Source organism: Symphalangus syndactylus, chromosome 2, assembly GCF_028878055.3.
Source record: "Symphalangus syndactylus isolate Jambi chromosome 2, NHGRI_mSymSyn1-v2.1_pri, whole genome shotgun sequence".
NCBI lineage: Eukaryota > Metazoa > Chordata > Mammalia > Primates > Hylobatidae > Symphalangus > Symphalangus syndactylus.
Genome location: NC_072424.2, coordinates 16430531 through 16718888, shown reverse-complemented (window position 1 = coordinate 16718888; position 288358 = coordinate 16430531). Strand labels below are relative to the sequence as shown.

Sequence of the window (288358 nt, the reverse complement as noted above, 5' to 3'; positions counted from 1 at the left end):
TGAGTCATTTCCGAAAAGCACTAGGTATAATGAGAACAATAGAAGTTGGGTGTGCAATTGTAAGGAAAATGATACCAATTACTGCATACCCAGATCACAGCTCTGAAAAAAATTGCTGAGGACAGGAATTAAGATGATGAAGCTTTTTAAGTCTTCTAAGTACAACTCTTTGAAACCCACTATCTTTTAAAAACATCATAATGATCTTACAATCATGACTTCAAACGGGTCTTAATGAAACCCACAGAGAAAGGCATGCACAACTTCTCAGTGCTGAGAAGAGGTTCATTTAGAAAATTAATAGAAAGTAGACCAGTCCCTACACGCAACCATCCTGTTGTGACAATAAATTATTACATTGTTGAAGGCTTTTATAAAATTAGATACCTTGGTAGCAAGGAAAATGAAACCCTTCTCATTTATCGGAAGGATCAGTGGCAACTGAAATAACTCTATCCTGGGAGAGGATTAAATTCTAACCTTTCCAAAAAAAAAAATGTCATTTAAATGAAAAAGCCGATCTAAGACAGTGCTTCATGCTGGAGCCTGAGCCTGCCTGGGAGATGTGTGATGATGATAGGCATTCTGCTTGCCTGTTCCTGCAGATCCTAACAAGATGATGTCTTCCTTATCCACCTGCCTGTTTCACATCCAGGCTGGGTGACAGCTGATAGCCAGTAGCTTAGAGCAGGGAGCAGCCTAGCTGGTTTGAACTAGTTTAAAATGACACAAGTAGCTTCCTTATCGCATATTTTGATAGGTTCATGGCTCCCATAACAGATACCCCGGGAAAAATGTCTTTGGTATAATTTTAAATGCTCAGCTCCCTCCTTGAAGAGCATGTCAACCATCTCGATCTAATTAAATTCCAAAGAAGACTTCTGCTCTGATGCCCCCCACCCTAGAACACTGAGCACGGGGTAACGCTAGCTCACTGGAATTTGGTTTGTGTGTTGGTCTTGCCTAGACTAGAAGGTCTGTATGTTCTGAAGTTCCTTGATGACTGACATTCTCTTCTTGCTCAAAAGAGCCTTCGCTTAAGCATTGGCCTTTCACATCTATCTTCATGCAGAGAGTACTTGACAAGAGGCACACAGCCCAGCCTGGAACATGTATCGACAATGCCTTTATTAACGGGCTTTGTGCCTTTTCTCATAAAATGTCCAGGAAGCCTTCTTCTGCTTCTTTATTGCTCTAGGGAGAAATGACGGTGGAGAAAGCTCAAATCCCGAAACTACAGACACCAAAGAACTGGTGTTTTTTCAGGTGAGTTGGCTAGAAAAGACCTTAATGGTGACTCAGACAGGCCTCTCATTTTGTAAATGAGAAAACGAAGAAACAGGGAAGTTTTGAAATTTCCCCATCAAACAGCATTACTCCCAAGCCTAGAATACTTCGGTGGCTTCTTGTTTCTTGTGACACTTGTCTTAGAATGCTCCCTAGATAGTGAGAAGCCCTTGCCTACCCAAGTGGAGAGGTGGCACGAAGGAGGGCTAAGGCCCTGGCCTATTGCCCCACCTGGGCCCCAAGCCAACAGCCAGCCACAGCCAACAAACCTAGCGAGTGGGCCATTGTGGGAGTCCTCCAGCCACAGCTGAGCTCCCCCAGCTAAAGGCATGTGGAGCAAAGATGAGCTGACCCACTCAAACTGCAGATTCCCCTGCCCAAACTGCAGAATCATGAGCAAATAAATGGTCGCCATTGTTTTAAGCCACTTTGTTTTAGAGTGGTTTGCTATGTAGCAATAGATGACCAAGGTACTCTCTGAAATGATCTCGTTCATGTATTCACCTACTTATCTGTAGTCTGCCTCCGCTTGCTCCCACCCCCTCAGTTAGGACAGAAATTCCAGGAATGTACCACTCTTGTTCATCACAGGATTTGCAGGACTCAGCACAGTGCCTCACCCCCCATATGCACTTGGTAAATATTTGTTGTGTGAATGAATGAATGAGAAAAGTCATAATGAGTTTGGATCAGTTAGTCCTAAAAGCCCAGTGTCCTGCTTAGAATCTTCACCTGGCTGCATTACGCCCAGGCACCACTATTATTCTGCTTTCTCCCTCCTGCATCATCATCTTGGGTCCTTCGTACAGATTCAAGTCCCAGGACCTGCCTGCCTCACTGGAGAATACGTCGTTGATTCCTAAGAGAACGCACTCAAGGCTGAACACATCCATAGCTCATCCATCCGAGAGCTGCTTTTCCATAGAGACTTCCAATAGTCATAGCATTTATTGAGCATGTCTATCGGCCAAGCACCGTGTTCAGTCCTCGATGTGTGTTAGCTCATTTAATCCTTTTTGTACCCCCTATGAGATGGGTCTATTACTTTTACATATGGGAACACGGAGGCCGGGAGAGATTCAGTGACTTGCCAAAGGTCACCGGACCAGTGAGTGGCACAGCTGGGTTGTACATCCTCAGGGAATGGGAAGAGTACCCTTCTTCCTGCCCTGGAGACCAAGCCCTCCTTTGCTGGTTTAATTAGTACTGAGCATGGCCACGCATCTCTCTCTGGTCTTCCTCACCAAGGAAATGAGATTGCCCCAAGAGGGGTGGAGGATGATGTTACCACGGGGTTCCTGAAATAGGGACAGTCCTATTCTCAAAGGCTGGGAAGGTAATGGAGCAAATAATTTATCTTCTGCTGAAGCTAAAAGTATCCAGCAGAAATCCAGCCCAACTATTACGGCATCATTGCCTTTTGGCAGAAGCTAGTGTCTGGGTAGGGGGAGATGGCTTGGCCACCACGCAGAAAAATTCAAGCCATTTGAGCTAGAGCCTCAGCCCAGATGAAAGCCACACAGCTCTCCTCCCAGGGGCTTCGTCTACCCTCCAGCACTCTACAGTCAGTTCACTGCTGCAGACATCTCCAAGGCATCCAGTGGGATGAGGGTATTGTGCTGGGTAAGACCCTGTTCTTCGATTGTCAGAAAAGCAGAGCCTAAGAATAGGCAGTGACTGGAAGAGAGGGTGCGGAAGTCCCCTCAGGCCTGGAGGCCTTTATTTCTGATGGATCTGAAAAAGCTATTGGGTCCCATACCAAGAAAGCAAAGAAAAAATATCTTCTTTGTCTTATTTTCCTGTATTCAGGCAGAAAACCTGGCTGAAGGGCATCCTCCTTCAGAGCCCCATGGCCTTTGGGGCTTAGCATCCCCCAACAGAAGTGGAATAACAGAAGCAGCCATCTGGCCTGGCATGAACAAGCAGAGTCTCCACCTCACAGGCTTGTCTGTGCCAGCATGGGTGCCTTTCATCTTTCCCTCTGGCCATTACCCTACAACCCACATTCTCTCTCTGCAGGCAGCTTCCTAAGACTGGTGGGAATTACATGCCTGGATAGAGAATGGGAGTGGGGAGAAATGCTTCCATCTGAAGCTTCAGGTCAGAGCAAGATACTGACAATCAAAGAGAAGACAAGCTGAGCATAGTGGTGGTGCATGCCTGTGGTCCTAGCTACTCAGGAGGCTGAGGCAGGAGGACTGCTTGAGCTCAGGGGTTTGAGGCTGCAGTGAGCTATGATTGTGTCCCTGCACTCCAGCCTGGGAGGCAGAGCGAGACCCTGTCTCTAAAAAATATTAAGAATAAAAATAAAAGGCCAGGTGTGGTGGCTCATGCCTATAATCCCAGCACTTTGGGAGGCCGAGGCAGGCGGATCACCTAAGGTCAGGTGTTCGAGACCAACCTGGCCAACATGGTGAAACCCCATTTCTACTAAAAATACAAAAACTAGCCGGGAGTGGTGGCGGGTGCCTGTAGTCCCAGCTACTCGGGAGGCTGAGGCAGGAGAATCGCTTGAACCCAGGAGGCGGAGGTGGCAGTGAGCCAAGACTGTGCCACTGCACTCCAGCCTGGGTGACAGAGCAAGACTCCATCTCAAAAAATAAAAATAAAAGAGACAGAAGACATACAGACACCTTGGTGTGTTCTGAGTCAGGGCATTAGCACGTCAAGAATGAATCTGCCCTGGATCCCGGCCACATAAGAGCAGAGTGAAGGAAGGGGGGCTCTGCAGACTGCGGCTGCCCACAGACACCCTGGGACAATGGTCCATTCAGGTGGATTACTGAGGCTCACGAGAAAAACCTACATTCCCTGAATAACGTGAGTAAACAGCTAATGGTGCTGGAAAAAATGGCTGCACCAGACACAGGTTCTCTTGAAAAATCGTTCTGTATCCTTAATTAGTGCTTTTAAGCACAAACAAAAGGAAAGTAGTAATTATCCTCGCCTATTCCTTAACGTCAAATTTAGAAACACACCATCCTGAGCTATTAACAAGTTCCGCCATATGCTCAAGGAGACAGTAAGATCTTCTTTAATGCTTCCAAGTGGAGCTGAAAAATTGTGAAAGTTTTGAAATTTTTTTACAGATTTGAAAAGTGAGAAGAGACTTTTAACCTAAGCCTTGTTATTTTTAGCCCAGCAGAGAGCTTCGATTCCCGGGCTCCAGGAGTGGTCAGAACTGGGCTGAGGTCCTGGCTGCCACAGCCCAGCTGAGGGAGCTAGGGTACCTCTCTCACCTGCAGGTTCCTTTTCTATCAAATGAGGATGAGTCCTGTGGATTATACAGCGGGCTTCCACGGAGCCTGCACAGAGGCTCAGAGGTGTGTCAGCGTCGATCCTGCCTCTGTCAGGCTGAGAGGGTGGCCCTGGGTCTTAGGACAAAGAACAGTCTCATTCACTGGGTGCACTTGAAACTTCACCTTTGAGGCTGGTGTTATGCACTTTTGATTCAAGAGGAAACTGAGGTTGTAGCAACAAGGAAGGCTCGCCCCAGGCCACACTGGGTGGAAGGAGTGGCAGGGTGCTCTGCAGAATACAGGCGTTTCCACTGCTAGTCCACAGGACAGGGTCCCTGTTGGGGCAGATCTGGCAGAGGGCAGAGGGCAGCCATTTAAAAAACAAAGGAAGACATTTATGTAGCCAACAAACATATGAAAAACAGCTCATCATCACTGGTCATTAGAGAAATGCAAATCAAAACCACAATGAGATACCATCTCAAGCCAGTTAGAATGGCGATCATTAAAAAGTCAGGAAACAATAGATACTGGAGAGATATGGAGAAATAGGAACGCCTTTACAGTATTGGTGGGAGTGTAAATTAGTGCAACCATTGTGGAACACAGTGTGGCGATTCCTCAAGGATCTAGAGCCAGAAATACCATTTGACCCAGCAATTCCATTACTGGGTATATACCCAAAGGATTATAAATCATTCTACTATAAAGACACATGCACATGTATGTTTATTGCAGCACTATTCACAATATCAAAGATTTGGAGCCAACCCAAATGCCCATCAGTGATAGACTGGATAAAGAAAATGTGGCATATATACACCATGGAATACTATGCAGCCATAAAAAAGGATGAGTTCATGTCCTTTGCAGCGACATGGATGAAGCTGGAAACCAACATTCTCAGCAAACTAACACAGGAACAGAAAACCAAACACCGCACATTCTCACTCATAAGTGAGAGCTGAACAATGAGAATACATGGACACAGGGAGGAGAACATCACACACCAGGGCCTTTAGGGGGGTGGGAGCCTAGGGGAGGGATAGCGTTAGGAGAAATACCTAATGTGGATGACGGGTTGATGGGTGCAGCAAACCACCGTGGCACATGTATACCTATGTAACAAACCTGCACATTCTGCATATGTATCCCAGAACTTAAAGTAAAATAATAAAAAAAAGAATACCTTTCCAATCCTCAAAGGTGTTCCCTCTGAGTAGTAAACATGAATAAATTACTAATATGTTATTATTTTCAAATTTTAATTAGACAAATGCTAGTATGGCTATAATTTACAGTTAAATTTCAGGAAAATATTTCTCACTCCTTAAGAATGGGTATTCTCCCTTTTTAAATAGAATTGATTTTTAGCTGGAAGCAAAGTTACTCAGAATAGAAACAACATCTTTCTGGTTCCTTTGCAACCAGGTATAGCTATAACTTCTGGCCAACAGGATGTAAGGGGAAGCATAGTGTGCAGTTTTCTCTTTTGTCCTGCTTCCTGCTGATTGATAGGTGAATATGATGGCTGGAACATGAGCAGCCATTTTGTACCATGAGGTACAAACTAAGATTGGCAGATAGAAAGAGCCACGGTAGGCCGGGTGCGGTGGCTCATGCCTGTAATCCCAGCACTTTGGGAGGCCGAGGCAGGTGGATCACGATGTCAGGAGATCGAGACCATCCTGGCTAACACAGTGAAACCCCATCTCTACTAAAAATACAAAAAATTAGCCGGGCGAGGTCTTTATACACCCCATGGAAAAACACTCACCCATTGCTTGTGCTACCACCTGAAAATGAAAGGAGATTGACATGTCAGGTAATTTAACTGATGGGACTAAAATCTCCGACTTTTCTTCCAGTCTCGCTATTCCTGGGACCTCTTGCAAAATAATCACGTATCCAGACATACCTGCAAAAAGCATAAAACTGCCAGCATTACCCCCCTTGTTTGGGGAGTTACTGAAATTAGTTCTGTACTTCCTGAAGTTCGTACAAATATCAAAGGCATTTGATTTAACAAACAATTTTGCCTCTCCTTCCGTCCCCCTAAATAAAGACCACACTGACCTCACTGGCTGGCTCACAGGCACTGGCTGCCTGGCTTTCACCCCAACACTTGCTGAGATTTTTCCTCTAAAGTATTGCCAAGGAGGTGTTTGCCATTTTCCAAAATGCAACCCTGACAGGAATCACCAAATGACATTCACCAAAGTCAACTAAATAGAAAATAAAATGTAAGAGCTTAAAACATTCCAAGTTCATGACCATTCATCACGAACCCACTTTCCTCAGAAGAAACAAGCTCATAAATAGACTCCTGCTCAATCTCTCCACCATCCTTAAATATTCGTGTGTGTGTGTGTGTGTGTGATTGAGAGAAACAGAGAGAGAGGGAGAGAGAGAGATGCTGTTTTTGGTTTATTGATATTGATTTGGATGAGTGCTTTAAAATTCTTTTTCTGGGAGCTGTTACAAGTTTCACCTCGGGCTCAAAATGATTTTACAGTCAATCCTTAAGCCTGCACTTTCTCATCTGGCGACTGTGTGTTTACGCCCCAGAGAGTGGACTCTTTGGAGCTCCTCTGAGAAAATGACAGTGACGATCAAAGGGTAAGAAAACAAGGCCCAGGAAGAAACATTCAAGGCATACTGGATTGATTTAGGCTGGAGAAGATGGTGAGGAAAATCTTAATAACAAGCTTTATACGACTTTCAGGTGTATAAAGACTGCTGAAAAGAGAGTCTTCATCCATTCTCCACCTTGAGAGAAGACATTCATGATTAAGGGTTGCAACAAGAATGGAGGATGAAGGTGAGCATGCAGGAGAATTTCATGCCTGGCAGAATCATTAGTCATGCGATAGGCATCCTTGACTCATTGTCTGCACATCTTTTGAGGGACAGAAGCCGTTCACAGGCCCAGCGGATTCTGGCGCAGAGCTCCCTGAAGGCCACAGAACCACAGAATCAAGCTCAGGGTCTTGTGAGACATCTTTGTGGCGTGGCAACGGAAAACCAGCGCACCTCTTAACCCAAGGTGTTACGTCCTGCATCTCCCTGGGGTGGGTGGCTTCTTCTAGAGGTGACATTTTGGAATTCTCTGAAAGCCCGCAGAGACAGGTGTTGCATGAGCAGCAAGCATTAGTCCCAATTTTAATAAAGCCCAGAGCTTCCTACCACAAGCTGTGTGGCACAGACAACCACCAGTGCTACAGTGATACAGCCCCTCCCTAAAAGCATTTATGTTCATGAAAAAATAAATACTGTTTGGTAAAGCCAAGCACAATGCTATGTGAATGGGGAAAATAACCCATTTATTCCAGTGTCTTTCTGATAATGGTCACTCGGAAAACTTGGATAAAGCCCTATAAAACCCAAGAGGTCACAGGCAGTTTCAAGGCCTGGTAAATGGTAGCTTATTTCTCTTGTTTCCTGTTATAAATACAGTTTGGGTTCTGAGTGTAAACCGGGCCACTAATGCATAGTTACGGCTGATGCTATTACAAATGCATAAAAGTGAGGAAATTCAAAGTTATGATTCCCATTGCCACAGTAACTCAACCGCATCGTGCAATCTGTTTGTAGCGTGTACTACCGAATGTCGTGTTAACTTTTACTGCCTCTATTACATATGTGTGATGTGAAAAGGTTATGGTGGGAAAGGGAGTCATAATTCTGAATTTTCTGATAGTTATGACTTTAAAGTGAGTTTAAAATGACTACTCTTTTTTCATTTGGTTTTTCTTGTTCTGGTTGAGTCTGTTTTTCATCGAATCTTGGATTCTTGAGACCATTCTGGTAGATTCTTCATTTCAATACAGAGATTGATTATTTACTCCAGTTTAACAAATACTCAAATAGTTTAACATACCATCATGGGAAGATTGGGTGGCTCCAAGGAATACAGAGATGACTAAATACCAGCCCTATTCACAGTTTCTCCATTCAGTCGAGGGCATGCAAATAATCAAAGCCCACAGTAGGGCCACAGTGGACACACACAGGTAAGATGAGAGTCATGCCTGGTGGGGCTTCAGGCTTTGTGGAGGGAGAGAAAGAGAAGGGAATTAAAGTGTATTCATCCTCTACTAAAGGGATCCTCAACCCCTGGGCTGTGGACTGCTACCAGTCTGCGTGGCCTGTTAGGAACTGAGCCACACAGCAGGAGATGAGCGGTGGGCAGATGAGCAGTACTACCTGTTCCACCTCCTCTCAGATTAGCAGCAGCATTAGATTCTCATAGGAGCACGAACCCTATTGTGAACTGCGTGTGCAAGGGATCTGGGTTACATGCTCCTTATGAGAATCGAACTAATGCCTGATGATCTGAGGTGGAACAGTTTCATCTCGAAACCATCCTCCTCTCCCCCTCACCTGTCCATGGAAAAATCGTCTTCCCCAAAACTGATCCCTGGTGCCAAAAAGTATGGGGACAACTGCTCTACTACATAACAATATGCTAAGTGGTTTAGGACATTATATTTCACCCTCTACATTATAAGGCACTATCCCATATTACAGATGTGTCTCCCGAGGCTGCTTGGTCGTGGTAGCAGGGTCTGAACTTCAGTTCAAACATCTAAAAGCTCATACTCGTTTTCTACTATTTTAAGTGGAATTTGGGTTAGATCTTGAAGAATATGCATGTTTGGGCTTTTTTTTATTATTATTAAAACAAAAATATATTTGCTATTAAAAGTTTGGGAAACACAGTAGTAAGAACAAAAACAAAACCCACATGCATGACTCATTACCTCAAAATTACCACTATTTTAGTACCTTTTTTTTTTTTTTTTTGAGATGGAGTCTCCCCCTGTCACCCAGGCTGGAGTGCAATGGCACAATCTCGGCTCACTGCAACCTCTGCCTCCTGGGTTCAAGCGATTTTCATGCTTCAGCCTCCCTGAGTAGCTGGGATTACAGGCGCCCGCCATCACACCTGGCTAATTTTTGTATTTTTAGTAGAGATGGGGTTTCACTGTGTTGGCCAGGCTGGTTTCAAACTCCTGACCTCAGGTGACCCACCTGCCTCAGCCTCCCAAAGTGCTGGGATTACAGGTATGAGCCACCATGCCCGGCCATTTTAGTATCTTTTCTTCAAAGATTTTTTTACTAAACCAAAGTTGGTGGGATTTTTTGTTTTTGTTTTTGCTTTGGTGTGTGTATTGCTTATTGCATGATTCTTGTTCTTTTACATAAACAAGTTCATGGCCTTGCCTTTCCCTTTTCAGTGATTGTAAACTGTTCTAGGCTGGGGAGGAGCACAGCAGTGACGGGGGGGTGACAGCAGAGGTGTGCTGGCTGGTGGTGCAGCCAGGACCAAGCCTTGGACGCCTGGGCAGGCCACAGAGCTTGACTGAAGTGTCTGAGAGCCAGGTGGGTCCTGGGCATACAGCCCCTCAAATGCCTGGTTTAGTAGTTAGGACTTTGTTCTGTAAGCCTCATATATGCATAACTAGCACATCGAGAGCAGCTAATAAATGTCACGTATACCTGAATGGGAAGATGCTGATGGCTCTTCATTCATTTATTTATCTGTTGAGAGATAGGACCTCACTTTGTTACCCAGGCTGGAGTATAGTGGTGAGAACACAGCTCACTGCAGCCTTGAACCTCCCAAACCCAAGCTATCCTCCCACCTCAGCCTCCCAAGTAACTGGGACCACAGGAATGCACCACTACATCCAGTTAATTTTTAATTTTTTGTAGAGACAAGTTCTCATTATGTTGCCCAGATTGGTCTTGAACTCCTGGACTCAAGCAATCCTCCTTCCTTGGCCTCTCAAAGTGCTGGGATTATAGGAGTGAACCACCATGTCCAGCCACTGATGGCTCTTGATTAGGGGAATGATATCATTGCAATTGTGCACTAGGACCATTATTCAGGACACAAAACAAGGTGGGTGATGGAGGGCACTTAGAGGTTTCTACAGCATTGGAGAGTGAAGGAATCTCAATGCAGACAGGTACAGGGGGAGGTAGACAGAAGAACATGGATGGGTGAAACATACACATTCTCCAGGAAGGTGTAAAAATACTGGAATCCCACAACCAAGAGACCAGTGCAAGCTTTGGGTTGTAAGGGCAGGAAATAAAATTGAACTGCTTCCTATGTGCTTTTTAGATTCTCTCTGAGACCAGTTTCAGGTAAGAGAAACTTATGTTACCAGCCTAAGACAAATTTGCAATATATTTTATTAAATATTAATGTTTTTACTGCCTTTACACAGGTCGAGTATCTATTTGACCACATCTTGGCTCAGAATTATTTTTCCTCCTCTCTAAAGTGGAGGTCAGAAGAGGCAGGTGACCCAGACACACTGAGGCTGGACTTCATGAGAGGTGGACAGGAGAGGATACTGGAATTGCAGCCCTGGAATAGTCACATGGGTGGGCATCCCCCGTGTGCTTGGGTTGCCAGAACAAGGGGTCTTGATTCAGACCCCAAGAGAGGGTTCTTGGATCTTGTGCAGGAAGGAATTCAAGGTGAGTCACAGAGCACAGTGAGAAGAGAGAGTTTTCTTGAAAGCTGCTCAGTTACAGAGCAGGGCAGCCTCAGAAAGCAAGACGGGGAATGCCTTGTGCTTTAAGATTTTCTTATATCGGGGTCTTGTCTATGTGAAAGCTAAGCTAAGCTATGTCTATGTGCGGGTGGGCTGACAGCATGACAAAATTTATTATTCTGCTGATTTAAAGAAAACTATCCTTGGCATGTTAGCGCATAAGCACATCAAAGCATAACTATAATTATCTTGAGAGCGTATATTGTTATGGATATTGGGACATCTGGACTTTCTTTTGTAGGAGTGTGTCTTTGCAGGTATCTCTAAGCTGTTTCTTCAATCATAAACCTCTTATGATGCTGCGTCGTGATTGAAGAGGAATGTGGCCCTTGTTAGTTAGTCTCAAGATAGCGCTGAACTTAAAATGACGCTCCTCTGGCTCTCCTAGGCTCCTGCTTCCCTAACGGTCGCATAAGCGTCTATCATATTCAGATCACCTGTTATTTATTTCCATAGCTCATCCTTTAGTAGATTGCAGACTCATGCAGATGCAGAAAATATGTGTTGTCTTTGTATTCTAAGCACCACAGAGCAATAGCAAATGGAGCAAGCACTGAATAAATTGCTCTTTAATGAAGATTTCAACAGCAAGAAATAGCATACGTGTGTATGGATCATGTATATCCATATACTCATATATATGCACGTGTGTGTGGAAATGTATATATAGTCACCTATAAATGGGTAGAAATGCATATAGATATTTATGGGTGTATCTATTCATCTATTAAGCTTTACTTGTCACGTGTCTGGTTGTACAGCTCCCGTTGCTGACCATAACCAACGCAAGAAAAAGATCTCAGTTACTCATCAGTACCTTATCCTCTGAATGGGTGGACCTACTTCATGCAAGTGTTTCTGAAAGAAATTTTGTACAAACCAGATTTTTCTACATTAAATCTATTCTAGATATACCTAAGGAGTCTGTATTTAATGTTTTTGATGTGTACTTTTGCAAATGAAGAGTCATTTCTATAAAGCAAATCATAAATCTTAAATGTATCTCTTTTCAAGTCTAAGTTTAATATATCAGCTTTGCTTAAAGTTGGAGAATGCCTACCCCTCCACTTCCTACTCTGCTCATCTCTTTGGCAGGGGGGTGAAGATTTCCCTAGCTCACTTGTGCAGTGTGGGGATGTGCTAACACTGCTTAGATGGCAGCCTCTTTCATTCAGTATTGTGACTTTTGTTTCTCTCCAGAGAGGGATAGTGAGAAAGGAGAGAGAGAATTTGGTCTGTGGCCTAGGTTGTCTTCGGGCCCTTATTCCTGCTTCTTCTGACACATGATTGTCAACATCTCTAGTGGGGTTGGAAAAGACTTTGAGGGGATGATTAACTTGCTAGGACTGCCATAACACAATGCCACAGACTGGGAATCTTAAACAACAGAAATTGATTTTCTCACAGTTCTGGAGGATGAAGTCCAAGATCAAGGTGTCAGCAGGTTTGGTTTCTCCTGAGGCCTCCCTCAGTGGCTTGCAGACGGCCACCTTCTTGCTGTGCCCCACATGGTGTTTTCTTTGTGTGCGTGCATCCTTGCTGTCCCTTTCTGTGTCCAGACTTTCTCTTTTTATAAAGACATGGGTCAGATTGGATTAGGGCCCACCCTAATGGCCTCTTATTAACATAATTACCTCTTTTGAGACCCTCTGTACAAATACAGTCACTCAGAGGTACCAGGGGTTAGGATTTGAACATACGAATTTTGGGGAATGGAACACAGTTCATCTCATAAGAGAGGAATACCTTGCCCAGCCTTGAATGCAGCATCCCCCCAAGTTATGTGGAGCCGCAGACCAGGAGACAGAAACATCTGCCTCCCAGTTCTTTCCTTCCTCCGGAACCTGCTCTTGCATCACGGGTACCCCAGCAGCACGGCTGCAAGCCCGAAACCTGTCTCTAAGATACCAAGCATCTGCCCAGGGAGAGAAGCATCTCCCCTCAACCCCATGTAATTAATTCTCTACGCTGAAGTCCTTCCCTGGTGTTGATTCCCACTGCCTTCCCTGTCCACCTATCCTCTGGTCCCCAGAAGGCACAGTGAGAAGCGGGCTGAGGCCCACAGGCAATTATGCAGATCCGCGGATTCATAATTCAAAATAAACCCATCAAAACATTTGTTCTTACTTTTAACCCCGTTTTCCCCCCAAGTGGAAATGTTAAGACACAACAGCAGAAGAGATAAATATGGCAGACAAAAGTTTTCCCACAGCCTTTAGCCCCTTAAACATTCTAATCCCATTGAAGATATTTATGCCTGGCCAAACACCGGGGCTGGGGGCTGGGCTCCTGCCAGCTGCCCCTTGCCGAGCCTGCCTGGCTTTGTAGAGACAGCTGCCTGTTGCTATGCGATTTGGTTACAGAAGGGCAATGCAGGGCACCTAACCCAAGTGCTTTTTTAACCAAACCACATGCTTATTAAAAGAATGGAGAAAGTTTCCATTAAAATATCTGGGCTGATTACATTTGGAAACTTAATAACATGTGTTGACTCAAATAACTCCCATTGAACTGAACCCCAGCAGGGCTCAGAGTTCACCAGGGGAACAAATATCTCTGATGAAGCTTGGCATCTTAACCCTGTTTAACATTTTAATTAAGAAGGGAAAATTCGGTGTCATTTGCTTTTCTGCGGTCTCCAGGGGCTCCAGGGTTCACGCTTGAGAATTCCTCCAAGAGTCCGGCGGAAAGAAATACATTAGCTAATTAGGGGTGATACAAAACATCTATATACAAGACATATACGCTCCCGTTCTGCTTTGCGGGCCAGCTTTTCCACTGCCCTCCCCTTTCCAGGCTGATTCTTAAAAGAAGATGCTTGAATATACCTTCTTTTTTTTTTTCTTTTAAATACTGTTAATTGAGAGTTAAATTGTTGCTTGAGTCTCTTACTCTACACAGCCAGAGAGAGGCGAGGAGAAAGCATCAAGCTACAGCCCCGTTCTTGGGAAATACTCGGAACGTAGTTACTTTAGAAAACAGGTCCTCAAGTCCCTATTTCATAACCAGAAATCTCATCGTTTTCACTAGTATTTCCTTTTTCTAGCCAGGCGGACACTCTGGGAAATGCTTCTACTGATGGCTCAGTTACATAGAAAAACTTATCTTCCTTGTTTTGCAAATGAGCTTGCAAAACAGAGTTTAAAACAGCAGAGGCGGTTGCATCTACACCATACTCGGCTGGACTACTGGGTTTGTCCCTGTTCTCGAAAAGAAAAGAAAATGCAGCACACTGAAATAAGAAATAGTAGAAAATCCGTTTCACCAGAGGATGTGTAGAGATTTTTCAGTATATTTCCAAAACCAAAAAGTAACCAGCAGAGGCTCTTCTTTATTTATTTATTTTGGTTTGCTTTGCTTTGAAACCCTCAACCCCGAGGTTCTGCTAATTTTAAGCCCGGTTTTCCTTTGGACATCCCTTCATCTACAACCCAGTCCTGTGCTGCTGTTTCCTTCCTGGGAATCCTCCCTGCCCTGTTTGGCCTACTGTCTCCTTCGTGCCCCAGGGAAAACCATACTCCATCACCCCCTCTGCCCTGGACCCAAAAGGGATGAGGAACAACTGAACTATGTGTTAATTGCGTTATGGCGCTTTCTCTAATGCAATAGTGGCCTTCTCCATAGCAACCGTGATTAAAAGATGCAGAATGGCAGGTCCTCTAGGGCCTGTCTGTCTGGGAAGTGATTGCCACTTTACAGAACAATTCAGTCCAGATAGAAGTTTATTGTGCACATTTCGCCTAAGCTGACTGCTCAGGTCACACTCCCCAAAGCCTCTTTCTCTCCCTCTGAGCGCTATTTTCAGGCTGATTTGGGGGAGGGAGCCACGGGAAATTTGCCACCCGGGTTGGGGGTGGTAGATGGGAGCTGTGTGGAGTTGCAGGTGGGGGTGGGGAGAGAGAGAAGAGAGGCGCCCTCGCTCCTATTCAGGGGCTGGGGAAGAAAATAATCCCAAGCTTGCAGCCTGAATGTACGTCATCGCCAAAGAAGCCCCATGCTTCATTAAGCATCTTTAAAAATGCCCATTGAGATGCCCAGAGGGGGTAAGGTAAATTCTCTTTCCATTTTTGTGCCTCTTTCTAAAGCACACAGCATTCCTATTTTATACACTGTGGGGTAAGTGATTTTCAAAGTTGGAGGGAGGGGGGAGTTAAACATTATCTGGACTACAACACACAGGACGGGGTGAGATAATTGTCCTGGCAGATTGCATGATCTCCAGGGGAGGGGCAGGGGGCATCCATGAGTCCCTGCTTCTTTATCTTCCTTCTTCCATGTCCCCATTCCTTTTCTCCTCTCCTGCCCGTAGGGTGAACCATAAGTCCAGAGGCTCCGCTCACCCACACATGTGATGCTGAGACACAGAGCTTGCACAGGCCTACACTTTGGATGCACATATGAGGAATTGACAAAGACTGCATTTCAGCCACCAGGAACTAAAAGTCGCCCGGAGGCACTCCAGGTAGCTAGAGACACATTTTGGAATATTAAAAGAAACTAAACATAATTGTGATTTCAAAATCTAGACTCAAGCTTGAACACATCCAAAAATATGTTCTTACAATAGAAACTGATTTTCAAGTGTCCAGTTTCAGAGCCCGAGCTCTGGAATCTGAAGGCCTGGGTTCGAATCTTGACTCTGGCTGCTCAGCCATGTGACCTCAGGCAAGTTACTGAGTCTTTTAGAGCCTCAGTTTCTCTATTTCTAAAATAGAGATGGCCGGGCGCGGTGGCTCACGCCTGTAATCCCAGCACTTTGGGAGGCTGAGGCGGGCAGATCACCTGAGGTCAGGCATTCCAGACCAGCCTGACCAACATGGAGAAACCCTGACTCTACTAAAAATACAAAAAATTAGCCGTGCGTGATGGCGCATGCCTGTAATCCCAGCTATTCGGAGGCTGAGGCAGGAGAATCGCTTGAACCCGGGAGGTGGAGGTTGCAGTGAGCCAAGATTGCACCATTGCACTCCAGCCTGGGCAACAAGAGTGAAACTCCATCTCAAAAAAAAAAATAAATAAAGACAAAAATAGCACCTATGTCATACAACTTTTAAGAGAATTAAAAGAGAGAATTATATAAAGCATTTATTTCCTGACACATGGCAATACCCAGAAACTAATAATAATAGTTATCATTATTATTGCACAAGAGTAGTGCTCTATGTTTGCATAGCGCTCAATGGTTCACTTACCTTACCTCTGATAATCTTCCTGACGATCCTGTGCTATTCTTTTTTTTTTTTTTTTTTGGAGACAGAGTTTCACTCTGTTACCCAGGCTGGAGTCCAGTGGCGCGACCTCGGCTCACTGCAACCTCTGCCTCCCAGTTCAAATGATTCTCGTGCCTCAGCCTCCTGAAAAGCTGGAATTACAGGTGCATGCCACCACACCCAGCTATTTTTTTTTTTTTTTTTTTTTTTTTTGTATTTTTAGTAGAGACAGGGTTTGGCCATGTCGGCCAGGCTGATCTCAAAGTCCTGGCCTCAAGTGATCCACTCATCTTGGCCTCCCAAAGTGCTGGGATTACAGTGTCTGACCCCTCCTATGCTATTCTGATAAGCCCTCTTTATGCCTTGCCAAAGGGAGGTCAAAGCCCCTTTTCCAGGTGTTGCCAGGCTAAGCAGAATAGGCCAATTGCTAGGTACAAAACAAATCAAGAAATCCAACCTCCAAACTCCAACCTTAGGGACCAGGATTGTTCTGGACTATGGGATGCAGTTCTGCCATCCTGGGGCTCACAGTTCAGTCTACGCTCAGACATGGAGGTGAAGGCAAGATAACACAGCAAGGGTGGGTGCCCCAGGCCGAGGAGGCCACGCTTCTCCTGGAGCCTTGCTTCTATTTTTATTAACAAAATGTAAAAGATAGCCTACTTCAAGGACCTTGGAGTAGTTAGATTTCTCTAGGAAATAAAAATGCTATTTATACTAGCAAAAAATATAATTTTTCACACTTTTGAAAGTGTTTGAAGAAAATTGGATGAAGACCACAAATCTAAATATTTATAGTGCCAAGAAATGTGTGCTAATGTGATTTATTTTTGACTTTAGAAAATAATTCATTAGTATTATTACTATGTTAGTAATACTATTTCCCAAGGAAATCTCCAAATTTTAAACAAAAGCTAATATACAAATTAATTTAGGCAAAAAGCCTCCTAGTTACACTTTGTACACTGGCCATTATCTTTTCTTTGTTTTTGTTTTGTTTTGTTTTGAGATGGAATTTAGCTCTTGTTACCCAAGTTGGAGTGCAATGGTGCAATCTCGGCTCACTGCAACCTCTGCCTCCCAGGTTTAAGTGATTCTCCTGCCTCAGCCTCCTGAGTAGCTGGGACTACAGGCATGTGCCACCACACTCGGCTAATTTTTTTTTTTTTTAATATTTAGTAGAGATGGGGTTTCACCATATTAGCCAGGCTGATCTCAAACTCTTGACCTCAAATGATCTGCCTGCCTCGGCCTCTCAAAGTGCTAGGATTACAGGCATAAGCCACCGCACCAGGCCAATCTTTGTATTTAATATGAAGATGCAATGCTCTCCAAAGGCTTTTGCCCAAATAGCTGCAGAAACAACGAGAACAGGTTAACAAACACTCAGCCTTGAAGGCTGAGCCACCCTAAGCAGACAGACCTTCCCATGAGGCTGTCAACAATCTTCAAGTGTCTACTTGAGTATGGCCCAAGAACCAACAGCATCGGCTTCACCCAGGAGCCTGTTAGAACTGCAAGATTCCACCCATAACTCTGTGTGCCCTTCCCTCCTGTCCTCTTTCCATCATCTTTCTGCGCTGCCACAATGGTGCGCATGAATGTCCTGGCTGATGTTCTCAAGAGCATCAACAATGCCAAAAAGAGAGGGAAACACCAGGTTCTTATTAGGCTGTGCTCCAAAGTCATCATCTGTTTTCTCACTGTGATGATGAAGCATGGTTTCATTGGCGAATTTGAAATCATTGATGATCACAGAGCTGGGAAAGTTGTTAGGAACCTCACAGGCAGGCTAAACAAGTGTGGAGTGATCAGCCCCAGATTTGATGTGCAACCCAGAGATCTAGAAAAATGGCAGAATAACCCGCTTCCATCCCGCCAGTTTGGTTTCATTGTACTAATAATCTCAGCTGGGATCATGGACCACAAAGAAGCAAGACAAAACACACAGTAGGGAAAATCCTGGGATTCTTTTTCTAGAGCTGTAATACATATTTACAAATAAAATGCCTCATGGACAAAGGAAAAAAAAAAGAACTGCAAGATTGCAACATCCTCAGCCACCTATTCAACCAGGCCTACAGAATCCAAATCTTCACTTTACCAGATTCCAGGTGATTTATATGCACATTAAAGTTTGAGAACTGGTGGTCTACACAATTTCACATAGCTGAGTGAAAAGGCAGTGGTCCCCCATGAAAGACTATGTTTCTCAGCCTCCCTTGCAGCTAGGTGTGGCCAAGACACTAAGCTCTGACTGAGAGACTAAGTTCTGGCCAATGGCAGGTAAGCAGAAGTGACGTGTGCAACATCCCAGTGTGGTCCTTGAAGAGAAGGAGACCGACACATCCCCTTTCCTCTTCCCCTTTCTTGCTGGACAGATTTAGACATCACGGCAGGAGGTGGAGCGGCTGTCTTAGATCAGAAATGGAATCCCCATGCCAAGGATGGCAGAGCAAAGAAGAGGCCTAGATACTTGATGATTCTTTAACTTATCATAGCAGCCTTACCTCCAAATTACTACACATCTTTATTTCTACATCTTCTATTATAACAACTTCCAGTTGCAATCTGTATATGTGTCATTTCTCATCATAGAAAGTGAGCTTTTTGTGGACAGAGACCATACTTTGTTTTTATCCTCTACATTAACTGGTTCTATCATGCAGTCTTGCCTTTAATATGTATGCATGACTAGAAGTTAAGTGAATGAGCAAATGAATGAATGATTTATTATCAAGAAGTGCTCACTAACCTCCCACTGGTCAAAGATGAGACATTATGTGCTTTAATGAGGATAATGATTGCAATGGATTAAAATTCATTAATAGGTTAAATCCACGGATTCATGATTATATATACATATTAATATATAGACATATGCGTGTGCGTGTGTATACCTAATTGGTCATCTTCAGAGAATAAAGAATTCAGTCTCATGACAACTGGTAAATAAAGGGAAAGGGCCTAACATTTATCCTTCATTTCCTATGTGAACTTTACAACAGGGTAACAGTAGACGAGAAGAAGCATTTTCTTATATAATTCTAGCTAACAAATGATAGAATATCACCATTTTGCAACCCCTCCCTAAGGTAATTAGTGGACCCAGGCATCGAGTCTTAAAAGCTGCTAACATCCCCAAAACAGAAACAAGACATTACGCATCTCCTGTAGTCTGCCAAAGGGATCAAACCCGAGTCTGATCAAGCCCCTGAATCCGCAGAGCACAGGAGGACTTGTTGAATTGCATCATGCATGTATGATTAGCAAAAATTCTGCCTGGGGGAAACTCTACTGACTGTCAGACAACTCAGATAAATCATAAGAAAAACAAAGTATGGAGGGGGACGTTATGGGTCAAAGGAAGCAATAAGGGGGAATACTACAGTATAGGAAGTCATGGAGGGGATTGCTATAAAGTTAGAATAGTGGTGGTTAGAATATGCAGTGGTTCATGCATGCAATCCCAGCACTTTGGGAGGCTGAGGCCGGAGGATCATTTGAGGTCAGGAGTTCAAGACCAGCCTGGCCAACATGGTGAAACCCCCTTTCTAACAAAAAATACAAAAATTAATTAGGTGTGGGGGTGCATCCCTGTAGTCTCAGCTTTTGGGAGGCTGAGGTGGGAGAATCGCTTGAACCCAGGAGGCGGAGCTTGCAGTGAGCCAAGATCACGCCACTGCATTCCAGTCTGGGCAACAGAGCAAGACTCTGAATCTCAAAAAAAAAAAAGAATAGTGGTGACTTTGGGGAGAGGAAGGCATTTGTGGCTATGACTGAGTACAGGAAGGCCTTCTGGGGTACCTGGCAAAGTTCTATTGCTTGACCTGCCTGGGGCTTGTAGGGGCATTTACCTTATTATAGTTTATTAATCCTTTTTTTTTTTTTTTGGAAGAACATCACTTGCTAAGTGGCTTCCTCATATGCGGGGATCACATTCTTCATGTGTGGGGGCAGGGGGCTCCTTCCAGGTTATAAATAGATTTAAAGATTTTCTGGTTGGCAATTTGTTGAAAGTTATTATCAATAGAATGGATTGTCTGGGTTAGATTAGTGGTTGTGGAGACCAAGGTTTTATCACACAGATGAAGCCTCCAGGTAGCAGGCTTCAGAGATAATAGACTGTAAATGCTTCTTATCAGACTGAGAGAGTCTGTTCTATCAGTAATTCCAAGAAGGAGGAGGGTATAATGAAGCATGTCCAGCTCCCCCGGTCATTGTGGCCTGAACTAGTTTTTTCAGGTTAACTTGGAATGCCCTTGGCCAAGAGGAAGGGTCCGTTCAGATGGTTGAGGAGCCTTAGAATTGTATTTTTGGTTTACAAAAGATATGTCCATCTTGAATTTTGAGAGAGATTGTCAAGATACTGTCAAAATGTAGAGGCACACTGTCACATTGTTTTATGCTCCAAGCCACAGTGTATTTAGTGCTTATTTCCCCGTGGTATTCCTAACACTGGCTATCACCTGTTTACATTTTTGAGAATTCTGCAAGTGAGAAAAGGTATGTCTGCTGATGGTATGACTTGCGTTTCTTCAACTATGAGTCAAGTTGCTTATCTTTTCACGTGCTTATTGGTAATTTAATTTTTTTCTGTGAATGAAATGTTTAAATCCTTTGTACAGTCTTTTTTTTTTCTATTAGGTTTTCATTTCTTCCGGAAGGGATCAGAAACCTAGAAAGCTGACTCAGGTGCCTTCGAAGGTATTGTCCTTCCTCTTTATTATCAAAAAGATTAGCTGCATGTGGCATAGCATTGTCTTCTAGATTTTGTGATTTGATCACTCTTAAATGCATGCTATTAGATAGTGTGGTCAGATAACATAAGAGAGAACTAGACATTAGACTTGCTTATCCATTTGATATTTTCTGATCTGATAGCCATGATAACGTTTAACCTAAGTCATAATAAATTATTTTGCAAATTATTTGGATTTAAAGCTTCCTCACTCCCAAATTCAGTGAAAGGTGACCAAAGGAGCGTTTCCTACTGCATCGCGCATTCATTTAAAACATGCCATAAGCAAACCACACCCTTCCAACACCCAGTTTCCTCATCTGTAAAATAAGCAGGTTGGACTCCATATTCCCTGAATCTGCAGTTCCTTTTAGATGCAACATCCTATGAAGCTGTGTCTGCCAACCAGGAGCTCAAAAGTAATTAGTTTTGGCCTAAAAGGAAGCCAGGCTACATAGAAGGAGAACAATGTTTAACATGCAAGTCTGACAACAGGTGACCGAAGATTTTTGTCATTAGTCTTATTGCAGTGGTACATATAGGGACAACTGTAGACCCTCTCTACCTGGGCTTCACAGTTTTCAAAGTCTTCTCTGCAGTCACTGCCGAGACCAATTCCAACTCGTCCAATTCATTCCTTTGCTGAATCCTGAGTGAGGTCCTAGTTCCTGTCCATGTGTGATTGTCCCAAATATCAATGGAGAGTCTTAGTAGCTCGAGTAAATCTCCACATAGTAGGTTCTTAAACTGAATTACTATTTTCTGAAAATATATTATTAGTGACAGTGTTAGTATTGTTATTTTGAGACTGGTGTGTGTGTGTGTGTGTATGTGTGTGTGTTACAAGATAGAGGAGAAGAATAATTATGTTGGTATCATTGGGAACTGGGATTTTTCTTTCTTTCTTTCTTTTTTTATGAGATAGAGTTTTGCTCTTGTTGCCCAGGCTGGAGTGTGATGGCCTGGTCTCTGCTCACTGCAACCTCCGCCTCCCAGGTTCAAGCAATTCTCCTGCCTCAGCCTCCCAAGTAGCTGGGATTACAAGGCATGCACCTCCATGCCCGGCTAATTTTGTATTTTTAGTAGAGACAGGGTTTCACCATGTTGGTCAGGCTGGTCTCAAACTCCTGACCTCAAGTGATCCACCCGCCTTGGCCTCCCAGTGTGCTGAGATTACAGGCATGAGCCACCGTGCCCAGCCAGGAACTGGGATTTTTCATTGTGGAGAAAAGAGATATAGACGTAAGTTTGATCTGGTTAAGTAAAATCTCTAGAGTCCTAAAAACTGCAGTGGATTCAAATCCACCAACTATGTTTAAACTATAAAGTACCATATGGCATTTAAAAAGAAACTCACTGGTTACCTTTCAGATGTTCTAGATAACCAACTCCTTATTTTGTACGTTGCTAAATGAAGAGAAAGAATAAGGCTTTTCTATATGAACTACCTTTGGGGTCTGATAGTTGATGAGGGTAAATTATCTCAAGTGTGGATGGAATAAGATTTGAATATTGCCATTTTCAACCTGTAATTAAATAAAGGATCCAGGCAGTCACTAATGGCTGCTAATCTCCTAAAAAGAGAAACCATCAGATTATTTGCTGACTCTTGTTGGAAGAGCACATCATCTATGAAGGAATCTTATTTTAAAACTTGAACCTGGATTTAATTAAGCCTTGAGCTCTAAATAGCAATTTACAAAAAGTACAGGGGAAAGAGGAACATGTTAAATGACATCATGGGGCCACAATCAGCAGAACCTGGACTTTTGGAAACTGTACAGGACAAATGACCAGGTTTCTTCAACAAATAACTTGAAAGGAAAAAAATGATGTATAAGGGATTTAGGGATTAAAATAAACTTAACCATATTAACTGATTATGATGTATGGACGTAACTTGGATTTGATTTTGAACAATTTGTGAAAAAATTTATAAGACAATTGAAGAAATATGAACACTGAATGGCTATTCAATGATATTAAGGAATTACTGGTTATTGCAATAAATAGAGACGTGATGAAGAGTGCTAGTGGTTTTATGGTTAGTTATTTTAACAGCCTGTATCTTATAAAGATACATACTGCAATATTTATTGATAAAATGATATGCCATCAGGGTTTGATTCAAAATTCTTCTGGATATGGTAGAGGAGTCAGGGTAAGGTAAAACAAATGAAACAGCCCTGAGATGGCATGGTTGAGATTATGCAGTGTGTACATGGGGGTCATTATATCTGTCTCTCTAATTTGTATGTTTAAAATATTTTATTAAGATAGTTTCCAGCCACGCACGGTGGCTCACACCTGTAATCCCAGCACATTGGGAGGCCAAGGTGGGCGGATCACGAGGTCAGGAGTTTGAGATCAGCCTGGCCAACATGGTGAAACCCCATCTCAACTAAAAATACAAAAATTAGCTGGACCCAGTGGCATGCACCTGTAGTCCCAGCTACTAGGGAGGCTGAAGCAGGAGAATCGCTTGAACCCGGGAGGCAGATGTTGCAGTGAGCCAAGATTGCCCCACTGCACTCCAACCTGGGTGACAGGGAGAGACTCTATCTCAAAAAAAAAAAAAAAAGGAAAGAAAGAAAGAAAAAAAAAAAAGAAAGTTTCCCTCGGCTGGGTGTGGTGGCTCATCTATCACATCCGTAATCCCAGCACTTTGGAGGGTGAGGAGGGAGGATCGCTTGAGGCCAGGAATTTCAAGACCAGCCTGGGCAATATAGAGATACCCAGTCTTTATTTTAAAAAAATTTTTTAAGTAATTAAAAAATTTTTTCTCTCTCTCTTCTTTTTTAAAGGAATAACTAGCAGTCCCAAGGCTGCTTGTCTCTACTTTCTGATCTGACATTGATTATCTTGAATGATCTAATTGACATCATTCAGTCATCCCTGTAAATTAATAACATTTGAAACTTAGTCACAACTCTTGCATAAGGCTGACATTCCTACAATGTGATGGACTAGCTATTGCCATTTCATCTTATACAAAGACCTCCTAAAGGAATACATTCTGATCAAAGATATCCAGAGAAGGATCTCCCTACACACACACACACACCTCTAGGACAGGTGCACATGTGGGGAGAAGGGTATTACAATGACAGTTGTTAAATTCCAACATCCTCCTTTTTACCATCAAACTCTAAACACTCACACTTTCCTCTTTTGGGAGTCTTTATTGCTAAAGAAATTAATGCATATTTCAGACAATAGTAGCACAGATGACGTTTTCAAGAGGCTGAATGCAGTCTTTCACTTGGAGGTGTCACATAAGGTATGATGGCTCACACAGACCCTCAGAGGCCTTCCTTCCACACTCAGCCCATTAACTTTTTTTCTGACCATTTCTCTAGTCTCTCTTGTTACTGTTAGGTTTCTTGAGGGTTGTTTGGTTAACCCTACTGTATTAGTCCATTTTCATACTGCTATGAAGAAATATCTGAGACTGGGTAATTTATAAATAAAAACAGGTTTAATGGACTCACAGTTCCACATGTCTGGGGAGGCCTCACAATCATGGTGGAAGGTGAAGGAAGAGCAAAGGCATGTCTTACATGGCGGCAGGCAAGACAGCGTGTGCAGGGGAAATGCCCTTTATAAAACCATCAGGTCTTGTGAGACTTATTCACTATCACGAGAACAGCACGGGAAAAACCTGCCCCCAGGATTCAATTACCTCCCACCAGGTCCCTCCCACGACATGTGGGGATTATGGGAGCTACAATTCAAGATGAGATTTGGGTGGGGACACAGCCAAACCATATCACCCACTGAGGGCAGTGATGCAACAGTAATTTTAGCCTACTCACAAGACACTGTCCCTGTTGCTAAAGTGTTTGTGTCATAACTCCCCTGTTACTGCAGAGGGACACTTTCTTGAGGACTGCTCTTTGTGAAGCCGTACTATTTAAATAGATAGCAACATAGAATCAAATGAACATTCTCATTTACCTTTGGCTATTTTCAATTATTATATTGATTGATAACATAAAGTCATATGTAAGTTCATCTGAATGAGTGATTGATTAATTAATGGTAGAGATGGGGTCTCACAAGGTTGCCCAGGCTGGTCTTGAACTCCTGGCCTCAGGTGATCCTCCTGCCTTGGCCTCCCAAAGTGTTGGGATTATAGGCATAAGTCATCATGCCCAGCTAAATTCATCTTATTTTCAAGGGTAAATAATAATAGATTCATATAGGCTATTAATAATAAGTTCATTGTGTTCTCCGATTCTCTGTAATCACCAACTTTTTTTTCCACTGAAAAGTGGGAAAGAGTGGGACAGGCTGATTTGCTTAGTTGGTGGTCAAAACCGAATGGGTCCGTACTGCCTAAACACATTCAATGCGCAGTCCTAGACTGGAAAAAAAAGTCAAAAGACATTGTTAGGAAAATTGATGAAATTTGATGTCCTGTAGATAACAACATTGTGTCAATGTTTAATTTCCCAAAAGGTATGCATTGGTTCTTTCTACTATTCTTGCAGTTTTTCAAAAAGCTTGACCTTATTTAAAAAGTACAAAATTTTAAAAAGCAATGAGGAATCTGAGCCCCAGACACTGCTGACCCTAGAACCCCGCACTTCCATGGGACAGCCAAGTGCCATCGGCTCCCTGCTGTTGCCAGCTGAATACAATTCAGTGCGTGTCACATGTCCCGTGAGCAACGCGGAGTCTGTGATTCAAGAAGAGGAGAGCGTTATACAGCCAAGGAAGAAGTGACTCCTTGAAGGGGCTGGTGAGGGCTGGCGTCAAAAGTTAGAGCCATCAGCACTCTCTCAGGCCAGATGCCTGGGGACTTTTATTACCGAAACAAAATAACAGCAATCAAGACAAAACAAATATCTGTACAGTTTAATCTTTATTTTTACAGGATTTGGCAGGAACCGGAAGGTCTGGAACAGTAGGCCTTTTTGGGAACTTTGTATTTACTAAAATGGTCTGGACACTGGTTCTTATTATTCTTTCTCTCCCTTTGAAATGGGAATGGAAAGTGTCCTGATAGATGGGCAGAGGCATGGTCCAGATTCTCGTAACTAACTACTCTCATAATCCTTTTGTGCTCCAATACAAAAAATGCATGCTTGAACTTTACCTTCCTGAGATTCTAGGTTCTCAGCCACCCAACCTTGCTGAACATGCTGGGCAACATGGAACATAGGGACTCATGGTCATGCTAATAACAGAACAAGTTTCCGCTGGAAAGCTTTGCCTAAAAGAATCCTTAAAATACTATAAATTTACTCCACAGAATCTAATTCATCCTCCTTAGAACACAGATGGAATTTCTGCCTTTAGAATTTATTCTTTATTTTACAAGTTCTACATTTCAAAGTTAACTTCTCTTGCCAAATATTGAAATTCATCTTTATAAAACAGTACAACAGACAACCAGGATGCTATGTCATAACGTAAGCTCAATTTACATCTAAAAATAAAGTTTTATGCCTGGCACGGTGGCTCACACCTGTAATCCCAGCACTTTGGGAGACCAAGGCAGCCGGATCACTTGAGATCAGGAGTTCGAGACCAGCCTGGCCAACATGGAGAAACCCCGTCTCTACTAAAAATACAAAAAATTAGCTAGGCATGGTGGCATGCACCTGTAATCCCAGCTACTTGGGAGGCTCAAGTAGGAGAACTGCTTGAACCCAGGAGGCGGAGGTTGCAGTGAGCGGAGATCATGCCACTGCACTCCAGCCTGGGCGACAGAGCAAGACTCCTTCTCAAAAATTAAATAAGTAAATTTTTAAGTTGTGATAAAATACACATAACATAAAATTTACCATCTTAACCACATTCAATTGTACAGTTCAATAAAGTTAAATATATTCACATTGCCATGCAACCAGTGTCCAGAACTTTTTCATCTTGTAATACTGAAACTCTACAGCCACCAAACAACAGCTCCCCTTTTCCTCCTCCGCCAGTTCCTGGCAACCCCCATTCCACTCTGTTTCTCCATGAACTTTATTGCTCTGGATACCTCATCTAAGTGGTGTAATACAGTGTTTGTCTCTTTGTGACTCAGCATAATATCCTCGAGGTTCATCGATGTAGCATGAATCAGAATCTTCCTCCTTTTTATGGCTGAATCATATTCTATTGTATGTCTGCGCCACATTTTGCTCACCCACGCATTCATCCATGGACACCTGGGCTGTCCCCACTTCCTGGTTATTGTGAATAATGCTGCCACAAGCATGGATGTACAAATTATCTTTTCAAGACTCTGTTTTCAATTCTCTGGGGTCTATACTGAGAAGTGGAGTTGTTGTATCCTATAGTACTTCTATTTTTAATTTTTTGAGGAACCGCCATACTGTTTTTTAAGCAGCTGCATTATTTTACATCCCACCAATCATGCACAAGGATTCCAATTTATCTGCATCCTTACCAACACTTTGTATTTTCTGATTTTTTGATATCTGGTTTTTTGATAGTAGCCATCCTAATGGGTGTAAGTTTTAACATTTAAGTTTAGAGTTTAGTTTACAGTAAAAGGTTACTTCAGCCAATGACATATCTGAAATCAATGAAAAGCAAAATAAAGCATTATCTTATGTTAGGAAGGAATATCCTTTTCCTATTATTTAGCAAAGCATCAGCCGTATTGGAGGGAAAAGGCTGAAGCTAAAGATACCAGTAAGGAGCCTATTGCAATCACTGAGCTGAGAGCTATTGGGCAGGTGAACTTGAGCAATGTCAAGGAACCTAAGGTTAAAGATGCCAGGGACACTTTGGAGGTGAAATTGACATTGATTTTCAAGTGATTGAATGTGAGACACAAGAAGAGTCGATGGTAGCACGGAAGCTGCAAATGCAGATGACCAGGGGAATCAATGTCACACACAGAATGGGAGAGAAGGAGCAAGAACTGGCAGGGAGGACCGCGTTGTGATGAAGGAGCTCAACAGAAGAGTGGAGCTGGGAGCAGAGGTGAGAGGACTGGGTGGAGAGAACCCCAGGTGGTCCCATGAGTGAAGATGACACTGCTGAAGGAGATAAATAGAGAAATCAGGGGGCCATTGCCAGAATAAAGGAATATTTACTAAGCTATCCCATGCAGGTGTAATGCCAACTGTTTCACCCTGAGCAGAGCCAAAAGCGCTTTCTGACTTTGGCTGAAAGTTTATAGCTAAGGCATGTAAAACGACAGACAGGCTGGACTCCTGGGGAGGCTAATGAGTGGTGCTTTACTCCCTGGCCATAGCTGGCAGGGGACTCTCAGCTCATCATTTGGCAAGATGAAATTCGTTTGTTGCAGGGATCTTCAAGCAGAAGCACTTCTTAGGAAATCAATCAAGTCTCCTACTGCTAGCAGGTCAGCAAGCTATCCCTCCTTACTGTGTAAAAAAAAAAAGCCATGCACATTCCCTGACTGTAAATCAATGAGTATAAGTCATGAAGGTGAAATATAAGAGATTTTGAAGTATATTTTCAAAGTTGAAAATGCATGTCACCTTAGGTGCATACAACATCTTGCCAACCGAATATGGAACCAGCTGACCTGCCGAATATAGTTTGATGACAAAGTCAATGTTTTTCAGCCATAGCAGAGTGGAAAGAACATGATGTACAAAAATTATTCAAGTCCTGAGCATTCTACCCTTAATAGAGCCATCAACAAGTTTATATTTCAATTATACTACCTCTCACCTATCACACGTAATTCGCATTTGCAAAGTTGTAGGTTTAAAAAACATATCTACGTGAGCTTGCATGCAGCGCAGACACATTTGGTTTTGATTCTCTTTGACCTCCTCCAAGAGTAGTAAAAGGTCACCTTTCCCAGGAGATAACATGTAAGTCTGCTCACATATTTCCAAACACAGCATGTGGCTTCAGTCACATGTCTCTTATTAACGTCAATGGGATCTGTGTAGGTAGGAACTCATGGCCCCAAAACTCCCTGAAGAATCTGGGTGCTGGAAACAACATTAACAAGGTGTCTTATTCTCCACCAGGTCCTGGTAGTCTTGATATTGGTGACTTACTAGATTATCCATTGGCCCAATAAGGCCTTGCCTATCAATGGTGCATTTAAGATATTAGCACATTGTCTTAGAGCATTTGTGTTGCTGTGACTGGGTAATTTACAGGAACAGAAACTTACAGTGCTGGAAGCTGGAAAGTCCAAAATCAAGGCGCCGTGAACACTGTGTCCTCACATGGCAGAAGGCAGAAGGACAAAAAAAAAGGGAGTGGGCCCAACCTCCTTCCATCAAGCTGTTTCACAATCATCTGTTTGTGAGGGTGGGATCCCCACAACCTAAACACCTCCCCAAGGACCCCATCTTCCAGCATTGTTGCATCAGGGATGAAGTTTCCAACACATGAATTTTGGGGGACACATTCAGACCACAGCACACATTCCAAGAGTTGGAGTGAAGGCTGGGGACAGCATCTGGAATAGGCTGTTAGCTGTGCCTGCAGGGATTGCTGTCCTAACGGATTGGAGGGATGGGCCCTGAACAGAGAGGCCTCGTAACTCTACAGTATCAGCCCCACCCAAACAGGTTCGGAGGCCCAGGCAGTAGGCAGAAGTCACCTTACACATAAGAGAGGCACAGGTGGGGATTTTCCAGTTTTCATCTTACAAGGCAGGGGAGAGGGCAACTTAAAGGAAACAAATATTTGTGTGTGTGTGTTTTTAAATCATTTGAGACATGAATTGATTGCCTTGACTATCGTTTCCACACTTCTACAGAAAAAAAAAAAAGGATCTAAAATGGATATCTGTATATATTCGCAAAGAAAAATGCAGAGTGGCCCTAGCTGAGAATGCCTATATTATTAGTGCCAGGTACATGTATAATTTTAAATTGTCCCTAGTCTTTTCTTCTTTTTATCTTCCTTTTTCCTCTGGCAAAGCCTGTTGAAGCCTCCAGAAAGTATTTGCTGAGAGCCTACCACGGCGAGGTGCTGTTTGGGCCCTGGCGACAGAGCAGCGGACAAGCCAGGGAGTCCCTTTTCTCACAGACTGGCAACTACAGAGACAAGAACAGTGGCCCACAGAGAGCAGGGCCATGCCGAGAATTCAAACAATGTTCTAATTGCTTTGTTGAAAGAGAATGGTCAGTGGCTCCTTTAGACGGGGCGGATAGAGGCCTCTCTGAGAAGATGCCAGCAGGGCCAGGGAAGGGAGCAGCACCCAGGAAGGATGGATGGCGAGGCCAGGGCAAGATGGGGGTGCCCTGGGCAGGATGGGCAGTTCAGGCCCCATCCAGGGGTTGGGTGTCAAGCTTTTCTTGGGGCTGGGTCTGGAGAGGGTAGGACGCTTGTCCAAGCCCCACGGCTCTTTGGTGACAGAGCCAGGATGAGAACTAGGTCTCCTCTTCCCTGCTCTCCACATTGGCTCCAGGTGGCTAGCCCATCCTCTCTTTGTTGTGGGTGGGTGTGTGTGTGTGTGTGTGTGTTCTTTTTACCCCAAGTCAATTCTCTTACCTTTGACTTCGTTCTTAGCTTAACACCCCACAGCTTCCTTCAAGCCATCCCTTAAATTTTTCCAGATCACCATCCTACCTGTGTCAGCGTGTCCTTCTAGCTTTTACAATCAAACGCAACTCTTGTGGAGGCTCCATGTAAGAACAGACAAATCATAGTCCAAGGATATGACCACAGTGTGGATGATGGCTGCTGGCCCTGGAAGAGGAGGGCCGGGGGGCCCATGCCAGGTGCTCACGGGGCGATGGGAATGTGGGGCTGCTCTGCGGCATGCCAAAGGCTTCTCATCCACAGGAAGCACATCCCTCGCTCTCATCCCCGAGTCTGACATTGGATTATCAGTGGCCTCCGAACTTTTCGGACACGAGCCCCATTGGTAAATGGTGAACCTGGTAGTAGACACGGCTATGCCCCGCCCAGATCCCAGCTGCTGCGAATGTTGGCTGCCAGCAGCTGCCCCTTTTGCTGGAGCGCTGCCCTAGGCTCACCTGGGAGGTTACGAGGCACACCTGAGCACCCCGCCCCCACCACCTTGGGAGCAGCTCACAGCCAGTGTATGATTAGGGCAGTACAAGAGGCCGGTCCACTTCTTCCAGAGGAGACCTCCACCATTCCTCTGGGGTGCGATGTCTGCTCCCAAGCTCCCAGCAGGGTCGGGCCGAGGCCACAGCCTTGCTTAGTTCCTTCGCCTGCTCTGGTCCCGTTCCCACACTCTTTTCCTGAGAGAACGCCCTCAATACATCGCTTGTCCAAGAATCCAGGTCTGGTTCTGCACCTAGGAAATCTGACCTAAAACAAGCACGAGCATGCTTCCCGGCCAGTGCGTGTGCGGTTGTTTATTTACATGTTAAATACATGTACGACTCCCACCAGGCACTCCCACCAGGCAATAAATATCAAAGCTCAGTATACACTTAGGCTGAGGTCAGTTGTTAAGGTGCGCTGGTTATTTTGTAATCAGTGGGTCTTCTTGCCAGATAAGTTGTCAATTGTTTGAAGAGCCAGGAGCAGAAGTGGCCACAGTCATTTTCTTGCCTGCTTGTGCTTGCATCATTAGAATTATTTTTAGTCTCTGTGTGTGCATGTGTGTATACAACTCTGGTTTTTTTTTTTTTTTTTTTGAGACAGAGACTTGCTCTGTCGCCCAGGCTGGAGTGAAGTGGTGCTATCTCAGCTCACTGGAACCTCCACCCCCCGGGTTCAAGCAATTCTCCTGCCTCAGCCTCCTGAGTAGTTGGGACTACAGATGCCCACCGCTGTGCCCAGCTAATTTTTTGTATTTTAGTAGGGACGGGGGTTTCAACATGTTGCCCAGGCTGGTCTTGAACTCCTGAGCTCAGGCAATCCACCTGCCTCAGCCTCCCAAAGTGCTAGGATTACAGGCGTGAGCCACTGCACCCAGCACAACTTTTTTTAAAGCCACTTGTCATGTTGTGAGGGTCTATCTAGTTAAAAGTGTAAACCTGCTTAACCTGGGAGTGAGGGAGCCTCGGATGTCTTAAAACTCCGTTGTACACTTGATGGTCTGTTATCCGGCAGCCTGTGGGTCAATGCTAATCTTTATAACAAAAATTAGTGAATGTAATTTCTCGCATTTTTCCAGATACAAATTACCATAAGAGAATTTCTAGTAAGTCCTGCTGTGCACCAGTGAGGTGTCTGGGCATCTTTGTTCTGGAGATCACAGGTTTTCAAAAGTGGTGGGGCCAGGCATGGTGGTGCATGCCTGTAATCCCAGCTACTTGGAAAGCTGAGGCAGGAGGATCCTTAGTGCCCAGCTATTCAAGTCCAGCCTGGGCAAGACAGCAATACCCTGTCTCTTAAAAAAATAAGTAGGCAACAATGTATACTTCAAAACGTCATGTTGTACATGATAAATACATACAATTTTATCTGTCATTTATAAAAAGAAAAAATACTTGGATATATATCAAGAATGTGCTATATCTTTGAATAAAGTTTTGTAAAAAGAAAAATGTGGCAGGCACTTCTAGGTATACATCCTACAGGAATGCAAGCATATATGCTCCAAAAATGTATAAAAGACTGCTTAAAACCTATTTGTAATAGCCAGCGTTCTGGAAATAACCCAAATGTCCATCACTAGTAGAACAGCTAAATTGTGGCAGTTACACAGTGGAATACTAGACAGCGATGAGAATGAATGAAATCCTACATGAGCAAAGGTACAGGGAGTCTTGCAAACGGAATATTGAGTAAAGGGATCCTGACGTGAAAGACAGCCTGCCGTATGTTCCATTTATACGGAGTTCAAAGAGAGGCAGATTTACCATGGGGCTAGAGCCTGAATGGAGACGCCCTTTGTGGAGGGCGGTGAGTGGGATGCTGGCTGTGTTCTCTGCCTTGGCCTGGGGGTGGGATTGCGTACATTCACTTTGTAGAAATTCACTGAGCTCATACACTTGTAAACATAAGTGTGCATTTTTCTGCATGCGTGTTATCTGTTTTTTAAGTTTACTTCTTAAAAGGTGGGTAAAATCAAAGATTTCCCCAAAATGTTCCTCTCTAGAAACTTAGGAGCAGGAACACATTTCTAAGGTGGTTGTGGGGGGATGGTGGGGGACTCCAGCGCGCTGCCTCCTTCTTAACCAAGCTGGCCACTGTGTTGTTGTGTGATGCTGAGTCCATCCGCCTTTCACCTGGTGTGACTCCACCTTGGCATATGCAGTTATTTCCAGTGTCACATCTGCACACTCATCGGCCTGTAGAATCCTAGAGAAGTGGGAAGGTGGATGTTCTAGTGTCTTCTTTAGGGACTGGGGCATTGAGGAGCAGGGATTTTTGTTGTTTTGTTTTGTTTTGTTTGAGACAGTCTCACTCTATCACAAGGCTGGAATGCAGTGGTGCGATCTCGGCTCACTTTAACCTCCACCTCCCAGGTTCAAGCGATTCTACTGCCTCAGCCTCCCGAGTAGCTGGGACTACGGGCACTCACCACCACACCCAGCTAATTTTTGTATTTTTAGTTGAGATGGGGTTTCACCATGTTGGCCAGGATGGTCTCCATCTCTTGACCTCGTGATCCGCCCGCCTCTGCCTCCCAAAGTGCTGGGATTACAGGTGTGAGCCACCGCACCTGGCCAGAGTAGGAACTCTTTTAAGGGCACAAAGCCAGTGAATGGCTCAGAACCAGGACTAAGAGCGGGTGATGCCTGGCCCTGTCCTCATTGCGCAAGGTTGCGAGAACCAAACTGCCTTTTGAGGAGAGGCCTCATTGTTGCAGAAATCCTGGAGCGCAAAGGGTCTTGACGGCCACTGCCTGGGTCCGCTAGAAAGTGAGGGTGCTTGTCGTGCCCCCTCAGTCACTCTGGGGACTTCAGTATTCTGCTCTTTTATTTTAGCACATCTCCTGTGAAGATTTGTTAAAAAGACATTTCTTTCCTGCGTTTGCATCACATTCACTTTGTGTTTTTGTACTTACAATCCAGGAGGCAGCATTCCAGAAAGGAAAATGCTGGTGTATGAAGAAACCAGTGACGCCCTCAGTTAAATTCACATCACACAGAGGCAGCTTGTTCAGAGGGCTTGGAGGGCCAGCTTGTGAAACCCACAGAACCGTGGAAGTAGCATGTTAAAAATCCTCTAGGAAAACGAGGGAAATAGGGATTGCAACGGGTGTGTGTGTGTGTGTGTGTGTGTGTGTGTGTGTATGTGTGTGTGCATATTTTGAGAAAGGTCTTGCTCTGTCACACGGGTTGACTGCAGTGAGGCAATCATAGCTCACCCTAGCCTCCATCTCCCAAGCTCAAGCAATCTTCCTGCCTCAGCCTCCTGATTAGTGGGACTGCAGGTGCAGGCATTACCACACCCAGCTGATTTTTCAAAAATTGGTTTTATTTGTAGTAGAGACGAGGTCTCGCTGTTAACCCAGGCTGGTCTGGAACTCTTGGGCTCAAGTGATCCGCCCGCCTCTGCCTCCCAAAGTGCTGGGATTACAGGCACGAGCCACCATACTCGGCCAGCAACGTGTTTTAAATGCTTTCCTCACTGATTTTTTTTTTTTTTTTTTTTTTTACCATGATTTCTTGGTCCATACTGGTCTCCATGGAGCCCCTCATCTGACCCCTCAGAGTCCACGGAGCTGTCTTCATGGCACCTGCCCTGAGGCTTGTTCTGGTGGGAGCTCTGCCTTTCTGCTGGGCCTCCCCCTCAGACTGGATTCTCCCTATGGGAAAGGCTTAGGATTTGTGCACCTTCCACCCTGGCCCTCTGGGGAAAGCAGCAGACCAACTTCGCTGGTTGTGAAAAACCATCCAGGCTGGTCGATTGTGTTTCCAGCGGGCTCCACATCTATCCCGAGAGGTGAGTATGTGGCTCCCTCTCCCCTGTGGCAGGGAAATGGTGGAGACTCCTCAGACCATCCATCCTTCCAGCCATGGTAACTTGCCACCAGTATTTAAAGTTATGTCTGGGGCTGCCAGACAGAAAGCTGTTTGCAGACAATGGCATGCCAGCCACACAAGCAGACCTTCAGCAAGATGCCCCATTTGGCCAGTTCAGCCACAGCACCCACGACCTTCTTTCAAGTTCTCTATATTTCAGCCAAATTAAACCTCATGCTGCTCTCAATACATGCCCTGTCTTTTTATCTCTGCGCAGGGCTATAGTCCTCTGCCAGGAACGCTCTGGCCCTTTTTCTTTCCTAAAATTGACCTGAGGTCAAAGATCAGCTGTCTCAGGAGACCTCTTTGCCTTCAATTAGAGACCAGCCCTTCCTCCTAAGAACATCCATAGGATTCATCTGAACTCTTAGAGCCCTTCTCATTCCAGCTCACGGTTTTGAGTCAATCCTCTGAGACTCTGAACTCCTGAAGAGCAAAGAGCATGATGCTCCCACCTCTGAATCCCCCCCAGTGCTGTACGTTCCTGTATTCAGAGTTTCATTCCATCAACACACATTTACTGGCACTGCGTCAAAAAGCCGCTTCCTGACCACCCTGTCCAAAATGGGCTTTTGTACCACTGAGCACAATCAAACATCCTTTTTTTATTTATTCTTTTACTTGTAAATTACCTCTTTCCCTAGAATGCAATTCCAATCTGTCTTGTTCACCTCTATAATAGTCTGTTCTCACATTGCTATAAAGAACTACCTGAGATTGGATAATTTATGAAGAAAAGAGGTTTAATTGACTCACAGTTCTGCAGTCTTAACAGGAAGCATGGCTGGGAGGCCTCAGGAAACTTACAATCATGGCAGAAGGGGAAGCAAGTGCATCTTACCACAGCAGAGCAGGAGAGAGAGCACTTGAAGGGGGAGGTGCCATACTTTTAAACCATCAGATCTCGTGAGAATTCACTCAGTTTCATAAGAACAGCAAGGGGGAAACTGTCCCCATGATCCAATCACCTCCCACCAGGACCCTCCCCTGACATGTGGGGATTACAATTCAACATGAGATTTGGGTGGGGACACAGAGCCAAACCATACCGACCTCAGTGAAAAGTATAATACTTAGCATAGAGTAGGCGCTCAGATAGTTGTGGATGAAGGTATCAGTTAAGGAATGAATGCATGGAGCATATAGGTGTGACTTCGGTTTTGCACGGAGCTTTCAAACAGCAAGCAGGTTGAGAGCCCCAGGCCTCTACGAGAGCGGTTAATCTGTGGCCCAAGATGTGTGGGGTTAGTATTAGGTGCCCACAGCATACCCTGGCACCACCCTCCTTGCCTGCCCATTGGAATGGGAATATTCTGCCATCGGGTGATATGGTAATTCTCTGCAAACGTCATTGTATGCTTATCTCCATATGCAGGTCCCAATTCAAATGAGAGGAACAGCACGTCTCATGCTTTTGGGTCTGCACTTAAATGCCTTATGAGCTTCACGGAAAAGCATCAGTCTCATAAAATTTAGGAAGAGTTAACAGAAATTGAGTGAGTAAAGCAAAATAGCAGTGATATCTTCCTAATGATGTCCAGCCTCACTTCACCCTCCCGAACATTTTCAAGATCTGTGGCCGTGTGAAACCCTGAAGGGAAGGGAACTTTTATTACACATGCCACTCGGATGGCATCGAGAGCTCTTTTCTGCACTTGCAGAGATTTATTTGCAAGGCTTTTCTCCTCCTTTAGGATCTCAATTAGGGGCAAGTGGACTATTCCCAGGGTGAAGTGTGTTCAGCATGTATAAAAATGCCTTTGTGTCCGTTACTAGAATGTCTTACCATTTGCGAAATGAATTTACGAGGAAAAGTCCAAATTAAATAGGGATTACACTGATCCCTTTTAAGAATTTTCAATTCATATTGGCGCATTCTATTTTCTGGTGTGTGAGCATTAAACCAAAAACAGTCCTGCCCCAAGTGCTGGGATCTACATACCCATTAGGCCAGGAATTCATTATGCAAAGCAGCTGTTCTACCAACAGCCAAGTGCCCCAAGACAATTCCCCTCATATGTGCTTCTCCTGCTGGGAGGCACGTCAACCCCCCGCTGTGCACAAGATCCTTTATTTGCTCCTGTCTCTTGCTGCTCATTTGGCAGCAGGTGACCGCGAAGGTGCCTGCCTAGGCACAGACATCCACGCAAGCACCGCCTTCACCTCTGGGAACACTCTCCAAGCACCTATTCCTCTCACTTCCACCTGTCTGTTTCAAGGAAGCAAAAGAGCAGGCAGAACAAAGCGTGCATTTCTTAGAGATTATCTTTAGTAGCTGCACATTCAAAAGCAGACAGACTGGTATTTTCCTAGGGTACAAAGCAAAACTCACTTCTGTACCTCACGTTTACCACTCTTCTGCACGAGTGTTTCTGTTGTTCTTAATGTGTTCAGAGCCTGCAAAGCTCGATATGGTCCAGTTTGGACTCGCTTCTTGGGAAAGCTTGCTAGATATTTCCAGGAGCAGGCCCTGCCTGGGGTCCCGGCTGCTGGGATTCAGCCTCCACACAACACATGGTGGTTTCTCTAGCAGGTTTCTCCAACGAGTCCAGCCTTTCTTTAGCTCCCTTAACTGAGACCAACACACACCATTCCTATGACCCCAGTTGCGTGGTTGGTTTTCTAGAACCTTATGAAAGAAATGCAATGGTAGGAAATTATATATATATATTATATATATATAATTTATATATAAAATATATTATATGATTTATATATAAAATATATATTATATATAATTTATATAAAATATATATTATATATAATTTATATAAAATATATATTATATATAATTTATATGTAAAATACATATTATATATAATTTATATAAAATATAAATTATATATAATATATATTATATATAATTTATATAAAATATATATTTTATATAAAATATAAATTATATATAATATATATTATATATATAATTTATATAAAATATATATTATATATAAATTATATATAATATATATTATATATAAATTATATATAAAATATATATTATATATAATTTATATATAATATATATTATATATAAATTATATATAAAATATATTTTATATATAATTTATATAAAATATATATTATATATAAATTATATATAATATATATTATATAAATTATATATAATATATATTATATATAAATTATATATAAAATATATATTATATATAATTTATATATAAAATATATTATATATAATTTATATATAAAATATATATTATATATAATTTATATATAAAATATATATTATGGCCGGGCGCGGTGGCTCACGCTTGTAATCCCAGCACTTTGGGAGGCCGAGGCGGGCGGATCAGGAGGTCAGGAGATCGAGACCACGGTGAAACCCCGTCTCTACTAAAAATAGAAAAAATTAGCCGGGCGTGGTGGCGGGCGCCTGTAGTCCCAGCTACTCGGAGAGGCTGAGGCAGGAGAATGGCGTGAACCCGGGAGGCGGGGCTTGCAGTGAGCCGAGATCGTGCCACTGCATCCAGCCTGGGCGACAGAGCGAGACTCCGTCTCAAAAAAAATAAAATAAAATAAAATAAAATAAAATATATATTATATATAATTTATATAAAATATATATTATATATAATTTATATAAAATATATATTATATATAATTTATATAAAATATATATTATATATAAATTATATATAAAATATATATTATATATAATTTATATATAAAATATATATTATATATAATTTATATATAAAATATATATTATATATAATTTATATATAAAATTTATTATATATAATTTATATATAATATATATTATATATAAAATATATAAATAAAATATATATTATATATTATATATTATATATATTATATATAATATAATATATATTAGACAGAGTTTCACTCTTGTTGCCCAGGCTGGAATGCAATGGCACAATGTCGGCTCACCGCAACCTCCACCTCCCAGGTTCAAGTGTTTCTCCTGCCTCAGCCTTCTGAGTAGCTGGGATTACAGGCACCTGCCACCACGCCCAGCTAATTTTGTATTTTTAGTAGAGATGGGGTTTCTCCATGCTGGTCAGGCTGGTCTCGAACTCCCGACCTCAGGTGATCCGCCTGCCTCGGCCTCCCAAAGTGCTGGGATTACAGGTGTGAGCCACTGCACCCCGCAGGGATCCTGATATTATACACAAGGTGCTAATTAGGATGTGACATCTGATAGGGACCCAGAAGATTGGAAACTGTCACACTTGAAGGGGAGGGAGCATGACTGCGGAGGAAACAGACCCAGCGAAGATCAAGAAATAGGAAAGAAAGACCGGAGACAGCCGTGTATAGAAGGAGGATATAGGGGAAAGGTTGGCAGGAAAGTCTGGGCATGCCAGGTGGGCCAGTTTAGCTTTCAATGGGCAGGCTGAGGAGCTGGCTGAGGTTAGGCCAGGGGAGAGACAGATCTGCTGGCTGCTGCATTGGGCAGGTGAGCCTGGTGGCATCTGCATAACAGGACTGGGATGGCCACTGGTTGAAAGGCTGCTGCAATAATCCAAATAAAACACACCCAGGGCTGCCCCAGCCCAGTAAGTCTGGAAAGACAGAGAATAATGTGGGAGACTGGGATGCGTCAGACACGGGATCCCATAACTAGATCATGCACTGGCAGAAACTCCTGCTTAAATGAAGACCTCCCCTCACAATTGCCTTAGCTACCGAAAAATTCATTCAAAAACAACCCAAATCTGGAAAAAAATCAAAGATGTGGGAGATGGGAAATAGAATTCACACATTTATTTGATATAAATATAATTATGTCAAAATGTTTTATATCAAAAACATTGGCCCAATAGACCAATGTTAAGAGGTTAAAAAAAAAAAAAAAAGGCAAAGAGGCTTCTTCTGCCCCCTGGTGGCTTTTGGGGAAACGTCACTGAAAGGGCAGAAAGAGCAAAGGGGACCAGTTTCTCTCCACTTTGTACCCAAGGGTCAACTGAGCATGCAGCACCCTTAACAAGAAGGGAGAAGTGCAGAGGGCTCGCTCCCCTCCCGCATCAGCTCTCTCTCGGTCAAGGTTGGGCCACAGCCAGTGTCTTCTCCACTGGATCCGAGCCAGTAGCTCTGCCTGGGTGGACAGCAGAGTCGCCGCTGAGGTTCCAACTGCTTCCATCGGGGCTCTCGGAGCAGCTGTTAGAATGGGATGGGGAGCAGAGCAATTCTGACAGCGTCAGGAAAACATGCCCCTGGCTTCCCCGTGTCCAAGCTTGAAGACCCAGGGGCTGGATACACAGCCACGGACACAGCAGAATTCACTTTTAACGAGACTGCAGAAAACAACGTTCAACTATATAAACACCTGTTTTTGGCAAATGCTGCAGATCTATTTCCAAATACTATCTTCCAGCCCACTCTCCCTCCCACTGAGGCGGCATCCCACGGGACCCAACGTCACCACTTTTCCAGTCCAAAAAATGTGCTTTCGATGTCCTGATTTGATGCTGCTCTTCCTCTAACCTGTATGGCTCTGTGAAAAGCCAATTTTAAGATGTGATGCCTCCTCCAGAATTCGCCTGTATGCAGAAGAATGATGCAGAAGAAGGCAGAAAAGCTGGAGCAGTTGGGGGCAAGATGAAAACAGTCTAGTCATTATCAGTTAAACTGTAACTGCATGCGGCAGCGTGCTGAGCGAGACAATCAGCAGAGCCCGTGAAATGTTGCTGGTTTTCCAGATAGTCCGTTTAGTTTTGTCTCAAACAAAACAAGCAAAAATATGCATAATTGTACCCAGGTCTCAAGCCCGTTTTATTTCTCCATTATACCAAGGAAAACTTGAATGGTGGCCTCACTGGAGTGAGGCTCCCGTGAATATGAATATGAATAATGGGTTCCTATGAATAATTGTTTATCCACATTCGATTAGAAAGCAGCAGCCATTAGCATGTTTTCAGCCTTCTGACATTAGGGTCTTCTTTGTGAGCAGGTATTTAAAATGGATTCTAATTCCACGGTCTTGAAGGCCTGTTCCAATACCGTGAATTTTGCAGATAACTGTAATTTATCCTGTAACAGAACTTTTTGATTGCTTTAACTATTAAATATTTCCATTGTATTATACATTTGCTTATAATAGAGTATAGGAAATGTATTTGACAATTCAACATTGTCATTACCAAAGTCAACTCTCCCACTGGCCTGAAACTACCCTGTTGTTTAGATAACCTTAGATAAGTAGAGTTTACTCCACCTTTTTTCTGTAATGTTTGTTAAAACTTGAATCTTGTGACCTTTCTTTTTTGGTTGATACCTGCTTTGATCAAGATATAATGGGCTGAAGAACAACAGCAAGGCTGCGTGCTGAGCTGTCTACACTTGCAAATCTCATCAACTCCTATCAGCTGGGCAGCAGGTTGCCCAGTTCACCACTCCTGATGAGGAAGCTGAAGTTCGCTGAACTTCCTTCTGGCACTAACGTCACACACTTGGTAGTGCTTCTAGGGCTTGAACTTAGTCTGGTTTGCCTTCCAAGTCCAGGTTCTCCAAAACATTTTTTCTTTTCCTTTTAACTTACTAAGTAGGTGAATAAAAGGATGCGGGTGCTTGCTGGGGGAACGTGGGCAGAAGGTTGCTCCCGGTCTGATGTCAGCGCTTCCTACCCACGGTTGTCCACAGGGCACGGGTGGAATGCTGTCGGCCAGTGCTGGTCAGGGTAAAATGTGCAACCTTCCATTAGCACGTTGTTTCCAGTTCACTTTTTCCTTTTACTTTGGTACCAAAAATTTCTTCAGAGAAACATCTCCACAAAGCCCCATGCTCTTTCTCCTATACCACATAGCCCTAATGGCACTCCCAGGAATAAGGCAGGAGCATGAATTCCAGCCCATTCTAGCTGCTAAGCGGTGATTGTGTTTCCTTCCTTTCTGCCTTCCTTTTCTATGTTCCAGATGGTGAAGTGGCCAGATAAGCAGCCTACAGATAAGTGAGGTCTACAATTCATCACACACCGATAATGCTGACATATAACAGTTTCCATATCTTTACAAAGGCAATAAATGGGTAAGAGAAACGAACAACACTCATTAGAATAAGGCCAAACTAGTCTCCAGATTTTCCCTTTGAACTTCGTTCCTTTAGTTCCAAACTTTCCCAACAGAATCATTAGTGACTTTATCAGAAATATTAAATACTTCAAGCATAACCACCAGCTGCTGTAGATGCAGAAGCATTAATTGCATACGGCTGGCCACACACTGATTATTTTCCTGGCTTTCTTAGTAAAATAACAAATGGAATTGCAACGTGGCTGAAGAACAGGCAGAAACCAGGAAGACTGGAAGCAGTCATTCTTACTTTCTGCAGGCGCTGCCCTTCCTGCTTGCACTGAACTCCCACGGCCACTGCCCGTTAGCAGGGGCCCCTTCCAATCTCCCACCCCCACAAGCTCTGCCCAAGGGGATCTGCAACCAATTTTTGGTGAAGCAAGTCCAGACTAACCTCCCCATATCTAAATAAAATGCCTCCACTGAAATTCCATATGATCTATGGATTGAGACATTGACACGCAGCTTGGGTTAGAAGTAGGCTGGAAAAAAACCCTAGTAACCAAAATTGCCCTAAAAAAATGCAAAAAATGAATAAAACATCTCCAAAAGGCAGAGCCATAAATCTTTCCAATCTTTCTTCTGGGCTGATTTAATCATGTGTGTTATCCACCAGCTGTATGTTAACTGGTATAAGGGAGATGTTATGATGAGTATTTATTTTCTCCCACCTTTCTTTTGCAGAGTTAGGTCACTGAAGATTTTTGAGTAGACTTCTTTTGTAAGATGCAGGAACATCCTCTGCTATAGATTCAGAGATTGTTTTTGATAAAGTTTTTTATTTGGGTAAAATAAATATGCAACTAAAAAACTAGAAACCTGGAAGAAAATTTAAGGTGCAATATTTGAAAGTGGAAGTAAAAGAACAGGAATCCTGTGTAAATATTTCTGAATTAATCTTTCAGTCATTCAAATTGTTCTTTAAGGATGCATCTCTGTACATAGCTTAACTGTAAATCTAAATGGGACAGTTATCTTAGGAAACTGATATAGTAATGAGATGCTACAAATGCACATATGCATAGCTGCACTTAAATCAAAGGTGGGACTAGAGTGCACAATGGGAATTACATATGAGAAACCGCCAAGTGTCAAAGGAAGTTGCCCCCAAACAAATGTTCCCGTCATAGTACCACAGTGTTTTACCACATAGAAACCTAAGAAAGTATCAAAGCATGACACATTTTAATGTTTTTTTTTTTTTTTTTTTTTTTTTTCAGATGGAGTCTCACACTGTCACCCAGGCTGGAGTGCAGTGGCATGATCTCAGCTCACTGCAACCTCTGCCTCCCTGGTTCAAGAGATTCTCCTGCCTCAGCCTCCCAAGTAGCTGGGATTACAGGTGCCCACCACCGCGCCCATCTAATTGTTTTTGTATTTTTAGTAGACGGGGTTTCTCCATGTTGGCCAGGATGGTCTTGAACTCCTGACCTCGTGATTCACCCGCCTCGGCCTCCCAAAGTGCTGGGATTACAGGCGTGAGCCATCGCGCCCAGCCCAAATTTAAATTTTAAGTTTTAATTGAATTAGACACGTGGCTAAAGCTACCTTATTGTACAGGGCAGCCTTAGCAGTTTGTGTCATTCCTACCATAGTCATAAATCCAAACCCTTTATCAAGTTGATTCTGTGAATCAAAACTGAGACATCCTACAATTACTAGGGAGCTTTCACTGCGTACATGCTCTCTTGCTGTATGTATATATGTGTGTACAATATTTGCCTTAAAGGTCAGTACAATAACTCACATCAGCAACAGTTAACTTCCAAAGTATAGTTTGGCCACCTCTCGATATTTTAAAATATTCTGGACAAATATGTAGAACTGTTCACATATGACTGAGCTAAAAGCCTTAAGCTCTGACTTCACAAACCTAAAATGCTGTTTTTCTTGTTTCATGATCAAAAAGCTCCAATAGTTGAGAGATGCTATTCAGATTCACTGACTACTGAATTAACAAAGTGTGATGAATTGGATTTCATGAAGTATTCATGAGTTTTCATTTAACATTAATTAAATTTTTAAAAACCTGTGTTAAATAATTTTAAGACCCTGGCACAGACTGACAAGCATGGAAAATTAAGGTCCAGAGGAAAATTTCATTCAAAATCACAGTTGAATAATATGTTGAGAGTACAACATTTATATATAAATACATACACATGTGCACACACACACACACACAATTTTTGAGACAGGGACTTGCTCTGTCACCCAGGCTATATAGCAGTGGTGTGATCATAGCTCACTGAAGCCATGAACTGAAATCAAGCGATCCTTGTTTCAGCCTCCCAGGTAGCTAGGACTACAGGCACACAACGCGCCTGGCTAATTGATTTTGTTTTTCTAGAGATGGGGTCTCACTATGTTGCCCGGGCTTGTCTGGAACTCCCGGCCTCAAGCAATCCTCCTGCCTTGGCCTCCCAAAGGACCTTTTTCTTATAATGACTCTAGCCTGTAACATTAAAATAAATAAATCTTTAAAACCACTTTTTAAAAATATTGCATTTAATCAAACGTTAATGATCAAAGAAACAAAAATATTTGTGCTAGTCACTAATAGTCTGCTTTATACGTGCCAGACAAGCAAAGGATGCCGCTAAGATGGCTGAAATGCTTCATTTCGAGTGGTATTACAAATGCCATGTAATAGTTAAGATCTGCTATACTAACTTTTAAAAACAGCACTTTTAATTTACAATTGCTTCTTCATATTGCAGATGAAGAGATGCGATGAGGAAACCACGCTCTCTATATGCATGCAAGCTATTTTGAAGCTCTAATAAAAATTTGGGAAACAAAATGTCTTCAGCAACTTTAATTCTTAGTCTACACTGAAACCTGAAAGGTAGTCAGGAGTTGTTGCTGATGGGATTAAAGGTGTTTCTACTTTTCTTCAGTATTCTTTTCTATATTGTCTAAATGTTTCCTGATGAACACTGTCCATTTCAACTAAGAAAAGGCTAAGTCCATTCTGGAGGAAAAAAATGTCAGTGGGAATTGTAACTAACATTTAAATCACTTGGAAATAGGATTCATTTTATCACCAACCTACCAGGACCCTCTTTACTGTAAAGAGATAAAACACTAGTAAACGTATTGCATAAATATACCACAGACTATTACGAACCATTAAAGCATACTTTATATTTTTGAAAATTTCTCTGTAAACTTTCTAAGATAAATTATATTTGAATTTGATAAAGTCCTATTTTGAATCCCTTTGGGTTATAAAAGTCTATTCCCTAATTTATCTTGTGAAAATCCAGACTTTTGGCTTAAAATGGGATTTATTTCACTCTCTGTCTGAGAAAGGAATCCACCATACTTTGATTTAGATAACCACATGGTCTGGAACTACATTTAGTGAAAATTAAATTTTATGATTCATATAGCCAATGTTTTACCTCTGTTTTCCACATATTCACAGCAGGTGAAATGTGCTCAGGAATTTAAAGATGAAAACATATGTCTTTTAAGTAATGACCACCAAGAGCCACTGCAGATAGAAACAGCTTTATTCTTTCCATTCAGGCTTTATCAAATAGCTTGTTCAAAAAGCATATACAAGAGCAAAAAATACCACATGCAATCAAACTTGTTTGGCCTTATAGTCATTGGTTTTCTTTTAGAAAGAATGTGCACTTGAATAACTTCTAATTCAAACATTTTCCAACTGTTTCTACTTCATTTCTTTCAAGTTAGCAACAACAGATACATTTTAGTTAACTGTTCATCATATTCCTTATCTTTATTCATACTGAAATAATATAAAGCCTATAAAATCAAAGCATATACTGTTCAGAAATCTGAAAAGTTTCTTTTACATAATAGATTGGCATGTTAAGAAACTACACACAACAAATATTTGCAAAATGAATGAAAAATAGGATAAAGCTATTTAAAAGTCAACATAGTAATATTTATCTAAATAATTTTAATCAAATGAACAATATAGTTATCTGATAGCGTCTATCTTTCAGAATACAAAAAAAGTGCTCAGATTACATTAAAAAAATAACAAAAATCTCTTAGAATGGAAATAATTTAAATAAGGATGGTAGCACGGGGAATCAAAATTACATCTTTGCTCCCAAAACAGGAAGGCAGGTGTGATGTATTTGAAATCAGGAGGGGACGCAACACTAAGGTTGCAAACGCAAAGCTTCCTGCCTTGGAAAGATATAAACTGTCTTTGAAAAGTCCTTGCGTCTTTCTTTATGGAAAGCCACGAACATAAAATCAGATCTGTCAGCTAGACTGCTGGTCAAGTAACAAGGTGGGTCACTTTTCTTGACTATGCTTTCCTAGCCCACTATCAATATTCGCTCAGCTGGGGCTCAAAAGGACAAATAGGTGTCCTTTTAAGACACTTTGACTACTCGGATCAATACACTATCTATTCTCAAACAAACATAATGCATGAAAACAGCAGCCAAGTAGAAGGATCTCCAATGCTCAAGTCACTCTGAGGCTTTGCTGGCGTCAACCTACAATGCCACCCTCAGGGAAAGCACAGTGGTTCACAGACAGGGATGATTCATCATTTTCCTCTGAAAATGAATTCTGCAGGAAGAAACCAGAGTTGTGGTAAGATGTTGGAGTCAAGTTTTCTCTTCATTTGATATTCAAGGGTTGTGATATTTATGAATACCATTTTACATGCTAATCACAAAGACAAAAGGAGGGAAGATGCAGTGATAACATCAAGCTCGACATTCGAATGCTAAGGGAGCCAAGTACCAGCCCTACCCTGCTTATTTTTAATAATGCAGAGATTACTTACTACACTTTCTGAAGCCTTATTTTGAAATTTATTTCAAATTTCAGACATGTCCATAATTTACTGTTGAGGAAATAAAACAGCATGTAGAACATAATTCTATTTATATTAAAATTATATAGGTATGTGTGTATACATACATGACAGTTCTTTTCTTCTGAGTATGGTAGGGTTTTAGATGATTTTTACTTTTTATTTATACTTCTTAATGTTCTAACTGCTTACAGTATCACTTTTGTTATAATCATAAAATGAAGCTCTTTTCATTTTAGAGGAAAAAGAGAAAAAAGGCTGTATAGATTCTGAAGGCAGTTCCAAGTAAGTCTCTCAAATGCTCTTACGAGACTATTTTGCAGGTCAAAATCCCAGAAAAATGTAAAATCTTGTGATCAGAGAAAATGGCTTTGCTCACTACTCTAGCTCGGTTAGCAGAGTACTCAGCACCTTGGCAGGTGTGACACACACACTCTGAATGAGGAAATATGGCTGACTTGGATGTTGAGTTTCTAGAGATTTCATTTTTAAAATCATTGTTTTTTGATCCTTTTTATTCTAGTTAGCTGAGGATATTTTCAAATTTTTGTCAAAATTCAGTACATTTTAGAGAAAAGTTTAAAATTAGCAACAGGATTCAAACTACCACATTTTATAACACGGCTTTTAAGAAACGATGAACCAAAACAGAAAAATGGGCAAAGTGGGGACTAAAAACGGCTTGCTGGCCAAACAGCTGGTAGCAGAAGAGGGGATCAGCTGACAAAGAGGGCACAAGAAAATAACCCTCCTGTTTTTCATCCTGTTTCCCAGACAGCTCAACTATAGCTAAGAAGGGACATGTCTGACTGTCCTCCTGTACCCAGCACAGTGCCTGCCACCTTGACAGGTGGGCAAAGGACTCAGCAAAAGAAAGTAAGAGGGAAGGAGGGGGCTGGCCTCTACTCTGAGTTACTAAGGGTGGCAGAAGCCACCCTGACTCCGACTCTCAAATCAAAGGACAAGAACTGGATGGTTCTAGCTCTTGTCCTGGAACAGAGGTCAGAATGATTCCTTCTTAAATGTGATTTGTGGCATAACTATGAAAGTAATCACATACCAATTTCCATTAATAACCAAAGATGAATGTCCTGAGTTGTAAGATAAAAAACTAGTGACTATTTATTTCCTTTGGATGAGGCTTAGATCAAGGCAGGAACCAACATTTTTCTTTAAAAAAATTCAACTTCTTACATTTTTAGAAATAAAGCAAATAATATAACTAGAGTAATTATTTATTTTATTGTCCAAACTGGGATATTTTTTAGAGTAAAAGGGAGTACTATATCCTAGGGGAAAAAACTATGCCAAGACAACAGACATGAACAGGACTGTCCTGAACAAATGGATACCTGATGCTAGCTAACACAAGAGCCATTTTAATGTTTTATTTTTTCAAGTTCTCTATTAAACTACACAACATTTGGCAGCAATTTCATATTGAACACTGAGTAACAGCACAGTTTTGTTCTTGAGAAGACATATTTTCTAAGTGATGAAACGAACTTTCTACCTTCCCCATACTTAAGGTTTCCTAGCACAAGTTCAGTTTAAAATGGGCCTGAGGAAACAGTCTGTTTTAATTTCTCTAACAGAACCAAAAAAAAAATGCACAACTGTGATTAAGTTACTTAGGTTCACTTCTTCATTTTACAAAATATAAACAGGAGAATTTGAGCATATCTTGCCCTAGAAAGAATCCTCCAAAATGATAAACCCCAATTATGGGGGCTAGGTCATAATGCAGTTTTAAAATCTTTATATTAACTATGAGATTCTCACAGATATATTGCCACAAAATATTTTTTAAAAGCCACAGATAGTCAAAATAAAAAATGTCTAATTTGTGGGTGGTGACAGTTATTTCCCCACAGGTACCAAATATGTATCCTGGCACAAATTATCAGCACAACACAGGAACCCCCCGGCAGAGGCGAACAGGTCAGTTTCTGAACAGCAGCATCCGCTCGGAGCACTTCTGCCCCACCAGGCTGGCATACTGCAGAACAGCGGCCTCCTCACTTGGGTCTTTCTGCTGTTTCTTATAATCACCGTAAGGCATGATGGCTCTCTTGTGAAACACCTGCAATCGATCAGGTTCTGTACTGCGATCTTCATCCACTGCAACGACAAAAAATACTGATTTGTAAAATGTCACATATCAAACTTTTCATTTCCTTTTTTTTATTATTATTATACTTTAGGTTTTAGGGTACATGTACACAATGTGCAGGTTTGTTACATATGTATCCAGTCTTGCTCTGTCGCCCAGGCTGGAGTGCAGTGGCACCATCTCTCCTCACTGCAACCTCCACCTCTCAGGTTCAAGCGAGTCTCCTGACTCAGCTTCCCAAGTAGCTGGGATTACAGGTGTGCACCACCACACTATGCTAATTTTTGTATTTTTAGTAGAGATGAGGTTTCACCATGTTGGCCAGGCTGGTCTCGAACTCCTGACCTCAAGTAATCCTCCCGCCTCGACCTCCCAAAGTGCTGGGATTACAGGCTTGAGCCACTGTACCCAGCCTTCCTTTCTTCATTAAAAAATTTTTAACTTAAAACATAAAAATTATGTATTAAGATATCTTTGATGAGTATGTTCAAGTGAGTGTGGGCAGCATTAATATTAACACAAACTTGAGTATGTTAGCAATTAAGTAACAACTGCCATGCTGAAGGTGATAAAGACCCTCCAGGATGACAGCTGAAACATCAAGCAGAGACAAAGTGTGTCCAATTAAAACACTGGCCTCCTGCACCTTTATTATTTTCTGGCACATGATAAAGTTAACAACTCTCCAGCATCACTCCTGCATCTGATTTAAGTCCGTTTTGCCTCTCCCTGTACCAACATATTATCTGAAGTTTTAATCTCTGCACTGAAGCTTCTGGCTGACTCTGCAGTTGTGACTTACCAGGTCTGGACAATGTACCCTCATGGTCTTAGGTAGGAGGGCAGGTTCCTACAGCTTTCATGAAAGACGTGGAAAAGACTGTTGGTAGCTGCCACTATCTGTCTTTCTCTTCTTTCATATAAAACCAGCCCCAGTTTTCTTCAGGGCACACAGGTTACCCAGACAAAAGTCTGTTTCCCAGCCTTCCTGCGGCTGGGTGTGGGCTCATGACCAAGTTCTGGCCAATGGGATACAAGTGGAAGTGTTTTGTGGAAGTTTCCAGGCATCTTTTCCAAAGGATAGCTGACCTGTACCTTTTGCCGATTTTCAGCCTTTCCTTCATTCTGCTGCCTGGAACATGGACTTCATGGCAGGATCCCTATCCTCCACCTTGGAGTTTTGGGCTAAGAGCTTACTTTCAGTTCAGCCAAAACAAAATCTAGAAGGGACCTGGGCAACTGAGGACTTCATGGAACAAAACTGCCATACCAGCTCCACGTTGCCTATCTCTAGATATTTACATTACAAATAAACTATTCTGTTTAACCCAATATTACCTTAGGTTTCTATTACTGGCAGTCACTCCTAATCCTAAAGAATATAGAGAATAATGTTACAGTATCTACTAAAATGTACAATGTTTTATATCACTGACTCAGTAAGTCTACTTCTAAGAACAATCCTACAGCAGTGGTTCTCAACCCTGACTACATATTATAACCACCTGAGATTTTGAAAAATACCAAAGCCTGGATCCCCTCCCCAGAGACCCTAATATAAAAACTAGTCTGAATGGGACCTGAGCTTCAGTATTTTCTTAAGCCTTTTAAAGTGAGTTAAGAACCACAGGCCGGGTGCAGTGGCTCACGCCTGTAATCCTAGCTCTTTGGGAGGCCGAGGTGGGCGGATCACGAGGTCAGGAGATCGAGACCATTCTGGCTAACACAGTGAAACCCCGTCTCTACTAAACAAAAATACAAAAAAATTAGCCAGGCGTGGTGGCAGGCACCTGTAGTCCCAGCTACTCAGGAGGCTGAGGCAGGAGAATAGCATGAACCCAGGAGGCGGAGTTTGCAGTGAGCCGAGATGGCGCCCCTGCACTCCAGCCTGGGTGACAGAGCAAGACTCTGTCTCAAAAAAAAAAAAAAAAAAAAAAAAGAACCACTGTCCTAGAGAAACACCCATACAAGTGTTTCCATGCATGTATGAGGCTGTTTATGGCAACACTCTCTAATACTAGAAACTGGAAACAGCCTGAATGTCCATCGATGGAGACCTGGGTTAAGAGTTAAAGTATGTCCACAGAATGAGATGTTATATACAACTATTAAAAAGACAAAGGAAGATAGACTGTTAAGTGAAAGGGAAAAGTAGGCATAGTAGAAACAATAGTTATTTTATTTAAAAGTCCAATATAAAAAATCTGGAGACATATATGTCAGCCTGTTAATAGAACTTATTGCTAACCCTTCCCTTTGCCCAGAATTACCCGCTTTCCCAGAGCACCAGACAACTCATCCTCTTACTCCCCTGATCACTGTCAGAGGGCTTCCCTGGACCCACATAAAATAGGAAATCCACTCTAGTTCTCCTTCATCTTTCTTCATAGCACTTACTGCCACCTGACGCATATATTTACTGCCTATTTCCCTTTCCATTAGGAATAAAGTGCTGTAAGAAGAAATATTTCAACTGTTTCGTTTGCTAATATTTCCCCAGTGCCTAGAACACTACCTAGCACACAGTGGAGGCGCCACAAATATTTGCTGCATCAATTTCTGGGAGTAGAATTAATTATAGACTTTCACGCTGGGGGACACACACAAACTCATCATTTTTTTATATTCTATAAGACTTTTGTAATCTAAAACATAGTTGTTTTTAAGGTTGATTTAAGCATTTTGTTTTTCTAATTTGAATCTCCTGAAAATAAAAATAGAAATGCCAGCTTCCTTTTCTATAAATCAACGGGACTGTTTTAGGAGATTTCTTAGTCTTCCAGCTATAAACTCCTATACCTAGTTCTAAAGTCCAAAGCCAATGATCAACTTTTCACAGTACATTCACTACAAATTTAATCAAACATTTTACTGGATGTCCACTTCATACAAGGCTCTATGCTCTGAATACTTAAGTTAGATTACATCCCTTATTTTGTAATCGTGGCAAAAAAAAAAAAAAAAAGTTTATTCTTCCTCAACAGTCGTTGCTTTCTCTAAAGGGATATAAATTAATTAATCAGGAGAAATCATCCAAGGCTCAATTTCAAAAGTGACAGGCATCACACTCTTCTTCCGACATCTAAATGACAGTGTTCCTGCTATATGAATTTATTTCAGAGGCTTGGCTGATCTCAATCATCTTAGAGAATGTCAGTTAGGGCATTCCCCCAAATGACTACATTCTATGCCTGTTTAGAGGTTTGTAGCAGGAGATGCAAGCTAATTATGTGCTGTTAGCCAAAAAGAAGTTCTACACTGGCAGAGAAGACCACAGTCTTTCATTGAGAACCAGCTTGGGATGGCATGGAGGGATGAGGAGAAAGGAACATTAACAATGCCAGCCAGAGGGCCTTCACATCCACAGAACTGAGTGCCATTGTCATTTTCTAATTTGTCCAGGGACATATTCAAAGGAGATCAAGATGAGGATGGACATAAACCGTCAAGAGAAGGAACTTCTCAATATTGCTGTTTCATCTGCAGCTGCTTGCCCTCAGCTCCGTTCCTCGCCCTCCACCTGTTCTGCTCTGTATTGCAGGAGGCTGGCTCCTGCAGGCTCAGCTGGTCTCCAACTGGGTTCAGCCAGTAACAAGAGACTGGAGCTGGGGGAGAGAGAAGCAAGGGCATTTCCCCCCAAACCTCTCCTCTCTCTTCCATGGCTCTGCTTTTTGGAAGCTGCTCTAGCTGCTCTTGAAGTTGTCAGGGTTCTGGGTAGCCCTGACCCCTGGGCCCCCTTTCCTCTTCAGCACAGGGTAGCAGCATCTTCCTGCTACGCTAATCTCTGGGTCACCTTTCTGTGCCTTGCTTGGCTCTCAGCAACACCACTGCCTGTTATCACCAATTCCCTGCATTAAATTTTCTCTGTTGTAAATACTTGAAGTGGTTTTGGTGTTCCTGGTTAGATCTTGATACACATATGAATTTCAAAACATGTTTCTTACAAATTACTTTATCCAACCAAAGGGGAAAGTCCACATACTTTGAAACAATTATATGTTTAACATGTACTAGGTTATCACATCCCTTACCAGGGTAAATGACAAACAAAGGAAGAGGCAGCACTTTGGTTCCTGCTGTCCATTGTAGATATTTTAATGTGTGCACATTGCAACATGAATAACAATCTCCACCATCTAAATGTGTCTAGCAGGAAAAAGGCAGATTCAAGCATGTTTAGGGTCTAATACAAATAAAAAAAGTGAAGATCGGTGAGATCAGCAAGTGAAAAAGCAGCAAGAACAATGGCAAAACAAAATTTTCTAAATCTAAAACCTTGAATTTTTTAAATTGGAATTTTAAAGTATGTCTCTATTTATACAGAATGATGCTTAACAGTTTAAACCTTTATCCTAAAATATTTGGGGACAAATATACTTTAAGACCCCAATAAATGAAACACCCTAGCAAATAAGAATGTGAGATCTGATATGTCATTTTATCTAAAATAAAATGTCATCCTTTAATTTTTACTCTTTTCTGGTATGATATATACAAATAAAAATACAAGATTATGAAAAAACCTACCATTATGTATAATTTACAACAATTATTTTAAAGTGTATTCCTTGTGGAGAGCAGAAATTTTGTTTCATTTGTCAAAATATAGACTTCCATTCTATTTATTGAGATCACATGAAAAATCTCTAAAATTACACACTGTCATATTTTTGGGAAACACTACAATATCTATGTTTCAACCACTGAATTCCAAATAGGCTTATGATGCCACTGATATCTATCTGTTAACAAACATATACAATTAAGTCTCCTAAACTTCTAATTTACAGCATTTTTATAGAGTTATGGCACAGAAATTAATCAAGTTCAATAGTTTTTTTTTTTTTTTTTTTTTACCCCAAACACTTTTGAGGCCTAGAATTGTTCTGGATCAAGTTGTCAAATCCATAACAAAGTATCTTATAAAGCAGATATTGAGAAGCTATTCACTTTTTAATGTCATACATAATTATAAAAAAGTGATACTAATGAATTTTAAAATCCTCTCATTCTCTTCAATGTTAATGCATCCAAGTCACTTGGAAATCCAACTATATTTACCCTTAGTGTTCAAATCCTTCAGAAGCTTGTAGGATTGTTGTTTAATATCGCAAGTAATGTGGTGTTAATTCTATTACCAACACACAGACTATGCTGAAACTTGATGGAAACTTTTTAATTAATTTACTAAAATATGACTTAATTTTGTCAACTGTCCCAAATTCTTTAGTTTTCCCATGAACACACTTTGACTATAAAAATGGCACAGAAACATCTAATAATATGTGTTGTCAGCATCTGCCAAGCTCCTGCCCATACCTTCCTTCAAACCTAACTGCTTCCCTGGGTTAATGTTCATAATGCCCAATACACCAGGTTCTAACATTTCACAAAATCCTCAGTACTCAGGTAAGATTATACCTAATTCTGTAGTTACATTAATTCAAACTTAATTTGCACATTCTGTCAGGAACAATTTATTCAACCAAGAAGGTATACTCAGATATTAACATATAAGCAAATAAAAACACTTAGTTTCCCTTTAAAAATTAATACTAAAGCCTATCTTTTCTCACGTGAAAAACCCTTTAATTGTAACTCAAATTTAGAATTCTGCCTACCCAAAGAAATCAAGCTACAACTGCAGTACTTTAGAAAAAGGGAACACAGATCAACAAGACATGCAGTGATAGAAACAAAGGAAAGACACACTATCCATTTTTAAAAACTCTATCAAACTGAATGAACTCAACAAACTGTCTTGGAATTACTTATCAATTAATTAATGAATATTCAATAACAACATTAATTTTTAATTTTACATCATTTTTAGTCATCAAAGTAATGCCTGTGGTAAAATTCAAGTAACACAGAAATAAACAAAGCAGAGACTGATGTCAGGCCCCCATGCAGAACCCTCGCTTCTACAGTTTCCTCCTACCCTCACCAAACCCCCATCTAAGTCACCAGTGTTTTAACAATTTCATAAAATGCATTTAAATATTAAAATATAGAGTTTTGGATCACATTCTAGCAATACCTTAATTTAAGGAAGAAACATCAAATTACCCCTTCAGTGGGTATAATATATTAACTTGAAAAACTACTGATTAGCATTACAGGCAAAACATACTTCTGTCTTCTGGGCTTAACGTTCTGTAGTCTTACACTCATTTAGTTACGTTCCTAAGAAAGGCAGATTCTAATTCTTAGCATATTCTACATAATTAACACTAAAACCTAAGCAAAATATACTTAAGCCATTAACAATAAATTATGATTTATATACTAAAGGAAAAAATGTACCCCAAATCCTTACAAAACCCCCTTATAATCATCTTTTCTTGCTTGCCTAATAAACGTCATCAGTGCCTGTAGACAAAAATCTCTATAGCTGAACCCACACAGCACAACAGGCCTTTTCTTAGGTGATCTTGAAGATAACAGAAAAATAAGCCATTTGGAGATTAAGGACCATGTGCCATTTCATCTAAGAAAAACTCCCAGCTTACTGAGATGTCTTAGAAATATGTTCCAACTAGAACTTCTTCCACTTTTCCTGTCTCTGATGTATCACAATCTAATTTCATACGATAAAAACCAAAGGCAATCCCGCAAACTCTCTTCTGAGATGAGCATTTGATCACTAGTGATATAAACATGTTGTCAACTCCATGAAATTTTAATCTTCAAGGAAAACTGGTGGGCAACAACTACATGATTTTTTTCCCCAACTTTTTATTCACAGGAGATGAACTGCACAACACAGGTGCTTTCAAAGGACAAGAATCTAGAGATCAAAGCTTTACTTCTCCTTCTTATGGGGATTTAACTCATTTGTTATTCTTAAAGAGACTTTACAACTTCTAGGCTTTCCAAAAGTTAATGAAAGTCTATTCTCTTAACTTCATTATTTACTGCTACATACAGCATTACTACATAAATAAAACAAGTTATATACTCCAAGAAGACACATAAGTGGCAGATGGCTGGAGACAGCTGGACAAAACTGATTTAATAATTTAAAATTTTCCACAAATGAATGACAGCGGGAGAAATACTCTACAAAAACGCAACTCTGGAAGTTCAAAGTCAAGTATGATTTAGAATATTTTAAAGTGACAGGAGATATTAACAAATGTTTAATCTTTAGGAGGGAGCGGACAGGAAAGGTGAGAAGAAAGGAAGCTTTTCAGTATAAAATAGCAAAAGAATAGGCCAAGAAATGCAGAGCAGTTGTGACAGAAATAACAAGGCTCCCCAGCCCATTCTTTAAGCCCATTTGGTGGGAGGCTCAGAAATTACTTTGGGACTCCAGCTGAGAGAATTACGCATGTTCATAAAGTAATACTGTTGTAATTTCACTCAGAATATTTTTGGTCAAAATGAAAACTAAGAAATATCTAAGCTTGTAAAATGTCATTTAATAACAGCTTTATTGTGATATAATTTACATACCATGTAATTCACCCATTTAAATTATACAAACCAAGGACTTATAGTGTATTCAGAGTTGTGCAACCATAACATCTATTAGCAGTCAACATACTGAAGAACTGCCAGACTGTTTTCCAAAGTGGCTGCATCATTTGACATTCCCACCAGCAGTATACAAAGGTTCCAATTTCTCCACATCCCCATGAGCACTGCTATTAGCTGCTTTCCAGGTTGCAGCCTTCTTAGTGGGTGCATAGCAGTATCCTTTTGTGATTTTGATTTGCATTTCTCCAACAGCTTATGATGCTGAGCATCTTTTCATGTGCTTATTGCCCATTCATGTCTTCTTTGAAATGTCTATTTAAATCATTTGCACATTGTTAACTGGGTTGTCTTTTTACTGAGTTGCCAGAGTTCTTTACATATTCTGGTTACTAGATCCTTACTGAATGCATTATTTGGAAATACACTCTCTCATTCTGTGAATTATCTTTACACCTTCTTGACTGGGTCTCTGAAAGGACAAAAGTTTTAAATTTTGATAAAGTCCAATTTATCTATTTTTTTTCTTTTGTTGCCTGTGCTTTTTGTATCGTATCCAAGAAAACACTGCCCAGTCCAAGGTGATTAAGATTTACTCCAACATGGCCGGGCACGGTGGCTCACGCTGGTAATCCCAGCACTTTGGGAGGCCGAGGCGGGCGGATCATGAGTTCAGGAAATCGAGACCATCCTGGCTAACAGGGTGAAACCCCGTCTCTACCAAAAAAATACAAAAAAATTAGCCAGGCACGGTGGCGGCCTCCTGTAGTCCCAGCTACTAGGGAGGCTGAGGCAGGAGAATGGCATGAACCCGGGAGGTGGAGCTTGCAGTGAGCCAAGGTTGTGCCACTGCACTCCAGCCTGGGCGACAGAGCGAGACTGTCTCAAAAAACAAACAAACAAACACATTTACTCCAATGTATATTTCTTTTTTTTTAAATTTTATTATTATTATACTTTAAGTTTTAGGCTACATGTGCACAATGTGCAGGTTTGCCAATGTATATTTCTAAGGTTTTTTTTGAGACAGAGTCTCCCTCTGTCACCCAGGCTGGAGTGAAGTGGTGCAACCTTGGCTCACTGCAAGCTCCGCCTCCTGGGTTCAGCCATTCTCCTGCCTCCCAGCCTCCCGAGTAGCTGGGACTACAGGCGCCCGCCATCAAGCCTGGCTAATTTTTGTATTTTTAGTAGAGACGGGTTTCACCGTATTAGCCAGGATGGTCTCGATCTCCTGACCTCATGATCTGCCCGCCCTGGCCTCCCAAAGTGCTGGGATTACAGGCGTGAGCCACCGTGCCCGGCATTTCTAAGAATTTTATAGTTTTAGCTCTTACATTTAGATTCACCCCATTTTAATTTTTGTATATGGTGTAAAGTAGGGGGCCAATTTCATTTTTTTGAAAGACCTAGGACCATTTGTTGAAAGGCTGTATCCTTTTCACTGAATTGTCTTGGCATCCTTTTTGAAAACTAACTGACCATAAACATGAGGGTTTATTTCTGGACTCTCAACTCTAGTCCACAGATTTGTATGCCTACCTGCATGCCAGGACCACACAGTGTTAACTTTATTATTCCTTTTAAAGACTGTTTTGGCTATACTGGGTTCCTTTCATTTCCATGTAAATTTTATGATGGTCAGTTTCTGCAGGGAAGCCAGCTGGGATTTTAATAGATCACTGCTCTGAATCTGTAAATGAATTTGAGGAGTACTACCATCTTAACAATATTAAGTCTCCTGATCCATGGACATGGGATGTTTTCTTCACTTATTTAGGTCTTCTGTAATTTCTTTTAACAATGTTTTGTATTTTTCAGAATATAATTTTTGCATTGCTCTGTTAAGTTTATTCCTAACAATTCTATTTTAATGCTATTGTAAATGCAACCGTTGACAATTTCATTTTTAAATTGCTCACTGTTTAAGTGTGTAGGATAAAATTGATTTCTGTGTATGCTGAACTCATTTATTATATTTGATAGTTCTTTACATTCTTTAGGATTTTCTATGTACAAGGTCATGTCATCTGAGAATAGAGACAGTGTTACTTCTTCCTTTCCAATCTGAATGCCTTTTATTTCATTTTCTTGCTGAACTGGCATGGCTAAAATATAATTTTTCAAAGGAAAAAAATCTATGCAATTTAGTTAAACTCATGATATGTTGATTAAAAACAACATTGGTTCCCAAAAGTCACATAACAAAATACAAATCACATAATTTATCAAGATGATTCTAGCCAGAAAGAACTCCAGGTTAATTTTGATATTATGGTCATTTGGTATCAAAGTCCCGTAAAAGGTCACCAGAGAAAAGCAGAAAGAATGCAAAAATCAGGCAATTGCATACAAAAAACTCACATCAACTTTATCACCTCAGCACATGTACGCTGGTAGGATCTGTAAATACTGGCCAAGTAAAATGCTAATAAAATCTCTTATGATGATGAATAAGGACTCTCAAATTTCTATTCTGTGTTTTGACCCCTAAATACTCAGACACTTCCTATTTCACCGTTTATCTTTATCCTAATAAAGGCGAGGCTTAAAAACTCATAGAATATAATGAAAGAAATGTAAATTAAAACATGCTATTACAGAATTTCTCAAAGATGAGAGGGAAGTTGGTTTATGCGGTGGGGCTGGGCCAAAGAGACATTTGCGAGTTCAGGCGGGCAGGACTGGGCCAATTCTGGCCCATGTGGTCAAGAAATTAGTTACATACAAGGGAACTGAGCATATAAATAAATATACTGAGAAAATGGGGAGGCCAGATTTCTCAGTCAGAGAATGGAGCTACAGGTATGGAAAAGGAGAAGACTAGAACAAACTGTTGTGCCGGATTAAAATTCCAGATACTGGTGAAAACTCATGACTTTTATACACTGATATAGATACACAGGTAGATATAAATGTGTGTGTGTAAACTCACATATATTGCCTAGATCTGTCTGCTGAGCGGGCTTAGAAGCAATGAAACCCCAGTAGCAATGAGCATACTTATTACTCACATCTTGTATTCTGAATATTACTCTTCACAAAAAATAACAAGGGCTCCTTGGAGACGTGACTAATTATAGAACTGAGTCAGAGAAAGTATAAGATGAGTCTGAAATATTTTGTGCCAGACAGGAAGTGCTCAAAGAATGATGGGGACTCGTCAAAAGAAAACATGAGTCACCCTGAAAAGGCTCCTACTGGCCAAATCTGAGACAATTTGAGCATTCAAAATAAATAATGAAAGTAACATTTTTATAATACATTGATTAGAACGGGATTCCATGAGTCCAGGTCAATATAAACAACAAACAGACAGGGAAAGAGGACTGCTTTTCCTTATTGTAGAATGCCAACTAATAAAGTAGAAGTAGTGATAAAATTAGAAAATCATCATTTGGCAGCCATCCCAGTAATAAGTGATTGAGGCAAGAATCGTCAATGGATGTAAAAACCAGTAGATATAAGTTTGACACAACAGGATATTTACACCATCTCAAGACAGCTTTCTACAAAATATTTACCAATTACTTATTAACATGTACAAAATACTTATCAACTTTACAGTGGAGAAACCTGGTACATTCCACTTTCCCAAGTGATAAAAATTCAAGTCACAGTAGAGAGATGAATTAACACTGTACACCTCCTGATATGATGCAATACAAACCCAGCATCACTTCTAGGGTGTTCTTGCCAAAGCTACATGACCTGAATCTAATTATAAAGAAATATTTGATGAACACAAATGAAAAACTACAAAGTGACTGGACTCTTCAAAAATATCGAGGTAACAAAAGACAAAGATATACTATTGTATTGTTCTAGACAAAAGGGGCCTAAAGAGACACAACAATAAATGTAACACAGCATCCTCACTTGAACCTTGGCTCTAAAAAAAAAGAGAGAAAAGTAACATAGGCTTGTGTATGTGTGTATGCATTTTTGTGTTATAAAGGACATTACAGGGAAAATCTGTAACACTTGTACAGGGTGTGTGGATTAGATAGTAGTAATATCTCAGTGTTACTTTCCTGGTTTTGATAGCCATGTCTAGTAATGTAAAAAAAAGTGTCCTTGTTTTCAGCTAATACACACTGGGATACTGAAGGACAGTGGTGCAATGTATCAGAAACTTATTCTCAAATGGTTTAGAAAAAAATACAGAGTAAAACAGAAAAAGTGATAAGGCAAATGTGGTAACACATTAACAACTGGGGAATCTGAGTGAAGGGTATGCATATATGTTCTTTGTATTATTCTTGTCATTTTCCTGTAAATTTGAAATTTAAAAATAAAAAATGTGTATTAGTCCGTTTTTACACTGCTGATAAAGATGTACCAAAGACTGGGCAATTTACAAAAGAAAGAGGCTTAACTGGGCTCACAGTTCCACGTGGCTGGGGAAGTCTCACAATCATGGCAGAAGGCAAGGAGGAGCAGTCACGTCTTACATGGATGGTGGCAGGCAAAGAGAGCTTGTGCAGGGCAACTCCCGTTTTTAAAACCACCAGATCTCATGAGACCTATTCACTATCATGAGACCAGCATGGGAAAGACCCACCCCCATAATTCACCACTGGGTCCCTCCCACAACACATGGGAATTATGGGAGCTACGAGATGAGATTTGGGTGGGGACACAGAGCCAAACCATATCATTCCACCCCTGGCTTCTCCCAAATCTCGTATCTTCACATTTTCAAACCAATTATGCCTTCCCAACAGTCCCCCAACATCTCAACTCATTTCAGAATTAACCCAAAAGTCCAAGTCCAAAGTCTCATCTGAGACAAGGCAAATCCCTTCCGCCTATGAGCCTGTAGAATCAAAACCAAGTTAGTTACTTCCTAGATACAATGGGGGTACAGGCATTAGGTAAATATAGCCATTCCAAATGGGAGAAATTGGCCAAAACAAAAGGGCTACAGGTCCCATGCAAGTCCAAAATCCAGCAGGGCAGTCAAATCCTAAAGTTCCAAAATGATCTCCTTTGACTCCATGCCTCACATCTGGGTCACTCTGATGCAACAGGTGGGTTCCCATGGCCTTAGGCAGCTCCACCCCTGTGGCTTTTCAGGGTACAGCCTCCCTCCTTGCTGCTTTCACGGGCTGGTGTTGAGTGTCTGCAGCTTTTCCAGGTGCACGGTGCAGGCTGTTGGTGGATCTGCCATTCTGGGGTCTGGAGGACAGTGACTCTCTTCTCACGGCTCCACACAGTGGTGTCCCAGTAAGGACTCTGTGGGAGGGCTCCAATGCCACCTTTCCCTTCTGCACTGCCCTAGCAGAGGTTCTCCATGAGGGCCCCACCCCTGCAGCAAACTTTTGCCTGGGCATCCAGGCGTTTCCACACATCTTCTGAAATCTAGGCAGAGGTTCCCAAACCCCAATTCTTGACTTCTGTGCACCCACAGGCTCAACACCATGTGGAAGCTGCCAAGGCTTGGGGCTTCTACCCACTGAAGCAACAGCCTGAGCTGTACCTTGGCCACTTTTAGTCACAGCTGGAGTGGCTGAGATGCAGGACACCAAGTCCCTAGGCAGCACAGGGACCCTGGGCCCAGCCCTTGAAACCACTTTTTTCCTCCTAGGTCTCCAGGCCTGTGATGGGAGGGGCTGCGGTGAAGACCTCTGGCATACCCTGGAGATATTTTCCCCTACCGTCTTGGAGATTAACATTCCGCTCCTCGTTACTTATGCAAATTTCTGCAGGCAGCTTGAATTCTCCTCAGAAAGTGGGATTTTCTTTTCTATTGTATTGTCAGGCTGCAAATTTTCCAAACGTATATGCTCTGCTTCCCTTATAAAACTGAATGCCTTTAACAGCACCCAAGTCATCTCTTGAATGCTTCGGTGCTTAGAAATTTCTTCCACCAGATACCCTAAATCACCTCTCTCAAGTTCAAAGTTCCACAAATCTCTAGGGCAGGGAGAAAATTCCACCAGTCTCTTTGCTAAAACATAACAAGAGTCACCTTTGCTCCAGTTCCCAACAAGTTCCTCATCTCCATTTGAGACCACCTCAGCCTGGTCCTTATTGTCCATGTGGCTTTCAGGCCTTTGGTCAAAGCCATCCAACAAATCTCTAGGAAGTTCCAAACTTTCCCACATTTTCCTGTCTTCTTCTGAGCCCTACAAACTGTTCCAACCTCTGCCTGTTGCCCAGTTCCAAAGTTGCATCCACATTTTAGGATATCTTTTCAGCAGCACCCCACTCCTGGTACCAATTTACTGTATTAGTCCGTTTTCAGGCTGCTGATAAAGACATACCTGAGACTGGGCAATTTACAAAAAAAGAGGCTTAATTGGACTTACAGTTCCACATGACTGGGGAAGCCTCACAATCATGGTGGAAGGCAAGGAGGAGCAAGTCACATCTTATATGGATGATGGCAGCAAAGAGAGCTTGTGCAGGGCAACTCCCATTTTTAAAACCATCAGATTTTGTGAGACCCATTCACTATCACAAAAACAGTACAGGAAAGACTTGCCCCCATAATTCAATCATTCACTCCCACTGGGTCCCTCCCACAACAAGTGAGAATTATGGGAGCTACAAGATGACATTTGGGTGGGGACACAGAGCCAAACCATATCAAAATCCTAGTGCTAAACTGTGTTCTTCACCTTCCCATCATATTCCCTCATATTTGTGTGTATTCTGGAACGCAGGCATGGCATTTGTACTTTTTTCATTGTTAAATTTTGTTCTGACATATTCCCATCACTCCAGCCTACTGAAGTATTTTCATATTGTTTCTTTTCTTCTGACATGTTAAGAGATCCTTACCAGTTGCACAGTAACGGAAATGTGGCTATCAAAATAAAAATAAAAATGTTAAATAGGATAGGGTCCTGAGAAAAGGACAAAGAAGGTACTATACTTAATATAAGTATGTATATTTGTAGCTAATAATTTTTTTTATCAAATACATTGAATCAGTTCATCTTAGGATCTATTATGTTCAGTTTGCCTATAAGTTTTTTGTTTTAAATCAATAGCTTTCAATTCTACCATATTTCACAGGTCACAAAAGCTATTACCATGATGGTAAATGGACAGGCAACCTCTTTAGGTCACAAAGCCAAATTCCCATTTACAATGAAAGGGAGTCATAATACTAATTTCCAAAGAATGAATTTGGCATTGGGTTGATCTTTGATTCTTTCCAAAAGAATTAAGCTAGAGACTTCCAAAAGTACCTTTAAGTAGCAATACCTCTGAAAATTTCCTGAAGCATAAAATTAAATTAGAAATTATAGTATTAATCTTAGGAACAAATACAAATTCACTTTCCTTTCAACAGTATTGGTTTTCCTGTGGAGACAGGCTCTACTGGAGGAAACATAACCATACCTCATTTTGCTGGACTTTAGTGTGCTTCTCAGATATTGAGGGTTTTTTGTTTGTTTGTTTTTACAAATTAAAGATTTGTGGCAGCCCTGCATTGAGAATAGGTGCCATTTTTCCAAGAGTAGTGTTTACTTGGTTTATCATGTCACATTTTGGTAATTTTCCCAATATTTCAAGTTTTCTCATTATTATTATATCTGTTATGGTGATCTATGATCAGTAAGCACTGATGTTAACTACTGTAATTGTTTTGGGGTATCACAAACTGTGCCCATGTAAGATGGCAAACTTAATTGATAAATGCTGTGTGTGTTCTGACTGCCCCACAGACCTGCCTTTCTGCTGTCTTTCTCCCTCTCCTTGGGCCTCCCGATTTCCTGAAACACAACAATATTGAAATTAGGCCAATTAAAAACCCTAAAAGGCTTCTAAGTGTCACAAGTCTCTCACTTTAAATTAAAGGCTAGAAATGATTAAACATGGTGATGAAGGCACACTGAAAGCTGAGACAGACTGATAGCTCTTGTGCCAAACGGCCAAGTTGCAAATACAAAAGAAAAGTTCTTCACGGAAATAAAAAGTGCTATTCCAGTGAACACACAAATCATAGGTAAAACAGCCTTATTGCTGATATGGAGAAAGTCTTAGTGATCTGGATAGAAGATCTAACCAGCCACAACATTCTCTTAACTCAATGCCTAATTCAGAGCAAGACCCTAACTCTCTTCAATTCTGTAAAGGCTGAGAGGTAAGGACACTGCAGAAGAAAAGGCAGAAGCTAGGAGAGATTGATTCATGAGGTTTAAGGAAATAAGCCATCTCCATAAAAGTACAAGGTGAAGCCGGCCAGCATCGTGGCTGACGCCTGTAATCCCAGCACTTTGGGAGGCTGAGGCAGGCGGATCACAAGGTCAGGAGATCGAGACCATCCTGGCTAACACGGTGAAACCCTGTCTCTATTAAAAATACAAAAAAATTAGCCGGACATGGTGGCAGGCACCTGTAGTCCCAGCTACTTGGGAGGCTGAGGCAGGAGACTGGCATGAACCCAGGAGGCAGAGCTTGCAGTGGGCCGAGACTGCGCCACTGCACTCCAGCCTGGGCAACAGAGTGAGACTCCATCTCAAAACAAAAAAAAAGAAAAAAGTACAAGGTGAAGCAGCAAGTGCTAATATAGAAGCTACAGCAAGTTACTCTGAAGATCTAGCCAAGATCATCAAGAAGGTGGCTACACTAAACAAGAGATTTTCAATGCAGATGAAACAGTCTACAATAAAAAAAAAAGTCCCTCTTCTTCTACTGGAAGAAGCTGTCATCTGGGATTTTCACAGCAGGTGACTTTAAGTTGAAGCCAATGCTCATTTATCATACTGAAAATGCAAGGGTCCTTAAGAATTAAGGTAAATTTTGTGCTTTCTAAATGGAACAACAAAGCCCAGATGACAGCACATCTGTTTACAGAATAGTTCTCTCTGCAGCGTATTTTACTGAATATTTTAAGCCCACTGCTGAGACCTACTGCTCAGTTTTTCTGATTCCTTACCAAATACTGCTCATTGGCAATGTGCCTGGTCACCCAAGAGTTCTGATGAAGTTATACAAGATCAGTGTTGTTTTCATGCCTGCTAACACAATAACCATTCTGAAGCCCATGGATCAAGGAGTATTCTCAATTTTCAAGTCTTATTAGTTAAGAAATACATTTCATAAGGCTATAGCTACCATAGAAGTGATTCCTCTGATAGACTTGGGCAAAGTAAACTGAAAACCTTCTGGAAAGGATCCACCATTCTAAATGCCATTCAGAACATTTATTATTCATGGGAGGAAGTCAAAACATCAACATTAACAGACATTTGGATGAAGTTGATTCCAAACCTCATGGATGACTTGGAGGGGTTTGAGAATTCAGTGGAGGAAGTTACTGAAGCTGTGGTCAAAACAGTACAATTAGAAATAGAAGTGGAGTCTGAAGATGTCACAAAATGCTGCAATCTCATGATAAAACTTGCATGGAGGAGGAGTTGCTTCTTATGGAAGAGCAAAGAAAGTGATTGCTTGAGACAAAATCTACTTCTGGTGAAGATGCTGCAAATATGGTTGAAATGACAACAAAAAACTTAAAGAATATTAGATAAACTTAGTTGATAAATCAGCAGCAAGATCTGAGAAGACTGACTCCAATTCTGAAAGAAGTTCTACTGCTATCAAACAGCACTGCATGCTACAGAGAACTCTTTTGTGAATGGAAGAGTTAATTGATGCAGCACAGTTCTTTGTTGTCTTATTTTAAGAAATTGCCACAGCCACCCTGCTATAGTTCACGTTTGTCCTCCCAAACATCATGTTGAAATCTGATGTCCAATGTTGGAGGTGGAGCCCAGTGGGAGGTGTTTGGTGGTGGATCCCTCATTAACAGATTAATGACCTGGAGCAGGGGAGGTGAGTTCTCATTCTATTAGTTCCCACAAGAGCTGGTTGCTAAGAAGAGCCTGCCACCTTCCTCTCCTCTCTCTTGCTTCCTCTCTTGCCATGTGATCCCTGCATATGCCATGGCTCTGCTCTGACTTCCACCATGGGTGGGAGCAGCTTGAGGCCCTCATCAGAAGCTGAGCAGGTGCCAGTGCCAAGCTTCATGCACAGCCTGCAGAACCCTGAGCCAAATAAACCTCCTCTTTATAAACTACCCAGCCTCAGATACTCCTTTACAGCAACACCAAAGACACGTACCAACCTTCAGCAAGCACCACCCTGTGATTAGTCAGCAGCTGTCAACATCAAGGCAAAACTCTTTATCAGCAAAAACATTATGATTCGCTGAAGGCTCAGATGATCATTAGCAATAAAGCACTTTTAAATTAAGCTACGTATGACAGTTTTTTTTCCAACATAATGCTATTGTGCACTTAATAGACTACAGCATAGTGTAAACATGACTTTTATATGCACTGGGAAATCAAATAATTTGTGTGACTTGCTTTATAGCAGTGATCTAGAGCCGAACACATAATATCTCTAAGGCATGCCTGTGGTATAACCCCAATTTTCTGGGAAATTTAGGGTGCTCTAATCTCTGAAGAGGATCCCCTTTCTGACTTCCCTAGCCCTGCCTCCCAAACTCCTTTTTTTACATCGCCACAAGTCCCAATATAGAAATCCATCCTCTTCCCCATTCCTGGTCTCAGCCCAATCTGTATATAATCTCTGTAAATTACAGTATCTCCTATAATCGATTTTTTCTCTATATTAGTTCCTTTTCACTAACTTTTACAAAAGCTTAAGACTGCCATCTGGGACAAACAAACTTTCTGTGATCCCCTTCTCATCCTCCAGTTATCTTAATTCTATTTTTCTTTCCTTCTCTAAAGAGTATTTACTTAACGGCCATTCCCTCATCTCCCATTCACTCTACAATCTATTTCAAAGTGTATCTTGGCCCAGTCACCTTCACTCTGTTCACTGAAGTCAAAGTGGTCCCCTTGGTCTCGAACAAAATGGATACATTTCTGTCTTCGTCACCTTCAGCAAAGCATATCAGAAAACCAGGTCATCCTCCTTGAAACCCACTCTGCCTTCAGCTTTCCTGACACTATTTATCATGGGTTTTCTCTCGCCCCAGGGCAATCCTTTTTCATTGACTGACTTCTCCATTCTTTACCTATTAAATGTTAGAAGTTATATAGTGTCCTTTTCTAGGTCCTCCTCTCATTGCGCTGCACTTTCTCCCTAGAAAATTGCACCCATGCTGTGGATTCAACTACCACGTGTACATTCAATGACCATGTTTAAGTCTGGCCTCCAAATCCTCAGGAGACTTGGTAATACTACAGCAGTTCTCAAACAGAGTTGTTTCACTGGTCGCTTCACTATAACATTGCTGAAAAAAAATGTATCTCCAGCCAGGGCCACTGTGTGGCGTGAGCCCACTCCCCCATGTCTGTGTGGATTTTCTCAGGGTACTCCAGTTCCCTGCCACATCCCAAAGATGTGCATATTTGGTGAACTGGTGGGTCTAAATGGTCCCAGTGTGAGTGAGCGTGGTGAGTGTGCATGTGCCCTGCGAGGGGATGGCATCCTGTTGAGGACTGGTTCCACTTTGTGCCCTGAGCTACGGGGATAGGCTCCGGTCTCTTGACACTTGGAACTGGAATCTTGTCTTACTAGCTTTTACGAATCTTAAATGTACATATAGCTCACATTTATTTCAATGTTTAATATTAGAAGCGTTTCAGTTTTTAGAAATTTGGTCATACTTCTGTGAACAGAAATATTCTATAGGAACTTAACTCTTGTTTATATCAATTAAACCTATGATAAAATTGACTTCATTATATATTAGTTCGCTTAAAGTCACCTTTTCCAAGAACCTATTGATGATGTTAACTGAAGACTTACTGCGGATGACGTGAGGGTAGGACACTAGTGTACAATTTGCCTTTTAGAGGCAAATTCACATTGGTTTTAGCAGAGCAATTCCACTTTTAGGAATCTGTCCTACAGAAACATTAGTATATATGCAAAAGGATGTATACTTAAGGGTATGGTTTATGATAGCAAAATTGAAAACCTAAAAGTACACCAAAGTGGAGACTTATTATCAGTAATGTAGTATGCAATAACCATATGATCTAGTAATTGTGCTTCTTGGTATTGATCCAAATGAATTGAAAACTTATGTCTATACAAAAATACACAAAAAATGTTTACAGCAGCTTTAGTCATAATTGCCAACAAGTGGAAACAACAAACATGTCCTTCAATAGGTAAACAGATCAACTCTGGTACTATACCTAACAGAATATTATGCAGCAATAAAAAGAAATGAATTATCAAGCCACATAAAGATAGAGGGGAACTTTAAATGCATTTAATGAAGAAAGCCAATCTGAAGAGGCCGTATTACTGTTGGTTTCCAATTTTATGACATTCTGGAAAAGGTAAAACTACGTAGACAGTAAAAGAATCAGGGGTTGCCAGAGGATGGAGGTGTGGAAGGGAGGGATGAACAGATGCAGCACAGGAGATGGCTAGGCCTGTGAAACTCCTCTGTAGGATACACATCATACATGTCATTAGACATCTGCCAAAACCCAGAGAATGGACAACACAAAGAACGTACCCAGCTGGGCGCAGTGGCTCACACCTGTAATCCCAGCACTTTGGGAGGCTGAGGTGGGCAGATCACTTGAGGCCAGGAGTTTGAGACCAGCCTGGCCAACATGGTGAAACCTCCACTCTACTAAAAATAAAAAAATTAGCCAAGCACTGTGGCACACGCCTGTAGTCCCAACTACTTGGGAGGCTGAGGCACAAGAATTGCTTGAACCCAGGAGGCAGAGGTTGCATTGAACTGTGATTGTGCCACTGCACTCCAGAGCGACACAGAAAGACCCTGTCTTGAAAAAATAAAATAAAAGGAACATATCCTAATGCAAACTACGGACCTTAGTTAACAATAAGGGATCAATATTGGCTCATCAGCTGTAACAAATGTAGCACACCAATGCGAGATGTTAATGATGGGGGGCTCAGGGAAGGGCGTTGGAGGGCACAGGGAACTCTGTGCTTTCTGCTCAATTCTTCTGTGAACCTAAAGCTGTTTAAAAAAAAAAAAGTCTACTAATTAAAAAAATGTAAGCCATTAACAACAGGGGAAGCTGGGTGTGAGACAATGAGAATGTTCTACACCATACCTTTGCCATTTTTCTATAAATCTACAACTGTGATAAGATATGATTTATCTTTACAAAGGCTGGGCACAGTGGCTCACACATGTAATCCCAACACTTTGGGACACCACGACAAGAGAATTGCTTGAGGCCAGGAATTTGAGACCAGCCCAGGCAACATAGCAAGACCTTGTCTGCACCGGTTTCTGCAAAAAAAAAAAAAAAAAAAAAAAAAAAAAAAAAAAAAAAAGATTGAGGAAGTTCTTTATGTAACATTGGGGAATGATTTTCAAGATATCCTAATTTTAATGTAAAAAACAAGCCACAGGATATTTTTGGTATGACTTAATTATAACTACATAAATTGTATGTCTAAACAGCTGATATAATTAAAAAACTTAAAATCAGTTACACAGAAAAAGAGCCCAAAGCCTCCCTACTGAACCTCAAGGTTTTCTGAGTTTATGCTTTGCTGAAGGTGACTCTGCTTACCTGTGCAGAGTGAGGGGCAGAGATGTGTAGATGTGTATGCTACCTGCACATTTACTGGAATGTGCTGTAGAACTGTGACTTTCCACATCAAATCATCAGTAATAACAAGCATATAATCATTCATGTGTTGCTGCTTCTAGTATAACTGTTGTCTAGAGAGTTAAAGTGCTGGAGAATAAATATGAAGTGTCTGGCATAAGGTGGGTGCTAAAGAAGGATAGCAGGGCCATCATTACTGTCGATCTCCAAGTAGTGCCACTTTTTTAGAACCACCAAGAACTCACATTTCTGTCAATCAGACTTCATTGAAAGAGAGTGCTTACTGCTGCCTTTACCATTTGCCGCTGTGTGCCAAAGCTGGGTAGACAGAACAGGGAGGTCACTGGCAGGGCACTGCTTACTGTGTTCTCTCTGGCTCACTTCCTGCTGGAAACAGAGGAAGGAGCTTCTGAATGTGCAGAGTCCCCCGGATAGTGCTGGCCACAGGCCGGGACCTACCCCTCAATGAGAAGTCACCTCTGAGGGTTCATCCACCCTTCAATACAAATGCATGGTCAAGGAGGCAGCAGAAAAAAAGCTCTGCCAGACTCTCAAAGAAAATACGTAAGAAACACAGTAAGCTCAGTTTCAGTGCAGTGATTCTCAGCTCTGGCTGCATATTCGAATCGCGGGGAGGTTTAAAATATGCTGACGTTCGGATATACTGCAGAACAATTAGACTATGTGCGAGTGGGGCCTACAGATAAATAATGATGTGGAAAAAATCCGCATCATATATTCAGATATATACAAAGCCTTAAAAAATATCAGTGCACAAATCTAAGGGTGTATTAACAATTTATTGCCACTTGGCTTTAAAAATAATGCTCCAGGACAGAAAGTTATTAACAAACCAAGAATGTGGCAAGAAAACTCCCATACTGCCACATTCATGTGGGGATTTTTCATTTCTGCTCCCACTAAGGCTTCAAAATAGACAGAATGACACTCAGGTGCAAATAAGAACATACAAAATAACCTCAGTTGTCACTTAATATCTTAGTGCAATATTCTGATTCACTATTTTGGTGTTAGAAGTTAGCAGACTTCCATTTAATTTTATTGGCAATTTGATAAAGTGAATCTGTGGGGGCTAAAAAAACCAATAGATTAACAATAGGTTAAAAAGGGAGGAGGAGGAAGACAGATATTGATGGTCCCTTAAATATCAATTTCAGAAGATCAGGAGTAGGAGACTGCCATGGTGCTATCATATATTATAATTGTCTCTATTATTATGACAGCTTTACTCTTGTAAAACTTGGTTTTCTTTTCTGAATTTTTAAAACTAAAACTGCCTGCTATAATGTCTCTGGAAGTTATTATAGTAAGCAGTATTAGAATGATACAAATAAGCCTTTTGTAAAACTTGGATCAGATTTTATAAGGTTCAAGTTTTACCAGGCAGTAAATTAATTTTAGATTTTCTCAATTAGCTCTCAAATATTAACTATCTGCGACACGCTTAATATTCTTCATGGTGGAGTCAGACGTGCACAGCTAAAATAAGGGTGACAGTTTATGCATTCCTAACTAGTAGGCAACCATAAGACAGGGGGCCTTCCACTCCAGGAAGATGAGGGAGACCTACTTTTCCCTATCCTCCCTACTAAGAACAACTGGAAACTCAGGACGTTATGTATCAAACAACCCTACAAAGACTCTGAAAAGTGAGAGAAGACGGTAGCCCAACTGAGGATTCTGAGACTCGAGGAGTGACACAGTGATAAACTCCCTGGGTTTTCTTTTTGCCTCATCTATTCCAGGCAAAACACTGAAAAAGTTGGCAACTCTGAAAAGCCAACGCACACAGACCAAAAAATCCCCCAAATTTGGGGATTTTTGGCTTCCTCTAGCCAAAGTACCAGGAAAGGGGAAGCCTACACAAAAAGCAAAACAAAAACAAAAAACCTCCTAGATAATAATCTCAAAAAACACAAACTGCCATAATTCAGCCAATATGAAATGGATAAGTGCCCTATAAAGAGTGAAGAAATTAAATTTATAATTAAAAATCTGAAAATCTCCATCCCCAGATGGCATAGAGAGAATGAGGTTTCCACCACTTGTTCATGCTCCAGAATGCCCTGGAAAGTTCTAACAAACATTTAAAGAATGAAAACCCATTCCATACAATCCCTTTCAGAGAATAAAAGAGGAGGAAATCCAAACTAGACAAAGACAGTACAAAAAGACAAAACCAAAGACCAGTATCCCCTTATGAACATACATGTAGAAGTCCTTAACAAACTACTAGAAAACAACTCAGCAACATGCAGAAGAATTACACACCATGACCAGCAGGGCTTATTTCAAGAATTCAAGGCTGGTTCAGTATTAAAGACCAAATCAATGCTATCCACCATATTAACAGTTTAAAGAAGAAATATCACCTGACTCAATTCAACAACCACTCATGATAAAAACTCTCAGAAAACGATGAGTGGAGGGGAACGTCTTCAACTTGATAAAAAACATCTACAAAAGCCCTATAGCTAATATCTTAAACGTGAGTGAATGAATGCTTTCCCCCTAAGATCAGAAAAAAAGTAAGGGTGTCTCCTCTCATCATTTTTATTCAAAATAGTACTGGAAGTTTTGGCCAGTGCAATAAGGCAAGAAAAAAAACTAAAAGGCAGACAGACTGTAAAGGAAGAAATAAAACCGTTTCTATTTGCAGATGACATGATATTCTACATAGAAAATCTCAACAACCCTCCAAGAACTACACAAGTTCAGTGAAGTAAAAGTATACAAGATCACTACATAGAAACTAGCTGCACTGCAATCACATCTGATAAAATTAATATCCATAATATTTAGAGAACTAAGTTTCTTCACCAAAGAAGATATACAAATGGCCAATAAGCACATGAAAAGGTGATCAACAACATTAATCATTTAGGGAAATGTACATCAAGCCCACAACTCTTACTCATTAGCATGGCTACTGTAAGTGTTGGTGAGGATATGGAGAAATTGGAACTCTTGTGCACTACTGGTGGGAATGTAAAATGGTGCAGTTGCTATGTTCTTTGGGAAATCAAAAATAGCATTACCATATGACCCACCAATCTCATTTCTAGGTGTATATATAAAAGAAATCAAAGCAAGAACATGAACAGCTATTTGTACACCCACGTTCATAGCAGCATCATTCACAATAGCCAGAAGGTGAAGCAACCCAATGGATGAACGGATAAACAAAATGTGATATATACATACAACCTTTAAAAGAGGTAAAATTCTAATATATGCTACAACATGGATGAATCTTATAGAAATTATGCTAAGTGAAATAAACCAGTCACAAAAAATACTGTATGACACCACTAATTTTTGGTACTTAGGTCAAATTTATACAGACAGAAAGCAGAATGGTGGTTGCCAGGAGTTGGAGATGGGAAGAATGGAGATTAATTGTCTAATAAGTCACAGAGTTTGTTTTGCAAGATGGTAAAAATTTCGTAGATGCAAAACAGTGTGAATGCACTTAAAAAGTCAATAGTATTCCAATATACTAACAATAAACACATAGGAACTGAAATGAAAATATACAATTTATAGTTGTTTAAAAAAACTTAGGTGTAAATCTAAAAGAATATGTATAGGACTCTGAAAGTTGATTACACAAATTGGGTCATTCTTGTCATACCTAAGTAGGTCAGAGTGGAGGGGCCGGGCGGGGGAGGGGGAATCACTCAGGGCACATAGCACCAGCTCCAATAATTGAATTTTCCACAAGTCCAGCTGCTGAAATGGCCTGCTGTAGCCCTAAGACCAGTTTCACCAAGTAGCTGCTGAAACGACCTGCTGTGACTCTAAGACCAGTTTTACCTGCCACTTTCATTCACCAATCAGAGATTGCCAGCTTCCAAAAGCTTTCCTAGTGTCAATGTTTCTTCAACACATTACATGACATTTCTCTTTCTAATAATATGCCCAACCTTCTGTTTGTTCCTGGGACATACAGAAGACCACCGTGGTCTGTATGTACGCCCTAAATCGCAATTCTGTGATTCCTAAATAAATGTTAATTTAGAGATTTATTTTATTTTGACTTTGTCAACTTACATGCTGAAAACTACAAACTGTTGATGAAAAAAATCAAAGCTCTGAATAAATGGAGAAACAACCCATGTTCATGGGTCCAAAGGCTCATAGTACAGATGTCAATTCTCCCCAAATTTATATATAGATTTAACATAATTCCTATCAAAAGTCTCTGTAAGAATTTTTACAAAGAGAAGCAAGAGTATTCTAAAATTTATATGGAAAGGCAAAAGAGCTACAATAACTAAAATAATTCTGACAAAGACTAATGGGAGAATAATTTTTCCCTAATTTCAAGACTTTTAAAAATATAGATACAGAAATCAAGACTGTGTAGTATTGGTGGAGGACAGACATATAAATCTATGGAAGAGAATAAAGAACCCATAATAGCCCCACACAAGTATGGCCAACTAATTTTTGACAAAGTTGCAAAAGTAATTCATGAAGGAAGAGGAGATTTCCAACAACTAGTGTTGGAGCAACTGGGTATCAACCAGCCAAAAAGTAAACTTATAGCTAAACTTCCCATCTTACACAAAACTTAAACCCAAATGGATGGATCATAGATTTAAATGTAAAATGTAAAATGATGAGACTTTTTAGAAGAAAATACAGGAGAAGAATATTTGAGAACTAGGGCTTAGTGAAGAGTCCTTAGACATAACACCAAATGCATGATGCATAAAAAAATTTTAAATTGATAACCAGACTTCATTAAAATTAGAAATTTGCTCTGGATAAAATGATGAAAAGACAAGCTACCAAAGGACACACATCTGGAATATGTAACAATTCTCAAAACTCAGCAATATAAAAACAAATCCATTTAGAAAATGCACAAAGAACATGAGGAGACATTTCACTGATAGGGATTAGTGGACAGCAAAGAAGCAGATGTAAAGACGTTCAACATCAGTAGCCATTTGGGAGGCCCAAATTAAGACTATCGTGAGGTATCACTATATACATTAGAACAGCTAAAATAAAAAGAGTAACAAAAACCGAATGCGGGCAAACATGAAAGAAGTGTTATCTTTCATCCATTGTTGTTGGGAATGTAAAACGGCAGCCATGCCAGAAAATAGTTCAGCAGTTTCTTAAAATATTAAACATACACTTGCCACACAACCCAGTAACTGTACTGCTGGGAATTTATCAGAATTCAAGTTTATGTAAAAACCTGTAGACAAATGTTTGTAGTAGTTATTTGGTAATACTCCTAAACTGAAAAACAACTGAGATGTCCTTCAACAAGTGAATGGTTAAACAAAGTATAACATATCTAACATCCATGCCATGGAATACGACTTAGCAATAAGAAGGCATGAACTACTGATACACTAAGAATAAGAAAGACAAGAGAGAAACACACACACACACACACACACACACACACACAGACATACACCCTGTATACACACTGAGAGACGCACAGAAAAAGAGAGAACTCAGAAAGGAAATACAGAAAAATATCTAGCATATTTTTACTAGGCTATATCTTTGCAGTTTAGTTATTTTAACATAGAAGTCTCTAATAATCTGAGATTAGCAAAGGTAGTATTTCAGGATAGTGCTGATTTTTATAAACAAAAGCAAAACCATAGCATTTTATGTACAAATTTAAAATATTTTCAGGTTTCATTATGTCTCATATTCTTTAAAACTATCTGCTTTTGAGCCTAAAGACGAATTACTTCTTTGTGGTTCAAAATTTAAACAATGCTATAAACCTAATTCTTTGATCAACAAAGCCAAACTTTAATAAGTCTGACCTGACTTAATAAAACAATAACTCACTGTCGTTGATTCTTACTTATTGTTCAAGGTAAGTGGGGGATTTATAAGATACTTCCTTAACTAAAAAAAAAAAAAACTCTTATTAGAACCTTTCATTGTTCACAATTTCAAAATAATACTTTACACATTCATTCTTTAAAAGAATCTTAAATGAATGAATGAATGCCTAAAACATCTTGCATATAAAACACTGAAGCCTTAAAGCAAGAACAGCACTTAGCCAGTAAAAGCTTGCAAAAAAAAAATTCTAAATAAAGAAACATTTCACATGAGCGAACGAAACCAAGGCTTAGAGGGTGGCGGGGGGAGAAACAAACAAACCACCAAATTAAATCCCTCAAAAAATGTCACAAAAAGCTGAGGTAACTGAAGTTACACACAACCATTTCTCTCTACTTTATTTATTTATTTTTCTGAGACGGAGTCTCGCTTTGTCGCCCAGGCTGGAGTGCAGTGGTGCAATCTCCGCTCACCGCAACCTCCACCTCCCCGCTTCAAGCAATTCTCTATCTCAGCCTCCCGAGTAGCTGGGATTACAGGCGCCTGTTACCATGCCCGGCTAATTTTTGTATTTTTAGTAGAGATGGGGTTTCACCATCTTGGTCAGGCTGGTGTTGATCTCCTGACCTCGTGATCCACCCGCCTTGGCCTCCCAAAGTGCTGGGATTACAGGTGTGAGCCACCACGCCCGGCCTCTCTCTACTTTAGTGATTTTCTGAATGCCAAAATAATGACAATCAGTTTGTTTAAATTACAGAACCATTCCTAATACGAACATAGGCAGTACTTATCTAGGAAGAAAGGCTACAAGGAAATTCATCTTCTAACCCCAGAATCACCAGCCATTATTCAGTTTATCTTAAGGTCCTAAAGCTTGTTCACACTCCAGACGTGAAACACACTTTAGTTTTATTTTTAATCCCAAACAATGGTCGGAGAGCAAAGGCCAATAAACAGAGCTAATGGTTATGGTAAATGTTTTCAAGTTCTTTTACGCAAACAAATTAGAGGAAATGTAACTCTTAGGTCCTTTTTTAAAAATGCAAAGACTTTACATTTCCATTATTTCTATCTGCTCTCAGAATTTGGAGACTAAAATGGAATGAGCAAAACAGCTCAATACTTGAAAAAAATAGCAGCAAAGAAAATGCACGTGACATTCATTTTACGCTTTGGTCAACATACTTAGAAAAATGCAGTTTCACATCTCAGCAACTTTATTTCTGTAAACCATTACTGTGATTTTAGTTTCTTCTTTACTATAACCATTTAAAAGTGGTGCTTTTAAATTCAGAAAATCCTTGTCATTTGTGAGAACAATATTCTCGTTGTTCTTTATCATTTTATAAGTGGACAGCCTTCCCAACATGACAGTAAATTCTTTGAGGGCTGGAACAAAATTTTATACTTTGTATACCCCCACTGCCCAGACACCACATTCCCCAGACATCAGGGATACAAAGACAAGGATACAGCGCCAAGCAGGCATCCAATAAATGTCTGTGGTTTGTGGCGATGATCTTCATTTCATGTTCTTCGGAGACAAGCTACAGAAGACATCTGCAGGGCCAACTACCCGCTTTTATCAACTTTCTTGTTAATTAGTACCACATGTTTATTACTCAACGTCTGAATTCTCAAATTAAATCATTCTTGGATTATTTTTCTTCATTTCTGAATGTGTTATAAATGTTGAAATTAATCAGGTCATGATCACTTTAAAATGCGCTGTCTTCATCCATTTTTAGAACAAGAATGGTATTATTTGAAATATTCATAAAACTCTTGTTAATTAACCACAATAAAATGTAAGAAAGCGATGCTAATGCAAGGGACCCATCAAAAACGCCCGAGACTTATTCGGAATGAAAGGCCCTGTCTCACGCCTCACAGCCTGAAGTAGTCTGTGTTTGCTTTTCCAGAGAGGTGAGGATTCCAGAAACAAAGACACGCCATGCTCCATACCCAAGCTCCATATCTTTCAGTAACTGCTAAAGCTCAACTGATGATCTGTATGGTGAGAAGAATTTGGGCCCAAACCAGATAGTAAATCATGGCAAAGTCAACTGCTTAAGCAGAATTTACAGATACTTTTGAGATAGCCATGAACTACAAATTGCTTTGCTGCTATTTAAAAAACTTGTTGGTTAATAGTCCAAATTCAATGTGCATAATCAACTAAGATTTTTGATTCCATTCTCTTTGACTACTAGGTTGGAATATGCAATCCACTTCTACAAAGCAAACTTCTCTCTCTGAGGTGTTACACAAAAAGTTCTAAAGAGAATAAGCTTTGCTATGTTCCTGCTCAGAGGAAGGAATGTTTTCTTTAAACCTCTTATAGCTACTCAGGTTTTGGTGTTTTGCTTTTATCTTTATTGGACCCTCCCACTCCCTTCTTTGTGCTACCAGTCCAAAGGAATGTACCATTACTTCAGAGCTTCTGCCGTGCTTTCGTTAGTTTACATTTACTTATAATGGAATCCATTTGTTATCTGCTGACTTAAATCTCCCCAAATAACCTAATGCTCTTGGTTTTCGTTTTTATTTCATTACACTACACTTTTCATGTGTACTTTGAAGCAATGTTTAAACAATGAAAAGGTGTAGGAGACACTACCATAAAAATATTAAAACGCTCTTCTTGTCATTCAATAAGCAAGGTAACCAGCAACCAAGCCGGTAGGGCAAAACTTTATCATCAATACATTCAAACTCTGGACAGTAACAGCAGTAAAACAACTGTTTTGTTCCAAGCCAATCCTGGGACTCTCTCCTGTGTCTCCTATCAGTTCTAACAGAGTTTGACACAGAAACCGAGTCCCTGTCTTCACAACACTCAGCTTACGTGATTTATTCACAAGTCCCTAAAGGTTGAGACTTTAAGTAAATTCCAGCTTTTGGGCATTTAAAACAAATCTTTATGAACTCTTCTTACATCCAGGGACTTTTTTTTAAAAGTCTTGAGCCTATTAAATAACAGTAACAGAAAACTACAGAATCAGAAGGTCCTATATAGAGCAGTACTGCACAGTCCTTTTAATTTAAACATTTCTGTTAAATATTTTTTTAAAATACTAACTATTCCTTGAGTGTATTTTGAAAAACAAAGTATTGTGACTAGAAACAAAACAGTACTATAAAGCACGGCTTTTTCCATTCTGCATACTCCCTTCTTCTTGAAAAATCACAATTTTAAAGCATTATTTGTTTTCAAAAATACTTTCAAGTATATAGTTATGAAATGGCTGTAGTTTCTACAAAGTCAAGACTATGCTCCAAAAGCAAACTCTAGTAACACCAGCAAATTCAAAACGTGAAAATGAACTAAATGGTACTTCTACTTTTTCTTGTCATCTTGAATGCAGTTTAAATGTTTTAAGAAAACATATTCCAAAACCCTAATTTTAAAAATGACAATATAACACAGTGGTTGATCAGCTTTGTTGCAAAAGAACCTTTGTTTTATCAACGGATACACAATAATGGATTCTTGAACAGGATGTTTTTTAAAAAGAGACATTAAAATACAGTTCAATTTACAATCACTGGACTGCATGAACTTTTAAAAACATGCATTATTTTAAATGATTATGCAAATTTGGTAAGCGAGTTCAAATATACTTATTTACATTCAGTTAGTATATCATGGTATCTAATCCCCACTCCTGCCCAATACTCTCTAACTTCAAAGTTTGCACAGGTCAAGGTCAGAAAATTAAGTAATGTCATTAACCTAGAAAAAAATTTTTTGGTTTAATTTGAGGGTTTGAGAAATTATATGTCATTACTTTAAAATGAAGATCAAAGCTCTCATACGAGCAATCATTTGCTCTGGATTTATAAGGTCAGTACAGATGGCAGGTGAGAAAAATGCCAATGAGGAAGTTCAAACAGCTCTAGTATTATTACAGAGCTTTACAGAGCACATTGATTACATTCTTTCCTAAGCAATCATCACACTTCACAACTTACTCTGGAAGAGATAGAAACTGTTCTTTACTAAGGGAACTTAGATCTAAATGTAAAATTAGAACTCAAAGTTCTTGACATCAAGGCTCAGATTCCTGTATTTAAACTTCTCTGCTGTTGGCTCATCAAAGAAATTATCTGTGCTGATGAAATTATCTGTGCAACTTACAATTAAATGACCCTCCTCCAAAAATGAAGATTAAAAAAAAAGAAATGAATTAATTTGAAATTTCCCTGACACACTCAAATGCATCTTTGACTATATTACAAAATAAATAAGCATGGTATTTCAGTCTAGAGTATGTCCAAATACAAGCCTATAAGGTCACACCTTTCTCAAAAGGCAGACACATGTGGAGAAACCAGACACTTAGACAAAGACAGTTACATTGCAAAGAAAACAAAAGCAAAGCATTATTTTAAAAATACGGTACACAGTTGTGTAGTTTGCTAAAACAGATAAACAATACTGTATAATACTACAGAACAGAATTTTGTTTAGTTTTGGATAGTTTTCAGTTAAATATCTAGTTGAGGACATAATCTTTGGATGTAGCTGACCAATAAAACTACAAAATTTGACCCCAGTAAAATATACAAAATATTAAAATCTTAATTAATACTGATAGTAAACCCTTTATAAGAACATAAAGCCTGTCAGAGAGTGGGGGCCAAGGGGAGGGAGAGCATTAGGACAAATACCTAATGCATGCAGGGCTTAAAACCTACTTGAAGGGTTGATAGGTGCAGCAAACCACCATGGCACATGTATAACTATGTAACCAATCTGCATATCTGCACATCCTGGAACTTAAAGTTAAAAAACAAACAAAAAAAAGAACATAAAGATCTGTGCTACAGTTCTAAGTTTAAATCTACTATAGAAGAGGAGAGGAGGAAAAGAGCCAATCTGTCATCTCACCTATTTACAAATGATGTTTCTTACCCACAACTAATATGTGTGTATACATATTAAGAATAAAACACAAATTGCAAGCCATGTGCAAAGTTGGTATTTTATTTATTAGTATCACCAGCATTAAGAAAGTGGGTCCCTCCACTGATGGTATCTAGGTAGTAACTGGTCACTCAAATATGGCCACACAGGACAGTAACTTGGCTGAGTCAGCACCTTCTGTAGTTTGACCTCACCTTTCAGGTCCACAGCCTGGATGCACCTATCTGTCATTTGGCAGAGAACTGCCTCTAGCCAATGCTATGAGATGTCTAGTTAGTAATTTACATAGGTCCTTCCAGTGACAAGAATACTCTAACACACCTTCCCCATCCCAAATCCCTTCTATTTCATTTTTTCTCATTTAAAAATTAAAAAATTGTTTATGCACACATAATAGTTGTAATGTGCATATATTAGTTGCAGATGCATAACAATAGTTGTACATACCCATAAAGGGGTATATGTCATATTTTGATACACACATACAATGTGTAATGATAAAGTCAGAGTAATTGGGACACCAGCACCTCAAACACTTATTTCTCTGTGTTAGGAACATTCCAATTCCACTCTTCCAGTTAATTTTAAATGTACAATAAATTACTGTCAACTATAGTTGCCCTATTGTACTACCAAATACTAGATCTTATTCCTTTTATCTAACTGTATTTTTATATCCATCTCTCTTCATCTTCCCTCCCCACCACCCTGCCCAAATCCCTCCTATCTCTAATCAGTCATTGGCCTCATGAACATTTATTTAGACAGAAGAGCAAGAGGGTCATCATGAAGATGAAATAAGATGATACATGATAACCCTTTAGCAAAATGCTTCGACCAATACATATTAATCACAGCAATCACTGCTACCACTACCGTATCACTAAAATAGAATTAGTGGCAGAACTGGAGTGAGAATCCTCCCCACCGAGTTCTCCCAGGCTAGTGTTTGTCAAATTGTGAGTGGTCCTGGGCATGAAATTCATGTAATGGGTTATGACTAGCATTTCTTTAAAAAATTAAAAACTAGAACACATTCAAAAATACCAGAGTGTACCACACAAGGGAGGGTGAGTACTATTTAGCACAATTTTGTTTCAGCTGTGTGCGTGTGCACGCATGCGCACATGTGCACAGATACATGAAAGTGAGTTATATGTCAACGTAAAATGCATGTCTTACAGGGGACTACAGTTGAGAGTTTGGAAAACGCTATTCTAGGCATGACCTCACCTGAAACTGCAACTTCCATCTTCTGATCACAGCAGTGAGGAAGAGAGAAGGTGGATGAAAGGGCAGAGTGGTGAAATTGAGCACAGTTATGGAAAACAGGTAGGTACACACTAACTTGGGTGCTCTGGAATCATACATCTTACATTTGTGTAATGCATTCTAGCTTCTAAGTAGTTTGATTCTCACAAAGGAATCTTAAAGATTTAGAGGTCATAAAACATACTAGGATCTTAACTTATGTAGTCTGAATTTCCCACTTCACATACAGTGAAACTGAGGCTGAGAAGTTGTGTTCCGCCTAGTTACAAAGCTAATGACTGGCAGGACTAGAAAACTTGTCTTAGATTTCTAGTTTAAACACTAAAATACTCAGTGTTCATGCTCCAGTTACCTGGTATTATATAGCAATGGTCAAGTATTAGGTATAAATAATATTAATGTGAATAGAACAATTTTGGAAGCTGTAAATGAATAATCAGAAAATGTCATGAGCGATACCTAAAATTCGACCAGCTATAACTCCAATATCCCTAAGATTTGAGTGATTCTAAGAACATGACAGAATGCAGGATTCCATCAAGTTCGAATCTCTTTAGAGTTAAAAAGGAATCAAGGACAGACCTTAAGAGCTAAGGAAATACACATGCAGTCAAGATAGAAACCTCTTGGCTTTAAGAGATGCCAACTTCATGGAGCAGACCAAATAGTGATGCAGGGGGACACCTGGTCATGTACAAATACAATTGATTTTTTGTATATTAACTTTCATGTCCTGCAACCTTGCTAAAATTCACTTATTAGTTCCAGTAGTTGGATAGTGCACTCTTGAAGATTTCCTATGTAAACAATAATTTGTGATTCCACAGGAAATGCTATGTAAATAACTGACTTAGACTTGTGATTTCAAACTAAGTAGAAATTTAGGTTTATTGTGTCTATAAATGTATTCATTATGTTTATAAGAATACTTTGTCAGATAATTGAATTAAGAGGGAAACTGAATACATTAAGTTTGTAAAAGAAGCTTAAAATGTTTAAAGAAATTTAACTGGGATTTCATAAACGCAAACATTATTCAAAATCTCCTTAAAAATAATTGCTAAAATTTGCAAGACTTATACATTGAAAATAAGATCTGTAATTTGCATTTAAACCTTTAAAGAAGAAACAGATGTTACTTTAATAGATTGTTACTTTAATGAGCTGAATACTAATTTCTAAAATTAAAGGAAACCTTGGAATCATCTTTCCTGCAAAGGAAAATCATGCTCATGGTTGCTGAAAACCTCACGTTTAACAGTTAATAACTGTACACCCACAAATTGGGAAACCTAACACACAGCTTTAAAAGTTGAGACAGGCTGGGCGCGGTGGCTCACGCCTGTAATCCCAGCACTTTGGGAGGCCAAGGCGGGTGGATCACGAGGTCAGGAGATCGAGACCATCCAGGCTAACACGGTAAAACCCTGTCTCTACTAAAAATACAAAAAATCAGCCAGGCGAGGCGGCGGGTGCCTGTAGTCCCAGCTACACGGGAGGCTGAGGCAGGAGAATGGCGTGAACCCCGGGGGGCGGAGCCTGCAGTGAGCCGAAATCGCGCCACTGCACTCCAGCCTGGGCGACAGCGAAACTCCGTCTCAAAAAAAAAAAAAAAGTTAAGACAACCAGTCAGTGTCTTTCCATTGTAGGCTGTGATCTTTTAGTGGGGTATGAAATCATCTTACTGGGTCAAGACAGTCATTTTCTTTGAAATAGAATAACAAAAAATAATGGAGTGCATCGTATTTAATGCCCTAAGGATCACATGAATCCAAAAGTATCTTTCTCTAAAAAACTGTATTCTATTTATTCTCCATAATCTATTGATACAAACAAGGCACTTCATGCTCCTTTATGTTCACTGGGGGTTGGCAGCATTAGAACCGTTTGGTAAACGAAAAGGATCGTCATTCAGGACATTACCATTCTTACACCTAAATGGCACCAAGAAACAAAAACCTCCAGATGTGGCCAGCTTTTTTTTGAGACATTGTCCTGCTCTGTCGCCCAGGCTGGAGTTGATCTCACTCTCTGGGCTTCCTCTGCAGTGGCGTGACATCGGCTCACTGCAGCCTCCAGCTCCTGGGTTCAAGCAACTCTCCTGACTCAGCCTCCTACGCAGCTGGGATTACAGACGCACACCACCATGCCCGGCTAATTTTTGTATTTTTTAGTAGAGACGGGGTTTCATCACATTGGGCAGGCTGGTCTTGAACTCCTGACCTCAGGTGATCCGCCTGCGTGTCTCCCAAAGTTCTGGGATTACAGGTTCACGTGAGCCACTGCACTCAGCCATGGCCAGCTTTGCTAAACAACGTGGATATTGTCTTGGCTGCCTCAGTCTTCTTCAATGACTTTCACTTTAATCCTATGTTAGCTTCCCATTACCGTGGCCACATCTTGTCATACCTCTGAAACAGTAAAATCAGACACTCGCTCTCAACACCATTTCCTATCCTTCCAGCTTGTTCACATACCCCACTACTCTAGTCCTCATAGAGACCTCCCAATTCTTTGACCTCTCTATGTCATCTTGGTACATTTATCCTCTCTTCAGTTCCTTCCTAACTGAATTCAGAACAATTTCTTTGTCATAAGTCTTCAATTCTTGCTCTTTCCCTGCAATGGCCTGGTAAGTTCCCAACCCTGGAAAAGCCGGGCTGCTGAAGAAGCGTCACATCTACATAGATTTCATCACCACTAGTCTTAACCAGGCCTGGCCATCAGCTCCATCTCTCATTCTTCTCAGCAGCTACTTAACACACCTGCTCAAATCTCTTACCTCTCTCCTCACCAGCACCTGCTTCAATGGAAAGAGAAAAGGCATCAAGTGAGAAAGTGCTCAACTTACCGTTGCCACACCCACGTTTTATCTTCACTCCCACTGAGCATTTCCTCATCCTCTCCTAAGACAGGAAGGGTCTTTCTCTCTGAAGCTAATCTTCCTATCTGTGTTCTCAATCTTTCTCATGCTCATTCCTTCTCCAAGACCCTGATGTGTTTTCATCTTTCTTCTACATCTTTACTCTTTCCTTTCCCTGACCTCCATCAGCTTCTGAAAATGCTCAAACCTCTCATCCCCTTCCTCCATCAGACTTACTGCTCTAGCCAGTGTCTTCAGAATCAAGTTTCATTATGGTGGCTTTCTTAACTTTCACTCTATTTTTAAGCCACGATTCTAGTCCCACTAAAACTAAAACAGGTCTTCACCAAGATTGTCAAAGGATGTTTCTCAGGTCCTCTCAGCAGAATCTGACAGTGTCACTGCCTCCTGCTTCTGGAAAATGCTTCCTGTGGCTTTCTTGATCCCACACTCTGGGCTTCCTCTTCCCTCTCTGGCCTCCAATGGAATTCTCCATGTGCTCAGTCATTATATGCTGGGCCCTTGGGGCTGTCCTCTGCTCTTCACTCCAGAAGGCAATCTCAGTCACTCAGTCACTCTTAGGGCTGCCACTCATGGACCACGCCTCCCAAATTAGTGGCTTCTTCCAAGATTTCATCAGAGTTTCAGACCTACATGTCCAACTGCCTCCTTGACATCTCTACCAGATGTCTCACAAACACCTTTACTTCCACACGTCCAGAACTGAACTCATCATTCTTCTCTGCAAAACTGCTCCACCTCCTGTTTCTCATTTCAGAAAAGAAGTCAGCATTAACTCAGTTTCTGTCAGAACCTACATAACTCTCTTCACAAACTCTCTCCCTCCCCATCACCAAACACAATTAATCACCCAATTCTGTGGGTTCTACCTCTTGACTATCTTTTGCATCCATCCATTTCCTCTCCATTGCCCACTGCCATCACCCTAATCTGTCAGACCATCATCATCTTTTGCTCAGATTACTGCATGCAAACCCTTCTTAACTCTGCTCTTAACCAATTCCCACTCTTTCTCCACAACGTGGAGTCAAATAACAAATCTGCCAACGCGCACTAATGTGCTTAAGATCTCTTCACGGCCTTCCATTACCTTCAGGATAAAAATCTCAACTCCTTATCATGATTTACAAAACCCTTTACTAGCCAGCTGCATCTGGCCTGCTCTAAAGTCCAGCTGCACTCTTTGCCACCAGGCCTTCTGAATATGTTCTTCTCTACCTGGAGCACTTAGTGCTTGTGTTCCATCCCCTGTTGAAATCTTCACTTAGGCCACTTCATCCGAGCAGATTTCCCTGACCTCCTACACCCCGTCAAATTCTGGAATGAGGACCCTCCTATGGAGACTCACTGCCTCTTCTTTCTCCCACATGCTACTTATCACACTTGCCTGAGTGTGCTTGATAACTGTCTGTCATCTCCACTAGGTTCCCTGAGGACTGGCACCTCCCATTAGCATAATACCTGGCTCATTAAATACATGCTGAGTGAATGCATTTATGAATTCTTTAAATTCATGTTTCTATTTTTGGTTGGCTCCTCTATTTCAAATTAAGCTAGCTTTTTGTTTGTTTTTTTTTTTTTTTAGAGTCCAATACCTTCCCATGTTTTGGGTCCTTACTCTTCTTGGCCCCATGCAACTGACATGAGGCAACATGCTACCTCAGTCTGTACTTTTTTTTTCTGTATTAGATACCTCTTGGGCATTGCCTTTCATCCCCTTAGCCTCACTTCTGACTCATGCCACAACTATGGTGCCGTCCTATAAAGGAAGGTAGGCAGGTAGGCAAGGTCTGTCTTTCTTGCTTCCTGCCTTTCTGATGCAGCAGCCTGGTACACATGTAGGAGCCTGTTCTGTATTTGTCACACACACACTCAAGTGCAGAGGCATTAACACTCAATGGGATACCATCAACCAATGGAAAATGGAAGCCAGCAGGTAAGTCCTTCTTCCTTTGGCCCCTCAGATGTACACCAGGTGTCTCAAAAGGACTGAGCTCCAGTCCTTAGAGTGATGGATCACACAATAACACATCCTTCTGCTGACTTTTCCTCCTTCCCTGGTTTGCTCTCCCTAGACCCTACTCCTGTTCCAAGGGACCATTTCCCAAATAAATAACCTGAATGGAAGGCCATGTTGCAAGACCTGCTTTTGGAGAGAAACTAAGCTAAGACAGTCTCCTTAACATGAGAAGTGCTCAGAACTTTACTCTGGTTTTCCTTTTTTGACAGGGGTTAGTAAAGCAGAAACTTTAATTCTTTCCCTATTGTCAACACGCCCTTATTTTCAGACAGATTTTATATTATCAGTGAATGATGCACAGAAGCATGAACAAGCCGTTTCCTTTGAATGATATCTATCTCAAACGAATGCCAGCTAGGAAAATACGTTTCTTACAAGAAGAAGAATCTTATCCCAGGTTCCATATTTATATTAAAAACATTTTGCTAGCATGACATAAAAGAACACTGTAAAATAAACAAAACTTCACATACCTTCAGGTTATAGCTTATTTTTCTGCAAAGAGACCAAGTATTAACACCCACAAAAAAGAATCTAAATAGTTTAAAAATACCTTGCAGGAAAAAAAAAAATGCAGAGACTCCATTCTTCTATGAAGTTGGGTGTGAATGATTTAAATCTTGGACTGTTATGTCCGTCTGCGAGTCAGCTGTTCCCATTACTAGTAGACATTGTATTGAATATCAAATTATGTGGTTTCCAAAATACAGCATCAAGTATCCTTTAAGAATTTTTCTCAGTTAAGCTAATGATTCGACGTTGTGTTTCTATAAAGCCACAGTTAAACAAAAAATATTTACAGATAATTCACAAGGCAGGAAAATGTTCAATCAAATGTGGAAATTTTAAAGCTGATGAACAGCTTGATGATATCCTAGGATACCCATCTTTTGCCCCTTCTATATGTATTTAATGTATAATTATTCATTAACTGTCAGAGATGACTGAATTTATTGGCTAAGCAAAGTTTTTAATTTTCTACATTTATTGCTGCCTTCTAACATCACACAAATTTTTTTAAATTTCAAATTTGCTTATAAACAGGATGCAGGAAGATCATTAACGTTTACGGAATTTTAATGCTTTTTCAGTAGTTGTGATGGTTAATACTGAGTGTCAACTTGATTGGATTGAAGGATGCAAAGTACTGATCCTGGGTGTGTCTGTGAGGGTGTTGCCAAAAGAGATGAACATTTGAGTCAGTGGGCCAGGAAAGGCAGATCCACTTCATCTAGGTGGGCACAATCTAATCAGCTGCCAGTGCGGCTAGAATATAAGCAGGCAGAAAATGTGACAAGAGAGACTGGCCTAGCCTCCCATTCTACATCTTTCTCCCGTACTGGGTGCTTCCTGCCCTCGAACATCAGACTCTCAGTTCTTCAGTTTCGGAACTCGGACTGGCTCTCCTTGCTCCTCAGCCTGCAGACGGCCTACTGTGGAACGTTGTGATGGTGTGAGTTAATACTTAATAAACTCCCCTTTATATCATCTATTCCATTAGTTCTGTCCCTGTAGGGAACCCTAATACAGTAGCAAAAAGTTTTTTACAATTTTTTTCTTTCTTTTTACACTCCTCTCAGCTCATACCTATGTTTTTTACTTTCATCAAAGTAAAATATCCTTGTGAGGTAGTTACATGCTTTCTCGAAATTTTAAAAGTACACTATCTGTTCCTAGATCAGCATATTATAAAAACTCGATTATCATTAATCAATAGTGATAATCTTATTTTTTAGATAAAAGTATCTGAACTCAATACCCTCAAACTCTGAAACATAAAAACACACTCCATCTATATTATGTTTAATGCTTAGAATTAAGATGTCATAAAGCTCCTTAAAATAGAAACACCAAGTCTCCTAAACACTCTATAGCTTTGCTAGGTATTATAGTGTACAGGCCGAACCATGGTTCTGCTATATTAAGATTCTCACTTTTATACACTTCGACAGCTTAAAAACCCACATGCATCTTCCAACTGATGGAGTCATAGTCTAACTGGCAGCCTTTTTTTTTTAATGGTATGTAAAATAAAAAACTGAAAATTGATGATATCTTATTTTCAATAAAACTCCGTAGTTCAACCAGCATTTAAATAGCTGGTATGGGCTTTATTTTTATTTTTTAATTGGCATTTTGGACAACTCCCTTAAAATATTAAAAAAATGGGCCGGGTGCGGTGGCTCACGCTTGTAATCCCAGCACTTTGGGAGGCCGAGAAGGGCAGATCACGAGGTCAGGGGATCGAGACCATGGTGAAACCCCGTCTCTACTAAAAATACAAAAAATTAGCCGGGTGTGGTGGCGGGCGCCTGTAGTCCCAGCTACTTGGGAGGCTGAGGCAGGAGAATGGCGTGAACCCGGGAGGCAGAGCTTGCAGTGAGCAGAGATTGCACCACTGCACTTCAGCCTGGGCGACAGAGCGAGACTCCATCTCGAAAAAAAAAAAAAAAAAGTCATTTTTCCATACAAACAAATGAAGCAGCACCCTAAGATGCCACAAAGCAAGTGTAACTAACATTTATAGACATGCTCTAAAGCATCACGATATTTTTGAGCTTACTAAAATGACTTCTATTATTTACTACAGAATTAAATGAAATAAATGAGTAACTATAAAAGGAACTGCTTGTTTGGGGGAAAACTTTTTTTAATTTTTTTGGTTTTGAGACAGAGTCTTGCTCTCTTGCCCAGGCTGAGGTGCAGTGGTGCGATCACAGCTCACTGTAACCTCAAACTCCTGGGCTCAAGCAATTCTCCCACCCCGGCCTCCACCCTCCCAAAGTGCTGAGATCACAGGTGTGAGCCACCTTGCCTGGCACTTACTTTGAAATTTTAAAACCTATTCCACAAGAAAAAAGAAAGGGATTAGAGAAATATTACTTAGTTGCTAAATGGAAATCTTAAGTCTGCTTTTCAAACCTGTCTGGCCAGCGCTCTAACAAGTTTCAGCCATTGGCTCACTGCTCATGCATGGCTTATTGAGCAAAGACTGGCTGGTAAAAATTTATAAAATAGTATGTTTTAAAATGTCTCCGCAAGACTGGTTTTAAAGCAATCTTTTAAAATGAGAACAACTGTTGAAGTTTATCTTAAGACATCTTAGTTTTCACATTTTCAAGTAGAAAATGCAAACAAGTAAAACACACTTCAGTCATACATACCAAATATTGTAGCAAAAACCTGTATTTTTGTTTCTTAGTGTTTTCACTAAAAGATCGTGCAAACTAGGGAAGTCTAGTATGTTTTTAAACCATGAGTCATGTTAGCACCATACTAAATTGTGCATAATTTATCTTTGAGAATAAGTGGCAAAAAAAAATAGTAATAATACAGGCCGGGTGCGGTGGCTCATGCCTGTAATCCCAGCACTTTGGGAGGCAGAGGCGGCTGGATCACCTGAGGTCAGGAGCTCAAGAACCAGCCTGGCCAACATGGTGAAACCCATCTCTACTAAAAATACAAAAATTAGCCGGGTGTCGTGGCTTGCGCCTGTAATCCCAGCTACCCAGGAGGCTGAGGCAGGACTATCGCTGGAACCCGGGTGGTAGAGGCTACTGTGAGCTGGTATCACTCCACTGCACTCCATCCTGGGTGACAGAGCAAGACTCCATCGCAAAAAAAGAAAAAAATAGTAATAATACAATAGAGTGATATTTTTAAGAGGAGAGAAAGTAAACTGAAAAATTAGAAGCCTGTCCATATTTTCCATATTAAAATACATTCTCCAGATTCACCAAACTTGGGAGCCAAATTTCCAAGACATTTTCTTGTTTCAGTGGTTTCCTTTATACCACATAATAGTGGACAAGTGATTCCACTTCCAGCTGGCTACATCAAAGCACCACCATCTTTATTGGCAACAAAGAATATGTTTATTAAGTATTCAGCAAGCAACATCATTCATTTTGCAACGTGAAGTGGGTAGTTCGACCTCAAATGCAGACATGAAAACAATTTTACCTTCAGAAATATTTAAAAAAAAAAGCTGAATTCTGCATCTAAAATAATTAGGAAAGATACTGTCTACTTAGTCATGAGTTATTACTGCAGTACCTTTTTAAGGGGCCCTAGGAAGTTGCTTTCTCACTAGGCATTGTTTTCCAGTGATGAAAATGACATTTTGGCTTAGGTATACCCTTTTGAGAGTGCATCAACACAGCACTCGGGAAGTGGTGCCAGGCTTGGAGAAACAGGTGAATGAATGCAGGACGGCATACTTCCTGAACCTGGTTCTTCCACAGACAATCAAGGTCAGAGTGGGACTTACTTTTTCTGTGGGCATATGCTACAGAAACTATGAAAGTATAAAAAAAATGCCAGGGTACCATGCCAGCAAGAATGATGGACGGAGTAGAGAGAAAAGAAAAGAAAGAGGCCTTTAAACAGCAAAAACACAATATAGATTAGAACCTCAGAGTTTCTGGGGCTCACACTAGGTGTAAGCTTCTTTACATCAGTTTAGATTTTCAGCAACTGCTGGGAAGAATTAAGGTGTGTTAGAAATTCACTATCCTGGGTAAATGGATAAAGCACTAAATCATGTTTAGGGACTAGTCTTTTTATAGCAAATTTAAATTTGATATCCTTACTAATAATGAATGATTTAGCTACATTAAAAATAAACTGTAAGATTTTTTGCGAACATTTCAATGTATAGAACAGAATGAAATGTAAACTACTCTGGTAAAATATATATCCTACTATAATTACAAATAGAAATAAAAATTCTTATTAGCCCCCTTGAAATGAATACTAAAAATAAGTATTATAAGAAGTATAGAGCAGTATTTGAATTTAAATTATTTTTTATCCTGATTAAAACAAATGTTACCCGTTATTTTTGTGACAAAAAATATTTGAGGGGTCAATACGAAATGTTCAATTATGTTTTCAGGATAAAATGAGTAACAGGGGAAATCATAGCATAGTGCTTGGGAAACAGCATATGCTCACGAAAGTTTTTTTTTTTTTTTTTTTGTAAATCTGGAACCAACGATTTTAATACCAATGATAATATAATGTTTGCCCAACATTAAGAGTCAAATCAAATCATAGTTTATCTATTATGGCTCTAAACCAATTACAAAATATTACAAAAAATAATGCTTTTCTGTAAAATATCTGCGTTGGCTGGGCACGGTGGTTCACGCCTATAATCCTGGCACTTTCAGAGGCCAAGGTGAATGAATCGCTTGAGTCCAGGAGTTCAAGACAAGCCTACGCAATGTGGCAAAACTCCACTTCTACAAAAAATACCAAAATTAGCCAGGCATGGTGATGTGCACCTGTAGTCCCAGCTACTTAAGAGGCTGAGGCGGGAGGATTGTTTAAGCCCTGGAGGCAGAGGCTGCAGTGAGCCAAGACCACACCAGCCTGGCCTCGAAAAAAAAAAATCTTTATTAGACACTGGGCATCACACAGTAGCAGCATTTGTTTTCTTATGACCAAATTAATGGTCAAATTGTTTTTTTACCAAAAGCAAGTTTCTACCTTACCAAAAGTAAGAAGTAACACAAAGTATTAAGTAAAAACGACAACGTAAGGATGCAGAATATTCTTGTTTGTTTTAAAAAAAATACACACAGACGTGCATACATATTTGTGTACAGAACTTCTGAAATCTATACATATTCAGTTATTAATTTAAAAAATCTAACAGACTTTTACTTAAAAATCATTTGAGAAACTTTTGAACTCCTTTCTTTGAAGTAGGCAGATGTCCTGCATTGAAAAACAAAGGGCTTATTTAAGAACAAAAGGATTTCTTTAGAATTTTCCAAGTTATTGAAGCTTGTCAATCCCTCCCCCCACAGTACCGCAAAGTAGTATATACAAAAGGATAGGGGAAAAACGTGATTTTCCTTAACACTGGCCAGTGACACACCTTGAAGCCATAGTTGGTTTAACTGAAGCCTATGGTGATCAACTGTGCCTTTGCAGAGTAATTTAACTACTCAACAGCTGGAAAGAGAAACAAGATTTAGTGAAAAAAGCACCATGCTGACGAACAACAATTATTGCCCATATTAAGCTCTATTTTCTGAGTCAAAGTTTGGGTCATGTAAAAGTAAAACTGGCCCCAGAGAAGAGAACCGTTTCTCACAGATTGCCATTTAAACCTCAAATGACCATGTTTCACAGCAGGCTGAATACATTCCAGCATGTAACTGCATTTTAATTTCCTAAAACCACAGGATATAAGTCTGATTTCAAATAGTGTCTGGACTGTGATATTCAATACTGATAAAACTGTGTGGTATTCTCTTGAAAGTTCCACAGATTCAGCATATGAAAAAAAGATCTTCAATTTCGTCGAAGCACTTATTCTCAAAGAAATTTACTCCTGAGTTTTGTAAATGAATTCTAAACAATGTTAAGAGCTAAAGCTACTGCCATAAGAAATGTAACCTACTACTTACAGGAAAAGAACACACAATATATTCATCGCTCACCAGGATATAGTATGTTCTTGACAAAAATGGTCATTATGAGACTTTAAATCTTTTTTGCCGTGTTCGTTGGTATTTATTCTGGAAATAATTTTAAAATCTATTACCATGAATGTCTACTTGAATGTCTATTCAATAGATGGAAATTATTCAGTCACCTTTTCAACTTTATACAACAAGAATTTGTGTTTAGTCTCCAAGTATTATGTAAGAAGAAATGCAACCTTTAAAACTGACCAATAAGGAAAAAAAGAAGGTGAAGCTATCATAAGTTGGGGAGTAAGAAATTTAGGATCATAATATTATTGGAATGCAACTTATACAGAAACAGTTTTATATGTGAATATGAAATCTTTTAGTAAGATGTTCAGCAGTTTTCATCATAGGGACTGGACTGACTGACCTTAAAAAAGCTAGAGGGCAATTTTTTTTTGAGGGAAGAGAGGAGAGTAGATAAGTATATGCTTTCTCTTATAATACTATTGCCTTTGGCTTTGAGCCTGACTCCAAAACTGATTGACAAATTTAATGTTTGTTTTTAAGCAACATATCTGATCAATGAGGTGTAACTTTACTCAGAATGAAACGATCAGACGCTGACTAATAATTTCAGGTGTGGGAACTATAAAGCTCTGGTTATTCTAGGAAACCTAAATATCTAGAAAAACTGGGGCTAATGCCAGGGTACCTGGCATATGAGTCAGCTGGGTCCCTATGGTCACTCGTCATCAGGTTCTAAGGTATCATCATATGTAAGAAAGAGTCACTCTTGATTTCATAACAGCTTTTCAAGGAGATAACAAAATACATTACATGGGCCAATTTTTTTACACAAAAAACCTGATTTGTGAAACAAATGCACATCTTAGAACTGAAGAAGTTACTGCATCCCCTTCCCCACCCCCTTATCTTTCATTTCGTTTTGCTCCATCTACTCCTCTCTTCTCCTCCAGCCTTTCCATTGATCTTTCCTTCTTTTTTCCCAAACTTAGACAACGGGTGGTAGCTAGAAAAATGTTCACACTCTTAAGAAATATGGATGAGGCATCTCCTCTGTGGTGGGGTTCTGTGAGGCCTCAAAGTTCAATTAAGCACAACTGAGAATATCAAGGAACTTTAAGGGGAAGACAAGCATGTCAACTTAATGCAACCCATCCCGAGAGCATCAGCACCCGTGCCTGTCTTACAAAGTCACAGCTGAATGCCGTGAGGACTACAAGGGCTGTGTGGAGGAGGGCTACTTTGAACTGTGAGTGGTACTTAGACTACACGGACATAAACAAAACTGCACGACTTTGCAGAGAGAGGGATCACAGTAAATAAAAGTAAATGCAGACAAAAGCCTGTGGCAGATATGGGATGCAGCATTCTAATTTGGCTAGTGACCACCAAAAAACAGTAATAGGGGGCTGTTCTTCCCATGTTTATCTCATTTTAATCCTCATTACAGCTAGTAGGTCCTATTATTATCTCCATTTTAAAATTGAGAAATCTGAGACCAGGGAGATTATTAAATTGCCTAAGGGCATACAGTTTACCAGCTGATCATGAAGCCAGGATCTGAAGCCAGGAAGCCTAATTCCAGGGCTATGCTTTTTTTTTTTTGAGACAGAGTCTTAGACTGTTGCCCAGGCTGAAGTGCAATGGCGTAATCTCGGCTCACTGCAACCTCCACCTCCCGGGTTCAAGTGATCCTCCTGCCTCAGCCTCCTGACTAGCTAACAGGCACCCATTATCATGCCCGGCCAATTTTTGTATTTTTAGTAAAGAAGGGGTTTCACCATGTTGGCCAGGCTAGTCTCGAACTCCTGACCTCAGGTGATCTGCCTGCCTCAGCCTCCCAAAGTGCTGGGATTATAGGTGTGAGCCACTGCATCCAGCCAGGGATATACTTTCAATGTCTGTATATACTCTTAGTACACAGAACATCCAAAGGGGAACAATGGGGAACAAAGTATGGCTGGGACTATCCTGGAGGGGTATGCCAGAGATATAAGAAGAAAGTCAAACAAGTATTGTCACAAAATCCATTAGTCTGTTTGCCTCCATGAAACCATCCTACAACTTTATTCGGTCCAGTTGGTCAATATTTCTATCTTCTCTACGTTGACTAAATAACCCATCTAGCAGGCAATTTTTAGGTACTGTGATAGTTGGAAAAGATATGGATATTGATATCAGCCCCTCAAAGCATATAAAAACTAATCTAATGGGAGAAGCCAGGTCAGTAAGTGGCATGAGCACATAAGGTTCCTTAATTTTCTGCCAAACTGTGAGTGTGAGTGTGTGTGCATGTGCAAAGTCTTCCTCTATCTTACACACACACACACACACACACACACACACACACACTCTCATGCACAGCATACTCTGTAATATACAAAGCTACCTGGACCCTGTTAAGAGCCAAAGCCACACACACATGGATCATAAAAACAAAGCCAATGATTTCCAGCTGAGCTCAGCTCCAAACATACCTGCTTCTGGGTCCTGGTTGAAACGGCAGTACTTGGAGTTTTCAAGTGAAGGCAGGCATTGCTCAATGGGTACCCAAACATATGTCTCAGGGCACAGCAAATCAGAAGGTCTATACTGACCCTGAAGAAAGGTGAAGGAAAAAGGCACAGGCATTATTAACACAGCAATGCCAGAGATATAGGGATGAGGGCTCTAGGAAACGTTTAAAGCAAAAACTTAATTTAAAAGTCAATCAGAAACTGTTTTTACTGTAAATACTAAGCAACCCTGTAGCTGACAGTTTTCCCATCTCATGAAAGCACGTTTGACTCAAGGCTCTCTGAAAGTTAGAACACCACGACTTAGGATGCCTGTGTTGATTTGGAAAATTCGAGTTTTTACTCTCTTTTGAAAGAAATATTCAATGTGATTCTTGCTGAGCTGACTTGAGAATAACCAGTTTCAAAACTGTCTTTTAAATACTAGTTAATTAACAAAGAGAAGTTTCTTTTCATGTATTAGAGCACTGTATAAAGTGAACTTATTTTTCAACATGGAATTTCACTATCCTTAATGACAAATTTTTTAATTTGTGATTTGTACACTCAGTTGATAATATTCATTCTGCTCTAATGTAGTAGAAAGTACTGTCTTATCAATATACTTTTATAAGCAATCTAAATTGATAAATTGTATAATAAAGAGAAGTTTAAGAAACAGAAGTTTCAGGGAAACATCTGATAATCCACTATCTTCAAAAATCCCATTTAAAATCCCATTTAAAAATTTTATGTGTACACACACATATACATACATAGATGTATATACACATACATATATACATGCATAGATGTATATACACATACATATATACATGCATAGATGTATATACACATACATATATACATGCATAGATGTATATACACATACATATATACATGCATAGATGTATATACACATACATATATACATGCATAGATGTATATACACATACATATATACATGCATAGATGTATATACACATACATATATACATGCATAGATGTATATACACATACATATATACATGCATAGATGTATATACACATACATGTATACATAGATGTATATACACATACATGTATACATAGATGTATACACACATACATATATACATACATAGATGTATATACCCATACATATATACATACATAGATGTATATACACATACATAGATGTATATACACATACATATATACATATATACATAGATGTATATACACATACATATATACATATATACATAGATGTATATACACATACATATATATACATATATATATATATATATATATTTTTTTTTTTTTTTTTTTTTGAGACAGATTCTTGCTCTGTCATCCAGGCTGGAGTGCAGTGGTGCAATCTTGGCTCACTGCAACATCTGCTTCCTGTTTTCAAGTGATTCTCCTGTCTCAGCCTCCCAAGTAGCTGGGATTACAGGTGTATGCCACCACGCCAGGCTAATTTTTTTATTTTTGGTAGAGGGGGTTTCACCATGCTGGCCAGGCTGGTCTCAAACTCCTGACCTCAGGTGATCCACCCGCCTCAGCCTCCCAAAGTGCTGGGATTACAGGCATGAGCCACCTCGCCTGGCCAATTTATATTTTTATAATCCAATTATACACCTCAAATCTAACACAAAGACTATACAATAGATGCTAAAGAAAAAAAATCATTCACTTAATGGGGATAATGAAGATGGTACAAATTATTTGAAAACATTTTGTGAAAATTTTCATAACTATCAAGGTTTTGTATTCTTTGAGCTTATTTAAAATTCCAAGTGTCTCTCTTCTAAATTTTAAAACTCATTATAGAGGTTAAAATCTAGTATAGGGTTTTTCAGTTTTTTTTTTTTTACTACAACCCATAGTACAAAATACATTCTATATCACAGCCTAGTAAACATATTGGCAAACATAAAACCAGAAACAAACCTTTTAGTATACAATGCTTACCCATGTTATGTTCTAGTCTACTTTATTTCATTTTTCAAAAAATGCTGCTCTTGAACCACCAAAACTGCTTTTACAAGCAACAAATGGGTCACACCACAGAGTTTGAAAAACACCAGTGCAAAACTCATTACAAAGAATACAGCTTAAGAGCTCGGCAGCGATGCTTTACGACAGAAAGGCTCTATACCAGGTGCTGTGTGAGTCACCATATGAAGCATAGATATAAAATGAACACCACGTCCTAGTAGCTTGCAAAGCATTCAGAAGTCTGGAAGCCAACAAGGGAGGCTATACATCGACAAAATGTGAGGAAACATTCTTTCCTGTTTGAGTGGCTGGGAGAGGGTTCAAGGAGGATATGGGGTTTTACTGAGGACTTAAAAGACTGACCGAATTAAGCCTAGGGTAGGATGAAAAGAAATGAGAACAATCTAGATAAAGGGAACAGCATAAACAAAGACACAGAGTTAGGCCAAGTAGAAAACTCCAAGGAACAGGAAATGGCGGGGCACCACAGCAATGGAACGGTGGGTTGGAATCAGATTCTAGGGGACATTCTAGGCAGCAGTCAGATGTTTGGAATTTTCTTCTAGATGAAATGGGAAGGCTTGCTGGATAAGAGGGAGAGTTTTGTTCTGTTCCAATAGGAGCAGATAACAGGGTGAAGACCAGAAGTCAGGTCTCTGACTCAGCTTTCCCGGGGTGCTCACTGCACTGTTGCTGCCTCACTGCCCTACAGCAGTAGAAGGCCACCTACAAGGGGCAGCTCCAGGTGGCCTACAGACGCATCTAACAATATTCAAACACAGAATTAGGAATGAATTGAGGATTTACTTAGGAAGTGTAATAAAGCCAGATATTTCACTGCTATCTATCTTATCAAAAACAATGGCATTATCTCCATTAACTCAGAAACTGTTTTACTGGGGGAAAGGACATGAATCTGAAAACTAGACAGCATTCTAAAGCTGTGCTTCTAAATCTATTTTTTCCTTCTTGGTTATAGATCGCTTTGCAAATCTGATGGAAAAAAGGCTAAATATAAAAGCTAAAGATATAACACTTCTGGGGAAAAAAAGGACTAAATTTTCTTGACCTTGGAGTATAAAAGTTTTCTTTTGTAAACAAAATGCACCAACCATAGAGGAAGAAAACTGATGAACTATACTTCCTCAAAATTATCTTCAAAAAAACCACTAGGAGAATAAATAGGAAAGCCAAAAACTGGGAGAAAATTTTGACAAAACATATATTAAAAAACAGATTTGTATCTGGAATATATAAAGAATTATAACAACTCAATAATAAGAACACAATCCATTTTTTTAAAAAAGGCAAATCACTTAAGCACTTCACCAAAGATATATGAATGCCTAATAAGCATGTGAAGAGATGTTCAACATTGTCAGTTACCAGAAATGCAAATTAAAACCATAACAAATTATCACTGCATGTCCACTGGAATGGCTAAATTTTAAAAAGACGGAAGAAACAAGTTTTGGTAAGGATTTGGACTAACTAGAACTTACATATTGTTGGTTTAAAATGGTGAAACACTTGATAAAATATAAATATTCTTGTACATATATCATTTGTGAATATGCCTAGGATAAATTCCTTCAACTAGGAATGTTGGGTAAAAGGGTTTTAACTTTTATAGTGTCAAATGACTTTCCACAGAAGTTGTGCCATTTTACATTCTCATCAGCAACAATATGCTCCCAAGTTGATTTCCCTCACATCCTTACCAAGATAGTGTACTATCAAAACTTTCAATCTTTGCTGTTCTAAAAAATGACATTTCATGTGGTTTTAATTAGCATTATGTATCTTCATATATTTAGAGGAATTTGCATTTTTCTTTTTCATAAAGTTGGCCCATTTTATTGTTAAATTGCTGGCCTTATTAAACAATTCTTTATATATTAAGAACTCTTTATATATTAAGCCCTTGGTTTGTAAAATATGTCATAAATCTTTTCCAAGTTTATATATCTTCTGACTTTGTACGCCATACTCTTAGGCCATATGAAAATCTGATGTGTGGTCAAATTGATCATTTTTAAAAATGGCATCTGGGTTTACACAATAATTAAGAAGGCCACCCTCACTTTCAAGGTTATGAAGGCATACTTTCATATTTTTTCTAGTACTTTCATGGTTTCATAATATTACATTTGCATTTATGCTCCATCTGGAATTTATTGTGATATAAAGTATACAAAAAGAATCCCACTTAATTTCTTTCAAATGTTTATTCAGTGACCTCAGCATCATTTTTAAAACAATCTTCATTTCCCCTGCTAATTTGGTAACTTACTGAATTCCCATATATAGGGAAATCTCTTTCAAGACTTTCTCCGTATTCTGTTATACTGACCTGTCTTATCATGTACCAGTAACACATAGTTCTAACTATTAAAGCTTTATATTATATTTCAACATCTTGGAGATCTAATTCCCCCTCATCACTCTTCATTTGTAGAGTTTTCTGGCTCATTTTACTTAATTGTTCTAGGATTCTGAATTTGGTACAAAAATATTACCAACATGAATAAGGAAACACTAATAAAAATGGAATAGCATATCTTGATCACTGTGACAGCAGAACATAAAAGAAGAGAATACCCAGGCTGGGCAACACAGTGAGACCCCATCTCTAAAAAAAAATTTTTTTTAATTAGCTAGGCATGGTGGTGCACACCTATAGTCCCAGCTATTTGGGAGGCTGAGGTGGGAATATCACTTGAGCCCAGGAGGGTAGAGGCAATAGTCAGCAGTGATTGTGTCACTGCACTCCAGATCAGGTGACAAAGACCCTGTCTGCAAAAAAAAAAAGGCAAAGAGAATACCAAGAATGTCTGGTAAAAAAAAAAAAGAACATATGTATCATCTCAAAAAACAACATAAGATCTTAAACATACTAATGGCCCCATTTTCTAATATAAGGTGGAACTGAATGCTCACTGGCAAAAAAAGCACAGGACAAATATTGAGGGTGGAGATGGGGGTGATCGGACATCAACTTTTGAGTCCTTAAGGTTAAAACAGAGCCTGTTTTCCTTAATAACATAAACCTTGCGGATATGCACATTCATCAACAGCCACCTGAACCCAGTGCCTAGCGTTAACAACGACGCTGACCATCAAGAACACTTAGTCGGCTGGGCACGGTAGTTCATGCCTGTAATCCCAGTACCGTGGGAGGCCAAGGCAGGCAGATCCCTTGAGGCCAAGAGTTTGAGACCAGCCTGGCCAACATGGCGAAACCCCATCTCTACTAAAAATATAAAAGTTAGCCGGGTGTGGTGATACATGCCTATAATCCCAGCTACTCTGGAGGCTGAGGCACAACGATCGCTTGAGCCCAGGAAGCAGAGGTTACAGTGAGCCAAGATCGCACCACTGCACTCCAGCCCGGGCAATGGAGTGAGTCTCTGTCTCAAAAAAATAAAAATAATTTTTTTAAAAAAAAGAATATTTAGTCAATGAACATTACATAAATCCTCACTATGTAACAGGCACTAAAGGCTGGAACAGAAAGATGAACAAATGCATGCCTCTCAATAATTCACAACCTACTGGGAGTGACAAAGCTGGATAAAGATGAAGTATGCATAAAACACAAAAAATATGACAGTGTACAACTGTCCCAAGTTTCTAAATTTTCACAGTGCTCTAAGAAGGTAATACCTGCTCATACAATGATATTTCATTTTTTAACTCTTTATTCAGTTTATCTCACTCAAAGACCATAAATGCATACATTTTAACTTCTGCTCATCATCTGAAATCACGTTTTAGACTAGGTTAAAACATTATTTTTCTTCTAAGTACAGGCTTATTTCAGTGTTTCAGATATTCTCACAAGCCATCAAAGAATTGAGATTTATGAAATAAACCACTTTGAAATGTTATGCTTTCTAAACTAAGCTGGTCGAGAGTTAAATGACCAAAGTGCTTAAAGCTCAATTTAAAGTCACCATCACACAAATGAAAACACAGGGGGTTGAAAGCTACCCTGCCTCTTCAGCTAGTATAAGAAAATGAGAAATGTTTGTATGAAGAATGTAATTACTTAAGGATTTGGACATAGTTTCCCATGCTCAGAAGAAAAAATATTTAATCAACCTCTAAGGACATTCATTCAGATTGGAACAAAGAGGTAAAAGCAGATTAATTCTTTCCTAGGGTGCTGACTTTTTGTAAATAAGAAGAAATGAGTTACCACAGATTTTCTAAGTACTCAAAATTTTGAAAATGTAATTGGTCTGACAGGGCTTATCTCACAATTTTTTGGAGAGTTCTTTCAATCCACAATGTTAGAAGATGACTGCTAGACACCCTTTGCAAGTCCTCAGAAATTCAGCCGTCCAACAAGAACAAAAGGAAATCTGACCAAGCAAGGGCACCTATTTCAAGAGGGAAGGCTATCATAGAGGATAACATAGTTCAAGATAAGGTGCCTGAAAAAGTTAAAAAATAACGTTTAAAAATACTAAAAATAGAGAAGAGATGCTTACTTTTTATTATTAATTAAACATTTTTTTGGTGAGGGATCATCACTCAATTCAAAGCCCTCAAAGTGAAAGTAAGTTCAGCAAATCTTATGATTCCTGACTTCACCAAACTATTTTAACTTCTGCAACTATTTACAAACTGTTTTAGAACTGGAAAACAAAACCTAAAAACAAAAAAACAAACTACCTACGTGCATCTATATTTTCAGTTACCACAGAAGAGTTAATATTTTACACAAAGTAGAGCTGTAATATTCAATGGTTTTTTTTTCTTTAATGAAAACCACTTAAACTATTTGTAAGACTCAAATTATACTATACCTCCCCCCACCAAAAAAATTAAAATATGGCCTCATAATATTTCAATTAATTTTACTAGGTTGTCATAGAATGAAAATCTAGGAAATGCCAAAGTTAAATCTAAAACATTGAAAGGGGAAGAAAAACACCCTAGCTAAATGCACTTCCTGCTCTATTTCTATTAAAAAAGACTGTGTCTTCTGGAAGAGGAGATTATATACTTTTGGTTTTTGGTTAATGGAATGAACAAAGGCATTCTTCTCACTTGCATGCTTTAGCCTATAATTTGAAGAGCATTATCATATTGATCCAATTTCTTACCCTATAAAAGAATCACAAAATAAATTATATGGAAAATAGTTTAACAAAATGTAATAGAATTCGGCTTAAAAATTAAAATCATTTTGATAGCCAGAGGTTAAAAGTTATCTCACTATCATATCTTATTTGATAACAATGAACCCAAGTATAAAAGGATCTATGTATGTGGAAAAACTGGATTTCAGTTAGTAATAATTTCAGCAGAGATACTTTAAAGTAGACGAACGTCTTTTACTTCTAATTAAAACACAGCAAACAACACTAAGAAACATTCCCTCAGTTAAGCTGTAACTAGTTAGAAATCTGAATTTTCAAAGGCAAAAGTTATAAACTGATACAGAGGAGGAGCAAAAAATGTTTCCAGCAAGCCCTAGTGATCCATTTTTTTGCAATGTTTTCATTGATGTAATTCATGTACCATTAAGTTCACCCTTTTAAATTGCACAATTCAGCATTTTTTATTTTCATAAGGTTGTACAAGCATCACCACTATCAGATTCCAAAACATTTTCATCATCCCCAAAGAAACCCAGTACCCATTAGCAGTCACTCCACATCCCCTTGCCCCCCAGCCCCTGGCAATCACTATTGTGCTGACAACCCATTTAAAAATAGAATATTTCCTCACACACCACACTTCCTATTTGAGTGTGAGTAAAAACAAACAAACAAAAAATACAGACATGGCACAGCCTATAAGGCCCTGAGTGGCACAGCCCACGTTACCCTTCAGACTGGTCATCTACCACTTTATCCTCCTCCACCATGTCACCTTCGCCACACTGGCTTCCTTGTGGTCCCTGGCACATGCTAGGCCTGCTCCCACCTCACAGATTCTCACTGACTGTTCCCTCTTCTGGTCACAGCTACTTTAAAGTTTTTGCTCCATGCCACATTCTCAATGAAGCCCACCCATCCTCCCTACCATTTTACTTCCATGGGGCTTATCACTGTCTAACCGTCTTGTTAATTCCCTTATTTATCTATAGAAAACTACTTGTTAGAATGTAGAGTCAGGGATTTTAGTCTAACTTGATCACTAATGTGTTCCAAAACCTGCCCAGTAAATAACTACTGGGTGAATGAACAACGACTGTAGTACACTCCACCTATACCATTTCTACTTCCACTTTCTAAACACAGTGGACATTACTTTAACACCTTCTGCCTTGCTCATTAACATGGCATGCATGAAGCAGTATTTGCTGAATTTGTATTTATGATGTGGCTCTCGCATGTTCTTATTATATAAGAATAGTTCTCAACCTTTGGGAATTCAGTGAATTATCACCAAATGCTAGAATTACAAGGACATAATCAAGACAGGGGCTATAAGAGTTATTGAAATTAAAAAGGGGGTTTTCATACTCAAGAAGGTTAGAAACTACTGGCTCATCTCAATTTAAAGTTTTTTTGAATTGAAAGTATATGCCAATGAAATAAATTTATCTCAAACGAGATGTACAGCTTTTCATATTAATTTTCACTTTAAAAAAGGAGAAGGAAAGGCAACTTCTGAAACGGCCTCTTTATCTGTTAGGAGAGTTGAACAATGCCACTTTGGTGAGTAACGACAAAGACAATAATAATTACTTCTCTCTGTATTTGTTAAGAACATAGTCCTCATAATAATTCTGCACATTGTCTGAGTTAAATCTCATAATAACTTTAAAAAGTAATGAAGACAGGCCGGGTGCAGTGGCTCACACCTGTAATCCCAGCACTTTGGGAGGCAGAGATGGGTGGATTACTTGAGGTCAGGAATTCGAGATCAGCCTGACCAACATGGTGAAACCCCTTCTCTACTAAAAATACAAAAATTAGTTGGGTGTGGTGACACACGCCTGTGGTCCCAGCTACTCGGGAGGCTAAGGCAGGAGGATCACCTGAACCCAGGAGGTGGTTTGCAGTGAGCCAAGATCATGCCACTGCATTCCAGCCTGGGTGACAGAGTAAGACTCTGTCTCAAGAGAAAAAAAAGGTAATGAAGACAGACATTATTTCTATTGTATAGATAAAACAGTAAGATGATAAAATAGTAGTGATGAACTCAAGGGCTAGACTCTATTCCTATTCTCATTTCCTGCCTAAATCTTAAAAAAACAAAAGCACAATTTTTAAATGTATTTTCAAAATAACTTCCAAAAACCTTAAAAATCACAACTCCGTTCAATATACACAGGGACTCCGCTTGACATCAAGGAGGAAAAGATGAAAAAAGCCTTGTGAGGTGCTCATTCTCTGCTAGGGGAAGAGGAGGCAGTTGGCCCCAATAACGTTCATAGCCATGATCAATAACAGGTGGTGGGCACAGGCTGCTACAGAAGCACGAAGGAGCTGGAGCAGCCAGCAATACTAAGGACAGCAACAAGAGCTGTCAACAAGCTGTGGTGGAACGCACAGGTGAAAGAATCAGCTTTCTCTGAAGCAGCAGCTGGAGCTTCCTCAGAACGGGTCCCTCCTGCAATATGTCTTACAGGCCAAGTAGCACCATGTTTAGGAAAAAAAAAAAAAAAAAACAGGCACTCACCAATAGCAAATACAGATCCAAGACCCATACAGCTGTCTCCCTCCTGAGCTCTCAAATACCTGTCCATCAAAATTTCACCAAACATGAGATGAAATGAGAAACAACTGTTTCATCTTTGCAGCTAGTATGTGGTCCTGTGTCTACAGTTTCAGGAAGCTTCAAACTTAAATTTATATCCAAAATGTTAACGTTAGATTAGTTATAAAGAGTAACTCCGTCTTCTCTCTGAACAAACGCCAATTTCCATAAATTCAAATTTATTGCCAGTAAGTGTCTTGGTATTAGCTGGAGAAATATTGTAAAACTCATGGTTTTTAAATTACATTACGGTTTCTTTTATCTGATTACATCTTCCTATCTTCCTAGATTTCCACAGAAGTACTTCTTACAATTGAATATACAATTGATCAGAAATAAAAGAAAAACCTATTATTTACATTATAATGGAAAATTCCCTATAACAATACTGAAAAATGCACTGAAGTTACTAACAACCCCTTTTTAAACAAATCCTGTGTTAAAAGGTCCACTCTTTGATTATGATAGTAAATCCAGAAATACGTGATTTTAATTTTAAAGGGCTTTAACATCTTTTTAAAAATCTTTCTTTTTCCTTTGGCCTTTATAAGAAGACAGATGTGAAGCCCTATGTATTCAGAACTATATATGTTTACAAATGTGACATGTAAGAATTCTCTTTAAATATTACATTATTTTTTAAGTTTAAACAACATGCAAATGAGAAATTATTTCTTTAGAGTTAAAGCATTTGAGATTTTGTTATTTTTCTCAGACAAAAAAAATCAGAAAAGAAATACTTTCATATGATATTCAACCAAGTTAGCATTCATGGCTTTTAATTGGAAACATCTGGGGATGGGCTTGGCCGATTGCAATAAAATTGAGGTTACCAATTCACACCCTGCCATTTTGATGGCATTTTGTTTTTACAGTTTTCAAATCAAAACCAAACGAACTTTCCTTTGAACTCTGGTCCTGCACCAAAGATCTTTATGAGATTTCACTCTCAAGAATACTTTATAAATATTTTGAAGAATAGGAAGGATTTTATATTTGAAAAGAGGCTAAACCAGCAGTTTGTTTTGAAAGTTCAAGTTAAATTAAAATGTAAGTACACCAAAGAGACAGTATTATTTAAATACACACACACAGAGAGACACTGAACATTAGTAGCACTGAACAACAACAAAATATTAACTAGATAAAGTTTAAGTCTTTTATCATGTAAAGTTGACACTAGTATCCCAATTTTCTACAATAAATCTATTGATTGTACTAAAACCGACTGCTTAAAGAGATGCTCTAACAGTACATAAACAAAAGTAGTTCAAAATAATTCATTAGAGTGGGCTGTACCCCCAGAGAAAATAAGAATAAAGGCTTATTAAACCCAGTCTTTCCCCTGAAAGACAACACCAATGGAATCTCATCCACAAAGTACTACAGCAGACCCCTTGCTCCCTGAGTTCATTACATAAACAGAGATTGACTTTATCAGTCCCCAAGAGGGTGCTTTAGAAGTAACTCTAGCTGCTCTGTTTTCAAAAACTGTGTTTGGATTGTGCCATGCTCAGTTGGCGAGGTGAGCCGAGACCAGTAAAGACAAAGGACCTAAACATCTGAATCCATTTGTGTTCCCCAAATTCTGAAAGCCAACAGATGTACTCCATGTGCTGCTAGGCTAAGCTTTGAAAATTTAAAAATACATATTTTTTCCACTGACAAACAGAAAGTGATGGTAGTCTGTATTTCTTTAATTAAAATCCAAGCATTCTCAAAGGCTCCGGGACTTACTTTAAAGCTTCTTTAAGACTGAGCTATTTATTTTACTATTAGCAAATAACAGAGAATCAAGATTCTAATTCAGTTTTAATCACAATCTTTGCTTTTATTTTGGAAACCCTGAGTTAATCTTTTTTCTTCTAAAAAAGACAAAGAAACCTTGTGAAGCAAAGATTCAAGGAGTCAACTTACAGCCCAAATTTAATTTCAAACTGAAGGGTCGTAAGTTGAAAAGGATTTTTAAAATAAGACAGAATGAAAGATGAAGACAAAGAAGATAATATAAAGAGAGAAAGAAAAACTCTAAGCCTCTTTAGTTTCTGTTAAAGATTAAATATGAATATGAATATTCATATATGTGTCTACATATAAATTTGGCATTCACCATGTTTGTAAGAAGAACCAATTTAGGTGTTTATTTGCTTTTTTTAGGCTCTTTCCTGGGAAACAGCACTTAGAATCACTGGTTCTGCCATTACCCTAGTTGAGGCCACCCTCACCTAGACAAGAGTGAGGGGGCTGACTCCAAGTTTTCTCCTTTGAATTCATCCATTCTCCTACTCCTGCTAGAGAGAACTGATCATGTAAGTTCTCTACTTAAAACCTCTTACTGGCTCTCCAATATCTATAAGGAAAGTAGGAAGATCCCTTTTTAAAGTTAAAAAAAAAAAAAAAAAAAACCATGGGCCTTTTGTAATTTTAGTTACAGTTGATGAGAAATTACAATGAGATAAATCACTAAAAATTCATGAATGCTCTTAAATGAGTCTGGATATTATAAATCCCAACAGAATCTGTGTTTGTAAAATAATAATAGTACTATACTCACAAGTGTGTGCTCTTAGTCTATATCCACTGCGTGCAAATGGATTCACAGCCCTTTTGCCAAAGCTCTCCAGTCGAGAGACACCTGTATCATGTATCTGAGTCCATGGCACAAGATTTGCTTTCAGTCTACTTTCTTACCCTTAACTCACTCACCCCGGGGCACTCACAGGCTATCTTCTGCCTGGCAAGGCTACCCATTTGGCCTCAATGTCTACTCCACTTTTTTTTTTTTTTAAGAGAATCTTGCACTGTTGCCCAGGTTGGAGTGCGGCGGCACCATCTTGGCCCACTGCAACCTCCGTCTCCCAGGTTCAAGTGATTCTCCTGCCTCAGTCTCCCAAGTAGCTGGGATTACAGGCGACCACCACCACGTCTGGCTAATTTTTATATTTATAGTAGAAACAGGGTTTCACCATGTTGACCAGGCTACTCTCGAACTCACGACCTGAGGTGATCTGCTGGCCTCGGTCTCCCAAAGCGCTGACATTACAGGCGTGAGCCACTGCACCTGGCCCCTATTCCGTTTTTGAGACCCAACCTAAATACTGCCTACTCTTACTTTACCAAGCTTTCCGTCGACTCTGCTTCACCTTACCACCCACTGCTCCCATCCCCAGGCTGAACCATCCCCTGTGCTGCCACTCCTGCATTCAATGACTCATTATTAAATGTCTACCATCTTCCACGTTCCATGCTAAGGACTTAAGCATTGTCCTTAGCAAGGTCCTGGGTATGCCATGGTGAACAATAGCACTGCCAGGTTCAGTTCTCGGGGACTTTCCAGTCCAAAAGGGGAGACAAACTTTAAGGAAATAATCATACAGAAATGTTATTACAAAGTATGATAAATGCTATGAAGAGAAAGCACACCCATACTATGGGGAAATCTAATTTAGATTGGAAGGGTCAGGGTTGATGTCTTTAGGAGATATCTAGATTTCCACAGAGGCCTATTCTAGAACTTAATACAATCTATTGGAGTTGTCTGCTTATATGCTGTGTTTCTCTTATTTTTACATCACCCCTCCCCTTCCACTACCTGACCTAAAATTCAAACTTGGAGTTTCCTAAGAGCTGGGAGTACATCAATTTCTTTCCTTATGCATATGAAGAATTCCTTGTATGGACCGAATTCTCAATAAATACTTATTCAGTTAAGCTGATTTCTGTCAAATTGTATTTCTTAAAAAGAGAGAACCAGAGAATCTTAAAATTGGACCTCAGACTTCCCTAGTTGCATTTAAATATGTTTAAAAAGGAGGAGGGAGGGATATAGAAAAGTCAAGTGACTTGATCAAGGCTAATTACTGGCAAAACCAAGATTAGAACCACAATCTTAATATGATTTTTCTATTAAAATTCCCAACCTAAAATCAGAAATAAGTATGAACACCTAAATTGTGTCAGCAATGTCCTATGTTCCTGTTTATAAAGATCTGCCTAATTAGAATCATTTGGGATCTGTCCCCTCAGAAACAAATTGGTTTTATTTTTCAACATTCTTTTTAAAATGTATATGCCCTGAATCAAACAATGCTAAAAAAACAGTTTCCTACAAATACACAGCTTTAATAAAGTCAGTAAGCTGTGTCTAACTAATCATATCTCTATCTGGAGCTATGACTTTTTCCAGAATATGAAAACAGCAAACATTTTTCAGTGCCTGAAAGCCTTAATCATAAAGGTCTGTTTAATTACACCCCTGAGGAGAACAAGAAGTTAGCTTTAACCTCATATTTATCCCAAGGGTGTAATCTTCGGTAATCATTCCTTTTTTTCTGCCTGATGGAAAATTCATCACAAATGACTTAAATGCTTCAAGTTTAAGGATAACCTTTCCTCCCTCCACTGTGCAGCAGTAGGGGTTCTGGTAGAATGTACATCCTGTCCCCTTGGATGCCATCAGTATTCTGTGTGTTTCTGCAAGGAAGGACTTGGTAGAAAGTTAATGTAACAGCTTTGGTGTAGTGCCCGCACTTCAGTAGCAAGTTCAAGATTATTTCCTCCCTTTCTAAAAATGATCAGTCATGTAACCATGATAAACATGACCACTTTTAACTTAAATATAGTTATTTACAGGAGAGAAAGTCAATTTCACAGAATTTTAAATTACTGTGGAGAAAGTATTATGTTACAAACACTAGGGAATTTTGGATGATAACTTGGGAACCCCTAGTTCTTCATTCAATGACTATACCATTAAAATAAAGTTCTTCTACAATGGCACCTATCTTGGACTTTACAACAAAAATGTATCTCCTTAAAATTTTAAGGAGCCAATCATCACCAAACAATAACAATTTAGAGATACCGAAATAGCATAATTATCAGTTTACCACATCAGAACTCTCTGAAAATAGTATAATAAAATTAAAGCTGAAATCTACAACTTCCAGATGTGGGAAAAGTACAATTTTGACAAGTTACTATTACGGAGAGCCTGAAATTACAGTATTCGTCATAGAGATGATTACAGTTTTGAGCGTAAACGTTTGGAGCACTGAGTTATGTTTGGAAGGTGTTGAGCACAGGCTGGTGATCCATCAGCTGTTGAGCTATCAGCTTCTGGTGATGAGTGTCTGAGTAATACAATGTGGTATGCAGCACACACTCTAGCAACTTTTTTTTTTTTTTTTTTTTGCATTAAGAGCTCATAAGTCTGAAGATATTTAATGTGTTTGAATCTACTACTGTTACCCTTTTCAAGCTGAAACTGTCCACATTTTGGCCAGTGGGAGCTCAATTGTCTCCTGAGTGCTTCCAACACAACCACAGCAGTTTATGATAGCCTCCGTGCTTGCTAACTTCTTTTTATCTTCACAAGACTATTTATTAAGGGAGTTTTAACTCTCTGCAGACTTCACTGTGTGTTTGTGAGCAACAGATCTGAAAATCTATCGCTAAATAAATATGTAAAGCCTGTGCCAGGTATTTTAACTGTAGTCTTTGGGAAGAGTATGATTTACAAGCATCTGAGTCTTCTCTTTCCGCAATAACAGCAGGAAGCACTTACACTATGACTGCAAAGAATCACACAAGACAATTAAAAGTAACCCTTCCAAAGCACTTTTAGCAAAAATATCTAGCTGTAATTGTAGGGCATATAAAAATCTAGAATAAACCAAATGTACTATGAGCATGAAATTTGAATAAAATAATAAACAAATGTTTAATTTTTTCTTTCTATAACTTGAAAACTTTTAGTAAAGATTATATTAATATATAATTAAGACAATTTTGGTATTAATTGAAGCAACAATAAGCTAGTATTTATTGAGTAGTGACTATAAGCTGAGCACTATCCTAACTGCTTTACATGAGCCACCTCATTAATCTCCACAATTATCCCATAAGGAGTGGTGGTTATTATCCTTATTTTACAGATAAAGAGAATGAGTCTTATAATGCCTGTACATACATACAATAAAGCATAAAATCAAGATTTGAACTCAGCTATCATGTGTCTGAGAACGAGATCTTAACTCTGCTAAAATGGTACTAATAATTTAAAATGTTTAAATTGTATAAAGAAATGTATTTATAGTTCAACTGTCAGCAGCTTTTCATTAAAATAATGCATACATATTTATATTTTAAATATTTACAAACAATCGGAATTATAGAATGTTTTTAAAATCCTTAACGTTTACAAGAAACTGTCAAAAACAAAAAGAACCTACCACTGGGCAAAAGATTGTGGGCAACAAGATATTCAGTCTCAAAGTCTAGCCCCAGAGACCACTATGTGACTATTAGTAAGTCAAAGGAAAAAAGCAGCTTTACAGTGGAGAGTGGTAGATGTCACCTTAAGTGAGCAAACTTACTATCACCAATACTTGGACAAAATGACAGTAAGGGACTCCCAATGTGAAGTCCTGAGACTGACACAGCATCACCTGGGTAGTATTCCTGCAAAAGTAAGTAAACTTAATAAAATTATAAAGAAACAACCAGACAAATTCAAATTACAGGAAACTAAACTCTTCAAAACTGTTGATGTTATGAAACCATAAAAAGGAAACTCAAATGATACTTTAAAAAACCATAACAGGTTGGACGCAGTGGCTTATGCCTGTAAATCCTAGTATCTTGGGAGGCCAGGGTGGGTGGATGGCTTAAGCTCAGGAGCTCGAGACCAACCTAGCCAACATGGTGAAACCCTGTCTCCACCAAAAAATACAAAAATTAGCCAGATGTGATGGAGCATGCCTGTACTCCCAGGGCTGAAGTGGGAAGATCACTTGAGCCTGGGAAGTTGACGCTGCAGTTAGCTGTATTCACACCACTGTACTTTAGTCTGGGTGACCGAGTGAGACCCTGACTCCCCCACCCCCAAAAAACCCATAACAAATGAAATACATAATCCTTGATTAAACCCAGGATTGAGGGGGGAAAAGAATAAAAGACACTATTGGGACAACTGGAAAATTTCAATATGAACTATCTATTTGATGATATTACTGTAAGAATATTAGTAGAATCTCTTGAGAATGACAATGATGTTGCAGTTAGGTGTGAGAATATCCTTGTTCTCAGATCCAAGCTGACGTACTTGGGGGTGAAATGTCTTGATGTTTGAAACCTACTTTAATGGTTTAGCAGAGAAAATACACACCTACATACACTTATGTATGCAACACATACAAAGATAAAGCAATGTGCCAGATGCTGTTAACTGGTGACTTCAGGTGAACGTACACGGGTGTTCATTGTGCTGTTCTTTCAACTTTTCTGCAGGTCTGACATTTTTAAAATTTAGGAGAAAAAGTCAGATTCAATAAATACTCCTCTCTTCCCTCCTACCAGCATGCATTTGTGCTCCCACAGAATTTTGTTCCTTTTTTCTAGAACTTACCGATTTGACCGTGCAAGATATTTTTCTAATGTTGATCCTCTCCAAGAGCTCCCTGAAGACAGGGCCTATGCCTAAGTCATCAGTACCAAAAGAGTGACTTAAGACAGGTCCTCAAAGTACCTCATACAGAGCAGGCCTCAGTAAAAGCTAGCTGAATTAAATATTTGCTTTCCCAAGATATCATGCAGGTGACAATAAATGACTTTTAGCAATACTTTAAAGCACTCACAACAGAGTTATTTCCTGACTGAAAAACTACACTATATAATCCTTTAAATTTAGAATGATTTAAGATTGGCTAAGAATCTGAGAAGATAAATTCAAAAAGAAAGGAAGAGTAACCAAAGGTAATCAAACAATCGCCATTATGTTTAGTTTGTAAATCACATAGAAGAACCCACGGTTTATTACTTCATAGAGTATAAACCTAAGTTTCATTTATGTAAGTAGGAGTCTATTTTAAGATTTGTATCCCAGTTTGGTAATACATGTTCTAGAGACACCAGGGCAACTTTATTATTGAACTTCACATAGCAAACTGTCCTTATAGTTGATCTTTGTGATTGGAGGAGAATGGCTATAATGCACTAGATGATGCACATGGTGACACACTGACTTAGACTATTTATTAATTTAGATATTCAATAAATTAATTTAGATGTTAACTTAGCGTATAGGCTGAACTAGCAGGAGAGTAAGCAAAGAGTGGGTGAGTGGCATATTGTAAAGTGGGGGTTAGCAAGCTACAGCCCATGGGCCAAATTTGGTCTGCTGCTTGTTTATTATGGCCCACAAATTAAAAATGGCTTTTACATTTTTCAATGATTGAAAACATATCAAAAGAACACTTTGTGATGTGAAAATTACATGACATTAAAATTTCAATGTCCATAAAGAAAATTTCACTGGAACACAGCTATGCCCATTTGTTCACACACTGCCTGTGGCTGCAGAGCCTGAAGTATTTACTCTCTGGACCCCTATAGAAAAAGTTTGCTGACTCTTACTGTAAAAAAAGTAATTGCCAGAGAGAGAGAAAGAAATGCCAATTTCCAGGAGACAATTGGGGGCTCAAGGGTCGGTTTATCTTGTGGTATTTGTGGGGATCTACACATTTGTAAACCTTTCTACATGTATAGTATATTTCAATAAGGATTTATTTAAAACTCCTCTATTATTGTGAATTTGTAGATGTACGAATGTTTCTCAAATTAAATATATAAAACAGCCATGTTTTTAAACCCACTGTCAGAATCAGGGTTTGATCTGTGACAAAGAATCCGGACTTTGTATGACCAGATATGGAAACTACACGTATCAAGCTGGGCAAGATTTAGAGAGGGTTCCAGGAAACAATGAAAAGCAGACAGCAACAGCAAGTTTACAGCTCAAGCAACAGGAACACTAACAGAGGATGGGGTTCGACAGCAAGATCCCAGGATGGAGGAGGACTGGAAGAGTGAGGCAAATTAATATAGCTCGTGATTTAACACTTCAGTGGCAACCGTGGAAGCATCTGAGCACACATTCTCAAACTCTACTCATATGCAAAGATTGAAGGTTGTAAACTATCCGGCAATATCCACTTGTTAGACCTATTAATCACAACTTGCTTGATATCTTCAACTATAAATATTATAGAATAATTTATAGCAAAAGCCACCTTATTTAAAGTGAACAGAGCTAACAGTGGTGAATTAATAAAAAAATGCCCATTACACTATGTGTGTGGGAAAATTCATACAAATATATGATACAGTTGGGAAAGGGCGGAGTACTTAGCAGCCTTTTCATGTAACTGTGAGTAATCTTTGATACTACACCAAAATCGCACTAGCAGTTTCCACAAGTAATTTCTCAAAGGTTATTCCCAATGTGAAATCTAAAGACGTATCTCTGAACTTCTTCTACTCTATAGAATATTAAACTCTTTTGATGTATCTTGCACTTTGATTTTTCACCCATTTATGATCTGTAACATAATACATCAGTTATTTTGAAAGTGTTGATTCACTGAGTTAGGCAGATCTTCCAAATGTTGACATGTTTCAATGGTCAATTATCAATCATGTTTTCTAGCATCACCACTGATCTCATCAGAGAATTCTTTAAGTACTAGAAACGATTAGGTCCACAGTGATGAACACAAGTTTTCCAAAACTGTTATTTTTACTTGACAGCTTGAATTTTATCACTGGCAACAAACACTGTCAGCTGTTTTCCTTGAAGTGACAAGTTTGCTATATTCATTTTGAGAAAATGTCTCTCAAATAGCCAGGTCTGAATAACCAAGTCTGTCAGTTGTTTTTTCAAGTAAAAAAAAGCATCCAATGATAAGAGCAGCTGGTTTACAGTTTAGCATACAACTCAACTACACGAGTGCTTTTCCTGAGACAGCTTTTGTACTTTGGGATGCAGCACAAGCACTTTACATATACTACCCATTTCATCACACTGAATATGGGGGAAAAAACACATGTACTTATAATTAAATAATTTTTATTGTTTCATCAAGAACATTCTTAAGTAAAATTGGCATTATTTTTACTGCAAGTGCACTGCAGCTTCTGATATGTTTCCATGCCTTGATTCGTGCTAAGGCACTAGCAGTTTTCCATCACAGTTGCTTTTGTATAATTAATTCAAATATCAACAGGGAAAAGGGCAAATAACACAGTATTATTATAAAGATAGTTTTGATGTCCTAGACATCCAAAAGGCACTTGGGGACTTACAGATCAAGAAAAAAAGTTATGCAATGAGGTAGAAGAGACTGGGACATTCAACATTCAAGGGGCAAAGAGACGAAGGGCTTGTGAAGATGAAAAAGTGGAGTCAAAGAATCGTGAGGGAAACCAGGAGTGTGTGCAATTAGGAAAGCCACAAAAAAACAATGTACCCAGAGGTTAGTGGTCAACAGTGAAAGGCCAAGAAAGATCAACACTGAACATCTCCACTGTACCTAGGTGAGAACGGTTTACTTAAGGCTGAACCAGTAATGTCCAATTAACCAGTAAGAACCACAAAAGAGCTCTGGACATTCTGAAAAAAACAACTCTGCTACGAATGTATGGCCAGTATTTTGGATAAAATGAGGTTTATTGCAGGACAATTTTTATACTTTCTTTAAATACCTATTCCTTTGCTTAATAAGCATGTGTAAATTATTTGGTTTTCTGTCATGTGATATAAAAATCCTATTGAAAGTTCTTCAGCCTTTCGGGATAACTGCTAAATATGTTTTTTGTTTGTTTGTTTTTCTGAGATGGAGTCTCGCTCTGTCACCCAGGCTGGAGTGCAGTGGCACAATCTCGGCTCACTGCAAGCTCTGACTCCCAGGTTCACGCCATTCTCCTGCCTCAGCCTCTCAAGTAGCTGGGACTACAAGTGCCCGCCACCACGCCTGGCTAATTTTTTGTATTTTTAGTAGAGATGGGGTTTCACCATGTTAGCCAGGATGGTCTCGATCCCCTGACCTTATGATCCGCCCGCCTCAGCCTCCCAAAGTGCTGGGATTACAGGCGTGAGACACCGTGCCTGGCCACTAAATATGTATTTTTAAGAGTAAAGTTCTTCTGGAATATTATGTATGACTAGTATGACTGAAACATTAATACCTTCCACCTATCCAAATCAAGATCTCTCCATTTAGTATATAACTCTAACTTAAAACAATTTTTTTTTTTGTTTTTGTTGAGACAGAGTCTCACTCTGTTGCCCAGGCTGGAGTGCAGTGGTGCAATCTCTGCCCACTGCAACCTCCACCTCCAGGGTTCAAGCAATTCTCCTGTCTCGGCCTCCTGAGCAGCTGGGACTACAGGTGCATGCCACCATGCCCAGCCAATTTTTGTATTTTTAGTAGAGACGGGGTTTCACCATATTGGCCAGGTTGGTCTCGAACTCCTGACCTCGAGATCCACACACCTCGGCCTCCCAAAGTGGTGGGATTACAGGCGTGAGCCACCACACCCAGCCAAAACAAATTTTTTAAAATAAAGTCTGCCATCTGATGTTATAAAGGACATTATGGGTCAAATGACAAAACTGGAATACAAATAGTATATAAAGTATTGTATTGATGTCAAATTTACTGAAATTGATAACTGTAATGTGATTTATAAGATAATTTCTCCATTCTTGGCAAATACAAATTAAAGTATTCTGGAGTAAAGGACCACAATATAATCAACTTACTTCCCACTGGTTCAAAAAATAATATGCATGCGTATGTGTAAGTATATAAACATACATTCACATATCTGTATATAAACAGGGAGAGAGGGGGAGAAAAGAGGGAGAAAAAAATGGCAACAGATACAGCAAATGGGGTAAAATATTACCAATAGGTAAATCTGACAAAAGAGTATACTGTACCGGTATTCTTTGTACTATTTTTATCCTTCTAACTTCTCTGAAAGTCTGAAAATATTTACAAATAAATAGTTCAATAAAAAGGAAGGCTTTTTGAATATTTGACTATTAATTGTAACACAATGTGAAACTAAGCTGTCTGTTTTTTTTATCTTACTTGGAATACTACCTGAAGGCCTTGGGCTATGTCTGGGAATGTGAGGTTTCCAAAGCAGACCTGGATTAACAAAACCATACCTTTCCCCATGCTCAGAAAACAAGTAAAACTGCTTACCAGATTCTCATGCAAGACTCACCAATCCTACTAAACTGACCCGAAAAAAGAATCAGCAAAACTCCTGGGAATGAATTTATCTGATGTAATCTAAATTAAGACAATAAAACTACTTAACTATGTCTCTACATTTTTTTCTAGAATCCTGTATCCAAAAAAAGATGAAAAACTATTATCACACTCTCATAGTGTTTTTCTTGAGAGCTAGGGGCAATGTAACTACGTGGTGCTATACTGGAATATAAGACCTTGAATAGAGAAAGAGCAGAAATTTCCCTTCTATGAACCTTATTCCAAATTCTTTTTTTTTTTGAGACAGGGTCTCCCCCTGGAGTGCAGTGGCACTATCTCAGCCCACTACAACCTTTGCCTCCAGGGCTCAAGTGATCCTCCTGCCTTAGCCTCCCAGGAAGCTGGGACTACAGGCATGAGCCACCACGCCTGACTAATTTTTATATTTTTTGCAGAGACTGGGTTTTGCCATGTTGCCCAGGCTGGTCTGGAACTCGTAAGCTCAGGTGATCCACCTGCTTTGGCCTCCCAAAGTGCTGAGATTACAGGCATGAGCCACTGCACCCGGCCCAAATTCTTAACTGAAATAAGTAGCCACAGTATGTTGACTCCATAACAACAGAGGCACACAAATACCACACAGGGGTGTCTTTTGTCATCTTTCCTGCTTACCCAAAACAGATGGGAAGAAAATTTACAATTTAAAAAATCAATAAATGGAAACAAAGGGAGAAATGGGGGGTGGGGAGAAGAAGGAGGAGGAGGAGGTCCTTATTCTCCCAAGACCCCCTTTAAGTCTTTCCAATTCCTGGCCTGTCAAGGTAGTCAGGCAGCACTTAAAAACTCTTCCTCCCTCAAAATTCACAGACGTGCAGCCGGTTAGTTTAAGTAAGTTCTACATTTCTGATATTATGTTTTGCTTATTATTATGGTCCCTAAAAAATTAATAAAAATGTTATTGAAGAATATGCAAAAAAAGAACACAGACATTTTCTGATTTTTTATGACAATGGCCTTTCCCTTCTCTTTCCTCCTTCACTATAATTTCATTTGTAAATCAAATTCAAAACTCTGTGTAGCTAAACACGCAAGCAGCAACAAGTCCCTAGAAAAATTATGGTTCAAATTAAGTTAAACTTGGGTAGCTCCAGGTCACAAAAGTAATGATTAGCTATCCAACAAAAAAACTATCAACTCATTATCACCACCTCGATCTCAGTTTTCATTGATATAGGCCAAAAGAGCTGAAACAGTCCTCTGTTTCTTAGATAGGACAGTCGTATACCTCTTTCACTACAACTAACATTCTGTTTGTCACTGATACTTGTTTTTTAAAATTCTCAGGGAAGAAAACCTAGACCTTATTAATCTGTTTCATTATTTTAAAATTTCAAATAATAGAATATTCTCTACCATCTGCTCACGTCAGTTTCAAGTCAATGTTTTTATGTAGCCATTTATCTCACTAAATATGAAATCAAGACCAACACAAACATGGTCCATCAAACACTCTTCTGAATTTTGCATCACTACCCTAAGGACACCACCTTAGAAACAGAGGATGAAATGTTTTACTGTCTATGAAAGATTAAAATCTATTCTGATCTCATCAATTCCTGTTTCTACACAATATTTTGCCAGCTCTTTATCCCTCCTCATTCTCCATCTCAACCTTGGGCAAGAGGTTCATTTATTTGTGGTCAAGTACTGACCACAAAACTGAGCACCCAGGGAAAGGGACACAGAGCCATGTGGCACAGCTGTTACCCTCCCTAATGGATAGAGAAAAAGTTGTTATTGTGGCTCTTTGGGTGAAGAAACAAAGAAATTCACTCATGTGCTTCCAGTAAGCAGCTCATACTCATGTTAGAGGGAAACATAACATTATAGGGAGGCCCATAAGGAAATGAGGACAGAAATATTAGTCAAGTAGGGTCAGGCCTCCAGAGAATCCCAGGCTATCTAGGAAGAGGAGGAAACCCAGGCTAGATGAAGGCCTCATGGATAAGAGATCATAATTCAAGAACTGGCAAGCAGGTGGAACAAGAGGTTATTTATGTCCCCTCAGCGGCAGGAGGCCCCAACCTGTATTTTCATCTGCTATTCACTGGCTCTGCTTTTGCTCCCCTTCCCAGCTCCCTGCTCTCTCATCTGGATACCTTTTGATTCACAGAGCCCTTTGAAAGCCAGAAGAAAGTAACCTATGGACTCAATCTTTCAGATAAACGTGCCTGTGTACAAAAGTCTGCCTACAATTTAAAACTTCTCAGATCCATGATTACGAAGCCCTAATCTCTTCAGCAGAGTCTATGGGAATAGCAGTGTCCCTCAGAAAAGGGGTGTGGACATGGCAGACATCTGAGTGAAAGGGACTTCCCCGTATAAAGCAAACACAACAGAAAAAAATGGGAGGATTACTGCAAATCACTACAGGGCTGACAGATCAACCGTAAATCATACATACACTATATACACACCTGCACACCTCTCAATTGACTAAATAATGTCTGAAGGAATGTCAAAGAAAGAGGAGAAAAGAACTGGTGAAAAGAATGAAAGGAAGATGCCTGTATTGGGCAATGGTGTGTCTAAAGGCAGACAGGAAGGGATCAGGAAGAAAAGGGAACCCTCAAAGATCAAGCAAAGGAATCTGGATTTAAGAGAGCTATATGAAACACCACAGATTTTCTAGCAAAATGATTCGCACACAATGTAAATCCTACTTGAGCAGTACTATGGCTGAGGCTGGACACAGGACTGGATGGCAGGATGGAGGAAGCTGGTGACGATGACTTCTCAGCACTGTCATCTCCAACTTACTGCTGCATATCCAAGATACACATGACTGTGTTACTCAAGGTCACTTCCCATTAGCTACTGCCACAAACTTGGACAATATGGCATCTGAAAGTGTGAAGTATGAAAAAATTCTACAGTTATCCTATTTTATAGAATGAAGATAAAGACGTAAGAACAAATAGAATACATAGAGATATAGAAGGAAAGAAGACCTAAGCTGTGGTGGAGCATCCTGGCGGGATGAGGAAGGGTGGAAAAACTGGCTTTCATTCTAACATCACCAGCAAAGTAGGATACTAGGCAACAATTTCTAAACACATATATATGCACGTACACTTGAGTAAATCAGCTTGGTTCTAACCATGGGAGATTGAAGCACATGAGCACAGGACATACCAAACATCTCTGCCCCATTAAAATGAAAAATTATAATACTAGAACCTCCAGTCCTCAAATATATGTGCCAACAGGGTGCTCTTCCTACTAAAAAAGATAAACTGTATTTAGCTGCTAGAGTGAAAGTAATTCAATTCATTTGGTTATTATGATGCTGCCAAATCTTTTTATTTCTACAATAGCCAGAAAAACAATGATTTACATATACTAAAAATAAGACCCTACCATACACACCAGAACTGGAAAAAGCAAGCATCACATCTTGGGAATTTTTTTTTTCTTTTTTTTTGAGACGGAGTCTCGCTGTCGCCCAGGCTGGAGTGCAGTGGCGCAATCTCGGCTTACTGCGAGCTCCGCTTCCCGGGGTTCACGCCATTCTCCTGCCTCAGCCTCCCGAGTAGCTGGGACTACAGGTGCCCGCCACGACACCCGGCTAATTTTTTTGTATTTTTAGTAGAGACGGGGTTTCACCGTGTTAGCCAGGATGGTCTCATCTCCTGACCTTGTGATTCTCCTGTCTCGGCCTCCCAAAGTGCTGGGATTACAGGCGTGAGCCACTGCGCCCGGCTGGGAATTTTTACCTTCTTTGTTCTTGCTACCACTGCTTCTGAAGGACCTCAATATTTGCTACACATATCTCATTGTAGAGAAACATTAATTATCTTTAAGTTGACATAAAGGTCCCACAGAAGCACCCTCAAAGAAAATTTAAGGTAGTCCTGGGGTCATCAGTGAGTTTATGGCTGCACAGGGTCATGAATTAGATGGAAACTTCTCTCTGGTGTGTCATACAGGACAGTTTATTTCAAGCTTGGTATGGTGAACTCAAAGTTAATCTTTCTGTAGGTTCTTATTTGAAAGCAAGAGTCAAACTACCCACAGAAGCGCTGCAACCGTAATGCCCTACAGACTTCGACAAGTCACTAACCGTTTAAACAGGGTTTCTCAACTTCAGCACTATTGACATTCTGGGCTGGATAATTCCCCCTTGTTGTTGGGGTATGTCCTATTGCAGGATGTTTAGCAGCATCCTGACCTCTTCCCACCAGATGCCCGTAGCACACATACCCATCCCCCACCATCCCAGTCACAACAACCAAAACGTCTCCAGATACTGGGAAAAGAGGGATACAAAATTGATCCTATAGAGAACAACTATTTTAGGGCAAATAGAAATAGGGACTCAGAGTGGGTGCCTATTCATTTCACTTCATTGCCCTACTATAGCTAATATGTTAGAGAACGGAACAAATTGATAGTATTTTGTTAAAATAGTGTTTAGACTGTAAGTTTATATTATAAAATTATATAAAATTTATTATCATACTTCCTAGAAAAATTATTTTATACTATTTTAAAAGAAAAACTATTAGAAAAACTATTTTACACTATATTCTATTAGTTGTTTCAAGGGTGCTACATATAACAGATTTTATTTAATTAGATACTGCTATGGTTTGAATTGTCTTCTCCAATATTCATGTTGAAACTTAATCCCCATTGTAATGGTATTAGGACGTGTGGCCTTTTGGAAAATGATTATGTCATGAGGACTCCACCCTCATCAATGGACTAGTGCCTTAGGAAAGGGCCGGAGGGAACTAGCTTAGGCTCCTTTCACTCTTTCACAAGGTAAGGGCACTGTGTTTGTTCCCTTTTTGTCCTTCTGCCCCGTGAGGACACTATTTGTCCCCTTTTTGTTTTCCTGTCCCTTCCACCACATGAGGACACAGCATTCAAGGTGCCATCTTGAAAGCAGAGACAGCAGCCCTCACCAGACTCAGAAACCACTGGCACCTTGATCTTATACTTCCTAGTCTTCAGACTGTGAGAAATAAAATTCCATTGTTTATAAATTACCCAGTCTCAGGTATTTTGTTACAGCAGCACAAATGGACTGAGAAAAATATTTGTAAATCAAACTATTTGTCCATAGCCATATGACCCTGAACGTGACAGATTTCATCTAAAAAGAAGCCTTTCATTCAAACATAAACCAAATATAAGCCATTTATAATATTATACAGGACTGTCTTTTCAGAACTACAAATGTTCTAAATTATTTGCAATACCTGAAAAGAATCTGAAGAAAGTGTAAATGCAAGGGTATTTCTACAGTTCATTTATCTGACAATTCAAACGCAACAGTTTTGTCATTACTTTAGAAAGAAACACTCTTTTTAATAAACTTATCTTTCATTAATATTGCCAAAATTATAAAAAGACCTATCCTGTAGAAGTGTCAAACAATGCCACTTTATTTGATGTAGATACGCATTTTCCCCCAACCAGTAAGCAAATGATTCATTATCCTCATATCTATATCCATGCATCAAAAGACTTACTGAACATTTACCATAAATCAGAGATTGCTGCTTAAAAAATAAAAATAAAAGTCTTATAAAAAGACCTATCCTGTAGAAGTGTCAAACAATGCCACTTTATTTGATGTAGATATGCATTTTCCCCCAACCAGTAAGCAAATGATTCATTATCCTCATATCTATATCCAGGCATCCAAAGACTTATTGCACATTTACCATAAATCAGAGATTGCTGCTTAAAAAAATGAGTTCAGGCTGGGCACAGTGGCTCACGCCTGTAATCCCAGCACTTTGGGAGGCCAAGGTGGGCGGATCACAAGGTCAGGAGATCAAGACCACGGTGAAACCCCGTCTCTACTAAAAATACAAAAAAAAAAAAAAAAAAAAAATTAGCCAGGCGCGGTGGCAGGCGCCTGTAGTCCCAGCTACTCAGGAGGCTGAGGCAGGAGAACGGTGTGAACCTGGGAGGCGGAGCTTGCAGTGAGCCGAGATCGCACCACTGCACTCCACCTGGGTGATAGAGCGAGACTCCGTCTCAAAAAAAAAAAAAAAAAAGAGCTCAAATCCCCTCTCCGCAAAAGCTTACAGTCTAATGAGACAGGCAGATGTGAAAAGAAGTAGCTATAGTACAATCCCATAAACGTTGATATCGGCATCTAAGCTGCAATGGGAACAGTATCTTTGTATCAAGGAGAGTCAGGCAACCTGAGATGAATCTTGTAAGATGAAAATGAGCAAGGGAAAGATAAGAAGAGCCAAGCCATCAGTTAAGGGGTGAGAACATGTTACACAAAAGCAGAAGAGAAGAGGTCACAGTCAAAGCCTATAGGGAGATTCTATCATCAACAAGGACGGTTCCAACCCTAGGGCACTAACACAAAGTAAAGAAGGGATTAAAAATAAGATTATCTCACATAAAACCCTAGATCTTTAAATTTTACAACTAAAATTTGAATTTCCCTTTAAAAATAATTTGATTCTTGATGAAAGTTAACAATGAGGATAGTTAAGGCTGGACATGGTGGCTCATGCCTATAATCCCAGCACTTGAGCTCAGGAATTCAAGACCAGCCTGGGCAACAAAGTGAGACCATCTCTAGAAAAAATACAAAAATTAGCCGGGAATGATGGTGTGTGCTTGTGGTCCCAGCTACTCAGGAGGCTGAGGATAACTTGAGCCTGAAAGGCGGAGCTTACAGTGAACTGAGATTGCGCCACTGCACTCAAGCCTGGGAAACAGAGCCAGACTCTGTCTAAAAGAAAAAAAAAAAAAAAGATGGTTAATTGCTAAATTTAATTACTGAGTTATTAGCTATTCAATTATCACACCATTTAGAGAAAAGTGAGTTAGTCAAAGATGTAAAGTTCTGGCAAAAACATCAGCACGTGAATATAAAAGCTATGTTTCTATGATTTCAGTAATATTTTATAGTAATTTTTAAAATACTCTCCAAAAAAAGCAATTTAGAGCAATGAGTTGCTATGGCAGAGGCAGGCACTCAAACACACAAAACTGTGGCATCAAGACCAGGCCACATACGCTTTACCAAACTCAGAGCAAGTCCATGGTTATTTGTAAAGAAAAAAATCCTTTATTTTTAAATGAACATATATATTTTACCCAAAGGTCTATTTTATTCTAAATACACCCCACTGGATTATCATCTTGGGAGGAAGACACTGCTAGTAAATGTGAGGCAGGGAGCTTTAAGATCTACTTACAGAATTTGTTTAAAAACTTGTTTAACAAGAGAAGACTCCTGAATATAAACAGACTAGTTTATTTTTCTTCACTTGAACCACATTAATTATATATGCACAACAGACACAACCACAAAACTTGCTTCAAATCACAAAGGTTAAATCATTTTAAATGACAGTGAATAAGAACTAGATAAGTTGGAGGTAAGTGGAATTGTTTTTTAAAGTGATACTGATACCATTTTTTTTTAAATCAAGAAACCGAACTTGACCTAGCAATCACAACAATACCAACCACAATGACGCTGTAATTACTCAAACCAGCATTAAATTAATGTTTCTATGATAAACTTCAATTTCCAGTCTAAACAATGGGGTAAATGTGCTGATAAAAGAAGATAATTCACTATTGCATTATCAATTCATTTTCATTAACTTGAAAATCACACAATCACCTAAAAGTTGAATGAAGTATTTGAGGATAAGAATGTGATGATAAATCAACCAATATCATTCTCTTGGAATGGAATGTACTCCTTGTGGGTTTCTGATCCTTTTACTCTACATGAAAACAGCTTTAAGAAATAGCTATAAAGATAATGCATACTCATCTGAAAGCAATACTGTTAACATTTCCGTGCATATGCTTCCATGCATACTCACAATACATGCTGTTTTATATACATGGGCTCATAAAAACAAACTGTGAGTGAGGGATAAAAGACTACACATTGGGCCGGGCATGGTGGCTCACACCTGTAATCCCAGCACTTTGGGAGGCTGAGGCGGGCAGATCACGAGGTCAGGAGATCGAGACCATCCTGGCTAACACGGTGAAACCCCATCTCTACTAAAAATACAAAAAAAAATTAGCCAGGCGTGGTGGCGGGTGCCTGTAGTCCCAGCTACTCGGGAGGCTGAGGCAGGAGAATGGCGTGAACCTGGGAGGCGGAGCTTGCAGTGAGCCTGGGTGACAGAGCAAGACTCTGTCTCAAAAAAAAAAAAAAAAAAAAAAGACTACACACATCGGGTACAGTGTACGCTGCTTGGGTGATGGGTACACCAAAATCTCAGAAATCACCACTAAAGAACTTATTCATGTAACCAAATACCAGCTGTTCCCCCCACCCCAAAAACCTATTAAAATTAAAAAATTAAAAAAGTAAAACAGGCCAGGCGTGGTGGCTCATGCCTGTAATCCCAGCACTTTGGGAGGCCAAGGTGGGCAGATCACTTGAGGTCAGGAGTTCAAGACCAGCCTGGCCAACATGGTGAAACGCTGTTACTACTAAAAATAGAAAAATTAGCCAGGCATGGTGGAATGCGCCTGTAATTCCAGCTACTAGGGAGGCTGAGGCAGAATCGTTTCAACTGGGAGGCGGAGGCTGCAATGAGCCAAGATCATCCCACTGTACTCCAGCCTGGGTGACAGAGTAAGACTCTGTCTCAAAAAATAAACAAAAATAAATAAATAAATACCACACACAATTCACAAGGGGGAAGAAAACTGCAACAGCATATTATGTCACCTAACAATACGATGAAAATTTCCTAATCAATGAATTTAGATATCACCATTTTAATATGTGGGGTAGAGAAGGTCTTTTTGAAGCATGCTAGAAACCATAAAGGAAAAGCATTAATAGATTGTATTATACAAAAATTGTAAATTTCTGTATAATTAAACAAACATACACACCATTAACAATAATAAAACGCAACTGACAAAAATGGGACGTGACTGGCAAATATGTTTGACAGCACAACTATTAAGAGCTCTTCATTGTGTTTTAATCATTCTCTTAACTGAACTTGCACAAACATATAATCCTGTTTTAATTAAAGAGGTCCTCATGGTTTGCTTTGGTTAACTTATTTGGAAGAAATCTACAAGAGCAAAAATGACTTATTTGCACAGTGCTTAAATCATGCATTTGCTGTAGAAAACTGGCTAATACAATTCTACAGGAAGACAGCAACAGTTAAACTAGTATTTTGCCCATTTAATGGAATCAATGCTAGTCTGACAAAGGGGAAGCTGAGACACTTCATCACAATACAAATAATTTAACTAAGTTATTAAACTGATACATGCATGGCAGTGTCCTTAAGAAGCTACATAAAATTATCCATCTAGGAAAAATAATCAGTCCTGCACCCTGTCTCAGATCATATACTAAAATCGTTTCTTTTATTGTACCAAATTGTAAAAGGTAAAAACTATAAAATTCCTAAAATATATAGGAAAACATTTTCTTTTTTTTTTTTTGAGATGGAGTCTTGCTCTGTCGCCCAGGCTGGAGTGCAGTGGCACAATCTCGGCTCACTGCAACCTCCACTTCCCAGGTTCAAGTCATTCTCCTGCCTCAGCCTCCTGAGTAGCTGGGACTACAGGCGCCCACCACCACGCCCGGCTAATTGCTTTCTGTATTTTTAGTAGAGACGGGGTTTCACTGTGTTAGCCAGGATGGTCTCGCTCTCCTGACCTCGTGATCCACCTGCCTCGGCCTCCCAAAATGCTGAGATTCCTGACGTGAGCCACCGCACCTAGCTAGGAAAACATTTCCATGACCATAGGGTAGGCAAATATTTCTTGACAAAGACACAAAAGATGACCATAAAGAAAACAAATTGATAAGGTGGACACATTAAAATTAGAAATTTCTGCTCATCAAAAGATACCATGAAGAGAATGAAAAGGCAAGCAACGAGTGGAAGAAGGTATCTGTAAAACACTTATCCAACAAAGGATTCTTATCTAGAAAGAACTACAGATAACTAAGACAGACAACCTAATAGATAAATGGACAAAAGACTTGAAAGACACTTTATAAATGGTCGATACACATGACAAGGTGCTCAACATTGACAATCAACTACAAAATGCAAATTAAAACCACCACGCAGGCCAGGCCCGGTGTCTCACACCTGTAATCCCAGCACTTTAGGAGGCCGAGGCGGATGGATCACTTGAGGTCAGGAGTTCGAGGCCAGCCTGGCCAATATGGGGAAACCCCATCTCTACTAAAAATACAAAAATTAGCTGGGCGTGGTGGTGCACGCCTGTAATACCAGCTACTCAGGAGGCTGAGGCAGGAGACCCTGGGAGGCAGAGGTTGCAGTGAGCCGAAATTGTGCCACTGCATTCCAGCCTGGGCAACAAACAAACAAAAAACACAAGGTACCACCACTCCCTACACACCATCAGGAAGTGAAACAAATGGAGCTTTCATACGCTGCCAGTGGAATCGCAAATTAGTACAACCACTTTTTTAAAAATTATGGGCAATAGCTACTAAACCTGAACACACACATACCCTACGATCTGGCAACTCACACCCACATCTCTATTCATCAGGAATGCACATATATATATATGTTCACCAAAGAACACGTAACATAATGTTCACAGCTGCACTTGTATTAGCCAAAACCTAGAAACAATCCATCTACAGCAGAATGGGTGTAAAAAATGTGGTATATTCATTAAATAGTATACCATACCCAGCAATAATAAATCTATTGCTACATACAACCACGTGGATAAATCTCACAAAGATAATGTTGAGTGAAACCTATCAAAAAATGAAGTACATTGAATGCTTCCATTTATGCAAAGTACAGAAACAGGCAAAACTAGTCTGTAGTGTTAAAAGTGAGAACAGTGATTACCTTGGGGGATGGGACAGTAACCAAGGATGGTAGTGATGGGCTTGTGGGGTGCTGGGCATGTTCTGTTTGTTGTTTTGGGTGGTTGCACAGGTGTGCTGACTTTGTGAAAATTCATCAAGCTGTATACATAAGATTGGCACACTTTTCTGTATATATATTACACCTCAATAAGTTTACTTAAAAAGAAACTACAGGTAGGTAGGAGACACGAATTCACAGAAAACATACATTGTACTACTGAAAGTGAACTTTTAAAATTTTTCCTAACTCCACAGTTTTGATTTGAACCACATGTTCTGTGCACAGTACTCATAACTTTCCTTCATTTTTTCAGTTTTATCCATGCAGAGTCGCCTTTCACATCCAATGCAGGCCCCCTCAAAAATTTTTTTTTTAATTCCACTGAGTACCTTATTTGCCAATTAATTTGCTGGGCACTGGTGACAGTGACAGGTAAAACACAGTTTGCTCACAAATGGACAAGTAGTGACCATGTCTAATCTTCCTTTTGCCTGGGCATCTCTCACAATGTTTTACAGAAGAGGCCCTCCATAAACACTGACTCATCATATACACCTAAAAACAACCAGAGTCCAAGGAGAACTATAGATAAAGCACTTAAAAATGAGAAGAGGTCGGCCCCAGGCATGGTGGCTCATGCTTGTAATCCCAGCACTTTGGGAGGCCAAGGTGGGCGGATCACGAGGTCAGGAGATCGAGACCATCCTGGCTAACACAGTGAAACCCCGTCTCTACTAAAAATACAAAAAATTAGCCGGGCACGGTGGCGGGCACCTGCAGTCCCAGCTATTCAGGAGGCTGAGGCAGGAGAATAGCATGAACCTGGGAGGCAGAGCTTGCAGTGAGCCGAGATCATGCCACTGCATTCCAGCCTGGGCAACAGAACAAGACTCCCTCTCAAAAACAAAAACAAAACAAAACAAAAAAAAAAATGAGAAGACGTCACGGAAATGAAGAGATTACCTCCAGCTTTAAATGTAGGGAGTAGAGAAGGTGAAGGTGAAGTGGGGAAAACACAGAGAATGACTTCCTGGGAAAACCCGTACATGAACTTGGTCTGGAAAAGCAGTTCCTACATCTACATGCAAGGGCAAGTGAAAAACATCGCAGTGCAAGACAACACACAGAGCTTGGAGGCAGGAAAGTTTCTGTGTACACAGATAGTGCCCAGCAGCCAGAGCACGGGCTATGGAAGAGAAGGAAGCACATTTCCTTCTTCAGTAGGCCAGAGTAGAGCTCAAACATTAGCATTTTCTAGAAAGCTCCGCAGATACTGATTCTTTTCCAAGGTTGGGAATCAGGCACTACATCAAGCTTTCTGGTTCATTGTAAAGAGAGAGATTAGACAAAGGATCAGAAAAATATGACACATGATTAAATGTACTTTTATTCCCCTTAAAACTTACCTTTAATTTACATGGCAAGTGTTTTAGGATACTCCAAAATTGAAAGTTTTATACACCTTATCATAAATCTGATAAGCAATGCCATTTACATGAATTTCAATTCTTAAGTTCAAACTCTCCTCGTGGGTAAAATTAAAATGGGAGTTAAGGCAAACTCTGGGCAAGCTAACCATCTTGAGCTTCAATTTTCTCATCTGTAATGAGAAGCTTAGAACAGTAAAGAACTGCTTTGACTCTGGTGTGGCAAAATTCCACACATGTGACAGTGTTATAAATAAGAATTTGTGATGAATACGAGAATTCTTTTACCTCCCACTACCTCTAGGGGGCATCAAAAATCCCTTACTAAATTATCCTGTGGTAATTTTTCTCACTGACTACGTCTAATTCATTGGACATTTGACATCAAGAAAACATGCTGAATCAAAAGAATCCAGTATTTTGTCCTGTGCTGTGGGTTAACTGATGAGATCATTTGTATTCCTTTCAGCCCAGTAGTAGCAAAGTCACCTACCACGTGTGTCCATATGCACCATCCCGGGCTGCAAGGCTCTAGTGAAATAACATTTACCAACATGTTTGGTCAGGAAACTTTGAAAAGCTTGACAGCTTGGGGGTTTCAGTAGTGCATGATTTTGCAGACGCAGCTCTGTTAATTCCATTTATTTGTAGGTGCTTACTATTATAATAGTAAGGCCAAGCACCTACTTTTGGGCAAAGCCCTGCAGAATTCCAGTTCTCACAATCGAGCTGAGACATTCACATAAGCATAATTAATCACAGATGGATTTAGCCTTTTGTTTCTTTTCTGACATTTCGGAACTCTTTCTGATGTTTCAATGATCTGATGTCTGGCCATGTCATGATACCAAACAGACCGCCTGAAATCATTTTGTCTACTTTGGACTGCATACATGTCTGGATAAAAAATTCAGCCAAAATACCTTCTTCAGTTCATGGAATGGCCTTACACAGCACTCTGAGAGATAACATGGGGGAAAAAAAATTTAATTATGCCTAACAACATTTCTATATAGTCTAATTTTCATTTTCAAATGTAATCATTTTGAAATGAGAAGGGGTTAAGAAGAGAGAACTAAGCTTTGCATGCAAATAATAAATATTTGAAAAGCATAGGAAATCCTATGTTTAAAGTAAAAAAAAAAAAGCGAATAGCTATTTTCAAGCATAAGCCAAAAAGGAGACAAGGTAAAGAAAAAAAGGAAAAAAGTCTATATATAAAATTTTGAGATGTGAAATGAATACACTAATTTTAAGAATGGATTAATTTTAAAAGAAATTATAATTTCCACCAACCACTTTCCACTTTAATATAATTTAAATATTAAGTTATATAATAATTTAGTTATTAAATAATATAATTTCCACTAATTCCCAAGATGGAATTATGGGAAATAAATTAAAGTGAGGTTAAGATGAGTATCATTAGGCACACAATTAAAATCTGAATGAAGGTTGAAAGGACTCATTTTTAATGAAGTTTTCTTTCCAACAATACAGGTTACAAATATGACATACAGACAGAAATGTTTAAACCAACAACTCAGTTAAAAATATATTTCATATCTCAGTTTAAAGAAAATACTGGCTTAGGTAGAAATTTAAAAAATTTTTCAATGTTCACCCTCTGCAGGACCCTGTGCTCAAGGAAGCAGTTTCTCCCATTACCAACCATACTTGCCTTAAGTCTAACTCCTTGCCAGTGATTAGCTCACATACAAATAAGAGGCACAACTCTGACAAATAAAACATATGAAGTCTGCTAGAAGGCTTCTCAGTGAGGGTTTCCTCAATCTTAGGAAGAGACACAAACCACCTCACACCCATTACAATAGCTAGTATTAAAAGGAAAAACAAACCACAGTCCAAAAAATAACAAGTGCTGATGAGGATGTGGAGAAACTTGTGCATTGCTGGCAGGAATGTGAAATGGTGTGGCCTTATGGAACACAGGGTGGCAGTTCCTCAAAAAATTAAAAAGAGAATTACCATTGATTCAGCAATTCCACTTATGGGTATACACAAAGAAGGGAAAGTGAGTCTCAAAGAGATATTTATACCCTGTGTCCATAGCAGCATTATTCATAACAGCCCAGTGATTGGGGCAGCCCAAATGCCAATGGATAAATGAATAAACAAAATGCAATATATACATACAACGAAATCTTATTCAGCCTTAAAGAGGAAAGAAATTGACACGTGACAACATGAATGAACCTTGAGGGTATTATGCTAAGTTTGACACATGACAACATGAATGAACCTTGAGGGTATTATGCTAAGTAAATTAAGCCTGTTACAGAAAGACAAATGCTATGATTCCACTTATATGAGGTACCTAGAGTAGTCAAATTCCTAGGGGTGGGGAAGGGGGAGCTATCGTCTATTGGGTACATAGTACTGATTGTGTTAAGATGAAGAAATGATATGGAAGGTGGTGATGGTGCACAGCAATGTGAATGTACTTAATATCACCAAACTGAGCACTTAACAGTGTTTAAGAGGGTAAACATTATGTGTATTTTACTACAATCAACAAGAATGTTTTTTCTTTTTTTTGAGAAAGAGTCTCGCTCTGTTACCAGGCTGGAGTGCAGTGGCGCAATCTCGGCTTACTGCAACCTCTGCCTCCCAGGTTCAAGCGATTCTCCTGCCTCAGCCTCCCAAATAGCTGGAGCTACAGGCACACGTCACCACATCCAGCTAATTTTTGTATTTTTAGTAGAGACAGGGTTTCACCATGTTGGCCAGGATGGACTCAACTCTTGACCTCGTGATCCACCCTCCTTGGCCTCCCAAAGTGCTGGGATTACAGGCGTGAGCCACCGCACCTGGCAACAATAATTTTTTTCCAACTTTCATTTTAGAATCAGAGGATACATGTGCAGGTTTGTTACAAAGGTATATTGTGTGATGTTGAGGTTTGGCATAGAAATGAATCTGTCACCCAGGTAGTGAGCATAGCACCCAATAGGTAGTTTTTCAGCCCTTGCCACCTTCCCTCTCTCTAGTAGTCCCCAGTGTCTACTGTTCCTCTCTTTATAGTTCATGTGTATCTAATGTCTAGCTCCCACTTATAAGCGAGAACATGCGGTGTCTGGTTTTCTACGTTAGCTCACTTAGGAGAATGGCCTCCAGCTGCATCCTTGTTGCTGAAAGTATATAATTTCATTCTTTTTGATGACTGTGTAGTATTCCACAGTATATCTGTATCACATTTTCTTTACTGTTGATGGGCAATAATTTTTTTTTTTTTTTTTTTGAGATGGAGTCTCTCTCTGCTGCCAGGCTGGAGTGCAGTGGCGTGATCCCGGCTCACTGTAACCTCCGCCTTCTGGGTTCAAGCGATTCTCCTGCCTCGGCCTCCTGAGTAGCTGGGACTACAGGTGTGTGCCACCACGGCCAGCTAAGTTTTGTATTTTTAGTAGAGATGGGGTTTCACCATGTTGGCCAGCATGGTCTCAATCTCTTGACCTCGTGATCCACCCACCTTAGCCTCCCAAAGTGCTGGAATTACAGGTATGAGCCACCACACCTGGCAAATTTTTTTAAAAAGAGGAGACACAGGAGAGAAAATTCTTTTCTGATTCTAGTCACTGCTGATGGCCCGCAATTCCTGAATGGGCAGCCACCACCTTGGAACTGTAAGAGGAGCTGACCAAGAGGACCAGCACCACCGAGGACAGCAGCCAGGAAACCACACTACCCCTCCCGCTTCAGCAGGATGAGCTCCTCCCAGGAGAAACTCCTCTCAGTTGAAAATGCAATTTCCACTAATTTCAACCAGTGCCTGAGTCCCCGAACTGATACTGAGCTACACTAAAACAGTACCAAGTCTCATTAAAATGGTCACAATTATTACAATAGCTCATGTGACCAATGATAGCACAACATATGAAGACAATTTCCTTTCATCAATGACTCTATTTACCACCTCTCATTAAATTATTTTGTGACTATCTTGTGCCTTACATGTAAGACTATGGTCACAGACAAAAAATATCTGACTATGTAATGTAATGACTACGTAATGTATGCAATGTGAATCAGTCTTTTTTTTTTTTGAGACGGAGTCTTGCTCTGTCACCCAGGCTGGAGTGCAGTGGCACAATCTCGGCTCACTGCAAGCTCCGCCTCCCAGGTTCACGCCATTCTCCCGCCTCAGCCTCTCTGAGTAGCTGGGACTACAGGCGCCCGCCACCACGCCCAGCTAATTTTTTTGTATTTTTAGTAGAGACGGGGTTTCACCGTGGTCTCGATCTCCTGACCTCGTGATCCACCCGCCTCGGCCTCCCAAAGTGCTGGGATTACAAGCGTGAGCCACCACACCCGGCCAAATCAGTCTTTATTGAAAACCCATGCACAATGAACAGTAAAACCAAAAAATTCAACAAAAGCATTTTAGAGAATATGATGCACAAGAATATAACTACTACTTATTAGCAAAATTCCTTAGGGAGGAGAATTTACTGTAATGCATCCTGTCTATATACTATGACGATGACCACATACTGGTTTTCCTCTTGTAGTGCTCACCATTAGCAAGGCAAGCAAAATCAAAATTTGTCAGCATGTTAAGATATTTCGTAGGCTCATGTCAGGATATTAAATGAAATGTCTTATAAAGACTAATTCTCATAAGCCCAATGAGCACATCTCTAGGCATGACTGCATATGGAAATTAAGTGACTTTGCCAAAACTCTTACATTACGCCATCAGAAACTTCTCAAGTCCACTCAGCTCAATTCAAGACATGAGTGTGCACAGCAAAACAGAATGAAGGTGTCACTTCCATACCTACACCATGTGTTTCAGTCATCCATTGCTGAGTAACAAACCACCCAAAAACTTAGTGGCCTTAAACAATAACTTATTATTCCTCATGATTCTGTGGGTTGGCTAGAACTCAGCTAGGTGGGTTTTCTTCCGGTCTGTCTCGAGCTCAGTCACGCAGGTGCATTCGGCTTGAGTGGAGCTGAAACATCCAAGATGGCTTCAGGCCTCATATGGTGGCCTCTCTCTTCAGCAGGGTACATGATGGCTAGCTCCAAAGACAGAGAAAGTGAAAGCTGCCAGACAAGGCCTGAGCCCAGAAGTCCCAGGCAGTTCCTTCCAGGCCACCCATCAGTCAGTGTAAGTCACCAGGTCAGTCCAATCTAGGATTAGGAAAACAGCCTAGACTGCTGATGGATGGAGCAGCATGCACAGACAGGGATGAGAAGCCCTGATGGCGGACAGCTTTGAAAACCATCTACCAAAACATAGGGCTCACTACACATAAAGACAGACACATCATTTCAGCATGCCATTGTGATAGCTCATTACTCAATATAAAAGTTCAGGTAAATGACTCTTTTGTGTTATTTCAGACCTGCTGTTCAATACTTCAATTTGCTTTATATTATACAATAAATATATGGTGAAGAAACTTACATGTACAAATCTATGTAAGAAAATCCAAATGAAACATTAATCTAGTTTCAACTGTCACATGTTACCACTTTATGCACTATATTGTAATTATCTATGTCCTCCTAAGTTGTAACCTTTACTAGGGCAGAGCCCTCATGTACTGCTTACAAATGTATTCCCAGTGTCTAGCATGTACCAGGTACCTAACAGGCTGCTCCTTCTTGGTTATTAAAAATATTGCTCCTGGCCGGGCACGGTGGCTCACACCTGTAATCCCAGCACTTTGGGAGGCCAAGGCGGGCAGAGCACAAGGTCAAGAGATCGAGACCATCCTGGCCAACATAGTGAAACCCCATCTTTACTAAAAATACAAAAATTAGCTGGGTGTGGTGGTGTGCGCCTGTACTCCCAGCTACTCAGGAGGCTGAGGCAGGAGAACTGCTTGAACCCAGGAGGCAGAGGTTACAGTGAGCAGAGATCGTGCCACTGCACTCCAGCCTGGCAACAGAGCAAGACTTCGTCACAAAAAGGAAAGCAAAAAAAAGGAAAGAAAAAAAAATTGCTCCTGGCCGGGCCAAGGCAGGTGGATCACGAGGTCAGGAGTTCAAGACCAGCCTGGCCAAGATGGTGAAACCCCATCTCTACTAAAAATACAAAAAATTAGCTGTGCATGGTGGTATGTACCTGTAATCCCAGCTACTCCAGAGGCTGAAGCAGAGAATTGCTCAAACCTGGAGGGGCGGAGGTTGCAGTGAGCCAAGATCATGCCACTGCACTCCAGCCTGGGCAACACAGCGAGACTCTGTCTCAAAAAAAAAGAAAAAAAAAAGAAAAAAATCGCTCCTATTTAAGAAATAAATTCCTTTTTTTCTTTAATACCAGATAGAAAACATGTTCGTAGACTTTTCCATGTATACTTTACAATGTGGCAAAAATATGCCATTACTAGTGCTTTACATACTTACATGCTAAGAAAAAATATAATTTTAACTATTTTTGTAGCCATAGGCTAAATTTACCCCCATTCAATCTCAAAAATGAGAGATTTTACAATAGTGTGCAATTCATTTTCTGTGAGTTATTTCTTGCTGGTCTCTAGTTCTAGACCTTCAATTTGCAATGAGGAATATTCATGCTTGGACAAACACCTATCTTACAATTTTGAACAGCAGTTTTCTGATTGAAAAGATCTACTTTAATAAGCAGATGTGCTATTCCTTTGTAACTGAAGGTTCTCATGTTCTCATGTGCAAGTGTAACATGGTATCTGCTATGGTTTGACCTGGTTTACCCCTGACAAAGCTCATGTTGGAATCTGATTCCTGGTGTGGTAGTGTTGGGAGATGGGGCCTAGTGGGACGTGTTTGGATCATGGGAGAACTGCCCTTGGGAATAGATTAAAGCTGTCTAGTGGGAGTGAATAGATTCTCACTCTCATGGGAATGGATGTGTTCCTGAGAGCAGGTTACTATAAATAAACCCAGGCTCTCCTGCAGGTCTCTGCTCCAGTCCCCCTTCTGTTTCTCCATCCCACTGTGACACAGCACAGGACCCTCACCAGAAGCTGGGCAGATGCAAGTGCCGTGCCCTTGGACTTTCCCATCACCAAAATCATGAGCTAAATAAAACTCTTTTCTGTATAAATTCTCAAACCTCAGGTATCTTGTTATATAAACCCAGAAAGAATAAAGACAATATCCTTAACTGAAATGAAAATAACTTTAATCCCTCAGTTACCTAAAATTACTCATTTTCAATCATAAGGCAATGGAAACTATTTTCTTAAAATATAAAGTATTAAAATCAACATGTTGTTGAGGACCCAAAAGTATTCCCAAAATATGCCAGGAAAATGCTGACTTTATGAAGTTAATTTAATATTCAAAAATTCTATCATTATCTCACAAATACTTACAAAATCACTAGGTTTACTTCAGATTTTTGGAATTGTCCCTCCCAAGAAGAAATAATGGGAACATAATAGATCGGAAAAAATTTAAAGTTTTGTTTAAATGGGAACATTGAGTCCCAGATTGTCTTTCTCTACTTTGGACTGTAACTCAGTTTCCTAACTTGTGATCATGTTTCCAAATTCTAAACATATTAATTTTGGGGACTTGGGAATGAAACATTATAATTCCTGAAATCACAAGTGATTCTTAATACTTCCAATATTCTTCAGACTCTTTACTCATTATAATGGATATCTTAAAAATTACTTAATAAGAAATAGTAAGGTTAGTAGTATTACAAATATCTTTAGCCCATAGTGAATACTAAAACATTGGAAAACTCCAGTGAACATTGTTAGATACTGTTTCGAATAACCTAACATTTGGATTTCTTGGCAAATAAGCAGCGCTACACATATAAGTTTATTTATAAACTTATTTTGCTTCCAAAATTTGTTATTTCTTGGAACACTAACTCATATATTTTGTATACAAACTTATTAATATTTATATTTACACTGTTATTTACATCATTATCAGCCGACAGACAACACACACACACACATTCCATAACACAGCTACAAGCAAGACTGACTGACTAGACGATGACTGCTCCCTCCTCTGCACTCGTGTCCTGCTTCCTGTGAATGTCAACATTAACTGTCAGCTCTACAAGTCAGGGTTTCCACCTATCCTTTCTTCTGACTTGACATCCATTGGATTCCTTCAGCCTCGTAACATTTCATGCTTACTGTTCAGTTTTAATTCTTGAAGGAGAATTCTAATACTTTCTCTCCATTTCCTGATTTGTCAGTTGATTTTTGTCAAGACTCATGATGTGAAAAAACATAAATTTACTAACAAATGGCAGAAAGAAATTCCCACATGGCAACATTAGTTTTCATGTCAGCTTTACTTTATTTAAAAAAAGACCCATCTGCTTTTGAAGTAATTTCTACCAACACAAACCAGCCACTAATTCCAGTAAATGTATATAATCAGTCATCTCTTATAATGATACTTGTTGCTCTAAAGATCTACAGTCACAGTAACTTGCTATTTTAAAAACAGGAATGAAGTGGCAATAATCTATAGTGACCATAAATTATTCTGAATTAACCAGCTTTATCCCTAAGTAAACAGAAATTACAGTCTGACGCAACATTTGGAAGAGGGACTAAAGGAGTGACATGATCTTCTGCCACACACCCTGACTAGTCCTCCTCAAATTCAATAGCTCAGTTTGTGGGATAAGTAGGAATATTACAATGGTGCTAGCATAGAAAGGATACTCTTTTCTGATCTCTATGGCCTAGAACTATTAGATTGCCATTAATTATAACATACAGGTTGGAGTCCTAGCACAAATGTACCAATTTCTCCTCACTCCAATGGAGCAAACTAACCATTTTATTCAGAATAAATTCCTGAGCTCGAAGAGACTTTTTTTGTCCTAAACAGATAAAACCAAAGCTGATAGACATCCTATGGCACAATATAAGATTTGTTACTTAAAGGTTCCCTACGTTGTAGCACTATCCCCTAACAGAGCTCAGTGTCTGATATGGTTAGGCTCTGTGTCCCCACCCAAATCTCATCTTGAATTGTACTCCCATAATTTGCACATGTTGTGGGAGGGGCCTAGTGGGAGACAATTTGAATCAAGGGGGTGGTTCCCCCCCATAATGTTATCGTGGTAGTGAACATCTCACGAGATCTGATGGTTTTATTAGGGGTTTCCGCTTTTGCATCTTCCTCATTTTCTCTTGCCACCGCCACGTAAGAAATGCCTTTTACCTCCCACTATTATTCTAAGGCCTCTCCAGCCATGTGGAGCTGTAAGTCCAATTAAACCTCTTTTTCTTCCCAGTCTCAGGTATATCTTTATCAGCAGCATGAAAACGGACTAATACTGTGCCACTGGCCTCTAAGTAAAAGACAAGTGTCTGCAATTCTGGGAACTTTCAAAGAGAGGTAGTACTGGTATTCAGTAATATATGCCTTTCCTTTTCCCCAGCATCTAAACTAATCTAAGAAGTCTGGTTAATAACAAGAGCAGACATTTAGAAATTTGGATGTCATTTATCAGTATACAAACAGAGAGAGCCTTGACAGGTCCCAACAAAAGCTCAGGTAATGATTTTATGAATGCTACCCAACTAGGTAGAGTCTATACTCAAATGCAGGTAACAACCTGTCTAATTTCTACATCACTCCCATTTACAGTTGCAAAAACTGAGACCAGATGAAGTCAAGCAACTTCTCCAAACTGTTACACATTCCTGTGTCACCACCTCCCTTTGCTATCAGAGTATTTATCAATACTCAAAGATAATCAGTCACGATACCTATCACATTCTGTTAGAACTGTGTATCTGTTACTAAGTTATAACCTATTTGTAAAGGGGAAGCCATCCCATTCGTGCTCAACAAATCTTTGTTAAAAAAAAAAAAAAAAAGAAGGCATTTCTCACTATCCTACATACTCGTCAGCTCTCTGCATTAGTATTTTCATTCATTAGTTCAACAAATGTATATTAAGCATTAAATACCTACTATGTAGCAGGCACATTGTTCGCTACCTGGGACACAAGAAGTTAAATGTCAATTAGATTCTCATGGAATGTATGCACAGGAGATAGACTAGTTCTGGAAAGAAATGTAAACTGCTATGGGGTAGGTGGGTGAATGATGAAATCTAGTCTTAGAGTCCAGCAGAGATTACTGGAGTTGAAAAATGATAGATGAGGAATTTGCAAGCTTGGGGGAGGGACAAAGGGAAGGGGAAAAAAAGCAAGAGCACAGTACAGATAAAGGTCTCAAGTGGGGGGAAAAAAATGGGAATTCTCTAGTTGGTCAGTGTTCCATGTTCTAGGCCACAGATGACAGGGCAAAGATATGAGCTTCTTCAATAGGAGTAATTCTGAATTTAATAAACAGAAAACAGCAAACTTTAAAATGGGGAATAATTATCTTTCTAGCTCCTCATGAGGGTCTCGGCTGTGAAAAAATAATCTGGTACAGTGATTCTCTACTCTGACTTCATATCAGAATCTTCTGAGCATTAAACAAATCTGATGCCCATGGTTGATCCCAGAGTTCAATTACTTAAAATCTCTGAAGATATGGCCTAAGTACAGGTCTTATGAAAATGTTCTCCAGGTCATAAACTCCAGTCAAAACTGAGGACTGCAGCAACTAAAGGCTAGGCAGTGCTACACTAGCTGTTTCCTCAGTGTCTTTCTGAAATGACCCTAAAACTTCCCACTGGCTGATTCTGTGACATTCAAATCTTAGCCTAAACATTCGTCCCAGAGAGGACCCTCTGACTACACAATCTAAAGTAGCCACATTCAGTTAATTAATGTCTACCACACCGCACTCATCCCTATCTGACATCTGTCTTCTTGATCACTGTTAGCTTCTCCACTACAATGCAAGTTCCAAGAGACCAGGGATCTTGCCTGTATTGTTCACGCCTGTTATTTCCAGTAGGATCTGAATAAATATCTCCTGGATGAAGGAAGAAAGTAAACCAGAAGGCAAGCAGGCATGGGGGTACCTCTCATATAAATGGAATTAAATAAATAATAAATATTTTGAAGCTACAATTCTTACAGATTTGGATTGGATATAATTAAGGTAGACTGAAAAGCACATAGGGTATTTTTAAAATCTTTAACTTAAAACTATATACAGGCTGGCTTGAACTTCCAAGCAGAGCTCTACCTAGGAAGGAGACGAAAGAATAAAAAATATTTAGTCTGGACTAGAGTCAACAAAGGTGTCACCAAAACGTCTTCATGAAGAGGAAAAGGATGATGAAACTATATTCAACATTTCCACGAATGGAAAAAAAAGAAAAAAGAAAAAAACAAAGATCCAGGTTAAAATATAGGGCAAATTAGAATTTAGCTTAGGCATAATGAAAAACTTTCAAGAGAAATGCTGTGAGACTAGAACGGCCATCACAGATGAGACATAAAAGTGAAATCTGTGCAAGTCCCTAAGTCTAGTATGAAAATACTTCATTTGAATGGGTCATGTACTACATAAAGGAAGATTAATATAAGGACAGCCAGAGTTTTCTCTGAGTCTTATAAATACATTAAAATATCTTGAGTACTAGAGTTTTCTGCTCTGAACTAATTTAGATCTAGTACCAGATGAAAATGAGCCAGAAGGATAAAACACTAGTAAAAACATAGCAAATCATTATTTTTAGGCAAAATGGAAATATGCTCATACTTTTCCTTCTGTACAGAACATATGTTAAGGCCCATCAAGTGAATTAGTAATTCAGGCATAAAGGAAGTTTTTGAAGACAACCAAATTCAGGGGTTATCTCCCTACAATGTACACTGAAATATGAGCTCAAAAGAAAACCTCCAAATGCCAAGACACCTTGATCAGCTTACCTGGACTGTCAATGTAAAACCAGCAAGGCACTGCTTTTTCACCAGTCTCTCAAAGCCAGTGCTACTTTCAGAATCCATAATTTCTGACAATGGAACCATCTCCCCAGTCATTCAGTACTTAACCTCAAAGATTTGTAAATATAATCACCCTCAAATTTAATTAATCACCAGGTCCTGTGAATTATTCCTTTGTAAGAAAGAAAAAAGGCTGGAGGGTTGGGGGTGGGGATTTATTGATTTAAAGAGATTTAAGAGACACATCACAAATAAATATATGAACCTTATTGAGTCCTAGGTCAAACAAATTGACTGTAAAAAAGATTATGAGACAATAAAGGAAACAGGAAATATGAACACTGATCAGGTGATATCTGGAAACACTGCTAATACTTTCTAGATATATGATGAGATCGTGATTACGTTTTCAAAATGCCCTTATCTTTTAGAAAGACATACTACAATATTGGCAGATTAAGTGATACGTTTGATTTGCTCCAAAATAATTCAAGAGAGGGTGGAGGTGGGAATGGAGTGAAGGAATAGATGAAATAAATGCATGAAAATTACTAAAGCTGGGTAATGGGTACACAGGCGTTCAATTACACTTTTTTCTTTAATGTGGCATGTCTTAAAACCCCCATTAAGTCATATTTCTATGTGTGGACATATGTATATTTTCTGATTTACTCTGCTCTGCTCTATAACTGTTGATGACTCCCAGATGCCTAAGTACCTTAGCCTGGCCTTCAGGGTTCTGCACAGTCCTTCAGTTACCCTTTCCTCTACAAATACATCATCAGCACTTGCCCTTCCGAATCCTTTCTTTTACTGCTTCTTCTCCCTGAAATGTCCTTCTCCATCCTACCAACTTTCTTCTTGAGCTACTCCTTCCTTTCCTCTTCCACATCTTGTATAGTAAAAAACCCATGTCCTCCTAGGCCACTGACCAGACCACTGTATGCCTTGGTTTTATGTAAAATGCCCCTAATCTTCCCCTAGCTCACAAGTTTTAAGTAGAAGATCCATGAATCTTCAGAGCTGAAAGCTTCACTCTAAGTAAAGCAAGACGTGTTTGGTTATTGCTATCGCGGTGGGTGGAAGGCGGTGGGTCTGCTCCTCTGTATTGGTCTTCACTCTGCAGTTTTTACAGTGGGCTATTCATACTCAGGAAATATCAAAGAGTTTCATTAACGAGAGTCATAAAACTTTTTTTTAAAGGGAAATTCTGAAATATACTTAAATCTCACAATAATGCGATGGATTACAAGAGCAGAAGAGGCTGTGGTTCTCATTACAGAAAGCTTAATTTCTGAGGCAGCAAAGAGATTTCCTTATTAACCCATACGTCCTTCCTTCAAAGCTTCAAACCCAGTGCCCTGAGATAAAAATTTTATTAGAGATTCATTTTTCTATAATAAAAACACACATATGTGAATATCAACTTTACCTTATATTTCATCTTGGGACACGAATGAATGTAGAAACCCATATAATAATAGCTGAGTTGAGAACTTTTCTCATGAAGCTGCCTAGTAAAAGCAATTTCTCTGCCAAAAGAAAAAGAAGAAAGCTGAAGGCAGTTAATTCTGGTTCTAATGTTCAAATATCTATGTAATTTGATGGTAAACATTTGATAAAATCTGATATTAAGCTATCAAAAAATTACAAATATTGAAAGAAAAACTACTTTTAAAACACTATACGATTTTTACTAAAGAAATAATAAACCCCGCTAAATAATTTGAAGCAAATGCATCTAAGTTCAGGTTTTACACTCTATTGGACAAAGTAGCTGATCTAAAATTCAAGTAGCATAAAATTAAAGAGATCTACAGTGTCCTGTTATTATTCGTCATGCCCTACGGTTCTCAAAGAATCTGGGCTTAACAGGTTAAAAACAGTACAGCACATTTTAGAAAACTCAAAAGCCAATAAATTTCAGGAAGAATAACTATTATTATGACCATTTACATGCAAAGACTTTCAGCTGCATATGACATCTAATTCATTCCTTTATCTAGGCACAACTTTAATATTTATTTCCCCTAAAACTAGAGAGCAGGAAATACCATGTTATCTCACCACATTTTCTGTATTTGTTGGAATAAGCCAGGTAACTCAAACTTAAGAAGTTGTCAGTCTCTCCACTATAACGCCTATGCATGAGGTGGTTTTCATTTGTATCCTGATAAATCTTGGCACAGAATTTCATTCTACTTGCCCAGCTAAATGACTAGTTTGAAAGTGCTTAGTAAAACTTCAGTATATTTCTAAAGTATGAGGAAAGTAGTTTTGTTTTTATGTTTGTTTCTTGAAGGTATTCTTTTCTTTATTAGTAGCAACTGATGCTTGAAATTATAAAGAAATGTATTTGTAATGCAATATTCTGTGCATTTTTCTACTTCAAATTTAAATCCTTAAAGAATTATTACCATAAGAATTCATTTTTAAATTAAAAGTATTTCTAAATCCAACCAGACTAAACATTATTAGCCTATAACAGAATAAAACCTATTCCCAGAATTAATCCACTCGAGTTCAAACTGAGGAAAGAATGCACTGACACAAGCAAGCGTAAGACCACCAATTCCGAGAAGGCCCACCCAGCCAGGGTACCAATCCACTTGGTCCTGCCCACCTCAGTTCATTTCATCACCTCTCCCTGGATTTGTTCAGGCCCCAACCCTTAGAGTCACCTTAATTCTTGTCCCCATGTCCAATCCATCAGCAGGTCTTTTAGGCTTTCTCTCTAAAATATGTCTTGAATCTGACCACTTCTTACCACCTCCACCTCAGATATTCTGCGTCAAGCACCATTATGGTGCCCTTGGATGACTGCAGCAGCCTCCCAGCAGCCACCTGTTTCCACTCTTGCCCCTCCATAATCTCCACAGAACAGGCCAAGTAGTCTTTTACAATATTAATCAGATCTCTCAATCCCCCACCCCAGCAGTGGGTTGGCAGCACATATAAATAAATCCCAACCGCCCCACCCTGTCCTACAAGCGCTACTCCACCTGCCTCGTTCTCACCAACTCCACCTGCCTCCTTCTCACCAACTCCACCTGCCTCGTTCTCACCAACTCCACCTGCCTCCTTCTCACCAACTCCACCTGCCTCCTTCTCACCAACTCCACCTGCCTCCTTCTCACCAACTCCACCTGCCTCCTTCTCACCAACTCCACCTGCCTCCTTCTCACCAACTCCACCTGCCTCCTTCTCACCAACTCCACCTGCCTCCTTCTCACCAACTCCACCTGCCTCCTTCTCACCAACTCCACCTGCCTCCTTCTCACCAACTCCACCTGCCTCTCTGCCCTTTGCATAAGGCTGTCTACGTCCTTCCCTACACCTGAGCTCAAAAGACTTTTTTGTTTTTCCTGGCCACCTCGGGGCACTTAGATTTGCTACCCTTCACCTGAACTTCTTCCTGCCCTCAGACTTTTACATGACTGGTTCCTTTTCTTCTTCCTTCGCCCCTGAAATGTCACCTGTTCTCTATGAGGAAAGACCAATCTATATAAAACAGGCTTCACGCCCACCACTGCTAATTTTATTATTGTCACAGTGCTAGGGAGTATCTGAAATTAAGTTGTCTGTTTTATTATTTATGGTCTGCTTGGACAAACCAGAAACCTGTCTTATGTCTATGAGTGTAATTACCTTTTTAAAATGTATCTTTCTAAACATACACAAACAAATGCCATGCTCATGATCCCCAATTCAAACGATTCTTATATCTACAGGCTATGGATAAGCAGAGGCTGATTACAAAAATAAATTAAATAAATAAAAAATAAAAATATACAGACTACATTATATAAATCTAAAAACATAAAACTATATTGATTGTTGGATTGCTTAAGAAACTTAAGAAATCGAGGGGAAAATATTTCACCAAAATGCATTAAAATCAATAATGGAATTAGCAACTGGTAACCTACTTTCTCCAATTTTGCTTCAAGAGGTCAATCGCCCGGCTGCCTTTCCTTTTCTATAAAGTCCGCAACTCATCTTCTCGAGAGCACCAAAAGGAAGTGACAAGACCGCAGAGCAGCTGCAACCATCCCACCCTCAACTGGCAAACCTTTCATGACCTCAGGCTCCTCTCCTGCTCCCTCCCGGCTCTCCAGCTCTAGTATTTGCAGGGATATACAAGGCGATCAATAGAACTCTTGCTAATTTTGCTGGGAATTAATTATTTACCATATCAATATCTAAACTATCACTCAGTTTATTGAGCCATGAAATATTTCAGACATAGGCCACAGCTTATTATGTAGAAATAAATCTCACCCTTAAAAATCCATCTGAGAAGCCTCGAAAAATCTATAACAAATTGTAAAGTGATAATACAAAAATAAAACCAAACAAAACAAAAAACCAGCAATTATTTGAAAGTATTGACTGATTTGGGTATAAAGAAAATGCATCTTTTCTGAAATAAAACTTCTGAAGTTATATAATTGTAAAATCTAAAGTTATAAAACACGAATACTTTAAATTATCAATTTCAATTTCAGTGAGAGCACCAACAGCCATAAATATTTTTAAACTACTTTATACAAAAATGTGATTAAAAATAAGAATAAAAAGACTGTTATAGAGATCCATTGTAAATATTATGTAATTGTGGATTTGTTAAAAACTGGCATTAAGAAAAAAGTCAAGTTGAAAATGCTAAGACAAAGAACTTTATATTGTGGGCCACTGAAACACACACACAAAAAATCACTTATGGACCAGATCTTTAAAAACATTAAACTGCTGATTTAATGAAAAATTTCAACTCTTTTATAATTCATAAAAAAGCACATACACAAAAATAATCTGGCAGTACATTTTATGATGACGTGAAAACGTGACCATCAGACATGAAGACTGAGAGATGAAAAGAGAAAAGTATGACACGATAGTAAAGAGTGAGAAAAAGAGGGACTCAAGCTCCCAGATAAACAAAAGAAAAATAGTTCCCAACCCTCCTTCCCTCCTCCACCACATATACACATAGACAAACAGAAATAAATAGAGAAAACTGGAGGAAGACGCCAATCTTCTCACCATTAAAAATGTTTTGTGCTGCATACATATGTTTGCAGCCATGGACACAAAAGGGAAATTATCTTTTGATGAGGGTCATAAATTCAACCAGTCAGCCAGGGATTCCCCAGGTCTGTTCTGTATACATGTATATTTCTTCCAGTAGACTCATATTACTTTGATTCATTGACACCACATTAACTTAACTTTTAATTAATAGTAAAAAATATAAAGCTGAATGCAGTAGTACAAGCCTGTAATTCCAGGTACCTGAAAGGCTGAGGAAGGAGGATCACTTGAGCCCAGGAGTTCGAGACCAACCTGGGCAACACAGCAAGACCTCATCTCATTCGAAAAGGAAAAAAGAAAATAGAAGATAGTGATGACAAGAATATAAGTCGTATAACGTTTAAGGAATATAAGTAGTTCTGACAGGTGGTCTTAAATAAATGTATAAACAACAAAAGCTACCCACTAATACAATGACTTCTTAACTAGATGGATACCTTAAAAAGCTAGAGAATTACCATCAGACACTGGCAACAGTTCTAAAGGTAGTACCTTAAAAATACAATATAAAACTACTAGAGATTATAGATTATAGATACTAGTTATACATATTTACTTATATATTACATAATTATATACTTATAGTTATATATTTCCTATAAACTAGTTAAATGACATTTATTTTAAAATTCAATGTGACTTTAAATATATTGTTCTTAAATGAAAATTACAAATTATATATAATTATATATTATATGAGTATTTAACTCTTATATAGAATACCTATTACCTATTATATAGTAGTATGTATTCTATATAAGACACTAGCAACAAACCATTTATAATACACTGTCAATTAGGACTTCTACTGTTACATAATTAAATATAATCAAATGAGTAATTATTTGAAGTTCTATATAACCCACTACAATAATGGCAAAAAGCAATCTTACCGTAGTGCAGAGTAGACACCCAAAGATAAAAACGAATAATCAGGATCATAGTACAAATACACAGATGATACACAGTTTGGGAGGATGTCAATCACCCCCACAGCAATGATCTTTCCATCAAGCCAGTATTGCTGGTGAAAGGAGCCATAGCCACAATCTGGCCCATTAGGGGGAGTCTCTGCCTAAGAAAAAGCAGAGGCACAAACACAAGCAGTTAGCCATTTTTTTAATATTAAAATAATCTTATAATTAATATATAATATACTTTCATTTTCCTCAGGTTAATAAGTCCTTAACTTTCCTCTTTGTTTCCATCATCATCCCTAGTTATACCCTATATTAAGTTGCAAAACTTTTTCATCGTAGAAATACTGACTAAATACAAAATTCAAAAAGATAAATCAATTTATGTTTTCTTCAATTTACTTGTTTTAATACTTGACGGTAGGAAATACAGCATTTTACAGGATAAGAAAATCACTATTAAACTATGTCCTTCTACTTCTATACTACTCAGGCATAAAAAGGAACAAAATAATGGCATTCGCAGCAACCTGGATAGAGTTGAGGACCATTATTCTAAGTGAAGTAACCCAGGAATGGAACACCAAACATTGTATCTTCTCACTTAAAAGAGGGAGCTAAGCTATGAGGACACAAAAACATAAGAAGAACACAATGGACTTTGAGGACTTAGAGGGAAGGGCAAGAGGGGGGTGAGGGATAAAAGACTACACATTGGGTACAGTGTACACTGCTTGGGTGACGGGTGCACCAAAATCTCAGAAATCACCGCTAAAGGACTTATCCAAACACCACCTGTTCCCCAGAAACCTACTGAAATAAAATAAATAAAATAAAAAAATAAAAACTATGTTCTTCTATTTCACACAAAGGTTAGGAAAGAAACGCATGAGAAAAGTATGAGGAACATAAAAGAAAAGGGTGGGGTGAGATACTGCCAGTTAAGCCTGTTCTGTGAGTGCCCCAGCTCTGAGAAGGTACACAATTCCATTATATCTTCTAGGTGAGAGTTCTTGTGTAAGTACAAAGGACTATGATACTTCTCCTTATTAGTCAAAGGAAAACAAAGTTATTCTTCATTATTATCTTAATTTAACTATAACTTCACAGGAAAAATCTAGATTTCAGAATATAACCATCTTCCTGTAAATATAGCTAGTTAAGTGACATTTCTCATTTTAAAATTCAACATTTTAAATATAACTGATCTTAAATGAAAACCATATAAAGAACAGTATCAAGCAGCATAAAATAGGCTTTCCTGGAGACTGAGTGAATGTTAAGAGATTACTAATTCAAGTGAACAAATACAATACTACTTGTACATCATTTTCACACAACTAAAATCAGAGAATGTATATGAATAAAAGCTAGAAGAGAATAAACAAAAATGAGAACAGGTTGAATAACACCAAAACCAAGCAAAAAAATAAAAAAATAAATAAATCTACAAATCAATCTCTCATGAACGCAGATGCAAAAATCCTCAACAAAATATTAGCAAATCAAATCCAACAATATATAAAAACAATTATACCATGAACAAAAGAGAAATTTATTCCAGGTGTACAAGGCTGACTTCACATTAGAAAAGCAGCTTTTTAAACGGCAATTAATGAACAATCAATGTAATTCACCACATCAACAGGCCAAAAGAAGAAGTATCATATGATCATATCAATTGATGCAGGAAACATGACTGGCAAAACCCAACACCTGTTCATGACTAATCACTCTTAACAAACTAGGAACAGAGGAAAGTTTTCTCAATTGGCTAAATAATATATATGCAAAAAACCCACAGCTAACAGCATACTTACTAGTAAGAAAGAACAAGGTAAGGATATCCTCTCTCATCACTCCTAGTCAACATATGTTATGTTTCTAATATGTTAGAAAGCTTAGCTTGTGCAATAAGAAAAGGAAATAAAAGGTGTATAGACTGGGAAGGAGGAAAAGCCTGTCTTTCTTTACAGATAACATGACAAAAATCAGTAACAACAAAAAACTAAAATAAGCAATTATGGCAAGGTCCCAGAATACAAGGGTAATATACAAAAGTCAGTTGCTTTTCTATATACCAACAATGACTGGAATTTGAAATTAAGAATACCATTTACAATACAACAAAAAATGAAATGTTTCGTTATAAATCAAACAAAATATATACAGAAAACTACAAAACTCTGACAAAAGCAATCAAAGATCTAAAAAACCAGAAAAATATTATGTGTGCATGGATTAAAAGACAATATTGTCATGACCTCAGTTTTTCCTAAGTTGATATATACATTTACTGTAATCACAATCAAAATCTCAGCAAGCTATTTTGCAGCTATCAAAAAACTGATTCTAAAGTTTATGTAGAGACAAAAGTCTCAGACTAGCCAACCCAATACTGCGGAAGAAAAAAGTTGGAAAAAAGTGTTGATACTCCCAATGTCAACACTTGCTATAAACCTGTAATAATCAAGATAGAGTGGTATTGGTGAAAGAACAGACATAGGTCAATGAGATAAAACAGACACACACAAATATAGTCAAATGATCTTTGACAAAGCAGCAAAGGCAATGCAATAGAGAAAGAATACTCTTTACAATAAATGGTGCTGTAATAACCAGACATCCATATGCAAAAAAAAAAAAAAAAAAGGAATCCAGACACAGATCTTACACCTTTCACAAAAATTAACTCAAAATGGATCATAAACCTAAATATAAAATGAGAAACTATAAAACTTCTAGATGATAATATAAAAGAAAATCTAGGTAAACTTAGGTTTGTCAATTAGTTTTTAGATAAAACACCAAAAGCACAATTAATGAAACAAACAAACTGCTAAGGTGTACTTTATTAAAATTAAAAACTTCTGCTCTGTGAAAAACATTGTTAAAATAAAAACTCAAGTCACAGACTGGGAGAAAATCTTGTAAAAGACATATCTGATAAAGAACTGGTATCCAAAATATACAAAGACTTTCAAAATTCAACAACAAGAACACAAACTACCCAATTAAAAAGTAGGCAAAATATTGGGTGTGGTGGCTCATGCCTCTAATCCCAGTGCTTTGGGAGGCCGAGGTGGGAGGATCCTCTGAGCCCAGGAGTTCAAGGCTACAGTGAGCTAAGATCGTGCCACTGCACTTCAGCCTATGCGACAGAGCAAGACCCTGTCTTTATTTTTAAAAATAAGGGAGAAGGGGCAAATGATCTGAACAGAGACCTCACCCCAAGATGTGCAAATGGCAAATAAACATATGAAAAGATGCTCAACATCACTTACCATTAGGGAACTGCAAATTAAAACAATGAGATAATACCACAAAACTACTAGAATGGCTGAAATCCAAAAACTGAATAAATACCAAATGCTGGTAAGGATGCAGAATAACAGGAACCTCATTCAGATGGTGGGAATGTAAAATGGTATAGATGATTTAGGAGTTTCTCATAAAATTAAAGATCTCAACATAAAAAAGAGCAATCACATTCCTAGGTATTTATCCAACTGATTTGAAAACTTATGTTCAAATCAAAACCCTATAAGTGAATGTTTATAACAGTTTTATTGATAACCACACAAAACTGGAAGCAACCAAGATGTCCTTCAATAGGCAAATGGATAAACTATGGTACATCTATACAATGAAAGATCATTCAGCAATAAATAGAATAACTGTCAAGACACACACACGAGAAACTTTACATATTGCTAAGTGAAAGATGCCGATCTGAAAAGGCTATATCCTGCACGATTCCAATTATAGGCATGTCTAATTTAATTGCACTTTGTTTTATTGTGTTTCACAGATAATGAGTTTAAAAAAAAAAAAACTGAAGGTTTGTGGCAACCCCACTAGCAAGTCTGTTGGGGCAATTTTTCTAAGCATGTGCTCATGTCATTAGCATTTTTTAGCAATAAAGCATTTTTTATTTAAGGTATATATGTTGTTTTTTCAGATATAATGTTACTGCATACTTAAGAGACTACAGTGTAAACATAACCTTTATATGCTCTGAGAAACCAAAAATTTTGTGCAAGTTACTTTATCATGATATTTACTTTATTGCAATGGTCTGGAACCAAATCTACACTATCTCCAAGGTATGCCTGAAGACTCTGTAAAAGGCAAAACTACAGTGACAGCAAAAAGATTCGTGTTGGCAGGAGTTTGTGGGCTATTAGGGGAATGACGAATAGACGAAGCATAGGGACTTTTAGGTGGTGAAACTATTCTATATGATATTGCAGCAATAACAGATCATTAAAAACCCATAGAACATTACAACACAAAAGAATGAATCGTAATGCATACAAATTTTTAAAAAATCATTTAGGAGGTTGCAGCGTCCCAGGAAGAAACACAAACTGTGACAAGTAAATCTAACTATATTACAAATGTATGAAACTACCTTCCTGAAAGTGCTGAGGGAGGGGAAAGGTGCTGACCTAAGCAACTCCGGAAATGAAAGCAGTTTCTGAGAATGAAGGTAAAAGAACTCTGCGCCTAAACACCGTATCCTACTTGATAAAGTTGTTTCCCATAGAGTTACTGGTTAACAATTCTGATACTTCTACACATGAATACTGGAGGTGACCAATTCAGTAAATGGATGGCAGATAGTAAGAATCAGGTTTCTTACAGTTAGAGTGGGAATTTACAGATAAGCAAGGGAGAAAAGGTAGAAAGATTCATGTGCTAAGGGATTAGAGTTGGAGACACTAATAAGAACTCATGTTTAGCTTAGTATAGATGCACAGTTACACATAGAAATATTTATAAATGTGCATAGATTATAGATATGTGCATATATATGCATTAGCATACACACATATTTCTTTGTTCTGTCAGCTGAGAGGGTCTAGAAGAAACAACACCCCATGAGCAATGAGCATTCCTAGCACCCAGAACTTGGTGTCTAACACTATTCTGCAATAAAAGAAACCAGGGCCCCCAAGGAGAAATAGCTGATTCCAGAACTGAGGCAGGAAATACACAAGATCAGCTTGAAGTACCAGAAAGTAAAGTAGTACTACTCAAAAAAAAAACAAAAAAAACAAAAAACCCAAAACCAAAATACCCTACATTGAGGGGGTATACCAACGGAGCACAGAAGTCTATTTAAAGAGCAACCAATGCACAAAGCCAGAACAATCTGAGCAACAAAATAAAACAGTACTGACTTTATAATCCCAAGTATGAAATAAATATTCATTAGTCCACACTGATATATATGATTGAATAAATTAATAAATGAGGCAGAAGACACAAATCTCCCATGCAGAATTCCAGACAGTTTATGTAGCTATTCTGCCCTAAAGGTAGGGGAGCATAACTCCCTACTACTTAAGTGCAGGCTGCACACAACTCCCTTCCAAAGAGTATTGTATGAAAGGAGGAAAATGGATTCACTGTGGAGATTATCAATGTTAACAACTACCATAAGTAAGAGAGGATTTACTAAGGTGCCGGTAGTATCAGCAATTTCTCAAATTTCCATTGGTGGTGTTAAAATGCTGTTTGGGGCTGGTCTGAGAGCGGTGGTATTTACGACTAACTGATCACAACCAGTACAGATTTCTTTGTTCCTTCTCCATTCCCACTGCTTCACTTGACTAGCCTGCCTAAATAAACAAATAAATAAATAAGAAAATAAATAAATAAATAAAATGTTATCTGGGCAATAAATACATCTTTAAACTTTAAAGCGCTTCCATGAATGATAAATTATGTCAAAAACCAGTTTGAGTATTCACTGTCATATACAGCATTGCTCTTTAAAAAAGTCTTTATTTCCCTAGAAATAGATACAATACAAAGAGTAAAGCAGGTGAGCAAAAAGAAGCACCAACCAAAAGAAAACTGGAAGAAATGCTAACCTGTTATAACTACAACAGTGAATGGACACCAATATTCTATCTAACATGCTATTGAACTGGAAGCCTAATCACCTACCTCAGAAATTAGAAGGCCCAACTATGTAACAAGAAATAAACAAGTTTCTACATGTTAGTGAATTTTATGAAAACCATCTTTTAAAAATGTAAGCCTCAAGGCTGATAGGAATGAGCCTGTCTTTAAAAATAATCATGCGGCCGGGCGCAGTGCCTCACGCGTGTAATCCCAGCGCTTTGAGAGGCCGAGGTGGGTGGATCACAAGGTCAGGAGTTCAAGACCAGCCTGGCCAACATAGTGAAATCCCGTCGTTACTAAAAATACAAAAAATTAGCTGGGCGTGGTGGTGGGTACCTGTAATCCCAGCTACTCAGGAGGCTGACGCAGGAGAATCGCTTGAATCCGGGAGGTGGAGGTTGCAGTGAGCTGAGATCATGCCACTGCACTCCAGCCTGGGCGACAGAGCGAGACTCTGTCTCAAAAATAGTAATAATAATCGTGAAAGGCCAGGCGCGGTGGCTCATGCCTGTAATCGCAGCACTTTGGGAGGCTGAGGTGGGCAGATCACGAGCTCGGGAGATCGAGATCATCCTGGCCAACACAGTGAAACCCCATCTCTACTAAAAATACAAAAATTAGCCTAATGTGGTGGCATGTGCCTGTAATCCCAGCTACTCAGGAGGCTGAGGGAGGAGAGTTACTTGAACCAGGGAGTCAGAGGTTGCAGTGAGCTGAGATCACGCCACTGCACTCCAGCCTGGGGATAGAGTGAGACTCCATCTCAAAAAAAGAAAAAAAATAATCATGAACAGGCCAGGCGTGGTGGCTCACGCCTGTAATCCCAGCACTTTGGGAGGCCGAGGTAGGCAGATCACGAGGTCAGGAGATCTAGACCATCCTGGCTAACATGGTGAAACCCCATCTCTACTAAAACTACAAAAAATTAGCCAGGTGTGGTGGCATGTGCCTGTAATCCCAGCTACTCGGGAGGCTGAGGCAAAAGAATCGTTTGAACCTGGGAGGCGGAGGTTGCAATGAGTTGAGATCGCATCACTGCACCCCGGCCTGGACGACAGATCAAGACTCCATCTAAAAAATAATAATGATAATAATAATCATGAACAAAAGCAGCCACTGCAGTGACATGGAAACTGAGAAAAGCTGTCAGTTTGTGATATTTAGGTTGGAAAGCCTGTCAAATGTCAGAAAACCTACAAGTCAAAAGCTAATTAGGCGGCTCTGAAAGAAGTCTAAATTATTCCATAACTTCAGTGTAATATATCCTTCTAGGACTCATTAGATCTAATGTGTGTTCATTCATTCATTCATTCATTCATTCAAAAACGTATTTATCAGCTGGGCGTGGTGGCTCACACCTGTAATCCCAATACTTTGGGAGGCAGAGGCAGGCCGATCATTTGAGGCAAGGAGTTTGAGACCAGCCTGGCCAACATGGCAAAACCCTGTCTCTACTAAAAATACAAAAAATTAGCCAGGCGTGGTGGTGGGGGCCTGTAATCCCAGCTACTCACTAGGCCAAGGCAGGAAAATCACTTGAATCTGGGAGGCAGAGACTGCAGTGGGCCAAGATCGCGCCACTGCACTCCAGACTGGGCAACAAGGGTGAAACTCAAAAAAAAAAAAAAAAAAAAAAGGCCAGGTGTGGTGGTTCATGCCTGTAATCCCAGCACTTTGGGAGTCCAAGGCGGGCCGATCACCTGAGGTCAGGAGTTCGAGACCAGCCTGGCCAACATGGTGAAACCCTGTCTCTATTAAAAATGCAAAAAATTAGCTGGGCATGGTGACGGGCGCCTGTAATCCCAGCTACTTGGGAGGCTGAGGTAGGAGAAATGCTTGAACCCAGGAGACAGAGGTTGCAGTGAACCAAGATCACACCACTGCACTCCCGCCTGGGTGACAGAGTGAGACTCCGTCTTAAAAAAACAAAAACAAAAACAAAAAAATGTATTCAGTAAGAACGTAAGTATGCTCATGCCTGTAATTCCAGCACTTTGGGACGCTGAAGCGGGCAGATCACCCGAGGTCAGGAGTTCAAGACCAGCCTGGCCAACGTGGTGAAACCCCGTCTCTACTAAAAATACAAAAATTAGCCAGGCATGGTGGCGCACACCTGTAATCCCAGCTACTCAGGAGGCTGAGGCATGAGAATTGCTTGATCCCAGGAGGTAGAGGTTACAGTGAGCCACAATCGCCCCACTGCACTCCAGCCTGGGCAACAGGAGCAAAACTCCATCTCAAAAAATAAATAAATAAATAAAAATAACATAAGTATAATCTCAATAAGCACATTATTAAATAACCAATGCATTCTGTTGACCCTAAATATAAATCAGTCTTACTTGTTGTACCAGCTTGAAATACTTGTTCAAACTATAATTACCTTCTCAGTTTCTGATTTTCATCTTGTTTCTCACCCCTGGACCTCCCATCTGAAAACCTGTTTCAGTTACTTCATAGGTTTGTTCTCCTCTGAGTCCAGTCGTAACCAATGTGTCCTACCATAGCCATTACTCCCATCTCTCAATTCCTGTGGAAGTTGGGGTCTTCCCCAACTGCAGAGCACTTCCTGTAAGATATGGGCTGCCTCATAATTACTTAGGAAACAATGAGTCCAGGAGTTTGAGACCAGCCTGGCAACATGACAAAACCCTGTCTCTACTAAAAATACAAAATAGTAGCTACGTGTGGTGGCACCTGCCTGCTCTCCCAGTTATTCTGGAGGCTGAGGTGGGAGGAATGCTTGAGCCTGGGAGGCAGAGGTTGCAGTGAGGCAAGATCGTGCCACTGCACTCCAGCCTGGGCAACAGCACAAGACTCTGTTTCAAAAAATAAAAACATAAAAAATAAAAGTTTCAATGTCTGCATTTTTCTAACAGAATCATACTACCGGTCAGTCTCAACTGTCATTAGTTGTGAGAAACAACAATATACAAATAAAAGCACTTTGCACACTATAAAAAGTTTAGGTCAGTTTTTGTTTTTTGGTTTTGTTTTGTTTTTTGAGATGGAGCCTACGAAATTACATCAGTAGCTAACTTAACAGCGAAGTTACTTAAACAGCAGTTATCTTTCATTTCCTCATACATAAATCTGTCAGGTGACTAGCAAAATTTAGTAATTTATCTTTACCAGTCTGCAGTTTTGCATATTTTGGATATGTGAAAGAATTAATTAACAAAGTAATTATTCAGAAGTTCCTCAATTTCAAGGATTTAGCTGATAACAAGAAAAAAATAATAAAACTCACCTCTATCTATACAAAAGAAAAACCACCTTAAATGTTGGGGAGGAATGACTTCTGTGATTAATGACCTATGTGGTATAATACCAAAGGCACTGTGTAGAAATGTCATCAATATTAATAGGCTAATTCTGGCTTCCAGCCAAACTGCTCCCAAAATGGGTGCATATTTACTCTGATAAAGTATACCTGTCTCTTTACCCACCTGCTTCTATGTACCTCAGTTATGCCCAAAACACAGTTAAGGCTCAAAAGAACAGGAGACTGGAGAGTCATACACCAGGCATCAGGCCAATATTTGAGGGGATTTACTAGGAAGTTCAAAGATAGGAAGACTGAAAGTCTTCAGGGGCTTTAAGAGAGCAGAACCTGAGTTCTCCTCTCTTCCAAAGGAGCTGAAAATACCTCTCCCACATTGTACCTGTACAATACAAAAATCTATGATTAGACAATTAATGTCCAGAATTTTTAGTAAATAACAGTTAATGGAGGCGCACAAAAGTAATCCTTTTAGGCACCTGATACAAAGTCTGCATTGTGTTAAAATAACTTATTCCTGCAACTGTTTTGCTTTTTTATTTTTTTAACAGTTTCATGAAACATTTCACCGAAGTTTGAAAAATAGAAACACACGCTTTGGGAGGCAGAGGCAGGCAGCTCACTTGAGGTCAGGAGTTTGAGACCGGCCTGGCCAACAGGGCAAAACCCCTTCTCTACTAAAAATACAAAAATTAGCCAGGCATGGTGGCAGGTGCCTGTAATCCCAGCTACTTGAGAGGCTGAGGCAGGAAAATCACTTGAACCCAGGAGGCAGAGGTTGCAGCAAGCTGAGATCGCACCACTGCACTCCAGCCTGAGCGACACAGCAAGACTCTGTCTCAAAAAAATAAATAAATAATAGAAACACAAAGATGTGCTAAGCCACTGTGGCTTCAAAATCTATGATTTCTTTAAAACACCAAAAACTAACTTTAAAATTCTGAAATAATAGTCCACAGTTAAGAAATGAAAAAATAATAAATTTGGAAAATGCAACTGGTAATGCTCACTGTTAAAATATCACATAGTTTTATATAAGTTACTTAAAAATCAAGTGCAACAGATTCCTAATTTTCTGGCTGACAATCAGACACTAAAGACAGGGGGAAATAAATTTAGTATTATCTATGGAGCGATTATGAGTAATTTTTAAATTCTTTTTCTCTATTTTCTGTATTTTTCAATAAACATGCATTAATGTTATAATCAAAAGAGTTTTAAAAAACTAAATTGAAGAGGCCGGGCACAGTGGCCCAGCATTTCGGGAGGCCGAGGTGGGCGGATCACGAGGTCAGGAGGTCGAGATCATCCTGGCTAACACGGTGAAACCCCATCTCTACTAAAAATACAAAAAATTAGCCAGGCATGGTGGTCGACGCCTGTAGTCCCAGCTACTCGGGAGGCTGAGGCAGGAGAATGGCGTGAACCCAGGAGGTGGAGCTTGCAGTGAGCCGAGATCATGCCACTGATCCAGCCTGGGGAACAAAGCGAGACTCCGTCTCAAAAAAAAAAAAAAAAAAACCACTAAATTGGAGAATTACTAGTTCAGGTCACCCATCCCAAAAATGCTCCATAATCAGAAACTTTTTGAGCACTGAGAAATAATGTTTAAAGGAAATGCACACTGGAGCATTTCAGATTTTAGATTTTCAGGCCTGGGATGCTCAACCAGTAAGTATAATGAAAATATTCCAAAATCTGAAAAAAATCCAAAATCCAAAATATTTTGCCTCCAGGCATTTCAGACATGGCATACTTAATGTGTAATTATTAAATAGAACAGATAAGGAATACTCAATTTAAATCATTGTTAAAAAAAAATAGGTGGTAGAAAGATTATCTGAAAAGAGTAATTATTGGGTGTCTTAGTCTATCCAGGCTGCTATAACAAGATACCTTAGACTGGGCATTTTATAAACAATAGAAACTTACTGTGCACAGTTCTTGAGGCTGGGAAGTACAAGTTCAAGGCACCAACAGATTCGGTGTCTAGTGAGGGTTTGTTACTTATAAATGGTGCCTTCTGTCTCCTCACATGATGGTAGGGGAAGGGAGCTCCCTTCAACCACTTTTATAAGGGGCACGTAATCCCATTATTTAGGGCAGAGCATGTATAACATAATCACTTTCCAAAAGGCCTCACCTCTTAGAATACTATGACACCAAGTATTAGGTTCTAACATAGAAATTTTGGGGGACTACCAACATTCAGACTACAGCACTGGGTATTCTTTCAGCGAAGCTCTAGGCTTGATTTTCTATTGACTGGGTTATTTTACAACTCTGCACGTGCAGAGGTGAACTTGTAGATTTCTGTTGGGGGAGGAACAAATAATCGCAAAGGTTACAATTTACCACCATGTAAGACAATAACCAGTTGTTTTTATCTAATCTAGCAATCTCATCTCAATCTCCTATTAAATCACATGCATATATCTTAATATCTGTACATACTCTGAAATGTTCTTTGTACCAGTTTTAATGCCTTACTGGTTTTGCACTAATTGAGTCAATATTTGGCATGTGTTCGTCCTCTATTTGCATGAAGGTCACAATTTTACTTTTAAAAATTATAGTCAGCAGTTCTAGAGGTCATCCACTGAGAAGCTCAAGTAGACTTGATGGAGCTAAGTAAATGAGAAACACACCTCACAGTCTGTTAAGCCTAACACAACTTTTCTTGGCTCCCAAAGAGATGCCCATGCAGCCATAAAGCTCTAACTTTGCTCACTGTTCTCTATGTATTTTTCTCCTTCTCCACTAAGTTTGTGCCTTTGTGTTTCTGGTTCACTCATGACCAATATATTATCCTCAGGGATGGTAGTAATGAGAAAGGAAAAAAAACTGGTCTGGCAGACAGTTAGGATGGGTCTTTGGCAAAACTCCTTCAAACACAGAAACACCCTAAAAAATCAAGCTGCGGGCACAAATAGAGCAGCCTGGCAAAAACTCAGGCTGCAGCTGCACAGGTAAGAAAGCAAGGCCCAATATAGAAGCCTTTGTGCTTGGTGTAATCCACAGGCTCCCAAGAAAAAGTTTCCTCCCCTTTTCAGGCATGTACACGGTGGGTTCCATGGGAACTTGCACAGGGAAGGGTGGACCTTACCCAAAACAAACCCACAGTTGCACAACCAAGAGAAGCTGTACTTTGTGCTTGCCTAAAGACATGCCCACGGCTGCACAGATAAGGGAAGTTACACAGACAGCTACAGAGATGAGGGGGGATTCTTATAAAAGCTTTTGGATTCAACTGTAAAAATGGCAACCCTCTCCTGGGCCCCCTCTCTGCTGTGGACAGCTTTTTTCTTTCGCTTATTAAACTTTTGCTCCAATCTCACTCTGTGGCCACACTCCTTAATTTTCTTGGTTGTGGACAAATAACTCCATGTACTACACCTCGGACGACAAGACTGAAACATGGTGCACTGGCAAGACTGCAACAGTAACAGGTAGATTTCATTTACGGTCTCTGTTGGATGGATGACAGAAACCTATTCTCTGTTGGATGACAGATGACAGAGAATCTGGTTTGTTAGTCCTTTTGTTTGTCTATTTGTATATTTGTGAGTTAATCAATTAAGGAGAACAGCTCCTGTGAGATCTGAAACGGTGAGTTTCTGTGTTTACTTGTAATCTATGGCTAAAGTTGTAACACTGAAGCAAAAAGCCTTCTACATGTTTCTGCATCTATAATTCAAAAAGGTCATTATTTCTCATTGTATGTGAAATATTTTCCTACCTCCAGAGGGTATTAATAAATTACATGTTACAGCTCTTAAACAGAAGAGCTCTGTAAAATTGATTTACAGAGATAAGAAAGCATGTATATAAATTATTCTCCAAATTCACAGAAAATAAAGAAACTCTTAACAGAAACTGCTAGCTCAGAAACATTTTTAAGAATCCAAGTATAGGCCAGGTGTGGTGACTCACACCTGTAATCCCAGCACTTTGAGAGGCCGAGGCGGGAGGATCACCTAAGGTCAGGAGTTCAAGACCAGCCTGGCCAACATGGGAAACCCTGGTCTCTACTAAAAATACAAAAATTAGCCAGGCGTGGTGGTGGGCGCCTGTAATACCAGCTACTCAGGAGGCTGAGGCAGGAGAATTGCTTGAATCCAGAAGGCAGAGACTGCAGTGAGCTGAGATCATACCACTGCACTCCAACCTGGGCAACATGAGCAAAACTGTATATAAAAAAAAAAAGAATTCAAGTATATATAACTAAGGTAAATCTTTGGATAAATAAAGCTAGTTTAAAATGTTTGGTCTGAGGGGAAAAAAGTTATCTCTTTTCTCAGAATTATTAGTATTAAGTATAATATGAGTGGATTTCTAGAAATAATACAGGCATACCTGGCCGGGCGCAGTGGTTTACACCTGTAATCCCAGCACTTTGGGAGGCCAAGGCGAGCAGATCACTTGAGGGCAGGAGTTGGAGACCAGCCTGGCCAAAATGAAGAAACCCCACCTCTACTAAAAATACAAAAATTAGCTGGGTGTGGTGGTGGGCACCTGTAATACCAGCTACTCAGGAGGCTGAGGCAGGAGAATCACTTGAACCCAGGAAGAGGAGGCTGCAGTGAGCTGAGATCACGCTACGGCACTCCAGCCTGCGTGACAGAGCCAGAATCTGTCTCAAAAAGATAATAGTAATAATATAGACATACCTTGCAGGTACTATGGGTTTTGTTCCAGACCACTGCAATAAAGTTAATATCACAATAAGGCAGATCACATAAATGTTTTGGTTTTCCTGTTGTTTACACTATGCTGTAGTCTATTACGTGTGCAATAGCACATCCAAATACAATATACATATGTTAAGAATATTTCAGTGCCAAAAAATGGTGTTGGAAAAATGACACCAACAGACTTGTTCAACATAGGATTGCCACAAATCTTCAATCTGTAAAAAACAGCATATCTGAGAGGTGCAACAAAGCGTAACAAAATGAAGGATGCCTATATAGGGGTTGGTTTCTAATGAGAATAGTTCAACTGAACTTCCAAAACTACTCATTGGTTTACTAATCAAAAAAGCTAACATCATACTTCTGTAATGCTGAAGATTTTGAAAAATGTAAGTTTGTGTTCAACTAAATTGAATTGTAATTCTGATAAACATTGTTTAAACATTTTTTATTTATAGTAAAATATCCATAAAATTTATTTGAACCACTTTTTTATTTTTATTGTTTACTTCACTTTGGATTTTTTAAAAATTTCATCTTCTATTTTAGATTCAGAGAGTACAGATACAGGTTTGTTACACGGGTATACTGTATGATACTAAAGCTTGGGATACGAATGGTCCCAACACCCAGGTAGTAAGCCTAGTACCCAACAGTTAGTTTTTCAACCCTTGCCCCACTTTGCTTCTTTTTATCATAGCCTCCACTGTCTACTGTTCCCATCTTTATGTCCATGTGTACCCAAGGTTTAGCTCCCACTTAAAAGCAAGAACATGTATGTGGTTTTCTGATTCTGTGTTGGTTTGCTTAGGACAATGGTGTCCAGCTGCATCCATGCTGCTGCAAGGGACATCATTTTGTCTTTGTTATGGCTGCATAGTATTCCATGATGTATATGTACTACATTTTCTTTATCCACTCCACCTTTGATGGGCTAGTTCAGCCACTGTGGAAAGCAGTGTAGAGATTTCTCAAATAACTAAAAATAGTATTTGACCCAGCAATCCCATTATTGGGCATATACCTAAAGGAAAATAAATCATTCTGCCAAAAAGACACAGGCACTCATACATTCATCACAGCTCTATTCACAATGGCAAAGAAACACAATCAACCTATGTACTCATTTTAACAATTTGTAAGTGTACAGTTTAGTGTTCATAAAGTACATTCACATTATCATGTAACTATCCACACAATCCATCCTTAATTTTTTTGACCATCCCAGACAGAAACTAGGTACCCATTAAATAATTAACTCTCCATTCTCTCCTCTCCGCAGCCCCTGGCAACCATCACTCCACTTTCTAGCTGTAGCCACTTGACTACTCTATGTACCTCATGTAAGTAGATCATATAATATTTGTCCTTTTGTAATCGGCTTATTGCACTTAGCATAATATTGTCAAGGTTCATCCAGCATGTGTGATTGAAAATTTTCCTCCTTTTTAAGGCTGAATAATATTCCATCATATCTATATACCATTTTGTTTATCCAGTCATCCACTGACGAATACTTGGGTTGCTTCTACCTGTGGCTACTGTGAATGATGCTGCTCTGAACACTGCTATATTGTTCAAGTCCCTATTTTCTTTTGTGTATATATGCACAAGTGGAATTGCTAGATGACACGGTAATTCTACTTTTAATGTTTTGAGGAATTGTTATACATTTTTCCACTGCAGCTGTACCATTTCATGTTCCCACCAGCAATGCACAAGAGCCCCAATTTCTCTACAACCATGCCGACACTTAGACCGTTTTCCATTTTTTTTATAGTAGCCCACCTAATAGGTATGAAGTGATACCTCATTTTAGTTTTGCTTTACATTTCCCTTCGTGATGCTGAACAAATGTCAAACTTTTTATATATTTTGGTTTGGGTTGGCTTCACCGTAACTTTGAAGATCCTTAGGTAATTTTAAAACGTAAATTAATGTAAATCAACAACTTAAACCATCTTTGGATACCTGAATAGTTTCTAACTAGGAACAAACACTAAAACAATGATGATAATTAAAAGTTTACCTACTTTTCCTTATTACATATATATATTACAGAATGGCTACACCTTTGGGGTCTGTCAATAAACATGCTCATCTTTGCCACTTTAAAATGTATATAAGAAGGTATAAAAGGGATATGTAAGGGCCGGGCGTGGTGGCTCATGCCTGTAATCCCAGACTTTGGGAGGCCAAGGCAGGCAGATCATCTGAGGTCGGGAGTTCAAGACCAGCCTGACCAACATGGAGAAAGCCCGTCTCTACTAAAAATACAAAATTAGCCAGGCGTGGTGGTGCATGCCTGTAATCCCAGCTACTCGGGAGGCTGAGGCTGGAGAATAGCTTGAACCTGGGAGGTGGAGGATGCAGTGAGCTGAGATCGCGCCATTGCACTCCAGCCTAGGCAGTAAGAGCAAAACTCCGTCTCCAAAAAAAAGAAAAAAAGGATATGTAAGAAAATTGTGAAATTTGTGACATTTACATACTTTCTCAGTCTGTTATAATGATCATATAAAACAGTTACTTCTCAATGAGCTACCTCCCAGTTCTCCCTATGAAAGAAAAGTTATTATTTTATTAAGAGATGTAATTAATATGGATGGTTCAGGCCATATTAAGGACAAAAGTAAGAGACATACATTTGTGTAAGCAGAGTAATGGTGTAAGACTTGATTTTTAGGCCAGGTGTGGTGGCTCACGCCTGTAATCCCAACACTATGGGAGGCCAAGGTGGGTGGATCACTTGAGGTCGGGAGTTCAAGACCAACCTGACCCACATGGTGAAACCCTGTCTCTACTAAAAATACAAAAATTAGCCAGGCATGGTAGCAGGTGCCTGTAATCCCAGCTATTCGGAAGGCTGAGGCAGGAGAATCGCTTGAACCTGGGAGGCAGAGGTTGCAGCGAGCAAGATTGTGCCACTGCACTCCAGCCTGGGCGACAGAGTGAGGCTCCATCTCAAAAAATAAAAAATAATTTTTGTAAAAAAGACTTGCTTTTTAAGGAAAATGTGAGTAGGATTATTCCAAAGTGGCAGCTTTTACAGAACATAAAATAGCATAGTGGAGACAAAACTTGAGAAAGTATAGTAGGTTGGGGAAGTGAATTTTATTGGCTTTGGTCATAATATCTAAGAATGAGAAAATGCTATAATACGTGTTGACATGTTGGCTAAGTTCACTTAGTTTTTGAGGGACCTCTTTATCTGGAATACTCTTACTCTGTAAGTGAGAAAAGGAAGGGCCAGGGTGACTAAGCGGCTTGCCCAAGGCCACAAAGCCAATTTAGGGGAATGCCAGGAAAGACCAAAGCCTGAAATTCCCAACTCTCAGTTTAGTGTCTGTCTCCCTGGACACTGCTTCTGCAGTCCACCATGCCAACACACAATCACACTCTATCAACGTGCTCCAGTCAACACAAGAGGTAAGAGATTTTAGCCACTTAACTAAACCAAAGGATGAACAAAGAAATGTATTTCTCAATGACATAATTCTTTGGAATGTAAATGTTTCCATGAGAGCAAAAAGGTTTACCCCAACATTCACAACTTAATACTAGAAGCAACGAAATAAAAATTTTAAAGAAACTTTACCAAGCTTATGTAATTGAGAAGGGAAGTACAGTAAATGTTTTTAATAAGTTGGACAGAAATAAGAAATTTACTTCTGCATTTTTACTGCAGAACAAATAGATAAATATCAGAACGTTGTCATTTATTTTCTTTACTTTGACATTTCCTTTTATTTTAAATCCTAATTCTCCAACAAAAAGACTTTTAGTGAGGCACTGTCAAAAAGGCTAAGTAACAGAATCCCAAACTTTCAATTCCACAGGTCAATGTTTATTAAACACTCTAGTAAACACCTTAGAATCCAGAGTAACTATGCTTATGTGAGCCCTTACTTAACGTCAGTTCAATTTGAGGCTCCTGCTTTTACAATATTTCTTATGAGGGAAAAATACATCCCACAGTGACAATCCAGACTGAGAACTCAATGACTGCCAACATCAAACAAGACTGATGTCCCCATGGAAACTAATCCACCCCAGGATTTTCTATTCAAACATTTTCTGAAGCATTCATGCACATCAAACGGGCAATGAAAATTGTCAAGGCAGATGACCCTAATTTTCAACACAACTGAAAGGTGCTTGCAGCAACACCACTACTCGCTAAAGAAAGACTGACCCAGCCAAAAGATGTCTTGAATGACGTGGATTTTAAGATGCCTATACTAATCCAAGCCCCAAGCAGAAAAATCTTCAGCCAGGAAACTCCTGGCATTTTTTATTTAATGTTTAGTTTTCTATTCTAAGTGTACTTTCTTCTACTCTCAGAAATCAACTTTGGTACATTTATCATATGGGACTGGTTTCTAGGAAAAGACTTCCAGTTGATATCATCAGATATATGGCTGCAACTTACACTGACTCAATTATCAGGTCACATCCAAAAACTAACTGAAGTACCGTTAAGCCCTCATGACTAGAGTAACAACAACAATGTACTCCTATTTTCTGCTTTTGCCCAATGGATCAAGCCGCAGCCTAGCTTTCCACTTCTGATTCAATTCAGTACCAAGAGCGGAGTGCCAATTACTCTCTGAACATGTCTAGTCCCCCGAGTAGTTACCTCTTTGTTCCCTGGGCCTGGCTCTTTAAACACAGCTGAGCCTCCCAGGCCTTAGACCAGAGAGCAGGTAAACGCTTCCCCTAATTCACCAGCTCAGCCCTCTTCCTAGCCTTATCTCCACTGCTCTCGAATTTGGGCCAGCTCTCTGGATATTTGATTTTCGGTGTTCTCCTCATTCAGTAAAATTAACTCCCTTCCTCAGCTTAACAACTCAACTTTCCACCCACCTCATCCCTTTATTGCTGCCTCTGCAAGCTCCGTACAGGACCCAGTTTTGAGTAACAGCCATTCCTTCTGAATTCTAGCCATTGGAGAGACCTTGATATCTACAGCTACTCCAAGCAATGATACCTCATACGCTGACAGACTCAAGAGACGGTTAGGTTCCTATGGTCCTTTCTTTTCTTTCTTTGGAATGCAGTGTTGTGATCAAGGCTTACTGCAGCCTTGAACTCCTGGGCTCAGGTGATCCTCCTACCTCAGCCTCCAGAATTGCTGGGACTACAGGCACACACTACCACAACTGATTAATTTTTTTAATTTTTTTTTTTTTTTTTTTTTTTTTTTGTAGAGATGTGGTTTTGCCATGTTGCCCAAGCTGGTCTCAAACTCCTGAGCTCAAGTAATCTACCTTCTCAGCCTCCCAAAGTGCTGAGATTACAAGCATGAGCTAACGTGCCAGGCCTCTTTTCTTCCTAACAGCCAAATGAATACTACTGAGGTAGGAAACCTGTAGGACTTATTTGCCGGTCCCAACAGAATGAAATGAAAAAACCAGCAGGAACCAGCAGATGGCATCAAAAGTGACCTCTAGTTGCCTTTGCTGATCATTGGCATAAGACACTCCCACCAGTGCCATGACAGTTTACAAAGACCATGGCAACACCCGGAAGTTACTGCCCCCTTTCTAGAGATTTCTGAATAACCCACCCCTTAATTTGCATGCAATTCAAGGGGGGTATACATATAGCTAGCCAACACCCCATGCACTGCTACTCTTGAGTTACTGTGTGGTAGTGTTGTTCATGCCTCCTATTTTACTTCTAATTTCCTGTCTAAACGTTCTATCTATTACTGAGAAAGCTGTCCTGAAGTCCCCAACTACTACATTTCTCCCTTCAGTTCTACTAGTTTTTATTTCATGTTATCTTGAGGCTCTGTTAACTGGATCACATTTCAAATTACTGCATATTCATTTGATGAACTGACCTTTTTATTGTTATGAAATGTCACTCTTCCATCTTTGCCCTGAAGTCTACTTTGTTTTTTGTTTTTTTTGGTTTTTTTTGAGACAGAGTCTCTTTTTGTCGCCCAGGCTGGAGTGCAGTGGCACAATCTTGGCTCACTGCAACCTCCACCTCCCAGGTTCAAGCGATTCTCCTGCCTCAGCCTCCCCAGTAGCTGGGATTACAGGCGCCCGCCACCATGCCTGGCTAATTTTTGTATTTTTAGTAGAGACAGGGTTTCACCATATTGGCCAGGCTGGTCTTGAACTCCTGACCTTGTGATCCACCTGCCTCGACCTCCCAAAGTCTGGGATTACAGGCGTGAGCCACCACGCCCGGCTGCCCTGAAGTCTACTTTGATAAGAATACAGCCACTCTGACTTAAAATTCTTAGTTTTTTAATTTTTTTTATTTTTATTTTTAGAGATGCTCGCTGCAGCCTCAAACTTCAAGGCTGAAATGATCTTCCCACCTGTCTCTCTCAGAGCTGGGACTACAGGCACATACCACTATGCCCAGCTAATTTTTTTATTTTTCTTTTAGAGATGGGGGTTCTCATTATGTTGCCCTGGCTGGTTTCAAACTCCTGGGTTCAACTGATCCTCCTGCCTCAGCCTCCTGAGTTGCTAGGATTACAGGCATGAGCCAATTTTCCTAGGATAAGTATTTGTATAGTAGTGTTTTACTCTAGCCTTTTACTTTTAACCTACCCATGTCTTCGTATTTAAGATGGATATTGATTTTTTCCTTTTATCTAGCCTGACAATCTCTGACTTCTAATTGGAATGTTTCAATCTGCCCTAATAGTATAGTCACTGGCCACATGTGGCCACTTAGCCTTAAGTAAAATTTAAAAAATTTAAAATTCAGTTCCCAAAGAGCTCATTAGCTAATGTGTGACAGCAGTCCCCAACCTTTTTGGCACCAGGGACTGGTTTCGTGGAAGACAATTTTTCTACAGACAAGGGTCAGAGGGGAGAAGGGGAAGGTGTAGGGATGAAACTGTTCCAAGTCAGATCATCAGGCATTAGATTCTCATAAGCAGCTCACAAACCAGCTCCCTCACATGGGCAGTTCACAATGGTGTTCATGCTCCTATGAGAATCTAATACCACCGCAGATCTGACAGGAAGTGGAGCTCAGGCAGCAATGCTCACTCACTCACTGCTCACCTGCTGAGTGTCCCAGTTCCTAACAGGCCACAGAGCAGTACTGGTCCCAGTCTGGGAACTAGGGACCCCTGATGTATGACCATTGGCTAGTGTTGAACGTGCAGACGTTCAGAAACAGAATTACCATGAAGCAGAGTTTTCACTTAGACCATTTATATTTAGTACCATCATAATCAGTAGAGTTGAATTTAAGTGGGCCATCTTGCTATTTGTTCTATTTGTCCCACATGTTTTTTGTTCACTTTTTCTTGTCTTTTGTTAGACTGAAAACATTTTGTCATTAAATTGGCTTATTAACGACATCTCTTTGTACTTTTTTTTTTTTTAAGGCTTTTTTAGGGATGTGGTTTTCAACAGGGAGCTATTTTGTCTCCCTAGGGACATTTGGCAAGGTCTGGAGACATTTTGTTGCAACTCAGGGGGGTGGGTCCTACTGGCATCTAGTGAGCAGAAGCCAGAGATGCTAAGCTTCCCATAATGTGCAGGACAGCTCCTCACAACAAAGAATTATCCAGCCCACCATGCTGATAGTACTAAGGTTGAGAAACCCTGCTCTGGGGCTTACTAAATACTCCCTAACCAAACACGGTCTTCTTTCAAATATTATCATATCACTTCATGTAATGTTAGAATCTTAACCACATTCTATTTCCTTCCTATCTTGTGATTATTGTCACATACTAGTAGCTGTAACATTGAACCCTCTCTGGGTTCAATTTTCTTCATAAGAAAGAATATCTACCTCGTTGACATTCTGTAAAAATTAAAATAAGGAAAGTGGAAAGCACAGTACCTGTACACCAGAGGTGCTAACTTATCAGTAAGTTATTATCCTATTAATACAGAAAATTTTGAAATGAAGGAACAGAAGGACACACCTGAAGAGAAACCTAGGTGACCTACATTCATACCTGGTTTAACTTTTGTTATAAATGCCTCTCCTATAGCTCTCTACCTACAAAAGTGACAATGAGACTGCACCCTACTGGACTAGCTAGCAAAGTTTGACTCAGAAGAGAAATTCAAGAATCTTTCGGGCTCTGATATATAATCCCTTTTATTTACCTACATTTAATTGAAGACATCTGTAAGTGGTGCCACACAAAATGTAATTCAGACTTAGAAATGTCAATAAAAATGTCTGTAAGGCCAGGGTCCGGTGTAAGCCTAGCAGGGGAGTACATATCAGCAGCTACAGAGCCACCCGAAATTAGGGATCTAATGGAAATATGTTGCCTGACTTGATGAGGTGATAAAAGCTCTTTTCCCATAAAGCTTAATGAGCTCTATTAGTCTTCAGCTTACAGGAATGTAAAAGGGTCAGTCCCACAGAGGGAAGTAACTGACTCTCCACACATGGTCCATTCAAATGACAACATATCAAATTACTGATGTAATTACTATAACCTGACAATTTCATTAGATTCATGTGGCAGTTAACTGTTTAGGACTTACAACAAAGGGACATGGTTCACTCATAGTAGTCGTTGTGGAGAAAGTGAAGTTTAAAGTCAGCTTTGTTTTCAACTGCAACTCTCATGTATTTTACTGTCTCTGCCAGAATAATTTGACTTTTATTCAAAATTAAAGAAGGTGCTGGGTATAGACCGTATTTGTAATTTTCCTTCTCCAGCTAAGTCATAAGCTTAATGGCAAAATTAAACATTCAGAGACTCCCAACACTCTCCTGCCTTGCCTTTGGTTTGGCTCTCAGGTGCTATGTGGTAGCAAAGGAACAGCAGCCCCTGCTTAGTGCTGCTGGTGGAGACTTAGGGGTTGCTGCCACTAACTTCAGTCCTCAAGTGGCCCCTGTGGAATTGCAAACTAGAAAAATACCAACAGAAAGCCCTCAAAATATTTCCCCTCAAGAAAGGAGACTTACATTGGTCATCTTTAATTTTGATTTCTCTTCCTCTCCAATGTCATAAACCCAGTAATAAAAAAGATAACTAATCAAGGTAAATACCACTCCAGATCATTAAGTGATGAAAGCAGACAGAAACAGATAGAAATTATCATTAAACTCTGGATACTACTTTTCACCAAAGAGTGAAACTTCCACACACATATTCCCAATACTTAACCAGAGTAGTAATATGTAATTTAAAAGTATGTATTTGTGGCCAGGCGCAGTGGCACACACCTGCAATTCTAGCACTTTGGGAGGATGAGGCGGGTGTATCACTTGAGGTCAGGAGTTCGAGACCAGCCTGGCCAACATGGTGAAACCTGTCCCTACTAAAAATACAAAAATTAGCCAGGCATGGTGGCAGGTGCCTGTAATCCCAGCTACTTGGGGGGCTAAGGCAGGAGAATTGCTTCAAATGGAAGGCAGAGGCTGCAGTGTGCTGTGATCGTGCTATTGCACTCCAGCCTGGGTGACAGAGCAAGACTCTGTCTCAAAAAAAAAAAAAATATATATATATATATATATACATATATATATATGTGTATATATGTATATATATTTGTATACTCTATATACTCTAGTTGCAACTAGTGTACTCTAGGTACACTCCAAGACCTATCTATAACTGAGAGCATCCAAAGATTACAAAGGACAAAGTTCTCAATCTTAAGTAGCTATAATCTAACTGGGAAGACAGACTGTTAACCACATTAAAATGTAAATATTGGAACTTGTCTACTTTTAGCTGAGTCCTGCCAAATTATGGATGAAAGACTGCTACTCTCAGTCTCAGCCCCACCAAATTCATTCATTCATTTGTTCATTCATTCGTTGAACAAACATTTATTGACTCAGTGCCTACTCTCAGTCTCAGCCCCACCAAATTCATTCATTCATTTGTTCATTCATTCATTGAACAAATATTTATTGACTCAGTCCCTACTATGGTCTACCTATACTAAGAATGAGAACGCAAGAAAACAAGAAAAACAGGGTTCTCTCTCAATGAGCTTACATTTGAGAGATGTCAACTGTTAAAATTTATTGAGAAGCATCTTTGCCATTGGTGAGTAAATTGCTACTTGCCCCAGTAAAGTGGACATCAAGCTCAAGCCTCCTTATTTGGTCCCTGTACAGGAAAGCCAACCCAGCCTAATTGCCTTCTGCTAAAAATCCTTATTCCTGTTCATTCCTCTCAGCTTTTGCTAAAATGAGAGCAAAGCGTTACACATTATTAACATTATCTCATCTAAGTTCCTGCCAGCCCCTTTTTCCCAAGGTTAGATGTTGTTTCCACATCAAATCAAAGAGACTCCCATTGTACATCTGTCAAACACTGATTACAAGAAGCATTACCAAAAAGCTACCAACGCACCTCTACCCACTGTGGGCCCTTTACTGGAAGAGTAAAGGATAAAACAACACTTTGTAGTTTTAAGTTTTCTGTGCACTTAAATTGTTTTTAAACTGAGATCTGCATGTATAATTTTGCATCGTGCTTTTACCTCTCAATATATCAAATGTATTTTATATGTGTTATTCATCAATATGTACTCATGAACACATATGCATTATCTCCATTTTAATGGTTGTAGGGTGTTCTATCATATGGCTGTGTCATAATTTATTTGACCTGTTCCTGTTGTACATTTAGATTGTTTACAATTTTTTACCATTCATTTTTATGCAAGTTTTGTCCCCATCTTTGATGAACTCTCTGACAGTGATTACTGGACTACAATTACTCAACCACAAGTATGAATGTATATAAGGCCTTTAGTGTATGTGACCAAACTGCTTCCTAGAAAGGATGAAGTTTATAAACATCCCATCTCATTATATCTTGTTAAGCATTCACTTAAAAAATAACATATCTTGATAGGTTAAAAAAAAATTATAGATCACTGTCATTTTATACTGCATTTCTTTTATTACTAATAGGATAAAACATTTAAAACACATTTATTACCATTTGTATTTTATCTTATCAATTACCTGATAAAAATCCAACCAAATTTTATGAAAAAGAAATTCATATTATTGCTTCCACATTATACATTAAGTATAACCCTTTCATCATATTTTATCCAAGTTACCTTTTAGCTATATTTGTTTTCATGTAAAAATTATGGATCTTTACATACTCAAATTAATTGTTTCACTCTTTGTTTTTTGATACTTAGCATTGTTTTTGAATTTAGAAAATGCTTCCATCGGCCGGGCACGGTGGCTCACGCTTGTAATCCCAGCACTTTGGGAGGCCGAGGCGGGAGGATCACGAGGTCAGGAGATCGAGACCACGGTGAAACCCCATCTCTACTAAAAATACAAAAAATTAGCCAGGCGTGGTGGCGGGCACCTGTAGTCCCAGCTACTCGGAGAGGCTGAGGCAGGAGAATGGCGTGAACCCGGGAGGCGGAGCTTGCAGTGAGCCGAGATTGCGCCACTGCACTCCAGCCTGGGCGACAGAGCAAGACTCTGTCTCAAAAAAAAAAAAAAAAAAAAAAAAAGAAAATGCTTCCATAACTATAGAGTGGGCTATAAAACTTATATTGTCTTCAACTTTTTTATGGTTTGGTTTTCACTTTACACCTGTTAATTAAAATTATATCTGCCAGACACTGTGCTCAGTGTTTGCCACAGATCATCTAATTTTAATATCCCTGTAAGTATTATTATCTGCATTTTTAGATCAGGAAAAAGGGCTCAGGAGTCAATGACTTGCCCGTGGGCTACTCAGGCCTCTCTCATTTCAAAGCCTAGGCTCTTTCCACCATACCACTCTGCTTCCCTGTTGATCCTGGATACTTTGACAATGTGACCAAACCTGGATGGGACTACCCTCTCTGGTCTGGTCCATTTCTCCTGGTGACCACTCAAGCTGGCTACCACACGTTTTCAATGCACCAGTGTAGGCCACACCACGTTATCAGCAGTAATAGTTTCAATAATCAAATAAACAAAATGTTATAAAAGCAGAAATGGTCTCAGAAAGGACACAATATTGAGGCTCAACCCTGAAGACGAATATGATTTGACCAAGTTGGGAAAGCATAAAATGAAATAAACAATAGGCACAAAGGAAGGACAAGTGCAAGGCAAGGAACACAGTCTCATCACGTGGAGCTGAAGCCTAAGAGGAGAACACAAAATAGTGCCATGATGTGACTAGCACAGTTTATAAGTGCTCCCATTTCCATCACTTATTTGAGAGGTAGGAATTATTATTTGCATTTAAAAGATAACAAAAATGAGGCTCAGGGCAGTTGTGATTTACCCAATGTCATATGGCTAGTAAGTGAAGCCAAGCTCTTACCCGGTTTTGGTTCTAAGTCTCACCACTTCTTCACATAACTCTGCTTCCACCCTTTCTCTACTTCCTTTTCCAAGTCTTGATGATCATCTACAAGTTTTTCTGCAAATGCAGCTCATAACGATATCTAGTTCTCTAAACATCTAATAGTTTTTCTTTATCTCACAATTTTATCACTGGATTCTCAGTTCTACATTGGAAACCATGATGAGGATTAAATGAAAAAGTGAGTGAAGAACCCAGAATATTGCCTTGTTATAACAGCAGCTCAATAACTTTGCTCTTCTCTTGTCAACTCATGGATTTTAAAGTGGTCTCTCTAACTGAAACTTCCTTGAAGACAGCCTTTGCCTCTGATTTTTCCAGCTCTCTTTTAATACCATGGCAATTTACAGAACATAAGGCTGCTGTTAAATAAACAGTTACAAGAGTAATGAAGATACAACAAGGCTCTTTAAAATGAAGGACTGATTTCTCTCTACTTATTCAGAAAGAAAATATACTTAAAAAGAGGCAATAACCTGTCATGAAGGTGAATTGCTATTGATATAACTTCTAGAAACTTTTATCCAAAAAAAAAAAAGCCTGCAGTAACTCACTCCATTACTGTTAGTGAAGAATATGTCACATCAAAATGAGCACTCCTAAATTATCAAATAAATGCCTAATGAAAGATATCAATAATGGTGTTCAATTACCAATTCTAATATTAAGGTCAGTGAGTAACTCTTACCTCCAAGGGTGAACTGCAAAGGAATCTTGTGAACTGCAGAGTCAAATTTGAACAGAATCCATTTCATCCAGTAAATAGACAGCAAAAAGGAACAAAGAGAAAGAGAAAAAATTATTATACAATTTTCCAGTAAATCCACTTAAACTGAACCCAAAGATTATAGAAAATTAATGTGTCCATAAAATTCATCCAGAGAATAGAAAGGTTCAACCTAGTCCATAGGAAGCACCTATTTGAATTCCTTTCAATAAACATTCTTAAAAATCTGTATAGAAGCACATAAAGCACAACAAATCAGTCCTAAAATATTTTGTTTAAATTTTATGTCACAACTCCTACATAATAAAAACACCTTTTAAGGAAAAAAATACGCAATCTTCCTGACCTAAATTTGACAGGCAAAGTTCAGTAAATGCCAAGAGAAGAAGATACAAACCAATGAGGAAACCAAGAAAAGGGGAGAAGAAAGACCAAGAGAGAGGTGAGATGAGTGAGAATGAGAAGAAGGTGAGGTTTTAGCTCCACAATTTGGCATCTCATCTGTGGTCTTTACCCTGTTCTGATCTTTCTCTTTTCTCAGTCTCATATCCCCTTCCTTCCTTCCTCCTCTCTCCCTTTCTCCCTTCTCTCTCACCTTTCTCTTTCTTTTTATGACACACATAGAGGAATACAGAATATCACCTGAAACTAAATGCTATATGATCAGTATTTAAATAAACATATTATAGAGGGGGATAGAAACAAATGACAAATTGTAGTATACCTCTGAAATAAGGACTGTCACATAACTTCGTGCATATACCTGATGGTAATTCATAATGTTCTTATTGTTATTATTTACAGATTCAACATTTCAAATCCTTTGAGATTTACTGTAATAATACCCAAATAATATACACTCTTGATCTTTCTAAATGCATATTAACTACAATAAAATACAATGACAGGCCTGTTTCCAAGCACTCATGAACTTCCTCTCCACAACAAAGCTAGTACTCGCAGGGAATATAAATAACTTGTATTCTCTTTTAGAGTTACACATTGAAATATTTATCAATGAAATTATATGATGTCTGGGATTCCCTTCATGATCACTGGAGAAGTGGGGAGAAAAGTAATATGGAGTAGTATCAAATAAAACAGACTAGCTGGGCGTGGTGGTTCACGCCTGTAATCCCAGCACTTTGGGAGGCCGAGGCAGGGTGGATCACCTGAGGGAGGTCAGGAGTTCGAGACGAGCCTGGCCAACACGGTAAAACCCCGTCTCTACTAAAAATACAAAAATTAGCTGCGTGTGGTAGCGGGCGCCTGTAATCCCAGCTACTTGGGAGGCTGAGGCAGGAGAATTGCTGGAACCTGGTAGGTGGAGGTTGCAGTGAGCCAAGATTGCGCCACTGCACTCCAGCCTATGCGACTAGGGCGAGACTCTGTCCCAAAAATAAAAAACAAGTAAGATAAAACAGACTAGACGTGATATTAAATGAGTGAGGACAAGAGATTAGGGTTCATTACCTGATTCTATCTACTTTGTAAATGTTTAAGGTTTTCCATAACAAAGTTTTAAAAATCTATCACATACTCCCACCAAAAACACTAAATATATTTTTAGAATATCACTAACACGTACCAAAGCCATTCAATTAAATAGTATCATTTAGGCCCTAGTTGACAGTATATTAAAATGTAAACACTTCAGTAGGAAGCAAAAAAAAAAAGGAAAGAAAAAAACAAAATGCAAACAGTAAGAATTTTTTCTTAATTTAAATATCAATATGCAGTTCCATTACATTAACTCTTAAGATAACTTTCTGAAAGTGCAAAATATACCAAATTTTAAGTTTTCTTAATGCTGACATGAAGCAAATAATTTTATTGAAATTTAAAATGTAAACTTTGTGGTCTTGGATTCTTTCACTGCAGCCCAACCTAAGACAATCTCTACCCTTCCTCCCAAGAATAAAAAGTACCAGTTCAAAGCCTAGCCAGTTTTAACCGTGGAGAAAAATGAGGCATGGTAAATTTTGATTTTAAAATCAGAAATTTGATACTGAAGGGTTCTACGCTTTTCCCCAAAAGTGAATGTTAATATTATACACATACTTTTGAATTTATAAGCAAGTCATGTTCAGTAGTAATTGATGCATTAATTAGGATGGAAGCTACTTTAAATAACAATGAAGACAAAAATAAAAATATTGTCTATAAAATCTAATGTCTCCTTGAAGCTTCAACAATTTATACACATTTCTGGCATGTGTATATGTCCAACATTTGTGTCACAGCTTTTTCAAAATAGACCTAAAAAATTCTCATCCTGTTTGAAGCCACCAAAATGTGAAATACATAAGTAAAAGTTTTCAATCCTAAAGCAGTAAAAACAGAATAACAAATCACAAGACACACATTGACACTCCTATTCCCACAACATGAAAAAGATTTCAAAAAATGCCTTCTCTCTATTAGTGCATCAGTAAAACCCATTGTTTTTTCATGTTTCACTTCAGTTAATTACTTAGTAAATTCTTTCATAATGAAACTGTACATATTATATTCAGTAGAAATGGTAATACTTTGAAAGAACAATTATAAAAAAAAGAGACTGCAAAAACATTTTCTATATACACTGCAACTGAAAGTAGAAATAGATTCCTTAACAAACACTATCATGATGTCTGATTACTATTAAAAAGGACTATGGCTCAATTTTGCTGTGAACCTAAAACTACTAAAAAGTAAAGTCTATTTAAAAAAAAAAGACTATGGCCACACACAGATGGTAGCACACATTAATATCACTTGTCTGATATGACTATATTAATAGGACTACTTAATAATAAATAATGGGTAAAGTTAATAGTAGTTAAGAGAAAGATCCTTTTCAAAATATTTGGGTGTAGTATTGAAAAAATAAAAAATGCAATATGTTTTACAAAATATCTGATTCTGCAGATGGGCATATAATTTTATCATTCTAATAACAATCGTAGGTTAACATAGCTATATTCTTTATCTTCCTATGTACCCACTTTTAAAGATTACTTCTAGGAGTATCTTGATTTAACATAGTTCAATAAAGGAATAACCTGCATGATATTTGGCTTTTTAAACTTAACAGCTAAGTTTCCTGTTAGTAACAATATTAATAACACTATCAATTTGATTCACTTGATAAAATTTATAAAAATTCTAAATGCCAATTATTCTGTCAGGTCTTGAATTTTTTAAAAAACTTAAGAATTATGGTCTATATTTAGAATCCAGGCATAAAAGGCATCAGTACCATTTTCAAAATCCTTTAGGCCTCTAAAAAGAAAAAGGATACACATAGACAGCGCTCATGCTCCACAGCTTCTTACTGAACTTGGTTTTCTCAAAGTATTCTCATTTACCAAGCATGGTACCATTGTTCTATTCATCATCGGTAGCCTGACTCATAACATAATCCTTTCTCATTCCCTCCAAAGAAGCACTTAATGCTTACCAAAATGTTCTAAACCATTTTCCAAGTGCACAAAATTGTAGTTAGACCTCCTATTAGTTACAGTCAGTAAATTCTTTTTCTAACTATAGGGGTAGGAGGAATAAGGACCAAAGACAACACACTGCTAATTTCGTCAAAAGATCCTAGCAATCTGGATGTAATGACTTCCTTTTTGGTAAGTTAAAAAAAAAAAAAAAAAAGGTCCCAGAAAAATGATAATTATTTTCTCTTTGTAATATAAACTATTCAACAGATAATTCAAGCCACTTTGTTCCTGAAATGCCTTATCTGTTTAATAAATAACTGTGGTTAAATTCCTATCTTTTAAAGAAAAAGGAAACACTCAATACCAAAAGGCAATTTTTACAGCGACACAGAAGACGGGTGATTTCTGCAATTCTGCTTGAAGTACCGGTTTCATCTCACTAGGGAGTGCCTAACAGTGGGTGCAGGACAGTCGGTGAAGCGCACTGTGCGTGAGCCGAAGCAGGGCGAGGCATTGCCTCACTCGGGAAGCGCAAGGGGTCAGGGAGTTCCCTTTCCTAGTCAAAGAAAGGGGAAACAGACGGCACCTGGAATATCGGGTCAGTCCCATCCTAATACTGTGCTTTTCCAACGGGCCTGGAAAACGGCACACTAGAAGACTGTGTCCCGCACCTGGCTCGGAGGGTCCTATGCCCACGGAGTCTCGCTGATTGCTAGCACAGCAGTCTGAGATCAAGCTGCAAGGCGGCAGCGAGGCTTGGGGAGGGGCGCCCGCCATTGCCCAGGCTTGCTTAGGTAAACAAAGCAGCCAGGAAGCTCGAACTGGGTGGAGCCCACCACAGCTCAAGGAGGCCTGCCTGCCTCTGTAGGCTCCACCTCTGGGGGCAGGGCACAGACAACCAAAAACTCAGCAAGAACCTCCACAGACTTAAATGTCCCTGTCTGACTGACAGCTTTGAAGAGAGTAGTGGTTCCCCCAGCATGCAGCTGGAGATCTGAGAACGGACAGACTGCCTCCTAAAGTGGGTCCCTCACCCCTGAGCAGCCTAACTGGGAGGCACCCCCCCAGTAGGGGCAGACTGACACCTCATTCAACTGGGTACTCCTCTGAGACAAAACTTTCAGAGGAACTATCAGACAGCTGAATTTGTGATCTCACGAAAATCTGCTGCTCTGCAGCCACCGCTGCTGACACCCAGCCAAACAGGGTCTGGAGTGGACCTCTAGTAAACTCCAACAGACCTGCAGCTGAGGGTCCTGTCTGGTAGAAGGAAAACTAACAAACAGAAAGGACATCCACACCAAAAACCCATCTGTACATCACCATCATCAAAGACAAAAAGTAGATAAAACCACAAAGATGGGGAAAAAACAGAGCACAAAAACTGGAAACTCTAAAAAACAGAGCACCTCTCGTCCTCCAAAAGAACGCAGTTCCTCACCAGCAACGGAACAAAGCTGGATGGAGGATGACTTTGATGAGTTGAGAGAAGAAGGCTTCAGACGATCAAACTACTCTGAGCTACGAGAGGAAATTCAAAACAATAGCAAAGAAGTTAAAAACTTTGAAAAAAAATTAGAAGAATGGATAACTAGAATAACCAATGGAGAGAAGGGCTTCAAGGAGCTGATGGAGCTGAAAGCCAAGTTTCGAGAACTACGCGAAGATTGCAGAAGCCTCAGTAGCAGATGCGATCAACTGGAAAAAAGGGTATCGCTGATGGAAGATGAAATGAATGAAATGAAGAGAGAAGGGAAGTTTAGAGAAAAAAGAATAAAAAGAAATGAACAAAGCCTCCAAGAAACTTGGGACTATGTGAAAAGACCAAACCTACGTCTGATTGGTGTACCTGAAAATGATGGGGAGAATGGAACCAAGTTGGAAAACACTCTGCAAGATATTATCCAGGAGAACTTCCCCAATCTAGCAAGGCAGGATTCAGATTCAGGAAATACAGAGAACACCACAAAGATACTCCTCGAGAAGGGCAACTCCAAGACACATAATTGTCAGATTCACCAAAGTTGAAATGAAGGAAAAAATGTTAAGGGCAGCCAGAGAGAAAGGTCGGGTTACCCACAAAGGGAAGCCCATCAGACTAACAGCTGATCTCTCAGCAGAAACTCTACAAGCCAGAAGAGAGTGGGGGCCGATATTCACCATTCTTAAAGAAAAGAATTTTCAACCCAGAATCTCCTATCCCGCCAAACTAAGCTTCATAAGTGAAGGAGAAATAAAATACTTTACAGACAAGCAAACGCTGAGTGATTTTGTTACCACCAGGCCTGCCCTAAAAGAGCTCCTGAAGGAAGCACTAAACATGGAAAGGAACAACCAGTACCAGCCACTGCAAAAACATGCCAAATTGTAAAGACCATCGAGGCTAGGAAGAAACTATAGCAACTAACGAGCAAAATAACCAACTAACATCATAATGACAGGATCAGATTCACACATAACAATATTAACGTTAAATGTAAATGGGCTAAATGCTCCAATCAAAAGACACAGACTGGCAAACTGGATAAGGAGTCAGGACCCATCAGTGTGCTGTATTCAGGAAACCCATCTCACGTGCAGAGACACACATAGACTCAAAATAAAGGGATGGAGGAAGATCTATCAAGCAACTGGAAAACAAAAAAAGGCAGGGGTTGCAATCCTAGTCTCTGATAAAATAGACTTTAAACCAACAAAGATCAAAAGAGACAAAGAAGGCCATTACATAATGGTAAAGGGATCAATTCAACAAGAAGAGCTAACTATCCTAAATATATATGCACCCAACACAGGAGCACCCAGATTCATAAAGCAAGTCCTGAGTGACCTACAAAGGGACTTAAACTCCCACACAATAATAATGGGAGATTTTAACACCCCACTGTCAGCATTAGACAGATCAACGAGACAGAAAGTTAACAAGGATATCCAGGAATTGAACTCAGCTCTACATAAAGTGGACCTAATAGACATCTACAGAACTCTCCACCCCAAGTCAACAGAATATACATTTTTTTCAGCACCACACCACACCTATTCCAAAATTGACCACATAGTTGGAAGTAAAGCTCTCCTCAGCAAATGTAAAAGAACAGAAATTATAACAAACTGTCTCTCAGACCACAGTGCAATCAAACTAGAACTCAGGATTAACAAACTCACTCAAAACCGCTCAACTACATGGAAACTGAACAACCTGCTCCTGAATGACTATTGGGTACATAATGAAATGAAGGCAGAAATAAAGATGTTCTTTGAAACCAATGAGAACAAAGACACAACATACCAGAATCTCTGGGACACGTTCAAAGCAGTGTGTAGAGGGAAATTTATAGCACTAAATGCCCACAAGAGAAAGCAGGAAAGATCCAAAATTGACACCCTAACATCACAATTAAAAGAACTAGAAAAGCAAGAGCAAACACATTCAAAAGCTAGCAGAAGGCTAGAAATAACTAAAATCAGCGCAGAACTGAAGGAAATAGAGACACAAAAAACCCTTCAAAAAATTAATGAATCCAGGAGCTGGTTTTTTGAAAAGATCAACAAAATTGATGGACCGCTAGCAAGACTAATAAAGAAGAAAAGAGAGAAGAATCAAATAGATGCAATAAAAAACGAAAAAGGGGATATCACCACCGATCCCACAGAAATACAATCTACCATCAGAGAAGACTACAAACACCTCTATGCAAATAAACTAGAAAATCTAGAAGAAATGGATAAATTCCTCGACAAATACACCCTCCCAAGACTAAACCAGGAAGAAGTTGAATCTCTGAATAGACCAATAACAGGTTCTGAAATTGTGGCAATAATCAATAGCTTACCAACCAAAAGGAGTCCAAGACCTGATGGATTCACAGCTGAATTCTACCAGAGGTACAAGGAGGAACTGGTACCATTCCTTCTGAAACTATTCCAATCGATAGAAAAAGAGGGAATCCTCCCTAACACATTTTATGAAGCCAGCATCGTCCTGATACCAAAACCTGGCAGAGACTTAACCAAAAAAGAGAATTTCAGACCAATATCCTTGATGAACATTGATGCAAAAATCCTCAATAAAATACTGGGAAACCGAATCCAGCAGCACATCAAAAAGCTTATCCACCATGATCAAGTGGGCTTCATCCCTGGGATGCAAGGCTGGTTCAACATACGCAAATCAATAAATGTAATCCAGCATATAAACAGAACCAAAGACAAAAACCACATGATTATCTCAATAGATGCAGAAAAGGCCTTTGACAAAATTCAACAACGCTTCATGCTAAAAACTCTCAATAAATTAGGTATTGATGGGATGTATCTCAAAATAATAAGAGCTACCTACGACAAACCCACAGCCAATATCATACTGAATGGGCAAAAACTGGAAGCATTCCCTCTGAAAACTGGCACAAGACAGGGATGCCCTCTCTCACCGCTCCTATTCAACATAGTGCTGGAAGTTCTGGCCAGAGCAATCAGGCAGGAGAAGGAAATAAAGGGTATTCAATTAGGAAAAGAGGAAGTCAAATTGTCCCTGTTTGCAGATGACATGATTGTATATCTAGAAAACCCCATTGTCTCAGCCCAAAATCTCCTTAAGCTGATTAGCAACTTCAGCAAAGTCTCAGGATACAAAATTAATGTACAAAAATCACAAGTATTCTTGTACACCAATAACAGACAGAGAGCCAAATCATGAGTGAACTCCCATTCACAATTGCTTCAAAGAGAATAAAATACCTAGGAATCCAACTTACAAGGGATGTGAAGGACCTCTTCAAGGACAACTACAAACCACTGCTCAATGAAATAAAAGAGGATGCAAACAAATGGAAGAACATTCCATGCTCATGGGTTGGAAGAATCAATATCGTGAAAATGGCCATACTGCCCAAGGTAATTTATAGATTCAATGCCATCCCCATCAAGCTACCAATGACTTTCTTCACAGAATTGGAAAAAACTACTTTAAAGTTCATATGGAACCAAAAAAGAGCCCGCATCACCAAGTCAATCCTAAGCCAAAAGAACAAAGCTGGAGGCGTCACGCCCCCTGACTTTAAACTCTACTACAAGGCTACAGTAACCAAAACAGCATGGTACTGGTATCACAACAGAGACATAGATCAATGGAACAGAATAGAGCCCTCAGAAATGATGCCGCATAGCTACAACTATCTGATCTTTGACAAACCTGACAAAAACAAGAAATGGGGAAAGGATTCCCTATTTAATAAATGGTGCTGGGAAAACTGGCTAGCCATATGTAGAAAGCTGCAACTGGATCCCTTCCTTACACCTTATACAAAAATTAATTCAAGATGGATTAAAGACTTATATGTTAAACCTAAAACCATTAAAATCCTACAAGCAAACCTAGGCAATACCATTCAGGACATAGGCGTGGGCAAGTACTTCATGTCTAAAACACCAAAAGCAATGGCAACAAAAGCCAAAATCGACAAATGGGATCTCATTAAACTAAAGAGCTTCTGCACAGCAAAAGAAACTATCATCAGAGTGAACAGGCAACCTACACAATGGGAGAAAATTTGTGCAACCTACTCATCTGACAAAGGGCTAATATCCAGAATCTACAATGAACTCAAACAAATTTACAAGAAAAAAACAAACAACCCCATCAAAAAGTGGGCAGAGGACATGAACAGACACTTCTCAAAAGAAGACATTTATGCAGCCAAAAAACACATGAAGAAATGCTCATCATCACTGGCCATCAGAGAAATGCAAATCAAAACCACAGTGAGATACCATCTCACACCAGTTAGAATGGCCATCATTAAAAAATCAGGAAACAACAGGTGCTGGAGAGGATGTGGAGAAATAGGAACACTTTTACACTGTTGGTGGGACTGTAAACTAGTTCAACCATTGTGGAAGTCAGTGTGGCGATTCCTCAGGGATCTCGAACTAGAAATACCATTTGACCCAGCCATCCCATTACTGGGTATATACCCAAAGGACTATAAATCATGCTGCTATAAAGACACATGCACACGTATGTTTATTGCGGCACTATTCACAATAGCAAAGAGTTGGAACCAACCCAAATGTCCAACAATGATAGACTGGATTAAGAAAATGTGGCACATATACACCATGGAGTACTATGCAGCCATAAAAAATGATGAGTTTGTGTCCTTTCTAGGGACATGGATGAAACTGGAAAACATCATTCTCAGTAAACTATCGCAAGGACAAAAAACCAAACACCGCATGTTCTCACTCATAGGTGGGAATTGAACAATGAGAACTCATGGACACAGGAAGGGGAACATCACACTCCGGGGACTGTTGTGGGGTGGGGGGAGGGGGGAGGGACAGCATTAGGAGATACACCTAATGCTAAATGACGAGTTAATGGGTACAGGAAATCAACATGGCACATGGATACATATGTAACAAACCTGCACATTGTGCACATGTACCCTAAAACCCTAAAGTATAATAAAAAATAAAAAATAAAAAAAAATTAAAAAAATAAAAAAATAAAAAAATAAAAATAAATAAAAAAAAAAGATAAATCACATTTTTTTTTTCCTAACCCAAGGAACATCAGTGAGGTGTCTCTATTTGCCAAAGTGAAATTCCAAATCTTATAACTAGTCATATCAATTATCCAAAATTTCCTCACATTAACAAAATATACTTCCGGTTATATTTCCTGGGCCTTTCACTTATTGTACCCTACTTCCACTTACTGTCCTATAATTTGTCAGGGGACAGGTCTGATTATTTTAGGTTATAATCTAACAAAACCTTTATTTAAAAATTTTGCAATTATCAATCTAAATTACACCTCAATGTAAAATACTAAATTCTTCTATCAGGAATTTGGAAGCCTTAACTCAGTTACGACTCTAAATTATGTTAACTTAAATAACATTTTAGACTCCCTTCCCATCCCTGTTCAATTTCTGGCACATATTTACACCATAAAAACTGGTAGTTCTAAGACAGTGCAAAACTAGGTTTTATGTAAAGAATGTCTCTGATAAATCTACAACTCTAAGAAACTAATTTGATTCCACCAAAGAAAAAAGTTTTATTGTTTCATATTTCATTGCAGACAAACAAAACCTTCAAAACAGCCAAAAGACACAGCTAGCGCCCATTTAAAAAGTCATCAAAAGAATGAGAATTAAATCTGTATTTAACAAGGAGCGGAAACTAAGGTTTGAGAAGATCTTATTTAACCTATTATTGGGGAGTAAAAAGGGCAGATTCAGGTAATTCCCTAAATTCATTTTTTTATAGCTATTCTCTATCCCAGTTGTAAGCAATGTAGCTGAAAGGATTGTTTGTGCTACCTCTTCTGATTACATTTGGCACCTTAGACATTAAGTTTCAAAACATCTTAAAAGATGACAACAAGGCCGGGTGCAGTGGCTCACGCCTGTAATCCCAGCACTTTGGGAGGCGGGTGGATCACAAGGTCAAGAGGTCAAGACCATCCTGGCTAACACGGTGAAACCCCATCTCCACTAAAAAATACAAAAAATTAGCCGAGCGTGGTGGCTCACGCCTGTAATCCTAGCACTTTGGGAGGCCAAGGCGGGTGGATCACGAGGTCAGGAGATCAAGACCATCCTGGCTAACACGGTGAAACCTCGTCTCTACTAAAAAAAAAAATACAAAAAATTAGCCAGGCATGGTGGCGGGTACCTGTAGTCCCAGCTACTCGGGAGGCTGAGGCAGGAGAATGGCGTGAACCCAGGAGACGGAGCTTGCAGTGAGTCAAGATTGCGCCACTGCACTCCAGCCTGGGCGACAGCGTGAGACTCCGTCTCAAAAAAAAAAAAAAAAAAAAGACAAAAAAATCTTATTTACACTCTAATATAGTCAAACCTAAACCTTTGTCTTCTGAAGCATTACATCTCCTTTTTTGCCTTAGGATTAGAATCTTACTAGGTCTACCCACTTAAGTTATTTGGGCCTTGGGGTTTCTTTTTTTTTGTTTTTTTTGTTTTGTTTTTTTGATACGAAGTCTTGTTCTTGTCCCCGAGGCTGGAGTGCAATGGCGCAACCTTGGCTCACTGCAACCTCCGCCTCTCAGGTTCAAGCGATTCTCCCACCTCAGCCTCCGGAGTAGCTAGGATTACAGGCGCCCACCACCAAACCTGGCTAATTTTTGTATTTTTAGTAGAGACAGGGTTTCACCATGTTGGCTAGGCTGGTCACGAACTCCTGACCTCAGGTGATCCGCCCACCTCGGCCTCCCAAACTGCTAGGATTACAGGTGTGAGCCACCGTGCCCAGCCGGGCCTTGATTTTTGATATGTAAAAGGATTTCAGCCAAACAGCCTTCCCCAGGTGGTATCCTGTGGCACGGCAGGCTCCTGAGACACTCTCTAAAAAACAATTCCATGGCCACGTAAGTCTGGGAAATGCTCTTACTATAGCGGCCTCACCTCCCCTTCCTCCTTACCTTAGTGAATTGCAGGCTACACTGATATATTAAAGGCTTTGTACATTCCTGTATTTACAAACAAAAAACTCTTCTACTTCAACCTCAGTCAAGTGCTTCCCAAAGTTACATGACTAGAGATTTTTGTTTTTAATTTCATATAATATCTATTAACATTCCACAAAATCTATTTTCCACAAAGCTCATTTTAGGCAACACTGGTCCCTACCAGCTCTGATTTGTTTTCCCCAATCTGTACTTATTAGAATTGCTCACTGAAAATACTCAGTGTGGCACTCTCAAAAATGGCAGAAAATCCAATACTATCAATGAATTATTCGCCCTTTTTTTCCCCCATTTAAGAGTTCTGGTCCCTACCCAATAATATTCCTGGTGATATTATGGGCAAATGCTCAAAGCAATGCCATAGATGTACTATAATAAAATGCCTCTTGAAAAATTCTAGCATCTGCCCAGAATCACAAAAGCCCATAAAACACTAATATTGAGAGCTAGTTATAAATGTTTTGCTCTAAATGTTGATTTCAAAGTTTGCTAACACATATCCTAATTAATGAGCTACTTCACTAAGTATCTTTTTACTATTTTTTGCACCTTTCTCCCTAATTTCTAACAGCAACAGGGATTTGGATTGTAATTAGGTTATTCACTAATATCTACCTCTTATGTTCACTATAATAATCATCATATATTTTATAAATAGTAGAAATGGTGGCTCTATACTTAACACCAATGATACACATATGAACTTGTTAAAATATCATTTATTTACTACCTTCAAGCCTAGTTTGTTTCTAAAATTAAGTTTGCAATATGAATCTATAAAATCCAGATAAAAGTATAACAATTCTATATCTTAAAGAGCTACACTCAAAAAGAATGGAATCTTTAAAAATTGTGTTGCTTTTCAACATTATCAGCAGCAAACAAAATCACCATAAACAGAGTTCATATAAAAACACAAAGAAAAACATGTTCTTGGCAAAGTCATCAAACAGAACACCCACCAAAGAAAGACTCTGGTGCTGGTGGCATTCTGTGTTGATTTCAGAATCCTTTGCTCCTCTAACAGGAAGATCATTTGCCATAGGATGCTAATGACCTAAGGCCTGTATGTTAATTGCATTAAATAAATACCAGCACAAAATACTAAAACATCTCATAAGAAGTATGGAAATAATTTAACAAGTATGTTTAAGAGAAAAAACACCTTCTGGTTTTTTTGAGACAGAGTCTCGCTCTGTTGCCCAGGCTGGAGTGCAGTGGCGCGACGTCGGCTCACTGCAAGCTCCGCCTCCCGGGTTCACGCCATTCTCCTGCCTCAGCCTCAGTAGCTGGGACTACAGGCGCCTGCCACCGCGCCCGGCTAATTTTTTGTATTTTTAGTAGAGACGGGGTTTCACCATGTTAGCCAGGATGGTCTCGATCTCCTGACCTCGTGATCGCCCGTCTCAGCCTCCTGTCTCGCACCTTCTGGTTTTTTAAAGTAAACACTAAGGCCGAGATTTTATACAAGAGAAATCTTTACATCTGTTGCTGACATTCTTGATCTGCAAGCTGAGTGTTTAGAAATGTACCAAAACTCAAAGGCTTTCAAAATTAGATTCTTCCAAAATAATATTTTCCTAGGTATGGAGTATAGTTATTTGCAGGTTTGGAAAAGGTATTTAGAATATATATATATATATATATATATATATATATATATATATATATCAAAAGACTCGTATCAGAGAATATAGAGAACTCTCACAGTCAATAAGGAAAAAACACAAGAACCCAACTTTAAAAAGGTAGGGGGGCAAACTCTTAAAGACTTAACAAAACAGAACATATTCAAATAGCCAATAAATACATAAAAAGCTCCCTATTTAGTCATCAGCAAATAGCAAAATAAAACCCCAATACAATACTACCATCCACCCACCAGAAAGGCTAAAACTAAAGCATCAGAAAACACCGTATGTTGATGAGGATATGGCACAACGAGCATGTTTATATGGTACAAGCACTCTGGAAAACTGGCCACATTTCTATAAATGCTGAAGATGTTTACCCCACAGCCCCTGGCTACTCTATAGAATTAAGTCATCTGGTCATGGTGAGATTCCATAAACAGAGAGAAGCAGTCACCAGTAAGGAAGACCCAGTAATGCTGAAGTAAAAACCTGTCCCCTTCTTGTTAGACCTTCTTGGGAATATCCATGTCCTCCAAGCACTAGCTTCCTGCAGAAAAACTTCCAGCACATACCATTTGTGAGGAGCAAGGAATACATACCAAGAAATATGGAGGACAAAACTAGGTATCACTGAAATTACACTAGGCTAGGCAAAATCTTTCAAATTAACCTTCAAAAATTGGGTGTCTTCCAAAAATCCAAATAACATAAATTAGGGATAGACAGAAAATACCACAAAACCAAGAAATCAAAATTAGCAGGAAACCACAATAAAGACAAAATTTGTTTTTAATGCCATCTGGTCAAAGTAATAAAAATGGAATATGTTATTAGCTATTTGATTATTATTAAGAATAAATGACTATATTAACATAAACATATTGATAATGGTTACAGGTACTGCTTGCATAATTTACCAGACCAACTAATTTAAAGCAAGTTTGAATATGCCCACATCTTGTCAGGTGCATGTATTACTAATAATCTTTAACATTTTAACATCAATGCAATGCTATGAAAAGACACTTATATTTTAAATTTTATTTGTTGGCTAAAACATACAAGAACCAAACATGTCTTATTCATCTATGCATCCCTAGTATCTACCACGATGAGTGGAACATGCCCCGAATTAAATTATTATATGACTGCTTGAACAGAAGAATCGCATTCTTGCACAGCCCAGGAAAAAGTAATATGAAAGCCATTATAAATTTTTGAGCTATTTCTGGAATAAAGGTCACATAAAAGCCAACAAATATATATATACATATATATGTGTGTATATATATGTATATATATAAATATTTAGAGACCTATACAAATATATTCCCTATTTTTACATATTCTTAAGGGCAGAATTATACTCTGGATAAATAACCATATGTAATATATGTTTTACTTTTATAATTAACTACTACTGACTAGATGAAAATCAACTGCTTTTTAATAATACAGGCAGTTACTCAAAATTATTTGGCATATAAAATGAATGACCACAGTGAAAATACAAACTTTCCTTGTTTAGACTAGCCATCAAAAGGTACTATTGTTCACTTGTCAAGTGATTACCAGGAGGTCATAAAACTCGATGCTCTTCAGTTTTAATGGGAAAAACAGACCTAAAATACAAAAGCTAAAGACAAATGGCACTCACAGCAAAGTTGTTCCTATCACATGAGCTTTGCACTCACTAAAATGTGCTTAACTCGTTGTACGTAAATTGCTCAACACTCTCACTCAGGAAATTAAAAGCAGCTTTTACTTATTATAGTTAGAACAACTGTCAAAAGCTTATGACATCATTTGAATTTTCCTTTTTGCTTCATGTCACAAGTTTCAAGAACACTATTTTCTTCCCAAGTAGCTTTCAATTTGGCAACAACTGAATTCTCTCCAGCTGTTTTTTAAAAGTAGTCAACTCAGCTGCTCATTCATTCAAAACATGTTCACTGGGCTTCTACTCTATTCCAGACACTCTGCTGGGTATTGCGTATTTCTTCAGACTCGTGCATATAGTATTTTTATAAGTTAGTGTAACAAGCACAAAGTATGCTATGGATTACAGTACCCCAATATAGCTAACTTATCAAAATAAGAGATCTGCTCCTGTATGAACAAGAAGCTCTACCACCAGAATAAAAAAACAGGACACCTATAGTTCCTTTGTCTCCAGTTCTGGGTAAAGCAATTAAGAAATACGCATATATTAATAGAAACTAAGCACTAGAGCGTGACTGTAGTCCTAGCTACTTGGGAAGCTGAGGCAGGAGAATTGCTTGAGTCCAGCTATTCAAGGATATAGTGCACAGTGATCATAATACTTACAAATAACCAACTGCACTTCAGCCTGGGCAACATAGTGAGATCCTGTCTCTTAACAAAAAAAAAAAAAAGGAAAGAAAATCATAAATAAATCTTTTCCCAAATAATATCTTTTACAGGTTTTACGTGGTATAATAGATGAATCAACATACTAAAAATTCTTTACAGGTTTTTTGTTTTGTTTTGTTTTGTTTTTTAAACAGTCTCGCTCTGTCGCCCAGGCTGGAGTGCAGGGGCGCAATCTCGGCTCCCTGCAAACTCCGCCTCCTGGGTTCAAGCGATTCTCCTGCCTCAGCCTCCTGAGTAGCTGGGACTACAGGCGCACATCGCCACGCCCGGCTATTTTCTTTTGTATTTTAGTAGACACGGGGTTTCGCCATGTTGCCCAGGTTGGTCTCAAACTCCTGAGCTCGGGCAATCCGCTCACCTCGGCCTCCCAAAGAGCTAGGATTACAGGCGTGAGCCACCACACCCGGCCTACAGGTTTTATGTGGTATAAAAGGAAAAACTAAAATATTAAAAATTATCAAAGACTAAAATTATATGTCAATAAATCAAACTGAGTGGTTTTGAATATTACTTTTTTTATTTGAATAGATTGATTTTAATATTAAAATTTAAAACATATGTCCTTTTAATTCAGACGAATATTTGATTAAAAAGAAAAACAAAACAACCAAGAAAAATATAATTTCATGTGCAAATGCTGACTGGGTAACCAGAAGGATCACTTACTTGCCCTTGACCTCAGGATCTCTGATAGTTCCTAATAACATCATCCAGACCTAGTAACAAAAGTTCAGTCAATGATTATTTGGCCAAGCATCTTTACAAGTATAACCTTATGTAATTATCACAACAAATTGTGTTGTATACAAATAAGGAACCTGGAGTGAAGAGAGCTGAGCAATTGGGAACTTGCTGAAAGCCACACAGGTAGTAAGTAGAGGAGATGAGAGTTAAGGCAGAAATGATTGGTTAGAGTTCACATTTTCACCCTGGATGCTACTCGGCCTTCATGTCAACAATATCCTGACCCAAAATGTATGCAACTGTAAACACAGCAAGCACTGTTTGGCAGTACTGATACCACCTTCACACCATTCAATCCAAACAGTCTATCACTGGGCACATTTGTTCTCAGGCAGGAGGTTAATCAAGAATCAGCATCCATTTCATGCCAAGCATTCCATTTGACAGCTAACGTCCCATTTCATGGTCTTAATCCTCAACTTTCAGAAAACAATGTAAGTATGTTCAAATTAATTGTAATAATTATTGTTATATAAAGCTAAACCTTAAGCAGAGGTCAATTATCAAGCTACTCCAGAACTTCAGACACTGAAATCAAAGACAAAACCCCAGAAAAAAAAATAAAGGTGAAAATGAGGACTCAAAAAGGCACTTCCTAATGTTTATATTCCCAACTTACAGAAGAATCCTGAAAGCTCCTTTTCCCACTCTCCTCTTGACTGTAACTTTACTAACAATAAACTTGGTGATCTAGTTTCCAAGCCAATAATCGATACTTCCAACCCTCCTTTATACCTGCTCTATTTTTCCCACAACACCCCCTGCTAACCTACTATATAATTTACTGATGTATTATGCTTATTGTTTAATGACTATCTCTGACCATTCTTCCCCAACCACACCCCCAGAATGCAAGCTCCGCGAGAGCAAGAGATCTTTATCTGATTTACTCACTGATTAAACAGTTACCAAATGCCTTGACAGTACTTAGTAGGTGCTCCATATTTTAACGAACATATTAAGAAATTACAAATTAGAAAGGGAACAAATGCTAATACTAGACAAACTAACACAAGAATTGTCAGCAAGAAAGAGAAAGGATTAAGGGGACAACAGAGTAACTTTAGAGATAAAAGCAGTATCCCATAGCACACTGAAATACAAGAGCAGAAGAATATTCCTAGGAAAATGTGAGAGCCATTATCAACAGGCAGGTCCTGCTCAGCATTCTGCTTGAGAAAGTGAGGAAGAACACAAGACATTTTGGGAACATCGTCATTTTAAATTATTAGAGTACATAATATCTCAGCAATAAAAACGTTTCCAGTGCCTGGAAAATTTGCTTACAATGAACACTTCACTCACTGATGTCAGTCACTCCATATTTTACTGAGGCCCACTTTAACTTTTTCAAATGGCAACATCATGTCTAGTATAAAAAGCACTGCAGACTGGGGCGCGGTGGTTCACGACTGTAATCCCAGCACTTTCGGAGGCCAAAGCGGGTGGATCACTTGAGGTCAGGAGTTGGAGACCATCCTGGCCAACATGGTGAAACCCCATCTCTACCAAAAATACAAAAATTAGCCGGGCAGTAGTGGCGAGCACTTGTAATCCCAGCTACTGGGGAGTCTAAGGCAGAAGAATTGCATGAGCCTGGAAGGCGGAGGTTGCAGTGAGCCGAGATGGCGCCACTGCACTCCAGTCTGAATGACACAGTGAGACCTAGTCTCAAAAAAAAAAAAGCACTGGCCGGGCACGGTGGCTCACGCTTGTAATCCCAGCACTTTGGGAGGCCGAGGCGGGCGGATCACGAGGTCAGGAGATCGAGACCACGGTGAAACCCCGTCTCTACTAAAAACACAAAAAATTGGCCGGGTGTGGTGGCGGGCGCCTGTAGTCCCAGCTACTCGGAGAGGCTGAGGCAGGAGAATGGCGTGAACCCGGGAGGCGGAGCTTGCAGTGAGCCGAGATCACCCAACCTGGGTGACAGAGCGAGACTCCATCTCAAAAAAAAAAAAAAAAAAAGCACTGCAATTTCAGGACATTGCTCTGCCACTAACTACTCATGTTACCTTAGGCAAATTAACTAATTCTTTAAATATGAGACATTCATCTATATAATCCTAAAATCCTTTCACCTCCAATGTTGTATGATGGTATGATTTTGTGATCTGAGACAAGTTTCAGGAAGTTACTGACCGAAAGGAACTTTGAGTTAAATGTTGGCTTGGCACAGTAGCTCATGCCTATAATCCCAGCACTTTGGGAGGATCATTTGAGGCCAGGAGTTCAAGACCAGGCTGGGCAACATAGCAAGGCCTCCTCTCAAAAAAAAGGCCAGGTGTGGTGGCATATGCCTGTAGTGCCAGCTACTCAGGGGACCAAGGCAGGAGAGACTGCTTGAACCCTGGAGTTCAAGGCTGCTGTGAGCTATGATGATGACACTGCACTCCAGCCTGGGTGACAGAGCAAGAGCCTGTGTCAAACAATGAAAAAGAGGGAGAAAGGGAAAAGAGTGGAAGGGAGAGAAGAAACAGAAGGAAAGAAAGACGAATGTTCCCAGTGCTAGTTTTGACTCCATCCCTTTGGATCTCCCCAAAAAGGAACATGCTTGAGATATAACGGTGTCTCTCTCCAATAGTAAATGATTGAAAAGCTTTGGTCATTTAACTACTATTAGTAACAAATGTCTTGTCACAGACCTTGACACAGACTACAATACACAAGTGTGCCCTGACTTAGGAGTTGCTTAAAGAAACTGGCTTCCTTAATTGAATTATACAAATAATTGCCTAAGCGCTCTACTTTATTCAAGTAAGTTGGCCTGGCTTTAAAAAATGTGCTTTAGGCCAGGCACAGTGGCTCATGCCTGTAATCCCAGCACTTTGGGAGGCCGAGGCAGGTGGATCACCTGAGATCCGGAGTTTAAGACCAGCCTGGCCAACATGGTGAAATTCTGTCTGTATTAAAAATACAAAAATCAGCCAGGTGTGGTGGCACACGCCTGTAATCCCAGTTACTCGGGAGACTGAGTCACGAGAATTGCTTGAACCCGGGAGGTGGAGGTTGCCGTGAGCCGAGATCGTGCCACCACATTCCAGCCTGGGCAACAGAGCGAGACTCCACCTCAAAAAAAAAAAAAAAAAAAAAAGGGCCAGACATGGTGGCTTACGCCTGTAATCCCAGCACTTTGGGAGGCTGAGGCGGGCAGATCACGAGGTCAGGAGATCGAGACCATCCTGGCTAACACGGTGAAACTCCGTCTCTACTAAAAAATACAAAACATTAGCCAGGCATGGTGGTGGGCACCTGTAGTCCCAGCTACTCGGGAGGCTGAGACAGGAGAATAGCATGAACCTGGGAGGTGGAGCTTGCGGTGAGCCAAGATCGCGCCACTGCACTCCAGCCTGGGTGACAAAGCAAGACTCCATCTCAAAAAAAAAAAAAAAAAAAAATGCCTGAAGCATTTCAAAATGTGGTCGGGCGCAGGGACTCACACCTGGAATCCCAGCATTTTGGAGGGCCGAGGCAGGCAGGCGGATCATTTGAGTCCAGAGTTCCTGACCAGGTTGCCCAACATGGTGAAACTCTGTCCCTACTAAAAATACAAAAATTAGCGGGGCATGGAGTCATGCGCCTGTAGTCCTAGCTACTTGGGAGGCTGAAGCACGAGAATCACTTGAACCTGGGAGGCGGTTGTTGCAGTGAACCGAGACTGTGCCACTGGGCTTTAGCCTTGGCAACAGAGGGAGAGACTGTCTCTAAATAAATAAATAAATATTAAATAAATATTAAGAAGTTTCAAAATGTTCGGATCTTACTATCGTTCTAATTCTGTTAATTATATGCCAGAGTTAAATATTAATAAAATACGGGTTAAGTATCCATAATCCAAAAATCTGAAATCTGAAAGCTCCAATGGGCATTTCCTTTGATTGTCATGTTGGCACTCAATAAGTTTCTAATCTTGGAGCATTTTTGGATTTCAGATTTTCACATAAGTGATACTCAACCTGTAGCACCAGCAGGTTCTCAGGTGGCACTGCTTTGCTCAACATCATTTCGTTGTAACTTCAATGAGTTTGAGACCAGCGTGGGCAACATAGCAAGATCCTGCTTCTACAAAAAATAAAAAACAACAAAAATACATTGATGACTTAAAAAAAAAAAAACCCCACCTCCTGGCCAGGGCTACTGTCTGTGTGGAACTTGCAATTCCCCCCACGTCTGTGTGGGTTTGCTCTGGGTGTTCCAGTTTCCTCCCACATCTCACACGTGTGCACGTTAGGTTCACTGGTGTGTATACATGGTCCCAGTGTGAGGGTGGGTGTGTGTGTGAATATGCCCTGTGGTGGAACAGACTCCCGCCCAGGGTGAATGTCCAACCTGTGCCCTGAGCTTCCAGAATAGGCTACAGCTCCCCGCCACTTGAACTGAAATCACTGGGTTAATAATATCTTACTTATTTTTATTAATCTTTCTTAAATGTATGTATAGCTCACATTTATTTCAATGTTTAATATTAGAAGTGCTTTGGTTTTTATTTAGAAGTCTGGTGATGTTTTGTGACCAGAAATATGCTATAGGAACTTAACTCTTGTTTATATCAAATAGCCTAGGGTAAAACTGGTTTCCTGGTATGTCATTTCACCTATGACCACAGTTTCCTAGAACTATTAACGACATTAAGTGAGAACTTACTGTGTGTGCCTATATACAATAGTCTGGTCTTTGCATAATTGGAGAATGTCAATTCTCTAATACACTGAATAATTTTCTAAATATAAGTTATTACTTTCATATACAAAAATGTAAACCATTAAGAGGAAAAAAAAATAAAGATGAAAACTTCTCGAGATTAAAGTCCAGAAAATATTTAAAACCTTTAACAAGCAAAGAATCACCTGTAATTACCCTTTTAATGCCTCAATGAAAATTACAATAAGTGAAAGAAAAAGAAGGCTTTATTCATACTTCTTGGACTGTGAACACACAACTTGCACAGAGAGAGCTGGGCCAGGATGAAAGAGCAAAGGGTTCTCGATCTACACCACCACCTGGTGGCAGAGTGAGACAGTGGCGCAGGTTCCACCGTCTCCTTTCAAGTCTCCATGGGGTCAGAATGGACTCATCACGACCTTTCCTTTCCACACTCATCGTCTAAACAAGTGAGTATACATACACCTGAGTATAAGATAACTATCCTCAAAATAAGCATCCCTCAGAAGTAGATATCGCCTCCTGTTTCCATCTCTCATAGGAAGTTCCCTGAACTAATTTTAAAAACATTATAGGCTGGGCACAATGACTCACACCTATAATCCCAGTACTTTAGCAGGTTGAGGCAGGAGGATCATGTGATGCCAGGTGACCAGCCTGGACAACACAGCAAGACCCCTCTCTACAAAAAAAATTTAAAAATTAGCTGGGTGTGGTGATGTGCACCTGTAGTCCTAGCTACTTAGGAGGCTGAGGTGGGAAAACTGCTTGAGTCCAAGAGTTCGAGGTTCCAGTGAGCTATGATCATGCCACTTGCACTCCAGCCTGGGCAACAGAGCAGGACTCTGTCTCACAAAATGATAAGAAGAAGAATAAAAAATAAAACAGATGGCAATGGATTATAGCACTTCATATAAGGCCATGAGCCTACAATGCTATCAAAAGGAAAAAAGATGGTGAGAGTTAGGGAGTTGTGAATACAGACAGAAATCTCTTCTTTACAGAGAAACAGAATTTCAGCTAATTAAGTGTAGAAACAATAATACAATTAGACAAATCACCATTTTGCTACCTCTCCCACCTCTCCATAATAACTACTTCAGGCAAGGATCATCAAAGGATGCTAAAACAAATGGACAACAGGTTATTGGGAAAGAGGTTATTCCTCCTACCTCAGAAATATTATCATAGTAAGGGTATAACACGCCTTTAAAATGAGAAGATCTAATTACAAAGACAAAAATATAAGAATAATAAAGAGGCCAGGCGAGGTGGCTCACGCCTGTAATCCCAGCACTTTGGGAGGCCAAGGTGGGCGGATCACAAGGTCAGGAGATCGAGACCATCCTGGCTAACAGAGTGAAACTCTGCCTCTTCTAAAAATACAAAAAATTAGCGGGGCATAGTGGCAGGCGCCTGTAGTGCCAGCTACTCGGGAGGCTGAGACAGGAGAATGGTGTGAACCTGGGAGGCGGAGCTTGCAGTGAGCCGAGATCACGCCATTGCACTCCAGCCTGGGTGATAGAGCAAGATTCCGTCTCAAAAAATAAATGAATAAAAATAATAATAACAATAATAATAATAAAGAGAACTGATGGCTGTTATTCAACCAAGTGAGCAAACCAAGTGACAATTGACTTAAATGTCCCTCATCACAAATGAAGGACAACCAGCATTACATGCTGCTTGATATGATACAGTAAAACAGTTAAGACTGGCACAAGCCCTAGAGGAAACTGACAATATGAAAAAAGCTGATCATCTGCACACCCTATTGACACAGCATTTCTATTTGGCATACATCAAATAGAAATGTGTCCATATGTTTACCAAAAGATACGTATAAGGATGTACATATGCAGCACTTCCCGGTAGCCTCATACCAGGAACTACTAAAATTCCCACCAACAGCAGAAAGGGATAAATTCTGGATGCTCATACATAAACACTATACAGCGATGAGAGTGAACAACTACTACAACGGGCAAAATAATATAGATAACTCACACTACCATAATGTTGGGCAAATGAAACCACACTCAAAAGAGTAGGATTCTACTTACATTAAGTATAAAACAGACACAACTAATCTGTAGTTTTACAAGTCAAGAAAATACCGGTAGTGATGGAAAAGAACAAGCAGAGGCTTCTGAGGAGTTAGTAGTAATCAATTTCTTTTTTCTTTTCTTTTTTTTTTTTTTTTTTTTTGAGACAGAGTGTCATTCTGTACCCAGTCTGGAGTTCAGTGGCATCATCTCTGCTCATGGCAACCTCTGCGTCCTGGGTTCAAGAGATTTTCCCGCTTTAGCCTCTCGAGTAGCAATTTCTTAATCTAAGAGTGAGTTCGATTTATGAAATTTCATCTATCTGAACACTTATGCATACTTTTCTGTATATACATTATACTCAATAAAAAGCTTTTTTTTTTTAAGTACACATCACCTACACCTAAAAACATTAAACTTTTAAGAACACTTAAGAATCTGATTACTAGATAACAACAAAAACCGAATTGTGAATACAGAACATTCTAAAGATAATTGGGTTAAATGTCAAAGTCATTAAATGAAAAAAATCAAAAAAGATTACAGAAACATAATAGTCATAAACATAACATAAGCACAATATAGTTCATGTAAAATGTGTGAACCATGACTGGATCCTATTTTCATTCATCTATAAAAGCTATTTTCTATTTTGGGGCCAGGCACGATAGCTCATGCCTGTAATCCCAACACTTTGAGAGGCCGAGGTAGAAAAATTGCTTGAGGCCAGGAGTTCAAGACCAGCCTGAGCAATACAGCAAGACTCTACCTCTACAAAAAAATAAAAATTAGCCTGGCATGGTGGTCCACTCCTATAGTCCTAGATACTCAGAAGGGAGACTGAGGCAGGAGGATCACTTTAGCCCAAAAGTTTAAGGCTGCAGTGAACTATGACCGTGCTACTGTACTCCAGCCTGGGTGAGCGAGCAAGACCTTGTCTCTTAAAAAAAAAAAAAAAAATTAAGGTATTTTTGGTATACTTGGAACATCTGAATATGGACTGTGGTGTTATAGAATTTCTACAGTTTTTAAAGAGTACATATTGTAGTTATATAAGAGAATATACCTATTCTTAGGAGATGCATGCTTAGCACATCCAGGCGAAATGTCATAACATGCATAACTTTCAAATGGTTCAAGAGAGAAAGATAAAGCAAACCTGACAAAGTTGTTAACAACTTGCGAACATTGGTGAATGGAGTCTGGGTGTTCATTATATTCTTTCAACTTTTCTGTTCAAAAACTCCAAAAGTTTCAAAGTAGAAAGTTAAAGAAAAGAAGTCAGTATTATAGAAAAAAATTAAGAAGCTGTCCTAGAATAAAAGAATCTAAAATGACATCACAAAATGTAATAAACTTTGATTAAACACTAAATCTTTTAAAATGGGAAAATGTAAAATAAGCACTAAATACTAGATGATATTTACAAATTATCATTAAGTTTCTCATGCGTTATAATTATACCATGTCTTGTAGAAGCACATTTCATTTTTGAACATATATGCTAAAGAATTTAGGAGTAAAATGTCATGATATACAATGGATGTTAAAATGACTCATACACAAAAAAAGATAAAGCAAAGGAAAACTAACAACTGTTGAAACTAGGTGAGGGGTGTACAGATCATCAGTATAATCAGTAAGCCATTCTTTCAATTTTCCTTTATGTCTGATAATGTTGATAATAAAATTTGGAAAACAATTAGTGAACACAGAAGTGTGATGAGATTACTGGGTTTATAACTAGCCTGTTTTTGAGACAGTAAAGAAGAGATGAGAGGTCAACTCTAATTATTCTAGGAAACCAATGGCACATATTCTTAGACAACAGTATTTTCTATACAATAACATCAATAAAATTTCAGCTAAAATCTCATGTTTCTATCACATAGAATTACTGGTATCCTGAAAAAGATTCTTAAAAGTTAGCTTTATACTGTATTATAAACAAGTCACAAATTACTCCAATTCATATTACATTACTTTCTGAAAATCTGTTATCTACCTGAATGACTGAAAACAGTCATAGAAACACACGTACTGGATTAATTTACAAAGTCCTATATTATTTCACTATTTGCGATTATGTGCTACTTTGCTAAAGATGTTGAAACGGCTCCATTGTCTGAGGTATATACCCTGGTTCTTCGTCCCGGTCAAGAAAGAATTCAGGACACAGACACATGTGAGGAGAGGGTTTAGGAGCAGAAAGTTTAGCAGACAAAGAAGAAAAGGAAAATTCCATGGAAAACTTTCACCCTTTCTAGCTGCCTAAAAATTATTTCTTAATAACATCTGTATTAAGGTTACTGAAAAGAATTGCTCAGAATAGCCATATTTATCTTTTTCATATTTATCTTTTCATCAAATTTCTCAAAAAATAACCTATTTTTCAGAGTATTTAAATGATTATTTTAGAGTCAAAATGGATTTTATGCACTGATGTGGTTGGTTACCTGAAATCTTCAAATAGGCGTATTAACTGGTTTTTACTTTAAATGTTTTCCAACGAAAAAAGCAAAAAATGTATTTTCTTGAACATAGTTTCCCCTCTTATATTAACAAAACTACACCACAGCGTGATACTGTACAGAGTCCCTTAAAGCAAGTCAGTAGAACGCAAACATCTCAAAGAACTTTTTTGGCTTCTCTTTCTGCTCTAATGCAGAAAGAGAAAGAACAAACACTGGCCATTTCCTGACGTAGAAAACTGTAGTCACGTACAGGGGGAAAGTACATTTGAACTCCACACCAAAATTAGCTTCTTTCAATATAAAACACCATGCTTCAAGACTGGGAAGCCAAGTAGCACATCCCAATCAGTTTCTCTCAGCAGTCAGCCTCACAGACAGTGCACTATCTGTAAGCCAAGGGTTTGCTGAGTGGAGGAAGAATTTCTAGGATGAAAACACGACCGGTGAAGAATCTCACCTGCAGCAGTGACCATCTCCTTAATAGAACTATCACTAGGGCAGCTGGCAGGTTAATCCCTGTTAATGAGCCCCAAATTTAATTATCTTACCTGGACCAGAGGTGTCAGTCGAAGAGAACACAAGAGTGGCAGAAAGATTTGGGGGAGAAGGGAGGAGGGGTTAGGGAAAGGGGGTTCCTCAGTGCTCTTTATTTGGAAAAGAGATATGGGGAAGTTTGGGTGGGACACAAACGGTGACAAACATCTTTTTTTTTTTTTTTTTTTTGACACAGTCTCCCTCTTGTCGCCCTCGCCCAGGCTGGAGTGCAATGGTGCCATCTCGGCTCACTGCAACCTCTGCCTCCCAGGTTGGAGTAATTCTCCTGCCTCAGCCTCCTAAGTAGCTGGATTACAGGTGCCCTCCACCATGCCCAGCTAATTTTTGTACTTTTAGTTGTAGAACCCTCCAGAGGGTTTCACCATGTTGGCCAGGCTGGTCTGGAACTCCTGACCTCAGGAGACAAAAATAACACTATTAAGACCACTGACATCCAGGGTGACTGTGCATATGACCCAGCCTGAGCCCTCTAGGGAGTGACATCAGAGGCTTCTCATAAATAAATACATACTCTCCTTTCTTCTCTTCACTGACTTAAAAAGCAATTGTAGGCCGGGCACAGTGGCTTACGCCTGTAATCCCAGCACTTTGGGAGGCTGAGGCAGATAGATCACGAGGTCAGGTGATCGAGACCATCCTGGCCAACATAGTGAAACCCTATCTCTACTAAAAATACAAAAAATTAGCCAGAAGTGGTGGCACACACATGTAGTCCCAGCTACTCGGGAGGCTGAGGCAGGAGAATTGCTTAAACCCGGGAGGCGGAGGTTGCAGTGAGCCAAGATCACACCACTGCACTCTAGCCTGGGTGACAGAGTGAGACTTAGTCTCAAAAAAAAAAAAAAAAATTGTAAAAATGTTATGTAGGTAATTGTACCATTGGGACAATAACAGAGAAAATTAATATATTTGACAGTAACTTCATTAAGTAGATAGGAGCAAAGCTGTACTAGAAGGTAATCTGAATCCATAGAACAAATGAGAACCAGAAATAGTAAATAAACTGGTTAATGTAAGAAATTATAAAGAACTAATTGTTCTTATTCCTTTTCTCAACTTTATAAAAGACACAATTATATAAAGGAATAATTATAACTATAATTATTGAATTTGTAACATAGATACATGTAATATGTATAACAATAATGGCACAAAAAAGGGAAAGAGGGACTAAAATGATACAGAAGTAACATTTTTTACATCTCTCTGGAATTAAGTTCGTATAAATCTGAAGTCGATTGTGTAAATTAAGATCTCTATCTTAAATACTAGAGCAGCCACTGATATCTTAAAAATATATAGTGAAAAAAACCATTCAAGGAATTAAAATGTTACACTAGAAAATATTTGTTTAATACACTAGAAAATATTTAACACAAAAGCAAGCAGTAAAAGAGGAACAGAGGAAGGCAGGGTGCGGTGGCTCATGCCTGTAATCCCAGCACTTTGGGAGGCCCAGGCGGGTGGATCACCTGAGGTCAGGACTTGGAGACCAGCCTGACCAATATGAAGAAACCCCGTCTCGACTAAAAATATAAAATTTGCTGGGCGTGGTGGCACACGCCTGTAATCCCAGCTACTAGGGAGGCTGAGGCAGGAGAATTGCTTGAACCCGGGAGGCGGAGGTTGCAGTGAGCCAAGATCGCGCCATTGCACTCCAGCCTGGGCAACAAGAGCAAAACTCCGTCTCAAAAAAAAAAAAAAAAAGGGAATAGAGGGAAAAAAAAACATGGACATATCAGGGAAATGGAAATGGAAGTAAAATGGAAGGCATAAATTCAACTAGTTCAATCAAAACATTAAATGTGAACTGATTTAACACTTCAACAAAAAGGGACACTGTTCTCCCTCTGGACTTTAAAAAACCAAAAACAAAAACCCAGGTCAATTATATGGTGTCTAAAAGAGACACACTTTACATTCAAAGACACAAATAGATTGAAGGTAAAAGGAGGAAAAAGATGTATCATGCAAACAGGAATTACAACATGGAGTGGCTCTACTAAGAGCAGACAAAATAGATTTTCACCAGGAAATGTTCCTAGGGATATACATAATTCACAGAATGAAAGAGTCTAATCACATACATAAGAGACTTGTACCCAGAATATATATAATGAACTCCTACAACTCAGTAACAAAGACAACCCAATTAAAAAGTGAGCAAAGGGTGCCGGGTGCGGTGGCTCACGCCTGTAATCCCAGCATTTTGGGAGGCCGAGGCAGGCGGATCACGAGGTCAGGAGATCGAGACCATCCTGGCTAACACGGTGAAACCCCGTCTCTACTAAAAATACAAAAAATTAGCCGGGCGTGGTGGCGGGCGCCTGTAGTCCCAGCTACTCGGAGAGGCTGAGGCAGGAGAATGGCGTGAACCCGGGAGGCGGAGCTTGCAGTGAGCCGAGATTGCGCCACTGCACTCCAGCCTGGGCGACAGAGCGAGACTCCGTCTCAAAAAAAAAAAAAAAAAAAATACACAAAAATTAGCTGGGCGTGGTGGCGGGCGCCTGTAGTCCCAGCTACTTAGGAGGCTGAGGCAGGAGAATGGCGTGAACCCGGGAGGCGGAGCTTGCAGTGAGGCAAGATCGCACCACTGCACTCCAGCCTGGGCGACAGAGCGAGACTCTGTCTCAAAAAATAAAATGAGCAAAGGGTTAGAATACACAATTCTCCAAAGAAGAAACGCAAAAGGCCAAAAAGCACAGGAAGGGAAATGCAAATCAAAACCATAATAAGACACCACTTTACACACACTACAAGTAATATAAAAATCAATTTTAAGAAAAAAGAGACACAAGTGTTGGTGAGCACATGGAGGGAGAAAGTGGAGCCCTCATACACTTCTGGTGGGAATGGTAAATGATTTCGCTCTCTGAAAAACAAGTCTGGCAGTTCCTCAAAAGGAAAACACAGAGTTACCACATGACCCAGTAACTCCACACATAGGTATACACCCAAGAAAATACACATCCACATAAAAATGTGAACGTGAAATGTTCATAACAGAATTTTCTATAAAAGCCAAACAATAAAAACCACCCAAGGCTGAGCACGGTGGCTCACGTCTGTAGTCCTAGCACCTCGGGAGGCGGAGGTGGGTGGATCACGAGGTCAGGAGTTTGAGACCTGCCTGGCCAACATGGCGAAACCCCATCTCTACTAAAAATACAAAAAACAAATTAGTCGGGCGTGGTGGTGGGCGCCTGTAATCCCAGCTACTCGGGAGGCTGAGGCAGGAGAATCACTTGAACCTCAGAGGCGGAGGTTGCAGTGAGCCGAGATCACGCCATCGCACTCCAGCCCAGTAGACAAGAGCGAAACTCCGGCTCAAAAAAAAATATATATCCATCAATGGATGACTGGAAAACAAAATGTACTTTATCAGCCAGGTGCAGTGGCTCACATCTGTAATCCCAGCACTTTAAGATTACAGGAGTTTGAGACCAGCCTGGCCAATGTGGCAAAATCCTGTTGCTACTAAAAATACAAAAACTAGTCAGATGTGGTGGCACATGCCTGTAGTCCCAGATACTCAGGTGGCTACGGCATGAGAATCACTTGAACCTGCGAGGTGAAGTTGCAGTAAGCCAATATGGCGCCATGCACTTCTGCCTGGGCAACAGAGCAAGACTCTGTCTCCCCCCCAGCAAAAAAAAAAAAAATCAAACATGTACTAAGCATTAAATAATATACATTTTGCTGGGTGTAATAATGGTACTGTAGTTATATATTTTTGATGTCTATATTAATAACTTTTAATCTAAGAATAGAGTTCCCTTTTTAAGTTTATTAATTTATTTAAAGAAACTAGGTAATTTATCTTCTAGAAGTGCCCAAGTGTCATTTTAACATATTTCTTTACCCCTCATATTTCCTGTGAATTGGTCAGTAGATCTAGAAGATTGGATAGATCCAGATTCAATTTCTTTAGCAAGAACATTCCATAGGTGGTGGTTTATACTTCTTACTGGATTATATTAGGAGGCACGTATCTGATCATCCCATATTTTAAGTCAGTTAAGATACATACTGAAGGACTTATATGTCTGAGATTTGGTATAAAATAGTACAGCAAAATAACAACAAAAAAGTATGGAGAGATAGATTAAACAAGAATGGCAGCATGTTGAGGCTAGTTGAAGACTGCTGATAGGTACGTCACAGTTTAAGTATTTCTAAAATATTATTTTTTAAAATATCTGGCTCCTAACTAAACCTCCAAAAAGCCTCATCCCTTGGTCTGGCGCAGTAGTTCACACCTGTAATCCCAGCACTTTGGGAGGCCGAGGTGGGTGGATCACCTGAGGTCAGGAGTTCAAGACCAGCCTGGCCAATATGGTGAAACCCTGTCTCTACTAAAAATACAAAAATTAGCTGGGCATGGTGGTGCACACCTGTAATCCCAGAGACGCAGGGGTCGGAGACAGAAGAACTGCTTGAACCCGGGAGGCAGAGGCTTCAGTGAGCCGAAGCTCAGTGAGCCAAGATCACACCACTGCACTCCCAGCCTGGGAGACAGAGCAAGACTTTGTCTCAAAAAAAAAAAAAAAAGCCTCATCCCTTATTATCTCCTAACATGTACTCTATGTTCTGGCCATACTAAACTAAGTATGAATAGTAGTTCCTCAAAATGGCATACAATTTTACCCTCCACACCTCTGCATTTGCTAGTCCTGCTGCCCAGAACACCTTTCTCCCTTCTTGTCCTGGCAAACACCTACTCATCTTTCCAGACTTGGCTCAAATGTCACTTTCCTCAGAAAAACCTCTCTAACCTCCAGTTTCACACTAAGCTGGCTGTCCCTACTAATCCAATGGCTAATTCTAAAGGCACTGGAATTGCATACCTGTCTACCACCCCAATTCAGACTATGAATGCCTTTAGTGCTGCTCTAAGTCTGCATAAAGGGACTTCCCAGAGGCCTGAAGCCTACTAGGAGAAGCTCCTGGGGAAGTCTTGAATAAACACACCGGGCCACAGAAACATTTTGTCCAACTATTCCTACCTGCTAAGCAGAGAGGTAGAAAGGCATCATCTCCAGAGCAGTAGGAAGAAGGAAAGTTCAGAAAGGAAAAAGACCCCCTGAGAATATCAAAGGAAGCTTCCTAGGCCTAGCAGATTCCTTACTATCTGCAAATGCTATCACCCACAGTGGCATGGATCAACAGGGAACCTAGGACATAGCTTCTCAAAACTGAAATGTGCATCTGAATCCTTTGGAAACCCAGTTTAAGATGTAGATTCTGGCCGGACACGGTGGCTCATGCCTGTAATCCCAGCACTCTGGGAGGCCAAGGAGGAGGATCACAAGGTCAAGAGATCGAGACCAATCTAGCCAACATGGTGAAACCCTATCTCTACTAAAAATATAAAAATCAGACGGCTGTGGTGGCACGCACCTGTATTCCCAGCTACTCAGGAGGCTGAGGCAGGAGAATTGCTTGAACCCGGGAGGTGGAGGTTGCAGTGAGCAGAGATTACGCCACTGCACTCCAGCCTGGCGACAGAGCAAGACTCTGTCTCAAAAAAAAAAAAAATGTAGATGTTGAATGAATAGGACTGAGAGTCTGTGTTCCAGGTACTGCTGATGCTGCAGGTCTGCAAATGACACTTTAACCAGAAGACTCTGGGGGATCTGGGAAGTGAGCCCTTTCTCAGGGAACATGCAGCATTAACTCCTGTCGTATTAACCCTCTCTTTTTAGCTTACACATTGTGTCATTAAAAAAACAAAAGCAGTCAAAAAATCAAAACTCTAATTCTTCTGCATCTGTTGGCCTCTTTCTTCCAACATGTCATGGTTCTACTGTGACAATGATGCCATCTCATTCATTTCAATATCCCAAGCCTGAGAAAGACAGACCCTCAATAAATGCCCATTAAATCATATTATATCTAACAGAAGGTCCCCAACTTATAATTGTTGGACTTATGCTTTTTCAACTTTACAATGACGCAAAACCATTCCGTTTTACACTTTCAGTACAGTATTCAATAAATTACATGAGATATTCAACATTTTATTATAAAATCGGCTTTGTGTTAGATGATTCTGCTTAACTGCAGATTATAAGTGTTCTGAGCATGTTTAAAGCAGGTGAGGCTAAGCTATGATGTTCGGTAGGTTAGGTGTAGGTATTTCTTTCTAATTCACTTGTTGTTATGATATTTTTGCCTATTGGTCTGTCTTTCCCATTTGATTATCAATTTCTTGAAGACAGAGATTCCTCCTTTTGTTCTGTGGTGCACAGTCTGGCACACGATGGGTACTCAGTAAATGACTGTTAACCTAGGGTGGATGACTGACCATATAAACCACTACCTTCAGGTTCCTAGAGAAAACACTAAGAACGCATCCTGAATTTGCAATCCTTTTTTCTAAGGATTTAAAATGCTCACATGTATGATTCATGTGAGTGTTCACGGAAGCTCAGTAATACACACTGAAAGGGTCATCAGCTCCACCTGACAAGTAAGAAAATGGCATATATTATACTTCTTCCCAGACAACCTTATCAACATAGAGAACAACAGTTAACAAACAATACCTCAGTCTTCCCACATTCATCGGGTGGATCCTGGTGTATGGCCACTTGATACTTGACATACAAAGAAAAGGACTGGCTGAAAGACGACTTGAACTCTGGGTCCTCAAAGGAGACAGGTACTAACCTCACCTTCAGAGCAAGGAAAATACAAGCAAATGCTATTGAAACATCTCTAACTGATGATATGCTTCTGAAGGTGAGGCTAGAGTAAGATCTCTGCAAATCCACGCCAAAGCTCAAACTGGAAATTTGTCATGAAAAGAAACCCTAGACGAGGCGGACGGGCGCAGAGACTGAAGTGCTAACTGTACTAAAACTTATGAAAATCTCAAACTCATAAGAGCCAACAATTTGTTCTTCTTTTTTTTCTCACTCTCCACTAACTGTAGTTTTCTGCATAAACTAGAGTCAATATTGTTGTTAATCATGGTGATGATCGCTACTTTTGCCACCTCTACTTACACTAAGTGTTTTAAGCTTTTTTCCTTTACAGATTTTTCTTGGGTCATTTAACTTACAAAATTATTAGCATATGAGTTCTTCTATTAAAATGTTTTACTATCTTCCTTTTTTAGTCCCACTCAATTGTGCAAGGGTAGCACATTAATAAAGAATAATTTAATTGGGATCAATTCTTTCTACATACATCTTTCAAATACAGATAAAGCATTAAAATCATGTTAGGCAAAGTATGTATCTACCATAAAAATATAAAGTTTCCTGAGTCTTCCTCATAGGTATTTTACTTTACAGCTCTATTACTATCTTTTAGATAAATGCATCTAAAATAGTGACTTTAAATAATTTTACATGTTACTTTGACTCTGAAATTATACATGGCTGGTACTTAATATGGCACTAGGTAAAATTTGCACTTTCAGAATGTCCATTAATTCTGTCTTAGGTCTTTGCAGATATGCTGCAAATTGAACACAAATAAAATGTAACACAAATAAACCAAGATTTCATTAAATGATATTAAGTGGAAGGGAAAGCTCTGTTTGCACAGGAAAATTACACTTGGCCTGCTGACCTGGCTTTCGGTTGGCGTATCAGGTGGGTTCTTGTGAATAACCATCTGGTAACGTTTATAGACCTGGTAAGACTCCAGAAGTGTGGCTTTGAACTGCGAACTTGGTGGAGATGATCTCACCACCCTCACCTTCAGAAGCAGTTAAAAAAACAAGTTCACTAATTCATTCATTTATTCATTCTGTGGAATATGCATTAACAGTAACTCCCATCCAAGAAACCAAGTTTCAACAATTATTAAAGCACCTAAATATTTTGATATTAAAAACCAACCAGTTAGTAAACAAAGAAAAAAGTTATTTTTGTAACTTATAGACTCATTAAGAAGACAGAGGAGGATCCCCTCTAAACTCTAAGCCTCAGCTTTCATGACTGAATTATGTAAGCCTGCCTCTACTGTAAACTGGCAGAGTATTTCCAGCACTCATGCACACACGACACACACACAAATACCCTCTAGCTGTGCACAACTACCAGTAACTCTAAGAAAGACTAAAAGTACGAATACACTTTTTGGACACTCATTCATCATTGCTAACCCTCAACTTAAAACTCTACTGTTTAAGTTAAAAAGACCTCATAAAGTTTTCCTACTTCATAGCATAGTTAACAACCATGACTCTGAAGTCACATTCCTTCAAATCTTACAATGTCACCATCTTGGTCAAGTAACCTTGTAAAATAAGGATAAGTTTAAAACAGTAATTGCATGCAGTAATGGCTAACATTTACTTTAACATTATTTACTAGCCACTTAAAATGTATTAGCAAAACAGAACAGTAAAACAGTCAAATGCAATGCAACGAAAACAACTGGAAACTTGACATGTGTGCCGTGAGAGGTAATTCTGTGAAGAAAGAGCGACACCCAGTGGTAAAAGATCTCTATACATCCTGAGTATCATTACATTCAAAAAGTAAAAGTAACCACTGGAGAACTGTAATGTTAAGCGTGCTTGGCCCCCTGAATACATTACTATTTATGATCAAAAGATAAAAGACACCTTGTAAAATATTTTAAGTAGTGTATTCAACTCTGTTTACAATTTTGGAAGAACAAAAAATCTGTATCCAAATCAGAGTAGCCAAGGAGTTATAAAAGCTAAAATATGGCCGGGCGAGGTAGTCACACCTGTAATCCCAGCACTTTGGGAGACCGAGGCAGGCGCATCACCTGAGGTCAGGAGTTCATGACCAGCCTGGCCGACATGGTGAAACCCTGTCTCTACTAAAAATACCAAAAATTAGGCGGGCACAGTGGTGGGCACCTGTAATCCCAGCTACTCAGAAGGCTGAGACAGGAGAATCGCTTGAACCCCGGAGGCGGAGGTTGCAGTGAGCTGAGATCGCGCCATTGCACCCCAGCCTAGGCAACAAGAGTGAAACTTCGTCTCAAAAAAAAAAAAAAAGCTAAATTCTATGTCCGATAATACATATATTGAATTAAGGCTTAGAATGCATGAAAGTTAATTTTTATTATCAGGACTTTAGTGATAAGTGATATTTTTAGATGATAGTAAGCTATAAAATTCAAAGGCTGACCAGTTACTAATCACATATGAGAATAAGATAAAAATCATTATGGCTAATGTTTTTGAATTTTTTTGAGACAGACTTTTGCTCTGTTGCTCAGGCTGGAGTGCAGTGGTATGATCTCAGCTCACTACAACCTCCACCTCCTGAGTTCAAGCAATTCTCGTGTCTCAGCCTCCCTAGGAGTTGGGATTACAGGTGAGTGCCACCATGCCCGGCTAATTTTTATATTCTAGTAGAGACGGGGTTTCACTGTGTTGGCCAAGCTGATCTCAAACACCAGACCTCAAGAGATCCACCCGCCTCAGCCTACCAAAGTGCTAGGATTACAGGTGTGAGCCACCACATCCAGCCCTTGTTTTTGAATTTTATATGTAAGAAACTAATACTGAGAAATCTTGATCTGATCTAGAAATGTAAATAAATTTGGAAAAAAGGAGGAATTTGGCTCTAAAGTATTTATATTATGCCCAAATTAGTTTTGGCACTAATGAGAGAGGATTTCAGCAGTACAATTTAGCTCTATTTAGATAATTCCTAACTGCTGGCTTATGTATATGACACCATTTGCTGTCTTTACCAAGATCAGAATATTATAATGGATAAAATAGTGATTTGCCTTGTGCAATCTACTGTCTTTCACTATCTAAACCAAAACTGCTAAAAACACAATTTTAAAGAGTATTTCTTTCATTTTAACTATTAAATTTCAATCAAGGTAGCATGCTAAAATTGACACTGTTTTCACAAGTTTAGTGGCAACTATTCTCAAAAAGTCTTTTAAAAAAAAGGAGTTTCTCTCAAACAGCAGTTAATTTAGTAAATACAAATGTTACTTCTTCCCAGTTCTCTTTAATTTCTTTTAAATTCTCATTATTTAATTAGCAAAACATCAACTGATTAGAACTTCAAATAAAAATAAACAACATGGCCAAACAAAAAAAAAACATAATCAAACAAACAACAAAAGTCCTCCAAAGTACCTCTAACTTGTGTGAAGCATTCTCTGGTAAAGATTCAAAAATTAAATCTTCGAGTGATTTGGGCTGGTTGGATTTAGCCTTTGGTGGAAACAAAGATGGTGGGTGACCTTGAGCCTGGAAACCCTCAAGTTCTCCAGCTGGGTTCTGCTGCATTAGTTTTAACCTTTTCCTTTCTTTCCGGATTTCCTTTGCTTTTCGACATGGAGGCTTACTCAAATCAGCCCCTTTGCCTAAAAAGAATTTTTAAATATTAGACCAATCACATTTGGTTTTAGCAAAGTTTTTTCACATGTTTCAAAGATTCTACAGTGTAAGTCCAAAGAATTTCAATGGTTAGGCTAGCTTTGGGGTAGATGTTTCAGAGGATCCCGATACAGAGCTGTAAGTGGATCTAAAATTCTACCTTAGAAGTGGGAGTTGCTAGAGAAAGTAAATAGCACAGAAACTTTCCAAGGTGGCTCTTACTGCTGAAAATCTTTTTTTTCTTTCTTTTTGAGACAGAGTCTCACTCTGTCACCTAGGCTGGAGTGCAATGGCATGATCTCGGCTCACTGCAACCTCCGCCTCCCGGGTTCAAGCGATTCTCCTGCCTCAACCTCCTGAGTAGCTGGGACTACAGGTGTGTGCCACTATGCCCGGCTAATTTTTGTATTTTCAGTAGAGATGGGGTTTCACCATGTTGGCCAGACTGGTCTCAAACTCCTGACCTCGTGATCCACCCGCCTTGGCCTCCCTAAGTGCTGAGATTACAGGCGTGAGCCACCAGGCCCGGCCTGAATATCTTTTTTTAAAAAAAAATTCATCCACTTCTCTGCCTTTGTGAGGAAGAACACAATCAAATCAAAGTACCTTCTGCATTAAAAGGACACTGCTATCTCTGCCCAACATTTCTGAGGGACATTTCTCTGAAACCACTGGTAACATAAATACTTAGGAACCAGGTGTAAAGGAATAATGATCCCAGCACAAACACTGACAGGTTTTTTTAAATTAAAAGAATCCTTGCACAGCTGTAATTCTAGCACTTTGGGAGGCTAAGGCAGGCAGATCACCTGAGGTTGGGAGTTCAACACCAGCCTGGTCAACATGGTGAAACCCCATTTCTACTAAAAATACAAAAATCAGCCAGGTGTGGTAGCACACACCTATAATCCCAGCTACTCAGGAGGCTGAGGCATTAGAAAAACTTGAACCCGGGAGGCAGAGGTTGTGCTGAGCTGAGATGGCACCACTGCACTCCAGCCTGGTCGACAGAGTGAGACTCTGTCTCAAAAAACAAAAAAGGAATCCTTGCTTAGTTGAAGGTATCTGTGTCTTTCTCCAAATACTGCAGGTATTTGGGTCTCATTAGTTCAGTTGTAGTTAATCAGAGTTTTGTTCTAATTAAAAGACTAAATATCAAACTGACATCCCTTTAAAATAAAAAAATTTTTACTATTATAAACTAAATAAAAATACTTAGAAAAAAACCTGAAAAGAAGACATCATGGTAACAGTCATTTTACTTTGTTTCAGAAACAGAGAAAGGATTTCCCTTTTTTGGTAGTGTTCTCTTTTCTCCAAATTTTCTTTTTTTTTTTTTTTTTTTGAGACAGAGTCTCACTCTGTCACGCAGGCTGGAGTGCAGTGGCGCAATCTGAGCTCACTGCAACCTCTGCCTACCGGACCATTCAAGCAATTCTCCTGCCTCAGCCTCCTGAGTAGCTGGGACTACAGGTGTGCACCACCATGCCTGGCTAATTTTTTGTATTTTCAATAGAGATGGAGTTTTGCCATGCTGGTCAGGCTGGTCTCGAACTCCTGACCTCGTGATCCGCCCACCTTGGCCTCCCAAAGTGCTAGGATTACAGGCGTGAGCCACCACACCTGGCCAAATTTTCCAACAATGAATATTATGCTAGTAATTTTTTAGAAGATATTAAAGAAATAAGGTGTTTAAGATCCCAAAACAGCCGGGCGCAGTGGCTCACGCCTGTAATCCCAGCACTTTGGGAGGCCGAGGTGGGCGAATCACAAGGTCAGGAGATAGAGACCATCCTGGCTAACACGGTGAAACCCTGTCTCTACTAAATATTAAAAAAATTAGCCAGGCATGATGGCGCACGCCTGTAGTCCCAGTTACTTGGGAGGCTGAGGCAAGAGAATTGCTTGAACCCAGGAGGTGGAGGTTGCAGTGAGCTCAGATTGCGCCACTGCACTCCAGCCTGGGTGACAGAGCGAGACTCAGTCTCAAAAAAAAAAAAAAACAGATCCCAAAACAGGATACTCACAAACCATATAAAAGTCAGCAAAAAAAAGGTTTATAAAACTAGCAAATTCAGTTTTTAAAGAGAAGAAAATCAAAACCTAGAGTGGTTAAAGGACTTGACTGAGACCATAAGCTGATCAAATGAAAACCAATCTGATGAGAAAATAGTGAGTTCACAAACAGTTGAGACTGTATCACAACTTCATTAACATGTTTTCTGACTAAAAATAAAGTTTACTTATTAAAAAATGACTTGAATAAGCCTAAGTTATATAAGTCTGAACCAGGTAACAAAAGACCATTTCTATAACTATTCCTCTACTGCCTAACAGAATTACTTTTCTTGGACTACAGACTGTGTCTTTTCTCAAATTTGCTCTGAGCACACACACTCCGACACAAGCTGCCTGAGGTCATGGACAAGGCTCTGTCACTTGGCTAGATGACCTTGGACACGTTTCCCTGTCTGTACAAGAAAAAAACCAGTCCTACCTATAGAGTTCCTGTGAGGATTAAATGAGTTAATACCTGTGCAGCTCATAAAAAATTAACTACCATTCAATTAGGGTTAACTATTATTATTAGCTATTATTTGTATTACCAATATCTAAAATAATGTTTTACCTATATAAACATTCCATAAATAGTAATTTTCAAAATCTTCCATTTTCTATACTGAAAATTACATTCCCTACAGAAGTTACAAAATTATAAGCAAATTTAAAACTAACATGAATTAGAAACACACATTTTCAGCATTTTTATGAAGGACTGACTACCTGTATCGTCTTTACACTAATTAAGTCACTGGACTAGGTAAGTCTTCTCATGATTGTTTTGCTCTACATTTGTATACTACGTTACTACAATGGAAAGTAGGATTTCAGGCAGGGCTCAGTGGCTCACGCCTGTAATCCCAGCACTTTGGAATGCCGAGACGGGCGGATCACCTGAGGTCAGAAGTTTGAGACCAACCTGGCCGACATGGTGAAACTCTTTCTCTACTAAAAATACAAAAAATTAGCCGGGAGTGTTGGCGTGCACCTGCAGTCCCAGCTACTTGGGAAACCTGAGGCAGGAGAATGGCTCGAACCCAGGAGGTGGACGCTGTAGTGAACCAAGATCACACCACTGCACTCCAGGCCTAAGCAACACAGCGAGACTCTGTCTCCAAAAAAAAAAAGAAAAAAAAAAGTAGGATTTCAGCATATCAGGGGATACAAACCTCCCAGGTCAGTAAGTTCCTTCAACAGAATGAAAATAGATCATCAGTGTAAAATCAGTACACTATACCAACCCTGCACCCACAGAGGTTCAAAGCAACTCAAGAATTCCAGGTTAGTCCCAGGTGATTTAAATAGAGTTTAGGAGACCTACATAATTTCTAATTAAGTCCAAGAGAATAGACTTGTAATATTTTTTCAATTAAAATGGAAATGCAAGCTAGCCATGATGGCTCATGTCTGTAAATCCCCGCACTTCGGGAGGCCAAAGTGAGAATACTCCTTAAGCACAGGAGTTCCAGAGCAGCCTGGGCAAGCAGCAAGACCTCATCTCTACAAATCAACTTTTTTAGGCCAGGTGTGGTGGCTCACGCCCGTAATCCCAACACTTTGGGAGGCTGAGGCAGGCAGATCACCTGAGTCTAGGAGTTCAAGACCAGCCTGAACAATATGGCAAAACCCGATCTCTACTAAAAATACAAAAAATTAGCCAGGTGTAGTGACGTGTACTGGTAGTCCCAAGTACTCCAGTGGCTGAGGTGAGAAAATTGCTTGAGCCTAGGAGGTCAAGGCTACAGTGAGTCCTGATTGTGTCACTACACTCTAGCCTGGGAGACAGAGTAAGACCCTGTCTCAAAAAAAAAAAAAATAAACAGGAAATGCAGGTTTGCTTTTGCAGATTCCGAAAAAAAAAAAAAATCCAAGGTTTTTTGTTTGTTTGAGATGGAGCCTCACTCTGTCGCCCAGGCTGGAGTGCAGTGGCGTGATCTCAGCTCACTGCAACCTCTGCCCCCGGGGTTCAAGCAATTCTCCTGCCTCAGCCTCCTGAGGAGCTGGAATTTCAGACACACACCTCCACTCCCAGCTAATTTTTGTATTTTTAATGGAGATGGGGTTTCACCATGCTGGCCAGGCTGGTCTCGAACTCCTGACCTCAGGTGATCCACCTGTCTTGGCCTCCCAAAGTGCTGGGATTACAGGTGTGAGCCACTGAGCCCAGCCAAAATCCAAGGATTTTTAAATAGTCTCAGATTTTTAGTGAAAGATATCTTAACGGAAAAAAATTAAAACCCTGCAAAAATAGTTTTTAATGTTTCAGTAACCATACTGCTGGAAGTAAGGTTGTTATTCTAAAACTGTGTAATACGGGAAAAAGCAAAAGGTTAATGTGTGATATTCTAATTTTACCATCCTCAGTGTTCTTGAGAACTAGGTTTCTCAGTGCAGAAGAAACTACAAACATCAAAAAAAAAGAAAAAGATAAAAATGTATGGCCGGGTGCAGTGGCTCATGCCTGTAATCCCAGCACTTTGGGAGCCTGAGGCAGGTGGATCACTTGAGGCCAGGAGTTCGAGACCAGCCTGGCCAACATGGTAAAACCCCATTTCTACTAAAAGTACCTAAAAGTACAAAAATTAGCCAGGTGTGGTGGTGCACACCTGTAGTCCCAGCTACTCAGGAGGCTGAGGTAGGAGAATCACTTAAACCCAGGAGGCAGAGGTTGCAGTGAGCCGAGATCGCGCCATTACACTCCAGCCTGGGCAACAGAGTGAGGCTGTGTCAAAAAAAAAATAAAGAAAAAGATTAAAATGCGGCCAGGCACAGTGGCTCACACCTGTAATCCCAGCACTTTGGGAGGCCGAGGCGGATGGATCACGAAGTCAGGAGGTCGAGATCATCCTGGCTAACATGGTGAAACCTCATCTCTACTAAAAATACAAAAAATTAGCATGGTGGCGGGCGCCTGTAGTCCCAGCTACTAGGGAGACTGAGTCAGGAGAATGGCGTGAACCCGGTAGGTGAAGCTTGCAGTGAGCGAAGATCACACTACTGCACTCCAGCCTGGGTGACAGAGCGAGACTCCGTCTCGAAAAAAAAAAAAGATTAAAATGCTGTAGTCCTGAATTTGAACTGGAAATATCAGTATGAACTCATAACTTCGTAAGTCTGTTTGCCAACGAAGCCTAGAAAACAATGACCTAGCCAGCAGCAATAATGTGCACTCCTAATCTAGTGTGTGGTCTCCAAATACGATTTCCCACTAAAACGAACCACAACTGCTCGAAGAAATGCCTATACAAGATGCTCCAGGAGCGTAACATCATGCCAGATAGCAAGGAAGCTGTCAAAGACTACCAGGATTATGTCGAAAGGCCTCAAAAGCCAACTTACAGAAGCTCTCAGAGGAGCAACAGATTGCAACAGCATGATGTTCAGATCCATGAGTTCCCAATGATACCAAAAAGAAAACTAACTGGTCACTGTTAGATGTTATTTTGAAAAATGATAAATAAAAAGAAGGAATCAAGAATGTATCCTACCAACCGGGTGCGCTGGCTCACTCCTGTAATCCCAGTACTTTGGGAGGCCAAGGCGGGTGTATCACCTGAGGTCAGGAGTTCGAGACCAGCCTAGCCAACACGGCTAAACCCCGTCTCTACTAAAAATACAAAAAATTAGCCAGCCGTGGTGGCACGCACCTGTAATCCCAGATACTCTGAAGGCTGTGGCAGGAGAATCACTGGAACCTGGAAGGCGGAGGTTGCAGTGAGCCAAGACCATGCCACAGCACTCCAGGGTAGGCGACAGAGTGAGATTCTTTCAAAAAAAAAAAAAAAAAAAAAATATATCCTGCCTTTGCTATGGGTTTTTATGAGAAGCAAACAGACGAGGGGAAGAATGTCTTTATAGAAGCAGTCCAGCCAGCCAGGAAATGAAGAAATGATACAGTATCTAATAAATGAATTGAAGCATGGAACATCCATGACTATTAGCACTAACAAAAAGAGAAGCACCCAGACATCACACGTCTCCTGAAAGACCACTCTAACACCCATGAAGTGATCTCGCCCATCCTCAAATAATTCAAACTCAAATCTGATTAAGACCTGCCCCCCACCCCACCGCAAAAAAATAAACAAAAGAAAATTTAGCCTAGAATCTGACCAAGGCTCTATATCCAACTATCAATTTATAAGCGGGCAGAGGAACATGTTAAACTGCAACATAACCTGTCAGATATAGAAAGTAGAACACACAACCCAAGACAAACAATCCAGTTGGGGAACGATGGAAGGGGAACCTCTAGAACAAAAGAGATTGTTGTTGTTGTTTTGAGACAGGGTCTCATTCTCGTCACCCAGGCTAGAGTGCAGAGGCACGATCTCAGCTCACTGCAGCCTCGACTTCCCAAGCTCAGGTGACCCTCCCACCTCAGCCTCCCAAGTAGCTGGGACTACAGGCATGCACCATAACACCTGGCTAATATTTTGTATTTCTAGTACAGACGGGTTTCACCATATTGTCCAGGCTGGTCTCGAACTCCTGGGCTCAGGCAATCCACCTGCCTCAGTCTCCCACAGTGCTGGGATTACAGGTGTAAGCCACCACGCCTGGCCAAAAGAGATTTTTTAAATGTATCAACAATCACAATATGTGGACATTATCTGGATCCTGACACAAACAAATGTTTAAAAATTGGAATTTGAACACTATTCAATGGCATTGAGAAATTTTATTCAAGTATAATAATAGTATTGTGAATATGCTTGTTCAAAGTTCTTATCTTTTAGAAGCGTATTCTGAAATACAGGATAGCACTGTCTGGGATTTGCTTCAATATAATTTTGGAAGGGGGAACTAGATGAAACAAGAGTGTCTATGACATGAGTCAGTAATTGTTTCAAATGCAGGCAGAGTACCTGGAAATGGATTATACTATTCAATCTACGTTCATCTATGTTTGAATAACGAAGATTTTTTAAATTGACAAATTATAAGTAATTTTACTAAAAAATAATAAAAGAATTGACCCTATACCCAAGAGAGAAATAGTTGAAAGAAACTGTCTAAATTATTCAAAATATTTCACTGGGAGCTGGGCACAGTGGCTCACGCCTATAATCTCAGCACTTTGGGAGGCCAGGGTGGGAGGATAACTTTAGGTGAGGAGTTGGAGACCAGCCTGTATAATATAGTGAGACCCTGTCTCTACAAAAAATTTTAAAATAGCTAGGCATGGTGACAAGCTCCTGTACTCCTACCTACTCAGGAACCTAAGGCAAGAGGATCACTTGGCCCCAGGAGCTCAAGGCTGGAGTGAGCTATGATCACGCCACTTCACTGCAGCCTAGGCAGCAGAGCAAGACCCTGTCTCAAATTAAAAAATAAATATTTTCTTGAACTATTAGTATTAATTAGGATGAAATCTCAGACCAAAATCAACTTAACATGAAAACCTTATGTAAAAAAACTATTCAATAAAATTGCAAATGGAGAATTTTCTCTACTTTAACATGTGTAACATAGTTTAGACAAGAAAAACTAAAATAGTACTAAAAATCTTTCCCTTGGATCATTTTGCATAAGTATAAGAACTAATTCAAAAGCTGAGACCATCTAATAAACTAATAACCATCCAACTTCATATTTTATGAAATAATTTTAAGAGTCATACACACACATATTAAACTCATTTAATACTGGATAAACTTTTTAAGCCTAATTCTTTTATAAGTAATAACATAAAAAAAATCTTACCTGATTAAAGGCAAAGTTAAACATCAAAATCTGGACATTTTAAAACTAGAATACACTAAAATTACATTAAAAAATTTAATGATAAACTGAAGAATTTTATAATGTCTGTATTTTGGACATAATACCTATAATTCATGTTGTCTCACTTAATGCTAAAATAATGTTTATCACTCCTTTTCACTGAGAAAAATTTGATTCTCAACCCCGTAAGGCCCTAAAGTAGTAAGTAGAAATGGAACTCTTTGAAAATATCTGTATTTAGGGATAAGGCTCTTGTTGCAGGCTCTTTAAGCACAGTAGTTTGTAAAAGGCATGATTTGTCCATCTAATTCTAGGCAATAATAAACAAAGCAGGGTTCTGTTTTACAGATTGCATGCCTAAGTCATCCTTTTGGCTGATGGAAAGACCCAGGGTTTAAAATGACTAAGCAAAAAGCAAAGCCGTGAATAGGACTTGGTATCAAAAATCTTTACTACCTGGCTTAGGAACTGTGTGAACTTTAACTGAATGTGATGGTTCACCAGAGCCCAACCTCTCTCCTACGAAATCTTGTGACTGAAGTAATTCATGAGGTTCTTCTTTCTTTGAATTTTTTCCTTCACTCTCTAAACTCTCTTTGACGTCATCACTGAGTGTTTTAAGATCACACTGTATATCCAATTTATTTATCAATGCAAAGTCACCCGCAACAGCATCATCCATTGTGGAATCCATGGGCTCATCTACAAATCAGAAGAAATTAAAAATCCATCAGCTGGGTTATTTGACACAGTTAGGTAAATACAGAAATACAATGCTCCTATTATCCATTGTGGCAGAATTACTATCTGTCCACCAAATCCATTCTCATCCTCCAAAATAAGAGAGCTGCACTTAAGACTGGCACAGCTGGGCATGGTGGTTCATGCCTGTAATTCCAGCTCTTTGGGAGGCCAACACAGGAGGACTGCTTGAGGCCAGGAGTTTAAGACCTGCCTGGGCAACATAGTGAGACACTATCTCTACAGTAAATTAAAAAAAAAAAAAAAAAACAACCTGTGGCACCCTAGTAGGGGAATGTACTGCCAGTCCCTTTACAAGTGGTGACCAAGTTCCTGCCAATCGAACATAACACAATTGATACGTCCAATTGTGCCTCACTAGTTTTAAAGGAAACTTGCGACCCTGAACTTCTACCCTTCCCCACAATGGCTGGATTAGTAAAAACCAGAGCAACCTGGGAAATCACATGTTAAAGAAAAGCCCAGAAGGGCTGGTGGGGAGAAGAGTTGTACGCCAACCTAGAACACCCACACTGAACTGTTATGTGAGGAAAGAAACAGACTTTTTTTTTTTTTTTTTTTTTTTTTGAGGAGTCTCACTCTGTCGCCCAGGCTGGAGTGCAGGAGTGCGATCTCGGCTCACTGCAAGCTCCGCCTCCCGGGTTCACGCCATTCTCCCGCCTCAGCCTCCCGAGTAGCTGGGACCACAGGCGCCCACCACCATGCCCGGTTAATTTTTTGCATTTTTAGTACAGATGGGGTTTCACCGTGTTAGCCAGGATGGTCTCAATCTCCTGACCTCATGATCCACCCGCCTCAGCCTCCCAAAGTGCCAGGATTACAGGCGTGAACCACCACACCCGGCGAAGGCCGGCTAATTTTTTGTATTTTTAGAAGAGACAGGGTTTCACTGTGTAAGCCAGGATGGTCTCGATCTCCTGACCTCATGATCCGCCTGCCTTGGCCTCTCAAAGTGCTGGGACTACAGGTGTGAGCCACCGCATCCAGCCCTGAAAGAAACAGACTTTTATCTTTCTTTTAGTTACTGCATTTTGGTATCTTTTTGTCATGGCTGTTTATTCCTGTACCCTAATGAGTACATCACTCCTAAGAATTAAGTTCCACGCACAGATAATTCGGAAGCCTATAACAAGTCAAATAAAGAACCAAATATAAACACTACAAAAGAAAGACAGGCGGCCGGACGTGGTGGCTCACACCTGTAATCCCAGCACTTTGGGAGGCCAAGGCGGGCAGATCACGAGGTCAAGAGTTCGAGACCAGCCTGGCCAACACAGTGAAACCCTGTCTCTACTAAAAATACAAAAAAATTAGCCGGACATGGTGGCGGGTGCCTGTGGTCCCAGCTACTTGGGAGGCGGAGACAAGAGAATGCCTTGAACCTGGGAGGTGGAGGTTGCAGTGAGCCGAGATTGAGCCACTGCACTCCAGCCCAGGCGACAGAGCAAGACTCCATCTCCAAAAAAAAAAAAGGAAAGGCAACCACCAATTTACAAATGGACAGCATCTTCAATGCTTATTTCCATGTTCATTTTTCCAACTCAGAACCTAATTCCTTTTTTATTTATTTATTTTTTTTGGTGGAGACAGAGTCTTGCTCTGTCACCTAGGCTGGAGTGCAGTGGCCGGATCTTGGCTCACTGCAGCCTTGACCTCCCTGATTCTTGTGCCTCAGCCTCCCGAGTAGCTGGGACTACAGGCGTGCACCACCAAGCTCAGCTAATTTTTTGTTGTTGTTGTTGAAATGGAGTCTCGCTCTGTCACCCACGCTGGAGTGCAATGGCACAATCTCAGCTCACTGCAACCTCTGCCTCCCAGGTTCAAGCAATTCTCCTGCCTCAGCCTCCCGAGTAGCTGGGACTACAGGTGCCTGCCACCACGCCCAGCTAATTTTTTGTATTTTTAGTAGAGACAGGGTTTCACCATGTTAGCCAGGATGGTCTCGATCTCCTGACCTCACGATCTGCCTGCCTCAGCCTCCCAAAGTGCTGGGATTACAGGCGTGAGCCACTGCGCCCGGCCCCAATATGAAAATTTAAAGAAATAAAACCACAATTAGTAAAAAGACTAAGAAAAAAAGCAAATCGTGTGTAACTAAAGTTAAACAAATGCTATTATGTTTTAGCAAAGCCACTCACAATTCAAAACTGATCACACAAATAAGAGGATTTCAAACAGTATAATTTACTGAAGTAAAGCCTTATTCAAACACAGAAAAGCTGATCTTTATTCAGTATTAAAAGGAATAGGGCAATCTTGTTCAAGCTGCATGTAAGCACTTGCTTCTTGAGGGACAATGGCACTTTCTATTTACTTCATAAGGATAGTATTAGGATTAAGAAAGATGAGTTATCAAAGCATTCTGGAAACAGATATTTTGATAAACTCCAAGAAATCACATCTTTAATATGATCCTCAATATTCTTTCCAAGTTAAACTCTTCTGATATATATTCCCTGTACCTTGACTTGGGGGCCGATGGTAACAGTAATAGCAGTGCTAACAGTAGTCGCTGTCATCATAGTAGCAGTAGTACATGACTGTATAAATGACCCTTCCCCTTCCTAAGATGACTGAAAGTGGGACCGTTGCAAAGACAGATAGTAAATAGTTTTTAGACCCAGCCCATCTTACCCTCACAACTTCCTTTGGGAACCTCCCCTTTAGCCAGAAATTTCAACATTTTTTTCAAAACCTTCTTGTGAGATTTTGAAGGCTGAAATTGTAAAGGTCGGCACCTAGGAAAGCAAAATAAATATTTAAAAAGTGAACTCAAACCTTGAAGAAATGAAATCAGTTCTGGATATCACCCAGTACAGTAAGACCATCTCATGCATGAGATTTCTGGTTAAAGATGGGGCTTAATGTAGCCTCTAATCCCAGCCCACATCACACTGAGACTATAGTTAAGAGATATTTTTTTTTTCTTTTGAGATAGAGTCTCACTCTGTCGCCCAGACTGGAGTACAGTGGCACTATCTCGGCTCACTGCAACCTCCGCCTCTCAGGTTCAAGTGATTCTCCTGCCTCAGCTTCCTGAGTAGCTGGGATTACAGGCATGCGCCACCACGCCCTGCTAATTCTTATATTTTCAGTAGAGACAGGGTTTCACCATGTTGGTCAGGCTGGTCTCAAACTCCTGACCTCATGATCCACCTGCCTCGGCCTCCCAAAGTGCTGGGATTACATACATGAGTCACCACTCCCAGCAAGAGATTTAAAAAAAAAAAAAAAGAAAGAAAGACATAACACACCAGAAAAAAGAGAAGGAGAGAAGTGTTAGAAGCTGGAAAACAGATGTACAAAGCAATGCTGCTTTAACAGACCAAAGAAAGTTGAATCCTAGGCCAACAGTAGAAAAAAAAAAAAGCCAATTTTCTCTATATTACCCTTAAAAGTCTTAGGGATTTGTGACACCTCATAGCTCTGGAAATATGAGTGAAAGTAGGTCTAAAAATAGAAAGATCCCCTCAAAGTCTTGCTTTCGAAGCAGTTAAGACAGATGTCAGATCCCCTCTCCCACCTGCAGATGACTAGACGGCTCCCTACTCAACCCAGCAGAAAACTGCAAACTTGGAGGAAAGAGTAACACAGAGCCTCTTACAGGATGGATGCAAGCCACAGCTGAAAGCAGTGGTACCACTGAAAATGGCTTAAGTAATAAAAGTGTACACAGTACATGTTGAGATCACTAACCCAGCTCCAGAACAACAGCAGGTTATGTAATGCTTTCTCTCCAGAATGTGATCAGACCTAAAAATACTAACATCAGGGATTCCCCAACAGAAGAGCCCAGCCAGATCACCCACGGTAAACAAGGCTGAGAAATACCCAAGACCCACAGTAAACCAAACCCATCAGGTACACGGAATTTCCAATGGAACACTGAAAAGTTAGAATCACCAGACACTCGAGGAGAGCCACCACTGAAAAGATAGGTACCAAACAAACTGGAGAAAGTAACTTGGAGGACATAGACCATGACAGAAAGAAAAGAACCTTTTAAAGAAATCCTTAAGAAGATCTCGTTTATTAAGCCACTACAGCCATAAAATAACAAGGTGTTATTAAATAAATAAGAGTCTGAAAACAAAAAGACCTTTAAAATTAAAAATATGACAGGAGAAATGTAAAAATTAAGTAGAAGACCTGAAAACTGAAGTTGAAGAAACCTCCCAGAAGATTCTGCAAAAAAGATGAAAAACTGAAGAGAAAAGGTAAAGTCAGAGACCAGTTTAAACGGTCCAAAATCTAAATAAAGGCATTAAAAAAGAAGAAAATGGAGGTGAAAAGATAGCACAAAAAATTTAACAAAATTTCCCTGAACTAAAGGATAAGATGGGACGAGCCCCCAGATAAGAAGGGCCCCTCCAGTTCATCTGTGATGGATAAAAACAGACACATAGCCAAACTGACTATGAAATGCAGAACAGAGGATAGAAAAGCTTCCAAAGAGAGGCCAAGCACAGTAGCTCACACCTGTAATCCCAGCACTTCAGGAGGCCGAGGCAGGCAGATCACGAAGTCAGGAGATCAAGACCATCCTGGCTAACAAGATGAAACCCTATCTCTACTAAAAATACAAAAAGTATTAGCCGGGTGTGGAGGTGGGCACCTATAGTCCCAGCTACTTGGGGGGCAGAGGCAGAAGAATGACATGAACCTGGGAGGCAGAGCTTGCAGTGAGCCCAAGATCACGCCACTGCACTCCAGCCTGGGCAACAGAGTGAGACTCCGTCTCAAAAAAAAAAAAAAAAAAACAAGAAAAAGAGAACAAAAGAAAAGCTTCGGCCAGGCATGGTGGCTCATGCCTGTAATCCCAGCACTTTGGGAGGCCGAGGCGGGCAGATCATAAGGTCAGGAGATGGAGACCACCCTGGCTAACAAGGTAAAACCTGTCTCTACTAAAAATACAAAAAATTAGCCGGGCGTGGTGGCAGGTGCCTGTAGTCCCAGCTACTTGGGAGGCTGAGGCAGGAGAATGGCATGAACCCAGGAGGCGGAGCTTGCAGTGAGCAGAGATCACACCATTGCACTCCAGCCTGGGCAACAGAGCGAGACTCCGTCTAGAAAAACAAAAAACAACAACAAAAAAAGGAACACCTCCAAAGAGAAAGAACACATCTCAGACAAAGGTATGAGAATCAGAATATCACCGCACTTCTCAACAGTAATAAGACGATAGTGGAACAAAATTCTAGAAAAATTATTTTCATCCTGCACTTCTGTACCCTCCCAAACTAAAGTTAAGTTTGAGCAGTGAATCAAAGTTTGCAGACACACAAGGTCTCAAAAATGTACCTCTTATGCACTTTCTCTATTAGAAGATGTGCTTCACTAAAACAAGGGAATAATCCAAGAAAGAAGGGTTTCCAACTCAGGTGTTAAAAAGAATCCCCAGGCCGGGCGCAGTGGCTCACGCCTGTAATCTCAACACTTTGGGGAGGCTGAGGCAGGTGGATCACAAGGTCAGGAGATCGAGACCATCCTGGCTAACACGGTGAAACCCTGTCTCTACTAAAAATATAAAAAATTAGCCAAGCATAGTGGCACACGCCTGTAGTCCCAGCTACTCGGGAGGCTAAGGCAGGAGAATCACTTGAACCTGGGAGGCAGAGGAAGCAGTGAGCTGAGATCGCACCACTGCACTTCAGCCTGGGCAACAAAGAGAGACTCGGTCTCAAAAAAAAAAAAAAAATCCCTAAGATGACAGTAAAAAGAATAGCCCAGGCCGCACATGGTGGCTCACGCCTGTAATCCCTGCACTTTGGGAGACCGAGGTGGGTGGATCACATGAGGTCTGGAGTTCAAGATCAGCCTGGCCAACATGATGAAACCCCATCTCCACTAAAAGTACAAAAATTAGCTAGGCATAGTGGTTGGCGCCTGTAATCCCAGCTACTCAGGAGGCTGAGGCAGGAAAATCGCTTGAGCCCAGGAGGCGGAGGTTGCAGTGAACTGAGATTGCGCCAGTACACTCCTGCCTGGGCAACAAGAGCAAAACTCTGTCTCAAAAATAAAAAATAAAAAAAAAAGCCCAGGTTTACCATGATGCTTCAGGTGTACGGGGTAACCTGTTCAGATCAAGCAGGTCAGAAGGCTACACAAGGGACTTTTCTCAAGTACATAAAAGCGATCATAGCACTTGATGCGTTTAAATATACTAAGAAGACACTTACATAACTGGGATTTATTTTCAAAATAATCTGGTCATAGTTACACACACGATGCAAACAAAAAAGATAATTAGTAACTCCAAGGAAAGCAAAAACTTGTGCAGGAAAAGTAATCATAGTACCGGCCATGGTTCAGTTGTGAAGCATATTTACACAGTCACAATGGATGTGAACACATCTGCCCAAAATTACACTTCTAAATGGAAAGCTACGGATGGGGACAAAAACCAGCTTGAATGTGGCAGGGAAACAGGGATGAGAGAAAACTAAATCCTTATCTTCCACAGAGAGAAGCCCGGAAATAATGGAGAAAACTAACAGAAAAAGAAAAAAAAAAGCTAGTGTTACAATTATATAAGCATGTTGCTTAAAGACAGGGAGATGAAAAACCAAAAGAATTAGTTAAAATGTTTCAAGATGACTGCCATGGGGGAACAGGAAATGGGACAGGGGGGTTGGGGGACTGCTTTTTCCAAAACAAACTTTATTGCAACTTGACACTTTATGAACATGTGTAATTCTGATAAAAATAAAAAACTTAAAAAAAAAAAAACCATAGCCAGAAAAGTTCATCCTCATTTATACACACATACTGGAGAGTCCCTACTGACTAACAAGAAGCTAAGCTGTTAACTATAGGCCCCTTTCCTTTATCTAAGTTCTCATTGCAACTACTGTTATATACAAGGTAAAAATAACCAGAAGAGTAAATACGGAAAATGACTCCATAAGAAGATGACGTGGCTGGGCCCGGTGGCTCACGCCTGTAATCCCAGCACTTTGGGAGGCCAAGGCAAGCGGATCATGAGGTCAGGAGCTCCAGACCAACCTGGCCAATATGGTGAAACCCCATCTCTACTAAAAATACAAAAATTAGCCGGGCGTGGTAGCATGCGCCTGTAGTCCCAGCTACTCGGGAGGCTGAGGCAGAAGAATCACTTGAACCTGGGAGGTGGAGGTTTCAGTGAGCAGAGATCACGCCACTGCACTCCAGCCTGGGAGACTAAACAAGATTCTGTCTCAAACAAAAAAAAAAGACGATGCATAATGAAATTACAAAGAGAAGCAATTCAGCAAACATTTGATGCCATGTAAAATGCAAAAATCACATAACTACTTTATTTTGCAATGTTAATTGAATCCCCTTTTATAAAGGCAATATGCTTAGAATAATGCTTTCCATGTAACAGGCACCAAATACAATTTAGATTCTTTTTTCTTTAACCAATCAAAATCACCCTTTTCTGATCACAGATTAAGCCAATCAACTTCAAACTTATGAATAGAATCCTGTCCATAATCCAATAAATTGCTAATTGGAGACAAATGACTTCTGCCTTAGAAGATACCTTCTCTTTATAACCACGAAAACTGAAAGAGGACAGCACAAGATATTCTGTCATTCTATTCTTTGTGTAATGACATAGTGTCAGCAAACCAGACCCCATTTTTCTTGTCCTCTGCCAATCCAACGGCCAGTGAGGTAAAAGGGAAGGCTCCTGGCCAGGTGTGGTGGCTCATGCCTGTAATTCCAGTGACAGGTGAAGCCAGCTGGACTTCTGGGTCAGGTGGGGACGTGGAGAACTTTTCTGTCTTACAAGAGGATTGTAAAATGCACCAATCAGCTCTCTGTACCTAGGATCGTAAAACGCCCCAAAGGGCACTCTGTAGCTAGCTAGAGGATTGTAAAACACACCAATCAGTGCTCTGTGGCTAGAGGTTTGTAAAATGGACCAATCAGCACTCTATAAAATGGACCAATCAGCACTCTGTAAAATGGACCGATCAGCAGGACATGGGTGGGGACAAATAAGGGAATAAAAGCTGGCCACTCCAGACAGCAGCGGCAACCCACCAGGGTCCCTTCCACGCTGTGGAAGGTTTGTTCTTTCACGCTTCACAATAAATCTTGCTGCTGCTCACTCTATGGGTCTGCGCCACATTTAAGAGCTGTAACACTCACTGCGAAGGTCCGTGGCTTCATTCTTGAAGTCAGCGAGACCAAGAACCCAGAAGGAACCAACTCCAGACACATCAGCACTTTGGGGGGCTGAGGCAGGCAGATCACCTGATGTCAGGGGTTCGAGACCAGCTTGGTCAACATGGTGAAACCCATCTCTACTAAAAGTATCAAAAAAATTAGCCAGGTGTGGTGGTGCACGCCTGTAATCCCAGCTAGTCGGGAGGCTGAGGCAGGAGAATCGCTTGAACACGGGAGGCAGAAGTTGCAGTGAGCCGAGATAGCGCCACTGCACTCCAGCCTGGGCGACAGCAAGACTCCATCTAAAAAAAAAACAAAAACAAACAAAAAAAAACTCCTAATCAAGGATCAGTGAACCTTTGGGAGTCTGCAATCATCCTAAAATTAACACACAAAATGTGCTGGGCATGGTGGCTCACGCCTGAAATCCCAGCACTTTGAGATGGGTAGATCACGAGTTCGAGACTAGCCCGGCCAACATGGTGAAACCCCATCTCTACTAAAAATACAAAAATTAACCAGTCCTAGTGGTGGGCATCTGTAGTCCCAGCTACTCGGGTGGCTAAGGCAGGAGCATTGCTAGAACCCAGGAGGCGGACACTGCAGTGAGCTGAGATCACACCACTGCACTCCAGCCAGGGCGACAGAGCAAGACTCAGTCTCGGTGGGGAGGATATGCAAAATGTTACATATTTTTGTCTACATGCCTTTGGGCAGGAGGCCAGCTCTCATCAAATTCTCAAAATGGTTTGCAACCCAAAAACAAGTTAAGAGCAACCAAGGCAGACAGCTTTGAGGACCAAACAAAAAAACTAATGGACAAAAAAACTGTTTGATTTTTTAATTTTTCATTTCTTAAAGTAAAACTGTCTTAATTTTATGAGTATATATACACATTGAAATTGGAGACAAATACATACTTCAAAATGTTAATGCACTTTTCACATTTTCTATCAAAAAAAAAGGTTCAGGTGCAGTAGTAGCTCACACCTATAATCCCAGCACTTTGGGAGGCTGAGGCAGGAGGCTCCTTTGAGCCTAGGAGTTGGAGATCAGCCTAGGAAACATGGTGAGATCAGCCTAGGAAACATGGCAAGACCCCTTTTCTATAAAAAAAAAATTTAATTTGCCAGGCCTGGTGGTGTGTACCTACAGTCCCAGCTACTTGGGAGGCTGAGGTGGAAGGATCACTTGAGCCTGGCAGGCAGGCTGCAGTGAGCCATGGTTGTGCTACTGCATTCCAGCCTGAGCAAGACCCTGTCTCAAAAAAAAAAAAAGAAAAAAGGAGAAAAAGGTGATTATGACCTTATAACCAGAATAAGAGAGAAGATTCTTCTATGTTGGGATGAGGTGAGAAGGTACATGGAAAATCCAAAAGATTATGAAAAAAATCCAACGAAGACTTTGTAGGAAAATAGACTTTGGTTTAAGTTTCCCATTTAAGAAAACTGGACTCTGGGCCAGGTACAGTGGCTCACGCCTGTAACCAGCACTTTGGGAGGCTGAGGAGGGTGGATCATGAGGTCAGGAGTTCAAGACCAGCCTGGCCAACATAGTGAAACCCCGTCTCTACTAAAAATACAAAAAATTAGCCGGGCGGGGTGGCAGGCACCTGTAATCCCAGCTACTCGGGAGGCTGAGGCAGGAGAATCGCTTGAACCCAGGAGGCAGAGGTTGCAGGAGCCAAGATCACGCCATTGCACTCCAGCCCAGGTGACAGTGCGAGACTCCGTCTCTTAACAACAACAAAAAAAAACAAAAAAAAACTGGACTCTAAGTGTAAGTGGCAGATTAAATTTAAGCCCTCTTCCTTCCAATTAATTTTTTTTTCAACTTTTATTTTAGATTCAGGGGGTGTAGGTACAGGCTGGTGACCTGGATATATTGCATGATGCTGAGGTTTGCAATATGGATGATCCCACCACCCCGGTACTGATCGTCATACCAAGTTGGTTTTTCAACCCTTAGCTCGCGCCCTCCCTCCTCCTCTAGTAGTCTCCAGCTTCTACTTTTGCCATCTTTGTGTCTAAGTACCCAAGGTTTAGCTCCCACTTATAAGTGAGTGAGGTGGAAAATTAAAGAAAAATAACATTAAAAAGAAAGATAAATAAGCTTTCCTGTTTTAGGCTGACTTGTCCCAGAGGCAGCAACAGGCACGGCATAGACCCAGGAAAAGCCTTGATAATATTATCTAATGTGCTCTGGAGATTCTCCCAGCACTCCACATGCAGAGAAGAAAAAACAAATTTTCCTTTGTTTTACGGAATGAGTTCATAGATTCCTGTTCTCTGTAACTAGTGATTTCAAGTATTCTGTTTTATCTGAGAAGTACAACGAGTATCATGAGAAGCCTGAGTAGGCCTGAACTACAGCTGCCTGGGCACCATAGTGAAGATTATAGGATAAGCCCAGGCAAACCTAGATAACGGACATCTGGGTTGCTTGGCAACGGTCATGTGCAATCCTGAGTTTTTCCTGCCTCTGTATCCCTGCTTTCACGCCACTGTAAGCTTGCTTCAGGCTAGCCCACCGCCTTTTGTGAAGTGGGTATAAAAGTCTTTGTTCCGGGCCCAGTCTTTTGGACATTGAGTCAGCTGGGCCTAAGTGTACTCAATAAAGTTTCTCCTGTTTTAACCCGAGGTCTCTCTCGTCCTCCTGAATCCCACATGAGAACATGAACCTACCAAGTAATTTATAGGAGCCTGTAGTATTGCTTGAACACAAGCACTGTGTCAAGCAATACACCAGAATGCAGAAAATCCTAAGCTAAGTCCTATAATATTTAATATCCAAAAATAATGTGAATATTTACCAACATTTTCCCAATATTTCATGGCATTCATTGACAAGATTGCTAAATTAAGAGGGTATTTTTTTCACATATTTATATCTGAACCAATCAAACAATATTACTAAAACCTACTGATCAGCACATAAATATAGCATCAGTATGAAGAAAAGACATAACTCATTTACTTTTCCTTTTAAAGGACATCTACCTAGAGCAGAAATAAACATTAAAAAAGCACAAGAGACTACTAAAATACACAATCTTCATATTATAAATCCTCTTTCTACTAATTAAAATTCTTACCTTATTGTGTACTGAGGACAACATGTTTGATTCATGACAGGTTTGTACACGTATTTTCCACTTCTAAAATTATAAAAATAGTTTGTTAATGTCTTATATATTTCTCACTTATACCAAAACAGCCTAGCACAGGAGCATTAAATTAAGGGTAAAAAATCTAATCAATATTGTAGAAATGCATGTAGGTTTAATTACTCTTCATAAGCTAAATAACATTCAAAGTGCGTGTAGCAAAGTTTAGAACCCTGCCTTTTATTTCCTAAAGTTTTACTTGCGTACCCCCGGGCCAATCATCTCAGTTCCCCTCTCACCAGCATCTGCCACCCCTGCTCTGCCTTAACCTGCCACCAATCCTCAATACCACAAGGGCAATGGGAGAAATGCCACGATGCTGTGGGACTCATGTATGTGATGCCTGTGACAACCACGTTTGGGTATTCCACATGCACCAGCACGGAGTACCCCAAAACTAACCCGCTTCTTTCCATGCATTCCAGGTCTATGGTACTAACAGAACTGTTCATTCTGTTCTCAAGTCAGAAACTGGGAGTCATTTTAGACTCCTCCCTGGAATTCACCTCTTATCCTGTTAACAAGCTTTCCCCCACTTTAAACCCTATCTTAAATTGTCCCCTCTTCTCTATCATCATTGCCACTAAGGTGACGGTCCTCATCATCGCACATCCGGATAGCGCAATAACCTTTGCACTCATCTTCCTGCCTCTATGACCACCCCTTCAAATACCTCTCAGCCATCTGAACAATCTTTTCTAAAACAAATTCCATCACATTTCTCTCTTACCATAAAATCCTTCCATGACTGCCTTCTACCTTTTAAAAGTTCTGACCAGGCATGGTGGTTCATACCTATAATCCCAACACTTTGAAAAGCTAGGCTGGAAGAACACTTGCAACTAGGTGTTCGAGACCAGCATGGGCAACATAGCAAGATCTTACAACAAACTGAAAAATTAGCCAGGTGTTGTGATGCACACCTGTAGTCCTAGCCACTGCAGAGGCTGAGGCAAGAGGATCACTTGAGTGTGGGAATTTGGGGTTACAGTGAGCTATGATGATGACACTGTACTCTAGCCTGGGCAACAGAGCGAGACCATGTCTCTAAGTTCCTTATCATGGCATGCAAAGTCCTTTAAAATCTGACTTATGTCTACCTTTTGAATCTCTTTAAGTTTAAGGAAAGTTGTGATGTGATGTTTCAGCTGGTGCTCCCAATCCCACGTCTTTGGCGAGTATTAGCGTACAGTATTTAATATTACTTATATTTACACAAGGAACTTTACCTAAGAGTTACTTAAAAATCATCCACATAAAAATAACTACTCAAAACAGGCCATATGTGGACTTTAAGGAAATCCTTATTCAAATAAACTAACTGTTAAAGAAGACATTTTTGAGACAATCTGGAAAATCTAATAAAAAGTAAGTAACAGGTAACACCAAAGAATTTTTATTAATTTTGTAAGGTGTGATACAGCATTGTGGATCAGTTAAAAAGAAAAAAAGACCTCTCTCTTAGAGATACATACTTATTCCCTATCTATTGATAGGACAAATGTCATAATAACCTACTGATGTAATTTGCTATTAAATATTAAAAGGTGGAGCAGGAGAATCAAACATGATTGGCAGAATGTTAATAACTGCTGAAGCTTAGTGATAGGTACCTGAGGTTCATTCTAATGTACTCTCTGCTTTTATAGATATTTGACATTTTCCTAATAAAGTTTTTTAAAAGAGAGAAAAAAATCACTACACGAAAGAATATAATAAAAATTTTCTTAAACCTCTTTCCAACAACAGGAAAGCATTTTAAAGGCACGCTGTATTTTTCAAGAACCTGAGTAACAGTAGGAAGTCTCTTTGTATCTGGAAGCTTTACCTTCGCCATCCTCGGTCTATGAGATCCTGATAATCCTGTACTGTCATGGAATGTGCCCACATGCCTGAAAAAATAAGTAGCGTGTTAATTACGGCACGGTAACCTTTTTTCTTTTTTAAATTCAAAGTGTGAATTTTAAAAATAGGAGTGTTTGGCCAGGCACGGTGGCTCATGCCTGTAATCCCAGCACTTTGGGAGGCCGAGGCGGGCAAATCACAAGGTCAGAAGTTTGAGACCAGCCTGGCCAACATGGTGAAACCCCGTCTCTACTAAAAATACAAAAATTTAGCTGGGCGTAGTGGTGGGCGCCTGTAATCCCAGCTACTCAGGAGGCTGAGGCAGGAGAATCGCATGAACCCAGGAGGTGGAGGTTGCAGTGAGCTGAGATCACACCATTGCACTCCAGCCCTGGCGACAGAGTGAGACTCTGTCTCAAAAAAAAAAAAAAAAAAAAGGAGTGTTTAGGTTAAAATTCCAAAACACTCATATTGGATAAACGAAAAGTTTGTACATACTTCACAGCTGTTAGTCTGGCATACATACAGCACAAATAAAAAATGACATTATATATATTTTAATTAAAAAAACACATCAAAGTAATCATATTTATTTGAGGATTAGTGAATAGTCTCTATGACAGCACAAATTTAGGTCCTCACTGCAATCAGACTGCATCAGACCTTCAAACTTTAATAATATCCCCAATGATTTAACATGCTGGTCTCTTCAGAAAACTTAGCAAAATGTTTTATGCTTATTAGTTCTCCTGATTTATATACAGGTATATATTTACAGTATAGTCTTGAGCATTAAAAATTGGAGAAAAGTATGTAACAATATTCCTTCTAAGTGTAAGAATTGAAAGTAACTCAGCCAGGCACAGTGGCTCACGCCTGTAATCCCAGCACTTTGGGAGGCCGAGGTGGGCGGATCATCTGAGGTCAGGACTTCAAGACCAGCCTGGCCAATATGGTGAAACCCCGTCTCTACTAAAAATACAAAATTAGCCGGGCATGGTGGCGCATGCCTGTAATCCCAGCTACTTGGGAGGCTGAAGCAGGAGAATCGCTTGAACCCAGGAGGCAGAGGTTGCAGTGAATCAAGATCGAGCCATTGCACTCCACACTCCAGTCTGGGCAACAAGAGTGAAGCTCCGTCTCAAAAAAAAAAAAAAGAAAGAAAGAAAGAAAGTAACTCAAATGCCAAGGAACAGGAAGATGATTACAGTGGCTATGATGTTGTCAACATGATGGAATAATTACACAACTATGAAAAAAAAACGAAGACTATGAAGAAACATTTAAAGGCATATCAGAACTAAAGGCTTCATGAGGTGGTGGCTCAAGCCTATAATCCCAACACTTTGCAAGGCCAACATGGAAGATCACTTGAGGTCAGGAGTTCAAGACCAGCCTGGGCAACATAACAAGTCTCTGTTTCCACAAAAAACAAATAATAATCATAATTAATCAGGTTTTGTGGCCTGTGCCTATGGTCCCAGCTACTTGGGAGGCTGAGATGGGAGGAGGCTTGAGACCAGGAATTTGAGATTTGAGGCTGCAGTAAGCTATGAACGCACCACAGCACCGCAGCCTAAGCGAAGGAGCAAGACTCAGTCTCTTTAAAAAAAAAAAAAAACAAAAAACTAACTAAAGTTAAAAAAGAAATGGGCCAGGTGCGGTGGCTCATGCCTGTAATTCCAGCACTTTGGGAGGCCGAGGCGGGTAGATCAACTGACGTCGGGAGTTCAAGACCAAGCCTGGCCAACACGGTGAAACCCCGTCTCTACTAAAAATAAAAAAAAAATTAGCCGGGCGTGGTGGCAGGAAACTGTAATCACAACTACTCGGGAGGCTGAGGCAGGAGAATCCCTTTAACCTGGGAGGCAGAGGTTGCGGTGAGCAAAGATCGCGCCACTGAACTCCAGCCTGGGCAACAAAAGTGAAACTCTGTCTCAAAATAAATAAATAAATGGATTTTTCCCTTTTGTAAACAGTAAATCACATCAGAGATATGTAAAGATAGAGACAGGCTTGATGAGCAGAAAATAATGGGAAAAGCATGGCACTGGAGTCCAACAGAAATATCCCGACACCTGGCAGGCACTCACTGACACTAAGGAGTTACCCAATGAGCCTCAATTTCATCATCTGTAAATAAAAAAATAAAACCCACCTACCAAGTAAGTAGATGCCCCATAATAAAGAGTATTAAAATTAAAATCGAGATACTAGAAAATGATGATTATTTTCTCTTGATGGAAAGGTTGCAGGCAGGTTTCTTTGACAAAATGTGAAATACAAGACATTTATGTTAACCAATTTTCTCTTACCACAATTATTAGAAAAAAATAAGTAATGACCTATTAAAATATTAATTTTAGGCACATTTAATGTAACTTACTGATTTTATATATATTATAGCCAAAATACAAAAATTCTGAAAAAGAGAAAGTAGAAATCCACATTACTCTAAGGCCATATTACCACTGTCACTATTTGGTGTGCTTCCGGGCCTTCTTCCTTTCAGAACTGTAATCATGTCGCATAAGCCATTTGCATCCTGTTGCTTTTCTCCGTTTAAGTCCAAACTGGAAGCATTTTTCCATTTAGTCTTCATAATTCTCACTTCTAATGATTGCATAACTGTCTACTCAAAATCGCTGCCCACAAGAAGCACTTAATAAACACTTTTAATGAAGGAGCAAATGCACACACCGTTATCGACCAAATCATTTCCCACTTACACCTTTTTCATGGAAAATGCCTGTATGTTTTCATGCGAATCTCGTTTTCCACAAAGCTAGACTGTTCTATTAAAATAATTCTACATTCTATATTGGCCAATGCATGGCAAGAGAGGAAATAAACATGATGTCTTGTTTACCAACAACAAATCTCCCCCAAAGAAATCTGAATCACGATGGAAAAACAAAACAAACTTCTGGGCTGGCTTTGCTGTCGTCCGGGTGGGTGGAGGGAAGACACGGCATATAAGCAAATCGTAAAAATTTCAAACAGATCAGGACAAACAGAATCCCTCGCCGGTAGCGACCGCGGTCACCAGTTTCTTGTCTTTTTTTTTTTTTTTTTTTTTAACCCAGAGATGCAAGGGGCTCATCCTGTACATTCGTCCAGGGACGTCTGATTCATACATGACCGGCACCTGTGTGCACACCCACAGCTCCTTCTGCACCGCGTTTCGCCCTCGCTCCCGGGACGCTCCCACCGCAGCAACCACCGGTCAGCCCCGGCCATTAACTACGGCTGTGGGGCGTTCCCTGGCACTGCGCGCCGTCCTTCACCTCACACAATCCACCCCAAACGGGCGTCCGTCTCCGGACTCTGGGGAGACCACCACGATTTCGAGGGTCCGGGCACCGGTTGGGATTTTCCTGTAGAACAGGCACCGCGAAGCTGCCCCGCTAAGCCGGCGCCGCGGCCCTCCCGAGGGGGCCCCCTCCGTCTCGGCCGTGGCACTGGGGCCACCCAGGTGCTCCGGTCCCCTCGCGTCCTCGCTGGGAGACCCCAGGATCCCGAGACCCGGGCACCCGGCTTCCCACGCCCGCCGGCCCGGCTCGCTCACCATTGGAGCGGCTGCCCGACTCGTTCTTGCAGTAGCCGCAGCGATAGAAGTCCTCGCTAGGGAAATAGTCCACGATGCTGGGCGAGCCCCCCGCCCAGAAAGCCATGGCCTCGGCCCCGCGAACGCTCAGCCACCCGGCCCCGCGTCGCAGTCGCCGCCGCCGCCGCCGCCACCCCACAATGCAGCGCGCCGCCCGGGAGCCCCCCGAGGCTCGCGCGAAGCCACTCGGGCGCCAGCAGGCACAGCCGGCCGGGCGCCTCTTGGAGCTGACGCCGCCCGCGCCATCTTGACCGAGGGCAGCTTTCCACTATTTCCATTCCTTCTCCATAAGGGGCCGCCGTCGTCAGTGAGGGTGAGGCGGAGAGACGGAGCGGGAAGGGAAACAGGATGGGGACAGTCGAGAGGGGAAGGGAAGCGGGAGTCGGGGTGCGAGCCTGCTCTTTCCCCGCCGAGGGCCTGTCCGGGGCGCGGCGGCCGCGCCAGGGTTTGGGCGAGAGGCGGCCGCGACAGCTCCGGCGTCGGGAACACTCACCGCAGGACGCTTTGCCTTCCTTGGAGTCGCAGTAGCCACAGTGGTAGCCGGCCCTGAAGCCCTTGTATTCCACCACCGACGCCATGGCCGCCGCGAGGGTCCGCTGGGGCCGACCACGCCTCTCGGCGCCCGGGGCCGACCTCAGCGAAGCGCTGGGGCCCGCGGCGGGAGGGGTAGAGAGCGAGGCCTGGCGCGGGGACCCGTGGGCGGGGATGGTGGTCGTGCCCCCAAGCCCCGCGTTTGGGCCGGTGCTTCCCACAGCTGTGCGTTATCAGCCCCATTTCACAGGTAAGGAAACTGAGGACCGGAGGTTGTGATTATCCCAAAGTCATTCCCGGCGTGTCTCGGATTGAAAGTTACCCTCTCAGGCCGCCCCTGGCCACCGTGTAGGTGACTTGCTGGAGCTGCTTCCAGACCAGCTGGCACGCACTCCAGTGCCCTGGATATAAGAACACAAGCAGGTATTCCGTGAATGGCGAGGGTTCGCAAATTAAGGAACTCTTAACGGCTTTTAAGGGAAACAACTGTCAGGTAGAGACAGTTGCTGTCTTGTACCACTATAAGTCCGGTGCCACATACAATTTTTAATAAGAGATGCTGGAAATACAGGGTTTTTTTTTTTAACTCTACAGTCCAAACAAAACACTTTTACAGGCTGAATCCAGCCCATGGGCCTCCATTTTGCAACCACTATTTTAAGGAAGATTTCTTAAGGAATAACAGTCTAGGGCAAAATATAAAAATGAGGCTCACACCTGTAATCCTAGCACTTTGGGAGGCCGAAGCGGGTGGATCAGGAGATCGAGACCATCCTGGCTAGCACGTGAAACCCCGACTCTACTAAAAATACAAAAAATTAGCTGGGCGTGGTGGTGGGTGCCTGTAGTCCCAGCTACTCGGGAGGCTGAGGCAGGAGAATGGCGTGAACCAGGGAGGCGGAGCTTGCAGTGAGCTGAGATCGCGCCATTGCACTCCAGCCTGGGCGACACTGCAAGACTCCATCTCAAAAAAAATTTTTAAAAAATGAGTTCCAGGGCCGGGTGCAGTGGCTCATGCTTGTAATCCCAGCACTTTGGGAGGCCAAGGCGGGTAGATCACAAGGTCAGGAGATCGAGACCATCCTGGCTAACATGGTGAAACCCTGTCTCTAAAAAATACAAAAAATTAGCCGGGCGTGGTGGCATGCACCTGTAGTCCCAGCTACTCAGGAGGCTGAGGCAGGAGAATGGCGTGAACCCGGGAGGTGGAGCTTGCAGTGAGCCGAGATTGCGCCACTGCACTCCAGCCTGGGCGACAGAGCGAGACTCCGTCTCAAAAAAAAAAAAAAAAAAAGAGTTCCAACAAGGTAATATGCCTTATCTTTTCCTCTGCGTGCACAGATAATTTAAGCTCGTCTGTCCTCATAGTTTTCCCAGTCAACAATAAAGATGATGATGCAATAGTTTTTAAAGTGATGTGTTTAAAAAAGTGAAATGAAACTCAGAGAAATAGAAATAAATTTTTGAGGTGAGTTTTGACATTCTTGACCCCAAGGGCCTGTGTTGGATATGTACCTAGCTGAAGGAGGTTTCTTGGTGGCCTGGTGACTTGTTGAAGGGGGCCAGCCCCTCCACACCTGTGGGTGTTTCTCGTCAGGTGGGACGAGAGACTGAGAAAAATACAAGACACAGAGACAAGGTATAGAGAAAGAACAGTGGACCCAGAGGACCAGCGCTCAGCATACGGAGGACCCGCGCCAGCACTGGTCTCTGAGTTCCCTCAGTATTTATTGATCACTATCTCTACCATGTCGGTGACAGGGATGTGGCAGGACTACAGAGTAATGGTGGGGAGAGGGTCAGCAGGAAAACGTGAGCAAAGATCTCTGTGTCATAAATAAGTTTAAGGAAAGGTGCTGTTCCTCGATGTGCACATAGGCCAGATTTATGTCTGACTTTACACAAACATTTTAGTGCAGCGAAGATCAGTATTGCTGCCAGCATGTCTCAGCTCCAGCCATAAAGCGGTTTTCTCCTATCTCAGTAAATAGAATGTATGATCGGGTTTTACACCGAGACATTCCATTCCCAGGGATGAGCAGGAGACAGATGCCTTCCTCTTATCTCAACTACAAAGAGGCCTTCCTCTTTCACTAATCCTCCTCAGCACAGACCGTTTATGGGCTGGGGGACGGTCAGGTCTTTCCCTTCCCACAAGGCCGTATCTCAGGCTATCACATGGGGAGAAACCTTGGACAATACCTGGCTTTCCTGGGCAGAGGTCCCTGCGGCCTTCCACAGTGCATTGTGTCCCTGGGTACTCGAGATTAGAGAATGGCAATGACTTTTACCAAGCATACTGTCTTCAAACACATTTTTAACAAAGCACATCCTGCACAGCCCTGAATCCATTAAACCTTGAGTCAACACAGCACATGTCTCTGCGGGCACAGGGTTGGGGCTAGGGTTACAGATTAACAGCATCTCAAGGCAGAAGAATTTCTTTTAGTGCAGAACAAAACGGAGTTTCTGGCCGGGCGCAGTGGCTCACGCTTGTAATCCCAGCACTTTGGGAGGCCGAGGCGGGCGGCTCACGAGGTCAGGAGATCGAGACCACGGTGAAACCCCGTCTCTACTAAAAATACAAAAAATTAGCCGGGCGTGGTGGCGGGCGCCTGTAGTCCCAGCTACTCGGAGAGGCTGAGGCAGGAGAATGGCGTGAACCCAGGAGGCAGAGCTTGCAGTGAGCCGAGATTGCGCCACTGTACTCCAGCCTGGGTGACACAGCGAGACTCCATCTCAAAAAAAAAACTGAGTTTCTTATGTCTACTTTCTACATAGACACAGTAACAGTCTGATCTCTCTTTCTTTTCCCCACACTTGTTAATACTGCCAAGCATCACTTCTGCCTCCCACAATCGGAAGGCACCTAAGGAGTAGCCGTGTAATATCCAGCAGCTTCTCAGGCGTTCCTCTCACTTCTTAAGCTTGAAAGCTGCATGCTGTATCTCAGTATTCATGTTCTTAAGTCAAGCTTCATCAATCCCAGTCCTTTCCCAAACCGGCTCTCATTTTGAACAAAAGCAAAGCCTGTGGAATGCATCAGAAAGACAGCAGAATATGCTCTGGACAGAAGGTGGACCAAGAGGCTTTTTGGTCTTAATATTCCTGTCCCACTTCACTTCTGTCCCTCTAAAGCCTCAGCCTTATCGTAAGTCCTGCACTAACCTCAGCCAGAGCACTTCAAGACATGCCAGCCTTGAAAAATAATGAGAATATCCAAAGTCCTAGGCATATGTGGTGTTTTTTTGTTTTCTGTTTGTTTGTTTTTGTTTTTTTTTTTTTTTTTTTTGAGACAGATTCTGACACTTGCCCAGGCCGGAGTACAGTGGTATGATCTTGGCTCACTGCAACCAATGCCACCTGGGTTCAAGCAGTTCTCATGCCTCAGCCTCCCGAGTACCTGGGATTACAGGAGTGCACCACCGTACTTGGCTAATTTTTTATTTTTAGTAGAGATGGGGTTTCACCATGTTAGCCAGGCTGGTCTCAAACTCCTGACCTCAGGTGATCCTCCTGTCTCGCCCTCCCAAAGTGCTGGGATTACAGTCATGAGCCACTGCGCCTGGCGTGTCTTTTCTTTTTGAGGCAGTTTCACTCTTACCCAGGCTAGAATGCAGTGCCACAATCAAAGCTTACTGCAGTCTCAACCTCCTGGGCTCAAGTGGCTGAGATTACAAGTGCACAACACCATGCCTGGCTAATTTTTGTATTTTTAGTAGAGACAGAGTTTCACCATGTTGCCCAGGCAGGCATCAAACTCCTGAGCTTGGGAGTTCAGCCCACTTTGGCCTCCCAAAGCGCTGGGATTACAGGGGTGAGCCACTGTGCCCGGCCATCATATGTGTTAACTCCCTTAATTCTTGTAGCAACTTCACAAGTTAGGAAATGTAGATCAGAGAGGCTAAATAACTTACCCAAGGTTAAACAACTACTAACAGACATTTGGAGGGAGAAAAGGTAATAAAGATAAAAGAAATCAAAATGGAAAAGAGATAAACAAATATTAAGTTTGTAACTGTGTGAGTTCCTAAATGTCTATTTTGCTGAAGGTCAGAGACAACTTTTTTGTCTTCCATGAAAAAAAATACATAGCTTCATTTAGTTTCCTCTTTTTTGGGGGAAAATGGAGGACACTATTAGAATGTCGTTCTGTTTATGAGATGCTAGCAATAGACAGTTGTCTTTGCTTTTCATTTTCTTACTTGATGATAACATGGTGATGAAAAAATTTTTCAGTCCCATTAACTTTTTTTTTTTTTTTTTGAAATGGAGTTTCACTCTCATCACCCAGGGTGGAGTGCAATGGCACGATCTCGGCTCACTGCAACCTCCGCCTCCCGGGTTGAAGCAATTCTCTTGTCTCAGCCTCCTGAGTAGATTGGATTACAGGCACGCGTGCTACCACGCCCAGCTATTTTTTGTGTTTTTAGTAGAGACGGGGTTTCACCATGTTAGCCAGGCTGGTCTCGAACTCCTGACCTCATGATCCCCCCACCTCAGCCTCCCAATCCTGCTGGGATTACAGGCATGAGCCACTGTGCCCGGCCCCCATTAACATTTTTTATGTTATCAGATGTTAATATTGAGTCTACAAAGCCACAAGTGTGAGGCTCGGCACTAGGTCCTGGTGATGTGAAGGATCTTCACATGGTGACAACAGGCTTAGATCATGTTTCTTAAAGATAATAAAGTAAAACACATTCTCCTTTCCCTCTAAAGGTGTTGTAAGTAGATGGGACCTAAGTTAAGGCAGAGAAAAAAGGGTAAAATAAAGATAATCTGAGGACAGAGAGGAGGGACACTCCAGGAAGCAGGATTGGGTTGTATGAGCAGAGGCAGGGAGGTGAACAGGAGCAGCAGGGTGCCTCAGGTGCCAGCAGAGTCCAGGAGGTGCTTTCCTCTGCAGGCCACTCACTGTCAGGAGCCCTAGATTGATCTCCTTTCCTCAACTATCTGGATCTGGCCACCAGTGTGGTAGATACTATCCACATGTGGCTGTTGAGCACCTAAAATGTAGCTAGTGTGACTGGGGAACTAAATTTTTTTGTTTTATTTAAATTAATTTTTTTTTTTTGAGATGGAGTTTTGCTCTTGTTGCCCAGGCTGTAGTGCAATAGCGCAATCTCAGCTCACCGCAACCTCCACCTCCCGGGTTCAAGTGATTCTCCTGCCTCAGCTTCCCAAGTAGCTGGGATTACAGGCATGTGCCACCACACCCAGCTAATTTTGTATCTTTAGTAGAGATGGGCTTTCTCCACGTTGGTCGGGCTGGTCTCAATCTCCCGACCTCAGGTGATCTGTCTGCCTTGGCCTCCCAAAGTGCTGGAATTACAGGCGTGAGGTACCGCGCCTGACCCTAATTAATCTGAATTTTAAAACTACAACAGTACAGAACACACCAAGCAGGCACAAATGCCAAAAAGTCTACATAGGTGTATCATATATATAAGGTGCCAGGAATCAGAGAAAATCTTGAAAGAAGCCAGAGGAAAAAAGAGACCTTACATATAGAGGAGCAACAATAAGAATTACATCACACCACTCTTCAGAAACCATGGAAGACAGGAGAGAGGAGAGTGAAGTATTTAAAAAATATTAAAAGAACAAAAAACAGCCTAGAATTCTATATCCAGAGAAATTATCCTTCAAAAGTGAAAGGGAAGTAAAGGCTATCTCAGATAAAAATGGAGGGAATTTGTTGCCAGTAGACCTGCTTTCCAAGAAATTTTGAAGAAATTCTTCAGAGAGAAGGCAAATAGGCCGGGCACGGTGGCTCACGCCTGTAATCCTAGCACTTTGGGAGGCTGAGGCAGGTGGATTACCTGAGCTCAGGACTTTGAGACCAGCCTGGCCAACATGATGAAACCCTGTCTCTACTAAAAATACAAAAAATTAGCGGGGCATGGTGGTGGCACACACCTGTAAACCCAGCTACTCGGGAGGCTGAGGCATGAGAATCACTTGAACCTGAGAGGCAGAGGTTTCAGTGAACTGAGATCGCACCACTGCACTCCAGCCTGGGTGACAGAGCAAGACTACATCTCAAAAAAAAAAAAAAGGCAAATAATGTGGCTCAGAAATTCAGATCTGCATAAAGAAAGGAAGAGCATTAGAGAAGGAATAAGTGGAGGTAAAAATGTTTTTAACCTTAATTGATCTAACAGCAGTTGGCCACAAATAATAGCAACTTGTATTTGGGCCAGGCATGGTGGCTCATGCCTGTAATCCCAGCACTTTGGGAGGCCAAGGTGGGCAGATCACGAGGTCAAGAGATCGAGACCATCCTGGCCAACATGGTGAAATCCCGCCTCTACTAAAAATACAAAAAAATTAGCTGGGCATGGTGGTGCGTGCCTATAGTCCCAGCTACTCAGGAGGCTGAGGCAGGAGAATCGCTTCAACCTGGGAGGTGGAGGTTCCAGTTAGCCGAGATCTCACCATTGCACTCCAGCCTGGCGACAGAGCGAGACTCCATCTTAAAAAACAAAACAAAACAAAACAAAAAAACGTGTATTTGGTAATTACAGCTTATGGGTAAGTAGTATGATCATTGAACCTTATGGAAATAAATGACAGCAATGTTATAAGGGACGGGAGGTAATAAATGGAAATACTCTGTCATACGGTACTTGTGTGCTGTTCATAAAGTGGTATAGTATTATTTGAAAGAGAATTTGGATTAGTTATAAACGTATACTGCAGGCTGGGTGCAGTGGCTAACACCTGTAATCCCAGCACTTTGGGAGGCCGAGGCGGGCAGATCACCTGAGGCCAAGAGTTCGAGACCAGCCTGGCCAGTGTGGAAAAACCGCATCTCTACTAAAAATGCAAAAATTAGCTGGGCGTGGTGGCAGTCACCTGTAACCCAGCTACTTGGGAGGCTGAGGTAGGAGAATTGCTTGAACCTAGGAGACGGAGGTTGCAGTGAGCCAAGATCACACCACTGCACTCCAGCCTGGGCGACGTCTCAAAAAAAAAAAAAAATGTATACTGCAAACTCAAGGGCAACCATTTAAACTATGGAAATAAAAAGTTAAAATAAATGAAAATAATTTTAAAAATAAATTAAAAAGCAAAAACATTTGATAGACTAAATGAGGAGGAAAAATCAAATCATATTAAATGCTTAACTTAAAACCCGAAGAGGCAGGCCAGGCACAGTGGCTCACATCTGTAATCCTAGCACTTTAGGAAGCCGAGGCAGGCGAATCACCTGAGGTCAGGAGTTCAAGACCAGCCTGCCCAACATGGTGAAACCCCATCTCTACTAAAAATAGAAAAATCAGCCGGGCATGATAGCGCACGTCTGTAATCCCAGCTACTTGGGAGGCTGAGGCACGAGAAATCACTTGAACCCAAGAGGCGAAGGTTGCAGTGAGCCAAGATCATGCCACTGCACTCCAGCCTGAGCAACGGAGTGAGACTCTGTCTCAAAAAAAAAAAAAAAGAGAAGGCTGAAAAAGAGTGGAACAGAAAAAAAAAGAAAAAAACCAAGAACAAGAGCAGAAAAAAGAAAATAGTAACATGGGCCGGGCACGGTGGCTCAAGCCTGTAATATCAACACTTCGCTCAAGCCTGTAATATCAACACTTCGGGAGACTAAGGCATGCCAGGTCTGTCCCGCAGACCCTGGCTGACCAATGGATGAAATGAGTACTCAGACACTGGCATGAAGTGTAAGAGCAGCTAGTGCACTGCCCAGCTCAAGTGGCCAGAGTGCAGCCCCGAGAAGCTGGAGCTGCTTGCTTTTATTCAGTGCAGGTACGGTGCCGAAAGCCTGGAGCAAACACAATCTGTGGATAATTAACATTTATTGTTCCCCTTTCAGGGAACCTTGTGCAGATGTTCAAAGGTCAGTTTCTGGACAACTTCAAACACACAAGCCTGACCAAGATAACTTCCCCTTCACTCCCTTGCACATACTCCTTGCCCTCTGCCTCGGGGTTAGAGAACAGCTGCCTTCAGCTTTCTCCCCCGAAGCTATGCAGAGCCTTCTGACCTTAAAGAAGGCCTGCTCCTTTCCCTATAGTTTCTCCCACTCTGACTGATCTGCGAAGGTGGGTGGATCACTTGAGGCCAGGAGTTCAAGACTAGCCTGGCTAACATGGTGAAACCTCGTCTCTACTAAAAATACAAAAATTAGCCAGGCATGGTGGCACACACCTGTAATCCCAGCTACTCGGGAGGCTGAGGCAGGAGGATCGCTTGAACCTAGGAGGCAGAGGTTGCAGTAAGCTGAGATTGCACCACCGCAGTCCAGCCTGGGCAGCAGAATGAGACTGTGTCTCAAAAAAAAAAAAAAAGTAACATGGCACATATTAATCCAACTATATCAATAATCACTTTAAATGTCAGTGATCTCAGACATCAGTTAAAAAACAGACTGTCAGCATGAATAAGCAAAACAAAACCCAACTATATGTTGTGTACAAGAAAACCACCTTAAATTTAAAGACACATTTAGATTAAAAGCAGAAGGATGGGCCAATCATTGTGGCCCATGCCTATAATCTCAGCACTTTGGGAGGCCAAAGAGGGGATTGCTTGAGGCCAGCGGTTCAAGACCCTGGCGATATAGCAAGACCCTGTCTCTACAAAAAAAAAAAAAAAAAATGTTTTTAGCTGGGCCTGGTGGTGTGCGCCTGTAGTCCCAGCTACTTGGGAGGCTGAGATGGGAGGACCACTTGAGCACAGGAGGTTTAGCTTGCTGTGAGCTATGATCACGCCTCTGACCTCCAGCGTGGGCAACAGAGACCCTGTTTCAAAGTTAAATAAGTAAATAAATGAGGAAGGTTATACCATGCTAACACTAATTAAAAGAAACCTAGAGTAGCTATATTAATTTCAGAAAAAAACAGACTTCACAGTAAAGAAAATTAGGAATAAAGAAGGGCATTACATAATGATAAAGAGGTCTATTCTCTAAGAAGGCATAACAATCCTTTATGTGGGTACACCATCCAACAGAGTGGTAAACTACATCAGGCAAAAACTGATAAAACTACAAGGAGAAATAGATGAATCCACTATTATAGTAGGAGACTTCAACACCCCTCTGTCAGTAATTGATGCATCTACCAGGAAGAAAATCAGTAAAAACATAGTTGAATCAAATAACATCATCAGTTGGCTAGATCTAATTGACATCTATAGGATTCTTCACCTAAGAGTTTCTTCTCAAGCTCACAACATTCACTAAAGTAGACCACATTCTGGACCATAAAAAAATCAGCTTAACACATTTTAAAGACTAGAAAACCTGCAGTGTCTGCTTTCAGACCACAATGGAATTGAACTAGAAATTAATAACATATTAGCCATGCACAGTGGTGTGTGCCTATAATTCCATCTACTCGGAAGAGTGAGGCAGAGAATCACTTGTGCCCAGCCTGGGCAACTTAGCAAGACCCTGTCTCAAAAAAAAAAAAAGACAGCTGGAAAATTCCAACATACTTGGAGATTAAACAACACACTTATAAATAATGCTTTGGTGAAAGAATAAATCTCAAGAGAAATTTAGAAATACATTGAACTAGGCTGGGCATGGTGGCTCACGCCTCTAATCCCCATATTTTGGGAGGCTGAGGCAGGCAGATGACCTAAGGTCAGGAGTTCCAGACCAGCCTGGCCAACATGAAACCCCGTCTCTACTGAAAATACAAAAATTAGCCAGGCATGATGGCAGGCGCCTGTAATCCCAGCTACTTGGGAGGCTGAGGTGGGAGAATCGCTTGAACCTGGGAGGCGGAGATTGCAGTGAACGGAGATCACGCCATTGCACTCCAGCCTGGGGGACAAGAGCGAGAGTTCATCACACACACACACAAAAAAAAAGAAAAGAAAAAAATAAATATATTGAACTAAATGAAAATGAAACCACAACTTAAAATTTGTGGGATTTAGCAAAAGCAGTGCTTAGAGGGAAATGTACAGCAGTAAATGCATTCTTTAAAAAGGAGATCTAAAATCAATATTTGACCTTCGAAGTCTAGAAAAAGACCAAATCCCAAATAAGCAGAAAAAATAATGATAATTGGAGTAGAAATCAAATAAATAGGGGAAATGGGTACAGAAAATCAGTGAACCCAAAAGCTGGTTCTGTGAAATAAAATTGATAAACCTCTAGTAAGGTTAAGGAAAAAAGAGAAGACTAATTACTGGTATCAGAAGTGAAAGAGGGACCATCACTACTGATCCATGGACCTTTATTATCCATTATCCATGAGTAATAAACAGGGATATAATTAAAACTCTGTGCCCACAAATATGACCACCTAGAGGAAATTGATGGATTCCTTAAAAGATAGAATCCGCCAAAACTCACCAAAGAAGAAAAAGATCATCTGAATACATCTATATCTATTAAAGACATTTAATGAATGATTAATGACTGAAAACAGAAGCACCAAGCACAGATGCGTTCGCTAGTAGATTCTACTTAACATTTGTGGAAGAAATTATACCAGTTAGCTATAGTCTCTTCCAGAAAGTAGAAGCAAAGGGGATACTTTCTGACTCATTCTGTGAGGCCAACATTATTCTAATACCAAAACCAAATCTGACAATGTATAGGAAGAATTATACACCACCACCAAGTAGGATTTACTCCAGGTATGCAAGACTGGTTCGATATTAGGAAAGCAATTAATGTAGCCCATCATCTCAAATCAGAAAGAAAGTCATATGATCATATCAATAGATATGGAAACAGCGTTTGACAAAATTCAATACCCATTCATGATAAATACTCAGCAAACTAAAATACAGGAGACCTTCCTCAATTTAAGAACATCTACTAAAGTCTTACAGCTAACATCATACTTAATGGTGAGAAACTAGGTGGTTTCTCCTAAAAAATGATCTTATATCTCCTGATCTTAATCAGGAACAAGGCAAGGATGTCCTCTCTCACCATTTCTATTCAATGTCTTAGCAGAAGTCCTAGTGAATGTACTAAGACTAGAAAAGGAAACAAAGGTACATAGATTAGGAAGGAATTAAACTGTCTTTGTTTACAGATGATATGATTGTCTATGTGGAAAATCCCAAAGAAACAACAAAAAAAGCCTCCTGGAACTAATGACCAATTACAGCAAGGTAGCAGGATACAGCCTTGTTAATATCCAAAATAAATTGCTTTCCTATATATCAGAAATGAACAGGCTAGCTGGGCACAGTGGCTCACATCTATAATCCAAGCACTTTGGAAAGCCGAGGCAGGTAGATCACCTGAGGCCAGGAGTTTGAGACCAGCCTGTCCAACATGGTGAAACCCCATCTCTACTAAAAATACAAAAATTAGCCCAGCATGATGGCACATGCCTGTAATCCCAGCTACTCAGGAGACTGAGTCAGGAGGATCACTTGAACCCAGGAGGCAGTGGTTGCAGTGAGCTGAGATCAAGCCACTGCACTCCAGCCTGGGTGACAGAGTGAGATGCTGTCTCAAAAAAAAAAAGAAAAAGAAAAAAGAAATGAACAGGCCAGGCACAGTGGCTCATGCCTGTAATCCCAGCACTTTGGGAGGCCAAGGCAGGCAGGTCACTTGAGGTTAGGAGTTCAAGACCAGCCTGGCCAACATGGCAAAACCCCATCTCTACTAAAAATACAAAAATTAGCCAGGTGTGGTGACATGTGCCTGTAATCCCCAGCTACTTGGGAGGTTGAGGCACAAGAATCACTTGAACCCAGGAGGTGGAAGTTGCAGTGAGCCAAGGTCACCCTACTGCACACTGCATTCCAGCCTGGACGACAGAGCAAGACCCTGTCTCAAAAAAAAAAAAAAAGGAATGAACAGTTAGAATTTGAAATTTAAAATAATACCATTTACATTAGCAACGAAAAAAGAAATAAATATAAATCTGACAAAATATGTTTAATATCTGATATGGTTTGGTTGTGTCCCCTCCCAAATCTCATCTTGAATTGTAGTTCCCATAATCCCCACGTGTCGTGGGAAGGACCAGGTGGAGATAATTGAATCATGGGGGGCGATTTCCCCCATCCTGTTCTTGTGATAGTTAGTTTTCATGAGATCTGATGGTTTTATAAGAGGTTTCCCCCTTCGCTGGACACTCATTCTCTCTCCTGCCACCCTGTGAAGAGGTTCCTTCTGCCATGATTGTAAGTTTCCTGAGGCCTCCCCAGCCATGTGGAACTGTGAGTCAATTAAACCTCTTTACTTTATAAACTGCCCAGTCTCGGGTATGTCTTTATCAGCAGCATGAGAAAGGACCAATACAGTATCTATGTGAGGAGAACTACAAACCTCGAAATAAAGAATGCAATAAATGAAGAGATAATCTATGTTCGTTGAAGGAAGATGAATGTTGTTAACACATCAGTTTTTTACAACTTGATCTTCAGATTCTGAGTAGTCCCAGTCAGAATCCTAGGAAGTCATTTTCTGAATATCAGCAAACATTCAGAAGTTTATATGGACAGCCAAAAGACTCATAATAACCAAAACAACACTGAAGAACAACAAAATTGGAGGACTGACACTACTGGACTTCAAGACTTGCTATAAAGCTAGTCGTCAAGATAGTGTAGTATTGGTGAAAGAACAGATAGATAAATGGAACAGAGAGCCCAGAAATAGACTCATACAAATACAGCCAACTGATGTTTTACAAAGGAGCAAATCCAATTCAATGGAAAGGTGACAGTCTTTTCCACAAATGGCACTAGAACTGGACATCCATATGCAAAAAAAAAAATACGTCTAGACACAGTCCTTACATCCAATGTACAAAAATTAACTCAAAATGGATTATAAACCTAAATGTAAAATGCAAAATTGTAAAACTCCAAGGTAATAACATAGGAGAAAATCTAGGTGACCTTGGGTTTAGTGGTGACTTTTTAGATGCAACACTAGAAGCATGATCCATGAAAGAAAAAAAATTAAGTAATACCTCATTAAAATTTAAAACTTTCTGCTCTCTGAAAGATACTGTTGGCCGGGCATGGTGGCTCACGCCTGTAATCCCAGGACTTTGGGAGTCCGAGGCAGGTGGATCACCTGGTCAGGAGTTTGAGACCAGCCTGGCCAACATGATGAAACCCCGCCTCTACTAGGAATAGAAAAATTAGCCAGGTGTGGTGGCACACGCCTGTAATCCCAGCTACTTGGGAGGCTGAGGCAGGAGAATCGCTAGAACCTGGGAGGCAGAGGTTGCAGTGAGCCGAGATCACGCCATTGCACTCCAGCCTGGGTGACAGAGCAAGTCTCCATCTCAAAAAAAAAAAGATACTGTTGAGACAATGAAAAGACAAACCACAGACTGGGAGAAAAAACTGCAAAACATATATTTGATAAAGGACAGGTATCTAAAACACACAAGGAACTCTTAAAACTTAACAATAAAAAGGCAAACAGCCAAATTAGAAACAGGCAAAAGATTTTAACAGACAATTAAAGATAAACAGATGGCAGATAAACATATGAAGAGATGCTCAGCATTACATGTTATTAGAGAACTTCAAATTAAATCAACAATGAGATGCCTTTACACAACTATTAGAATGGCTAAAATTTGACAACACCAAATGCTAGCAAGGATGTGGAGCAACAGGAACTCTGATATATCACTGATGGTGAGGCAACATGCACTGCAACCACTTTGGAAGACAGTTTGGCAGTTTCTTACAAAACTAAACGTACTCTTACCATACAATCCAGTGATCATGCTCCTTGTTATATACCCAAAGCAGTTGAAAACTTATGTCCGCACAAAAAGCTGCACACAAATGTTTATTGTGGCTTTATTCATAATTGCCAAAACTTGGAAGTAACCAAAATGTCTTTCAGGAGGTGAATGGATAAACAAACTGGCACATCCATACAATGGAATGTTACTCACTAATAAAAAGAAATGAGCTGGCTTGCCATTCTCAAGCCATGAAAAGACATAAAGGAACCCTAAAAGCATATTGCTAAGGGAAAGAAGCCAATCTGAAAAGCCTACATACCATATGATTCTAACTATATGACTTCTGGCAAACGCAAAACTCTGGAGACAGTAAAATGATCAGAGGTTGCCAGGGGTTCAGGGTATTGAGGGAGGGAAAGATGAATAGGTAGAGACATGAGATTTTTAGGGCAGTGATGCTGTTCTGTATGAAACAATAATAATGGACACATGTCATATACTTGTCAAAACTCATGTAAGGTACAAGATAAAGAGTGAATCTTAATGTAAACTATGGACTTCAGTTAATGTATCAATATTGATTCCTCAGTTATCACAAATGTACCACACTAATACAAGATGTTTATAATAGGAGGAACTTGTGGGGAGAAGGTATGTAGGAATTCTCTGTACTTTTCAGTCAATATTTTTGTAAACCTAAAGTTGCTCTAAAAAAAGAAAGTTGATTAAAGAACAACAGTGTAAATCTTTGTATGTTGATTACATGTTGATTGACAATGTTTTGGATATACTATGTTAAAGTGTATCACTAAAACTAAATCACCTATTTATTTTTATTTTTTTTAAACTCCTAGAAAATTTTCTATTACATCTGTGACTCACATTCTAATTTTGTTGAACAGTGCTGGTCTAGAACCAGGTTCTTGCACCTCTAGTGTACCAGCCCAGTTCTCTGTCTCTGCTTCTAGGCCCTATGGTTTCAGGATCTTTTATCAAGCATCTCTTCTTTTTAATCACTTTGCTATTAACAGCATTTTAGAGTCTTTATTTGTTTTGGAAAGTCATCAAGATTCCTCTACATCACATCCTGGCTTCAGTGTCCCTTCCCCATACTGTACTCTATATTCTGGCTTCCAGCATCCCCCTGTGTATATGGTACTCTGGCTTGTGTAACTTCCTCTTGTTAACAGCCAGTTTGATTTAGTCATCTCCTGGCTGGTCTCAGGAGTATTCCCACATTTCTCCTCAGATTGTGCTCTCAATCTACTTCAAGAAGCACTTCCTTTTCCAAGAAGGCCTCCGTCTTCAGTTCCACCTCACATTAAAGACTGCAGCCCTTAGTTATCTCTCAATATGTAAGCAATGCATTTTTACCCCTGTATTACACTTGTGATATATTTGCATATAGTTCTATCCCGCCTAATTGGATTGTAAATTCACCAAAAGTAGACTGTTGCCACTCCTTTGATATTCCAAGGTTGTGTGGGATGGCATATGCATGAGATCACAGGCTTTGTTTTTAGACATTGGTGTTTAAGTTCCAGTCTCCCATTTAGCATCTTTGTGGCCTTAAACATGTCACTTGGCCGGGCGCGGTGGCTCAAGCCTGTAATCCCAGCACTTTGGGAGGCTGAGGCGGGCGGATCACGAGGTCAGGAGATCGAGACCATCCTGGCTAACACAGTGAAACCCCGTCTCTACTAAAAATACAAAAAATTAGCCGGGTGTGTTGGCGGGCGCCTGTAGTCCCAGCTACTCGGGAGGCTGAGGCAGGAGAATGGCGTGAACCCGGGAGCCGGAGCTTGCAGTGAGCCGAGATCGCGCCACTGCACTCCAGCCTGGGCAACAGAGCGAGACTCCGTCTCAAAAAAAAAAAAAAAAAAAAAAAAAAACATGTCACTTAACTCTCTTAAAGTTTCCCCATACGTAAAATGGGGATGATAATCCTATTACATAGGATTGTTGGAGGGGTCCGTGTTTGGTGTTTAGATGCCATTAGACGCACTCAGACTTCTGCAAAATGGAGACAGCAGGCAAGGCGCTGTTTCCAATGCCAAAAGTTGCTCTTGCATTTTACTGTGAAGTTCATATCAAGTTCACTTTATGTGAGAAGTGGTTAACAACCCTTTCCGTTCAATCACCACCGTCTTCTCCATGAGCTAGGATTTCCCATAACTATTTAAACACATTTCATGATTTTTTATGAAGAATTAAAATTTAGGTGTGTGAAGAGCAGAGTCATTTTCTTCACAACTCAGGCAGTCTTTCACTTACAGAGCAAAGCCTAGTCTTGCTCATAGTTTCTTTCTACCTGATTTACTATCAGAAAAGTTCTGTTTATTTTACTGGCTTAAAAATATTCTTTCTCCGATCTAGTTTCTCTTATCAGAAAAGAGAAACAATTTACAACATAGTACTTAAATAAAAAGTACTTTTAGGTACATGTGATTTTCTTTATATAAGTGTTATTTTAATTTAAGCTGATTACTTAAAGGGAGGTTTACACTCAGGACTGCATATTTTTCTTTATCAAATAAGAGGCTTCTCTTTTTTCACATGAGGATAAGTAAGATGCTGCCTTTTAGCACTTCACACAATGCCTGACTCTTAGTCAATGAATGAAAGGGGCTTGTGGTATCATATGGTCCCATCAGGTCATAGATGTATAAGAATTTTGGCTGAATTAATATCACATGAGTTTGAAATCTGAGTGACATGGTTTTTATCAATTTTAAAATGGTGTTATGTTTGGTTTGGAGATCAAGTTAATATAAAATGTAGAATGAAATGTAATTTAGTGCTTTTGAACCATTACATGACCTGATGTTTGAAATTCTTTTCTAAAGCATAAAATACACGTATTGTTTGTTTGTTTGTTAATTGAGACGGAGTCTCACTCTGTTGCCCAGGCTGCAGTGCAGTGGCGTGATCTCGGCTCACTGCAACCTCTGCCACCCAGGTTCAAGCAATTCTCATGCCTCAGCTTCCTCAGTAGCTGGGACTACAGGCACGCGCCACCACGCCTAGCTAATTTTTTGTTTTGTTTTGAGACAGAGTCTTGCTCCGTTGCCCGGGCTGGAGTGCAGTGGTGTGATCTCCGCTCACTGCAAGCTCTGCCTCCCGGGTTCACACCATTCTCCTGCCTCAGCCTCCTGAGTAGCTGGGACTACCCGCCACCACACTCGGCTAATATTTTGCATTTTTAGTAGAGACAGGGTTTCACCGTGTTAGCCAGGATGGTCTCAATCTCCTGACCTCGTGATCTGCCCGCCTTGGCCTCCCAAAGTGCTGGGATTACAGGCGTGAGCCACCGCACCCGGCCATGTGTTTACTTTTATAGCTATTTATGAATATTATTTTGGGGGCTATAGTTTTTTTGGTTTTGTTTTTTTGGGTTTTTGAGTGGTTTTTTTGGGTTTTTTTTTTTTTTTTTTTTTTTTCTGCGACAGGGTCTCACTCTGTTGCCCAGGCTGGAGTGAGTGGTGCGATCTTGGCTCACCAACAGGAGACTACTCAGCCTGCTGACTAGCTGAGATTACAGGCATGTGCCACCATGCCCGGCTAATTTTGTATTTTTAGTAGAGACGGTTTCTCCATGTTGGTGAGGCTGGTCTCGAACTCCCTGACCTCAGGTGATCCGCCGGCCTTGGCCGCCCAAAGTGCTGGGATTACAGGCGTGAACCACCGAGCCCGGCCTAAATTTTTTTTTGTAGAGATAGAAGTCTCACTCTGTTGCTCAGGATGGACTTGAACCCCTGGGCTCAAGTGACCCTCCCGCTTGGCCTCCCACAGTGCTGGGATTATAGGCATAAACCATCACATCTGGCTGGGCTACAGTCTCAATTACTTCTCTGCACGTGGCACATTTCGGGAGGGACAGATTTAATTCCTAAGTAAGAATCCAGGTAATTAATTACTGTATTTTCTTCTTTTCACATTTTTTTTTTAAGACGGAGTCTCGCTCTGTTGCCCAGGCTGGAGTGCAGTGGCACAGTCTTGGCTCATTGCAACCTCTGCCTCCCAGGTTCAAGCAATTCTCGCACCTCAGCCTCCCAAGTAGCTGGGATTACAGGCGCACACCACCACGCCTGACTACTTTTTTGTATTTTTAGTAGAGTTGAGGGTCTCACCATGTTGGCCAGACTGGTCTTGAACTCCTGACCTCAGATGATCCGCCCACCTCCGCCTCCCAAAGTGCTGGGATTACAGGTATGAGCCACCGCACCTGGCCCACATTTGTTTTAAAGAAATAGAGATGTCTCAGTGGGCTACACAATAATTTTGGATGAATGCAGCTTGCATACATGGTAGAGAGTATCTTGAAGTGAATATACAGAATCATTTTCATTCATTCGTACTTCAATACTGGTATCTTTTTTGCTTCCTATTTTTTTGGAGACAGAGTGTCATGCTGTCGCCCAGGCTGGAGTGCAGTGGCGCAGTCTTGGCTCACTGCAACCTCCGGCTCCCGGGTCCAAGATATTCTCCTGCCTCAGCCTCCCGAGTAGCTGGAACTACAGGTGCGCACCACCATGCTCAGCTAATTTTTGTATTTTTTAGTAGAGATGGGGTTTCACCATATTGGCCAGGCTGGTCTCGAACTCCTGACCTCATGGTCTGCCCGCCTCAGCCTCCCAAAGTGCTGGGATTACAGGCGTGAGCCACTGCGCCCGGCCATGTATTTACTTTTTATAACTATTTATGAATATGATTTTGGGTGTTTGTTTTTGTTTTTGTTTTGAGACAGAGTCTCACTCTGTTGCCCAGGCTGGAGTGTAGTGGCACAATCACAGCTCACTGCAGCCTTGACCTCCCAGGCTTAAGCAGTCCTTCCACTTCAGCCTCCCAAGTAGCTGGGACCCCAGGCATGCCACCAAGCCTGGCCAATTTTAAATTTTTCTTTTTTCTTGAGATGGAATTTTGCTCTTGTTGCCCAAGCTGGCGTGCAATGGCACAATCTTGGCTCACTGCAACCTCTGCCTCCTGGGTTCAAGCGATTCTCCTGCCTGAGCCTCCTGACTAGCTGGGATTACAGGCATGCACCACCATGCCCGGCTAATTTTGTATTTTTAGTAGAGACAGGGTTTCACCATGTTGGTCAGGCTGGTCTCGAACTCCCGACCTCAGGTGATCCACCAGCATCAGCCTCCCAAAGTGCTGGGATTACAGGCATGAGCCATCGAACTCGGCCTAAATTTTTTTTTGTAGAAATATAAGTCTCACTATGTTGCTCAAGATGGTCTTGAACCCGTGGGCTCAAGTGACCCTCCCGCTTGGCCTCTCAAAGTGCTGGAATTATAGGCATAAACCACCACATCTGGCTGGGCTACAGTCTGAATCACTTCTCTGCACATGGCACATTTTGAGAGGGACAGATTTAATTCCTAAGTAAGAATCCAGGTAATTAATTACTGTATTTTCTCCTTTTCACATCTGTTTTAAAGAACTAGAGATGTCTCATTGGGCTACATGATGACTTTGGATGAATGCAGCTTGCATACATGGTAGAGAGTATCTTGAAGTGAATATACAGAATCATTTTCATTCATTTGTATTTCAACATTTCAACACTGGTACCTTTTTTGCTTCCTACTTTTTTTTTTTTTTTTTTCGAGACAGAATGTCACTCTGTCGCCCAGGCTGGAGTACAGTGGCACGATCTTGGCTCACTGCAACCTCCGCCTCCCGGGTTCAAGCAATTCTCCTGCCTCAGCCTCCCGAGTAGCTGGGACTATGTGCATGCACCACCATGCCTGGCTAATTTGTGTATTTTCTAGCAGAGACAGGGTTTCACCATATTGCCCAGGCTGGTCTCGAACTCCTGACCTTGTGATCCACCCGCCTCAGCCTCCCAAAGTGCTGGCATTACAGGCGTGAGCCACCGTGCCCGGCCTGCTTCCTATCTTTAATGACCAGTTATGAACATAAATAATATGTGACTAAAAATATGTTAAAGTGTGTTAAAGCTAAAACCTCCACAGCATTAGTATTTAGCTGAGTGACACCCCAGCTAAGTGATGATGAGGCCACATGACTAAGCCAATTGCCCACTCACCCAGCCTTCTCCAACTACTGTGAATATGCATACAGGAGCCTCTCCAAGGGTTTACACTGATTCCATTTCCATGGAGAATACTCAATATATAGGCCAAAGAAAAGCAAATCTGATGCTTTCATTGCCTTTTACATTGTTTTCTCTGCACTGAGATGGGATGCCTGTGTCTGTTAAAACACAGCCCCTTTTAGCTTCTCTCTCTGACCATTCAGCCCAGCTTACACTGAGTGAAGCCCATTCCCTGCCAACCACACTATGTCTTCACATACTGCCTCACAGTAGTCTCAGTCTAGGATAGCGATGACACACAGAAAAGCTTGTGACTACTTCTGGTTGCCTTAGAAATCAGCCCAAGGCATCCTGAAGGATCAACAGTAGGTAGCTGAAAGTCTGAAAGAGGGTCAGAAACTTTAATGTCTGGAAAACAGTGCTTTGCAGAATAGAGGATGAGTGATTAGAACACGGGAGAGCAGACACAGAGTTGGAGAGAGAGGAGCAAAGATGTACATAAAGCTGGCAATTGATAGGGCAATGGTGGAAGCAAAAGGCGTCAGAACAGCATGAGGCAGTGACTCAAGGTGCTACGAGGAGGAAGTGGAACGGGACTAGCGAAGGATCAACAAACAGGATCTGAGTCTTTGGTGACAGACTCAGAATGGTTGAGGCTGAGTGCAGAGGAACAGTAGGTATTATTTTTCTGCTATTTTGGGCAAGAGAATATTCAATCTGGGAATGAGTATAGCCCAAGGATGAAAATGATGAGCTCTGGAGTCATGTAGGCACATATCTTGACTCTGAAACTACTCCTGGGGCCTTTGACAAGTCATGAAACCTCTCATAGCCTCGGTCCCTTTGCTAAGATTAGGGGATAATAAAGACCTATCTCATAAGATTGTTTGGAAGCCTAAGTAAAATAATCCATTTAAGTTCATAGTGTAATGCCTAGTGTATACTAAACTCAATAAATGTTGCTATGGAAACAATATAAGAACTTCTTAGAAAAGAAAAATATAAAACAGTATTATGAGTCTGTCTTTTTAAGAAATTAGCTTTATTAATACTTACTAGACAAATAGTCTTTTGTTTTTTCCAGTTCTGTCTTACAAAATCTTTCCCTTATTTTGCTAACAGAAGCCAAAGAAACCAAAATATTTATAATGCTGGTTGTTAAACATAGAACCTATTTACTAATCAGATTAAGAAGAGGTCTCCAGGATGCTTAAACATGACTGTTCTCTATCCTAAGTAACTATTTCTCAGCTATATTTTTTTGCATTAAATTTTTTAAAAATTTTGTCATACAGTTTTATTACTAGTTTAAAATGTAAACCTTTGACAAGAATCATGAAAGATGTTAGATAGCTGTTGTTGGAAATTAATGACAGCTTATAAATTATATTGCTTGCTAATAACTTTGCACATAACTCCACTTAAAATGTACATACCAACTTTTGCTTGTTTTCTTGTACTTACCGACTTTGAAAACTTTTCTCATCAAAGCTAAGTTCTTTGTCCTAGCAATAATATACAAAAACAGTGGTTTGTGATATTTGAAATAGCAATATGGTCTTCTCTGTCCAGTGTTAATATAAAGGTACTTCTGACAGTTTCAACCTCAAACAAAATGTGGCTCTCCTTGTTTATTCTTTTATCAGAGTGCAGTCCTGCCTGTTGGCAGAGAGAAATGCCTTCTGCTATACATGGAAATTGTGTCCCAAATCAACTCCCTAATATAATTCATACTAGAGCATGTTTCCTGAAACCTTTCTCCAAATCCTGGTATAATTTCTCTTTTTGATCTTCTAGATTGGCCTGAGCTAAAAATACTCAAGACCCTCAGATTGCAGTAGGTTCCTATTCCCCATTAGAAAAGAAGATTCAGGTGAGGAAATACATTTACCATGGAGTTTGGAGCCAATAATAATAATCATCATAAAAAGCTTATCCCTGAGGTAGAAGGGGCCCAAGTGTTTTGAGGGAAAGTGCTCTCTGCCTATTTAGTTCAGCATTTGGTTCAGTGAGCACCAATGGTGCTGGCCGGACAGCGCTGAACGGAGAATAAACCACCCCTGCACCCTCAAAGGGGTGCTTAGTCTAGTGAGGAGCATTGATATTAGACAAACAGCATAAATTACCGTGTCATGGAAGGATAAGGTTTTCTCTGAGAGAGTTTGTGGAAGATCTGAGGGAGTGACGTTTAAGCTGAAATTGAAGAGTGGTCTACATAAGGACCGCAGTAGTCCCAGCTACTCAGGAGGCTGAGGCAGGGGAATCGCTTGAACCCAGGAGGCGGAGGTTGCAGTGAGCCGAGATCACGCCCACTGCACTCCAGCCTGGTGACAGAGCAAGACTCTGTCTGAAAAAAAAAAAAAAAAAAGAAAAAAGAAACCAGTGATGACCTAGACAAGAGCAGTCAGTGAAGTAGTGGGGGGAAAAGGGGGTGGCGGATGAAAACCCAGCAAAAGTGGATTGAGGAGAAAAGGTGAGGTGAGAAAATGGAGAAGGATCACAGGTAACTACTCAAATTATATTGTGAAGAGGAGTAAAAAAGGCGGGTAAAAATCGGAGCAGGGGGTACAATAGAGGAAGAGCTTTCCTCTTTCATTAAAGATGACATATACTGAAGCCTATTTGTATGTGGGTGGGAGTGATCCAGCAGCAGGGAGATTTTGAGGAAAGGGAATCTGATAATTGCAAAATTGAGTCTTGAAGCTCAACAAGCACAGGTGGAAGGCTTGGCTTTGGAAAGGCGTAGGGGCAGTGTTTCCTCTGTAAAGGCAGGAAGGCAGAGTTGGGACAGAGGCAAGGTGGTGGTTCTGGAAGCGGGGAGGGAGGAGCTCCCGAGGGACTGCTTCTGATTCCTCAGGGAAGGCTATGGCAAAGTCCTCAGGTAGGAGGGAACACTGCGGGAGGAGAGTGTAGGAGGTATGTGGGGCTGGGCGTGGTGGCTCACAACTGCAATCCAGCACTTTGGGAGGCTGAGGCGGGCAGATCACTTGGGGTCAGGAGTTCAAGACCATCCTGGCCAACATAGTGGAACTTCGTCTCTGCTAAAAATTACAAAAATTAGCCGGGCATGGTGGCACACATCTGTAGTCCCAGCTACTCAGGAGGCTGAGGCAGGAGAATCGCTTGAACCCAGGAGGCGGAGGTTGCAGTGAGCTGAGATCATACCACTGCACTCCAGCCTGGGTGACAGTGCAAGACTCCATCTAGGAAAAAAAAAAGTGTCCCTAACTGGGACATGGTGTAGGAGTTTTAGATCTGTACCATGGAAATAGAATAAAGGACATCCAACTTAAAATGTTCTAATACTTCCCTTTCATAAGGGTTTAGGTGGTGTTCATTCTTTTTTTTGAGATGGAGTCTTGCTCTGTTGCCCAGGCCGGAGTGCAGTGGTGCTATCTCGGCTCACTACAACCTCCACCTCCCAGGTTCAAGCAATTCTCCTGCCTCAGCTTCCCAACCAGCTAGGACTACAGGCATGTACCACCACGCCCAGCTAATTTTTCTTTTTTAGTAGAGATGCGGTTTCGCCATATTGGCCAGGCTGGTCTCAAACTCCTGACCTCAGGATCCACCCGCCTCGGCCTCCCAAAGTGCTGGGATTACAGGCGTGAACCACTGCGCCCAGCCTAGATGGTGTCCATTCTTCAGAAGTGAGGAAACTGTTTAGTCCACAAGTTTCAGCAGGAGAATGAAACACTTCATAAACTTAAGGCCGTGTCTTCTGATTTCCAGTTTGCTAAAGCAGAGGCATACTACTATCAATAGCATCAATAAATGATGATGGAAAAAGCATGGAAATACAATATGGTTCCAAAATGGGAAACTAAAATAGAGGAAGAGGAAAAGAGACCACAAAGTGAGAAAACAGAAGATACTAAAAAATGGGACTATCTAGTGCCTGAGAGGGAACTGAGTCTTATAAACACACACATACACCGGGCTGAACGAACCAGAGGCCTCAGGGACCACAAACACCAACTGCTCCCTCAACGAATTCCCAGTGAAATACTTTCCCCGAAAATACTAACACTGGAAAAGGATGGAAAGCATGAAAATATTCAGAAAACACACAAAACTAAAACCAGTAAGCACAAGGTGGCATGGACAAAGGAACAGATGAAGGGACATCAAGACCAAATGATCTGAGGGAGAGAACTCAGAGCAAAGACACGCTCAGAAGCGCTCCAGCCCCGTTCCATCTTTCCTAAAATCTCAAGTGGAAAAAGAGAATGTGAAAGAGTTTGAATGGGTCACAGCTTATCCAGTTTTGCAACCTTACCAGAAAGCACTTAGGAAAGTGATGATTCTGATTGAGAAAAAAAAAAAAGAGGGTGAAATTAAGAAACCACTCCGAAGGGAGCTCTTGAGTATGCCACCATTTTTGAGAAGTCAACTAGAAAAAAATAAGGTTTAAATTCTTTTATATTTTTTAGACTAGCATACTTATATAATCATTAATGCAATAAAACATATACTCCCTGGTTTTTTTAAGTGCATCAAACTGGCAAAAATTAAAAAAGCCACAAGCACAGTATTTCCAAGTATTTCAGCTGGCTGTGTGACAACTCTAAAACTTAGTGACTTAAAGCAACCACCACTTTATTATATCTCGCAATTCTATGTCAGGAAATCAGACAGAGCTCAACTGGACATTTCTGTCCCATGAGGTACCACCTGAGCTGCCTGGGGATATTCAGGTGATGACTGGGCTCATCTGGAGGGTCCAAGATGGCTTTCCTACATGCCCTTGGCAGGGAAGGCTAGAAAGCTGGGCCTCCTTGGCCCATCTCTCATTTGCAGCTCTCCATGTAGTTTCAGTGTCACGTGGTAGTTGGACTTATTATTCGGTGACTCACGACTCCACGAATGTGTATTCCAAGAGGGCTGTTGGAAGCTAGAAGGCTTCTTATGACTTAGCCTCATAAGTCCCAGAACATCACTTCTGTATTCTACTGGTCACATAAGTCACCAAGACCAGCTTAAATCCAAGGAGAGGGAAAACGGATTCCTATTTGGGCTGGGCACGGTGGCTCCCACCTATAATCCCAGCACTTTGAGAGGCTGAGGCAGGCGTTATCACTTGAGGTCAGGAGTTCGAGACCAGCCTGGCCAACAAGGTGAAACCCCATCTCTACTAAAAATACAAAAAAAATTAAGACGGGTGTGGTGGCTCGTGCCTGTAATCCCAGCTACTCGGGAGTCCGAGGCAGGACAATCAGTTGAACACAGGAGGCAGAGGTTACAGTGAGCTGAGATCTGGCCACTGCGCTCCACCCTGGGGGACAGAGTGAGACTCTGTCTAAAAAAAAAAAAAAAAAATTGTAGCCATTTTTAAATCTCCCCCTCCAAGACTCTGAAAAGTCTTAACTCACACACCTTCATCCTTCACTATGCTTTTCATTATTCTTTTAACACTGCTAATCACAACACTTTTCTAGAAATCCAGAAACCTACAATTTCACAGCCTCTGAGTTGATCTTGACTAAAGTGGCATGGCTCCCTCTCTGTAGGAGTAAATATAGCAGAGGATGTACAAGCCTGTTACAATTATGCAGAAACACATTGTCTTGTACTCTCCAATCCACCTAAAACTTAATGAGATATCATATTCCTAAGCCTAAACCCTAACTCTGTCTGGGAGTAATGACTCTAGCATGTAGCCCCTCTGTACTTCAAGGGGTTTACAACTCATGTGGGGAAGAAAACACTGAAGAAGAAAAAAAAATAGCACATCTGGTTATGCAGTATAAAGTGTTTTATTGAAAATATGGACTAGAGTAGGGCAGCAATTTACGGGGAACTGAGAATGGACCTTGGATGATAACTTCTTAGGCAGCGGAGACAGGAGGAAGGCATGGCCACAATTCCACCCTGATTCCTACCACCATCAGCACAGAAATAAGGCTCCTCCCCAGCCCTTGGAGACATCCATGGAAAAGATTTGTGAATACATGAGATGAGAACAGACAGGAAAACTGATTTAAGAACAAGGTGCTATTAACAAAACCCTGGAGGAAAAGAAAGGCCTTGAGAAGGTGATGAGTTTTATTTATTTATTTTTGATGGATTCTGGCTCTGTCACCCAGGCCAGAGTGCAGTGGCGCGATCTCGGCTCACTGCAAGCTCCACCTCCTGGGTTCCCGCCATTCTCCTGCCTCAACCTCCTGGGTAGCTGGGACTACAGGCACCTGCCACCATGCCAGGCAAATTTTTTGTATTTTTAGTAGACACAGGGTTTCATCGTGTTAGCCAGGATGGTCTCGATCTCCTGACCTCGTGATCCGCCCACCTCAGCCTCCCAGAGTGCTGGGATTACAGGTGTGAGCCACCATGCCTGGCCGAGTTTTATTTTTAAAAGATAACATGGCCGGGTGCAGTGGCTCATGCCTATAATCCCAGCACTTTGGGAGGCCAAGGTAGGTGGATCACCTGAAGTCAGGAGTTTGAGACCAGCCTGGCCAACATGGTGAGGCCAACTAAAAATACAAAAATTAGCCAGGAGTGGTGGCAGGCACCTGTAATCCCAGCTACTCAGCAGGCTGAGGCAGGAGAATCCCTTGAACCCGGGAGGCAGAGGTTGCAGTGAGCCAAGATCACGCCATTGCACTCCAGCCTAGGAGACAAGAGTGAAACTCCATCTCAAAAAATAAAATATAACATGTATTTTTCAGTTCAGAAATTTAAAGAAAAAGTAGCTCATGATAACCACTGTTGATTATTTTATCTATACGTTTTTGAAATGGAGTCTCACTCTGTCGCCCAGGCTGGTTTGCAGTGGCCCAATCTTGGCTCAGTGCAACCTCCACCTCCCGGGTTCAAGCAATTCTCCTGCCTCAGCCTCCTAAGTAGCTGGGATTACAGGTGCCCGCCACCATGCCCGGCTAATTCTGTATTTTTTAATAAAGGATTTCTCCATGTGGGCCAGGCTGGTCTTGAACTCCTGACCTCAAGTGATCCACCCGCCTCAGCCTCCCAAAATGCTGGATTACAGGTGTGAGCCACTGCACTGGCCACTGTTGATAACTTTAAAAAGTACAGGTTAGAAAATTCAATAGTTGGCCGGGCGCAGTGGCTCACACCTGTAATCCTAGCACTTTGGGAGGCCGAGGTGGGCAGATCACAAGGTCAGAAGATCAAGACTATCCTGGCCAACACGGTGAAACCCCGTCTCTACTAAAAATACAAAAATAATTAGCCAGGCATGGTGGCGGGCGCCTGTAGTCCCAGCTACTCGGAAGACTGAGGCAGGAGAATGGCGTGAACCTGGGAGGCGGAGCTTGCAGTAAGCCGAGATCGCGCTACTGCACTCCAGCCTGGGTGACAGAGCGAGACTCCTTCCCACAAAAAAAAAAAGAAAGAAAATTCAACAGTTACAGAAAGGTACAAAATGAAAAGCAACATAGCCTTGGTTTGCAAAATGTAACCACTTTTAAGTTTCTCAAATTAGGAAAGTTTGAACAAGTAGAAAGTAGAAAAATGAAAGATAAAGAGGGGGGCAACTTTAGACAAGAATTTAGAAAGTTATGGTGTTAAGACTACATGTTGTATAATTCCATTTATGTGCAATGTCTAGAACAGGCAAATTTACAGAAAGTAGATTAGTGGTTGCTTAGGGGTAAGAGGTCAGGATGGTAGGTGAGGTAGAGTGATAGCTAATGGGTTCGGGGTCAGGGAAACAAAAATGTTCAAAAATTAGATTGTGGCAATGGTTGCTAAGCCCTATGAATGGATTAAAAATGATTTATACAGTTTACATAGAAATTGTAGGTATGTGAATTATATATATGATATAAAAAAAAAAATATATATATATATATATATATTTTTTTTTTTTTTTTGAGGCAGAGTTTTGCTCTTGTTGCCCAGGCTGGAGTGCAATGGCACAATCTCAGCTCACCACAACCTCTGCCTCCCTGGTTCAAGCGAGTCTCCTGCCTCAGCCTCCCAAGTCACTGGGATTACAGGCATGCACCACCATGCCCAGCTAATTTTGTATTTTTAGTAGAGATAGGCTGGTCTTGAACGCCCAACCTCAGGTGATCCACCTGCCTCAGCCTCCCAAAGTGCTGGGATTACAGGCGTGAGCCACCGCGCCCGGTGTGAATTATATTTCAATAAAGTTGTTTAACAAAAAAAGAAATGCTAGAGTTTACAGTCCTGAGGAAGCGGGCCTGGAAATGTAGGCAAAGGACCTGAGCATGCGAGGCTTTGAATATCACTAAAGAGTTCAGATTTTTTTCAATCTTGAAGGCAATGGGAATTCCGAGTAATATGACAAGTGGTTCTGAAGAAGGAGACCTGAAGGACAGAAGTAGGCGGTAACAGATTGGAGTCTGTGGTAGTAACCTGGGCAAACTGAGAGAAGAGACCAGACGGGGATTAGTGACTGGTTAAGGTAAGGGCTTGGAGGGTGGGAGTAATCCTAGCTTTCCATCTGAGAAAATAAAGTCGTAAAAGTGCCAGTATAGGTCTTATAGGGAGATTTGAAGGGCTGTTTTGTACATGTCTAAAATAACCCACAAGCTGTCCATGAGCAATTGATTGCTTGTATCTGTAACATTTTCAAGAAGTTTAGGCATCAAAGTTGTCAGACTGTTTATGGTGTAAATGTCAGCATAAATGATGACAGTGACTATGAAAGGAGAACCAGGGAAAGCAACAGACATCAAGAATACACAGTTTCAAGGCATATATCTCCAAGTGTCAAATGCACAGCCATGTATCCACTGGAGTTAACAATTTGGAAAGGAATTAGGAAATCTGGCATCAAACAGACTTGATTAGTGGGAAAGGAGGTGCCACACTGCCACGGACTGGCATGAGGGGAGACAAGTGATTCTCATTAAAGAGGTGATAGGATAGCAGCTTGAAGAGCGTCATGGTAATGTTTTTTAAATCAGAGATGGGCTTGGTTGAAGGGAAAATTCCAGATACAGGTCAAGGGGATGACTGAGAGAGCAGACTCCCCTAGGAGGCAGGAAGCACTGGAGCCCAGAGTCTTCCACAGAAAGGACGCCTCTACCCCTGATGCCAGAGGGAAGCAGTGAGAAAACATGAAATAGCAAAGTGGGCACTGGGAGAAGAAACTGACTAGACTTGAAGGCACAGCTGAGATGAGAAGCATGGAGTAGCATGCTGGTAAGATGGAACCAGGGCCAATGTTGCTGGAGAAAGTGGTCCAGCCTAGCTTGCCAGAGGATTTAATAGTTTCTTGTGTGTAAATCAGAGGCTGAATCATAGGAAATTACTCGTATTTGACTGTATTTTACCTATAAAAACAACAGTTTCATATGGTACAACCTATTTGTTGACTTGACTAGCTAGCTTTGTGGCAAAAAAGAAGTAAAAGGAATGATAATGGTCCGTAGGGCATTAACAACCTAAGTAAAAATTTCACTGGGACAGGAATAGACAAAGGAGACACTCTCCAATAATTAGAAAATAAAGAGCAACTACAATTATTTGTGAATATGGCGGTGAGTTTCCTTTAATCAAAGACAACCATGACAAATTTATTAACTATCAAAAGCTACATTTTACTAAAAACAATCTGCCTTTAAAAATGTTGAATCATACAATATGTACAATACATGCCGCTTTCCGTTTATCCATTTGAGTCCTAAAAAGGGGAAGAATAGCTGGTTAACAGTTTATAAATGATAAACCAAAAGTTCATATAATATACATAAATGAAATCCAACAATTAGTCCTCCTCAGTGAGTAGGGCCCAGGGTAATCCACATTATATATCTTATATTTATTCCTTCTTTTTTTTTTTTTTTTTTGAGACAGAGTCTCGCTCTGTCGCCCAGGCTGGAGTGCAGTGGCACGATCTCAGGCTCACTGCAAGCTCCACCTCCCGGGTTCACGCCATTCTCCTGCCCTAGCCTCTTGAGTAGCTGGGACTACAGGCACCCACCACCACGCCTGGCTAATTTTTTTGTACTTTTAGTAGAGACGGGGTTTCACCGTGTTAGCCAGGATGGTCTCAATCTCCTCACCTCGTGATCCACCTGCCTCGCCCTCCCAAAGTGCTGAGATTACTGGTGTGAGCCACCGCGCCCGGCCTATTCTCTTCTTTCATTTAAAATATTTTTACAACTTGGAACAAAAGTATTTCAATTAATTGAAGCACATATTAAGTGTTTAAGTACAAAAAGGTTTATTTTAATGCTCAAAATCAGAAAATTTAAGCTAAAAAAAAATCCTTAGCAATGATCTAGCTTGAAAATCTTCCCATTTTATAGATGTATTTATAGATTAAAAAAAAATGAAGTTGAGGCCAGGCGCGGTGGCTCACATCTGTAATCCCAGAACTTTGGGAGGCCGAGGTGGGTGGATCACGAGGTCAGGAGTTCAAGACCAGCCTGACCAACATGGTGAAACCCCGTCTCTACTAAAAATAGAAAAATTAGCCGGTCACTGTGGCAGGTGCCTGTAATCCCAGCTACTCAGGAGGCTGAAGCAGGAGAATTGCTTGAACCTGGGAGGCAGAGATTGCAGTGAACTGAGATCGTGCCACTGCACTCTAGCCTGGGGGTGACAGAGCAAGACTCTGTCTCAAAAAAAAAAAAAAAAAAAAAAAAAGAAGTTGAGTGAGATTAAGTGACTTGCCCAAGGTTTTAAAGTAAGGGACAAAAATAAATGAAGGGGCATAGCCAATAGAATCTAGGTCTTCTGATTCCCACCCACAACTGTCTGCACTACAAAATGTCAGATCATTATTAAGATTTCTTTCTAGAAATGTTACCCTTCATAAAAATGAATTCTTTCATAGCCTAATACAAATTTTAGAAATGCCAATTTACCAACATTATTCTAAGGTAATTCTATACTAATCCTCTTTTTCTGCTTTGTACTTATAAAATAAGCAAATCTAATGGGACAGTGAACAACAACATGGATGAGAGGATTCAATATTTCACTTATCTAATTTACCAGTTTCTTGGGGGGAAAAGCAACAGGTGGGTACGGTGGCTCATACCTATAATCCCAGCACTTTGGGAAGCTGAGATGGGAGCATCCCTTGAGCCCAGGAGTTTGAGACCAGCCTGGGCAACATAGTGAGACCCCTTCCCTATTTTTTATTAAAAACAAAAACAAAACCAAAACCCACCAAACCAAGAACAATCCTGCACTGCTTCTTTCAGCTGCAAATCTTTTTTTTTTTTTTTTTTTGAGACGGAGTCTTGCTCTGTCTCCCAGGCTGGAGTGCAGTGGCACGATCTCAGCCACTGCAACCTCCGCCTCCTGGGTTCAAGCGATTCTCCTGCCTCAGCCTCCTGAGTAGCTGGGATTGCAGGTGTGTGCCACCACGCCTGGCTAATTTTTGTATTTTTAGTAGAGATGGGGTTTCACCATGTTGGTCAGGCTGGTCTCGAACTCCTGACCTCATGATCCGCCTGCCTCGGCCTCCCAAAGTGCTGGGATTACAGGTGTGAGCCACCACGCCTGGCCTCAGCTGCAAATCTTAACAGCACAAATTTAATCAATCCAGAGAAGGGAACACAGAACCACTATGCCTTTCTCACCTGTTACACACAGTTCTAAGAATGGGGCACTACAGGGAGGCAAAAATCCAAATTTCACTGGAATGGGGAAAAAGGATACTTTGGATTGCCAAATGAACTTTAATAGAACTGTGTAGCCATCCCATTGAAAAGGTTACCTTCAGCTAGCATCAAGCACTTAGCTTCTGCTGCCTCTGACTTGGAGTAATCACAGGCTCTGAAATCTCAAAGGTCTTCACAATCTCCTGGCAGACAATAATGAACATTTAGGCATTGGGTTTACTGCAAGTGAAGGCAGAGTCAGAACTATGCAGGGGCAACAGGCAGAGCTTTACCTCCCAGTCACGGTAACTCAAAGCTATAATTCCTTGATTTCTAACTTGTGTGTTGTGTTCAAATCCCTCATTTTCTTCATTAGTACTAACAGGCTCTGTTTGAAAGACAAATTTTTCAAATTTATCAAAGGTTATTAAATCGGAACAGGTAATCTAAACAGAAACTGATGAATAATAGCAATGAAAGCTATATTGAAAAGATAGTTATAATATTACATACTTTTTAGGATTTCATGCATTATGGAGCTGCTGTAGTATTATCACAGTAGCCAGTCATCCCATCTGTTTCCATTTCAAAAAACATGTAGTAGAGTAACACATTCCAGACATTTGAAAATCTCCATATCTATGTGTCAACCACAGAGCTAAGCCCTAGTGAGTCCAACAGGACATTGAGAACATTGAAAGTAGCAAGTAAGTGCGACGGAAATATTCACTCTCCACAGGAGACCTTAGGAGGACATGAGTAATGGAGAGTGTGAAATTATTCAGGTAAGAATGAAAGATTCATAGAACCTCAAGGAGAAAAGGTGCTGGCATCTGACAAAACGTAATTAGAAAGAGGGATACTACAAAAATGACTACAATCACCAACTTTCTAAATTAAGATCTGAGGGAAATTATATCATTTCTTTGTTAATATTTACAGTAGATGTTGAATCAATGATATAGATGAATCCATCAAAATTTTAGACGCTGGCCATGTTTTCAGTATCTTCAGGTAGTTCAGCAAGACACAATATTGTAAAAGTTAATCTACATTGAAAATTCATTTACATTTAGTAAAATACTTAAATTCTACTAACAAATATATTTTCTCTAAAACTAATTTTTCCAAACATAGTATCATTTACCTATTATTGGCAGTCGGTCTTGGTCAAGTCTTATTCTTGCAAAACCATCCTAAAACGAAAACATGATTTTAGGAGAAGACAAACATTTAAGACTCAAACCTATAATCACTAGATGGAAAAAATTACTCAGAAAATTCAGTATCTCAGAAAATCAAATTACACCACAGCAATAATAAGGTGATGATATAGATAAGACTTCCCTAGTATCTTTTGTTTACACAGGTTATCTTTGGGTTTCTAATCAGTTTTTTCACCCAGACACAGCCTCCATCCTGAGAATCTCTTAAGTGAAACTCATCTTGTCTCTTTAACTGATTTATACATATTTTGGAATACTCCACATTTTATTCTGCATAATTCTGTCACTGGGACCACTGGCAAAATATGCCTTTGTTATTATTTCTAAGAAAATACGTTGGTAGACATAAGCTTTTCTCTAAGGTTAAAATCAAATTCATCTTACATGTGGGAACGCAACCTGAAGTAAGATTAAAGATAGCCTAAAGCAAATTTCCATGGTACATATCTGAGCAGAGTTTTAAAACCAATTTTGAAATAATTTCAGACTTAAAGGGCTATAAGACTACTATAAACACGTGGCATATATCCTTTACCCATATTCATCAGTCGTTAAAGTGTTAGTTACCACATTTACTTTATCACTCTACATATTATTATTTATGAATGAAGTGAGAATGATAGGCGGCCTGCTTCTTTTCCCTAACCTTTCAGTGTGTATTTCTTGAGAGCAAGGATATTATACAACATGACAACTATCAAATTCAGGAAATTTAACATTCATACTATACTGTTATCTAATCTAAAGTTCCATGTTCAGATTTTTCCAATTCTTTCTCTGAATAATGTCTAAAACATAAAAGCAAGCACATAAAATTTTAGCTAGCTTCTTCTACCTAATATGCCAATTAATGTTTTGCTACAATGGGTCTGAAACATATACTGGCTAGTGTATACAGATACCTTTGCCAGCTCCCTTCTACAGTTTTTCTTATGTATCCTTTTAAAAGCATATAAAAGCAATTAGAAAAATAATCTTTAATCTTACCCGTATAATGAAGGAAACATGAAAGATGTTTTCCACTGTACGGGGGAAAGAATGAGGATCAACCACAAAGTCAAAGAAGGACATTGGGGTATCAGCTATAGACAAAAAGAGAAAAAACATTTGATTTTTGCTTATCATAAATATCAGTACACTCTAGCATTAGCCAGAGACAAAGAAACTCCTGCTGCCGGCCGGGCGCGGTGGCTCACGCTTGTAATCCCAGCACTTTGGGAGGCCGAGGCGGGCGGATCACAAGGTCAGGAGATCGAGACCACGGTGAAACCCCGTCTCTACTAAAAATACAAAAAAAAAAAAAAATTAGCCGGGCGTGGTGGCGGGCGCCTGTAGTCCCAGCTACTCGGAGAGGCTGAGACAGGAGAATGGCGTGAACCCGGGAGGCGGAGCTTGCAGTGAGCCGAGACTGCGCCACTGCACTCCAGCCTGGGTGACAGAGCGAGACTCCGACTCAAAAAAAAAAAAAAAAAAAAAAAAAAAAAAAAAAAAAAAAGAAACTCCTGCTGCCAGAGACTCCTCCTGCTGCAGGAGTGCAAATCAATCCAACCCTTCTGGAGGCCAATTTGGCATCTCTACTAAAAACATGTAGCCCACTGACTTGGAAACCACCTCTAAGAAGCTGTGCTACAGAAATACAAGTGTAAGTGCACAAAATTACATACTAAGATTTTTTACTTCAGCAATTTATACAAGAGTAAAATGCTATAAAGAACTTAATCATCCAGCTGGGCATGGCACTCACGCCTGTAATCCCAGCACTTTGGGAGGCCGATGCTGGCAGATCACCTGAGGTCAGGGGTTCAAGACTAGCTTGGCCAGCATGGCGAAACCCTGTCTCTACTAAAAATACAGAAAAAAAATTAGCCAGATGTGGTGGCATGCGCCTGTAATCCCAGCTACTCAGGAGGCTGAGGCAGGAGAATTGCTTGAATCCAGGAGGTGGAGGTTGCAGTGAGTTGAGATGGTGCCACTGCATTCCAGCCTGGGTGAAAGAGTGAGACTCTGTCTCAAAAAAAAAAAAAAAAAAAACAAAAAAAACAAAAAAGGAACTTGGCCAGGCGCAGTGGCTCATGCCTGTAATCCCAGCACTTTGGGAGGCCGAGGCAGGTGGATCACAAGGTCAGGAGATCAAGACCATCCTGGCTAACACGGTGAAACCCAGGCTCTACTAAAAATACAAAAAATTAGCCAGGCGTGGTGGCAGGTGCCTGTAGTCCTAGCTACTTGGGAGGCTAAGGCAGGAGAATGGTGTGAACCCAGGAGGGAGAGGTTGCAGTGAGCCAAGATCGCGCCACTGCACTCCAGCCTGGGTGACAGAGCGAGACTCTGTCTCCAAAAAAAAAAAAAAAAAAAAAGGAACTTCATCATCCATTAATGGAGGATCTGTTAAATATATTTACAGTACAGCCATATAATGGGAATCAGTGAACAAAACAAGGGAGATCTATATGAAACGATATGGAAGAATGTCCACATAGAAAAGTCACATAGCAGAAGAATGTGCATATTATGATTAGCTTGGAAAAAAAAAAACAAAAAACTTTTTTTTTTTTTTGAGATGGAGTTTCGCTCTTGTTCCCCAGGCTAGAGTGCAATAGTGTGATCTCAGCTCACCGCAACCTCTGCCTCTCGGGTTCAAGCGATTCTCCTGCCTCAGCCTCCCAAGTAGCTGGGATTACAGGCATGCACTACCACACCTGGTTAATTTTGTATTTTTTAGTAGAGACGACGTTTCTCCATGTTGGTCAGGCTGGTATCGAACTCCCGACTTCAGGTGATCCGCCCGCCTCAACCTCCCAAAGTGCTGGGATTACAGGCGTGAGCCACCACGCCCGGCTGAAACAACTGTTTAGGTAGGTGTGGATAAAACTGATACAATAATCTGAAAATATACACATTATATTTTATAATGAGGGAAGGTGGAACAGGTACTTTTGACATTTCTCACTTGAATGGCATATTTCATTTTGTAACAAAAAAAATCCCCATCTTTTAAAGATAAAAACGAAAACGTTAACTTCAAAGTTTTCACATGAAATTTCTAAAAGGGAGAAGAATCCTCATAAAATGCATATGCATTTATTCAAACATTACATACAGCTGAAATTGCCTTTTAAATACAAGTAACCTCACTGAACAGATAAATACAAATTGCTCCACTTTGGTGTTACACTTACGATCTTCTCGAAAATATGTCTGCAACAATCCCAAGATTCTTTCTACTTCTTTCTCTGTTGCTTCTTGATGAGATTCTTCCATTCTTCTTAACTGAAAAAAAGTCATTATCAAGCTGACAGACCTACTTACCGGCCTATTAACGTTTTCTTCTGTCTTGCACACCCAAACTCCTTTTCCTCTCTCTTGCACACCCAAACTCTTTTTTTTTTTTTTGAGACAGGGTCTTGCTTTGCCACCTAGGCCAGAGTGCAGTTGCATGATCTCGGCTCACTGTAACCTCAGACTCCTGTGCTCAAGGGGTCCTACCACCTCAGCTTCTTGAGTAGCTGGGACTAGAAGCATGCACCACTACACCTGGCTAATTTTTTTTTTTAATTCATTCTACCTTGTCTAAGACACCTGGCTAATTAAAAAAATTTTTTTTAGATATGGGGTCTTGCTGACCATCCTGGCTAACACGGTGAAACCCCGTCTCTACTAAAAATACAAAAACTTAGCCAGGCATGGTGGTGGGCACCTGTACTCCCAGCTACTCGGGAGGCTGAGGCAGGAGAAGGGCATGAACCTGGGAGGCAGAGCTTGCAGTGAGCCGAGATCGCGCCACTGCATTCCAGCCTGGGCTACAGAGCGAGACTCCGTCTCAAAAAAAAAAAAAAAAAAAAAAAAAAGGTACCAGGTTGCTCAGGGTGGTCTCAAACTTCTGGCCTCAAGTGATCCTCCTGCCTCAGCCTCCCAAAGCACCTAGATTACAGGCATGAGCCACTGTGCCCGGCCTAAATGTCTTGGGGATTGCTAGTTTATATCCCCATCTTAAAATTTATGGTTTAGGCCAGGCATGGTGGCTCACGCCTGTAATCCCTGCACTGTGGGAGGCTGAGGCAGGTAGATCACAAGGTCAGGAGTTCGAGACCAGCCTGGCCAATATGGCGAAACCATCTCTATTAAAAAATTAGCCGGGCATGGTGGTACATGCCTGTAATCCCAGCTACTTGGGAGGCTGAGGCAGGAGAATGGCTTGAACCCAGGAGGCGGAGGTTGCAGTGAGCCGAGATCGCGCCACTGTACTCCAGCCCAGGTGATACGGCAAGACTCTGTCTCAAAAAAAAAAAAAATCATGGTTTAAAAAAATACAGATTTTCTGGTTTCAGTAACTTTTTTTTTTTTTTTTTTGAGATGGAGTCTTTCTCTGTGGCCCAGGCTGGAGTGCAGTGGTGCCATCTCGGCTCACTGCAACCTCCGCTTCCCAGGTTCAAGCAATTCTCCCGCCTCAGCCTCCCAAGTAGCTGGGATTAGAGGCGCCCACCACCACATCCAGCTAATTTTTTGTACTTTTTAATAAAGATGGGGTTTTACTATGTTGGCCAGGCTGGTTTCCAACTCCTGACCTCAGGTGGATCTGCCCGCCTTGGCCTCCCAAAGTGCTGGGATTACAGACGTAAGCCACCGCACTCGGGCAACGTTTTTTTTTTTTTGAGACGGACTCTCGCTCTGTCGCCCAGGCTGGAGTACACTGATCTTGGCTCAGTGCAACCTCTGCCTCCTAGGTTCCTGATTCTCCTGCCTCAGCCTCCCAAGTAGCCCGGACGACAGGCACCTGCCACCACACCTAGCTAATTTCTGTATTTTTAGTAGAGACGGGGTTTCACCATATTGGCCAGGCTGGTCTCGAACTCCTGACCTTGTGATCTGCCCACCTCGGCCTCCCAAAGTGCTGGGATTACAGGCGTGAGCCACTGTGCCTGGCCTCAGTAACATTTTCATATCAATTTCTCAATAGAAGAGTTACATTACCAAATTAACCATTTTCAGGTTGAACATAAAATAGCAAAATACAAAAGGGCAGTTTAGAAACAGTGGTTCTCGGCCGGGCGCGGTGGCTCACGCTTGTAATCCCAGCACTTTGGGAGGCCGAGGCGGGCGGATCACGAGGTTAGGAGATCGAGACCACGGTGAAACCCCGTCTCTACTAAAAAATACAAAAAATTAGCCAGGCATGGTGGCGGGCGCCTGTAGTCCCAGCTACTCGGAGAGGCTGAGGCAGGAGAATGGCGTGAACCCGGGAGGCGGAGCTTGCAGTGAGCCGAGATTGTGCCACTGCACTCCAGCCTGGGCAACAGAGCGAGACTCCGTCTCAAAAAAAAAAAAAAAAAAGAAACAGTGGTTCTCGAGTGGGTGTGACTTTCCCCCCACCTCCCCAGGGGACATTTGTTGTCATATGTAGAAATTTTGGTTGTCACAACTCAGGGGTGGGGATGGGCTATTAGCATGTAACAGGTAGAGGCTGGGGATGCTGCTAAACATCCTACAATGCACAGGACAGCTCCTCAAACCAACAATTATCCAGCCTGAAATGTTGACAGTGCTGAGGTTGACCCTGGCTTTGGAGAACTGATCAAAACTAGAGAAATGAGTTAAAGACAAGCAGCCAATCCAATAAAATGCTTAAAGGCTTAAATAAAATGATTATTTAAGTGACAAAACCTGGCTCCAGACCAGCAAGCTTAGAAAAAATGGCCAAATTGCATGCACATTATTTTAACAGCTATTTTAACTTTTAGGTGTTTTTTAAAAAGCAATATTTTAAAACAAACCTGGGCAGGCATTGCCCTCTCCTCTTGTATCATAGGAACTTTTCTTGGACGATCAACTCGTGGCTTTGGCACAGGGCACTCTCCGTATATTGAACCCAACCTAATGAAAAATATGCTTTCATTTATTTTTTTTGCCTGTTGTTTGTTGAACAAACTAATTTTACTAACTAAAAGTAGTTTGCATGGTATAGTCAAATTCAGACCAGACATCAGTGATATACAAGCTGACATCAGACTAAGACTCTTGGTAAGGTTTGTGACAGCCTTTCTGCCTTCTTTGTATTTATAAAAGAACTAGGAGCTTTCCTCAACCACAGATACCTCCTCAGACACCTTCATACTGCCCTGTACAGTAGGCCAGTGAATATGCCTGTGACATCTTCCCACCACCCAACCTATTGTTTTGCAAAGCCAACTTCTAAGAGCAGGGGAAGGACAAACATGTATGTGGGGAAGCTCCAGTGGGGTCAGAAGCCTTTGATCTGGGGAGGCCAAGGCAGAGGCTCCCAGCCCAGGACTACAGAACACATCTGTCTTAGGATAACAGGGCAAGTCACAGCCATGGGATTCCTTTTCCTTCTGGATTCTGCCCTCATGCAGACTTGGGCTACAGTAATAGATGTAAGTCTGCATCATGTAGAGATCAAAGCCCGAAGAATAAGGCTCATGTGGTCCCTACACTTGAGGAGACAATAGTATACGATGTAGATGGACAGCTGCATTATGCACACAGATCCATTTCAATATAACATGGTGGGCTACTCTGGGCACACTCCTGCTCCACAAGAAGCTGTATCAAAAAATAAATTAATCAAAAAAAAGTAACATGGTAGATCCTGGGTGCTTAGAGAGTACTGCTCAAGTGCTATGAGAACACCTGGGCAGAGATATCTACCCAGACATGGGAGTGACGTGGTTGAGAAATTTGATGCTACACTGCTAACACCTGTCTGGAGAAGTTGCTGGAGGCTTCCAAGACGGGGCCTGTGGGATAAACAAACTTTACCGAATGCAAAAGATGAAAAGGAACTGGAGGCCAAGAGAACAGCAAGTACAAAGACACAGAGTTTTAAGCACTTCATTGTGGCTGGATATTGGGCTGTATGATGAGATAAAGTTTAAGGCTTTATAACCTAGGATTTATGAGTTTAGTACAATAGCAAAAAACAAAGATTTAGACTTTATCCTAAGATGAAGAAGTTTGGTCTGTATCCTATTAAATAGAACATATACAAATGGCTCTGGGCACCTGAGTTACCTGAAGTCTTATTAAAAATAGATGCCGGACCCCACACCACACTACTACATTGGCATCTCAAAGGCTTTCTACCCGAGCTACTACCAATCTCAATGGTTTTTAGAAAGACAAATTAGAAAAGACAAATGCTCAGGAGCTATACCACTTAAAGAAGGACTGAACAACTCAGATGGTTACCCTAGAGAAAGTATCTACTGGGCAATAAAACCAATATACTTGAAGGTCCTCTCAGAGAAGAGCCAGTTAAGAGCTGTTCTTAATTTCTCCATAGGACCATGCCAGGAAGTTAAGACAGAAGCCAACTTCATTCAAATATGAAGAAATCTTTTTTTTAAATCAGAGTTCTATCTAAAAAATGAACTGGGCAGTTTATGTGGCAGTGACAAGTAATCTTCAAATACAAGTCAGTGGTCATCTAACAGGGTATTATAATAAATGTCACTTTAGACATTGGGAGACTCGTAAGATACCCTCAGTAGGAGGTATCATCCTCCTATATGGTAAGGATTTTAAAGATGATAAACCCAGAGTCTCATGAGCTAGAAGCAAAGGAGCCAGGAGACAGCACTGGGAAAGAGGTTCTAGCCTTTTCTGCTAAAGCAGAATGAGAGATCCTTTAAGATTCCATCCACATCTACAGTTTATAGACCTTTTTTTTTTTTTTTTTTTTGAGACAGGGTCTCACTCTGTCACCCAGGCTGGAGTGCAATGGCGCAATCTCAGCTCACTACAATCTCTGCCTCCCAGGCTCAAGTGATCCTCCCACCTCAGCCTCCCAAGTAGCCAGGACCACAGGCATGGGCCACCACAGCAGGCTCATTTTTTGTATTTTTGGTAGAGATGGGTTCTCGCCATGTTGCCCAGGTTGATCTTGAATTCCTGAGCTCAGATGATCTACCTGCATCTACCTCCCAAAGTGCTGGGATTACAGGCATGAGCCACCACACCTGGCCTAGTGTTCATGAACGTTTATATCAAAGTTTCAAAAGTCTCCAAACAACAGCATCACGACTGTCACCTCTACAATACCAAATAATCTTTGTCCCTACAAGAAAAAGCAATTTACGATTCACAAATAGCTGGTCTGTTGGATTTTTAAAATAATCTTACAGAAAGTGGAATGTATGGGTTTTATTAAAGGTGTTTTCTGCTGTTTTGCCTGGTATTTTCCAGGAGTCATAGACTATGAATTCAAAATCAGGACTATCTTCATCACGGATGAGTTCTTCAGCTTCTAGCGGATTTACACCCATATGTGTGAGCTACAAAAATGAATGAAAACAAAAAACCCAGTTAAGCCACACGCAATCATTTTCCACATCCAATAATCTGCATCACTCAACCTTTAAGAGGCCAGACGCAAAGCCGGCTTTCAGTGTCTTAACATGCTGGCTAAATTTCTTACTGTAAAGATAACTTTACAGTTAAAGTCCTACTTTCAAAGCCACTTTCTTTTTGGCAGAAAACATTCCTCAATGTACTTAAAACCTCTGGGTGAGAAAGTGAAATGATTTAGACCAGTGGTTCTCAACCTGGGTATACTTGCCCACAGGGGTCTTCTGGCAATACCTGGAGACGTTTGTGGGTGTCACAACTGATATGTTGCTGGCATATACTGGGTAGAGGCCACAGAGGCTGTTGAATATCATATAATGCACAGTAACGGCCCCTAAAACAAAGACATGCCCAGCTCAAAATGTCAATCAATAGTGCCAGTGCTGAAAACCCTGCTCTAGCCCACTGGCAGCCAGAGGGATTTAGGTATTCCAGAACTCAGCCCCCTGGGAATTTTTGTATCACCAATAGTTCATGTATTAGTAAAGCTGCACTAATGTATAAATATAAAATTAAATCCCAAATCAAAAGCTTCAAGACAGCACAAGGAAGTTCAGCTGGTTTTCAGATTTTAATTTTTTGCCAACCTCCTACAAATCTCTATTCAGCTTGTATCTCAGTATATCCAGAGAGCAGTGGACCGGCATCACTGAGAGAATGGCTCATCTTAAAATTGCCTTCCTGGGAAGAGCTGGCAGAAGTCAAATAATTCTCTCATCTCAAACTGTCTTACAGAAAATGTGTTATATTGAATTTACTTTTATGAAAGTACATTTTTATTACATTATACTATAAAATGCCTAGAAGTTATCCAATTACGATGGCAATATCATATATAAACAATAATCACAAAACCCTCGGGGAGCTTAACCCTATTAAAGGCAATCAGACTTTAAAGAAAAGAAAGGCTACAAGAGCCTGGTCAGAGGGCTATGGCCAGCTCTTCTCCATTCCCTTGCCGCCCGTCCTACCACTGCACCCTTGTAGGCAGACGTGGCAGTTTTGGTCTGTTTAACTGACAGAGAGATCCACCAATCTTTCCTTATAGTGTCGATATTTGATGCTATACATACGAAAGTCTTCTCCACCCAGAGACTGGACAGCTATTAATTTAAGGTTTTATATTTAATGCTTTAAGACTTCCAGAATTTATTTTGATATGCTATTTAAAGTACAGAGCTTGGCCGGGCACGGTGGCTCATGCCTGTAATCCCAGCACTTTGGGAAGTCCAGGCGGGTGGATCACGAGGTCAGGAGTTCGAGGCCAGCCTGGCCAACATGGCGAAACCCCATCTCTACTAAAAATACAAAAATTAGCCAGGCATGGGGGCAGGCGCCTGTAATGCCAGCTTCTTGGGAGGCTGAGGCAGGAGAATCGCTTGAACCCAAGAGGTGAAGGTTGTGGTGAGCTGAGATCATGCCACTGCACTTGAGCCTGGGCAACACTCCAGCCTGGGCAACAAGAGCAAGACTCTGTCTGAAAAGATAAAAAAATAAAGTACAGAGCTTAACCTGAAAGAAGTAATTTTTAAAGAAATACCCAATATATGGATACTTTATTGACCTGTATATTACAGTGCACTTTCCTAAGAGCATCATGTTTCACAATAAAAAAAAGTTAAAAAAAAAAAAAAAGGAAAAGGTTTGAAAAACAAACTGGAAATAATCTTGTGCCTCATGCCTTTACAAAAAAATTACTTTATCTGGTCAGATCTCATAGTACTAAATTATTTTAATAACCATTTAACATAAACATCCAGTTAGAAATGCAATGTTCATACTGAGGTGTAGCTATCTGTGCTAGGACAGAGGTTGGCTCAGATTGATAGATTGACTGATTGACTGACTGATTTTGAGATGGAGTCTCACTCTGTAGCCCAGGCTGGAGTGCAGTGGCGCAATCTCGGCTCACTGCAACTTCTGCTTCCTGGGTTCAAGGGATTCTCCTGCCTTAGCCTCCCGAGTAGCTGGGATTACAGGCGCCTGCCACCACAGCCAGCTAATTTTTCTATTTTTAGCAGAGACGGGCTTTCACCATGTTGGCCAGGCTGGTCTCAAACTTCTGACCTCAGGTGATCCACCTGCCTCAGCGTCCCAAAGTGCTGGGATTACAGGCGTGAGCCACTGCCCCCAGCCAGAATAGAATTTTTAAAAAAGACAACAAAGTGAGATACAAGGTCAGTCTCTGTGTGCTTTTTCTTTTTTGGTAAATTCATCAAGGAACAGTTTTAGAATTACAGGTAACCACTATTCAAACTTGTCAAAAAACAAAGAAAGGTGAATAAAACATAAAACCAAAAAAAGCAAAACCTGAATGGGCTAGGTGGCTTACACCTGTAATCCCAGCACTTTGGGAAGCCGAGGCGGGCAGATCACGAGGTCAGGAGATCCAGACTATCCTGGCTAACATGGTGAAACCCGGTCTCTACTGAAAATACAAAAAATTAGCCGGGCATGGTGGCAGGCGCCTGTAGTCCCAGCTACTTGGGAGGCTGAGACAGGAGAATGGCGTGAACCCAGGAGGCAGAGCTTACAGTGAGCTGAGATCACACCACTGCACTCCAGCCTGGGCGACAGAGCGAGACTCCATTTCAAAGGAAAAAAAAAAAAAGAAAAACCCAATCATATTCATATGGGTTTGAAATATTCTCAAAGACAGACCAAAACATGCCCTCTCGCCAGGCCTAAGTCAATTCCAGCTGAGCTCTGCCATCGCAGAGTGGGCTTCTGTCCAGCCCAGGACAAAGGTCCCAGGTCACTGAGAATGATCTAGAACACCAGTGAACAGAGGAAAAATGGCCATTGGCAAATGACCATAGCACCCAGCATCTTAAGACAGAATGCGACGAGGTTTTTACTCCAAGCTCCCACCCAAGCTTCCACCACATGGCTCTACTTTCATCTGTTTAATTTGGTAAGATCTCTAGAGAGGAATCTGAGACCAAACAAGAATGAAGTGAAATCATCTGCATATGGATATGAGCATAGTAAATAATTATATAACAAAACATTTTTTATTCAGACTCTGTAGCTTTGAACTTACTAGAGTTTCAACGTATCTTAACATGTCAAAGGAGCTCAGGTCTGAGCGCAGCTGCTTTGCTTTCTCTTTGCCCAAATCTGAAGCCAAAACAAGAAAGTGGGCATCCAGGACTGCTTCTCTTGCTCGGGACACTATTCAAAAAAGAAAGAAAATATTCACATTACAAAATACACATTATCCATAGATATTTTCCCTACATTTCCAACTACTTACCAGGATTTCCCACTGGACTAAAAAAAAAAAAAAAAAAATCTCAATAGGCAACTGACACATCTTCTAAAACGTGCTCCCAGCCAGGCGCGGTGGCTCACACCTGTAATCCCAGCACTTTGGGAGGCCGAGGCGGGCGGATCACGAGGTGAGGAGATCGAGACCATCCTGGCTAACACGGTGAAACCCCATCTCTACTAAAAATACAAAAAATTAGCTGGGTGTGGTGGCGGGCGCCTGTAGTCCCAGCTACTCAGGAGGCTGAGGCAGGAGAATGGCGTGAACCCAGGAGGCGGAGCTTGCAGTGAGCCGAGATTGCACCACTGCACTCCTGACTGGGTGACAGAGCAAGACTCCATCTCAAAAAAACAAACAAACAAAAAAATTTTCTCCCGTGCCCAACTCACCAAAATCTCTAATGAAAGCTGACCAGTCTTCCTAAAAGTCAGCTTTCCAGTTCTCCTACTCCCGTTAGCTGAATCACAATCTCTTAAATAACTCCAGTTGAGCAAAACCCATCATGTCTAATACTCACTTTTCCCCCCCATCCTAATTACGATGATCACGTGTGCTGATGTAAGGAAAATCAAATTCCCACTACATGTAGGGCCCTGTGCTTGGCATGGTGGTTTGTGAACAGCAATAGGTAAGCTGCTAAGCAATAAGTAAGTTGCTAACGGCAATAGGTAAGTTGCTGAAGTTGCTAACCAAAATCATGGCATGTGCTAGGCTGGCACTAGGAGGCTCATGCCTCTGTATGGCTTCACAGGCAACCCCAGCAAAGCCACCCAAATGAACAGTCTACAGGCAGCAGGTAGTGACCCGAGGATGGATGCTCAAAAAAGGCTTGACAGAGGACATGGGATTTAAGAAAAGCTATGGAAAAAAAAAGATTTAAATTAATGGAGAAACAGGCTGGGCACAGTGGCTCATGCCTGTAATCCTTGCACTTTTGGGAAGCCAAGGCGGGCGGATCACTTTGAGCTCCGAAGTTTGAGACCAGCCTGGGCAACGTGGTGAAACCCCGTCTCTACTAAAGAATCAAAAATTAGCTGAGCATGGTGGTGCACACCTGTAATCCCAGCTACTCGGGCGGCTGAAGCTGGAGAATCGCTTTAACCTGGGGGACGGAGGTTGCAGTGAGCCAAGATCATGCCACTGCACTCCAGCCTGGGCGACAGGTGTAGGTGTTCCCAGACTATTTTTCATACTCCCTGTTGCTTGCAGGGTCTGATTAAGCAACCCCCTCAACCCCACTGTTTCCTTTTGTTGACCCCTTCTTCATCTCCCCATGAGTATCCTGTGCCTGCCTGCCCCACTCCCTTCCCCTTTCATTTCTTTATTTATTTTACAAACTGAGACCATCAAATCCATGAATGCCAGCATCTACTGTTTGCTGAGCAACTCCTAGGGCTCCACTGAGTGAATAATTTTGCTCTAAAATATTGCTTTAAATACTGGAAATAGCTGAGGGGGAAATGATGTGGGGATAAAGAACTGACTACATGCACAGTAAATATCAAGGGAGTAATTGAGTCAAGTCAAGCAAGACTAACAGTGAGGAGACTGGGAGTCCAGGCTGCAAAGGGAAGACAAAACTTAAGAGAGGAGTGGAGGGATTTAACCAGGTGAAGGAGAAAGACCCGTTCCTGAAGGTTTTGATGAGGGTTAGCAAATGCGGTAGACTAAGATGGGGAATGGTAAGGAGGCTGTGGTCAAAGAAAGAAACTGGAGAGCATATATAAAGTGACAAAAGGAGACATTTAAAGAACTAGTCATACTCAGCAATGACTAAAAATATACGTTCTAGTCCTTTAAGAATATGAAGAATCAGCCGGGCGCGGTGGCTCATGCCTGTAATCCCAGCACTGTGGGAGGCGGAGGCGGGTGGATTACCTGAGATCAGGAGTTCGAGACCAGCCTGGCCAACATGGCAAAACCCTGTCTCTACTAAAAATACAAAAATTAGCCGGGTGTGGTGGCGGGCACCTGTAATCCCAGCTACTCGGGAGGCTGAGGTAGGAGAATCGCTTGAACTCGGGAGGTGGAGGTTGCAGTGAGCCGAGATTGCGCTACTGCACTCCAGCCTGGGCTACAGAGTGAGACTCCATCTCAAACCTCAAAAAAAAAAAAAAGCATGTATTTGGCTGCATTCTCCCCTGTGTTCCCACAGACCTGTCAGAGAGGGCTGGAGGGGACAGTGGTCTGGGTAGTAGTCCTGTGGCTCTATGACCAAGTACCCATATCAGGGAGTACCCCCACTCTGTCACCAAGCAGACAGACGGCTGCTACCAATACCACTGCCGCTGCTTTCAATTCAAACTAAGGTTATTTTTTAAAGCATCCACGGCCTAGAGTTCAGTGCTCTGGGATCTCTCTCACTCATTCACTCACACACAACACACCCCAAACTGGAGACCAGCAGGTACACTTGCAGGCTTTGCCACCTCCACTGCGTTACAGGTGGACCAATAGCAGGGAGCTGAGGAAGGCAAAACAGAGTGGGACAGGAAAAGAAACAGGATTTCAGAGGCTAGCTCAGTTCTGTAATTCATCCACTCAACCAATGTATACTAGGGATACGGCAGTAAACACAAGAAAAAGAAAAAAGATAACACATGTAATGTTCTCCAACTTGAACAGGCAACAGAATCAACTGGGGGCTTAAGACAGACTGCGGAACCTACCCCCAAATTTTCATGTAAAGCCCTTATTATATGGTAACTGCATAATAAAAATGGCATTATTGCTATAATGAAACGGTTCTCGAACTGGGAAAGCACTATTACAAATGTGGGAATTGTTTTATGTCAACAATTTGGCGCTTAGATAACACTAATTAAAAGTATCATAAAACACGAGATAACATAACACATTACCTTCATTAAACAGAGTGTTAGCCTCTTCAAGGACCTCTGTTAATTTGTCGCCGGCATTCAGTATGTCCTCCCGGTTTTCTATTTTTAAAAATACAAACTTTGGGAAACTTGCTCAGCATTCACTAATAAGCAGTTGACAAGGTTATCACCTACAACAGTAAAGCCAAGCCCTGGCCCCTGCGCCCCGAGTAATTACTTCGAACATCTTTATCTTTTTAACCAAAATGGCCCGGAAAAGGAGAAAGGCCACCCTACCGTTTATGCGGCATGAATTTTAAAAGGAAACCCTGGCTCCCTCTAACCTTAACCCAAAGGGCTGGACTCCGGCTGCAGCCTCTGAGTGCTCCATAACCGAGAGGTTCTCAAACTTTGCAAGCAACACACACCATCACCTGGAGGGCCACTCCACAGTTGCGCAGACCCACCCAGAGATTCGGATTCCGTGGGTCCGGGTGGGGTCCGAGAATGTGCATTTGACAGCTCTCGCGTGCCGCTGCAGCTGCAGCTGCCGCTGCGAGGCCGGGAGCCCACGCCGAGGACTGCCGGGCGCAATCAAAGCACCCGGAGTCCGCGTCCTGCCTCTCCCCACTGGCTGGCTGGGCTCGGGCGAATCCGCGAACGGCTCTGGCCTCCAGCTTTTCCAGCCCGCCACTCGGGGACCCGCGCCAAGGTCGCACGGCTCCAGCCACAAAGTGGGAGCACTTTGTCAACAATTTAAGGTGCAGCGCGCGGCGAGGGGCTAGTACCCGGCGCGTCTCTACTCGCGCCGCGCGGGGCCTGCGCCCCGCACCTGCCTCCAGTGCCCTCCCCCCGCGCCCAGCGCAGGGCGGGGACGGCAGCCCGTCCCAGCCCGCGCCGCCCGGAGGCGCCGCCTTACGTTGGACGGAGTTGATGAGCGCCCGGTACTGATGGCGGATCTGGCGGCACAGGCCTTGGTCGGCCTCCGCCTCCAAGCTGGCCGGGTCCATCATCTCGTCCCCGGAATCCGACGGCTCTGTGTCCTCCAGGCTCGGGCGCTCTGGGGCCTCTCTGCGCTCCCGCGCAGAGCCGCGGCGGGACCTGGGCGACAAAGGGGACCGCGAGCGGGAGCGGGAGCGGGTGCGATCCCGATGCGGGTCGCGGCCCCGGCCCCGGCCCTCGGGCCCGCGGCCGCCGCTGTCCCCAGACATAGCCCCAATTCGCCGTGCAACTTCGTAACGGCGGAAGTTCGCGCCAGAAACTGAAACCCCTGCTCTGCGCCAGCGCCTGCTCCCGGCGGAACGCGGCTCCCGGGCCTGCGCGAGCGCACAGCGACGCCTGTGGCTGGAGGCCGGCGACAGGCCCGGCCGGGTCTCCAAGGCGCCTGGGGGGACCGCTGGGTGCACAAGAGGGGCCTGGCGGGGATCCTTTGTTCCCTTGACAAGAGGTGTAATGAGCTCCCTCTTACTCCACACTGCAGGGCTGTGAGAATCTTGGTTTTCTGCCCCTACTTTCCCACCCCACTGGACCTGCATCTTCCCTAGGTCCCTTTGCCTGCCCAGGACACAGCCACAGCCTGGCACCCACATGGGCACGCAGTGCATGTGTGTTGAACGAGCTTCCTGCCGTGGAGCAGGATGAGCGCGGGATGTGGAGACTAGACGCAGTCTGCTGCTCACCTGTGACCTCAGTTTCCCTGTGCCATCATGGCTGGGGTCGGGGGCGGTGGGGAAGGGGGGCGGGTGGATGAATCAAATATTTATGTGCAGCTGGCAATACCACTTTTTGTGAGGATAGCAGAACAAATTAACAGGTAAACTCTGTTAACCATCCTTCTAAATATCTACAACAGAATGTCACCAGAGCACCAGGGTTTTGTTCTAGGACCTGCTGCCCCCTCACAGAAAACAAATCACTGAGACAACCATTATTACCAAGAAAGAAGGCTTTAGTAGGGTGCTGCACTCAGGGAGATGGGAGCTCAGTCTCAAATCCATTGCCCTGACCAACTAAAATTAAGGGTTTATACAGTTGCAGAGAAGCAATGTAACAATGTGTGGGAAAAGAGGAACTCGGGAGGGGGAAGGAAGCTATGGGGATGCATGAGGGGCTTGGCATCTCATTGTCTGGAATGCGGTGATATGGTGAGTTTCAGTTTTTTGATACTTTTTGAGAGGTCCTGGGGGTCCTTTCCTGAGGAAGGAACTCAGATAAAACAAAGGTAAGTTTCAACCTTAAGACTAGAAATGATAATTTCTAAGTTTATTAAAAAAAAAAACAGTCTATGGGATTGTTGGGTTGATTTTAATGACAGTCTATGTTCACATTTGATTCTCTTTTTTTTTTTTTTTAAGACCTCTGTTACCCAGGCTGGAGTGCAGTGGCACTATCTTGGCTCGCTGCAACTCCATCTCCTGACCTCAAGTTATCCGCCCACCTCGGCCTCCCTAAGTGCTGGAATTACAGGCATGAGCCACCAGGTACAGCCTGATTCTGATTCTCAAACTAGAAGATTCTAATACCTCCTGAAGTGCCCAAGAAATTTGGAATTATGTTAAGTATACTTTGAAGGATAAATGTATGAATTTCAATTTCACTGCATGCATTTTGGATTGTATTCGAGTATTGTTTCCCAAAAGTTCTCTTTGGTGCTAAGAACACATTTTCTCAAAGGAACAGTATTGTAAGTTGGGTTACTACACAACCTACAAATATTCCATTTTGTGCATCGTGTCTACTAAACTTGAGTTAGGCACTGTTCATTGCTGTCCAACAGCTACTACCTCACCCATCCCTGCTTATCTGTATTTCCTCAAGGGGACATGTGTGTGCCTGCTTCCTTAGATGAAACGTGATCACTCTAACCAGGTCACGGTAATCTCATTCCCCTTCCCCAGTGACTGGTCTAGGGTCATGTGATGCAACCTGGGTCTGTGAGATGTGAAAGGGTTTCCCAACTGGATAGAATACAAACCCTCCTGAAAAGAAAACCCTTGACCCCCTACCCCCTTTAAGATGGCTGGCATAAGAAATGTGGAGCCTGCCAATTAGCAGGCATGATGGTGCATGTCTGTAATCCCAGCTAATCGGGAGGCCGAAGCAAGAGAACTGCTTGAAGTTGGGAGGCGGAGGTTGCAGTGAGCCAGGATCGTGCCATCGCACTCCAGCCCAAGTGACAAGAACGAAACGACATCTGAAAGAAAAAATGTGGAGTTTGCCATATTGGCAGCATCTGGTACTCATGAGGTGACAAGCATGAGGAAAGACTAGAGTGCTGGGGACAGTGGAGAGCAAAGATGGACATGGCTAAATTGCTGAATCAACCACATGCCTCCAAACTCCCTGTAAAGTAAGCCATAAATCATGGTTTAAACCAGGTTATTGTTTCGTAGTTGTTGCTTGTGCTCAGTGTTCTGTAATGGAATACTTAGCATTCTTCCAGGTGAAAGTGTGTCCAGAATTGGTGGGTTCTTGGTCTCACTGACTTCAAGAATGAAGCCGTGGACCCTTGCGGTGAGTGTTACAGTTCTTAAAGATGATGTGTCCGGAGTTTGTTCCTTTTGATGTTCAGATGTGTTCGGAGTTTCTTCCTTCTGGTGGGTTCGTGGTCTCACTGACTCAGGAGTGAAGCTGCAGACCCTCATGATGAGTGTTACAGCTCTTAAGGCGGCGTGTCTGGAGTTGTTCGTTCCTCCCAGTGGGTTTGTGGTCTTGCTGGTCTCAGAAGTGAAGCTGCAGACCTTCACGTGGAGTGTTACAGCTCATAAAGGCAGTGCAGACCCAAAAAATGAGCACAGCAAAATTTATTGCAAAGAGCGAAAGAACAAAGCTTCCACAGTGCAGAAGGTGAGGTGAGCAAGTTACTGCTGCTGGCTATGGCAGTCTGCTTTTATTGTCTTATCTGACCCCACCCACATCCTGCTGATTGGTCAATTTTACAGAGAGCCGATTGGTCTGTTTTACAGAGAGCTGATTGGTCTGTTCTGACAGGGTGCTGATTGGTGCGTTTACAATCCCTGAGCTAGACACAAAAGTTCTCCACCTCCCCGCTAGATTAGCTAGATACAGAGTGCTGACTGGTGTATTTACAAACCCTGAGCTAGACACAGAGTGCT

General features: G+C 40.7%; 3 protein-coding genes and 1 long non-coding RNA gene across 23 annotated transcripts; 2 read left to right on the top strand and 2 right to left on the bottom strand.

Annotated features, from left to right (window-relative positions):
* Window positions 1-17896: 17896 nt before the first annotated feature.
* On the top strand, window positions 17897-18262 carry LOC129465222 (small ribosomal subunit protein uS8-like). The gene has a single exon (XM_055247009.1). It carries the CDS (start codon window positions 17897-17899, stop codon window positions 18260-18262), a length of 366 nt encoding a protein of 121 aa, XP_055102984.1.
* Window positions 18263-45463: 27201 nt separating this feature from the next.
* On the bottom strand, window positions 45464-238682 carry ATE1 (arginyltransferase 1). Of its 18 annotated transcripts, none has more exons than XM_055246887.2 (13): window positions 237252-238682; window positions 233135-233198; window positions 231235-231297; window positions 222618-222721; window positions 219678-219923; window positions 211191-211420; window positions 208676-208804; window positions 207643-207771; window positions 174632-174664; window positions 147726-147907; window positions 143171-143270; window positions 95810-95930; window positions 45464-48900 (listed from the first exon to the last, which is right to left on the bottom strand). In XM_055246887.2, the coding sequence occupies exons 1-13, from the start codon at window positions 237334-237336 to the stop codon at window positions 48722-48724; spliced, it is 1665 nt and encodes a 554-aa protein (XP_055102862.2). In that variant the 5' UTR covers window positions 237337-238682; the 3' UTR covers window positions 45464-48721. The 18 variants fall into 18 exon arrangements, with proteins under 18 accessions (XP_055102862.2, XP_055102853.2, XP_063481386.1 ...); XM_055246878.2 differs by lacking the exon at window positions 237252-238682 and adding an exon at window positions 236720-236931; XM_063625316.1 differs by lacking the exon at window positions 143171-143270.
* LOC129465227 (uncharacterized) lies at window positions 236959-261502 on the top strand. Its single transcript, XR_008651915.2, has 3 exons — window positions 236959-237071; window positions 258809-258884; window positions 260744-261502. It is a non-coding gene; the product is annotated as an uncharacterized lncRNA (long non-coding RNA).
* A 4970-nt stretch (window positions 261503-266472) lies between these two features.
* On the bottom strand, window positions 266473-285849 carry NSMCE4A (NSE4 homolog A, SMC5-SMC6 complex component). Of its 3 annotated transcripts, none has more exons than XM_055246962.2 (11): window positions 285163-285849; window positions 284286-284363; window positions 281197-281327; window positions 277929-278080; window positions 275561-275660; window positions 272969-273059; window positions 270777-270871; window positions 269711-269759; window positions 268857-268951; window positions 268680-268766; window positions 266473-266630 (listed from the first exon to the last, which is right to left on the bottom strand). In XM_055246962.2, exons 1-10 carry the CDS (start codon window positions 285845-285847, stop codon window positions 268692-268694), a joined length of 1551 nt encoding a protein of 516 aa, XP_055102937.2. In that variant the 5' UTR covers window positions 285848-285849; the 3' UTR covers window positions 266473-266630; window positions 268680-268691. The 3 variants fall into 3 exon arrangements, with proteins under 3 accessions (XP_055102937.2, XP_055102947.2, XP_055102970.2); XM_055246972.2 differs by having other exon boundaries at window positions 268680-268763; window positions 285163-285519; XM_055246995.2 differs by lacking the exons at window positions 266473-266630; window positions 268680-268766; window positions 268857-268951; window positions 269711-269759; window positions 270777-270871 and adding an exon at window positions 271677-271797 and having other exon boundaries at window positions 272965-273059; window positions 285163-285521.
* Between the last annotated feature and the right edge of the window lie 2509 nt (window positions 285850-288358).

Excerpts from the sequence above, each read along its gene's own strand:
- NSMCE4A (XM_055246962.2), bottom strand. The coding sequence starts at position 285,847 with ATGCACTGCGTGCCCATGTGGGTGCCAGGCTGTGGCTGTGTCCTGGGC. Across the intron at positions 273,060-275,560 it reads AGAGGGCAATGCCTGCCCAG|TTAAGAAGAATGGAAGAATC; the intron begins GTTTGTTTTAAA and ends ACTTTTTTTCAG. Across the intron at positions 270,872-272,968 it reads GACATATTTTCGAGAAGATC|CTGATACCCCAATGTCCTTC; the intron begins GTAAGTGTAACA and ends TTTTGTCTATAG.
- ATE1 (XM_055246878.2), bottom strand. The coding sequence starts at position 236,825 with ATGGCTTTCTGGGCGGGGGGCTCGCCCAGCATCGTGGACTATTTCCCT. Across the intron at positions 231,298-233,134 it reads ATAGACCGAGGATGGCGAAG|AAGTGGAAAATACGTGTACA; the intron begins GTAAAGCTTCCA and ends TTATAATTTTAG. Across the intron at positions 174,665-207,642 it reads ATGAATGTGGGAAGACTGAG|TTCACAAGATTCCTTTGCAG; the intron begins GTATTGTTTGTT and ends TTGACTCTGCAG.
- LOC129465222 (XM_055247009.1), top strand. The coding sequence starts at position 17,897 with ATGGTGCGCATGAATGTCCTGGCTGATGTTCTCAAGAGCATCAACAAT.